General features: G+C 39.6%; 2 protein-coding genes and 2 long non-coding RNA genes across 18 annotated transcripts; 2 read left to right on the top strand and 2 right to left on the bottom strand.

Annotated features, from left to right (window-relative positions):
• Nucleotides 1-31416: 31416 nt before the first annotated feature.
• LOC131280554 (uncharacterized) lies at nucleotides 31417-38446 on the top strand. The gene is made up of 3 exons (XR_009188168.2): nucleotides 31417-31667; nucleotides 35362-35519; nucleotides 37957-38446. It is a non-coding gene; the product is annotated as an uncharacterized lncRNA (long non-coding RNA).
• A 1035-nt stretch (nucleotides 38447-39481) lies between these two features.
• Nucleotides 39482-42120, top strand: LOC139440114 (uncharacterized). The gene is made up of 2 exons (XR_011650168.1): nucleotides 39482-40958; nucleotides 41737-42120. It is a non-coding gene; the product is annotated as an uncharacterized lncRNA (long non-coding RNA).
• An 89958-nt stretch (nucleotides 42121-132078) lies between these two features.
• LOC131280552 (mucin-19) lies at nucleotides 132079-261731 on the bottom strand. 14 transcript variants are annotated; one of them, XM_071218763.1, is made up of 82 exons: nucleotides 261602-261731; nucleotides 259661-259693; nucleotides 257346-257372; nucleotides 251954-252115; nucleotides 250646-250819; nucleotides 247482-247634; nucleotides 246998-247150; nucleotides 246524-246676; nucleotides 246041-246193; nucleotides 245560-245712; nucleotides 245088-245228; nucleotides 244605-244757; nucleotides 244123-244275; nucleotides 243641-243793; nucleotides 243158-243310; nucleotides 241353-241505; nucleotides 202517-202567; nucleotides 201425-201484; nucleotides 200574-200802; nucleotides 199731-199845; nucleotides 199256-199316; nucleotides 194963-195060; nucleotides 192093-192303; nucleotides 191227-191349; nucleotides 189070-189193; nucleotides 187705-187840; nucleotides 186404-186496; nucleotides 185657-185741; nucleotides 185373-185507; nucleotides 183800-183949; nucleotides 181799-181893; nucleotides 181264-181390; nucleotides 180420-180666; nucleotides 178775-178827; nucleotides 178575-178675; nucleotides 178189-178340; nucleotides 176940-177078; nucleotides 175814-175918; nucleotides 175525-175719; nucleotides 174686-174925; nucleotides 174461-174617; nucleotides 173317-173442; nucleotides 172286-172427; nucleotides 171584-171615; nucleotides 171011-171040; nucleotides 169964-170005; nucleotides 168974-169018; nucleotides 167558-167596; nucleotides 166712-166807; nucleotides 166140-166211; nucleotides 165308-165373; nucleotides 163890-163955; nucleotides 154576-161949; nucleotides 152687-152752; nucleotides 152528-152581; nucleotides 151077-151106; nucleotides 150824-150850; nucleotides 150474-150521; nucleotides 150173-150226; nucleotides 149398-149451; nucleotides 148341-148394; nucleotides 147899-147931; nucleotides 147520-147579; nucleotides 147318-147368; nucleotides 146352-146405; nucleotides 145532-145585; nucleotides 144901-144948; nucleotides 144590-144643; nucleotides 144368-144421; nucleotides 143716-143757; nucleotides 142845-142898; nucleotides 142172-142225; nucleotides 141655-141702; nucleotides 140977-141024; nucleotides 139020-139049; nucleotides 137076-137107; nucleotides 136827-136989; nucleotides 136457-136494; nucleotides 134994-135104; nucleotides 134000-134039; nucleotides 133130-133238; nucleotides 132079-132443 (listed from the first exon to the last, which is right to left on the bottom strand). In XM_071218763.1, exons 1-82 carry the CDS (start codon nucleotides 261651-261653, stop codon nucleotides 132260-132262), a joined length of 15279 nt encoding a protein of 5092 aa, XP_071074864.1. In that variant the 5' UTR covers nucleotides 261654-261731; the 3' UTR covers nucleotides 132079-132259. The 14 variants fall into 14 exon arrangements, with proteins under 14 accessions (XP_071074864.1, XP_071074867.1, XP_071074866.1 ...); XM_071218766.1 differs by having other exon boundaries at nucleotides 147520-147573; XM_071218765.1 differs by having other exon boundaries at nucleotides 150474-150518.
• LOC139440139 (uncharacterized transmembrane protein DDB_G0289901-like) lies at nucleotides 203221-208430 on the bottom strand. 2 transcript variants are annotated; one of them, XM_071218777.1, is made up of 7 exons: nucleotides 208235-208430; nucleotides 207790-207906; nucleotides 207284-207436; nucleotides 206852-207004; nucleotides 206408-206524; nucleotides 205902-206054; nucleotides 203221-204843 (listed from the first exon to the last, which is right to left on the bottom strand). In XM_071218777.1, the coding sequence occupies exons 1-7, from the start codon at nucleotides 208413-208415 to the stop codon at nucleotides 204671-204673; spliced, it is 1047 nt and encodes a 348-aa protein (XP_071074878.1). In that variant the 5' UTR covers nucleotides 208416-208430; the 3' UTR covers nucleotides 203221-204670. The 2 variants fall into 2 exon arrangements, with proteins under 2 accessions (XP_071074878.1, XP_071074879.1); XM_071218778.1 differs by lacking the exon at nucleotides 206852-207004.
• Nucleotides 261732-262310: the final 579 nt, after the last annotated feature.

The following is a 262310-nucleotide window of genomic DNA, read 5'->3' as shown; positions in this document are numbered from 1 at the left end:
TTAGAATTCCTTTTGTTTTATTAGTGACTGCTGTACATCAAAAGGGCAGGTTTACAGAAAAGCCACATGCTAACGTCCCTGGCGAGGATATCTTCACACAGAGCCCATTGCTTCATAATCTCTTTAATATCGTTCCATTTGTATAATAAGAATCAATGTATACTGTAATAAAAGGGCATGTTACCCCACAGTTCATAGCCAATATAGCCTCCCAAATCTTATAATTCATGGAACTGAGGCTTAACGAAGATGTTATATGCCAGCCCTGGGCTCAGATATTCGTGGAGCGTCAGCAGTCAGATGTTATTGGTGAACTCTCCTTTTCAGCCTTAATTAATATGTGCTTCCCTTCTTTCCAAACTACCACTATAGATATCAAAAGCCCCATTTTCTGAATATTTCCTTGAAATGATGGATACTTTCACCATCAGGAGAGGAAATGGGACCAGAAGCTAGTAGATATTTATTCTACTCCACACTACTAACTGGCTGAGAGAATATAAACAAGATGGTAAACCTTAGTTTCCTATGCCACAAAATGAGAGATTGAATTACATGATAATCATTTAATACTGTTTGCTAAGAATATTTTTCAAGTGTCTTTATAAAATAGCAGTGCTATTGATGGCTAGGACAGTGGTTGAAAGGGAAAGTCTATGGTCATGTATATTACTAGAAGGAAAGCTAAAAAATCTAACATGGCACTGTATATGACAGTAAAACCTCATGTAAAGCATGAATATGGGTGATATTGCATATATAAGACTGTTTTTACAAACTATAAAAACAAATATACTAGAGAGAAGGAAAAAGAATAGCAGCTATGTATTGCAGGGGAAGCATAGAGAGATTGAGAGGTGATAAATTTTGTTTTTTGTTTATTATTATTATTGGAATAAAGAAAGTGCTTTAAGAATGGTTGAAGTGATGAGTGCACAAATATGTGATTACCCCAAATACCACAGACTGTACAATTTGGATAGAGTTATGCTTTATTAATACATACCAATAAAACTGATTTTTTAAGTAAAAAATAAATAAATAAAAGTCTTCTACCCAAATATACATCCTATCCCTGTCCCAAATGACTAAAAGGAGCAAGGAGAAAGAACGAAGAATAGAATTGTACACTTTATCCAAATTTTTAAATTTACTGGTAAAAGGTGTGCATAATATCCCAGTATGTGCTTAATGGCTTTTGGATCGGTGTTTATGATCCAATTTTTATTTTTGATAATGGTAAATATAGTGGTTTCACTTCATTGGTCTGTGATATTTAGCAATTTTATTAATAATTCCAAATGCCAATTTTGGCTTTCCTATTTTTCTGTATCATATGTTTATTTTCTATTTTCTAGATTTCTGCTCTTCTCTTTCATATTTCCTTCCTTTTAATTTACTTAGTTTTGATTAGGTTTGCTTTTTCTACCACCTTGAGATCAAAGTATAAATCATTGATCTTTTACCGTTTCTCCTTTTTTAACATTTCCTTTAAGATATAATTTAACTGAGTAGTACTTTAAGGTATATGACATGATTTGATATGTCTTAACCTCAAAATCATTCATTTAAAATTTTTTCAATGTTTTTATTTCTTTTTTGACCAAGTATATAAAACTACATCATTAGTTCATAGTCACCATACTTTATTAAGTCTAGCAATCCTTTTGTTATTGTATTTTAGCTTATTTTTTGGTCAGGAAACATACTCTAAAGGATTTCAACCCTTTGTAATTTGTTGGGGTTTTCTTTATGACCAGAAATTTGAATTTTTAGTAAACGTGTCAAATACTCCTAAAAAGAAATGGAGGTTGGGCTTCCGGTATTAGAGAAGTAGCTACTGTTGGACCCCCAGCCAACCAGACAGCTTTAAACTCTGGAGAAAAGAGGGAAAAAACAAAACTACTTGAGGCTGATGGAGAACAACCAAAAGCAGGTAGAAACTGAAGAAGTGGTAAAAGGAAATGACAGGATGTGACTTACTCATTTTCAAACATTTTGTCCCTGAGGACATGCCCCCGCAGGCTTCAAACAATATGGCTAAATGTGAAACTGAAAACAAACACACATACACACATGTGCACAAAAATGCACAGCACAATCTCTTTGACTTGAAGGACCAGAGGACAGGGCTCTGGGTGACTGCAGAAAAAAAGTGAAGCAGGACAATCTCAGAAGGAGAGATCCAGAAAGAGGGAGTCCTCAGTTCAGGTGACTACATCAACAGTTACCCACTACAGACAAAACATCTCTGTCAGTCTTTTTTATCTTAATAAGGTATTAACTTGAATGTTAATGATCAAAAATAGGCAATCTGCGAAAAAAAGCACTGAAAATGATAAATTGATCTAGACAAAAGGATAAAGACCCATGGTGACTTCTGTGATTTTTTAGGATTGAGCATCCCACAAGACACTGACATTTTCCATGCATACAACAACTCTTGGGAAGGATGTATGGGAGAGGACAACAGAATCAATGGGAAGGTACTGGGTTTCAGAACTACAATTGCTTCACCCTGTGATGTCTTCTCCTTTTGAGAGTCCTCTCCTATGCCGTTGCCCATCAAAGTCCCATGAACTGGAGTTTTGACCAGGCACAACAACATGGAAACTTCCTACAAGGGCCATCTCCACCCTCCTTTCAAGACCACAGCAAAGTGTAGCAGCAGCAAATGCTGTAACGTTCAGTGCAATTTGCTTGGATTAGTGCCCCAATATTAAATTAGCTGCTCATGTCCAAAACCTAGAAGTCATCCTGGAATTCTTCCTTTTCCTCACTCACCCATCTAACCCATTCATTCCTATTAACCGCCCCTGTGGATTATATTCTAATACATAGCCATGACTGCCAATCTAATTAATGTTAGCATTATGTTTTCTAAGCCTAGTGTAATAACTGCTAATTGATCTCCCTCCTTCCACTCATGTCTCGCTGCTATTTGTTTTCCTCACCACAGCCAGAGTGATCATTTAAAGGCATGAAACAGTTCCTCTCACTCCCCCATTTAAAACTCTAAAGGTCTACCATTGCAATGTCCAACTCCTCCATTACATATGATCTGTTTGCTCCTGACCTCTCCAACTCTATCTCTAACCACTCAGATATTTTGTACTATCCTCCAGCCACACTGGCCTTCCTTCTGTTCCTCAGATATGCTAAACTCAGGGGCTCCTTTTTCCTACAAGGCTTTTCTGGTTCTCTCAAGATTGACTATTTATAATATTTCAAGTCTAATCTCAAAGGTCATCTCTTAGAGAAGACTTTGTGACAACACTGCTGAAGTATATCCCCTAAATCAGCTATTCTCTAAACCATCAACTATATAATTTTCCCATCATAATACTTTACTGAATGATATAAGATTTGGTATTTATTTGTATATCATATTTCTCTCCAAACCAGGATGTATGGTCTGTATAAACAAAGATCTTTTCCATCTTAGTCGCTGTTATTTCTCAGTGTCCTAATACCTAGAAAAAATTGGCACATGCTAAGTGCTCAACAAATTTTTTAGAATGAATAAATAAATAAATAAATAAAAATTATGACATGGAACTACAGTCTTTTTCTTTTCCTTCTTTCTTTTTCTTTCTTTCTTTCCTTTCTTCTTCTTCTTCTTCTTCTTCTTCTTCTTATTATTATTATTATTATTAGTAGTAGTAGTAGTAGTAGAAGCACCCATTGCAGACAGTACAATCATCAGTGACAGAGTTGGTGAGTTCTCACAGTCACAGACTGGCAGGTCCCTCTGGAGGAACTGTCCTACAGAGTTGTCCATCTGCTTGGTTAAGCTTCATGAGCAGTTGGTGGGCTCAGGAAATTTAGCACTCCGTTGATGCAGACTGTCCATCTAATAAAAGCTTGCTGACACGCTTATAATTAAACAGCCTTCTTCTTCATCTTAAGGCTATGAGGTCCCAGCTTCTTCCAACCTCAGCTGTAGGTTGGATAAGTCTTGCGTCTCTCCTGGGGCTCATATCTCTCTGGACTCAGCTACTCTTCTCTCCACGACGTTTCAGTGGTAGACTATCAGGCTCTCTAGGCTTTGTCTCTTTCCCTGGACCGATTCTCTCCAGGCTCAGCTGCTCTTCTCTCTCCCTTGTGTTTGCTTCCCAGGCTCCAGCTCAAAACCCAAGCATCCCTTCTCTGCAGGGCAGTTTCTCTTTGAGTCCCTGCCCACTAAGGGGGAGGAGACTCAACACCCCACTGACATGACCCAATCAAAGCCTTAATCATTTAATCAAGTCAAACTGAAACCTCTGATTCCAATATAATCTCATATGCCCAGAGGAAAAGACCGATTCAAAAACATAACCTACTGTCTATTTTTGGAATTCATAAATAATGCCAAAATGTTACACACAGGAACAGGCATCACTAAATGAAAAAGATTTTCAAATTAACTCATAAAACAAAGTCAATTCTCTGTTGTATATAAGGGACACATTTAAAATACAGAGACTCAAAAAAGCTAAAAATAAAGGAATAAGCAAAGATATACCAGGCAAATGGGAACAATAAGGAGACAGGGCTGTGATTCTTACATCAAAGTAGAATTCAGGTCCAAAAACCTTAAAAGAGAACCAAAAAGGACATTTTAGCATGATAAAAGCCACAGTTCACAATGAAAACATAAAAGTTCTAAATAGCAGTACACCAAACTATACCATAACTACTTATATAAAAGAGAAACTACTGGATATATAAGATTAAATAGAAATGCTAAAAATATGTGACCTTAAAACAATATATTTGGTATAAGTCAAGTGAAAATATTATGTCATAAAAATATAATTAATATAATCAACATTATACATCTTATGGAGCTATAGCCCATAGTACCCTGCGATATAGTGAATATTCTTTTTTCTCAAGTACACATAAAATATTCAAAAAAGTTGACCATAATTAGGTCACAAACAAAATCAGTACCTTCCATCATTTAGAAACAATTGCAAACACTGATCACAATGCAACAGCTAAGGCCAGAAATAAAAAATTTATATATATAATAAATATGTAAATAAAATGAAAAAGTAAAAAGTAAACAAATAAATTCCCAAAAGGTACTCAAAAAAAAAAGAGAGAAAGAAGTAAGCCAAAATAAGTGCATGACAGAAATAGAGATAAAAGCAGAAATTAATGAAGTAGAGAACAAAAGGGGGTAAATCAAATTTTATCAAAATCCTGGTCCTTTGGCAAAAGATTAACAAAATAGACAAAACACTCGCTAAATTAACCAAGAAAAAAAGAGAAAGCCCAAATATATAAAATAACAAATGGCATGTGAGAAATAACTATTGATACAGAGGGAGTATATGTAAAATTAGAAACTAATTTTACACACCGTTCATAAAAAACATTGAAAGCCTAAGGATAAAATGGATAATTTCTTAGATAGTTTATAAAAATAGTCTCTAGGAGAAAACAGAATAACTTCTACAAATGATAGAGAAAAGAAATATATCAAAGTCAAAAGACAAAATGACAAACAGAGGAAATTTTTGTAACATATATCACAGAAAAAGAATAATATCTCTAATATATGAAGACTTTTTTTAATTTGATGGAAGAAAAAGACCAAAAATCCTATAGAAAAAGTGGCAAAAGGTATGAACATATATGAATTCACAAAAAACATATAATGGCCCTTAAACATGTGAAATGGTGTTCATAGTCACAATAAAGGAAATAAATGCAAATTAAAACTATATCAAAATGCCATTTCTCATCTATCAGTTTAATAAATTCAAAGCTTAATATTTTACTCTGTTGGCAAGGCTGTGGAGAAAGACACTCTTTGTGGAAATGATAGGTCTTTATGGAGAAATAGCAATACCTAGCAAAATGATATATGCGTTTTCCTTTTGAACTAACAATTCCAGTTCTAGGAGTTCATCATGAAGATATGCTAAGGACAATATGAAAATACATATGGTATGTTATTTTAGTTGTAAAATATTAGAAACTACCTAAATGCTCCAATATGGGGATGAGTAGACTAAACTATGGTACGTCCACACAATAGAGAACTCTTCAGTTCTAAATAGGATGAGGAAGACGTCTATAAATTGGTATGGAGGGATTTTTAGGATATATTCAATGAAAAGAGCAAAGAGCAAATCAGTATAGTGTTTGCTAGTGTGTGCGCGTATGTGTGTGCTTACTTTTGCAAAGAGAGACATGAAGGTAAACTAGAAAATAATGAAATTAGTTTAACTGATAGGAGTATAGGGGAGTAGAGAATGAGGAGAAGGGATATAGCAAAGAACGATTCTTCCCATATTTACATTATTATGAAGTTCTGACTATTAGAAGTATGTTAATGTTCTCTATATTGAGATATTAGACAAAAATGGGAGAACAAAAAAATCAACTAAAATTGTACCATCAGAAAAAAATAAACTCAAATGAACAGCATAACCACACTGAAGGGCGTGTGGGATGACCTAATCCAAGCAAATTTTGAAAAGTATCTTATATATCCTAAAAATGAAAGAAAGGAAGAAAGGCAGGAAGAAAGGAAGGGAGGGAGGGAGGAAGAGGGAGAGGAAGGAAGAAGGGAAAATCTTGAAGGCTTTTTAATAAAATGTACTTTTCATAATTTTAGCAATTCTGAAACTAATTTGCATAAATTGTAGGACTAAGCAAATGAGAAAATTGGTTGAAGATGTTGGGAGGCAGGGTTCTTACTGTGAATGAAGAGAAATATAAATGTGGGATGAGAGAAAAGCAAATAATATCTCTGTAGAATGTGGTCAGAAATAGAGCTTTCATTATAAATTTAGGATTCTGTCTGTTGAAAGAGCCTGGAAACAGTGATATTACTTAGGCAATCTAGGAGATGATGTAGCATACATGAAACGAGGTATCAAACAGAGTAGAGAAACATGGGATTTCCAGGATCAGTGCAAAAGAAGTAAAAAGAAGCAATTTGGGTAGTAGGCTAAGGGATAACTAATTCCACTTGAAGAGAGGCAGCAGAGGATTTCAAAAAGCAAAAGTGAAAATGGAAACTCATGTTACTTAGTGAATTTTAATATGTACACATTCTATCTGAAAGTTTTATGATGAATTAAATGGAAGGTTCATAGAAATTTTTTTAAAGAACCTAAAATAAATAAGTATATAAATGTATCATAAATATATGAAGTATTTATTACTTCCAGGAAAAAATATTTTTCAACAAAGAAAATATCATTATAGTACACTGCATGACTCCATTCTAAAAAATTTGGTGAAGAAGTGATTTTGAAAGAAGAAAGAAAGGAAGAGTATGGAAAGTTATAAAGAAAATATTAGAGAATTAGACCTTATCTTCCATATTAGAAAATAACATATAAATAATAGGTGATTTGTAGGTATATAATTAAACAATTGATGATTTGTAGGGGGAAAAAACATGCATTTTTCTATTACAGGGATATCCACGAAATAATCAAGAGATGAAAGTGATTGTCTCTGGGAAATAGACACTGGGGGTAAGAAGGAGTGGAGCAGGGAACAGCTGCTTTTGCTAAGTATTTTGTAGTATTTATGAGTTTTTAAATCTTTGTACCCTACTTAGAAATGTTTCCTGAAATGATAGAATTAAGGAGCAAGGCTAAAGACTATCACAGAACAATCTGGGAGTCTCATTCTGGACATCCCCAGAATGATACCCTTGGCAATTCCTTTGTACTTTATTATATACCAAGTTTTTGTTCACCAGCTCATTTTCTTTTTTTTTTTTATTTTTTCATTACAAATTTTTATTTTATAAGATGTCAATACCATTTTTTTTCTTTCTGAGAGAAGTTGTGGGTTTACAGAGAAATCATACATGATATACAAGATTCCCATATACCATCCAAATATTAACACTGAGCATTGGTGTGGAAAATATATTACAATTGATAAGAGCACATTTTTATAATTGTACTATGAACTCCAGTCTATGGGTTTTTTTTTTTTCAGATTAGTAGATTTTATTTTTTTATTTTTTTATTTTTTTGGGATCTCTATACAAATAGTTTATTTAATCAATTCAAATAAGTGAAACATACATTTGTCTGATAAAATACTTAAAAAATAATATACACCTCTCTTTAATCTGATTAATGGAGACAATTTACTTATTGATTTCTTGTAAAGAGCGACAGACAAGTAATTGACTTTGTCCCCATAAACATTTTTTTCTTTTTTTTTTATTGACTTTGTAATAATATTACATTAAAAATATATATGTGAGGTCCCATTCAACCCCACCCCCCCTCCCCACCTCTCCCCCCCCCCCCCCCAGCAACACTCGTTCCCATCATCATGACACATCCATTGGATTTGGTAAGTACATCTTAGCGCACCTCTGCACCTCATGGTCAATGGTCCACATCATGGCCCATACTCTCCCCCATTCCATCCAGTGGGCCCTGGGAGGATTTACAATGTCCGGTGATTGCCTCTGAAGCACCATCCAGGGCAGCTCCATGTCCCAAAGACGCCTCCACCTCTCATCTCTTCCTGCCTTTCCCCATACCCATCAGCCACCATGTCCACTTTTCCCAATCCAATGCCACCTCTTCTATGTGGACATTGGATTGGTTGTGTCCATTGCACCTCTATGTCAAGAGGAGGCTCAGATTCCACATGGATGCTGGATGCAATCCTCCCACTTTCAGTTGTAATCACTCTAGGCTCCATGGTGACACCAGCTCATTTTCTTTGCTACCTTTTGATCACCATGTATCAAGAAGCATATTTATGACCTTGTCCTCTCTCTTTTTGTCTCTACTAATAACTAATGATAAGGAAACATGTAAATAGTCACAACATGAAAAACACCCTGTAAGTCTTAAGACTTAAAATCACTTCTCCTGGTCTTAACTGGAATGCCAATAAAAATATTTCTTGGGAGTGGATGTGACTCAAACGGTTGAGCACCAGCCTCCCACATGGAACATCCTGGGTTTGGTTCCCAGTGCCTACTGAAAAACCAAAAACAAACAACAAGCACAACAAATTAAAAACCCAACTTCAGGGAAGCCGATGTGGCTGAGTGGTTGAGCACTTGCTTCCTACATGCCAGGTCTTGGTTCAATCCCCAGCCCCTGGTATCTCAAAAAAAAGTATGCTTTATTGTAACACTGAACTTTCATTGTCCCATGGTTTGGCTTTCTTTCTGGGAGGCACGTCCATTTTTCTATTTATTTGCAAGGACCAAAAAGAAGATATTTTTAGAAACACAGGTCTTAAAGTATATCACTTCTGTAACATCCAAAGAAATACTGTGTTCCAAGATGCACATCTGGTGGTTGAGAACGTTCAATAAAAAGAAACTATGAAAAGCATCATAATCAAGGTTAAAACAGAGATTCCCAACCAGGAGAAAGGGATAGAGAGATGGGTATATCGCTTAGAGTTAGACTGTTAGAAACTTTAGAAATCTTAATTATAAAATTATAGTTAAAAATTGAAAGGCACCTTTGATTTTATAATTATTCTTGTTTTTAATAATAAAATTCTATTATTTTTAGGAAGCATTTAAACATTTTATGCCTCTCAAAAATAGCTGCATAATAAAAATTTTAAAAGCTAGACAAAAACACTTTTGAAATTTCTGACAGTGAGCAACAAAAAGTAGCTGCACCGGAACCACCAACTATTAAGAACAAAATTAGTAGAAGATGTCAATCGATTAAATATTAATAATGTTTTAAAAATGAACTGAAACACTTTTCAATATACAGGCATTATTGTGGGGCATAGCTAAGTCAAAACTTTCAAAGATAATAAAACACAGCACAAGTCAGGCAACTTGGAAGAAGCGAACTGTGAGTTCTCAGATTCATCTGGTCTTTTTGGAACAGCCCCTTTGTACCAATTCCTTGCAAGGCAGGAGCTCATCACACAGGCATCATTATCCTCATTTTCACAAGTGAGGAAGCTGGAACTCAGAGAAGGGGAAAAGCTTGCCCAAGGTCATAAATCTAATCAGTGTCAGGGCATTGGTTCACGTCCAGGTACATGGACTTCAAGTCCTCTGTTCCCTCAGTTGCTTTACTTTGCTTCACTACAGGCTGTATCGAGCAGTGCTCTGGTACATCTAGTCAACAATTGCCTTTTCTTTCCTCCTTTGTTGTGCTGATTTTCCTGCTTTCATCTTTTATGCAAAGAGTCAAATCAACACAATAACATGCACATTGTGCCTAAGTAAACAGGATGCACTTGCTTACAAGATGGAATAGCACAAATTTGTATTCTATCATGCCTCAGGCATCAATTTCAACAAAAGTGAAAAGGAGGCCAGCTCTAGCTGCTTCTAAATTTCCCTTATATTCTAGGAGCTGTGCCAAGTGAATCTTGCAGCTTAAATTACCAAAAAACAAAACAAAACAAAAAACCCTTTACATTCAAACAAGTGAGTAAGTACACATTCACACACTATTCTATTATTTATCTATCCCCAAGGGCAGCCAAGGAATTTCTCAGTTTATTCTAAAACTCAAAGTCAAATAATGCATGCTCTTCCAAACTATGAGGACAAATATCCATTTCCCTCTGGAGAGGGGGAAAAGCCCATCATATTGTCAGACCAAAGGGGGTTCTTTGCATAATGATTTGATATGATGAGATAAAGGAAAATTGCTGTTATAAGAGGCTCACCCTTCATCTCTGCAATACATCCAATATCTGTCCTAAGTAGGTTAGGACATGCGAGTGAAAGAGGTGTTTGAGGAATTGAGCTGAAGTTTTTCTGTTGAGAGCATTAATGTTCAACTATATTAAGGAATTTACACCCCAAATTTTTATACCATAGACCTACTGAACTGAAGAAGTCAAAACCAAAGCATTTCACAACTTAGAGGGAAAGTACGATGACTTGATGTCAAGAAATTATATGTATAATATCAGAGCAGACTAATTGTAATGAGGTGGTAGCCTGTCATTAATGCTTTTCCATTTATGTGCTAAAGTACTTACGTTTTCAGAAATGCAATTGTCTGCTAAGTCAGACAGTTTATCTTCCCAACAACATGGCTAATGCAGATGATTCTCTGTGTATCTGCCCCAGGGAAAAGGAAAAAAATTTTTTTAATTGTATGAGCACATGTAAAAACCTTATACAACGTGCATGCTTTTACAACTTTATCTACTTTTGTTATTTCTTTAGAGTCCATTTTCTCTCTTGTTCTTAACACCATCAAGAAAAAGGGTCAATAAAAGCTAAATCAATGACAACCAACTGTTCTCGGCCCTTTTGCTGAAATAATCACTTACATAATACTGTGCTCTTTAAAATTATCCCTTTTGTTTGTCATTACCAAATAAGGAGAGGTCATAGAAAAATAATTTCACAGAGGTCAAATTCAAGTTTTTCTGCATCAAAAAAAAAAAAATACTCTCTCCTACCAGTTATGCATTTTGTGATATTTCTTTAAAATACAGTGTATGCTAAATCCTAGTATTTCTTACCACCTCTACTGCTAGCTAGCACCCTTCCCAACTCACTATCACTTCTGGCTTGACGTTTGTTTGCCCATGTGCCTACCCCTGCTTTCGCCCTCTGCCATCCTTTTGCCATATAGCAGTAATTATGATCGTTTTACAACATAAATACAAAAAAAAAATCATGTCATCTCTCTACTGAAAAAATCTCCCAGGAGCTTCCCAGTTCTCAGAAGGGAAAAACAAACACCCTACCATGACGTGGAAGCCCCTACCTTATCTTTTCAGTGCTGGCCCCTGGTATCACTTCCTCCCACACTCACTGTCACTGCTCTTCAGTCGTGCCCTGCATGTTCCTGCCTCAGGGCCTTTGCTCGCTCTTTGTCCTTCCTGAAATGCTCTTCTCTCAGATCTTATGGCTCATTCCTCAAGTTCATTCAGGTTTCTTCTCAAGTACAACCTATAATAATTAGCACCTCAGTCTCCATCCTAACATTCTCTACTCATTTCTTTGTCTTTTTTTTTTTTTAATAAATAGATCACACAAAAACATTATGTTAAAAAACACATAAGGGATTCCCATATACCCCACTCCCCAGCACTCACGGCTCCTCCCACATCAACATCCCCTTTCATCGGTGAGGCACATTCATTGCATTTCTACCTCATTTTCTTCATAGCGCTACTCAGCAGCAGGCATTTTATTATTCATTTGCTTACTTCCTTACTGTTTGCTTCCCCATGAGAAAATGAGGGTCCATGAGGGCAAGATCTTTTTTCTGTCTTGACTGCTGTTTTCACTCACCTAGGACAGAGACTGAGAAAAAGCAGGTGCTCAATAAATACTTTTTGAATGAGCAGAAGAATTATACAGGTCTTCAATGAGATTAATTTTAAGTTATCCTTATTTTTAATAAATAATGCTTCAGGCTTCCAATGGCCAAAATAATCAAATGTTTTGTTTTTAACATGCCAAATACTTATCTGCATAATGTTTCCTCAAAACCATGAGCATAGACGGACAGGAAAGCCATCCTGACATTCCCTAGGCCTAATGAGCTCGTCTTTATCGGAACCAGGAAATAGAAATGAATTCTTAATCTACAAAGTCTATTGTCAAATTTCAAATACTGAGGGTATGATAAAATGGGAACTCTCAAATCTTATGTTTATGAAGGAGAGAAGTGTTCCTTCTTGGTTGATTGAGAATACTAAAGAGGTTAAAATGAATGGGTTCTTTCGAAGAGCAAACAAGTGAACCCAAAGAAGAATGCACATGACCAGAAATAAGGTGTTGGCCGTAAAATGGTCCCAGAAAGTTGGCCTTATGTAAGTAATTAGGGCTGCAATTTTCATAGCAAGTTTGGTTCCCTTAGAATAAGGAGACATAAAGGAGGTGGACATAAGTAAGTTTAAGAAGCAGGAAAGAGTAGAGAGAAGAAGGAGGAAAGAAGGAAAGGAATGTTTCCAAGCAGGTCAATATCTTTTGCATACCAATAAGAACGTTCAGAAAACTGAAATGAAAGTCTACTAGGCATGCTAGTTGAAAAAAAAAAACTGGCTGTTTTAATTGGAAATGACTTGTCTTTCCACAATTTCATTGTTATTTTTTTGCTGCTTTGCCAATCTGAAAAAATAATAATTCTTCATTCTGCTTTCACTGAAAGAGTTGAAACAATACTGACTTCCCTTTTGCACTCAAGTTTTCAGTGGGTTTGGTTTTTACTAAAAGTAAAAGAAATTGTCCTAGAGAACTATATATATAAAGAGGGAATTAAAATAGTTGAAAATTTTTAGAAAATTTTAAAGTAATACATTTGGAAAGCCCCTAAGGGTCCAATCAGTACAATGGTTCAAATTTATTGGTCATTTAAGTTCTGGTTTCAAGTGTCCAGTGCTAAGGAACTTTTGACAGCAAGATTTATTCCATCACAATTCAGTTGAATGGAAAGTTTTCTTTTTTCTTACCTTAAGTCAAATGCCTCTTCAATTTTTTTTTAAATTATAGAAGTTGTGGGTATACAGAACAATCGTGCATAAAATAAAGGATTCCCATATACCACCTTGCCACCAACATCTTTCAGTGGTATGGAACATTTGTTACAATTGATGATAGCACTTTTTAAATAATTGTACTATTTTTTAATAGTAGTTACCTTTGTTACACTTGATAAAAGATGATTAAAAAATGGTACTATTGAACATTGACCATAGTTCACATTAGGCTTATTTTTACATACCACCGTGTTATTGACAGTTTGAATAAGTGTTGTACATTTGTTATAATTTACAAAAGAGTATTCTTATACTTTTACTATAAACCATAGGCCATCGTCTACAACAGTGTTCTCTGTGTTATATAGTCCTATGTTTTATCTTATAAATTTTATTCTAGTAACAAATATGACCTAAAGTTTCCACTTTAAACCACATTAACCTATACAATTTAGCGCTGTTATTTACACTCACAATCATGTGCTACCATCACCCACCATTCATTTCCAAACTTTTACAATCAACCTAAATAGAAATTCTGTACAAATTAAGCATCAGCTCCCCATTCTCTACCTTAATCTATCCCCTGGTAACCTATATTCTAGATTCTAACTCTGTATAAGTATCCTTATTAGTTCACATCAGTGAGATCAGACAAGATTTGCCCTTTGATGTGACTTATGTCATTCAGCATAATGTCTTCAAGGTTTATCCATGTTGTTGCATGCATCAGAATGTCATTTCTTCCTACAGCTGAATAATATTCCATCATGTATATACCACATACTGTTTAACCATTCATTGGTTGATAGACACTTGGGTTGCTTCCATCTTTTGGCAATTGTGAATAATGCTGCTTGAGCATCAGTGTCTGTTTGAATCACTGCATTCTAGCAGTGGGATTGCCTGGTCATATGGTACTTCTCCATTTAGCTTCCTGGGGAACTGCCAAACATCTTCCACAGCTGCTGCACCATTTGACATCCCCACCAATAATAAATGAGTGTTCCTATCTCTCCACATCCTCTCCAACACTTATAATTTTGTGTTTTTTAATAGTACTCATGCTAGTGGGTATGAAATGATATCTCACTGTGGTTTTGATTTGCATTTCCCTAACATATGCTGATTAATTTATTATATTCTGGATATTAAGCCCTTATCATATATATGGTTTCCAAATGTTTTCTCCAGTTGAGTAGCTTGTCTCTTCACTTTTGTGATAAAGTTTTAAGTTTGAGGAGGTCTCATTTACCTTTTTTTTTTTTCTTTCTTTGCTTGTGCTTTGGGTATAAGCTCTAAGAAATCATTACCTAACACAAGATCCTGAAGATGCTTCTCTACTTTTCCTCTAGGAGTTTTATAGCCCTAATAATTATATTTAGCCATTTTCTGTTCATTATTATAGATGATATGAGGTAAGGGACCTCTTTCATGCTTTTTTGTACGGATATCCAATTCTCCCAGTACCATATTTTGAAGAGACTATTCTTACCAATTGAGTGGATTTGGCAGTCTTGTCAAAAATCAATAGACTTTTGAGGCGAAGCTCTATTTCTGAACTCAGTTTGATTCCATGGGTGTGTATATATATATATATATATATATATATATATATATATATATATATATGCCATTATCATGTTGGTTTCATAAATGTAGTTTTACAATAAGCTTTAAGTCAGTAAGTATGAGTTGTCCAACTTTGTTCATTTTCAAGATGATTTTGGCTCTTCTGGGCCCTTTACCCTTCCAAATAAATTTGATAACTGGCTTTTTCATTTCTGCAAAGTAGGCTGTTGGAATTATGATTGGGCTTATGTTGAATCTGTAAATCAATGTGGATAGAACTGACTTTGTAACAGTATTCATTCTTCCAATCCATGAGCATGGACTGTCCTTCCATTTATTTAGGTCTCCTTTGATTTCTCTTAGCAATGTTATGTAGTTTTCTGTGTATAAGTCCTTTACATCCTTGGTTAAATTTATTCATAAATATTTGATTCTTTTAACTGCTATTGTAAATGTATTTTTTTCTTGATTTCCATCTCAACTTGCTCATTCTGTATATAGAAACATTATTGGTTTTTACATATTGAGTTTGTACCCCACCATTTTTAACTCTAGTAGCTTTGTTGTATTTTTTCAGGACATTCTCTATGTAGGATCGTGTCACTGAAAAAAAAAAAAAATGGAAGTTTTACTTCTTTTCCACTTTGGATGCTCTTTTCATTTTTATTTTTTTTCCTGACTGCTCTGGCTAGAACTTCTAGTGCAATGTTGAATAACAGTAGTGACAGAAGGCATCTTCATCTTGTTCCAGAACTCAACAGGAAAACTTTCAGTCTTTCACTATTGAGAAGGCAGTTAGCTATGCTTTTCCACATAGGCCCTTTTTCTTGTTGAAGAAATTTCCTTTTACTCCCATTTTTCTAAGCATTTTTCATCAAGTAGTGGTGCTGGATGATCAAGTGTTTTTTTCTTTCGTTCTCCTAATGTGGTGTATTACATTGATTGATACTTGCATAACTGAGATAAAGCTCAGGTGATCATGGTGTATAATTCTTTTAATACACTGTTGGATTCAATTTTCAAGTATTTTGTTGAGGATTTTTGTGACTACAGTCATAAGGGAAATTGGTCTATAATTTTAGGGAAATTGGTCTATAATTTTATTTTCTTGTAGTATATCTATCTGGCTTTGGTTTTAGGGTGATATTGGCCTCATATTAACTCATAGAATGAGTTAGGTAGTGTTCCCTCCGGTCAATTTTTTGGAAGAGTTTGAGCAGGATTGGTATTAATTCTTCTTGGAATGAATGGTAGAATTCACCTGTGAAGCCATCTGGTCCTGGGCTTTTCTTAGTTGGGAGGTTTTTGATAACTGATTCAATCTCTTTACTTCTAATTGGCCTATTGAGGTTTTCTATTTCTACTAGAGTCAGTAGGTTGTTTCTGGGAGTTCGTGCATTTCATTTGGTTGACTTATTTCTTGGCATACATTTGTTCATAGTATCCTCTTATGATCCTTTTTATATCTGTAGGGTCAGTATAATGCCCTCCACCTCATTTCTGATTTTATTTATTTGAATCTTCTTTCCTTTTTTCTTTGTAAGTCTAGCTAAGGATTTGTCAGTATTATTGCTCTTTATCAAGTTCCTTCAGATGTACAGTTAGGTCTTGATTTTAGCTCTTCTTCTTTTTTAATGTAAGTGTTTAGGACTATAAATTCCCCCCTCAGAACTACCTTCAGTGCATCCCATAAGTTCTGATAGTTTGTTTTCTCATTTTCATTTGTGTCAAGATATTCACTGATTTCCCTTTCAATTTATTCTTTGACCCACTGATTGTTTGGGACTGTGTTGTTTAAATTCCATTTATTTGTGGATTTTCCAGTTCTCCACCTGTCATTGTTTTTCAGCTTCATTCCATTATGGTCATAGAAGATGCTTTGCATAATTTCAGTCCTTTTTAACTGATTTAGAACTGTTTTGCGACCCAATATATGGTGTATCCTGGAGAACGACCCATGTATACTTGAAAAGAATGTATATCTTTCTGTTTTGAAGTGCAATGTTCTGTACATGTCTGTTTGGTTTACTTCATTTATCATATTATTCAAGTTATCTGTTTCCTTATTGCTTTTCTGTCTAGATGGTCTCTCTATTGAATACAGTGGGGCATTTAAGTCACAAACTATTATTGTAGAGGTGTCCATATCTCCCTTCAGTTTTTCCAGTGTTTGCCTCTTGTATTTTGGGGCATTGGGGTTGGGTGCATAAATATTTATGATTGTTATTTCTTCTTGATGGATTGCCCCTGTTATTAATATATAGTGTCTTTCTTTGTCTTGTTGAACAGCTTTTGACTTAAACTCTGTTTTATCCAATATTAGTATAGCAACCTGAACTCTTTTGGGGGAAGGAAGGAGTCACTATGTGCATGGAATATCTTTTTCCAAACATTCATTTTCAACATATTTTTGTCTTTGAGTCTAAGGTGAGTCTCTTGTAAACAAGCTCATATTTTCCTATCCATTCCATTAATCTCTGGTTTTTGACTGGGGAGTTTAATCCATTAACATTCAGTGTTATTATGGCAAAGGCAGTACTTACTTCAGCCATTTGGCCCTTTGGTTTTTGTAATCCCATGTCTTTTTTTTTTTTTTTGTCTCTCTTTTCCTTTATTGCAACCTCCTTTTCTGTACAGCTGATCTTTTGGGATGTATCTGCTGACCACTTTCACATTTCTGTTTCTATATATTTTTTAAATACGTGCTTTGTGGTTACCCTGGGATTTATATTGTACAACCTACATTTATAACCTACTATTTTGAAAAAATACTAATACTAACTTAGCTTCAGTAACATACCTGTTCTCTGAATCTTCATTTCTTTACCCTACTCCAAATCACTCTCTCCTGTCTTTTCTTTCAACCTGCAGGACTCTCTTTAGTAATTCTTGTTAGGCAGGCCTTTTGTTGATGAACTCTCTTAGTTTCTGTTTATCTGCAAATATTTTTAAGTCTCCCTCATTTCTGAAGGATAGTTTTGCCAGATAAAGAATTTTTGATGGACATTTTTTTAAAGTGTCTTAAATATGTTATGCCACTTCCTTCTTGCCTTCATGATTTCTGAAGAGAAACTGACACTTTGTCTTATTGAGGATCCCTTGTATATGGTGAACCACTTTTCTCTTTCTGCTTTCAGAATTCTATCTTTATCTTTGGCATTTGACATTCTGATTAGTATATGTTTCAGAGTAGATATATTAGGATTTATTCTGTTTGGAATATGTTGAGTGTCTTTGACATGTATATTTATATCTTTCATAATAGTTGGGATATTTCCCAACTGGGATAATAATGGGATATTAGCCATTATTTCTAATATATTCTTTCTGCTCTTTTCCCTTCTCTTCTCTTTTTGGGGCACATATGTGACATAAGTTTGTGCTGTCAGTCAAATCCTAAAACACTGCTCAATTTTTTCTACTCATTTCTCTATCTGTTCTTCTGACTGTGATTTTTATTACTCTCCCTTCTAGTTCACTGATTCTTTCTTCTGTCTGCTCAGATCTGCTGTTGTGTACCTCTAATGAATTTTTAATCTCTACTATTGTGTCTTTCATACCCATAATTTATGTTATGTTTCTTTATATACTTTCAAATTCTTCTTTATGCTCATCCATTGTCTTCTTAATATCCTTTATCTCTTTATCCATACCTTCCTTCATCTTATTGAATAGATTTAGGAGATTTGTAATTGAACTTCTTTGATTAGTTGTTCCAAATTTTGTATCTCCTCTGAATTTTTAATTTTTTCCCTTGACTGAGCCATATATTCCTGTTTCTTAGTATGGCATTTAATTTCTTGCTGATGTCTAAGCATCTGGTTATCTTGATGAGTTTACTCTGAAGATCAGTTTCACTCTCTTATCTAGGGTTTATTTTTGTTGATTGGCTTGTGTTAAGACTCTTCTTTGGTGCTTGGTCCAACTGATACTGGAACTTTAGAATAGCCTGAGTCTAGCTGATCACATTTTCTCAGCTCTTCTTAATTTGATTCTTACCCTGGATATGCAGTACTCTTTTGAAGATTGCACTTTTTTATTTTGTGTTGTTTCATCTCCAGGAGAAAGCTTCCTATCTTCTTGGTGGGATGAACACTGGTCACTGCCTCTGGAGAACTCCCAAGCTTTTTGTAGGACCAAGCAAGGGGAAGGGCAGGAGAACTGGCCAGTTTGAGATGGAAGTTTCCTACCTGATATTTTCCTCTTTCTTTGATTCAACATGTGTAGATTCTTTCTCCAGTCTCCACCATCCTTCAGAGTTCTAAGCAAGTAGAATCTGTCTTATATTCACTGAAACTCCGCAGAGGTTTTTTTCAGGGGATGCATTACTTCACCACGTTGATGACATCCCAAATACCTCTTTTATTTGCACTTATAGAATCTAGATTTGTCTTCTTCATGAATATAGAATAAATATTAATTTCTCTTCTACTCAACATTGCTCTATATATTTGAATACAACTCTCATTTCTCTTTACATGTTCTCCTCTGCAGTCTAAACAGTCCTTTGCCTGTCAATCTTTCCTTATATAAGGTGATCTCCATTCTTTTCATCCTATGAATTTAGTTTCTTTGGATATGCCATTGTTTGCATTTGTTCCTATAAAAATATGGCATCAAATTATATGAACACATTCCACAATAAATCACAGATGAAGCACCACTGAAGATAAAAATTATTTTGCCTTTCTTGGCCCACATATCTTTAATAATGCTGATTTTTTAAAATCTCTAGTCAATTAAAACACTATGGCCTCTTGATTTTTCATATATACTACTATAAATTCAGTTATGTCCCACCCTGTAAATTGTTTCTAATTTAAAATTTTTTGTTTATATTTTATTTAAATGTAAAATTTAATATTCCTTAAATATGGCATTATTAGTTTCAGCCTTTTGACTGTTAAGTTCCTTTGGAATCTTAATTTTATTTCAATTATGTTTCTCTTCCAGTTTTGTTTTATAATAGATTTGAAAGATAGCTTGTGTCTCTATGTCCTGATGCTGTGTCAAATAGATGATCCCTTTAGGTATATTGTAATATAATATATTTGGAAACAACTGGTTATTTTTAAATTTTTCCTATCAGTATTATCATCCAATATACATTGCTCTGGGGATTTTCCTCAACAACATTTTAAGGCACATTATTAAGAGTTCTTTATTTTTTTATGAAAGTGATCTATGGCAATTACATGCTATTTTCCTGATTACTCAGTCTGTTAATCTAAAACCCCAAAAAGGTTTCACAATTTAGTTGACCTGCACATAAATTACTATATTGAATTACTTTTTTCTAAATTCTCACAAACCTAATGTCCTGAATTTCGTGTTCTCTTACTGAATGCCTTAATTCAGCATAATTCCAGTACTAGCAGAATACAATCCTAGTGTATATGTGTGGGCCCATGTAGACGTGTATGTAAATTTCACAGTTGTTTTACTCTACCCACAGTAATTCTGTTACCACACCTCAATCCTGAAAACCTGGGCATACCTGCAGGATTTAAGATCTATTTGAGAATCAATGACATAATGGCCCTTACATACCTTTGAGTGAAAAGATGAAAAACACATCTTCAAACAAAATAAAGAACTCTTTTTGGTGCTTGGATTGATGAAGTATGTATTGAATTACTTATTTTATAGAGCAAACATTGTTACATCAAGACTTATTTCATGCTACTTAGAAAAAAATTAAAATGTTTCTAAGTCATAATTAATCTCACCAAGTGATCAGCATTCATTTTAAAATTGTATATTAACAAGATTTTTCACCATAACCAAAGTTGGATTTATTCCAGGAATACATCGATAGTACAATATGAAAATCAATCAATGTAATATACCACATTAGTAGCCTGAAAGAAAAAAAAAATATATGATCATCTTGACACACACAAAAAGGCATTTGACAAAATCTAACATTGTTTCATAATAAACAGTCAGAAAACTAGGAATAAAAAGGAATTTCCTTAGCATGATAAAGGGAATTTATGAAAAACCCACAGAAAATGTCATACTCAATGATGAAATATTGAAAGTTTTTCCCCTAATATCAGGAATAAGACAAGGATGCCCATTGTTGCCACAGTTATTCAATATTGTACTGGAAGTGCTAACCAGAGCAATAGAGTAAGAAAAAGAAATAAAAAGCAGCCAAGATGAAAAGGAAGAAATAAATGATCTCATTTAACAGATATAATCCTATACATTAAAACTCCCAAATAAATCACAGAAAGATACTAGAACTAATAAATTCAGCAAAGTTTCAGGATACAATATAATCATGCAGGAGTCAGTGAGAATTCTGTACATCAATAATGAACAATCTAAAAAGAAAATCAAGAAAGTAATTCCATTTATAAGAGTATCTAAAAGAATAAAATACCTAGGAATAAATTTAACCAAAGAGGTGAAAGATCCATACACTGAAGATTTAAAACAATGCTGAAAGAAACTGAAGAAGACTGAAATAAATTCAAAGACATCCCATGTTCATGATTGGAAGACATAATCTGTTCAGAAGTTAATATTACCTAAACGATCCACAAATTGAATGCAATCCCTATAAAAATTCCAACAGCCTTTTATGCAGAAATGGAAAAGCTGACCCTCACAATTATATGGGACTGCACAGAAACCAGAAATCACCAAAATAATCTTGATAAAGAAGAGGATTCACGTTTTCTGATTTCAAAACTCACTACAAATTTACAGTAATTAAGACAGTATAGTACTGGCATAAGGATTGACATATAGGCTAATCGAATAGAATTGAGAGCCCAGAGATAAATTTACACATTTATGGCAGTTGATTTTCAACAAGAGTAACAAGTCCATTCAATGGGAGAAAAAATTGTTTCTCCAACAAATGGTGCTGGAACAACTGGAATCCACATGCCGAAGAATGAATGTAAACCCTACATCTCACCATACATAAAAATTAATTCAAAATGGATCAATGACCTAAATATAAAACCTAACACTATAAAACTATTATAAAAAAGCATAGGAAAATATCTACAGGATTTTGTAGTAGGCAGCAATGGATTTTTAGATTTTATACCCAAAGCCCAAGCAACAAAAGAAAAAAAAGAGGATAAAATGAACTTCATCAAAATTAAAAACTTTTGCTTATCAAGGGACATTATAAAGAAAGTGAAGCCAACCTACAAAATGGGAGAAAATATTTGAAAACCACGTATCCCAAATTAGTTTAATATCCAGAATATATGAAGAATTCCTACAATTCAACAACAAATGTACAAATGACCTAATTAAAAAAAAAAAAAAGCCAAGGATCTGAATAGACATTTCTCCAAAGAAGATATTCAAATGGCCAATAAGCGTATGAAAAGATGCTCATCATCATTAGGCGTTAGAAAAATGCAAATTAAACTACAATGAGATGCTACTTCACATCCACTAGGAAACCCAATTTGGTGGTTCCTCAGGAAGTTAAAGATAGAATTACTATACTGAAGCAGGCTAGACAGGAAAACAATAGGAGGATCTGGAACCTGGCAGAAAAACCACCTCCATTAACGCGTGCCCTTCAAGATGGCTGCTGGAAAACCCTCGGGAGAAATCCCATGGGAAGGAGATTTCTTCTGGAAGCCAGGAGGAGCCCCATGTATTCTCCAAGGACCTTATCATTGGGCCTCCCAGGGGATTGATGGGTGGGGTAACCAATCACAACAGCAAACAGCTGGGACTCCTCCCATGCCATTAGCAAAGGGGTGGAATAATAAATGGTTTACAAAGCAAGTGGGAAACAAAATCAGTCTTCTTCTTGCATTCACCCAGTCCCAGTGCCTGTCCAGTGCCTGTTTGTGCCTTATTCTGGCTTCTCCACCCCCCTGCTGGGAACAATACACAAGTAAAACCTAGGCATTTCATTTATAATCTATAATGGGGAGTTGTAATCTGTAAATTGGCCCACTTGATCACTCTTCAGCCCCTTGCTCTCTATCTGGGACCTATGATGTGTTATTTTCTCCCATTTCTCTTCCCTCCCTACCTTAATAAATTACTGGCCTAATCAATGGCAGCTTGCTCTTTGAAATTCATTTCTTGTAGCCTACTCAAGAACCTAGACAAAATCTGGCTAAAATATGACCTGGCAATTCCATTCCTAGGTATACACACAAAAGAACTGAAAACAGGGATTCCAACAGATATCTGTACACCAGTGTTCATCACAGTATTATTCACACTAGTCAAAAGGTGGAAACTACCCAAATGCTCATCAATTAATAAATGTATAAACAAAATGTGGTATATCCATACAATGGAATGTCATTCAGCCATAAGAAAGAAAGTGTTGCTACATACTGCAATATGGATGAAACTTGAAAACATCATGTTAAGTGAAGTAAGCCAGACAAAAAAGGACAAATAGTGTATGATTTCTCTTGTAAGCAAATTCATAGAAAGCAGAATAGTGGCTACCAGGGATGGGGGAGGGGAATGAGTGGTTTTTGCTAAAAGGGTATGAGTTTTGTATGGGATGATGAAAATAGTCTGGAAATAAGTAGTAGCAAAAATCGCACAGTATTGTAAATGGGACTTAATGTCACAGAACAGACTGCTTAAAATGGTTAGAATGATTTTTATGTAATGTATATTTTACCAGAATTTAAAAGAAATGAAATTTTAAAAGCCAAAAAAATTCAACTCAGCTCGGTCAGTAGCCCACCCTGGAGCAGAGGACACAACCTCGCCCAAAAGGAATCACATACCCCAACAAGAGCTCTACTTGCTCTAGGGTATGGTGCAGGACCAAAACCTCCAAAAGCAGCAGAGACATGGAAAACTGGATTCTGCCCCCAGGTGACCGCCATTGGGCATTGGGCGGATGCCATCCTTCCTGCCCATTATCTTCCTCTTCACCAGAACCATCCTCCTCAAGCTTCACAGAAGGTCTGGGAGGAGCCACTGCAGTTCCCACTGATCTGAAGTATACTCTATGGCCCTGGTGCCAGACTCATAAGCCTAAGCCAAACTCCTACCAGAATATAAACTCAAGGGGTTTTCTCTCCTCTGACCCCTAGATCAGGGCCTGGCACGAAGGGTGTGCTCCAAAAGTTTTGTTGAATGTGTCAGCTGAGTTATCCTCACACAGAGTTAACACATAAAATGTGTCTCCTTATTTCTTCCTAGTCCAACTTTCTTTTAAATAATAAATATTATTATTACTAATATTTGCTGAGTGCTATGGGGAAAACATGTTCTAAGCACTTCACATGCCTTAACTCATTTACTTAAACAAATTATGCAAAGGTTTTCTCAACTCTTCTTCCACTGTACATTTCACAATGTGAATTTCACTATCAGATATTGTTATTTTGACCACAAAACGTCCTCCACTGCAAAGTACTTCAGTTTGCCCAATTTCACATTCAGTCTCTACACCCGCTATCCCAAATCCTGGCAGACCCGATAGCTCTAGCAACTGCCTTTCTTTATTATGTCAATATTGAATGAGTCATATCAAAATTCAGAAGAGGAGAAAACGGAATGCTAAGCAGAACAGATTTTGTTTGTATATATGGTGTTTATACATTTCAGCTTTTGAGCATATGAAATGGCCATCCTCAAAGAATCACATTTGTTCTATGGTAAATTCCAGACTTTTTAACTTTGTATCAAGGCATATCATGATCTGGTCTCTGCCTTCCAGTCGCATTCCATGGCACTTTCCACTCCTGAACAGACCAAGCGATTTCACATGCCTATGTCCTCACACATGTAGTATCTCTCTGAATGCGATGACATATACCCTGAGAAACTTCCATTTGTCCACAAAAATCCAGTTCTGATGTTGCCTCATTAGGATGCTTTCCCTGATGCCCCAGATGGAACAGTATCTCCCATCTGCATCTCTTTCTTAAGTTACTCTTCAACTGCTGTACTGCTAATTGTACCCTAAGCTGCGAGTCCCGATACGTTCCATAGACTTTAGGTTGGTAATGCATGGTGCTCACCAAAGCTTTGTTAGATAACTTGAGAGAATGAATAAAGAAGATTGATTGCCAGATAATGATGAACATTTTCTTCTATGCTGGCTGGAGTGAATGCTAACAACTGTTTTTCCAGATACCACACAAGGAAAAAACTCCTCAACCCAACACTTTTTTTTACCATGAGTTTTCTCAAGGCAGCTTTTGATTTCAACTTCCTAACATTCTTTTAACTCTCCAATGACAAGGTAGGTTTAAATGTTCAAAAAGATGGAACAGAAAGAAATAAAAGCAAATATGCTCCCAAGAATGCTTTGTAAATGCATCCTCTAAACTCTTGCCTTGGCCCATGCTTTATAGAAGTTCTATGGATAGCCAACTTCCATACAGTTGCCAAACATGTTTATGAGACAACGAGCGACACAACAAGGGGAGAAGGGACAGATTTCTCTTTCCCACACTTCTGAGCATTTATCACATTATTGTATTATATTTGCAAATACAAGAAATGTCAGAAATAAACTTTAGTCTAGCAAACACTGTGGAACATCGGGCATGTTTTTAGCTTAACGTAGATAAGCCTGGATAAATATTATATGTGGACTTTTAAAGGTCAAGCTATTTTGCCTCCTCTTGAATGCATTAATAATATCTACATGATAAATTCTAAGAACCAGTTGCTATTATGTCAAAAAATTTTCCAGACTTTCCTTCTTCCTCTTTCTTACCCTTACCACAGCATTAAACAGATCAACTTCTTAAAGCACAGCTCTAATCATGTCACTCCTGGCTCAAAAACTTTTAGTAAAATTGAATTATTATCAAACAAAGTACAAACTTAGTCATGTGGTACTTAAGGGTTTCCCTGTAAGTTTAGTTCAACGTATGTTCCCATGATTCACCATTTATTTATGTGAGCTTTATTTTTCAAGGCAAATTATTCTTTGCCATTCCTAAATCTGTCTTTGTTTAATTTCTCTGCCTGGAATGACATCCTCTGAACTTCTTAATCCTTTTTAATCTTTCCTTATTTTATATATCTTTCTATATTTTCTTATTTCATATAATCTTGTTCAACAGTCCTATGTGTGTTTGTAAGCATGTGTTAAACCAATGTTAATAAACTTAGTTTTTCCAGGCATGGTTTCCTCTCTATATCCTCACAATTCAAAATATGATAAGTATCAAGTATCCAGTAAATTGTACATTTACTTAGAGAGTAAATGATTACATTTTACAGTAAAACTACCATTCTGATTAGACACAAAGATTTTACCATCTCACAAGTTATCTTTTAAACATCAGCTATCCTTCCACTTTTTGCTTCTTATCTACCAGGTAGTCTAAGGATGCAGAAACCTTGTGTAGTAGTTTGATGTGGTTATGAATTCCAGAAATAGACATTGGATTATGTTTGTAATCTGGTCTGTACCTGGGCATGACTGAGTTATGATTAGGGCTTTGATTGGGCCACGTCATTAGGGTGTTGAGTCACCGCCCCATGGTGGGTGGGGACTCACAGATAAAAGGCATGGCAAAGGACAGAGTTGGGGGTTTTAGATGTTGGAGTTTTGATGTTGGAGTCTGATGCTGAAGCTGGAGCCCCAGGAAGTAAGCTCACAGAGAAAAGAGAAGCAAGCGCCAGGAAGAGAGAACCTGAGCCAGGAGAAGAAATAGAGACAGCTCCTTAGACACGGCAGAAACCCCAGGGAGAGAGACAGAGTTGTTCACCTGATAATCTACAGCTAACCTGTGGAGAGAGGCAAAGCCTAGAGAGCCTCTTAGTCTACAGGTGACCTTGTGGAGGAAACAGAGGAGCTGAGCCCAGAGGAACCCAGGAAGCCTGAACCCTCACAGATGTCAGCAGCCATCTTGACCCAACACGTGGAAATAGACTTTGGTGAGGGAAGTAACTTATGCTTATGGCCTGGTATCTCTAAGTTCCTACTGTAACTAAATACCCTTTATAAAAACCAACCAATTTCTGGTATTTTGTATCAGCACCCTTTGGCTGACTAATACAACTTGCTTGACAAAAGAATCCCCTCACTAATGGAAAATGGAAAGTAGAGCCACTGTCTGATATTGCATCTTGGGTATGCTGTTCTTTCAATTTTATGTGGATATTCAGATCCTCAGAAAGTGAAATATTCGCACATATTTTCATAATTATTTCAATGTGCAACTATTTTAAACTATGTTGACAGTTCACCAATATAAATCCTGGTGATTCACTTTCTGCCCCAGCAACATCCAAATCATGGCAGTGTTAGCAATGGTCCATAGAATGGATTGCAGGTTCAATTTTGGCAGTAAGTGACTTGCATATTCAAGAGTCAGGATCATTATTAGAGACTAACAGGCATATCCATGAAAATGAGAGATTATAATCTGTCCTCTTGCATCCCCAGAGAGACTTAGGCTTTGTACTTTCATTTCCAAACTGTGGATTAATAACCTCAAATATGTATTTACTGAGTTCAACTCTTTCACAATGTAGGTAGGACATACTACTACTTTTATACATTACTTTTGAGGTGGAGGTAGTTCTTGCCTTTCATGAAGATGGTATATGTTGTCTATGTATGTGAGCCTGGGAAAACTCTTCAAGGGAGTCTTTTTTTTGTAATAGTAAACTTTATTTTTAGAGAAATTTTAGACTGGCAGAAAAAGTATACTGAAAGTGTAGAGAATTCCTATGTAACGTCTCCACACACACGGTTTCCCCTATTTTAACATCTTACATTAGTGTGATACATTTGTTACAATTGATGAACCTGTACTGAAGCACTGCTACTAACCAAAGTCTAAAGTTTACATTATGGTTTATATTTTCACTTCATGCTGTACTGTTTTATAGGCTTTGGCAAATGTATAATGCCATGTGTTAATGGAGTCTTTTGGATATGTGACTGTTAGGTCAATCCTACTCTAGAAAGGAGAATTTCTGTATATCGAGGCACTAAGTGTTCTGTGTAATATCTCCTGAATTTAGGATTCTAGACTCTGAGTAGGGAGATCCTAATGGAAAGGAAAATGATCATGGAAGGAAAATTGGTCCCCACAACAGAATGGCAAGTCTGAGGCTAAGGAGGGTAGGGGCAGATTCCTGAAGGAGGAGAATGGCGCTTGGATTCTAGAAACTACTATTTTTACTATCTGCTGAAAGAAAGTGATGGTGGGATTTCTATGCCTCCCTCTCCCAGACTGCATTTAACCTTTTCTGTTCCCAGGCTTTTGGGTCAAGATCTGTGAAACAATCAACTTTAAGGAGTTATTGGGCAGAGGGGTACTGAAGAGAGTTTGATATCCTAGAACAGTAGTTGAATAGTTCTGGCAGGAGGTAATCTGTGAAGAAGCCTAGAGCAGCAGCCTGAACTGAAATATGCCTTATGCATTATGGAACAAATAAGATTCCTGAAAGTTGCCAAGAAATATTTGGGGAGGGAAACTTGGTAAAAAAAAACAAACAGCAAAAACATTATTTCCTTTAAATCAAGAGGTATGGCAAAATGCAAACTACTAGTACAGTATTTGGATTTATAAAGAGGAGTGGCTCAGAAGGCTGCAGAATGTGGAGACATTAAGTTCCTAAAAGAATCAGACAGAAACAAAATTATTCACATAGTGTAAGAATTCATGATCAGTAATACTTTATGGTTAATTTTTTCAACAGTTCTTCATTATTCAGAGAAATTCAATTTGGCTTCCAGAGACCCAACCATGCATGGATAATTAATGCTGTATTCAGCACATTTTTTCACTCCCAGTTAGGTGGAAGCATTAGTTCGAAGGAAAGCATACAAACTCAGCCAACAGCCCCAAACCTGATCTTTCTTTCCTACTAAAGCTGTCTTTACTTCTTACACTGGGAGAAAAGCATCCCTTAATTAACCAAAAAAGGTAATTTCAGAAATAGACATTGTGAAATAGAAAAAGTCAGAAATAGAAAAATAGTCAAAGATCATGAAGACTATAATGAACTGAACAAAAGATATACTTTTATGACTACAGTTGAGAGCTAGGCGCCCATCCCAGGGAGACTGGCTTGCTAACACTGCGGACCTCTCGAGCTCTACCGCACTAGCCTCCCCTTGCTGGACCCCCACCTGGGGGCTGCCCCAACTGAACGGTCTAGTCTTTTTCCAGAGGCAGGTCATGGTAGACCACGAACCAGGTCTGCAGTGATGACAGTATTCCCCACAGATCAGAAAAACAGAAGCAAAACTCAGTGGACGCCCTGTCGACTCCTGCACTGATTCGGTAAAATCAATCACGGTGGACTTAGAACCCTGCCTGGGAGGCAGGCAGTAGGTGGCATGAGCCGCAGTTATACCCTCTGTCCTCCAAAACCATGGCAGAACACAAGGAGAAGCCCTGACGATGAAGGAGACTGTCAGGAGCAAGGTGATATTCTCTCTACCTTTCCTCTTAGCAGATACTTTTTATCATTAACGACACAGATTCTAGATGACTTTTTAAAATTCCGCACATGCTCTGAAAAGAACACTCACATCACTGATTGTTAAATTTTTTGGCAATTTGTATATTCCAGTGTTTTCTCTCTTACACGATCATCTTATGTAGCAGAAGTGGTTGCTTATAATTAGACACGCTCTAACGTGACTTTGTACTGAGAATAAAAGGGGCTCTGTACTAGGAAGGAGTAACTAGAGTCGTCTCTGGCTCCCTTACGTTACGTAGTTGATGTCAGCGTGTACACGTATTCATTTGCATATGGTCATTTTGACCACTCTCGAATACTGATCATCTTTAAGGTTGCCGAGGGAACCACTGTGAAGTTCCCAAGCAGCAGTGCTGAAGGCATTTGAAGCGTGACCTCAAGGGCTGCTCACCATTGACTGCATGCCTCTTTCTGTTCTTTTCCCTTCCCTTTCTGCATGACAATTAAAAATAGATCAAAAGGAATTTGCCAAGGTTGACTTCTAATAGTCACATTCTAGTAGAAAGAGGTCTGGCTTACTGACCAGGACAAACCATTTGACTTTGCTTTGTCTCAGTTTTAATCTGCATGTAAGTCTCCTCCCTAAATGCAGTGAAGATGAAATACATTGTGTGAAGTGATCAGAAGGCTGCATAGATGATCATAAGAATATAAGTTACTATAATTATCCTGCTGCCTGTTTCACCTCCACCTAGGAGAGATGTGTGCTCTCATCACTTACTGCTAAGTTTGATTCTTTGAGCTATGCCAGTAATTGTACCCTGGAACTGCTTGTACTCATTTTCCTCAGAGAACAGCATGGGTTCCCTGTCTTTGCAAGGGCTTCGGAGTTGGAAAGCCTTGGCAAAGTCCCTGTACCTGTCAAAGCTCAACCAGAAAAGAGAAAACACTCTCTTTAAAAGAGAGGGAATTTGATACAGGAAAGAGGCACACAATGATAAAAGTGCTGAAAAGCTAAACGAGATTAGCAGGAGCAGGAGTTCCCTACCGTCTGTTGAAGCCTGGGGGCTGAGGTCCCTTGGAAAAAGCTGGAATTAGGAGAGACCTGAGCAGCAGGACATGGAGCCCCAGAAAACACACAACTGTTGTCTGAACTGCAGGAGGATGGAGAAAAATACTCCCCAGTCTCCTTTTGTGCTGCCCTCCAGGCTCCATGCTGTAACTTGCCCAAACTTAGGGAACCTGGGAAATGATTCAGCCTGCAGGGGTCAGTAGACAGGCTGAGAAGGAGGACACTCCCTTCACCCCTCTCGCTCCCAAATTCCTAATCTAGAAAGGGGTGATAATGCATATATCACACCACTGCTGGATTAAATAAAAGAATGTAAACACAGCGCTTTAGATAACAGTCATTCAAAAAGCTTTTCTTTCTTTCCTCTAAATTTTTTTTAAAGATTTATTTATTTCTCCCCACCCCCATGTTGTTTTTCACTTTCTGAGTCTGTTCATCTTCTTTGTTATTTTTGGAGGCACCAGAATCTGAACCTGGGACCTCCAATGTGGGATGGAGGTGTCTAATCGCTTGAACCACCTCTGCTCCCTGCTTTGTTGTATCTCTCACTCTGTTTTGCCTTCTTATGTCTCTTGTTGCTGTGTCATCTTGTTACATCACCTCACTGCACCTGCCCATCACATCAGCTCATTGTCTTCTTCAGGAGGCCCAGGGAACCTCTGCTCCATGCTTTGTTGTGTCTCCCATTATGTTCTTTTCTTCTTGTGTCTCTTGTTGCATCACCTTGCCACACTTACCCATCACGCCAGCTCACTGTCTTCTTTAGGAGGCACCAGGATCCAAACCATTGACCTCCCATGTGGTAGGTGGGAGCCCGGTCACCTGAGCCACATTTGCTTCCCTCCTCCAAATTTTTGACAACTTTGGTTTAGACACCTGCTTATTTAGTGCTCTCCCCTTTGGCATCCAATGATTTACTCAAAAATAAAACTTTGTACCCTTACTGTTTGCAGATGAGTAAAATGTACTTTCTGCCTTCATGAGAAAATAGTAGGAAAGACAAACACTGAACAGCAAACAAGCAATGTAATAATTAAGTGCTAGGGAAAAACGAAGACTGTATTGTAACAGTGAGTTGTGCAGGACAGGGTCAGGGGAACGAGAGGACCCTCCTATGGATCTTCTGAGAAGGTCTCCAGAGGAGGTGACTGAAAACCTGGAGAAAGAGGCATCCTTTGAGGAGCAAGAAAGTTGTTATGGGTAGAAAAAATAGCTTGTAGGAAGATCCAAGGTAAGAAAGAGTTTTACTGTGTTCTAGAAATTGTTTTAAAGCCAAATTGGATAAGAGGTTGAAGTGAAGAGGGAGACTTTGAACTAGGAAACCCCCTTCCATGAATGAAGGAGAGGAGATGGGGACAGAGTGCGGTCTGGAAGCAGAGTGCTAACATGCAGATGTTTTAGTGCAGGAAATGGCACTAAACAAGGAGATATATGAGAAACTTTCCATCACAATTAATCTACATCCCAGGTGGAAGAAAAGGTATGTGGGAAATCCCTGAAGTCAAGGTGTTCTTGGCTTGTTTTAGGAACAGCAAGAAGGCTGGTGTGGGAACCAGCATAAGCAGTTGGGGGGAGGTGGGAGGAGACAAGGATGAGAAGGTGGGGGGAGGAGGTAGGGCTTTGTAGCCATAAGAACTTTGGCCATTCCTCAGAGGGAGTTGGGAAGTCATTGGAAAGTATTGATCAGGTGTGAGATAATCTGCTGACATTTTGAAAAGATCATTCTAGCTGCTAGACTGTGGACAGACTAAAGGAAGCAAGAGTGGAAGCACAGAGGCCAGTTAATAGCTTCCTTTTATAATACAAGTAAGGGATTTAGTGGCTTGAAGAGGGTTGATAATGGGAGAGTTGATGAGACCTAGTCAGATTCTAGATATGTTTTGAACACAGATGCAAAAAGATTAGTTAATATGTTGTCTATGAGTTGCAAGAGAAAGCAAAGGATAAAGATTTGAACCTGATCAAAAGAAGAATGGAACTGATATTTACTGAGATGTGGGGATGGTGTGGGACATGTGGGAAATTAGTATTTGATTTGGATATGTTAAGCTTAGACATTCAAGTGGAAATGTCAAATAGGTAGCTGAGAATATAAGCCTGGAGTTCAGGGGAGACCCCTTGACTAGAGGTATGAATTTGGGAAGTAATAGCATACTGAAAGCCTTGAGACTGGTTGCGGTCACCTAGGGAGTGAGGGAAGAGTTCCTATTATTGCGCCATGGGGCCCTCCAATTTAGAGTTTGGGGAATAAGAAAAAAACCAACAGAGACCTAGAATGCGTAGCTAGGGAGTAAAGAGGAGCACTAAGAGAAAGAGAGAACAATATGCCAGAAGTCAAATGGAGAAAGCCAGAATGAGGAAATGATTGGCTTTATTAAATATTAGTTGGGGACAGAGATTTAACCATTGTACTTTGCAAGATACAGGTCATTGGAGGCCTTGACAAGAGCTGTTTTAGTGAATTTAAAAGCCTGACTGGAGTGGGGTCAAGAGACTATTATAAATAAAAAAGGAGACACAAATTTAGACACATTTTTAAAGGAGTTTTAAAGTTTTATTGGTAAGAATATTGGGAAATGGGACAGTAGCAAGAAAGGAATAGGTTAGAGATATTATAAGATATTGGTATAATGTTGGGAAATATCCAGAAAAGGGGGGAAATTCATAATGCAATGGAGAGGAGACAGTTGTTGGACTAATGTCTTTGAATGCGCTTGAAAGTTTGGATGACAGTGTACAGATGGTGTAATGGGATCACGGATATTTCATGCATAAGAACAGGGTAAAAGGCATTTTTACCTGTAGGTGTGTAGAGATAGTGTTGGAAGCATAAGGGATTTTCCCTTCTGTTTTTTTTTTTTTTCTTTTTCTTTTTTCTGAAAGAAGCAAGGTGTGAAGCTGTTTGTATCCCAAAAAATCATGATCATAAAGCAAATCCATTCCTATAGGTGTGAACCCATTAGTAGGACTTTTGATGAGGCTACTTCTGGTCAGATGTTACCCATCCCATTCAGGATGGGTCCTAATCCCATCCTGGGGTTCTTTATAAATGGAATGAATACAGAAAGCAGAAGTCATGGAAGCAAGAAGCTGAAATCAATGAATCCAGAGGAGAAGGGAAAGACCAGCAGATGTCGCCGTGTGCCTTGCCATGTGACACAGGAGCCAAGGATGGCCAGCAGCAGGTCTTTAGGAAGAAAGCATTGCCTTGACAATGACTTGATTTGGAAGTTTTCCTGGTCTCAAACCATGTATTAATAAATTCCCATTATTCAAGCCAACCCATTTTATGGCATTTGCTTTGAGCAGCCTAGGAAACTAGAACACAATACCATCAGTTAAGACTGGAGTAGGAGGAGGAGACATTGGTGGTTGAAGGAGAGAGATGAAGGAATGATATAGAGTTTAAAGGAGATGGAGGAATGAACATACTAAGCAAGCATGAAGAGTTGCCAGACAACTTTGAGAACCTACTTAGAATGGTAGGAAGAAAAAGGGACAATAGTATGCAAGAGAATGGCCAAGGCTGTTACATAATATTCAGTATATTCTAGCACTAAATTGTCCTGTTGTGCATCGTGTTCTCCACGGTATCCAAACTTTAGGGAAACCCACAGAGATTTAGTCTCAATGCAAAGGGAAAGGAATTACATAAGATCCCAACCCCTTGTCCCAAGGTAACTTTCTTTGGGTTTTTGTGGCCCAAATCAGAGAGGCCAGCGGGAAACCGGGTAAAAATAGGACAAAAAGCAAACCCAAATATGTACCCAAGATGGATTCCATGATGGCAGGATGCAAAAGAAAAATCGGAGTTCAAAGTGACCTCATATAAAGGGGGGAGAAGGGGAAGAAAGCCTGGTTTATGAAGGGGAACAACTGCATACAAAGATGAAAACCAAAGAGAGAAAACAGTATAGGAAATGGCTGAAATCCTAGGATGCTAAGCCAGCTACATCTGGTCCAGGAGTCCAAAGGTTAATTATAAAGGAGCATGTCTCTTCCATGACACTCCTGCTCTCAGAAACTGTACTCTTCTGTATCAAAGAGATACAGCAGAAAACAGCAGCCATCACAGAAAAATTTCCCATTTGTTACAAGTTGATGGACTTTGAAGGCTCCTTAGACTGCCTCGCCTGATTTCCACTTTGCAGACTCCACACTTAAAATACCCCGTTCGTGATCTGTAGTCTGGAGCCAAAAACATCCAGATCCCTTTGGAAACTCCAGCTTTGAATGGAAAATTAACATCTCTAGGAATTGAACCCACTTCACTTGGCAATGATCAGTCATTTAAATACTAAAAGATTAATCTTTCTGATTTATCCAGAGGATAAATTAGGTTAGAATAGAAAGTGAATGAGCTCAGTCAAAAATGAATTTGAATCTTTGAAACTTGGCTTCAATTTCCTTCAGTTAATTTTGCACGGATCTGAGTTTTCTCATCTAGATGGAGTAATAATATTTATTTAGAAAATTAATGTGAATCTTAAATCGAGTAACACATACGAAAATATCTTTCACAATACTCAACGTATGGTAAGTGCTCAGAATGTGTATCACGTTTTCTTTTCATTTTACTCTCTCTCCTTTCTTCGCACCCAACCCTCCATTCCCTCCTTTTCTTCCTTTCCTTTTCAGACACTAAATCATATCACCAAGATATGTTCATGTTGGAAGTCCAGGAACATTTATTTTAAATGGACTTTTTCCCTGTCCCCCTGTCTTAGTTCCCAGGCTGCTACAACAAATAACCACATAGTGGATTGGCTTAAACAATGGGAATTTGTGGACTCATGGCTCCAGAGGCTGGGAGGCTTGTTTCCTCCCGGGTTAGCAGCCATCTGGTGGGCTGGTGCACTGGCTGGCCATGCGTGAGGCTCCTTGGCTTCCCATCACATGTCAGTCTCCTCTCTTTTCTCTTCCAGGTTCCAGCTGATTTGGGGCTCTTTCACCTGGCTTTCTCTTTATAAGGCCTCCAGAAAGAAAACTGAGATCTCTTCTGAATCAGTTGGACACAACTTCATTAAAAATAACATCTTCAGGGCAGTGGATGTAGCTCAGTGGTTGAGTGCCCGCTTCTCAGGTACGGGGTCCTAGTTTCTATCCCCGGTACCTCCTAAAAAAAAATTAAAACAAAGCAAACATCTTCCAAAGGCCCCATTTACAATGGGTTCATACCCACAGGAATGGGATCAAAATTAAGTACATGTTTTGTCTAGGCTACATAATTCAATTTACCATGTCCTTTATCAGGAGAAGGTATAATAAAGATCTAAATTCACGTTCTTACAGGAAATTTAAGCCAGCTATTTTTCACAGAATCTGATTCTTCAATCTGACTTGCATTTATCTTTCCTTAGTTTCCTTTAGTTTGTACTATCTCTGCCCCTGAGATTTGGTGTGACCTCCCAGAAAGTTCCTGATGACCATGCTTTTGTGAAGATTATTTTTAAAGGGGGAGTGCATTTCCTACAATACACCGGGTGCTTACAGATTGCTTTATAAATGTAAAATTTTAGTTATCTCAAAATATCTCATAACCGGAAAAAAAAATGGCTGCTTTTCCTAGCTTCCTGGGAGTAAATGCAGTTTCCCTTTCCTATCTACATGATACATGTTATTTCTGCTTGAAAAAATGTTCTTGAACTCTTAAACAGCCACATCAGTTTTCTCAACAGCCTGGTCATCCATCATTGAGGCAAATCACAAGGTTGTGATATTACCTTTTGCAGCAAGAAGATTAATGGACTTTTGTTGATTCCTGTCTAAACTGTCAAATTCCCCTTGTTGGAAATCTTCCAATAGTTTGTACTTAGCTTGGTTCAAATAATTTATTCAAGGCAGGGGATCATCTCAGATTTAAAGAAATATTTGATAATATCATTATCTATGGCTTAGACAGTTTAGTTTTTTTAATTTAAAAACGTGAAATGAAACATTCTCGGTAATTCTTGCCTTCTTGGGTACATGAGTAAAATACAGCTTTGCATTTTGGCTGGCATTCATAAAAATGTGGCATTCCTATTTTTCAGAAGAATACAAAAACAAAATTACATATAAAGGTAAAAATTTTATTCAAGTATCATTTTATCAAGATTATTATTTTTAAATCATTGTGAATTGGCATTTATAACCACACTGCCAATGCATAATAATATTTGGAAGATAAGGTAATAGACATAAAAGCATAAAGATCTGGCTCAGTTTTACGAGAAACCGTCCAATATTCAAATAAGTTATGTTAATACAGGGGAAAATAAAATACAAACTGAAATCATGGTAAATGAACTTTTATAGCATAATTGTAAAACTGTGAAGATAATCTAAAATTTATGGAAGAATACCTCTGTTTTAGGGAATATTGCTTTGAGATCAAATCAGAATGGCACTAGAGAATATCGGATTTAAATCTACAAGATTTAAAGATGAGGGTCCTGAATAAACAGAAACACTGCAGTTTTCCTAAGAGTTCTGTTGTCGAAGGTAAAAATAAGAAGGTGATTAGGAAAAGCAGGAAATGAAATAACATGAAAATATCCCCTGCTTCCTTTTGTGACACGCAAAGATGGGAACAGTCTGTAAACTAGGAATAGTGTGTCATTTCCAGACTACAGAGTTGCTCATTCAGGCAAACTGCTCTCCTATGGAAGCCATATGGCTGGCTTTAGTTTTGAATTTGCCTGAGAAATATTAGCCCTGTCTACTGTAGTCTTTGATGCCAATCTGTTTTAGAAGATGAATCTTAGATCTTTCACTGAATGGAAATTTCAATTTCATTAGCCAAACATTCCTGGAATGATTAAACTACTATATTTTCTAGCTTTAAAAAAAGCTTTTGCTTCGAGAAAAGAGCAAATTAAAAATTTCTACAAGAAACTCTGAGATTCTTACCTGCTTGGAAACATCAGCATGATTCCCAGAAACTCAAAATGATCTTGTCTGCTGTGTTGCTTCCAGTTTAAATCAACGACTTCAAAAGCTGACAAGTTATACCACTTTTTTCTATCTTCATTCTGCTTAAAACAATGTTGAAAGAGTAGAAATAATTGTAGGACTTTTTTTTTTTTTTACAAAAGGTTTTGATGTTCTTTTTCCCAAGAGGGCAAACCTTACCAAAAAACCCAAGCTATTAAATTTGACACCACATAAAAATATTAGTGTTTGAAGCCAACACACTGTGGATTTGTTGATCCAGTCAATCCATCAGGGAATTAAAATGGGTAAGAAGCCTGTTGGGGGAGATGGACTGACATCAGGAAACCTGTCAATTTTAATTCCCTGCAAGTAGGTGGAGGGAGCTTGGCAAGAGGGTTAGTTCCATCCATGTGGACTTCCGTGCACAAAGACTCCTTAATTCCATGAGAGCTTGCTCAGCTGTAACAGAGAGCTGACCATCACATTGGGTGGGTCATGGATTTTGGAGAAGTAGGTGATTTATTCAGGTTCAGCTATATAATGTTAGGATATTTGTGGAACATACTAACACTTGGCCTTTTTTTTACATCTTCTCTGAAACCCAGGATTTAAAACCTAATTCCCAGGAAGCAGATTTGGGTCAACTGATAGAGCATCTGCCTACCATATGAGAGGTCCAGGGTTCAAACCCAGGGCCTCCTAATCCATGTCGTGAGCTGGCCCACATGCAGTGCTGACGTAAGCAAGAAGTGCCATGCTACGCAGGTGTGTCTCCCATGTAGGGGAACCCCACACGCAAGAAGTGTGCTCTGCAAGGAGAGCCGCCTCATGTGAAAAAAGTGCAGCTTGCAGGAATGGCACCACACACATGGAGAGCTGATGCAGCAAGATGACGCAACAAAAAGAGACACAGATTCCCAGTGCCACTGACAAGAATGCAAGTGGACACAGAAGAACACAAGCAAATGGACACGGAGAGCAGACAATGGGGAGGAGGGAAGGGGAGAGAAAAAATTAAAAAATAAATCTTTTTAAAAAACCTAATCCCCTTGGACACTTTCCTAACATAACCTCATTAAAACCTCATTAAAAGTGCTATGATTCCTTAACATGGAGGTATTTTTTTCAACAAAGGATTTTTTTAAAGATTTATTTTATTTATTCCCTCCACCCTCATTGTTTGTGCTTGCTGTCTTCTCTGTGTCCATTCATTGTGTCTGTTCATCTTCTCCTTAGAAGGCACCAGGAACCAAACCAGGGACCTCCCATGTGGGAGAGAGGCACTCAATCACTTGAGCACCCTCAGTTCCCTGCTTTGTTGTATCTCTCATTGTCTTTCCTCTTTGTGTCTCCTTGTTGCATCATCTTGTTGCATCAGCTCACCCTGCCTGCCTGCTGTGCCAGCTTACTGTCTTGACTGTTTTTCTCCAGGACGCACCAGGAACAGAACCCAGGACCTTCCATGTAGTAGGTGGGAGTTCAGTCACTGGAGCCACATCCCCTTCCCTCAACAAAGTATTTTTTAAGACCACATAGATGCATGGTCAGCAGTGCTAGCAAATCTGGAAGCATGTTGGGGAAAACAGCTATTTCTTTGTATTATATACATATATTTTTTCAAATATTTTTCATTGCTTATTTTTTTTACACTTTTAAAAATTAAAGTTAATAGATCACAAAGAACATTACATTAAAAAACATGAAAAAACATAAAAAACATAAGAGGTTCCCATATACCCCACTCCCCACCCCCCACCCCATCATTTTTTCAATTGTATTTTTTCGAAGATATATACATCACAAAAAAATGTTACATTAAAAAATACGAGGTTCCCATATACCCTACTCCCTTATATATACATATATATTTTTTTAAGATTTATTTATTTATCCCCCCCTTGACACTTGCTCACTGTCTGCTCCCTGTGTCCATTCGCTGTGCTGTATTATATTTTTGTCTTTTAAAATTTATTCTAATGAAACGCTAATTTGGTCCAACATAAGTTTGAATTACAAGAGGTTTTTAAGTTCTTTATTGGTTGTAAATTGTCTTTTAGATTACATGACAGTTCCATTGCCAGATTTGGTAGGGTTTAGCGGGATGCTCTGATTCAGATACTGCCATTATAAGATCCACTCTTATGCCTTGGCTGTGGCATCACCACCCAGTGAGGTGTGGTTTTCAGCTAAGAGATACCATGTTATTTCCTCCCAGTATCACCGATTCACAGAGTTTAACTTTTTAGAATGTTCTTAAATATATGTGACTAAGTAATTAATTTATTTTAACAATTCCAGAGTCAAGGAATTCCCACTTCCAAAATGCCTTATAGAAATATCTTCTTAACTAGCCTCTTGAAGCATGAAATACTTTCTTAGATGATCTAAGAGAAATAAGAGGAAGCTCTTAGCTTGATCCTTGTTAGCATAGACAACACGCTGTGTACCACACATGCACACTCAGACACACTCTCCCTCCATATACAACAGGGATCAGTTAGGCTCCATTCATGCGTTTATGTCCATGAGCGTTTTGGGGGGAATAGGGTTTACTATGTTAAGAGAGAAGGAGCTTGTGGAAGCCAGGGACCTAAGTGCAATCATGAAAATCAGGACAGAAGCGTGGGGACTGTGTCTTTCACCAGGCATTTGGCACTGGTTTGCAGCCCATGGAGAGTAAGGACCAAAGACTTACACTCAAAGGTGAGTTGTTTGACTCTGGGCACAAAGAGAGCTGCTTTAGGGACCGAGATGAAAAAGCAAGGCATGAGGCTGAATTAGGGTGCCGCACCTGGAAACTCTGCAGACAGCCCTGCACTATTCTGGTGTCTAGATGTTGAAGGCTAGAGTTGTGTGCAAAGTCAGCACTCTTGACATAGACATTGGTGTCCTCAGGATGCATAGTTCCAGCACACCTGGCTTCTGCAAGGGGTTTAGGAGCTGGTATAGTTAACTGTGCTTTATGTAACAGAAAAGACATGCAATTTCCTTCGCTGCTTCTACTACTGGTCCTCCACCACCACCTCCTCCTTCCCCTTCTCCTCCTTTTCCCCTTCCTCCTCCACCTCCTCTTCCTTCTCCTAATAAACCCTTTTAAGTAGGAAAAAGCATTTGTATTTCACAGGAAGTACAAAAACGGGCTGTGAGCTAGATTTGATGGATAGGTCATAGTTCACTGAAGAGTTAAGTGGAGAGTAGACAAATGCCCTGGCATGAGGCAGTCTATTTATCAGGAAATGCTAACTGCTGTTACACACAACACCAAAATCCTGGTGGCTTAATGATTTTTACTCCCATCATAGTCCAATGCGGATGTTGGCTAGAGCACAGGGAGCAGGAAAGGGCTGTGCTCTACCCCACGTAGCTATTCTGGTACCTAGGCTCCTTTCTTCTCATGACTGCTACCACCAAGGACCTATGAGTCTTCCATTGGCCAGTTTGGGTCTCAGTCTAGGGGCTAGGCTTGTAAATGATGCACATCTTTTAATTCATTCCCATTGCCCCACCTGCCAGAGGAAGAGCCATGTGCATGGGAAGAAGAGGTAAAATGGATATTGGTGAATCCTAGCAATTCCTGGAAGGCATGACAAGTGGACTGACAGATGCGGTATGCAAACCTTGGTATACATGGGAGGTGGGAGTCAGGAGGAGTGGTAGAAAAGGGCCCAGAAAGGAGGAAGGGGAAGCTAAATCTCTGCCAATTTAACAGCAATCATAGGAGCTGACTCAGTTCACATGCCCATACACAGGAATACAAATATCAGCTGTGGTATTTGGAATTCTAGACAGAGAGAAGGTGAGAGTCAAATTATTTGTATGTTGAAATAAAAAAGCTAGGAAGTATGTTCTCCCAACTTGGCAGTTTCCCTCAGCAATTACTGTAGAGCGGGGGGGGGGGGGGGGGGGGGGGTTTGGGGATCAAGTTGAGGTAGACAATCTCCAAAATCATTTTATTTTTTCAGGGTATTAATTAAAACTTAATTTTTCTAGCATTTTAAGCATTTTGTTTCTTCCACCAATCACCATCCCCAGTGGCTAGGATATTTGATTTACAAATGTTGTTTTTAATGTCATTACACACGGAGATATTACTTTCACCTCATCTTCTCAGTCAAGTGGAAATGATCCTTGTTTGAGATGGTGTATTTCCTTGTAAAATGAATTCAGATAGCATCAATTAATGTCACCGTGGGAATTTCAGCAATTATAGCAGAAATTTGTACTTAAAAGACAATCATTAAAGGGGAAAACTTGATGTAAGCATTTCCTAGGTGAGCACCCAATAAATCTGTACAATCATCTAGAATGTTACTAGTCTCAACTTCTTTTGAAGAAGATTCTATCAATCAACATTTTCACTGTGTTATTATTTATAATCCTTAAAGAGAGACGACACTGCTTTTGACTTTCAAGAACACAGGATGTCTTTCTAGGCGAATAAAACTTGTCACTCAGTGACTCCACGCACAGTGCTGATGTGCGCAAGGAGTACCCTGCCACACAGGGTTGTCCCCGCATAGGGGAGCTCCACGCACAAGGAGTGCGCCCCGTAAGGAGAGCCGCCCAGTGTGAAAGATAGAGCAGCCTGCCAGAAATGGCACCGCCCACACGGAGAGCTGACACAGCAAGATGACACAACAAAAAGAGACACAGATTCCGGGTGCTGCTGACACAAGTGGACACAGAACACACAGAGAATGGACACAGAGAGAAGACAACTGGGGCCGGGGGAGAAGGGGAGAGAATTAAATTTAAAAATTTAAAAAAGATACCTTGAAATTAGTGCTTATTTTCTCTAAGTCCTGTAACCATTTTGAAGTACAAATCTATCAGAAGACTCATCTTTAATTGTTAAAAAGAAGGCAACTCCACAACCCCAACCAACAGACTTTTTGCTTCAATCCATGGACACTCATATAATCAAAACTTCTTATGACTCCAGAGCCCAGTAATTATCTACAACTCCCTAGAAGAGAAGTAGTTCTCCATTTATGTAGCATTCCAGAAAATCATTACAAATTACTAATGCTTAAAATATCTGGCTGTGAACCATTAACGACAGCTGGCATCTAAATCTAAGAGGATTAAAATATAATAGAAAACTCACACCTTACTTTATGGTATTATTAATTTTAATATTTAAAAATACCATTTCTATACATAAACATATATGTCATTCCTCTTCACTCTTTTTTGTTCTTTTCTTCAACTTTTTACTTTGAGATTCAACTTACAGGACAGTTACAAACATAACACAAACCCCATACAGAGAACATACTCTTACCACCACCACCCCAGAAACCCAGAGCCACCAATGTTAACTTGTTGCCACATTTACCATAGCATTCTATCTATCTATCTATCTATCTATCTATCTATCTATCTATCTATCTATCTATCTATTCATTTTCTGAACACATAGATGTAGGTTGTACACATCGTGCTCCTTGAATACTTAACTACTTCCATGTACATTTCTTAAGAACAAGGAAACTCATTTATGTAAGAACAATACATGTTTACCAAGTTCAAACTACTTTCTTTTTGAGGTATCAGGGCCAGAGATTGAACCTGGGACCTCATACATGGAAAGCTGGCACTCAGCCACTGAGCCACATCCACTCCCTAGTTCAAACAATTTAACACTGATGAAAGGCGTACAGTTTATATCTCAATTTTTTCATATGTCTCAAAAATGTCCCTTTGAGAATTTTAATCCATCCTTGTTAGATTCCATCCAGGATCATGCATTGCATTTAACTGTCACTGTCACTTTACTTGTGTGTGTGTGTGTAAGAACATATAGACAACATAAACTTTCCTACCTCAACCCCTCCCAAGTATACCATTTAGTGGGATAGATCACATTCACAATACTGTGGTATCCTTACCATCTTCCATGACTAAAACTTTCCCATCTTTCCCAACAGTAATTTTATTAAGGAATTTTCATTTACAGAAACCTGCAGTGGTGGCCTGAAATATTTTTCTTCAATGTAGAAAAACAACTGGGAAAGCAGTTAAGGAAGCATCTTTATGTCATTGAATCCAGGCTCCAGAGTTTGGCGGTCATATTGTCTTGGCACCATCTTCAACTAATAATAAGTTCCTCAAACATACTCTGGAGACACCGAGGCCTTTTGCTCCACTTTCTGAGGACTGACACTGGCTCTGAGTTCTTGGGATCATTTTGACCTGGATGAGTCATTGTCAGCAGCCAAAGGAATGGTGATGTTTATTTCTTCATGCAGCTTCAATCTACTGTCTATCATCCTTTCCTTTCAACCTGCAGGGCCGGTCTAGTGGTAAAGAACTCCTCAGCCTATGTTCATCTGGGAATGTCTTATCTCTCCCTCATTTTTCAAGGACACTTTCATTGAATATAGAATTCTTGGCTGGCATTTTTTTGCTTTCAGTACTTTAAATATGTCATCCAGCTACCTTTTTGCCTCCATGGTTTCCAATGAGAGACTGGCACTTAATCTTACTGAAGCTCCTTTGTATCGTGGCACATTGCTTCTCTCTTATGACTTTCATAATTCTTTCCTTATCACTGGCATTGATGGTTTAATTATAATATGCATTAGTGTAGGTCTATTAGGGTTTATCCTAGTTAAGAATTTGTTGAGCTTCTTGGATGTGTATATTCATGTCTTTTGTTCAATTTGGGACATTTTCAGGCATTACATCCTGAAATATTCTCTCTATCCCGTTCTTTCTAGCTTCTCCTTCTGGGACTCCCACAGTGCCTGTGTTGGTATGCTTGATGGTGTCCCTCAGGTTACTCAGGCTCCATTGGCTTTTCATCATTCTTTCTTCCTTCTGCTCCATAAACTGAATGACTTCAATTACCTTGTCTTCAAGTTCCCTGATTTCACTTCATTCTTGAATACACTTTTCCTTTCAGCAAGTTGGTTGTGACTAACCAATGTCAACCTTTATAAAAGCCACCTGGAGTCACTGTCAAAATGTAATTTCCTGTTTATTTCTGGAAATTTTCTTGAGGTGTTTCTAGCCTTTGATTTGCATTGATTACCCTCTGTCCTAAGGTGAGGGAGGGGAGGTAATGATGAGCTTCTTTGACTAATTATGGTAGAATGTATTCTTTTTACAAGAATTCTCTGTCCTTTCCAATGACACAATTATTTTCCACCCTATTGATATCAGTCTTGACAGAGGCAACTTCAAATCCTTTGTCTTGCTTAGAAATTTAAAAGGAGACAGACAGACTTGGAAGGAGAGTAATGTAATATGACTTTAGGCAAACTTTTTTTTGTAAGGTGAATTTTGGAGGACATTCTAGAAATCTCTGAAAAGATGTGCTCATCCATAGCTGCCTACAGAAGGCCTGTAGGGAACTCTGCTGTGAGCCACTTAAGAATAATTTCAATTCTCCCCAAACTCCTACATAGATTCAGTGTCATTGTAATTAAATTCCCAGATGTTTAAAGTATACATATATGTGGAAATTCTCAAGGTAACTCTAAAATTTATATGTAAATGCAAAAGAAGTCAAAAGTAAGTGGGGGGAGTCACAGTCTTAAGGATAAAAAAATACACTTAGAGGAATTACAATACCAGAAATCATGACTTATGATAAAGCTACAGTAATGAAGGCATTGTGGTGTTGCACAAAGATAGAAAATAGACCAATAAAATAGGAGAATCCACAAACAGACCCATACTTACAATGCCAATCTAATATATGATAAGGATGATATTGCAAATTGGTAGGAAAATAATGTGGTTATCTTTCAATAAATTGTGCTGGATCAATTGTATATACACATGAAAAAGTGAATTTTGACCCACACCTTATTCCATACACAATAATTAATTAGGGTCGATCATGGACCTAATTTGAAACACAAATAAAAATCTTTTACAAGGAAACATAGGTGAATAATCTCAGAAATTTTGTATGCAAAGATTTCTACACAGAACATAAAGCACAAAACAAAAAATTAAAAATTGATAAATTGGATTTCATTAAATTAAAAACTTCTGTAATTAGAAGGTAGGATTAAGAGAGTGAAAAGTAAAGTCACACACTGGAAGACGATATTCGTATTTAATATATCTGGTGGAGGACTTATAACCAGAGCTTCTCCAATAAGCTCTTTTTCAATAAGAAAAATATAACCCAATTAAAAAATAGGATAAAGACTTTAACAATCACTTCATAAAAGTGGATCTCCAAATATTTAATAAGCAGCTGCAAAGAAAGTCAGCATTCTTTGTGCAAGCTTGAAACTTAAGTGTTAGAGGGAATGTGGAACACCTCAAACTCCTATCCCGTGGTGGTAGGAGGGGGAGAACAACCACTGTGGAAAACTGGCAATATCTGTGAAAGCTGACCGTAGTATACCCTATGATCTAGCAATTCTGCTGCTTATTATATAACCTTAATAGCGTATTGGACAGAAATTAAAAAGAACAAACTACCACTATATGCAACAACATGTATGAATTTCTTTCAGACATAATTTTGACACAAACAGTCAAAAACAGACAAAACTAATCTAGGATCTAGGTTATCTTGGACAAGGGTGTTACTGATGGGAGGAGTATGAGAGAGTCCTTGGAGGTGCTGATAATATTCTAAATTTTAATATGGTTCACGGTTTCACAGATGTACATGTGTACAGGAAGCTATAAAGATAAGACTTGTGTACTTCTATGTACATGAGTTTGATCCAAGTAGAAAAATAAGTTTTTGCATTTGTGTTTATTTTTTAACTTTATTTATAGGGGTATTGATATTTATATCCCTATATTAGGGTGATTTCAATTATCACCAACAAATTTTGATTTTAATTCATTCCTTATTTCTTGGGAGCCCTTTCAAGTAGTTTTCTTAGTAAGAATAGTTCTGAGCAATATATGTTCTGAGACTTGCACACTTAAAAATGCCTTTCATTGAATTCACACAAAGATAAAAATATACACACTAATGTGATAACTATGGGAGACACTCAGCCAATACTCACTAGTAAGGTCATACCAGGTCAGAGCCAGCATCCATTCACGTGTCTTGGCTTCTTACCACACTGGTGGTTGTTACTGTATTTTGAATATCCCTCTTAGAGTTTTCACTTTTATTTTTACTTTTGAGGTTTAAATTTTGATTGGGCCCCTATTATGTCCAATTTCCTTTGAAAAGCATATATTTCTTAGGTTGGATCTCTTTTTTTATCTCCTTTCCACATGTCACTTTTTTCTCCTAATTTCAACTGTCTTTTTCCTCTGCATTATGAAGAAAATGATCATAATCACTGATTTGATCATTTGCAAGTTTATTATGTTCGCTTTCTTCAATATTGATTTTGGTTTCTGATTTCTTTGGGTATTTCTATCCACATCTTTTTCATTTCTGCCATCTCCCTTTGTATTCTTTCCTTCATTACTTCTTGTTCTCACCACTGGTTTTCTAATTCTGTTTCATATCTTCTTATCAATCAAATGTCTTCTAACAGTTTCAATTGTCTCTAAGGGAAAGGGATACTCAAAACTACATCTACCTCTCAGTCATTTGCATTTTTCACATATCCATAAACTATTTTCTCTTAACTAATTTGAAATGGGGAGCCACCAATTCACTTTCCAAAAGACAAAGTAGTCTACCTTTGGACCAAGTATGTACTGTTCACAGTTTTATTCCTGCTATTGAAGCAATCGACCATCTCAGAATGGATTTTGTCTTTGCTCCAATTTTCTGAAATGTTGCCTACTAGGAGTTATGGTCTCAGAATAATCATATACAGATACGTCAGGATCAGACAGTTTGAGTTGCAGGAAACTGACATCATCCTATGTATTTTAAGCAGATATGGGATTAATGTAAGAAACTGAATGATAAAATCACTGGATTGGAAGTGCAGGCTTTAGCCTGGGCGTCTGAGAACGACGCTAGGATCAATGCCATAAGGCACTGTCTGTTGAGGCCCAACAGACAACTACAATCATTACTACAATTTGGAAACTGGAGAAACAGGAGGCCATCCCTGAAACTGTGATCCAGAGAATGAGACGCTAGAAGCTCCACAACTACCTCGTGAAGCCCATAAATTGTGACTAGAAGATGAAATGCTGAATTGGACCACCCATGCTGTTGCACCTGCCACTCGAAGATATACTCTGGAAAAAAGTTTGGGGAAAAGGTTTGCTCCCTGGGCCAAATCTAGCTCACCGAGTTTTGTGTGGCCTGTGAACACAGCCCCACACAATGCTTACATGTCAATTATGGCTACTTTCACTTCAACACAGGATTGAAGAATTGTAGCCAACTCGTATGTGGCCTCTTGTTCCACAAAGCCTAAGATATACACTATCTGGCCCTTTACACAAAAGTTGCTGACCCCAGGTCGAAAAGTCAGTGGTTGGAATGTTGAGAAAAATCCAAGATGTATACAACATTGCGTGTCAGGTAGAACACCCAAATCAACAGTGAGACTTCTGCCTTCTATATTTCAAACAGTTCCATTTTAGTGTATAGAACCTAACTCTCATCCTCAACCTTAGCTTCAAGGGAATCTAAAAAAATGGAGTTTTAGTTTTCTGACCTTTGCAGTGTAAGAAACCACAGAAAGTGGGGTGAATATGAAGTGTCATTTTACTATATTCAGCACAGTCTAATCTTTTGGCTATTCAATATCTATACACACATTTCTCCCTATATTTAAACTTGCAACAACAACGGAAATTTAAAATACCTATCGCCACACAAATATAAATGCATTCACCCTTTCCCCAAAAGGAGAGTACTGAAAACTCATCAGTCACTATATTTATCCATAGGTGATATTTGTTCCTCTTCGAGCTCAACGAAAATTCCATCTTAAACCAGCTGTCACTTGCTGCATGCCACTCCACCCCATCCCCTTTCTTTCCTCATTCCTGCAGGCTGCAATAGGAATGAGGGGTTGAGTTGTCTTTGAGTGATGGGAGGAGACTGACAGTGACTCAAACCACCATCCAACCCTACACTACAAACCAGATTATCAAATAAGAAAGAAATTGTATCTTAAGTTACTGGATTTTGGGGTTTCTTGCTATAGCAAGCAGCCTAGATTATTTCCTTATGTATGAACTTATCAATTAAATTATAAATTCATCTGTGAAAAACTGCAAAAAAGAGTAAAGGGAAAAAGATAATTAGTAGGTTGAAATATACACACAATATACACAGAAGGAAATTATGTGTAATTACTGCAAGTAGTCAAGGGACGTATGTCATATCCCCCTACTCTCATCCAATACCTTAACTGGTTGATTTTGTTTGTGGCCTTTGGTGACTGATTTGCTTATTAATTCATTTTATAGGGTGACTCAAGCCCTTAATCTGGGTACCTGGCTCTTTGGTGGTCCTGCCTGAATGATCCAATGGTCAATATAATTTCTTAATAACTTTTTTTTTTTTTAGGTACCAGGGCCAGGGATTGAACCCTGGGCCTCATATGTGGGAAGTCAGCCACCGAGTCACACATAGGCTACCTGAGTTGGTTTTCTCATTTGTTTGCTTGTTGTTGTTTGTTTCTGTTTTTACGAGACACCAGGAACAGAACCTGGTGGGCTCAACTGCTTGTGCCACATCCACTCCCCAATATCCCATCAACTTTTACCACTAGTTAGACCAGTACTAGGAGACAGCCCAGGAGATCACACAGGCTCCAAATATATTCCTCCCTGTGCCCACTGTTCAACCATAGCTCTACTTCCATTTGATAACAACATAAATCACCAGGGAACACATTTATTTTCTTGTACCCTATTTCAGTTTGCTAAAAGCTACTGAAAGCAAATATATCAGACATGGGTTGGCTTTTACAATGAGAATTTATTTAGGTTGCAAGGTTACAGTTCTGAGGCCATGAAAGTGTCCAAATCAAGGCACCATCAGGTGATGCTTTCTCCCCAAAGACCAGCATGTGCAGCCTTCTGCTGTTCTCTCCCTTCTCTTCTAGGATTTGTTGCTTCAGCTTCTGGTTTGCTCTCTCTTGGGTTCCCACTGATTCAACTCCTTGCTCTAATGGCTTTCTCTCTTTGTTCCTGTGGCTTTATTCTGTCTTCTGTCCATATTTATCTTGTTTATAAAGGATTCGAGTAAGAGGAATAAGACCCACCCTGGGTCACATCTTACTGAAGGAATCTAATCAAAAGGCCCTTAACTGAAGTTATCTAACCAAAAGGTCTCACCCATAATAGGTTCACACATATGGGTAGGAGTTAACTCTAAAGACATGATTTTTTTCCTGAGTCTATAAAAGCCTCAAACCACCACAGACCCTATCTGTTGCTGTTGTTATTTTGTTTTGTTTCACTTGGCTTGTTACACAAAAAGCCTAAACTGCAGCCATGTTCTGTCCCTTGTGGTAGCATTTTTCCCTTTGGTAACCAGAAGAAAAAAATTGTTCTAAACCTAGTCTGAAATGTGTTTTATTTTATTTTATTTTTTAAAAGATTTATTTATTTATTTATTTATTTCTCTCCCCTCCCACCCTGGTTGTCTGTTCTCTGTGTCTTTTTGCTGCATCTTCTTTGTCTGCTTCTGTTGTTGCCAGCGGCACGGGAATCTGTGTGTTTCTTTTCGTTTCATCATCTTGTTGTGTCAGCTCTCCGTGTGTGCGGCACCATTCCTGGGCAGGTTGCACTTTCTTTCGCACTGGGTGGCTCTCCTTACGGGGTGCACTCCTTGCACGTGGGGCTCCCCTACACGCGGGACACCCCTGCGTGGCAGGGCACTCCTTGCGCGCATCAGCACTGCACATGGGCCAGCTCCACACGGGTCAAGGAGGCCTGGGGTTTGAACTGCGGACCTCCCATGTGGTAGGCGGAAGCCCTAACCACTGGGCCAAGTCCGCCGCCTGAAATGTGTTTTATAATCTCATTCTGAGATGAAATTAGTGTTCTTAATGATATTGGTTGGGCCCCATTGTATGGACATCAATAAGCCTACAATCTGTTCTGGGAACTAGTCACCCACCCACAACCTGATTGTCAGCCCTTAATCAGAAGTTTAGTGATCCTGAATTGGAACATCTTTTCTTGATTATCTAATTATTTTTTGCTGCAAATGTCACCATAAAGAGATGATTTGAACTCATTCAGTCTCCTTCCTTGTATGACCTTGAAATAAACTTTTGACAAGTACACATATTTAAACTGTAGGAGTAGTTGTTTTGTTTTTTTTTAAACAATACAAATTCCCCCAAATGGTGAAGATGACATTCATAAAATACATGAAAGTATAATTTGCCACTCCTTGGTTCTTTGACTTTTGTATTATGGCTATGGGGGAGAGTATCATTCCTCTATTTTACATCACATCCATTCTTCAATTTTCACTTTTGTTGTTTGTTTTTGAATGCTGTGTTTCTGAAATTGGCCAGCTTCTTACAATGATGTCAAGTCACAGTTTGCTGATAGTATTTATTTCTTTGTACTACTTAAAATAATGATTCATCTTCCTTTCAGAGCCAGCTTGTATTTGATTCTCCAAAGCACTCTCCTAACTTCACAAGGTACTATCTCCCAGCTGGTGCTGTAACTGAGGTAATCTGCAGTTCCTCATTCTGCAAGACTAGCTGTTTGGGATAAAGGAAAACATAGGAAATCCTGGGAAGGCCTCCGACTTCTGCACATTGCACTTCTTTTTCTAGAAAATTAGCTCCGTGGTTAGAAATGACATTGCATAGAATTCTGAAACAGCAAATGAGACATTCAGTAAGTCCACGGGTGTAGGTGCTGGCAGCGCACAGGCAGGGAAGGCAAATCCAAATCCAGATAAGTGGTTGTTCCAGGGAGGACAAATCAGCATGCTATGTTTCAAAGGCATCAACCTGCCCCCAGAGGCTTTCTGGCAGCTACATTACCTGTGGACAGCATTGGTGTCTGTTTGACAAGTGGGACATTTAACAGTATGATTAGCCAGCAACACTGGGTGAGGGGAAGCCCGGCATAAATGCCACTCTCACCTCGTGGCCATTTTGTTCTTGAGCCTACTGAGCAAGCACAGAGATGTGGCCGGGCAGAGAAGCCGACGACACATGTGAATTTTGTGTGTGATTATTTTTGGGTTCTCACATTTGGGATTTTATTAAATCTGTTGCTTTGCAAAACATTAGAGATTTTATAATCATTATAACAGGAATTTGCAATCTGTAATTAACTGGTGCAGTTTGGCAAGCATTTTGTAAAGGAAGAGACATGCCAAATCCCTGAGACAGTGGTTCCCTGCAGCTTAGAAGACAAAGGAAATTTTGTTTTTTAGACACTCACATTGGGAAAATGAAATTGGAAAAGAATTTCTGAATAGCCACTTTGATTTGATTATTCTATAACTGTAAGCTAGACCATGCTCTCAAAAGACTTCACAAGTTGCAATGCAATAAAGGAGATAGTACTTTCTTGGGCTTCAAAGTTGGAGAGTTTTGGTCTTTTCATTTTTAAGTATCGAATATGTAAACTTCTCAGTCTTAGAATCTTCACTCGGCAATAGTCTACTTCAAAAGTTATTTTTAAAATTCTAACACTATTTTAAAAATATTTTTTATTTTTATTTATTTTTTTTTAAAAAGATTTATTTATTTATTTCTCTCCCTTCCAGTTGTCTGCTTTCTATCCATTTGCTGTGTGTTCTTCTGTGACTGCTTCTATCCTTATCAGTGGCACGGGAATCTGTGTTCCTTTTTGTTGCGTCATTATCTTGTTGCGTCAGCTCTCCGTGTGTGCGGCACCATTCCTGGGCAGGCTGCATTTTCTTTCGCTCTGGGCAGCTCTCCTTACGGGGCGCACTCCTTGCGTGTGGGGCTCCACTACGCGGGGACACCCCTGCGTACACAGCACTCCTTGCGCGCATCAGCACTGGGCTTGGGCCAGCTCCACACGGGTCAAGGAGGCCCGGGGTTTGAACTGCGGACCTCCCATGTGGTAGACGGACGCCCTATTCACTAGGCCAAGTCTGCTTCCCTTAAATATTTTTTAAAAGATACCGAGATTATACAAATGTTACATAAAAAATATATAGGGGATTCCCATATGTCCCACCCCCCATGTCACCCACATTTTCCCATATTAATAACATCTTTCATTAGTGTGGTACACTCATTGCAATTGATGAGCACATTTTGGAGTATTGCCACTAACCATGAATTACTGTTTGCATTTGTAGTTTACACTCTCTCCCACACAATTCTGTAGGTTATGACAAGATATAAAATGGCCTGTATCTGTCATTGCAGTGTCATTCAGAACGATTCCCAAGTCCCAAAAATGCGCGTGTATTACACTTGTTTTCCCTCTTCCTGCCCTCAGAACCTCCAGTGGCCACTGCCTCCGCATTAATGATATAATTTCTTCCCTTGGAAGAATCACAATAAGTCTATAGTGGAATAGCAGTAAGTCCTCTCTAGTCCATAGCTCATTCCCCAGTCCTGACGGTTCTGGGATGGTGATACCCCATCCACCTCTATTTGAGAGGTGGCTTTGGTCTCCCATGGCTGATGGATGGGACTCTCTGGCTTGAAGTTGGAGACTCTCTCGGTTTCTTGGTGTGGGGTTGTCTATCATCTTCTTCCTGTTAGTTGTCCTTGGTCAGTCCAATGAACTTGAGAGTAGATGTTGCAACTCAGTTAAGATTCAGGGCTCAGCCAGCACACAGACAGCCCAAAGAGTTAAGTCTCTTTGACGTACACATAACAACTCCAGTACTAATTATAGGTTCAAATAGAAGGGACAATAGAGCCATGTCTAACAGTACTTTAAACCAAACATATTTAATACTAAAAACACAACACATGCCCATTTACAAACTGTTCTTATCTTGGCAAGGTAAAAAATAGTTCAGGGAGGCATGGTAAAGACTGCATTTTGAATAGCACTTTAAATATTACACTATTTTTGGATAGTTAGGAACTTTGGTTTCCAATTTGATGATTTTGCTACTCTGCAATAAGATAGCAATTACTACAGCATTACTAGGATTTCTTTTACTATGATTTAGTTTCTTCACTGCATTAATGACTAATAGTCAAGTGGTTAAATAATGTGAAAAAGAAATAATAGCTATTTTTATGGGAAATCATTAAGTTCCCTAGGTCTGATCATGGTTTAATCAAGAATTAAAAACCCCTGGCTTGTCATTTTTTTCCTTTAAACTTACCAATGAAATAGTCATCCTACCCCTACAGTATTTTTTACTTCCAGCATTATGGTCTGTTTCAGTAGCCAATTTATGTATCAAAGCCTTGCCTTCAGCAGACACTTAATTCCAGCTGACAAAAAGTGACAATTTGAGGAACAATCTTGTCACTACATGGCATGTGTTAGTGTCTCATTTTCCATCTGATTCCTTACTGTCTTTAAATCCAAACTAGATCAGATAACCAATCCCAAGTTTCCATTCATGAGAGCCTATTGGCTACAATAATTTCCACTCAGGAGGGCTCATGGAGTACATACAAGTGTTACTCAGGCTTGTTTTAGGAAATAAGAACTGCTCTTGTTATCTTAAGCATAAATGGGTTTGAATACCCAAAGGTACTTACAAAGTCTAGATCTCTTTTCTCTTGGTGGGAGAGGGGAAGGAAATAGGGGCTCAGAAATTTTATCTTCAACTTTGCATTTCATGATCTTATTTTTAAGTCTTATTCAAGAATATCCCTGATTCTTTAATTGGGTCACTGCTCTCTGGCCTCCAAAACTATCAACTCCCAGCTTATTATTTTAGCTCTTTGATCTTTCCTCTGTATTCAGTGAGTTATTCTCGGGTTGAACTATAATATCAGTTGTTCCATTTTCCAGACAGTCAGTTTGGTACCTTAACTCTCTGCAAAATATAATTTAATTCAGAGATGGTGTTTTTTTAAAATTTACAACCCTCTTCATTTTAAAAAATTATAGCAGCTTTATTTGTAAAATACAAACATTAAAAGTCTTAGCTGTCCTTCAACAGGTGGATGGTTGAACAATATGTAGTACTTACAGCCATACCATGGAATACTACTCAGCAACAAAAAGGAATGAGCTATTGGATAAATGCAAGAACTTGGGTGAATCTCCAGGGAATTTTGATAAATGAAAATAAAAGCCAATCCCAAAAGGTTACCTTCTGTGTTTTTTCAATTATATAATATGTTTCAAATGACAAAATTTTAGAAATTGAGGACAGGTTAGTGGCTGCCACTGACCAGGGATGGGGAGAGGGGCAAGAGGTTTTAAGAGGTTTTAAGTGGTTTTAAGAGGGTAATCTGAGGGGTCCTCGTGGTGAAGGAACCGCTCAGTGTCTTAACTGTGGTAGCACATACACAATTCTAAACGTGATAAAAGTGTATTGTATAAAACTAAACACACACAGGGACATGTACAAGTAAAACTGGGGAAATCTGATTAAGATCAGTGGATTTTATCAAAGTCGGTGTCTTGGCTGTGATATTGTACTGTCATTTTATAAACTAATACATGGAGGGTAACTGGGCAAAGCGCACACAGGATCTCTCCATAATATTTCTTATAACTGCATGTGAATCTACAATTATTTAGTAAAAATATCAATTAAAAATGTATCCATGGCTGGCAGCAACAATAAAAGCCTAAGTGGTGCTGTCAGCCTTATTCCCTTTATTAACTGAAATAAGACAATATTTTTTTATGTGTGGGTTTGTTCATAACTTTTAAATTATGGGCAATTTCAAACATATGTAAAAGAAAAGAGCATAGTGGAATGAAGTCCCATGCACATACCACCCAGCGTCAATAACTATCAGCTCATGGCCAGCTGTGTTTCATCTACAGCCTCACCCACTCTTCTCGTCCCTCATCATTTTGAAGCAACAATCAATATCAATTTATCAACAATAAATACCATAAAAATATCATATTATTTGATCTGTAAATATTTCTATATGCATCTTTAAAACTAAGGATTCCTTTCATAATACAAAACAATTGCAATACATTCACAAAAAAATGGAGAATAATTCCTTAATATCAATATCCAACTATCATTTATATTTCTCGGATCGTTTCATAAATGAAGGTATGATTTTTAGCTTTATTGAGATATAACTTATGTATGATAAACTGCATCTCCTTAAAGTATACAATTCAGTGAGTTTTGACAGATGCAAAAAGCAAGGAAACTACTACCACAATTTAAAAACGGAACATTTTCATCATCCCCAAAAACCTGTGCCCCTTTCTCCACCTATGACAACCAAGCAACCACTGATCTGCTTTCTGTCACTATAGAGATTAATTTGCAGATAATGTGGTTTTGAAAAAAAATTATCTGCATGGTGCATGATAAAAATTAGAAAGAAAACTAGAAAATGAAGGAACATGTGCATATAGTCTTATCTGGTATATTTTGAAGGTAAGTCCCTGAGACAAAAAGCAGAGAATACTGGAAAACAGTTAACATTTATTGAGTACTTGCTATATACCAGATATTATATATATATATTTATATATATATGCATATAGCCCAATTGGTCTCATGACAATCCTGTGATTATTATCAAATCCATTAAATAACTGAGGACACTGAGGTCTAGATGGTTAAGTAACTTGCTCATAGTCTCATAGCTGGTAACTGAAGGAACAAGGATAAAATCCCAGGTAAGGGAAGCAGATGTGACTCAAGCAGTTGAGCACCTGCCTCCCACATGGGAGTCCCCTGGTTCAGTGCTCAGTGTCTCTTAAAGAAAAAAACGAACAGACATTAAGCAAAAAATAATAAATAGATTGTAGACAATGAAAAAAAACAAAACACAAAACAATGAGCAGACAACAAGCGCAAACAATGAGCAAAAAAACCCAACAACAAGCAAACAAATGAGGGAGTCATTGGGGAAGTCAGGGGGTAAGCTCCTAAAAAAGAAAATCCCAGGTAATCTGACTCCAGGGTCCTGTACCTCAACTGACTGCACAGTTACCGGCAAAAATAACTCTCAGGAAAAAGAACACCTGGATGTATTGCTTAAATTTCTTACCCTCCCCTTCATCTGTGAAGTGAGGAGTTCAACATATGTGAGAATGAAATTCTGTGCTTATAAGTAGAGATAAATTGATTTTCTCTCTCACATTGCCAACTATAAGGTACTTTATGATTTTTACTCCCCTGCCTCCACCATGTGCCTTTCAATGAGTGTATTGCCAGATCAGCAGAATTGGACTTCTTGGCTGTGGGTTCTTTAGTTTTATATTCATCCCTTTTTGGTATTCTTGGGTCAAGTTACATCCTTGTGACTATTTTCCTTTATGCAGTTCAGGAAGCCAAAAAGCTTTTCTTATAATAATTGATTTCCTGGAGTATTTTTCCTTTGCTCTTTAGGGTAATGCTTGCTCTTCTAGTGCTGCAGTCATTTTTCAGAAATCCTTCTTTGTGGTTTTGGTTTTCCTATTCCTATTTATTCAACAATAAATGAGACCAAAGCTACAGAGATCCACTGGCTGCCAGGAAATAGGTAGGTAGAACATCTTTGGCCAAGGTTACCACCCACTGCAGTCCTGAAGGAAAATTTTCTCAGAAGGTAAGGACCATTGCCAAAAAAATGTTTCTGCTGCATTGGATGGGATCCCCAGAATCACAAAACTCAGATGTGTGAAAAAGGAATTTCTTTTGAGTTCTTACCAACTGAACTAAACTTGACCCCCAAGTTTCCTTTAAAAAAAAAAAAAACTGATCAAAGAATTCTTAATCTTTCCAGTTCTCCTTAAACTCAATTTTTAATGAATTTAAAAGTGTTTTATTTCTGTTAAGAATGTTTGCTTCCCTTCCTTCTTCTCAGAAGAGAAAATGCTTACATATGACTAAGGCTTCAAGGGACAGGTACCATCTATCCATGGCCACTTTCTGTCCTAGGTGGTCTCCACTAACATATATAAACATTGGTCCTGAGTTATCAGTATTGTTGGGAATTGAATCAGGTACCCCACAAAAGATATGTTTAAGTTTTTTATTTGTTTGGTTTAAGTTTTTTATTTTTAAAGAAGCTTTGACTATATAAATGTTACATCAAAAATATAGAGGATTCCATAATGGGAAGGTGATGTGGCTCAAGCAATTGAGCTCCCACCTACCACACGGGAGGTCCCAGTGCTTCCTAAAGCAGACGAGCGCCAGGCGGGCAAGATGGCGGCTGCGTGAGTGCCCCTCATAACCGCTCCTGCCAAGAAACGGCCGAGGAGGGTTTGAGTCTTGTTGGAGCATGCTGTTTCGGGGACTTGCAAGGCAGGAGGTGTTTGGATGTCATTTTGGAGAGACTGCAACAGAAGTAGTGCTTGCTAAAGGTAGAATTGCAGGTTATTAGCACAGAGGTCGGAAGCTGTGGCTGTAGGGCTGGCGGCCACAGTGTTCCCTGAAACTGTTGGTAATGTGGGGGCGTTCCCAAGCCCTGTGATCCCCAGAAGCGTGGTCCCCATGTCTGTGACCCCTAAGCCCCCGTATTCCACGTTCCACAGACCCACATACCCCACATTCACAATATACCAGACTTTCCTTTCCTGAGCCCAGCGCTCCCTGAGGTATGGGATTACCCTAGCCCTCCGGTTTTGGACTGACTCCTTGAGTAAGAAGGCTTTGGTGGGAGGTGCAGAGGGGTCAGATGACTGCGGGTTCAATTTTCAGGTCCCCACCCCTTTTAATTTGAGCTTAGAGGAGCAAACCAGCTAGCTTGGAGAGAGCTGGGGAAGAAAGGAGAGGTGAATCTGTTGAGAAAGCCCAATTTACCTAAACACCCTGGGATAGAAAACTTGGTCTGGGAGAATGTGGAGTCAGAAAATCAACTAGCCCTCCTGTAGCACACCTAAGGGAGAGGGACTGTAAGATGTGGTTTCCAAGCTTCCGATAGCATATTTGGGGTTCCTGGTGAGGTGTAGGTGCTCTCTCTTTGGAAATTAAGAGTCATTGTTTTCTCTGGCGATTTGGTTCACCAAGAACCCACTTGAATCTCCTATGGGACCCCTCACACAGCTTTCCTGCTGCCCTGGGAGAGAGGAAAGTGAGAAAGGGAGAAAGGGGAAAGGTCAGACTCCTAAGCATTTTATTTAACTGCAAAGAGGATTCCTTGCTTGAAACTTTGTCTGGTCTTTTTTGTTGGTTTGTTTTCTTCTTTTTCCTTCCTCTTTATCCCCCCACAGCCCTTTCTTCTTCTTCCCCCCCCCCCCCCCTTTTTCTTGCTTGCTTTCCATCAACCCCTTTTGTTCCATTTTTTTCTTTCTCTCTTTCTCTTCTTTTTTATATTTTTTATATTAGGTGCCACAGGGAGTGCTTCACATTTGCTCATTCTCAATTTCCTCTTTTCTGTGTGTACTGATTTTGGCAACCAATGCTATCCCCTTTCCTCTACATCTTTCTATCCTTCATCATTTATTGTTTCTCTTACATGCCACCTCTCTTTGCTTAGCCCCCAAGTTTTCTGACTTTTTATTTCTAATATCTTTGTACTGTTTTCTATCTTTTACTCACTCTCTATAGTATTGTCCTTTCTTTTCTCTTTCCCTCTATCCTGATGACACTGGTCTTTTAATTCATACTATATTCCTCCCCATATTCAGTTTACTGTCTCATCATAGGTACTCCACTTTTCTTACTATTATAACTCTATACAGCTTACATGACTTTAATATCCATTCTCCTAGATCTCACATGGTTCTTCTGTTAACATTTACTATCAATACTACTATTATCCTTTTTCTTTTCTTACTCCTTTTGCTTTTCCTTGTCCTAATATTTTCCTTCAGGTGAACTTAGCCAACAATAAGGAAATAGAATAAGAAGAAAAAGTGACAAAGAGAAGATTTAACACACACACAAAAACAACTAATTAAACCCCAAGACAAGACAAAGAAGCTAATCAACTGAATAAACCCACCAAGATAAAATGATGACCAGACAGTAACAAAACACTACAGACCAAACCAATATACGGGAAAAAATGACCCAATCCAATGAACAAACTAAAAACCAGGAAGAAGAGCAGAACATCGAACAAGTAATTAAAGCTCTCAAAATATATATTAGGGACCAATTTAAAGAAGTGAAGGAAGAGATTAAGAATATGAAGAGAACATTTGGAGAGAATACAGAAGAAATTGCAATCATGCACAAAAAGATAACAGATATGATGGGGATGAACAGCACTATTCAAGAAATCAAAAAAATTCTCTCAGCAAATAACAGCAGATTTGAAGAGGCAGAGGAAAGAATTACTGATGTGGCAGACAGTACTTCTGAAATCAAACAGATAGTAGAGTTGATAAACCCAGCAGGGACTTAGGGACCTGAATGACAGTGCAAAATGCACCTACATATGCATTATAAGCATCCCAGAAGAGGAAGAGAAGGCAAAGGGTACAGAAGGGGTGTTGGAGGAAATAATGGCTGAAAACTTCCCAAACCTATTGAGGGAGATGGATGTCCACATCTAGGAAGCACAACATATCCCAAATAGCATAAATCCCAATAGGCCTACCCCCAAGACATATACTTGTCTAATTATCCAATGCTCAAGACAAAGAGAAAGTACTAAAAGCAGCAAGAGAAAAGAGAATCATCACACACAGGGGAGGCTCCATAAGATTAAGTGCTGATTTCTCATCTGAAACCATGGAGGCAAGAAGGCAGTGGTATGGCATAGTCAAAGTGCTAAAAGAAAAAAAATTTCCAGCCAAGAATACCCTATCTAGCTAAACTAGCATTCAAAAATGATGGAGAGTTCAAAATATTCACAGATTAACAGAAACTAAGAGAGTTCATGAATAAGAAACCTGCCCTTCAAGAAATAGTAAAGAGAGTTCTAAAGGAGGAAATAAGAAAACAGAGGCGACAGAGCTGGAGGAGAGCATAAGAATAACTAAAAATACAAAAAGAGGGGGAAAATCAAACAACATATGACGAACACAAATCCAAAGAAAATATGGCTAATATAAGTAATTCCTTGAAAGCAATAACACTGAATGTCAATGGATTAAACTCACCTGTTAAGAGACACAGACTGGAAGACTGGATAAGGAAATATGTTATATCTATATGCTGTCTACAAGAAACACATCTTAGACCCAGGGATTCATGGAGGTTGAAAGTGAATGGCTGGAAAACAATCTTACAGGCAAATAATAACCAAAAAAGGGCAGGAGTAGCTATATTACTATCAGACAAAATAGACTTTAAATGCAACACAAATGTGAGAGACAAAGATGGGCACTACATATTAGGGAAAAGGATAATCCTTCAAGAAGAAAGAACAATCATAAACATTTATGCTTCTAACAAGGGTGCCTCCAAATATGTGAGGCAAACACTAGAAAAAATAAGTGAAGGAATAGATGTCTCTACAATTATAGTGGGAGACTTTAATACACCACTATCACCTTTGGACAGAACATCTCAAAAGAGAATCAATAGAGAAACAAAGACTTTGAACAATATATTGGAGGAACTGGACCTAATAGACATATACAGAACATTACACCCAAATACAGCAGGATAAACATTCTTTTCAAGTGCACATGGATCATTCTCCAAGATAGACCACACGCTAGTCCACAGAGAAAGCTTCAATGAATTCAGAAAGACTGATATCATACAAAATAATTTCTCTGACCAGTGGAATGAAGCTGGAAATCTGCAAGGGCCAGAGACCCAGATTTGGCAACAAGATGTGTAAGTTAAATAACACACTCTTAGAAAAACAGTGGGTCAAGGAGGAAATCTCAAAAGAAATCAATCACTACCTTGAAATGAATGAAAATGATAACACAACATGTCAAAACTTATGGGATGCAGCAAAAGCAGTACTGAGAGGGAAATTCATACATCAAAAAAGAGGAACTAAAATTGAAGAACTAACTGTACATTTGGAGGAATTAGTAAAAAAATAACAAACTAACGCCAAAAAAGAGGAAAGAAAGAGATAACAAATATCAGAGCAGAACTAAATGAAATAGAAAGCACTCAAAAAAATAAACAAAAGAAGAACTAGTTCTTTGAGAAGATCAATAAAATTGACAAACTTTTAACTAGATTAACAAGGAAAAAAGAGAGAAGATGCAAATACACAAAATAAGAAATGAGAAAGGGGCTATCACCACTGACCTCACAGAAATAAAGACTATCATAATAGGATACTTTGAAAAACTATATTCCAACAAAAACAACAATTTAGAGGAAATGGACAAATTCCTAGAAACACATAAGCAACCTACATTGATGAAAGAAGAAATTGATGATCTCAACAAACCAATCACAAGTAAAGAGATAGAATCCCACCAAGTGGGATTCATTCTGGGTATGCAAGGATGGTTCAACATAGGAAAATCAATTAATGTAATACATCACATAAACAAATTGAAGGAAAAAAAATCACATGATCATATCTATAGCAGAAAAAGCATTCGACAAAATACAGCACCATTTCTTAATAAAAATACTGCAAAAGATAGGAATAGAAGGCAACTTTCTGAATATGATAAAGGGTATATAGGAAAAACCCACAGCTAACATTATTTACAATGGTGAAATCCTAAAATCTTTCCCTCTAAGATCAAGAACAAGACAAGGATGCCCACTATCACCCCTCCTATTTTATATTGTGCTAGAAGTAATTGCTTGAGCACTGAGGCAAGAAACAGACATAAAAGGCATCCAGATTGGAAAGGAAGAAGTCAAAATTTCACTATTTGCTGATGATATGATCCTATACATAGAATATCCTGAGAAGTCTACAAGAAATCTTCTAGAACTTATAAATGAGTTCAGTAATGTCACAGATTATAAGATCAATGCACAAAAATCAGTAGCATTTCTGTACACCAATGATGAGCTATCTAAGGAGGAAATCAAGAAACAAATACCATTTACAATAGTAAATTAAAAAATCAAATACCTAGGAATAAATTTAACTAAGATGTAAAAGACTTATACACAGAAAACTACACAACACTGTTCAAGGAAATCAAAGAAGACCTAAATAAATGGAAGAATATTCCCTGTTCATGGATAGGAAGACTAAATAGTATTAAGATGTCTATCCTACCAAAACTGATCTACAGATTCAAAGCAATCCCAATAAAAATCAACACAGCATTCTTTAATGAACTAGAAGAACTAACTATGAATTTTATTTGGAAAGGAAAGAGGCCCCAAATAGCCAAAGACATATTGAAAAAGAAAAATGAAACTGGAGGAATCACACTACCTGACTTCAAAAGATACTACAAAGCTACAGTAGTGAAAAAGGCATGGTATTGGCACAAGGATAGACACACTGACCAATGGAACTGAATTTAAAGTTCTGATATAAATCCTCATATATACAGTCATATGATATTTGACAAGGCCACCAAACCCACTCAACTGGATGAGAATGGCCTCTTCAACAAATGGTGCCTGGAGAACTGGATATCCATATGTAAAAGAAGGAGAGTACTACCATCTCACACCTTATACAAAAATCAATTCAAGATGGATAAAAGGCCTAAATATAAGAGCCAAGACCATAAAGACCTTAGAAAGCAATGTAGGGAAACATCTACAGAACCTTGTAATAGGAAACAGCTTCATGAACTTCACACCCAAAGCACAAGCAGCAAAAGAACATATAGATAAATATGAACTTCAAAATTAAAGCCTTTTGCACCTCAAAGGAGTTTGTCAAGAAAGTGAAAATAGAGCCTACCCAATGGGAGAAAATATTTGGTAACCACATAACTGATAGGAGACTAATATCCTGCATATATAAAGAACTCCTATATCTCAAAAATAAAAAGACAAACAACCCATTTAAAAAATGGGCAAGAGACTTAAACAGACATTTCTCCAAAGAAGAAATACAAATGGCTAAAAAGCACATGAAAAAATGCTCATATCACTAATTGTTAGGGAAATGCAAATCAAAACTACAATGAGATGCCATCTTACTCCCATGAGACTGGCAGCTATCAAAAAGACAGAAGACTACAAGTGCTGGAGAGGATGTGGAGGAATGGGAACACTCATCCACTGCTGGTGGGAATTCAGAATATACAGTCATTCTGGAGGACAGTTTGGCAGTTTCTTATAAAAAAAACAGCTATAGATTTGTCATATGACCTAGCAATTCCACTTCTGGGTATATACCCAGTAGAACTGAAAAGAAGGACACAAACTGATATATGCACACCAATGTTCATAGCAGCATTATTCACTATTGCCAAAAGTTGGAATCAATCCAAATGCCCATCAACAGATGACTGGATAAATAAAATGTGGTGTATACATACAATGGAATACTATTTAATTTTAAGAAGGAATACATTACAAACACATGTGATAACATGGATGAATCTTGAGAACCTTATGTTGAGTGAAGCAAGCCAGGCATTGAAGGACAAATACTACATGACGTCTTTGATATGAAATAAGTAAACTAAGCTGTCACAGAGACTAGAGACTGGATGATAGACTTAAAGGGAGTTGGGGGTAGTGGAAGATTGTGAGCTGAAACCTACCTGGGTGAAATCTATGATAAGCTGGAGGTATTTGTAGAGGGAAGGGATAAAACTGGGGCATAGGGTTACCTTTGGGTGGAGCTTTGAGGGCTTGAGGGGGGCTAGGGATGGAAGGAAGGGTCAGATGGCCCAGAAATTGGAGGGGGGGGGGAACATTTGGATATAGGAGATGGTCAGGTATGTGTTGAAATTATAATATTGAGAAAACTCATTAGAAAATATAATAAGGAAGTTTACCTGTTTAAGATGCTTAAGGGGGGACATCTGACATAGGGCATGCTTCTAGGGAGTGTGTGAGTGCTCATTTTGTCATAGTGGATTATATCATTGGGTGGAGATCCATACAATGAGTGTGAAGGTATACCCACATCCTGGGGAGGACTGATATTCTCAAACAGAGGGAATTGTGTCTCTCGAGAGTTCTGGTGGCTCCCAATGGGTTAGGGAAGTCAAGTATGTCAAGCCCTCAACATTTTTGCAAGTATCTCTGAATATGGTCCTTCAAGTAACAAAGATTGATTGTCACTGTGGGCACTGTGAGAAGGGGGAGAGAGGTACTAAATAGATGGAATCAGTGTAACTGTGGGGCAATGGAAGTATTCCACAAGATCATGCAAAGATGGATATAGGACATGTTAAATTACACCAAAAATGTTTAAAACTCTATAGGCTAAAATGTAAACAATAATGTAAAACATAAGATAACTAAAAATTTAGAAAATTGTATAGTCTAAAATATAAACCATAAGGTAAACCAAAATGGAACCTTGTTTGAAAACTATGTTTCAATATCTGTACATCAGCTGCAGCAAATATAACATGAACACATAAAAATATCATTCCTGGGGAAGGAACAAAGTGTGTGATGTTGGATATGTGGGAGTACCTATGTTATATACATGAATTACTGTGATCTAAAACTTTTGTGAAGGCAAAACTAATAATTAGAAGGAAAAAAAAGAAAGGATGTAGACACTGAGGAAGAAATGAAAGAAATTACCTTGCCACTGTACATACAGGGCAACACCTATAGTAGTGATGAAAGGTAAAACATCAAAAACAAAGTTTTTCATTTTTTCATTTCTTTGATATCCCAATTTATTTTTACTTTATTTAATTTCTCTAAACTGGCATGTATTCGATATCTAATTTTAAAACCCATCAGTGTATTTCACTTTACTATTAATGGAACATGGCAATATATTAGGCTTCATTTTTGAAGAAGTTTTGGACCACAGAGAGGCAAGGGAGGAACACTGGTGTGGGATGTTATTGATGGAGGGCACATGAGTGGGAGGGAGTTCTCCAGGGCATGTATACAGGGTACACAAAAATCTTTGCCTATTTTCATAGTGGTTACAGTTAAAAAAAACAATTGAGGGAGTGCTGAGTTCCTAGCCAGGGAAGCTTTATCACATTCCTCAGTAGAATAGCAACAGTCCCCCAAGTGCAATGGCAAATACCAATAAAGAAGGATGGCCCAACAATGAACCCTAGATACTGAAGAGTATGCTTATGAGCCTGTGCGCCTGAAATATGATCTAGGCCTAGAGCTGCAGGGTGCCCAAGAGTTACCTCCTGAGATCCTCCATGTTGCTCAAATGTGGCCACTCTCTAAGCCAAACTCAGCATGTAAATGCATTACCTTCACCCCAGCATGAGACATGACTCCCGGGGATGAGCCTCCTTGGCACCAAGGGATTACTACCAAGCACCAGCTGATGATGTAACTAGAAAAAGACCTTGAATAAAAGCGTCAGCTCAGATCAGCAGAATATCTTAGTCTTCATGTAATATCAGGTATTAAAAACTGCTTTTTGACCTTGAATAAAAGGAGAAATGGAAAGGACATATGAGTTTATATGGCTCCGAGTCTCCAAAAAAGAGTTGGGAGGCCATTAGAGGGGTCACACTTATGCATGCCTCAGCAGGGTCCCAGAGAGAGCCAAAGTAGATACAACCCCAGGTACTGGTTCTCCTGAGAACTACAGAGACCCACAGGTTCTATGATCATGGCAGATGGCTCTAGAGTTCAGTACCATGTCAGTTGGCTCTCTTTGGAGTTTGTATTCCTGAGTGAGATGGAGTTGGACTCATGTGTGACCTTTCTACACATACCTCTTCTGTTATTTTTACTGGACCTGTGGTTAGTGTTGGGGTTGGTGTATACTCAGGGGACCTGAATCTCTGGACTGTCCATGTGACAGCCAGGCCCTGAGCCTCAGCAGACTTTCAGCTCCTACCCTCTGGTTTATTGGAATTACACTGGTCAGTGAACAGGGAGGTGAAGAAGTTCAACCACTATGCCAGGGAGCCAAGAGTGCCTACAACTACAAGTAGGAGAATTGCATCCATCATCCATGTGAAATCTAAGCCCCTTCTCTATATAGAGGTGGAGTGGACATAACTATCCCAAGGTCCACAGGATGAAGGACTAGAGTATGGATTAGAGAGGACTTACTGATATTCTACTATGGAGCTACTGTGATTAATAATGGAAGAAATTTTAGCATTGATGTGGAGAAAATGGCCACGGTAGCTGCTGAGGGTAGGGAGAGGGAAGAAGAGATATGATGTGGTGGCATTTTTAGGACTTGGAGTTGTCCTGGGTGGTACTGCTGGGACAGATGCTGGATAATGTATGTCCCATGCTACACTTATTCTTCCCTCTTCCTCCCCCAGAAGCGCTGGTGGCCACTGCCTTTATCCACACCTGTGCCTGGGTGTGGATACTATTTACCCATTTGCAAACAGTATCTATGTGAAGGTGAGTCAGAGTGTGGGCTCATTTGTTGAAGAGGATCTTTGAAGATCCTATTTAGAGAAGGCCAAATTGAATCGGGTTGTGTCTTAATCCATATTACTAGAGTCCCTCTAAGCAGGGAATTTGGATGCAGTCAGTCAGAGAAAACCACAAGAGGAGAATCTGGGAGTCTGAAGAAGATAGATGGGAGAGAGCTTGTCATGTGGTGGATACTGCCATCACCAGAATACTACAGACTTGATAGAGCACTAACATGTTGATTTTGTACTTCTACCCTTCAAAACCAAGTGGCAGTTTCTTCTATTACTAGTCACAACAGTTCTATAGTAGAATACCAGTAAGCCCACTCTAATCCATATTTTATTCTTCCAACCTGTGGGCCTGGGGTTGGTGATGTCCACTCCACCTCTATATTGAGAGGGGGCTTAGATCCCAAAGTTGCCATGGTAGTTGCTGAGGGCAGGGAGAGGGAAGAAGAGATGTGATGTGGGGGCATTTTCAGGACTTGGAGCTGTCCTAAATGATATTGCAGGGACAGATGCTGGACATTATATATCCTGCCATAACCCACTGAATGGACTGGGGGAGAATGTAAACTACAATGTAAGCTATAATCCATGTGGTGCAGCAGTGCCTCAAAATGTATTCACCAAATGCAATGAATGTGCCACAATGATGAAAGAGTTTGTTGATATGGGAGTCGTGGGGGTGTGGGGTATGTGGGAACCTCTTATATTTTTTAATGTAACATTTTTTTGTGATCTATGTGTCTTTAAATTAAAAATGACAATTTAATTTTAAAAATGCAGTAACAACAACAAAAAAAAACTACATGGCATTTGCTTTTGCAGCCCTGGAGAGCTAAGACAAACATCCATCCCCTCTGCCATCTGCTACTGATGCCCGTGGTACCACGTGGCTCTCCGATTGCCAGGCTACTACAGGTTGCTCCACATATTCCTCACCCCAGTCCCAAGGCTAATGCCACCTGGGCGCTCTCAGCCTTCTTCGACTTTATGCTCAATGGGAGATGGACACCATTCAGGTGTTCGTCCACACTGCTCTGGGTCCATGAGGAGCAGGAAAATAAGAGTAGGAACCTCTTTCTCTCTGCCTAGAACTGCCCTGCCCCCATTTAACTCCCTTCTCCCTGGGGTACTCTGTATAACTTTCCCCTCCCAGCAATCTAGATAAGAAGTGGAGCACAGAGCATGCCTGCTCTCCAATTCTCAAGAAATTCTGAAGGTTTCTATCAAGTCTGATCCATATTCTGACCTTGGGACAGGCAAAGGCAGTATACCTTTCCCATCTGCCCACAAGAGAATAATCTTGTTCTCTTCTCTCAAGCTTTCAGCACTTTCCCATAGGACATAAAGGATCTCTTTTCTGTGCCACCTAAAAAAGAAGATGCAGATAGTGGAGAGGATCAGAAATTGACTTCGCATCTACTTGCTTTCCAGGCCAAGATTACATTTTCTTCCTTCTAGCTTTGACTCAGGACAGTCAAAGCTTCTGTTTATATATTTATTTGGGGAATTCAATATCATTTTTCTTGCTCATGGATTTTAAGACCATTCTTCCTTATGTTGCTTTTTTTCTTAAGAATATGTTTGGGAATTTATGGATTTTCCTACCATTTTATTTCCCTCCCTTTGCAGATGCAATTGAATGGCTCTTAAGGCAATAAACACCAGTTGCTACAATGGTAGGTAGAAAAATAAGAAAAATAATAAATTATATCTATATGGCAAGTTAGCAGAAATAGCTCCAAATTTTATTCCCAATCCTAAAATATTCCTCTCATAGGCTCTTATTATGAGGCAGAAATTTTCTCCTGTACACTTAGCCTGGTTTTCTGACATTATGAATTAACATGCAATTAAAATCACCCCATAGATTCTTCAGGGCTGTTGCCCACCCCAATCCCACCCAACTCACTTTGCTTGAATGATGGGGGTAGTGAGAAATGGCTGAAAGAAGACCTTTCTATTTCAAAATCAATATGAACATAGCAAAGAAATGATATTCTTTTCTTCTGGTCGATATAAACCATAACCCACTTTGAAACTACAGTGGTAGTGTATTAGCCAAAGAGGTGCTGATGCAAAGTACCAAAAATCTGTTGGCTTTTATTAAGGGTATTTATTTGGGCTAAAAGCTTATAGTCATAAGACTTAAAGTGTAAATTACTTCCCTCACCAAAGTCTGTTGCCACCTATTGGAAAAAGATGGCTGCCGGTCTCTGTAAGGGTTCAGCCTCCCTCTTCCTCCTAAGGCTCTGTGGTCCCAGCTCCTTCAAGCTTTGTCTCTCTCCCTGGGGCTCATTTCTCTCTGGACTCTGCTGCTCTGTTCTCTCCACAAAGTCAGCTGTAGACTTTCAGGCTCTCTCTCTCTTCTCAGGGTCTCTGCTGTGTCTATGAGCAATCTCTATTCCTCTGTGTTCTTCTGTATGTTTCCTTCCTGGGGCTCCAGCATCAAAAAAACTCCAACTAACTCCTCTGCCTTGCCTACTGATATGGCCCAATCAAAGCCCTAATCATAATTTAGTAAAGTAAAAGTGAAACCTCTGAAGATAATACCATCTAATACAACCAGAGGAACAGACTAGTTAACAAACACAATCCAGTATCTAATTTTGGAATTCATAAACAGAAGCAAATTGCAACAGGTGGATGTATTCTTTTGGCAAGTATGGCAGGGGAGGGTCACTGGAGCTGGGTGTTAGTGGCAGGGGGATATGTTGGAAAGGGTGCCCCTGGAGCAGGCTTTGATGGAATTTGAATGTGTTTATCTTGTCGTAGGGTGTCATCTCAGTGGGCAGAGACCTGCACAATAAACAGCAATATTAAACTCCCATCCTGAGGAATCATGCTACATTCTCAAATAGAGTAGCAAGAATCTCTCAAGTACATAAGCATTGCCAAATAAAAGAAAACAGACCGGTATGTCAAGCCCTCAATATTAAAGCATGTAACTATGAACCTTTTTCTTCAAAAATTGAAACTTAGTGATTACCATAGGTTCCAAGGAGGGGGAGAAGGAAAAATGGGTGGAACATACGGGCATTTTGAGGGCATTGGAATTGTTCTGCGTGACTTTGCAATGATAGATACAGGCCATTGTATATTTGTCCAAATCTGTAAAAGTGTATGGTGCAAAGTACAGACCATAATGTAAACCACTGACCATGGTTAGTAGCAATGCTTTGATATTTGCTCATCAGTTGTAACAAATGTACCACACTCATGTAAGATGTTATTAACAGGGGAAAATGTGAGAGGCAGAGGGGCTGGGATATATGGGAATCCCCTATATTTTCGATGTGACTTTTCCATAACCTTAAGCTTCTTTGAAAATAAAGTGAAGAAAAAAAGACACAGAAGGAACATACAAAAGATCTTGTCAAGATACATAAAAGATAATAGATCTTATGGGATGAAAGGCAAAATTGTTTGGCTTTGTTTTTGGGGATGTTACAGCTATGGCAGGGGAAGCTCGCTGGTGCAGGGTGTCAGTGGTGGTGGGATGTGTGGGGAAGGGTGCACCCGGGACATGCCTGCATGGAACATGAATGTGTTCATGTGGTCACGGGGTGTTATCTCAGTGGGTGGAGACCACACAATAACCAACACAATACTGAATTCCCTTCCTGGCGAGTCCTGCTACATTCTCTACTAGAGTGGAAAGAATCTCTAGAGTACATGGGCAGTGCCTAGCGAAGGAGGACAGAACAACACACCCGGCCCTTGTTATTGATGCTTGTACTTACGAATCTTATTCTTGTAAAATTGAAACTTAGCCTAGTATTATACATCGCATAAGAGGTACCTCCTGAAAACCTCCTTGTTACTCAAATGTGACCTCTCTAAACCAAACTCAGCATATAAGCTCACTGCCTACCATCCCACCCCACGCCCACATGGGACATGACTTCCAGAGATGAGCCTCCCTGGCACGGAGGGATTATTACCAAGTGCCAACTAGCAATGCATTTGGAAAAAGATCTTAACCAAAATGGGGAAATAAGAAATACAAATGAGTTTTTATGGCTAAGAGTTTTCAAAGTCAGTCAGGGGGTCATTCCAGAGGTTACGCTTATAGTCATCTTAGGAGGATCTCACTGACTGCCACAGTAAACAGTGCCTCAAGCAGGGATGCTCCTGGGAGCTCTAGAGACATCTGGACACTATAGGCAGGGCAGACAACCCCAGGAAATCAGCTCCCTGTCAGTCGGCCTTACCTTGGAACATGTGATAACCTATCCCCACACTGTATAGGCATTAGACTCATAATTTCTCACACATGGCTCTTATGCCCCTTTTCTTTGAACCTGTAAATAGCACTATACCCATTAAACATGTGCTCCAGAGACTTAAATTTTCGATCTGTTCATATGCTGGTTGCATCCTAAATCTCAGCAGAGTTGCAGCCAATGCCTACTCTCTAGTTCATTGGACTCACCCAGGGCATCTAACAAAATGATGATGATAATGATGATGATGGACAATGTCCATCCCAAAAAAACAGAGAGTATCGAAAACTACAAGCAAGACAGTCCCATCCATCTGTCCCATGGGATCTAAGCCCCCTCTCAGTGGGAAGCAAAGTAGGCATCACCATCCCAAAATCCTCAAGACTGAGGAACAAACAAACATAAGGAGGGAATGCAACTATGGAACACAGTAGACTTCCACTGTTCTAGTAATGGAAGAATTTGTAACAGTGATATAAAGACAGTGGTCACCAGAGGTTCTGAGGGTAGAAGGAGAGAAGAATAGGTGTAACATGGCACATTTTGGGGACATTTTAATTGTTCTGCATGATAGTGCAATGATGCATACAGGCTGCTACACATTTTGTCAAATCCTATAAAATTGTGCGGTGCAAAGTGCAAACCATAATGTAAACTAAAAACAAGGGTTAGTATCAATGCTTCAATATGTGTTCATCAATTGTAACAAAAGTACCACACTAAAGAAGGATGTTGTTTTTTGGGGAAAGTATGGGAGAGGAAGAGGGGAGGTATATGGGAATCCCCAATATTTATTATGTAACTTTTATATAATCTAATGCAGCCTTAAAAATAAAGAAAAAAAAATTTAAAAACTAACTAAATAAACATATGCCATTAATGAAAAGAATTGACCATGGGGAAAAGAGGAAAGATCTTGCAACCTCCTTTCAGATAGGTGGATTTGTATTCTTTCATTTTAAAACAAAATGGGTAGCTCACTTTTATTTCCCAACCACAGAGCCCATCAAACTAAAATTAATGCAATCTCAGACGTTCCTGGAAGCAGACTGCCTGTCAGCAGGTAGATTGCCTGTCATTTCTGGGTCTTCTCAGGAATCTAAATAGGAAGTGCAGGTATGAGGAAGATGCATGAGAAACTGCCTGCCACTTGTAAGACCAGGATGTTTTCCTTAATAGCAAATTTACTCATAAAATTTCTTTTTTTGGCGAAGTTAAGGTTCTGAAAACAAAACAGCCATGCAGCCAGTCTGCAATAACCTTCCTCACTAAGGTACGCTTTTTGTCTTTTCGGTGGGAGGGAGGGATCTACTGTCAAGGTCGCCTTTGTGCTCTCTAAATGGACCCCATCAACCCTGTCTGTGCACCTGGAAGGGAAAGAATCCGGCTTTATGTGAGGGAGCGGGCTTGCCAGGACCCAGTTCTCCTCCCCCACTGCATAGCTCTGTCTCCTGAAAGCCCTGATTGATTTCAAAGAGAGCACTGCAGGGAGATGGTCTGGGATGTGAAGAGAATTAGAATTGGGCCAAAAGGTACAAGTGTAACTGGTTCTAAAAATAGCACACTCTTTAGACAGTTGATTAACACCAAGAAAATAAGTTATTAAAAGTTCAATTAGAATATCTGCAGCTTGGAAATTCTATTTTCAATTTTTAAGGCATTACACATGCAAAATACAGAAGAACAGAAGAACGGTGTGGATCTCACTAGGCCCTGGAAAACAAAGAGAAGTGAAAATGTGAATACTTCCTTTGGGAAGCAGCCAGGGGAACAGTTTGATAGCAGCAGAAATTACTATAACTGCAATGTCCCTGTCCAAACTGTCCCTTCATTATCATAACAAAAGAATTAAAAACTCGTATTTCTTTGGAATCCTAGATATTCTTTTTAATATGAATTTTTAAAATCCTATATTCTAGATTTGAAATATCATCACATTTGCTCTTCTTATATACCTCTTGACCCATATTTTTTTTAAAGTACAGTATGAATTACTCTCGTTAATTAGTAAGTGGTGATATAAAAATCTTTCCACCTCAGGAAATAGCACAACCATCTATCCAGCTGCCCAATCTAGAAAATTCCAGAGCCATCCTTGAATCTTTCTTCGCCCTCATTCCTCACCATCATCAAATCCCGTCAATTTTACCTTTTAAATTAATACTCCAATGATAACACTTCTTTCCATCCCATCTCCCAAAATTCTTGCCTAGATATTATAGTAGCTCCTCATGCTTCCCTAAACCAACTTGTGTTTGCCTCCAATCCATTTTCTACTTTGCAATCAGAATAACCTTTAAAAAACAGAACATCTGATTGTTGCATTCCTCCTACAAGCTTCTGATGATTTCACATTGCTGCTGGGGAAAGTCCAGGAGCCTCAGGAAGTCTCAGGCTCTAAGGACCAGGATGAACCAGTCTTTCCTACCAGTCTAGCCTCACCCAAGAAGCTTTCTCCCCCGACCTCTCACCACCCTCCCCTCCTTTCTGCCGTGGCTGCCCGGGGCTTCTGACGGCTCCATGAACTAATATAGACCATCCTCTGGGTAGTTTTGCCTAGGCTGCTCACCGTGCCTGAAAGCTGATCCCCTCCTCTTTGTCCACTCGTGTCTACTCATTCTTCACATCTCAGCTTCATCCCCTGGGAAAGCCTTTCCTGTACATAAAAGGCATGTTTCTTATATAGCTTCATAGCATTCATCATACCAATAATTAGTCATTCGATGATCCCTACCCTGGTAGACTCTTGGCACCTGGTAGAGTTCACGGCACACAATATTTATATAAGAATTATTTACTGGATAAATGGTTGAATGAAATGTCATAAGCTTAATGTGTTATAGAAACACTGTCTCTTTTTTTTTTTTTTTTTTTGCCTGAAAGAGTGAAAGGCGGAGAAGCTTCTGGAGAAATTTACATTTGAGAAGGGTCTTGAAAAATAAGTAGGCGCTTGTCAGATAGAGCTAGTGAAGTAGTCCCAGGACTGGGACTGGCATGTGCAAGGCACTGAAGCATTTGAAGTGCTTGGGGAATGGAGTGCTCACCGTGACTAGCATAGACAAGGAAAAGATGGTAGCTACTGTTGATAAAGCAAATTAGAGTTCAGAACGTGCAAGGCTTTTGTGCCAGGCTAAGTAAGTAAGTTCTAACAGGGCAGCAAATGGTCATAATATTAATAAAACTACACAGCCTTTGTTCATCACTCCTGAGACCACCTAAATCAGCGATGCATACCTTTTCTTTCCTTTTTTTTTTTTTGAGTGAAATTGCCATCAAGTGAATTAATTCATCTTCATATATAAAATGGCCTCGCCATTACTTATAACTTAGCATATGTATATTCTATGTTTATTCTGAGTTTCTCAGAGAAAAATATAACTTTCTAGGAAAGAAAATGCTATCATTTTTAATTCAATTTCATTTGCAACTCTTTTCTGAAGATATCCCATTGTCCAGTGGAATTTTTCTATTGAATCTATGAATTGGTGATATTTGAAGTCAACATAGACAAATAACAAGTGGTAAAATCCATCAATGCTTTAAACGTATCTGCAAAACAAGCACAGGTATTTCTTATTATCTTTTTTAAAAAAGATACATAGGTCTCACAAAATGTTATATTAAAAAATATAAGAGGTTCCCATACACCCCATTCCCCACACACCCCACTTCTCCCACATCAACAACGTCTTCTATTAGTGTGGTACATTCATTGCATTGGAGGAACACATTTTGGAGCGCTGCTACACAGCATGGATTATAGTTTACATTGACGTTGTCACGTAATATCCTTAAATTGGGGCAAAGTTAAAAGGCAGCCACGCCAGATGAAACAACTCTTTGCTGCCATCTGGTGGCAAGCAAGTTCACCACCTGCCCGTCTTCTGGCTCCAGTCACGGCCCCCGGTGAGGATGCATAGCCAGCTTAAGCAGTAGGCGAGCAGTCTACGGAGAACCCAAGGGCAGAAGGTCCTGCCCTCCATGGCTCTTGAACTTTTCAGTGGGTCCACTACTTCCTTCATAGCCAGCAGGTGAAATGACAGTAAGGTTAATGATATAAAGAAGGCAACAGACCCCTTCGAGGCAAGGCAGGGCTAAGAACCCTGCAGGAACTCCCACCCCAGATTGTGGTCAATGGCGCTCCTACCCAGACTCCGTGAAGACTTCCCCCAACCAGAGAGGCTTCTCTTGGTCCATCTTCTCGAGGATTCCCTTGTACAAACTAAAAGTAGGCTCTCCACCCATTCATTTCTTTAACAAGTAGTTTTGAGATCTACTGTATATCAGGCACTGTGCCAGGCATTGGCAATACTGTAATGAGCTGACCTTCTTGGAACTTAGATTGTAATGAGGAAGCCAAAAAACAGACAAATAAGTTAACAGGTGCACATTACAGTACTGGTTTTGAAGGAAAACGTGGTGTGAACGGCATATCAGATGAGAACCTACCTTAGGAAAGATGGTCAGGGAAGACTTTGTGAGAATACAGCTTTTGAGACCAAAAGGAAGATAATGAGCTGGTCATGTGGAAATTTTAGATAAGTGACTGCTGGACAGGGGAGTTAGCACGTGCAAAGACAGAGAGACAGGGAGCTCAAAACTGATAGGGGGCTTCAGAGGGGTGTCTTGGGGTGAGGGAAAGAGAAGTTGAAGGTGAAGGTCCAGATTATGCAGGGCTTTGATTCCATTGAGAGTATTTTGGATTTTATTCTGAATTCGATGAAAAAAAAAAGGGGGGGTGAAGATTTTAAATTCATTTTAAATTTATTTCCTGTTGGCAAACAACGGATTTGAAGGGGCCATAAATAAAAGTTAAGAAAACACTGAGGTTAACACTGTGGTCGAGGTGACAGGTGATGGTATCTCGGCATTGGACTTCAGAGAAGTGAGTAGATTCAGAAAATCTTTCGGAAATAAAACCAACAGGACTTGCTCAGGTGTGTAAAGGAAAGGGAAGACTTCTTGACTTGAACAATTGGCAGAAGAGCGGTGGTGCCATTTACTGAGGTGAAGAAGAATGGTGGAGAAAAATCAGTTGGGAGAAAACACAAGATGTCTGTTTTGGAGGCTCTCACCTTTTCCCTCCCGAAGGCGGTAGCTCGTGAGCATCTCACTCTGCAGCACGCCAGTGGTCCATGCTTTGGACCACGTACTTTTCTCATTTTCTTGTTTCTGAATAAACCCTTTACTCCCTTGCCTGTAAAACAAATTGTGAGATTACTGCTCCGAGAGGAGATCTGAGCTATGAATATAAATTAAAGAGTTACCACTATAAACGTGTTATTTTAATCCATAATTGAAAATGTCATCTAGGGAGACAATGTAACAAAGGAAAATGAGACCTAGCAGGACAACAGGAACCGTGTTCTGTAAGATGGCTTTAGCACTTGATTTCCTTCTCTTAATCTGCTAACTTTGTGACTGGATAGTATCACGCCCATGCTCTTTCTAAAGCCCCCAACTCTGTAACAAACTCGAATCTCTGTCTCATTTCCTAGATTCTAAGTACAAGTCAGTGCCAAGACTTTCCATCTGTGGGCCCCAGTTCCTGGTTATGTTTCCAGCCAAAGCCTTGAAAAATAACCTTGAATCTGAGCGATGGAACATTCTGGCCCTCTGAGAAGCATCAGCAGATCCCAGGTCTATTCCAGAGATTGGGTGGCCTGGAGACTGCCATGAAGAGGGTGTGATGAAAAATGAAATATCACAGGTCCTGTTGTTGGGAGCTGGTTCATTTTGGAAAGAAAAAAATAACTACATGATGTTAGTGATTTCTGATTTTCTATTGCTTTAACTCATGCCATTTTGATAATTTGAAATACATGTAGATATCTCTTCTGAAAATGAATATCTCAGTTCCTCTGAAAGCAAATGCAGTTTCTGCAACTTAAAATTAGAGTGATTCAAAGGGGCTAGGAAGAATTTTTTTGTTCTAGAAGCAACAAAGAAAAGGTGTTCTTTCTTTTTTTTCCTTATGCACAGTTTGCCACAGCAAGTGACTTCTCAAATTAATAAACTAAGAGTTCTAAAACATGTGTTTAGTGCTTTCAACTGGAGAAGTGATACCTGGAAATTGCAAAGAGATTGTCTTTCTTTTTTTTAGGCAAAAGAGTTTTATTCAATTTGTAAAGGACAGTTTTAAAACAAAATGTCAGGGGAAGCAGCTGTGGCTCCATCAGTTGGGCTCCCGTCTACCCTCTGGGAGGCCCTGGGTTCGTATCTGGGGCCTCCTGGTGAAGGAAAGCTCGCCCGCACGCCGCGGAGAGCCACAACTGCTGCGGAGCACCGCCTGGCCCGCAAGCACCGCAGAGAGCAGACTCAGCAAGGTGATGCAACCAAAAAAGGGAGACAATTACAAAAACACACACACACACAGAAAAGCATGCAGCAAATGGACACAGAGCAAAACAACAAGCAAGCCACAAGGGGGGGGAAATAAATAAAATAAAAATAGAGACACACAGAAGAACGCACAGTGAATGGACACAGAGAGCAGACAGCAAGCAAGCCGCAAGGAGGGAATAAAAAAAAAAAATGTCAGTAACACTCTTAGAACATTGGTTTATTTCTCTGACATTTTCTCTAGCTTCCTCAATCTTTATTACGGAAATCAAAAAAGTACAAACTCATTACAGTATTTGCAGTATAACCATTCATTGCCTAAATGAAAGCTAATTTTTATAAAACCATAAGCTTAATGTAATTTTATTTAAAAAGATATAAAAATTCTCTCAGTTAACTGGATATACAGCATATAAAGCAGAAAACCCTAAAAAAAATAAGGAAAATACATCAAAATAGTTTAACTATTTTTACCTGGTAGTTCTTTTTTTAAAAAAATTTTTTATTGTCTTTTTTTTTTAAAGAAAAATAGGTCACACAAAACTTTACGTTAAAAAACATAAGAGGTTCCCATATACCCCACTCCCCACCCCACCCTGAGAGATTGTCTTTCTGTGATACTCTGAAGGTCTGATGCAATGGGCAATAAAGATGAGAGGTTTATATTTTAAAGTATATCGAGCTGCTGTATCCACACTCTTATAGCTTGAGAAGGTCTTAGGTTTCCTTCTTTTCTGACTGAGCCTTGTCATTTGAAACAAACAAGCAATTTGACCTATATAATTTTTCTTTTTAATTGCTTTTTCATGTGACTTAAGTTTGCGTTCTATCCAAATGAATACTGATAAGATGGCTTAATATTTATCGCTTTTGAGTAAGTAAACAAAGTAATCTTCACAACTGAAAAAGAGCTGAAATTCAAAATAACTAACATGTACTAAAAGGAAGCTCATAGAAGTCTTTCAAGTTCTCCCTTTTCCTTTCTAACTTTGCAAAATGTTAAAAGTACAGTTGTTTTTATTCAAAGCCTGTTTATAACTTCAGGGGAGAAAATCAACAAATAATATTTATCAAACGTCCTTGGTCACAGTGTAAGTGATGGCATGGGAGCAGGATAAAAAGACACAAACAAGAGGGTAGTAAGTAGTGGACAGCAGGTGCGTTTGGAGGCTGAAGTACCAAGTACACTGGTTTGGATCTAACATGAACCTGTGCCAGGCCTCTCACTTAATCTCTCTGAGCCTAGGAACACATCTGTCAACCAGGGAAATACAGCTTACATGTGGTTCTTGTGAGTATTAAGGATAACAGATAGAAAGCATCTAGCATGTAATAGCTGAAGTTCACTCCAAAGATGTGTCTGTCAACCTTTCAAATGCAGTGTTTTCATGACTGTGTTTTGTGCTGCAACATGAAAAAGATTTACTACCATTACACCTTGAAACAGTAAGACCGTACCCAATTTCCTAAAGCCAGATGGCAAAGCCACTTCTGGGGGGACAAATGGGCCTACTGACTTTCAGTTCCATGAAAACATCAGGCTTGGAAGATACCCTGGAATCCAGTTTATGCACCAAGAAGATAAAGTAAAGCCTTTGATGATGGCCGGGTATCAGAGAAGCAAAAAACTATCAGAAAGACATGTGCTGCTATAAACACTCACACAGTATTTGGAACATGAAATAGAGTATTCAGAGGAAGCCAAGTTGCTTTCATTGGGCACTTGGGGTATTCAAGAAGCTTCATCAACTAACCCTCTTTGTATGAGATTGCAGCAATGCTTGTGAGTACCAGATGTGCTTGCCCTGAAAGGAAATGGAAAAGCTGGACACGTTCATATTCATTAATTAGGTGATATCAAATTTAATGTTACAAAGCAAACACTTGCTTGAGTTGCACTGGCAACAAATATTAAAGAGAAATATTACTGCAGGAGAAAACAGTTCAGGTAATATTTTTAACTTTCAAACAAACAAATTATATTGAAAATAATGATGATATCAAATCCAACAATATAAAGAGTTTCTGTTTATCACACAATGCACTTAAGTTCCAAGAGAAGTTCTGCCTTAGCTATAAAACAGAAGACAGATTTGAATCTAGAAAGGAAAGAATTTTCTAATAGATATCTCTAGAAAAACAGAAGTACTTCTCTTAGAAGAGCAGAGTTTCCCGTCTCTAGAACACAAATGTGCCCAATCCAATGTAGAGGATTTTAGAATAACCTAAACGATGTAAACTATATGTCCTTGTTAGTAAACCCAATCCTTGTTTTGTCTCTCTCTCTATAGATTACACTTTATAGACCTTATTCTTTTTAAGCATCACAAAATAATATTTGCACTCTTTATCAGAATAGGAAATGAGAACCCAAGGCTGAGGCCAACTGTGCCTTTACCCCCATATCTTGTTTCTCTAATCTTTGTTTTTCAGGAAGTACTGGGGATTGAACCCAGGGACTTGTAAATGGGAAGCAGGCGCTCAACCACTTGAGCCATATCTGCTCACCCTGCCCTATTCTATTAACAAACTAATACATATCTATCTAGCATGTACACCTAATTTACAGATAAATCTTTTAGGCAAACTACAGCTGAGCAATCACTAAGTACAAAGCTCAACATGCCCTGCATCTTCTATAAGCACTGCTATTTTTCCAGCCAATATACATATTCCCCTTCCTCCTTTTTCACTATAAAAACACCAACTTATTTTGGATAGAAATAGTTACATTCCTATGTTCCATATTTTTGACCACGTGGTCCAATTCTGGCCAACGTTATATAAGTGGGAGTATATTTGTCAGGACTTTCTGGAAGGCTTTATTTCCTGCTTTAAAATGATAACTTTTATTTTATATAGGTACCATGAAAGCAACACATGCTAATTATAGAAATATGCAGAAAGAAAACTAAACTTCACTTGCAGTCCCACTGTGCAGATAACTTGGCAAATCTATTAATGGGCAGTCTGTTAGTGTTTTGTACATGCATATATAGACAGTGTTAAAATTATTTACATAAAAAGATCACAGTGTATACATTTCTCAGATTTGTTTATTTTTTCAATTAATACATTGTTAACACATTTTTGTGCCATTAACAATTCCTACACAAGATCATTTTGCGTGCGTGTGAGATACCAGGGCGGGGATTGAACCTGGGACCTCGTGTGTGGGAAGCCGGCACTCAACCACTGAGCCACATCAGCTCCCCTGAGTTGGTTCATTCGTTTGGTTGCTTGTTGTTCAATATTTTTTTTGTTTTGTTTTTAAGAGGCACCAGGGTCCGAACCCGGGACCTCCCACGTGGGAAGCAGGTGTTCACCCGCTTGAGCCACACCCGCTCCCCTACAAGATCGTTTCAACAGCTCCAGTGGTCTTTGTATGACCATGGGCACTTATGACATTTCAGATGAGAGTCACATGTCAAGGAAAGAAAAGCAGGAAATCAGAAGAGCCTGTGACACCCCGAAGCTGCGTGGACCCCAGCGACCAGGCCCTTAGAGCTGATCCGTTCCTGTGGGTGTGAGCCTTATGTAGGTGGCACCTGCGGGTTGAATTACTAGCTGGGAGCCTTTGTTTGGGTTTGCTCAGTAAGGCATGACCCAGAGTTGGGACATCTTCCTTTATAAATGGGATTAATGTGGAGAGAGAAGGCTGCAGGCACAGAGAAAAACTCCAGAAGCTGAAAGAGAGAGCCACAGGCGCAGCAGCCAGAAGCTGAAAGCAATGGAGCCTGGAGGAGAAGGCAGAGACCAGCAGATGCTGCCACGTGCCTGCCACGTGCCTGAGCACCTGCACCTGCAGCGTGGAGAGGACGCATCTCCTGACGAAGCCTTGATCTGGGCATTTTTCTTGGCTTTGAAGTGTAAACTTTTAAACTAATAAACCCCCACTGTAAAAGCCAACCCATTTCTGGTCTATTGCCTTGGCAGCCCTTAGCAAACTAAATCAGGGCCCTAGACCTTGAGGCTTGCAGTCAGCCCTACCCCAGGTATGGATTACTACTCTCTGGATTCCTTTACACCAGGAAACCACATTCCTAAATCAGGAGGCTATGTAGCATTTGGATGTACTGCTGAGCACTACCCCTAAGTTGAACAGGAAGTAAGTTATTGAAACTCACAGGAGTTATTGACGATCTAATAGTGCAGACATTTTGTTTGTTTGTTTGTATGTTGTAAACACGTCAGTGCATGGGATAAAGAAAATAGAACGGGTACTTTTTTTTTTTGTATATATATAACATGTAGAAGACACCCTTCACATTTGTTAATTAATTTTGCTGAAATGCAGTCTGGTAGGCTTCTGCAAATAGAGTTTTTATTCCTGTTAGTGAAAAAAGGCAAGTAGAAACCATAGATTTCAAGAAAGAGTGTGTTAGGCACAAGTTTAGGCCAGAGTTTCTCTTCAATATTAACAATAGAATAGCTTATTAAATATGATAGCATATTGGGAATAAGAAAAGGTTAATTCAATTTGATAGGCTATGTTCACAAAAGGGATGCTATCCCAGTTCAGAAAAGTATTATTTGCACAAAACTCCAGTTTGCCATTAGCATATAGAATTTTGCTTCAATACCCAAAACCAAAGAGGGAAGGGAAAGTAGAATCTAAAAGGGATGGCCTTAAAGTTGTAGTGAGATAGATTCAGTCAGATAGTAGATAGATTAATTGAATCGTATTAAGTAGAAATAAGAGTTACCTGCAAAAGAATCAGAAAAGTGGCCACTTGAACAAGGAGGACACATATTTGCATAATCCCATTGAAAACCTGTGGACATGGACTCTAATATCAAAACACCGTAAGAAAGGGTTCCTTGACTTCTAGACATAGGCAGTACCCGTCACATGTCATTATCTTAATCTGCAGACTGACAAGCAATTGTATCGTTAGTTTTCCCAAAACTGTAAAACTGTTAATCCGAGTTGGCTGGGTGACTAGTATTTCAACCCCGAGAAGATTTATGATTGAAACCTAGAAATAGTGAACTAAATAAAAGTCATAATTTGAAGATATTTTATTTTTGATTGATCTTAGTGATTTTAAACCAAAAAAAATTAAAGAATTTGACTATGTCTCTCTGAACAGAATTGGAGTGGTTGTCAAAATCTGATCTGATCTATTTGTCAGCTTAACTTTTTTAAAAAGATCTGCAAGAGTTTTTAAATGTTGTGTATGTTAGGATTGTGTTTGTCCTGTTAGGCATTTGAAGTGCTTAAATAGGAATAAAATAAACTATATAATCTTTTAACATTATTGAGTGTGACAGGCAGAAAACAGGCTCCCAAAGATGTCCACATCCTAATTCCTGCAACTTATAAATATGTTACCTCATGTGGCAAAGTAGACCTTACAGATAGGATGAAGTGAGGGATCTGGAGATGGGTAGATTATCTTGCAGTATCTGAGAGGGTCCAGGGTAATCAAAAGAGTCCTTTAAATGGCAGTGAGAGGCAGGAGAGTTGTCACAGAGCAGGAAGTGACACAGAGGTGAGGCTAGCAGGAGCGGGGCCACGAGCCAAGGAATGCGGGTGGCCCCAGGAGCTGAAGAAGGCTGGAAAGGGAGTCTCCCCTTGAGCCTCCAGAACGAGCAGTCCTCCTGACAGCCTGGTTTTAGCTCAGTGAGACCCACTTGGGATCAGAAATGAGTATACTGAGGTATAACTAACATGCTAAAAAATGTACTAGTTTTAAGGGTATGATTAAATATTTTTGGTAAATTTACAGAGTTGTTCAACCTTACCACAATCCAGTTTTAGAATATTTCCATCACCCCTAAAGATCTTCCTTTTTTTAAATTTATTTAAATGCAGCCCTGTTTAATTGGTAGGTAACTGGGAACATTGGCCACTCCAGGATGGGCATTTTATTCTTATTGTTTTTTATTTTTATTTTTTTGAAGATACATAGATCACAAAAAAAACACATTACATTAAAAAATATAAGAGGTTCCCACATATCCCACCCCTCATCCCCACTCCTCCCACATCAACCTCTTTCATCATTGTGGCACCTTCATTGCATTTGGTGAATACATTTTGGAGCACTGCTGCACTGCCTGGATTATAGTTTACGTCTTTTATGGCCACCCACAGTCATTTCCTGTACTAATTTCCTACTGTGGCTGTAACAAATTACCACAAGCTTAAAACAAGGACCGTGCTGGAAGATGAGGGGGTGTAGATTGGGGGGGGGGGGTTGGGATGGACTATCCATGGACCTGGGGGAGGTCTGAGGAAGGAGCAGGTGAACTCTGGGGCTTTGAAGATCTGTGGTTAAAACTACAACGGTGGGAATATTCCACCAAATACAGCAGGGAGGGCCACTGGTGAGGGTACTGGGGGTGGGGGGATAAGTGGGAAAGGGTGAACGGGGCATGCTTCTATGGAGTATGAAAGGGTTCACCTTGTCACAGTGTGTTATCTCAGGCCCACACAATAAACAAGAAAATCAAACCCCCATCCTGGAGAGACCTGCTACGTCTTCAAATAGAGGGGCAAGTACCTTTCAAGCACATAGGCAGTGCCAAATAAACGAAAACAGACCAATATGTCAAGCCCTCCATATTAAATGCATGTAAGGAGGACCCTTATTCTTCAAAACCTGAAGCGTGGTGGTCACAGAGCTCCAGGGGGAGGCGGGGAATGGGTGGAACATAGGGCATTTTGGGGACATTGGAATTGTTCTGCAAGATCTTACAGAGATGGATACAGGGCACTATACATTTTGTCAGAAACTATAAAACATTATGGTACAAAATGTAAACCATAATGTAAACCACTGACCATGGCTAGTAGCAAGGCTTTGATATTTGCACATCACCTGTAACAAATGTACCGTACTCATGCACGATGTTATTGGCAGGGGACGCTGGGGAGGGGGTTTTGAGGGGGTATATGGGAATCCCCTATATTTTCTATGTGACTTTTCTGGAACCTAAAGCTTCTTGGAAAATAAAACCAAAAAATAAAAAAATAGACACTGGGGGAACATACAGGAAAAAAAAATAACAACGCAAATGTATTATCTTGTGATTCTGGAGGTCCTGCATTGAGAATCAATCCAGCAGGGCTGAAATCAAGGCGCTGCAGTTTCCATTCCTTCTGGAGGCTCTAGGGAAGACTCTGTCCCTGTGCGGTGGGAAGCATTCATTTCCTTGCCTTTTCCAGCTTCTAGAGGTCGCCCACATTCCTTGTCCTGTGACCCTGCATCATGTTCAGCTGTTATGAATATGCTATGGTAATAAATTAAGGTTCTGAATATATTTTAAGGATTCCAGATACAAGCCCTTTATCCTGTGTATGATTTGCACATATTTTTCCCCATCCTTGGCTTTTCTTTTCACTTTCTCAATGAAGTCTTTTGATGCAAAAGAGTTCTAATCAATTTTCAATTTTATCCCTCTCTCTCTCTCTTTTTTAATCATTTGTGCTTTTGGTGTGATACCTAAGAAATCTTGGATTAATCCAAGTCATAAGTGACGAAGATTTACTTCTATGTTTTCTTCTAAGAGTTTTAATTCTCCCACTTAGGTTTATGGTCCAGTTTGACTTACGTTTTTGTGTATGATATGATATAAGGGTCTAAATTTATCTTTTTGTATATAGACAATCAATTATTCCAGCACCGTTTTTTAAAAAGATTACTCTTTCCCCACTGAATTGCCTGAGCAACTTTATCCAAAATCAATGGGCCTCATATATAAGAGATCTTTTTCTGGACTCCAGAGCCTCTTCCATTAATCCACGTGTCTGTCTTTACCACATTAGCTTGATTACCGCAGCTCTGCAGTAACTTTCAAAATTGGGAAATAGAAGTCTTCCAACTTTCTTCTTTTTCAAGAATTTTGACTATCATATATATTTTAGGATCAGCTTGTCAAAATCTGCAAAAAAAAAAAAAAGCCAGCTGGTATTTTAGAAAATACTGCACTGTGCTTATAGATCAATTTCAGGAGAATTTCTACCTTCATTATGATGAGACTTCTAGTCCATGGCATGGACTGATCTCTACTTATTTAGATATTCCTAACACTTTTCAGCTTATGTCTCTTAGTTCTTCCAGCAATGTTTTATATATTCAAATATATTATATTTACAAAAGCAGTTTTAAAAGTTCCAGGGAATTTAGTTAGTTATATTAGTAAATGAGAATGCTTATTTAAGGGAGATTATTCTGTTCAAATTGAATGAATCAAACACTAATCCAAGGAAAACTGAAGGGGATCTTTCTCATTTTACTAGATTTATGAATACAATAATGAGATTTTTAAGTTCAACTAGAAGGCTATTTTTAATTTATGCCTTCAAGTTGAACTTAAAAATCTCATTATTAATGAGGCTATTTTCATTTATAAATTTAATAAGCCAAATACTGATTTTAATCCTGATATGTATAAATAGTCCTTTCTAAGAACAAAAGCTCTGCTTGGATGGATATTAAAATACAAGTATCACATGGATAAAGTTAAAACATTTGCATTTTAGAATTGCCTTTGGAGGGTTTAACATTTTTCTGTGTAATGCCATCTGTTGGAATATAAAAAGTGAGTTCAGGCATCTCTACCTAGAAAGATTAACATTGAGACAATAATGTCAAAGAGGAAGTACAAGAACAAACAAGAAGCAGAGAAGTGCATCTTGCATGACTTGCTGGCCGTCTCACTTCTCTGGCTCCACGGTCTCCACCAGCTGTCTTCATGCTCTGGGCTCTACCGTGCCCTTCTCGTTCTCTCTTCTTGATGTCAAGGCAGTTCCCTCCAGGATACCACTCTTCCCTCAGTAATGAGTCCTCAAGCTTTACTCTACCTGCGAGAATGTTCAGAACGGGGGGGAAAACATTAACCACAGAAAGGCTCAGTGACATTCCCAAGGCAGTTCAGAAAACCCGTGAGAGTCCTCTGTGAGAACTAGTCCTGTCAGAGACATTCTTGGCAAAACTCATCAACTTAACATTTGTAGAAAATGACTTGCTGTCCTCGGTGTGCGTGGGGTCGGTGAAAGCTGATCAGATATCGAGAAATGGTAATAATGTGCTCAGAAAGAAGCAATTATGTAAAATACAATGTGGGATTACAGAAGACTCTAAGCTATTATCTTTGCCTTAGAAGTGTGAGTTTAGTTGTGAATTTTAAAAAGAGAGGGTGTACTAAGGGAAAATGCAGATACAAAAGTCTGCAATATCAGATAATTACAGGAAATCTAATGTACACCAGGTCCTTTTACTGTTTAAGGCATCTGATTATATTGATATTTCTTTTGTGGATTAAAAAGCATTTTCATTGTACAAATTGCCACAATTCTTCCGGGAATCCTGTTGGTGAATTAAGGTGCTGATTTTCTACAAGTTTAGCTTTTCCCTGCTGAGCTTCCCCTGTTACAAAATCCATAAACGCACTCAAAGCTTCAAATTAAAATTCATTCTTTAAATTAATTCCTGGAATTCCTCATCTAATTAGTGTGTCTTTTTCGGCTGGTATGTGTATGTATATGTCAGTGATATAGTCTAAACCTTGTGATTATTTGCTTAGGATAAAAAAACTAATTAGAATAATTAGAATGAAAGGAATAGAAGAATATCTCACAGCTTTATATATATATATATATATATATGTATTTTTATCCTAGATATACTTATATGGATAATCTTTCTAAAAAAATTTTCACACATTTTGCCAGCCATTTTAGTTGGGAAGCATAATTATGAGTATGGTTTAACAAGTAAAAATTGATCATTTTAACAACAATATATTTGTTACCTACCTCGAAATATGAGGAGGCAGTAGGGCAGGGAAAGGCCAGTATTTGGGGTTAGCGATGGTTAAGTTCGTGTGTCAACTTGACCAGGTGATGGTGTCCAGTTGATTGGTCAAGCAAGCCCTGGCCTGATTGTTACCGTGAGGAAATTTCATGGATTTAAATCATCAGTAAGTTGATTGCCTCTCTGGCGATTTAATTTACAGTCAGCTGAGGAGATGGCCTTCAGCAATGAGAGCAGGCTCATCGAGTCAGTTGAAGCCCTTAAAAAAAGGAGTGCCGATTTCAGTAGTCAGAAGAGAGAATTTCCATCTTGGCTTCAGCCAGCCAGCTTCTCCTGGAGACTTCATCAAAAACCTTCATTGGAGTTTCCACCCTGGGACCTGCCCTACAGCATTTGAACTTGCCCATCCTCACAGTCACACGAGCCAATTCCTATTTTAAAAATCTCATAACATTCATATACCATACACACACACACACACGTGTATATATCCTGCTGGTTCTGTTTCCCTAGAGAACCCTGACTAATGCAACTCTATATTCTAAACTCTTTTCAGTTGTCCTTTTATTTGCTTTTTCTCCCCTACTTGCAATCCTAGTGTCTTATTCATCTTTGATTTCCATCATGGAGCAGAGAATGGGCACATTGTACTTTCTCAAGAACTGTAGAATGAAAAGAAAATGACATTCTAGTACATTCTCTAGTGTGAGGAAACTGTGTGGCTTTGAGTAAATCACTTAATCTTTCCTTACCAGTAAATTACAAGAAAAGTGGATGAGATTGCTTCTTAAGTGCCCTTTAGGTTAAGGAATTTCATAAATATAAATTTATATGCACTGAAATGTTGTGCCCTATCACAGATATTTCCATATTATTTTTTACTTCATAAGAGTTAACTTTTTAGTCAGATTATGCCTTGAATAACATAATTCACTTTGTAATGGGCGAGATGATTATATGTCCAAGCCTCAGGATTGATTGAATGATATGGCTGGTGACATCTGCTACTTTTCTTTAAAGGAATAAAATTTTTGTAAAAATCCCTTTGATAGCAAGGAAAGAATGCTATTATGGGCAACTGAAAATTAATAGCATAGAAGACCTTCTTAGGTTTTCTAAAATACCCATGGCTGAATAACAAAAAGGGCTTGAAATAAAAGAGGACATAAAGAGATACAAAAACATACTTTGTTCCCTGTTTTGATATAACCATTTCTGTGAAATTGTTGCTACTAGAATATTGTTGGGCCCTTCAAAGAAATCCATAATTACATAAAACTAGAATTAATTCATAATTGAAATGCTCTAATTGATTTCAAAGTTTAAAAAAATATTACTATATTAAGTAAGATACTACTACTAGCTACTGGTAAAAATACTGCCACCCTCCCCCCCCCCCCCAGACTACTTAATTCTTTCACCTTCTGCTCTGAACGTGCTTTTTTTTCTCTCTTTATTTTCTTCAAATGTTACATTAAAAAAATATAAGAGGTCCCTATATAACCCCCCCCCTCACCCCACTCCTCCCACAACAAAAATCTCTTTCATCATCATGGGACATTCATTGCATTTGGTGAATACATTTTGGAGCACTGCTGCACATCATGGATAATGGTTTACACTGTAGTTTTCACTCTCCCCAGTCCACCTAGTGGGCCATGGCAGGACATACAATGTCCAGTATCTGTCCCTCCAGTATCACCCAGGACAACTCCAAGTCCTGAAAATACCCCCACATCATATCACTTCTTCCCACTCCCTACCCTTAACAACTACCATGGCCACTTTCTCCACATCAATGCTACAATTTCCTCCATTACTAATCACAATAGTTCCATAGTAGAATATCAGTAAATCCACTCTGATCCACACTCTATTCCTCCATCCTGTGGACCCTGGGATGATTATGCCCACTCTGCTTCTACATCAAGAAGGGGCTTAGATTCCACATGGATGCTGGATGCAATTCTCCTGCTTGGAGTTGTAAGCACTCTTGGCTCCATGGTGTGGAGGTTGACCTTCTTCACCTACCTGTTAGCTGACCTGGGTAAGTCCAATAAACCAGAGGGTAGGAGTTGCAAGTCTGCTGAGGCTCAGGGCCTGGCGGTCATATGGATGTGCTTCTTAAATACAAGTATCTGGATACTTTTCAGAGAGACCAGCATGTTATCCCAACTCAGTAGTAAACAAACAAACAGTAACTGTGATTCGCTGACGGTTGCAGAGAAGCTCTAGTTGAAGGAATCTGACCTAATGTTCAGATAAAACCAAGAACTGCATATTTCTTTCTCCAGCTTTATGTACTATGCTCTTTTTGTTGTTGTTGTTACCAACAAAAATTACTCAAAAAAAAAGTAAAGAAACAGTCTACATAGCATGCTGGTTAAGAGGTGGCCTCTGAAATCAGACAGAATTTAAATCCCAACTCTACCACTTCCCAGCTGACTACTTTAAACAAGCTACTTAATATCACTGTGCCTCAGTTATCTCATCTGTAAAATGGGGGTGATAATAGTATCCTACCTCATAGGGTGGTTGTGAGGATTAGATGAGCTAATACGTATGATGCTCGGAACAGTGCTCGGCACAGAATAAGTTCTCAAAAGGTCGAAGCTGTCACTATTATTGGCATTATTATGGGTTGGAGTGCCTTAGAAGAGAACATTGGAAATAGGAACAGGAAATAATCTGAAAATCCAAAATAAATATGGTTAAAAAAATTAATCTAATGTCACTTAAAAGGTTAGCACAAATGAGACTGATGTAAATTGTGAATATTTTAAGGACTGCTATTTCAATTTTGGATGGAGACATACGTGCAAACCAGATTTTGGGTCCTCAACAGTTATGCATCTTTTAACAAGGTCAGTTAAGTCTAATAATATTCTAACGCCTGCCATTTTGCTTCCAACAGTAGAAACAACACAGTCGCGTGGTAAATTGACTTATGTGCCCCGATTTAGACATGTATTTAATGTAACTCCATGTCCTCACGGGTGTGAGGTGCCTCCAAGACGTTATTTTAAGTTAAGGTGTGGCCCCCCCTGAGCGAGGTTGGCTCTGATAAAGACTGCTGTTCTTCGTCTTGACCAACCTGCTAGTCTAACTCCTCACCTGCTCCCTCCCCTGTCTTGACTACCTTGAAACAAATCTTGCAGCTGTGGGAAACCAAAAGAAAACAAAGACAACCACAGACCCGATCTGTTCTCAATACCAGTCTCGCTCCTGACCTCCCCTCCACTCTCTCTCTCATCCAAGTGACTCAGGTACCTGAGAGGCTCCTAAACGAAGGTTCCTTATCGCCCTCCTCCTCTCCCACCGCAGTTACACTCCAGGCTGCCTAACAGCCACAAAAGAAAACGTTCTGAACCACGTGTCCTAAGCACAACCTCCCACCGTCCCTCCCCCATCTCTGAGGAGCCATGCTCTCCTCAGTGCAACCTCGGCAAACCACTGGCCATCCAGTGGTCACCCCCTTCCTCTCCCAGTGCTTTCCTCCAGCCCACCAGAGCCTTAAAACAGCTCCTTGTATTTGTTTCAAGGGAGCTGAGTCCTGCTCTCTCTACCCCGCTAGAGCAGCCCCCTGACTAAAGTCGTCCCTGCCTGTTCAACATCCTGCACAGTTTTTCTTTGACAGAATACCCAGCAGACCCTCGAGCTCTCGGCTGCACTGCCGCAGAAGCACTCTGCCTGCCTGGATGTCTGGGGCTGGGGAGTACCGGGCTCCTGATCTCGTGCTGCAGATGGTTTTTCCATTAAAGCGCAATGAGGGCGTTACTTTGATTCTTCCTCTTTTGGTGGGATCTTAAGTTTTAACCGCTGCTTTTGAAGGCTCCTTCGCTCTGGGGAATTCTGCCTCTAAAGACCCCTCTATTTATAACTGTCTTTTTGCTTAGGTATGTACATAGGAGAGTTTCCTACCTCTGGATGATACCATCAAATTAATTTACAAAAGTCCTTAGAGGAGCTCTGTTCAAATTGACTTTAAGATAAATAAGCACTGCTATAAATTAAACACACCTAAAATCCCAGGAATTAAAGAAACTGAACTTATAATACTTCCAATGTTTAAAAAGTATTCTTGTAAAATCTAATCCTAATGTTTTAAAATTTTAAGTTCATGCAATTTAGGTAAATCTTTGGCAAGTGAGAACATTATTTTTAGTTCAAGGTGTCTTCTGAGTTAATTTCAGATACAAATATATGTTTTTATTTTACTGGGGTATGTTCTTCCTAATTTAATGCAGGCTTACTGATCAAATAAGCTAGCATTACATCTACTAGAAATTTAAGGTGTTTAAAAAATGTAAATTTGCATTTAACTAAATTGAGTCATTATTCTGACAAACTTTATTTCAACAGTAATAGTGTTTTGTAGGATGTCACCTTGAAGATAAATTCCAAGAACTTTTGATAACATAAAACTTTAGGCTTATGCTAAGTCAGATATACAAGATATGCAGGATGTGTTTTTGTTAAAAGAAAAGGAAAAGGAAAGTAAAAGAAGAGTTTTGTCCTAAGGTAAAATGGCTTGTCATTACAGAATGAGAAAGAGGAAACTATAGGATAAAACCTGAATGGATATGAAAGAGTACAGAAGACTTGTAGAAAGGAATTTCATTTCTGGTGGTCAATGCTGGGTAAGATACAATGGATTTATTTATAAGATTTTTAAAAGAGCTTTAGTATAAAATAATATACTGATACAAAACTAGAATTGTTATTCCTCTGTTCAAAGGATACATTTGCTTGAATTATTGAACTGCTCTTAGAGATTATAATTGTTTCTTTACTTTGAGTAATATGCCTAAAAGGCAGAGATTCTGTGTCTTATCAGAATAATTTCCTACACTTTACACTGCCTTTATCGTGTCCTTGATTAAGAGAATCAAGCCTTCTCATTTTTAAAAGAACTAAGGTTTTTACAAACATGTTACCTCTTTTATTTACTTTTTAAATCTTTTCTTGTCACTTTGGTTAGAGAGCCAAGCATTATTTCCTAGTGTTCCTCTTTAACCGAGTGTTCAAACCCCCTGATAACTTTTGACGTTTTGCCTTCTTAAGGCAAATCCTAAATGTCTTCTTTTTTTTTTAAAGAATTAATTTTTTATTTTTTTTAATTTTTTTTGTGGCATAAAGCTTGGTCCATTTAATAGGCATCCAAAAAATAGTTTTAACAATGAACAAAGGATTCATAATGGCATGCTCCTGACCTGACTCTAGTAAAAACTTAAATGTTGAACCAAAAGGTAGGAGGGAGGGACAAGGATGGATCCATAACCCTGCTCTTGACCTTCTCCCTCCTGAGGCTCCCTGGCATCTGTATTTCTACTTTTGATTCAAGTCCTGTTGCAGCAGGGTTTTAGGATGATCCTCCTTGGATGTTTAACATTCTACACTCATGAAACAGCTCAGAAACACCCTGGTTTGCCTCACAGCTCTCGGAGGTTTCTCATGCAAAGAGGATGACCTTCCACCCTGTCAAGGTTTCAGACAGGCACCTCGTTCTCCCAGGAGACTAGCCGACTTATCTACCTTCTCGTCTGATCTTGAGGGCACACAGATTCACTTTCACACAGCAAACACTATCTGCAGTTCTGGACCTAGACAGAGGCAATGGCCTAAAACCATTTGCAGCTCATTTCTTGTCAGGAAGAGGCACTGATGGAAGACTGTCAAGCATTTCTCTAGTCTACATAGCCTTGGTTTATCCACGGCTTAAGCCATCTAAAGCCGTATAATGTTAATATAGCGGTATTCTCTGAGGAGGCTGGATTACTGGTGAATATTTTTTCTTCTTTTTAAATTCTTGTATTTTCCAAATTTTCTACCGTGAGACTGTGTTCTGATTTGTCCAGTGCGCAGAAAACATAGAGCGCGGTTACCATAAAGAAGATGATTTTCAGGTCTATATTCAATGGCTCTGGTGTAATAGATAATAGCTATATCAAATCTTTCCTTGGAGAACTCCTCATTTCCCTTCATTTTCATTAGTTCTCCTTGCTCTATACAGTCGGCACAACTTTGGGTTTTAAATTCTTCAAGCAAATTGCAGTTTTCTGTTACAACTTTAGTTATATGATATTTGTATTCAGTAAAGAAAACACTTAACATAGGCCAACAATTGTCAATTGTTCCTAATTTGGGCAGAATTGCTAAGTCGCCTGGTACTTTACCCAATTCAAAGCCTCTTCCATTGCCAAGATTTTGTTTTCTATTTTATAACCAATTCTGAATAAACCTCCAATAAAGAAAGAATCATTCACAACTTTCTTTGCCAAATCCACAATATCTTCCATCAGCTCAAGATACTGTAATCTCTTCAAACTCATTTCAAGAGCATGAGAATTGCCAGTCTCCACACAGGGATGCAATCGTGACACCACAGAACTCTGCTGACGTCGAAACAGGAGTGGCCAGAAAACGTACACTTTAATGGCATCACAGCAGTCATGCAGAACAGAAACTGGTTTACTACACCACAGACTGCAGATGTCAAATTCTACGTTCTTCTCACTGTGAGTATAATCTTTACACTGCTTACCCACCCCATCACAATAAAGCTGAGTTACGCAAACATAATCATTGGTTATAAATCCAGGAGCACCGACACTATCGTGCACGTAATCTTCTAACAGAGCATAATCCCCTATAGTGAAGTCTCCCTCCTCAAATTCAGCCATGGTGCACAATCCCGGGCCCGAGGCCCAAGAGCCCCGGACGGCAGCCGCCGCCTCTGCAGCCGCCGCCGCGGGCCTAATTTTTTATTTTTAAATGTAAATACAGGGGAGCAGGTGAAGCTCCATGGTTGAGTTCCTGCCTCCCATATATGAGAGCCTAGGTTCAGTCTATAAGGATTCTCTATCTAAAAAAAGATAAAATGAATAATAAATTCATAAAAAATAAATATAAACATATTTTGAAATATTTTTGAAATTAAAATTAACTTTTAATTTTAAACTTACAGGACAGCTGTAAAAGAATATAAACGCCATATGGAGAATGCTTACATATTCCCACCCCACCCCCAGTAAATAATTTGCAACAAGAACTACATAAAGGTGAGGGGATGGGGAGGTAAAGGAACATGTAATAGTATGTATATACTATTGAAGCTAGGTTGGTATCAAAGCAAATGGAGTGTTATAAAGTTAGGATGTTCAATTTAAGCCCATGTTAACCATAAAGAGAATATCAGAGAATTTGCAAACATATATAGAGAAAATAGAATAACTCATGTCTTTTTTATCTCAAACTGTCTTTGGGATTTTCCAGCGGGTCCCTGGAAAACCACAAAGGATTTGTTCTTCCCCTTATAAAAAGAGAGATGCTAGAAATAAGTAGGTTTATTTTATATAATGAGTTGTGTGGGAAGTATTATTAAATTAAAAGAGATGCTATGGGGAAGCAAATGTGACTCATGCACCTGAGCTCCCACCACCACATAGGAGGCCCGTGGTCCAGTTCTGGTGCCTCCTAAAGAAGACAGCAAGCTGGCATAACAGGCAGGCGTGGCAAACTGACACAGCATGATGATGCAACAAGAGGCATAAAAGGAAAAGCATAATGAGAGATACAACAAAGCAGGGAGCTGAGGTTCCTGGTACCTCATAAAGAAGACGAGCAAGGCAGCAAACTGACGCAGTGGGCGGGTGCAGCAAGCTGATACCACAGGATGATGCAATAAGAGACACAAGAACAAAATACATATTGACAGACACTTCAAAGCAGAAAACAGAGGTGGCTCAAGTGATCAGGTGCCTCCCTCCCATATCAGAGGTCCTGGGTTCAATTTCTGGTGCCTCCTAAAGAAACAAGGAAGACAATGGACACGGCAAATGCAAACAATGAGGGGGATGGGGGGAAGATGCTTAAACTCCCATTGGTTAAATTTGTAGGGGTGAAATGTTATTAATTTAAATATTTCATAAATTGTACAACGTTCCTAGAGATTTGTCACTGTCCTCACCATCCATGATATGCTCTGGTACTGCACTGTGTAATGTTACACAATAAGAATATAATCTCGCCAGTCTTAATTTCAGTTATTCTTATGTTACATGCCATGGAAATGACTACATTTCCTCATTAGTTGCATTGCTTTATAGTGAATTCTCATCAGCTCTTTCACTTTTGTAAACCAGTAAGGTTAGCCACAGACACTTTAGTCTTCTGTCATACACAAAGAATTTTTTGCTTTTGTTTGTTGGTTTTACTAAAGGTGATGGCAATCAGTTACAACATAAAAGGGACTACTTTAAAGACCCATGGAAAGGACTGTGTCAGGTACTCTGGGGCACAGGCTTCTAATAACACCACTTAAATAACTTTGAGACCATATCACTGTACTGAGTCAAAATTTACAGAACTTTAGGATAAACGCTGATGGGTTCACAAGAATGCTAATATAAGATAGAAAGAACAAGAATCAATCACATAGGATTGAATGACCTGATAAAGGCTCATTATGGCTTTTGTTTAAAATATTGCAGAGGATTTAATAGTCTATTTTCTGGACATAAGGAACCTCTTTCTGTTTTACCTTAAGTTGTCTATAACTCACAACGATTAAGTAGACTATACTTTTGTACACAAAATGGAAATATTTATCTTTTTCTCCCTGCCTGGTTTCTCCAGAATTTGGAAACTCTTGAGTACTCTTATGTTCACGGCAACACAACTATTTGCACAGGTTCAATGAGAAACTATCTGCTTTGTTAACAGGACGAAACTGGCAACATTAGCTATACAACCAAGGCTTTTAAGTAATTAAGACACTTCTAAAGAACTAAGGTTGATTTTATGGAGCCAATTTTTACAAAGCCTTGGAAAAACTGACCGGCTACCTGGTTTACAGGGTTCCAGATTTGCAGGTGAGTAAAGGTCACTTCCTGACAGCCCAGGAACCAGTTCCCATTGCGGAGGGAACTTGAGAGAGAGGAATTAAACCTCATCTATAGGCACTGCAGGTGAAATCTGATGGCAAATTTGGGGCTTGACCTCCTAACCCGAGAGGCTTTTAAAAACCCAGTCTAAGAAGCCTCATAAAAACTTCCAATGAAGCAAACTTTAAAAGGTCTATATGGTGAATCACCATTCTTGCTGCACCTCCGTAAATAATCAGACCAAATCTAATGAAACCAGTTTATTTTATAATCAAGAATCATCTTTCTTTGTGATTAGCTTTGACCAGAAGGAGGGTGACATGGCGAGGAAGTCTCTCTACTCTAAACTATGGCACAGTCCTGGGGTTTATCAGCGTCTCCTCCTGCTCATTGTGTAAGCTATTTTGCACCCCTTGTAAACTACAGTTAACTGCATGGTTTTGTTACCTACCTAGAGACTGGACAGCGTCCTGTCCTCTTGCCCATAAGGTAAGAGTTAACAATATTTTATTCCTGCACTTTCCTTCAAAATCTGGTTACAACTCTTCAAACTAATGTTTTTGATTTTCCTTCCACCGTTCTGATGGGGGTGCGGGGGGGGGGGGGGGGGGGGGGGGGGGGGGGTGCGGGGGGAAGGAGGCACCGGGGATTGGACCCAGGACCTCATGCGTGCAAAACAGGTCCTCAACAACTGAGCTACACCTGCTCCTCCAACCCTCCTAATTTGAGGTCACCGAAAGGTAAAACCTGATAGCCCAAACCAGTGAGACGCTGTTGTCTTGTAGCAGGCCTCTCCCCAGAATCTAAAAGAGCAGGGTGAGCGAAAGCCGGAGGACTTCACGTATTTCTCAAAGAATTCTGCCCCGCAGCAGACATGCACGGGCTGGGCTTCTCCCTGGACAAGCTGCTCGCACGTCACTAAAATGCCTGGTGCAATGCTCAGGTCAAATGAGAAATAAGGAAGAGATGAGATGTGGAGGCATTTTCGGGACTTGGAGTTGTCCTGGGTGGTGCTGCAGGGACAACTGCCGGACATTGTATGTCCTCCCATGGACCACTGGATGGAACATGGGAGAGTGTGGGCTATGGTGTGGACCACAGGCCATGGGGTGCAGCAATGCCCAGAGATGTACTCACCAGATGCTATGGATGTGTCATGATGATGGGGGAGAGTGTTACTGTGGGGGGAGTGGTGGGGTGGGGGCGGTGGGGCGAATGGGGACCTCATATTTTTTTAATGTAATATTTTTTAAAAAATGAATAAATTGAGTAGAATTTGGAAAAAAATATATCAATTCAACTTAAAAAAAAAAAAAGAAAGAACTATGGCCGAACACATCACTAAAAGCACCAACATTTTAGCATCAAGCAACACAAGACGCATAATAGAAAAATTTTCATCCGCCAACCTCTTAAATTTAATATGGCCTTTATAGTAATTTCTTTTTCCTTATAGACATCCCACTTTTAAGGTGCCTGATCCTAAAACAACTGACTTTTTACCCTCACCTCTCAATGAATGGCTCAACTTCCCCTCCACTGACAGACTAAAAACCATCCTAAGGAGACCCAACTCTTTTCAATAGAAAACTTGATGTTTTTCTTGAACTAGAGGACCCCAGAAAGACTGTTTTTCTTTGCTTTGACCAAGCTGCCAGCCTTACTCCTCATGTGCTCCTATCCGTTGACTCCCAGGACCAGTCCAGCAGCTGTGGTACTGCGGAGAAAACCTACTCGGACTGCAGAAAGAAGAAAAAAAGTAAAAAGACAACATCAAACCCTAACTGTTTTAAATATCACATTTGCCCCGACCTCCTCCTCTTCTCTCCCTCTCCCTCTGATTCTCCAGGCGCCTTATCGCCCTCCTCCTCTCTTCCCACCCTTACACTCCAGACAGGACAATTATCATAAAACAAAACATTCTGGAGTCCTGCCCCAGCAGGCTGTTTCAGGAACCTGCAGGGCGTGAGGTGTCTGGACATCCATCTGGCGAGACCACAGCAGAACTGGTGTTTCCTCAAGGTAGAACTGCGGGCTTCTAACACTGAACACGGAAGTCGTGGGAAGGTAAATCCCTTGCCCCTAGGGCTAAGAGCCCCAGTTCACTGAAAACTGCTGGTTGTGGGGTGGAGGTTCCAAACCCCGTGTTCCCCAAATGCATGAACCCCAAGCCTGTGTCCCCTGAACCCCCGCAGCCCACTTTTCACAGACCTACATACCCCGAGTCCACATTCTCCCGGGGCTCTGTTTCCCGAGCCCAGCACTCCCGGAAACCCGGCATCGCCCTACCCCTCCAGGCGCAGACTCACTCTAGGAGTGGGAAGTGCAGAGGGGCAGAGGAGTGCAGGTTCAATTTTCTGGTCCCCCCTTTTTTTGAGTTTGGAGGAGCATATCAGCTGACTTGGGGAGAGTCTAGGAAGAGAGGAGAAGCAAATCTGGTGAGAGAGCCCAAATCACCTAAATGCCCTGGGATAGGAAACTTAGTCTGGGAGAAGGTGGAGTCAGAAAATTAACCAGCCCCCTTGTAGCACACCTAAGGGAGAGGGGCAGTAGAATGTGCTTTACAGGCTTCCAATAGCATATTTAGGGTTCCTGGACAGGGGTGGGTGCTCTCCCAAGAAATTCAGAGACATTATTTTCTCAGGTGAGTTGGTTCACCAGGGACCTATTTGAATTTCCTACAGGAGCCCTCATGCAGCCTTCCTGCTGCCTTGGGAGAGAGGGAAATGAGGAAGGCAGAAAGGGGGAAGGTCAGACTCCTAAGCAGTTTATTCAATTGCAAAGAGGATTCTTTGCCTGAGGCCTTGTCTGTTCTTTTCTGTTGGCTTGTTTTCTTATTTTTTCTTCCTCTTTATCCCCCCCACTGCCCTTTTTTTTCTTTTTCTTTTTTCTCCCTTCTCTTTTTCTTGATCTGCCTTTTTTTCTTTTTTCTTTTTCCTTTTTTTTTTTCTTTTCATTCTTTTTTTATATTAGTGCTGTGGGCAACATTTCTTATCTGTGCTTCCTCATCCTCAATTTTCTCTTTTCTGTGTGTACTGATTTTGGCTACCAACACTATCCCCTTTCCTTTACATCATTCTCTCCATCATTTATTGTTTCTCTTACATTCTACCTCTCTCTGTTTAGCCCCCAATATTGCTGACCTTTTATCTCTAATACCTTAATCCATTTTCTATCATTTATTCACTCTTTATATTATTGTCCTCTCTTTCTTTTACCCTCTCTCCTGACCACATTGACCTTTTAATTCATAGTATATTCCTCCCCATATTCAGTTTACATCTCATTATAGGTACTCCACTTTCTTACACTTATAACTATACACAGCTTATGTGAGTTCTATATTCATTCTCCTAGATCTCACATGGTTCTTCAACTAACATTCACTATCAATACTACTATTATATTTTTCTTTTCTTACCCCTTTTGCTTTCTCTGGACCTAATATTTTCCTTCAAGGGAACTTAGGCAACAACAAGGAAATAGAATAAGAAGAAAAATGTGACAAAGGGAAGACTTAACACGCACACAAAAACAACTAATTAAACCTCAAGACAAGATGAAGAAGATAATCAATAGAACAAACCCAACAAGATAAAATGATGACCAGACATCAACAAAAAACTACAGACCATACCAATAATCAGGAAAACATGGCTCAATCCAATGAACAAACTAAAAACCAGAAAGAGAGGTGGAACATCAAACAAGTAATTAAAGCTCTCAAAACATGTATCATAGACCAATTCAATGAAGTGAAGGAAGAAATTAAGCATATTAAGAAAACATTTGGAGAGCATACAGAAGAAAATGTGGTCATGCACGAAAAGATCATGGATATGATGGGGATCAACTGTACAATCCAAGAAATCAAAAATACACTCTCAGCAAATAACAGCACATTTGAAGAGGCAGAGGAAAGGATTAGTGATGTGGAAGACAGTACATCTGAAATCAAAGAGATAGCAGAATTGATAGAAAAATCCAGCAGGACTTAGGGACCTGAGCGACAACAAAAAACATGCAAACATATGCATTATAGGCATCCCAGATAGAGAAAAGAAGGGAAAGGGGAGAGAAGGGGTTTTGGAGGAAATAATGGCTGAAAACTTCCCAAACCTATTGAGGGGGATGAATGTACATGTCCAGGAAACACAACACACCCAAACAGCACAAATCCCAACAGGCCTACCCCAAGACATATACTTGTTAAATTATCCAATGCACAAGACCAAGAGAAAATACTAAAACATCAAGAGAAAAGAGAACCATCACATAAAAAGGAGGCTCCATAAGATTAAGTGCTGGTTTCTCATCTGAAACCATGGAGACAAGAAGGCAGTGGTATGACATAGTCAAGGTACTAAAAGAAAAAAATTTCCAACCAAAAATACCCTATCCAGCTAAACTAGCATTCAAAAATAATGGAGAGATCAAAATATTCACAGATTAACAGAAACTAAGAGAGTTCATGAATAAGAAACCAGCCCTTCAAGAAATAGTAAAGGGAATTCTGCAAGAGGAAAGAAAAAAACAGGAGAGACAGAGTTGGAGGAAAGTGTAAGAAAAACTAAAACTACAAAAAGAGGAAAAAAAATCACACAACATATGACAAACACAAATTCAAAGAAAATATGGCTAATATAAGTAATTCCTTGAAAGTAATAACACTAAATGTCAATGGATTAAACTCACCTGTTAAGAAACACGGATTGGAAAACTGGATAAGGATATGACCCATCAACATGTTGTCTACAAGAAACACATCTTAGACCCAGGGATTCAAGGAGATTGAAAGTAATGGCTTGAAAATAATCTTACAGGCAAACAATAACCAAAAAAGGGCAGGTGCAGCTATATTAATATCAGGCAAAATAGACTTTAAATGCAAAACTGTTGTGAGAAACAAAGATGGACACTACATATTAGTGAAAGGGATAATCTTTCAAGAAGAAAGAACAATCATAAACATTTATGCCCCTAACAAGGGTGCCTCCAAATATGTGAGGCAAACACTGGAGAAACTAAGTGAAAGAATAGATACCTCTACAATTATAGTGGGGGACTTTAACACACCACTATCACCTTTGGACAGCACATCTCAAAAGAGAATCAATAAGGGAACAAATACTTTGAACAATATATTAGAGGATCTGGATCTAGTAGACAGATAGAGAACATTACACCCAAATACAATAGGCTACATATTGTTCTCAAGTGCACATGGATCATTCTCCAAGATAGACCACATGCTAGGCCACAAAGAAAGCCTCAATGGATTCAGAAAGATCAAAATCATACAAAATAATTTCTCTGAACACAGTGGAGTGAAGTTGGAAATCTGCAAGGGCCAGTGGCCCAGATTTGGCACCAAAATTTGGAAGTTGAACAACACGCTCTTAGAAAAAGAGTGGGTCAAGGAGGAAATCTCAACAGAAATCAATAACCACCTTGAAATGAATGAAAATGATAACACAATATATCAAAACTTATGGGATGCAGCAAAAGCTGTACTGAAAGGGAAATACATAGCCATAAATTCCTACATCGAAAAAGAAGAAAGAGTTAATATTGAAGAACTAATCGAACAATTGAAGGAATTAGTGAAAAAAAAAACAACAAACTAATCCCAAAGAAAGAAGAAAGAAAGAAAAAACAAAGATCAGAGCCAAACTAAATGAAATAGAAAACAGGAAAGCATTCAAAAAAATAAACAAAAAAAGAGCTGGTTCTTTGAGAAGATCAATAAAATTGACAAACACTTAGTGAGACTAACAAAGAAAAAAAGAGAGAAGATGCAAATATACAAAATAAGAAATGAGAAAGGAGATATCACCACTGAACTGACTGAAATAAAGACTATCATAAGAGGATACTTTGAAAAACTGTATTCCAACAAGAAAGACAATTTAGAGGAAATGGACAAATTCCTAGAAACACATAAGCAGCCTATATTGACAAAAGAAGAAATCAATGATCTCAACAGACCAATCACAAGTAAAGAGATAGAACCAGTCATTAAAAACCTCCCAAATAAGAAGAGCCCTGGGCCAGACGGCTTCACAGGTGAATTCTAACAAACATTCCAGAGAGAAATAACACCAATTTTGCTTAAACTCTTCCCAAAAATCAAAATAGAAGTAACATTGCCTAATTCATTTTATGATGCCAACATTACTCTAATGCCAAAGCCAAACAAAGACACCACAAGAAAGGAAATTTACAGACCAATCTTTCTAATGAACCTAGATGTGAAACTCCTCAACAAAATACTTGCTAATCATAAGTTATACTCCACGACCAAGTGGGATTCATTCCTGCTATGCAAGGATGGTTCAACATAAGTAGATCAATTAATGTAATATACCACATAAACAGATTGAAGGAAAAAAATTACATGATCATATCTGTAGATGCAGAAAAAGTATTTAACAAGATACAGCATTCTTTTTTGATAAAAACACTGCAAAAGATAGGAATAGAAGGAAACTTTCTGAACATAATAGAGGGTATATATGAAAAACCCACAGCTAACATCATTTACAATGGTGAAATCCTAAAATCTTTCCCTCTAAGATCAGGAAAAAGACAAGGATGCCCACTATCACCCCTTCTATTTAACACTGTGTTAGAAGTACTTGCTCAAGCACTGAAGCAAGACCCAGATATAAAAGGAATCCAAATAGGAAGGAAGAAGTCAAAATGTCACTATTTGCAGATGACATGATCCTATAAATTGAAAGCCCTGAGAAGTCTACAACAAAGCTTCTAGAACTTATAAATGAGTTCAGTAAAGTTGCAGGTTACAAGATAAATGCACAAAAATTAGTAGCATTTCTGTACACCAATGATGAGCTATCTAAGGAGGAAATCAAGAAACAAATATCATTTACAATAGTGAATTAAAAAAATCAAATACCTAGGAATAAATTTAACCAAAGATATAAAAGACTTATACACAGAAAACTACACAACACTGTTCAAGAAAATCAAAGAAGACCTAAATAAATGGAAGAATATTCCCTGTTCATGGATAGGAAGACTAAATATTATTAAAATGTCTATCCTACCAAAACTGATCTACACATTCAATGCAATCCCAATAAAAATCAACACAGCATTATTTAATGAACTAGAAAAACTTACTATAAAATTTATTTGGAAAGGAAAGGACCCAAATAGCCAAAGAAATATTGCAAAAGAAAAATAAAACTGGATGAATCACACTACCAGACTTCAAAACATACTACAAAGCTATAGTAGTGAAAACAGCATGGTATTGACACAAGGATAGACACACTGACCAATGGAACCGAATTGAGAGTTCTGATATAGATCCTCATATATACAGTCATCTGATATTTGACAAGGACACCAAGCCCACTCAACTGGGAGAGAATGGCCTCTTCAACAAATGGTGCCTAGAGAATTGGATATCCATATGCAAAAGAAAGAAAAAGGATTACCATCTCACACCTTATACAAAAATCAACTCAGGATGAATCAAAGACCTAAATATAAGAGCCAAGACCATAAAGACCTTGGAAAACAATGTTGGGAATCACCTAAAGGATCTTGTAATAGGTAATGGCTTCATGAGCTTCACACCCACCCAAAGCATGAGCAGCAAAAGAATTGATAGATAAATAGGACTTCCTCAAAATTAAAGCCTTTTACTCCTCAAAGGAGTTTGTCAAGAAAGTAAAAAGACTGACTACCTAATGGGAGAAAATATTTGGTAACCATATATATCATAGGAGACTAATATCCTACATATATAAAGAACTCCTATATCTCAAAATTAAAAATACAACCCATTTAAAAAATGGACAAGGGACTTAAAGAGATCCTTCTCCAAATAAGAAATACAACTGAAAAGATGCTGAACATCATTAGCTATTAGGGAAATGCAAAAAAAAAAACAAAAAAACTACCATGAGATACCATCTTACTCCCATAATACTGGCAGCTATCAAAAACACAAAAGACTACAAGTGCTGGAGAGGATGTGGAGGAATGGCAATACCCATCCACTGCTGGTGGGAATGCAGAAGGGCAACAGGGGAGGGTGGGGCAACATACGAACATAGGAGATGGTCAGGTATTTGGTTGAGAGTATAATGCTGAGAAAAATCTTTCAAAAATATAATAAGGAAGGTTACCTGTTTAAGATGCTAACAGGGGATAATCTGACACAGGACAGGCTCCTAGGGAATATGTGAGTGCTCATTTTGCCATAATGGGTTATATCATTGGATAGAGACCCATATAATGAGAGTGAAGGTATACTCATATCCTGGGGAGGAACGATGTTCTCAAATCGAGGAAATTGTATCTCTCGAGAGAAATGGTGGCTCCCAGTGCATTAGGGCAGTTGAGCATGTCAAGCCCTCAACACTGTTGCAAGTATCTCTGAACATGGCCCTTTAAGCAATGAAGATTGACTGTCACTGTGGGCCCTAAGGGGAGGGGGAAAGACGTATTGAATAGATGGAACCAATGTAACTGTGTGGGCAATAGAAGTGTTCCACAAAATTATGCAAAGATGGATATAAGACATGTTAAATTACACCAAAAATATATAGGGGCTGATAGGCTAAAATGTAAATCATAATGTAAAACATAAGATAACTAAAAACTTAGAAAATTGTATAGTCTAAAATATAAACTACAATGTAAACCCAAATGTTACCTTGTTTGAAAGCTATTGTCTCAATATCTGTACATCAGTTTCAGTAAATATAGTATGAATATGTAAAAAGATTATTGCTGTGGAAGGGAAAAGGGTTTTATGTTGGATATGTGCAAGTACTATATATTATATATATGAATTACTGTGATCTAAAACTTTTGTGAAGATAAGCTTAATATTAGGGAAAAAAAGAAAAAGACAAGGCATAGATACTGAGGAAAAGATGGAAGTAGTTGCTTTGCAAATTTGCATACAGGACAACACTTATTGCAGTGATGAAAGGCAAAACATCAAAAACAAAGCTTTTGCATTTGTTAATTTTTTGATACCCCAATTTATTTTTACCTTAATTTTTCTAAATTAATATGTATTCTATATCTAACCTTTAAACTCATCGCTATATTCCATTTTACTATTAATGGAATCTATCAATATATTGGGCTTCACTTTTGAAGAAATTTTGGATCACAGAGAGTTTTAATAATGGCAGGGGAAGAATACTGGTGTGGGATGTTATTGACAGGGGACACATGGTTGGCAGGGAGTTCTACAGGGCATATATCCAGGGTACATAAAAATGTTTGGATATTTTCATAGTGGAAACAATTAAAAACAACAATTGAGGGAGTGCTGAGTTCCTAGCCAGGGGAGCTCTATCACAGTCCCTAGAGGAACAGCAACAATCCTCCAAGTGCAATGGCAAAGACCAAAAAAGAAGGAAGGTCCAACAATGAGCCCTTGATACTAATGACTATGCTTGTGAGACAGTGCACCTGAAATAAGAAGGCCTAGAGCTGCAGGGCGCCTAAGAGTTATCTCCTGAGAGCCTCCATGTTGCTCAAGTGTGACCAGTCTCAAAGCCAAACTCAGCATGTAAATGTACTGCCTTCCCCCCAGTGTGGGACATGACTCCCAGGGATGAACCTCCCTGGTGCCGAGGGATTACTACCAAGTACCAGCTGATGATGTAACTAGAAAATGACCTTGAATAAAAGGGTCAACTCGAACCAGCAGAATATCTCAGTCTACATATAATACCAGGAGTTAAAAATGCTTTTTGATCTGAATCAAAGGGGGAAATGGAAAGGACAAATGAGTTTATATGGCTATGAGTCTCCAAAAAGAGCTGGGAGGTTATCAGAGGGGTTGCCCTTATGCACACCTGAGCAGAGTCCCAGAGACAGATAAAGTAGATACAACCCCAGGTATTGGTTCTTCTCAGTGAGGGCTACAGAGATCCACAGGTTCTATGGTCATGACAGATGGAGTTCAGTGCCAACTCAGTTGGCACTACTTTGGAGTTTATGTTTCTGGGTGATGGAGCTGGACTTAGATGTGGTATTTGTCCACAAGTCTCTCCTGTTACTTTTACCGAAACTGTAGGTGTTGCTGGAGTTTAACATATACCCAGGGGACCTGAATCTCTGGACTGACCATCTGATAGCCAGGCCCTGAGCCTCAGCAGACTTGCAACTCCTACACTCTGGTTTATTGGACTTACCCCACTCAGCTAACATGGAGGTGAAGAAGGTCAACCACCACACCAGGGAGCCAAGAGTGCCTACAAATGAAAGCAGGAGAATTGTATCCAGCATCCATGTGGAATCTAAGCCCCCTCTTGAAATAGATGTGGAGTGGACACAACCATTCTAAGGTCCACAGGATGGAGGAATAGAGTATGCATTAGAGTGGACTTACTGATATTCTATTCATGAACTATTGTGATTAGTAATCGAAGAATATGTGGCATTGGTATGGAGAAGGTAGCCATGGTAGCTGCTGGGGGTAGGGGGTAGGAGGAGTAGATGTGATGTGGGGGAGTTTTCGGGATGTGGATGGTGCTGCAGGGACAGTTACCGGACATTGTATGTCCTCCCATGGCCCACTGGGTGGACTGAGGAAGAGTGTGGGCTATGATGTGGACCATTGACCATGAGGTGCAGCGGTGCTCAGAGATGTATTCACCAAATGCAATGAATGTCTCATGATGATTGAGGAGGTTGTTTGTTATGGGGGGAGGAGTGGGGAGAGGGGGTGTGGGGTGTGTGGGGCCTCATAATTTTTTAATGTAACATTAAAAAAAAGACAAAAAAAGATAATAGACCTCTGTTAAAACTTAACATAAACAGCTTTAATATAGTATGCTCTGAATATTTAAGTTCTAATAAATGTTAAGATTGAAAAATAAATAAATAAATAAATAAATCTGGACCAAAAAAAAAAAAAGAAATGCAGAAGGATCCAGCCATTCTGGAGGACTGTTTGGCATTTTCTCAGAAAGTTAACTATAGATTTGCCATATGACCCAGCAATTCCACTGCTGGGTATATACCCACAAGATCTGAAAATAAGGACACAAACCAATATATGTGAACCAATTTTCATAGCAGCATTATACACTATTGTCAAAAGTTGGAATCAACCCAAATGCCCATCAATGGATGAATGGATAAAGTGTGGAATATATATACAATGGAATACTACTCAGCTATAAGAAAGAATACAGTACAAACACATGTGATAACATGGATGAATCTTGAGGACCTTATGTTGAGTGAAGCAAGCCAGGCATTGAAGGACAAATACTACATGACCTCTCTGATATGAAACAAACAAACCGAGCTGTGTTAGAGAGCTAAAGACTGGAAGATAGGCTTAAAGGAATCTGGGGTGGGGGGGGGGGTGGTGAGGAAGGTTGCAAGCTGACGCCTACATGAGTGAAGTCTACGACAAGCTAGAGGTAAGTATTTGTACAGGGAAGGGATAAGATGGGGGCATAGGGATACTTTTGGGTGGGGCTTTGTGGGCTTGAGTGGGACTAGGGTTGGGAGGACAGGTCAGATGACCCAAGGAATTGGGGGGAGGGCTGCAGGGAACCATTGAATATGGGAGAATGTTAGGCATATGGTTGAAACTATACTGTTGTGAAAACTCTTTAGAAAATATAATAAGAAAGGATCATGTGTTTAAGATGCTTAAGGGGGTGCATCTGGTACAGGGGCTAGCTTCTAGGAAGTATGTGGGTGCTCATTTTGTCATAGTGTTATATCATTGGGTGGAGACCCATACAATGAGTGTGAAGGTGTACCCACATCCTGGGGAGACCTGATGTTCCCAAAGAGGGATTTGTGTCTCTCAAGAGAATCATTGGCTTCCAATTAGTTAGGGCAGTCTAGTATGTCAAGCCCTCGGCATTGTTGAAGTATCTGTAAATCTGGTGCCTCAAGTAGTGAATATTGAGTGTCATGGTGTGCCCTGAGGGGAGGGGGAGAAAGGGATAGCATGGATGGAAGCAGGGCAACTGGGGGGCAAAGGAAGTACTCCACACGATCATGCAATGATGGACATGTCGACTTACTTCTAAAGTGTATAAAAGTCTATAAACTAAAATGTAAACTATAATGTAAAACATAAGGAAACTAAAAATTTAGAAATTTGTACATTCTAAAATATAAACAATAAAATAAACCAAAATGGAATCATGTTTGATAGCTATGTTTCAAAATTTATACATCAGCTGCAGCAAATATAACATGAACATGTAAAAAGATCATTGTTGGGGAAAGGGGAAAAGGGTTTGATGTTGGATATCTGGGAATTCCCTATATTGTGTATGTGAATTACTGTGATCTAAAACTTTTTTGAAGACAAAATTAAAAATTAGAGAAAAAAAAAAAGAGAAAGGATGTAGACACCGAGAAGAAATGAAAGTCCCTTGCTACTGTACATATAGCACAACACCTATTACAGTGATGAAAGGCAAAGTGTTAGAAACAAAGCTTTATAGTATTTTTCATTTAATTAATATGCCAATTTATTTTTACTCTATTTTAGTATTTCTAAATTACTATGTATTTTAATTCTAAACTTTAACCCATCACTGTATTTCAATTTCCTATTAATTGAATTTGGCAATATATTAGGATTCATTTTTGAAGAAGTTTTGGACCACAGAGAGGTTCAACTATGGCAGGGGAGGAACTTTCATGTGGGGTGTTATTAATGGGGGGGTACATGGGAAGGGGGAGTTCTCCAGAGCATGTATATAGGGAACATAAATATGTTAGGATGTATGTTGGGTATTTTTATAGTAGTTACAGTTACAAACGTCAACTGAGGGAGTGCTGAGTTCCCAGCCAGGGGAGCTCTGTCACATTCCCCAATGGAACAACAATAATCCCCCAAATGCAATGGCAAAGATCAATAAGGAAGGATGGTCCAATAATGAGTCCTTGATACTGATGACTATGTGTGCCTGAAATATGAACTAGGCCTAGAGCTGTAGGGTGCCAAAAGTTACCTCCTGAGAGCCTCCATGTTGCCCAAATGTGGCCACTCTCTAAGCCAAATGCAGTATGTAAAGCATTACCTTCCCCACAGTGTGGGACATGACTCCTGGGATGAGCCTCCCTGGCACCATGAGATTACTACCAATCACTAACTGGAGAAGCAACTAGAAAGAGACCTCTAATAAAAGAGTCAACTCAGACAAGCAGAATATTCAGCCTACATGTTGAATCAAGTGTTAAAAACTGCTCTTTGACCTTGAATAAAAGGGGGAAATGGTTAAGACAAATGAGTTGATACGGCTAAGAGTCTTCCAAAAAGAGTCAGGAGGTCACCAGAGGAGTCGTGCTTATGCACACCTCAGCAGGACCCCAGAAAAAGCCAAAGTAGATACAACCCTAGTTACAGGTTCTCCTGAAGGTTATGGAGATCCAACGGATATAGAGTCATGGCAGATAGATTTGGAGCTCTGTGCCATGTCAGAGGGCCCTACTTTGGAATTTGTGCTCCTGAGTGTGATGGAGCTGGACTCAGAATGTGACTTTTCTACACATGCCTCTTCTGTCACTTTTACTGAAACTGTGGTTGGCCCTAAGGATGGTCCATACTCAGGAGACTTGAATCTCTGGACTGCCCATGTGCCAGCTGGGCCCTGAGGCTCAGCAGAATGGCAACTCCTACTCTCTGGTTCATTGGTCTTACCCAGGTCAGCTAACAGGGAGGTTAAAATGGTCAACCACCACACCAGGGAATCAAGAGTGCCTACAACTGTAAGCAGAGGAATTACATCCATAATCCATGTGGAATCTAAGCCTCCTCTTGATCTAGAAGTGGTGAGGACATCACCATCCCAGGGTCCACAGAATGGAGGAATAAAATATGGACTAGAGTGGCAGCAGACTTGGCCCAGTGGTTAGGGCATCCGTCTACCACATGGGAGGTCCATGGTTCAAACCCCAGGCCTCCTTGACCCGTGTGGAGCTGGCCCATGCACAGTGCTGATGCGCGCAAGGAGTACCCTGCCACGGAGGGGTGTCCCCCGTATAGGGGAGCCCCACATGCAAGGAGTGCACCCTGTAAGGAGAGCTGCCCAGCACAAAAGAAAGTACAGCCTGCCTAAGAATGGCGCCACCCACACGAAGAGCTGACACAGCAAGGTGATGCAACAAAGAGAAACACAGATTCCCATGCCACTGAGAACAGAAGCAGACAAAGAAGAAGACGCAGCAAATAGACAGAGAGAACAGACAACCGGGGCGGGGCGGGGGGGGGGTGGGCAGAGAGGGAGAGGGGAGAGAAATAAATAAATAAATCTTTAAAAAATATATATGGACTACAGCGGACTTATTGCTATTCTACTATAAAACTATTGTGACCAGTAATAGAAGAAATTTTAGCATCGAGGTGGACAAAGTGGTCACAGTAGTTGCTGGGGCAGGGAGAGGGTAGAAGAGATGTGATGTGGGGTCATTTTTGGGATTTTGAGTTGTCCTAAATGGTATTGCTGGGTCAGATACTGGGATTTATATATCTTGCCATAACCCACTGAATGTACTGGGGAAGAGTGTGAACTTTTAGGGTAAACTATTATCTGTGTGGGGCAGTAGTGCCCCAAAATGTGTTCACCAAGTGCGATGAGTGTGCCACAATGATGAGGGAGGTTGTTGGTGTGGGAGGAGTGGGGTGGGAGGTTGGGGGGTGTACAGGAACCTCTTATACTTTTTAATGTAACATTTTTTGTGATGTATATATCTTAAAAAAATACAATTTACAAAAATGATGTAGTGGGGGGTGGGAAGTGGGTTATATGGGAACCTCTTATGTTTTTTGTTTTTTATGTTTTTTAATGTAACATTCCTTGTGATCTATTAACTTTAACTTTTAAAAAATTATATACTTTTAATGATTAGTTATCCTTAGAATCACAATTTTAAATCTTTGTTGTCAGATCTCCTTATTCAGCAGTTTTTCTACTTGTTAGAATAAATTTTGGTTACTGAGAATTAAAAAAAAAAAAAAAAAAAACATTCTGAACAAGTCGTCCTAATTGCAACCTCAATAAATCCCCCGCCCACCTACTAGGGCCGGTCCTCTCCTCGGTACAGATTCAGCAAAATTCTCACCCATCCCAGTGACCCTCCTCCCTTGCTTTTCCTCCAACCCACCTTTGGCCTTTTAAAAATGTGACGTCGTTTGTTTCAAGGGTGTTAAATCCTACCCCCTCCTCCCCAAGCCCGCGTTAGCAGCCCCCCGAATCAAGCCGTTCTTGCCTGTTTGACGTCGTCCTGTGCAGTTTCTTTGACAGGAGTCCTTTAAAAAGAAAGCCACGTGGAGCCCCGGAAGCCGGAAGTTAGCGGAACCAGGAAGAGAAAAGCAGGGCAGGCGTAAAGCCTGCAGACCACTGGAGGAAGCGAGGCTGCAGCCTTCCAGACCTTGAGACGGTAAATTCCCGTTGTCGAAGCCGGCCCGCGGCTTCCTCACAGCAGCCTGGAAACCAAGGCAAGCGGGCAGCCAGTTCAATCTAGCAGACATTAGACCGAGTTACAGTTCTCAGAAGAAAACGGTTTTCATTTCTTCGTGCAATTCTCAAAACTTGGATGAATCCTTGAAGCTGATTTTTACCATTTGTTGAGCGCAAAAATTTTCTAGAGAAATATAGATCCATAATGCAGAAATACATATTCCGATAACTGAGATGATTTTAAAACCATCTTTTTAAAACTTTTTATAAACAAACATTTTTTCATTAAGGAAAAGCTTATTATTAGTTTGTGATAGTCTCTCATGAATAATTACCACACTTGTAACTCAGTAACTCAGAGGTTACATGATTGAAAAATCAAAGCATCTCTCTAAGATCATCCAGAGTGAATCATAACAAACCTATTTTGCTTTGCTTGACTTTGCAACTCCTGGGTGAGGTGGGACTAGAACTCATGGATCCTCTTGCCATTTCATGCTACGCAAGCTGTTTTCTACATGGTTTAACCTTTTTCTGTCAGAGAGAAGTAGGTGCCATTACCAATAATCCATAACACCAAAGGCAACTGCCTTCTGAACTATCTTATTAGACAGATGACAATAATTTCCCAATCTTAAAGTAGTTTCTTAAACTCCCTTGCCATAAAAAGATAAAAAAGGAGAAATAAGGAGGAAGACTGAGGTATTAAAAATGTTACCTTATTTAATTTTCATACTACCCTGTGTTCTCATATTTTTCTGGGTATAATTTCTTCAAGTTAGGTGACTTTAATAAAGCAAATGGCATTTTGTCAGTAAAAGTAATATTTTTATGAATATTTATAAAGTTTCCAGTGGAAACCTCTTTTCATTTGAAGAACTTTAATGGCCCTTATGACTAATTAATTCCTTTATCAGAAATTTTCTTCTGTTAAAAAAAGAAAAGCAGTTTCCTCTAATAGACTGAATTAAAGTTATTTCATATCTCTTCAAGGGGATTTGAAAATATTGTACATTTTTAAAAATAATAGACATAGTTTTAAGCTTCTAAAATTTCTTTCAGATTTAAATGTTGTCAATTTAAATTTTCTTATGCTTTAAATGTTTGCCTCTAATAACACTTCTTTAAAACAAACCTGTTAATTCTGTTGGCAATTCCAGAGACTGAAGAAAGGTAAGAGATTTACAGAGCAAGTAAAAATCATGTGAAGCTGAGATTATCCACAAATGGTTGCGGATTATCTACTGTTTTGATAAATTGAACCAGTTTATTCTGTCTAAATGGCTTTTGGATTACCAGTACGTTAGATCTGATAATCAAGCAATACCAGCTCTCAAGCACGTATGCGTGTCTGCCAAGTCCCTGTGACCGTGTGCCCGTGACTAAATTCCCTCATCAATCCTAAGCATCAATGGTAATAACTGTAGTATTGTTGTGTTTATTCCCAGCCAAGTGAAGGTTATACAGAACACTATGCAACAAGAGTTTTCTTGGCAATTTAGATTTAGAATTTGGGAGGGCAAGTCTAGAAAGAAAAGCCAAAAAAATTATATGCTTTTAAATTAGTCCATTGAGAGAGGGAGGAGAACAAGTTGATGTTTCACAATTCCTTTTATTTCCAATATTGTATTAATAATTATTGATACAGGAAGTAAATGTGGCTCAAGTGCTTCCCACATGGGCGGTCCCAGATTCAATTCCAGGTGCCTCTTAAAAAAAACAACAACAACTCAAGGGACTGATGTGGCTTAGTGTCTGAGCATCACCTTCCCATATACGAGGTCCTGGGCTCAATCTCCTGCCCATAGTACCTCAAATTATGATGATGATGATGATGATGATTGATACAAATTGTGGTTCCTAATGTAGTGATAGAAAAATTGTCATCAAGCCCTATTCAGTGATTGGATTAGCAGAGACATTGAGGGTTTGTGCAGGGAAGACAGACACCTGGTAGGGTCTCCAGGTTTTTCTCCTCCCTCACAAGTCCCTCCTTCTCTTCTCAAAACTCTTCTACTACACTCAGCCTGTAGGAGACCTTGGCCAGGCCCGTGGTTTTAAAGATCATCTGTGTGTTGTTAAGGTGAGAAAGTGTGGGCTGAATAGAGAGCAGGCATATGGGAATCCCTTATATTTTTTATGTAACATTTATATAATCTAAGTATCTTTTGAAAAAAATAAAATAAAGATCATCTATGGTCACTAATGACTCCCAAATGTGTTTCTAGTACAAACTATCCCCTAAATGACAGACTCAGATATCCAATTCTCTCTACAGCATTTCCACTTGTATGCCAAATAGCATCTCCAAGTTCACATATGAGAAACCCTTGATCCACCCCTCCCAAGCGCTTGCTTTCTCAGGAAATGGGCCAGTCCAGTTGTTCAGGCCAGAAGCCTTCGAGTCAGCACTGAGTCTCTGTCACATCCTGCCCACTTCTTTCCTCCCTGCCGCAGCCCCAGCTGCCCTCCTCTTATTCGGTTATTTGTAATAACCAAATGATTGTTATCCTCCTGTCTTTTGTAGTCTCCATTCTACAATCCGCGTTACAAGGATGACTACTAATTCTTTTAAAGTTTAAGTTTGATTACGGTCAGCCTCCGGCTCTCAACCCTCCTTTAGTTTTCCATTAACAGAATAAAGTTCCGTGTTCTCTCCTCGGTCCTCAAAGTCCTTCATGCCTGACTCTTGGTTCCTTCTGATCTCCTTTCCGGCCTTTTTCCTCCTGCAAACCGCACCCTAGCCACCCTAGGCGCCTTGCAACACGCCAAGCCTATTCCCAACTCAGCGCCTTTGAACTGAATCTTTCATTTCCCAGAACACTTGTCCCCCAGAAAGTGAGAAGGCAAGCGTCCTAAACCTTTTCTAGTCTCGATTCAATGATCACTTTCTCATGGGGCTTCATTGACAACTCCACCTAAAATAGGCCTTTCCTACACACTCCCAACTTTGTCTACCTCCTTTCTCTGCTTTTACTTCATTGCTTATATCATACTATAATTTTTGTTTGCTTTGTTAAAGGCAGTCTTTCCCATCGTAATATGAGCTTCATGAGTACACAGCGCACAGACTTTTTGAAAAATTTAATGCTATGTCCCCCGTACTCAGATGAGTGCCTCCCACATTCTGAACACTTAATAAATATTTTTTGGTGGAATCAGTGAGGTTCCCCAGAGCTCAGATTTCTAAACTAATAATATTGGAGCATAACAGATAAAGTAAACCTTCCGATACCACCTGCCCTCATATACTCATAAACATGTGTAACTAAAAAGTTGTCTAGTAAAGATATTTATTTCAAGTCTAACTTCGGCACAGATAGTAGAACCAACATATCCAGAGCAAGGAACTGGCCACAGAAGGCAGACCACATAGCATGTAAAAAAGGAGAAACAGCTACAGAATTGGTAAATGGCTAAAACAGGCACATTTCAGGCAAGGAAACTTGGTCAATGGTTTCAAGTTGCACAGTTGCACTGGCAGGGCTAGTTTACAATGGAAAATACTGTTTCCAGATATCAAAATCCCTTTGTTTTGATACTGTAAATCCCAAATGGAGATTATGTTGTGATTGTTGTTTATCACTGTTTTCTGCCCTGAAGTTCAAGTCTTTGTTATATAGCAATCATTGACGGTTACAGAGAACACTAGCTGACTCCTCTCTCCTTTCAACTCCTTTGCATCTCCACATATATACAGTATTTACTCAAGTCATTCATTTAGTCTTTCTTATATTCTACAAATTTTAGTGAGTTTCTTCTCCATGCCAGGCACTGTATAACTCATATATTGGGTAAAAGTGCATTTTATCCTATATATTCACTGCATGTATGTGTATATACATATATGTGTGTATGTAAATGTTATAGTTTATACATTCTTTAATTTCTTATTGCTGCTTTAACAGACTACCACACACTTAGTGGCTTAAAACAATACATACTTGTGCTCTTGTACTTCTGGAGGTCTGAAGTCCGAAATGGGTCTCACTGGGATGAAATAAAGGAGCTGGCAGGTCTGCGTTGGCAAGGTTGCATTCCTCTCTGGACCTCTAGGAGGAAATCCGTTTCCTTGCCCTTTGCAGCTGCTGGAAGCTGCCCACATTCCTTGGCTCATGGACCTCTTCCTCCATCTTCAAAGCCAGCCATGTCATACCCATTCCTTTTCACACTGCCATCTCTACGGTTCTGTCTTCTTCCCTCTTCTACTTATAAGAACATTTGTAATCACCTCGGTACCACCCAGATAATCCAGGATGATCTCCCCATCTCAAGGTCATCTGTTTAGTAACAGTTTATCTGCACCCTTAATTCCCCTTTGCCATGTAACCTAACATAATCACTGCTAACAAGGATGAGGGCGTGGAATTCTTCAAGGTGCCGTTATCCCGCCTACCACAATACATAAAGCAGCATAGAAAATATTTAGGACAAGATATACTTTAGAATTCAGAATCTTTATTATTTAAAAGGTAATTAGAAAGAGAGCATCTGCGGTGGTGTCTTTGGCAGCATTCCTTATTCAAACACTTTAATCTCACTGTAGGAAATGTATGAATATTCACACCAAGTGGGATAAATAAAAACCACAAATAACCTCGTGCTAGTTGAGACCAGGTTTTGTCACCAGATGAATTCAGCGTAGGTTAGAATTTTATTGCCAAATGAGCTATGAAAAAAAACTTGATTTTTAGAACTTTGGGGATTTCAAAAGTGAGATAATGTATGTAAGCATAAAACATGGTACAAATTTGCAAAAATATTAATAGTTGACTTCCCTGGGAAGGTAGATATGGAATTTTTTTTTACTTTCACTCCTGTAATATCATATTTTTTTATTTAAAAAATTATTATTTGTATCAATGTTACAAATTACTCTATGAACAACTACAGTAACAGTAGATCTGCTTTGGTCGTGGGTTACATTCCCCCCCATTTTTGTTCATTCATCTGACAGGAAGGTTTTGGGGCCATGTCTGCTCTGACTGCTTCAGGCTGAGAAGGAATTGTTTCACCTGCAGTGAAGCTACTACTTGTTTATGGGGTGGGGCTAGTCCATCCTCATGGCTTTGTTGGTTGTCCAGGGCATGCCTGGAGAACTGGAGAGCATGGGCTGACCACATGTCTGCTGGGTTTCAGGGCTCGACTGGCATAGGTGCCATCCAAAGCCTTTTTGTCTCTGAGAACTATAATGAACAAGTAAATTGAAAATTATAGGTTCAGATAAAGGGGTAGAAGAATCATGATCAGGGAATGTATACATGAGTATACCTATGTTATTTTTGGGAACTGGATATACATATTTTCCCAGAAAGAGCCTACATAGGGATGCTGATCTCATGAGACCATGAGGCTTGCCTTTAGTATCTGTTGTCCCTGGGGCCCTCAGGAGCACTTTCGTTTGAGGTTTTGTTTACCGTGGCACTTTCTGAAGTCTGGCTGAGATCTGCATAAACAATCTCTGGAATGGCCTTCCGACTCACTTTGAAATCTCTTGGTGACAAAAACTCTATTTTGTTTAATATTTCCCCCTTTGGTCAAGGTCTTTCTCCCATGAATTTCTGATTAATGCATGTTAATAATTCCATGGTGCCAGGGAGGATCATCTCTAGGAGTCATGTCCCATGTCTGATGGGGGAAAGGTAGTGAGTTTATTTGCAGAATATTTGGCTTAGAGAGGGGTCTCATTTGAATAATAAGGAGGTTTTCAGGAGGCATCTCTTAGACAGTAATTATACTTCAGCTTAATTTCATTATTACAGGACTAAGGTTCATAAACGTAAGCCTTAAAATTGAGGACTTGACTCTTTGGCCTGTTCTCTTTTTATTAGGCAAGGCTTATATAATCCAGAAATATTTGTCCTCTTATTTGGGAAAGTAGCAGGACTTCCCCAGGAAGAAAGTTAAATATTTTGTTACCTACTCTGTAGACCTCTATATATCCAGAAAACATACCTATAGTAACCCAGATAGTTTAAACCCAGATAGTTAAACCCAGATATCTAAACCAGATAGAGGTATCTAGCTATATAATTTTCAAGATGCTCAAAAGACCTAGTCTATACAGACCCTTGACTGCAGCCCATCTTTACCTTCTTACCAGGGTTATGATAATCGACAAGTAAAACATAGGTTATATACTCATGTTGGTTCTCAGGTAAAGTTCTTCACATGTACTTTCAGAGAAGCCTCAGAATAAAACAGTGTAATGGATAAGGATGCTTGTGACATATAACATCTTTCTAAGAATAAAATATGCAATGATTCTATAATCTCCACCACCCCCCCCCCCCGCATTTTTCTGATACATAACATTAGCACAGTAACTTTGTTACAATTAATGCAAGGATGTTAAACTATTACTGTTAACTGTAGTCCATATTTTACTTTAGGTCCATCCTCCCCCCCCCACATATTAACCCTACTCCTCAGCCACCACAGGGATCACCATGTTCTATAACCCTGCAGTACATCCTCTGGTTTTTCCAAAGGTTTATGAAACCATTGCCAACCACAAGAAGCTTCCATACATTTTCTTCTAGGAGATTTATGGTTCTGTCTCATATTTAGGGTTTTGATCCATCCTGAGTTAATTTTTTATAGGGTGTGAGATAGGGATCTTCATTCATTCTTTTGGATATGGTAGCCAGTTCTCCCAGCACCATTTGTTGAAGAGACTAATCTGTCCCGGTTATGTGGACTTGGCAGCCTTGTCAAATATCAGTTGGTATAAATGTGTAGGTTGATTTCTGGAACTATCAGTTTGGTTCCATTAACCAATATGTCTATCCTTGTGTGCCAATACCATGCAGTTTGGATCACTGCGGTTTTGTAATATGCTTTGATATCAGGTAGTGAGAGTCCTCCTACTTCATTCTTTCTTTTCAAGATGTTCCTGGCTATTTGGGGGCCCTTACCATTATTTCTTGTTTAATATTTTCTGTACATTCCCAGTTTTCTACAGAGATAACAGAATCTCATTGACTGCCATAATAAAAGTGCCTTAAATAGTGGGGCCACTGCGGGCTCTAGAGATATCCAGAAACTATAATCAGGGCAGACAGTTCAGGAATTCAGCACCCTATCAGTAGGCCTTACTTTTGAATTTATGCTTGCAAGTGCAACAGATTTAGACTCATTTATAAGTTCTCTACAAATGGCTCTTCTGCCCCTTTTATTTGAACCCATAATTAGCACTATACTTGATAAATGTATGTCCCAGAGACTTAAATCTTTGGTCTGTCCTTGTGCCAGTTGAGCCCTGAATTTCAGGAGAGCTGCAATACCTACTCACCACTTCATTGGACTCACCCAGAGCAACTAACAAGGGAATGATGATGAACAATGTCCATCCCAAGGAACAGAGTGTGCTGCAACTGCAAGCAAGATAGCTCCATCCATCTTCCCCCTGGGATCTAAGCCCCATCTCAGTTAGAAGCAGAGTGGGCATCACCATCCCAAAATCCTCAAGACTGGGGAATGAACAATGCACTAAAGTAGACTTATTATTATTCCATCATGGACTTATTATTATTCTAGCAATGGAAGAACTCTTATAATTGATGTAAAGGCAGTGCCACCAGAAGTTCTGAAGAATGGGTGAGGGAAGAATAGGTGTAATATGGGAACATTTTTGGGACATTGGATTTGTCTTGACATTTTATGATAGATACAGGCCATTGTATATTTTGTCATAAAATTGTGCAGGATAAAGCGTAAACTATAATGTAATCTGCAGTCCATGATTCGTAGCAATGCTTCAGTATGGGTTCATCAATTATGTATTAGTCAGCCAAAGGGGTGTTGATGCAAAATACCAGAAATTGGTTGGTTTTTATAAAGGGTATTTATTTGGGGTAGGAGCTTACAGTTACCAGGCCATCAAGCATAAGTCACTTCCCTCACCAAAGTCTATTTCCGCGTGTTGGAGCAAGATGGCTGCCGACGTCTGCGAGGGTTCAGGCTTCCTGGGTTCCTCTGGGCTCAGCTCCTCTGTTTCCTCCACAAGGTCTTCTGTAGAGTATGAGGCTCTCTAGGCGTTCATCTCTCCACAAGATCAGCTGTAGACTATCAGGCAAATGGCTCTGTCTCTTTCCCCAGCTTAAGACTTCAGCATCAAACTCCAACATCAAAACTCCAACATCAAAAGCCCTCGACTCTGTTCTTTGCCATGCCTTTTATCTGTGGGTCCCTGCCCCTTGGTGGGTGGGGACTCAATGCCCTAATGATGTGGCCCAATTAAAGCCCTAATCATAACTCAATCAGGCCCAGGTTCAGATCAGATTACAAACATAATCCAATATCTATTTTTGGAATTCATAACCATTTAAGACTGCTACAAATAAATGCACCACACTAGTGAAGGATGTTGTTAATGTGGGAACGTGGGGGCAGGGGGCGGGAGAGGAGCATATGGGAATCTCTTATTTTTTTAACGTAATATTTATGTAATCTAAAGCTTCTTTAAAAATAAAAATAATTATAAAACAAAATATATATATGCTTTCCTTTCAATAACACGTAAATATATGCACTCCATAGAAAAGTTAATACCTCCGTGAATTTTCATAAACTAAACAGGTTGTATAACTAGCATTCAGATCAAGGAACAAAACTTTGCTGGAAGCCTGAAAGCTTCTTGTGCCTCGTTCCAATCATCCTCCCACACCACCACCTAAGGCCCCCAGAGACAAGTTTTACCTGTTTTTGAACCTTATAAAAATGGAATAAACCATAAAGTATGTACTCTTTTGAGTCTGACTTATTTGACTCAGCATTCTTTTTATGAGATTCACCTATATTACTGTATGTTGTTGTTTTTTCATTCTCATTGTATTACATTGTATTCCATTTTATGGCTTTATCATAATTTACTTGTCTATTCTAGTTTTGATAAGCATTTGAGTTGTTTCCATTGGGAGACTATTAAAATTATGGCTGCAACGAACATTCTTGAAAACATATGTTCACATTTCCATTAGGTACATACCCCGAAGTGAAATTGCTGGGCCAGACAGTTTCTTATATTCAGCTTTAGTGGATACTGCCAAGCAGCTTTCCAAAATAACTGTATAGTGCATACATTGTTTGTAAAAATCAGGGAAAAAGCAAAGTAAAAATTTAAAATAAGAAACAAAATTCTGTTTGTTTCCTGGAGAGAGTACAGGATTGCACCACGAATGCCTTAGGCACCTGAACTAGCCCTGCCACCAACAAAGTGTGTGGCCTTGGGCAAGTCACCTGCAGGCTCAGGGCTAAGTCTCTCTATCTTTAATGTAAAAGGTGAGTGACTGCATGAGGGCCCTCTCTACTCCGAGTCTATGAGAAATAGTGGACCAGAAGCTCTCCAAGGAAAACGTCATGCCACCTCAGCTGCCTCTTTTCATCCCACCACGTAGCCTCTCCTTCAATGCCCCGAGACTGAGGGCAGAAATGTACAAAAAAAAAAAAAAAAGAATTAAACTCTTAAGACATACTATTGCTTGGGCTATTTTGTTATGGGTGGTATCTTTTTTATCACTTCCCTTTGCTTTGCTGGACCAGATTTCGATTTTGATACATATCTTTTTGACATACAAGCCAAATAAGAGAAGTCAAAGGCTAAGGGAGATTTAGAAAGCTGTGTTAAGTATTAAAGTAGAGCTGCCTCTAAATCAAAGCAGCAGAAAGACTCCTAAATGAATTGGAGTACCAGTGGCAGTTGCTGAAAGGAGTACTGGCAGAGGGAAGATTAAAATTACAGGTGAGACTAATGCAAAATGTTAATAATAGGAAAAACTGTCTTTGGGGGTATATGGAAGCACTGTACTTTCTGCATGATTTTTCTGTAAGCCTACAACTGCTCAAATAAAAATATTTTTAAAAATTTTAAAAGGCCAAAATAAATTATATGGGTGGTTTGACCATCTGAAGTTCATTAATCTTGGCAAGAGTAGGCTTCCTACAGTAAAAGCTGTCTGAAATCATATTATCTAAAACCAGAGTTCACAATCTGCTTAAAAATACACATGTGCACCTCTCACCTCAGTCCCACTAAACTTGAATTTTCAACAGTCCCTCTTTATTTTTAACCAACCAGGTACCCATATATGGATTAACATTTGGAAAACACTTGAGTCTAGAACTTAAGGAAAAAAGAGATGAGAGGATAGCTGTGGTGCTTAGGCTACTGTGTCAAATTGGCAAAGTAATGTGCCCAGGGGTTTAGTCAAAGCATCGGGCTAATTGTAACACAAAGATTGTGCCTAGACTCTAATCAGTTGAGTTGATTGTGTCTGTGGCTGATTACATCTATAATCAATTGAGAGTGCCTTCAGCAATGGGTGGCGTTGCACCCAATCAGTTGAAGACCTTAAAAGCAGAAGCGGCTTCAGCATTCAGAAAGAGAATTCCCGTCTCTTTCGCAGTCAACGTCTCCGGGGGAACTTACTGAGGACCTTCATTGAATCCCTACAGAATTTGGATTCGTGCATCTTCACAGCTGTGTGAGATTATTTTATAAAATCTTAGACTATTTATAGGTATCTCCTGTCAGTTTTGTTTCCCTAGAAAACCCTAATACAATAACTTTAAGGTAAGATTTTTTATTGATTTTATTCCTTCACCCATTCATTCTTTCACTTTCAATAATCTTTCTAATAATCACTTATTAAGCACACAGTTATGTGCTTGGCACCATGGTAGGTGCTGAAGAGAGAAATACCTTTTTAAAAATTTTATTCTTAAGAAATTTACCATCTAACAGGAGGAAAACAGGCATGTAACAATCTATTCAGCAAGTAGGTATGGGGCTTATGAAGGAAGCATGCACAGGCTATGTAAGGAGTATGATCACAGAGAGGTTGTTCCACTGGAGGAGGGAAGGAAAAGATAGGGGTTGTGGGAGGAGATGACTGGGCAACTGGAGGGATGCCAATGAGATGAATGTAGAATGTTCTAATCAAAACTTTCTATCGTAAAGTATAGAAACCCACGCCAAATAGCTCAAGTTAAAAAGGAATTTAATAAAAATCGTGAAGGAAATCAGTCTCTCTCTGCAAAATGAAACAGCTTGATCTTGTGAGGATGGCAAATTTAATTATTTACTCTCTGTCTCTAGGGCAATATGGTCTCTCAATTCTGCTTCTTTATAATCTTTTTACTTCTCTTCAATACTCTTAGTTTCTGCTTTCCCGTAATTTCAGTTTGTATGAGGGTTTGGTTTGCTGGTACCAATTATTTATATGACCTTTTGTAACATATATGTCTATATATGATCTTTCCATTCCCGTGTCGAGTGCAGTTTTCGTCTTTGTACCGTCTGAGGCTATTTTTGTGTAGTCCCTCAGTATTCCAGATCCAAATTCCTGGCGAAGAGAATCTGATTAATCCATCCAGTCAGCTGGTCCTGTCAGCTGTGACCAGGAAGGAGCTGGCCCTCATGATATATAGGATTTTTCTTTTTCAGAGTTTATGCACATGCCTAAGAAGGGCTTGTGAGCATGCAGAAAATGATAGGTGTGTTGGTATTTATCTCATAGACAAAGTAGGAAGAAAAAAGGATAAATGATGATACAGAGACAAGAGAACAACTTGTGCAAGAAAATGCAAGCCCTTCACTGTGATTATTTAGAACAAGGAATGCTTAAATATTCAAAGTAGGAAGTAGGTAGAAAAAGATTAAAGAAGAGAGTATGGTGTTAGAGGTTCCGCCTCACTAGGTTTGCAATAATTAACAAGTTGTGACTCAGTTCCCCTGACAGGCATTGAGGAAAGACAGCCCCCCCTTAAGTCTACATGCCTAAAAGCATGGCACTTCCCCAAAGGCTGAACAAAGAAACCATATGGAAACAGGAGTAAAGTAAGGTAGAGACCTTCACCTTCTCCAGATCAAAGTGCCACTTGCTCCTCCAGCATTCCAAGAAAACTTAACTCCCTAACCCACTACCCTCTGGCCATACAAGGGAGAATTTTCACCTCTAGGACTTCCTATTGGCCCCTGCACTTTACTCAAACCCTCAACCCCCTCCCACTATCGTTTCCCCACCTAGGAATGTACTGTATAAATTCAAACCCCCCTTTCCAGGGGCGGACTGAAGTCTATTCATCAGACCCTCCCCATTGGGAGAGCTTCCCAGTAGACTTTCTGCCTGCAATCATCAGTCTCCATGTCCCACTGAGCACTCCCTTTTCTCTAACAATTGGTTTAATCCTTCCCATACTGTGACTAAAGAAGCATATGTAGGATGAAGTATCTCCTCCTGAAATGGCAGACACTAAAAGAAGTAGGTCAATTAACTTGCACTTGAAAGAAAACTAGAAGGTGTAAAAGATAACACTGAAAGTGTGAGATGACATCATTTGTATCTTACACTAATGCTTCAATTATTTGTGTCTAGTTTATGAGAACTACCTGCTAATTCCACTCATTAAAATGCCAACTTTGGTTTTCAGAGAGACCTTTTTCCCTCTACTGCTATCATGGCTAAACTTGACTATAGACTATAAATTACTCCTGGTGCTTGCTAATTTACTATTAGTGTCTAAATTTTGTTAGTTCTTAATTAAACAAAAGAGGTTTCTGGTAGCAAGAGAGAAGACCTCTGCAGAAATGCATGTCAAATATTCAGAGAACGTTGGAAATGTTCTGAAGGTACAAACCACAGGGGATCCCTCTTCCTTAGCCCTGCCATGGCAATGGACAAAGGTTTCAGTGGTATTGCATACATTAGTTGCTGGGTCAATGGGAAATAAATTAACCTGCCAAAGTCTTTGCTCAAGAGAATTCGTTAGGTTGTCCAAGCAGTAGATAAAATAGTTTCTAAAGTCTTACAAATGTATGTTTACTGGTTTTTGATCATTGTACAGAACTAATTGTCATAAATGATGGACCTGTTTGCTCATACTCGATCTTAATTATTTTAAATCTTTCCACTAAAGAGTCGAAACTATGTAAATGTAAGTAAAAGCACTGGGAAGTGTTGGATAATTTGTAGGAGAGCATGAATTTTTCCATCATGTATAGATCACTGAATTTGCTTATTAGTCACTCAAGATTTAGATCTGGGATGAACTTGAATCCTACTTTGTCTTCACCCTGAAGGTTATATTATTATTATGTTCAAAATCCAGCCTCCTTAACAAAATGTTTCTGAGCCTTGATTATTTTAATTTCTTTTATTTTGCAGATAGTGCCCCCTTTTCCAAATTAACCCAATTTAGAAAATGAATTATTAACCTGCTAGTCAATATAAGGTATTAAACAGTCTTTGTCAGTATGTTTGGATTATAATTCAGTCCAGGCCAGACAGTAAAAGAATTTAAATAAATATAGGCCTAGGGAAATAGAAGATATTTTGGTTTTACTCATAAACAGCATTCACAATGCTTTATTCTTAGAGAGGAGGGCTCTGCTGCCTTTACTCCATATGTCTCCAAGACAGAGATCATAACTCAGCCGGAATATGACGGATGGAAGCATAACCAAGCCATCAGCTGAAGGCAAGGTATGAATTTAGAGAAGAAAAACACATCTGAGTAATTCTTGGGTTTTCATGTTTAGCCGCAAGCAACAATGTTTCAGTTGTAAATTCAATCTGAGTTCAGGAGCACTTCATGGAGTGTGTAGACCTCTCCCAGCCAAAGGCTGCATCTGACATAACTTCCTTCCCCGTGGAAATGTAATTCATAAATGTGAGATTTTTTAGCAATCAGATGCTGCTTGTTGTTTTTTTCTTTCTCTCCCCACCCTCACCCCCAGGTGTCTGCTCTCTGTGTCCATTCTCTGTGTGTTCTTCTGTGTCTGCTTGCATTCTTGTCAGTGGCACCAGGAACCTGTGTCTCTTTTTGTTGCATCATCTTGCTCTGTCAGCTCTCCATGTGTGCAGTGCCACTCCTGGGCAGGCTGCACTTTATTTTGCCCTGGGCAACTCTCCTTATGGGGCGCACTCCTTGCGCATGGGGTTCCCCTATGCGGGGGACACCCCTGCATGGCACGGCACTCCTTGCACGCATCAGCACTGCGCATGGGCCAGCTCCAAATGGGTCAAGAGGCCCGGGGTTTGAACCTTGGACCTCCCATGTGGTAGATGGACGCTATATCCATTGAGCCAAATCCGCTTCCCAGATGCTGTTGCTTTTACTATTTTTCCCAAGCTTTTGCAAGAAAGCTAGTAGTAGCCAAGTTCTTAAAACAAACAAACAGACAAAAAAAAAATAAAACCATGCTACTCCCTGTTTAAAACTCACCTTAAATGTTTAACAACTGCCTACTCTCTTGCCTCACCTTACGGCACTCTGTGCCTTGTTAAATGGAGACACATGGGCCATTTTCCTGTTCCATAAAGAAACTAAGCCTCTTGATACATGAGGATTTCTCTTATGTGCTTTCTCTTCCTCTTACACACTTTCCACTACCCTTAGCATGGCCTGTTCTTTTTCATCTTTCAGGCCGCATCTCAAACATCTCCATAGAGAGGTCTTTCCTTGTATCATATTTAACGTAGATTTACTCTTTATTTCTTCTATAATTTTATCTTATAGTCATTTGTGGGTGTAGGTACCCTGTCTATTTCATTTACTTACCACTCTCTGTTTAGATCATGACACATAATAGGTACTCAGTTAAAATTTGTTGAACGAAGGAATGAATAGTAGTTATGATGAGGCATGATAGAATGAACGTTCACCTCCTTTCTTTACATGCATTTATTCCTGTTAAACTCTCAGAACAACATGTAAATCAGGCAGTTTATACACATAATTTTCTTCATAATATTTGCTTTAAATATACATTTTTTAGGCTATTTCTTCTCAGAGGTGGTATGAAAGTGAACTCTAATAATCTGGTGACAAATTGCTCTCATAATCCTGAACTAGGATAAAGTTTGTATCTTCTCATGTCTTGTACAATTTTGAATTAGATGGAGCTATAAAATCTATTGTTCCTTCTGGGGAGGTAGACAAATAGCTCAGATGTGAACTCTGGTATAAATTTCCTCCTCTTTCCTCTCCTTTTATATTTTGCTTATTTTTTATTACAGTAATCTCTAAACCAGACTCAAAGTCTGGAGGCTTTTTAAAGACTAGTGATGGATCAGAGAGGAATCCTGACCTCTTGCATTCTAACTTTGGCTCCTAATTCAATCCTCCCACTTGTCAGATCCTCAATGTTCCCTGATTCACAGCTGGATATTCCTGGAATTGCAATCTTGGCCCCATTTCTTACTCTCCTTTCTCACATCTGCTGCCACTTTGCCTGAGTCTCAACATATGGTATTTCTTTTTATTGGAACTTCTGGCAAATAATTACTTACAAGGAAATGGAGCTAAAGTTAAGGTTAAAAAATATTTACTAAGGACTTCCTGTGCACAACAGTACTTTAGGTTTTTCTCCAAAAATTTCTAAAACAACTGATAGGGAAATAAATCTCTCCAGTATACAAGTATTGGCTTAAATATCACATGGAACTACATTAACTTTTGTTTATTTGACCATATTGACCTACAGAACTGTATAGCATGGCACTCCTTGCACGCATCAACGCTGCGTGTGGGCCAGCTCGGCACACAGGTTAGGGGGCCCTGGGTCTGAACCCTGGCCCTCCCATGTGGTAGGCGGATGCTCTATCAGTTGAGCCAAATCCACTTCCCTCTCCCTAATTTTTGAGAGAAAGTCTTGCCAGATATAAAATTCTTGGGTGGCAGTTGTTTTCTTTTAGCACTTTAAGTATCTCAACCCATTGCCTTCTTGCCTCCTTGGTTTCTAGTGAAAAATCAGCACTCAATCTAATTGGGACTCCTTTGTATATAATACATTGCTTTTCTCCTGCAGCTTTCAGAAACTTTCCTTGTCCTTTGCATTCCATACTGTGATTATTATATGACCGGGTGCATGCTTCTTCATGTTTATTCTGTTTGGTGTTCTCTGGACTTCCTGGATATGCATTTTCATATCTTTTGCTAGGTTTGAGAAGTTCTCTGTCATTATTTTTTTAATATTCATTCTGCCCCTTTCTCCTTTTCTTTCTGAGATTCCTATCATGGTATATTGGTATACTGGATGGAGTCAAAAAGGTATCTTAGGCTATTTTCAATTCTTCTTTTTCTCTGCTCCTTGGCCTGACTCATTTCAAATGTCTTGTCTTTATGTTTGCTGATTATTTCTTCTACCAGCTCCAATCTGCTCTTGAAACCGTCCTGGGAATTTTTCATTTTAGTTACTGTGGTCTTCAATTCCAGTACTTCTGTTTGGTTCCTTTCTAAAATGTCTGTCTCCTTACTTATATTCTTATACTGATCATCCATTATTTTCCTAATATCCTTTAGTTCTTTCTGTTTTTTTCTTGATCTCCTTGAGGATTTTTAACATAATTTTTTTAAAGGCTTTGTTTGGTATGCCCACATTCTGCTCTTCTTCACTGGTGTTTTCTGGATTTTTTATCCTCTTCCTCTGGATGGACCATCATTTCCTGTTTCTTTTTCTTGTATTCTTTTCTTGCACGTTGTACATTTTAATATTTTAAAATGTTAACTCTGAGACTTATTCCCAAGGTGTCTGTTTCTTGGTTTGGTAACCAGCTGGCTATAAGACAGAGATTTTGTTCAGCCTCAGCCCTCTTTTCAGGAAGGTCTGCCTCGGGTTACTGCAGTGCGAAGGGGTTTCCTCTCTTCCTGGGCCTGTGTCTTGTCCTGGGATTTTGCTTGTTAGTAGTTCTACAGGAATTTGATGGTCCCTTCTGTTTCTGAGCAGACAGTCCCCCCTCTCCTACTTGTTGGGAGCCACCAGCAAGCCTTTGTCCCACATTGTCTGCCTCTATAGTTTCTTTCACTCCTTTTGTAATCTTAAACTGCTTTTGCCTGGAGGGAAAATTCTGGGACAAAGGGCACACTGAAGAGGACTCTCCCAACTCAGTCTTTCCCAGCCAAAACAGGCAGGGAACCCACAAAGGGTTATCATAAAGTATATATCTGCTCCAGAGCACCCTAGGGAAGGGGCCAGGGTGGCGGCCAAGAACCCCTCCCACAGCTCCCCGAAACAGAGTTTTCTTGGCTGGCCCAGCAAATGCAGCCCTTCGACCAGCTGTCCCCTGCACCCCCAAGGAAGCGTAGCGTCTTTACTTCTCTTCCACCCTGGACTTTGTCAGGGCAGAGCCAGGCCACCAGGCATCCAAGGTGGCTAAGCAAAAGCCTTCATCAGTGGCTGTCCCTGCCCACCCCTGTCTTGGGGAAGAGGGTTTTTACGTCCCGTTCTCTCACCAGTGAGTTAGCCAGGGCTGGACTCCACGGCTGAGTGCTGCAAAAGCGGGGCACGGTTACTGGTACTACCATAGAGAGAAAGCACTTTACTGGTCTTTACCGTGACTTATCAGCCTTTTTCTCCCACCACTCTTCACTGTATATTGTACAGTGTTCTTCTGGCCTCTGGAGTTTCAGAATAGTTTTACAGGCAGTTCCTGCCTCTTTAATAGTTGTTCTGGTGGGAGGACTGAGTCCTGGAGCTCCCTACTCCGCCATCTTCCCACAGTCCTCCACCAGAGGCAATAAAAACGGTATCATTGACATAGAGGAAACTATCTCTCTTTTTTTTGAGTTAAGTGGGTGGGGGAAGGAAATGAATAATAAGGGTGATAGGGGAGGATTTAGCTCACTTCAAAACTACACAATGAGGCTAATTTCTGCATTCTTTCCCATCCCATTATCTGACTTGTAATCTACAAACAACTGTTGGGCCCTAGAGAAAGATATTACATTTCCATAAGCAACACTGAGAATTTCCCTAGGAAACACACGCTGAGATGGAGGTTTAACATGCAGCAGGTATATTAGGGAATATTTTTGCAATCAAAATTGGTGGGAGAGGAGGAAGCAAGATGGGTATAGGGAGAATGCAAGGCATTATGCATCCTCATTGGAGGTCTTAGCCAATCCAGTAGAAATTTCCAAAGACTGAGGCTAAGAGAGAGATGAGTATTTATTCGACCCCTGTCACTCATTTGATGCTGCCCTTTTCCCAGAAAAGGGGATATGATTTTAGGGAATGTGGCTCTTTTCCAAGGAGGTAATCCCCCAAAAGGGGCACTGACAGCTGAGGACAATCTTCTGGCAAAACCATCTGCAGCTGGGGAAATAGATCCTTTATTTCTATAAGAGGATCTGGGTCCTATAATAAGCTTACTCTGGTGATGACACACATTGCAGGGGCTCTTCCAGATGTTCTGTTACTGAGATGGAAAATATGGGCCCTGGAACTTTGCAGTTATTCATTTGGCTGCCTGCTTTCTGATCTACTGAAGTGGAATCTTTGAGAATGAGGTTTGTTAATATGTATTTTTCCAAAGTTCTCCAGAAGATTATAATATATATTCTTATATATATATATGTATATATTATATAGACAGTCCTTAAATCCTATGTGGATGTATGTATCATTCACCAGAAGACCTAAGAACTTTCAACTTCAGAGGCTTTGAATAAAAAGTGTCAGTTCAGATTATCGTGGCTTCAGTAAAAACTGCCCTTATTTTTAACTCTTATGATCTGCACTAATCCAAAGGGTTCTGTAAGAAACTGTAGCAGAAAGATAAAACTTAATGAGGGCAATGACAAGTTCTAATATGGTCATAGCAATAACAGCCTCTGCGGTTTGGAAGCAAGTTTGTACATCTTCTGGAGAACTTTTCTCTCTTTAGCAAATACTAGCACATTACTGATATCTGGTAATATTGTATTATCAGGTACTAAGGTACCTCATCCTGGGTTGGGCATTAGTCAGCCTATCTAGCCTTGAAAATATATAGTAAATCATCATCAATCAGAAGTCATATATACAGAATGGGGTCCATTCAGGTCTCAAAGACACAAATCAGATGCATGAGGTGGTTTATCCATGCCCGGTGACCTGCTACCTCCCATCTGCTGCCACCTTTAGCTCAATTTATGTCTTTTTCTTGGGAAAAGGGCTTACTTATGATCAGCTGACACAGGTTAAAAAGACTCAAGCCTGAATTACCTATGGCCCTAGTATCAGTGACAAGTGAGCTGTGTGTCAATACAGTATATCTCAAGGGCTACCGTGAAAAATGACTGGAGAAGAGAAAATTCTCATTTGGTAAGAGGTTGGCCTGAAGTCAGAGTTTGTACTGATTCCTGAAAAGTATCAGTTGTTTGGATGAATAGCCAAGGACTTTAAAGGAGCAGAATTGGAGGATGACAACAGGGAGGTTAGGGAAATATTTTGTGACACCCAGAATAGATTCAGAGTGTCAACACAGGTAAGCGGATGCTTATCAGCAGTTTCCCACCAGGAGTTTTCTCATGAGAGAAGCAGGTAATAAACAGTGTGCGTTAACTGCGGTTGTCACAGTTTGTAGTTGTCAGCAAGTCTGCTCTCCCAGTCTGCACAGTAACTGATAATGAGGTTCTTGAGTAAGGGGCAATCAGGGCTGGAGGTCATATATAGGCCAACATCCTAATTTTGTCTTCTACGGTAAGTCTGAACGGCACTCGGCCAGTCATAGAGCGATCTAACTTCTTGGCACCATTACGAGGTGCCAGACAGCAATCTTTCTCTGGTGAGAAGATGGTATTTGTTTTCTCTAAGATAGCCAGTTCTTGACTTGGGTTTTCGTTTTATGTCTAATGTCCCTCATCAACTACTGCTGTCCACGGGCTTATTGTACTTTATCAATTGCCGTGAAATGCTGAGCAACATTGCTTCCAATGAAAGAACTTACTTCAAAGTGAAAAAGAAAGCCATCTACTGATTTTATCACTCCCTGTTTTTCACAGAGAGTAGACCTCAAAGATTGGCCTGATGAGAACTCAGCTCTAGCATCAGCTGAGGGGTACTACCTTGTGAGGTTGGGGAGCTCATTGCAGGATATAATATTTATATGAGCCAAAAATCAACATTTATATTCTCTCTCCCATATGCTGAAACTCCCAGCTATCCATTCTTGGATCCATCGTGCTTCTAGGGCAGCTTTTCTAAGTAGAAAAATCTGTCATTATATTATCTGAGTTGATCAGTTCTGACTATCAAGGGAAAATAGAGTTGCTACTACATAATAGGGGCTATAGGTAAATATACATATATGGTTGACTCCTTGTACTGCCATTCCTTGGAGTAAAAAATTAACTGAAAACCTCCCATGACTACATCCATTTGGATTTTCAAGGGCTCATACCCCTCAGAATTTTGACACTCTCTAACTCTGGTATGGGTAGAGAGGAAGGGAAATCTGGAGACGTGAAAAATTCAAAGGCCTCAGGATCAACTGTAGAAATGAAATCTATAATCTCCACCTATTATTCACCTCATGCTGACAATTACTAATACACCAATTTTCTCCCTTCCTGCCCCCCACGCCCTCTCCACTGGACATATAGTATTTAGATCATGGTTAAATTTAATCATTCCAAGGATGGTAAAACTGAAGAGTAGTACATAAATGGGTTATGATGAATTGGGTTTGTCATCAGGAAGGAAATAAGAGTGCTAATATTTGCATATATTTTACATATATAAACAATGTTCTATGGTACACATTTGGAAACATGTATGGGAAGAAGGATATATGTGTGAGTTAGCAAAATGGTAGAATGTACAAAAGGTGACAGTCATAATGTTGATCAAACTCAACTTCCCCTTGTAGCTAACCAATCCGCTGGCATATAAAATGCAAGTGGAGGTGTGAGTTTGGAGGAGAATAATATTTAGTTTAGTTTTGGTCTTGCTGAATGTGTGGTACCTATAGAACATTCCTTGCCTTGCAGAACATCATTAGTGCACAAAATAAATACCATACTCACTAATTGCTTGCAAAGTTGTGTTTATTTTTCAGAGCCAGCAAACAAGAGAATGAAATGCCTCATACATAATTTCACTTCTTGAGCGAGATACAATGCTTATTCTCACTATTAAATGATTATTTTTGCCCCCTTATAAAATAAATATCTGGCCTGAATTTACAACCAGAGCGGTAAGGTGAACTTTTTAAGTGGCGATTTGGGACATAGATTGTTGGCACAGGTCTGAGCAATAGCAGGACGTCGTGTGCTTATATTTGTAAGGAAGACTAGCCCCGCCAGGGCACTCGAGAACTATTTCTCTGAACTCAGAGATTTCTTCTATGCAGCAAACACATGGATTTTCCAAATGGAAGGTATCATAATTGTACCTAAAAGAAAATAAAATTCGGTCATAAATTTTTGGAATGCCTGAAATAAGTTGGCATTAACCTTCAAAGTCTAAGTTGTCTAAATGACCAGGCAAGTCTTCAAATCAACTTATTCTTTTCCTAGACTCTGCATTTGCCCCTCTCACTGTAAACTACTGATATGTATCACCAATAATTGGTCTGTAAGACAAATAAGAAAAAAACTTCAAAATGAAATTTCTAATCTCCTAGAACGTCACGGTGCAAAAAAATCTAAAAGTTAAATCCGATTTTTAAATACACAATGTGAAACCAAACTATTGTTGTGTATAGTATTAGTCTATATGTGAAAGTGTATATAAAAGAGAACGAAATGTTAGGTCTAGAATTCAAGCGACAGTTTAAGAACACAATTAGAGAAACGTCAGTTCCTTGCTTATACTCTGTAATCACCCCATGGAAGTGAATATATTTGCCACAAATGTGTTGTGTTAGACATTTTTAGGAAGCTCCCTCATAATTATCCATTATGATTTTAAATGTTTATTTCACTGCTCAGATCTTAATTTTCAGATATGTGTTTCATTAGGTCCTAATTATAAAAGAGTATTGCTCTCATGTAACATTTTCCCCAGGTAAAGTCGTAAAGGCTTCATTTCCTCCACAGTGTCAGGACGAAGCACCGTGCATATTCAAACAATACTCACTTGACGGACTTTTTGCATTCCCCTATGCATCTGGCCATCTCAAGTCGTTTCTTGCAACCTTTAAACTTCACGGTCACATTCACAGGTGAAGGTCTGCACTGATTCTTACCTAGAAAAAAAAAAATGGATAACAGAGTCAGAAATGAGATTTAACCTAAACAGTTGCTAAGCCTCAATTTCCTTAACCATAATACGGAGGTTAGTAATAGCAAGTACTTCACAATGTTACTGACGGCATTAAATATCTCAGTGCACAGCACAAGGCACCTGGTTAATCCTTAGATAAATAGCTTCTTTTTAGACTGCTATAATCACTAAGAAGAAGAAAAGGGAGGAAAGAAGAAAAAGGAGGAGAGGAATGGGAGGAGGAGGCAGAAGGGGGGAGAGAGAGGGAGAAACAGGAATATGGAAGGGGGTTGACTGAGTTTTTGTTTTGTTCCTTTGTTTCAGGAGATGTCAGGATTTGAACTCAGGTCCTTGCACATGGGAAGCAGGCACTCAACCACTGAGCTTCATCCACTCCCCTGGGACTGATTGTTTTTGACATCCATTTCTTATGGCTAAACATTCTTCTGATCTAATACATCAATTTGCAATGTAACTTTCTGATGTTAGGAAAGCAAGCTTAAGCCCACGAAAATTAAATCTTCCTTGTAAACAGATGAGTGTTTACAGGGAACAATGCTGCAATCAGCATAACTAAGTGACTATAATACATTAGGGACACATATCAATTGCTAGTCTATGCATAGAGGTTAAAACACAGGAGACTTTCTATTTATGATTTGTCATTTTGTTTGTTTTAAAGAAACAATACATCATTTTTCAATAGTTGCATTTCCTCTACAGGTGAAACCTCATTTTACTTACAGGTATAGCAACATCCTTTTGAATCATAGACTCTTTCATCCTGCACAGATAAAAGAAAAAGGACAAGGACACTTTTCAGAACTTCTGAAATACATAATATCATATTTCTTAATTTATTGAAATAGCATCAAAAAGGGGAGAGATGGCAGAGATAAGCATTTAGATTTCAGATCCATTGAGCATGGGTGGAGAGTAGAATGAAGTGCGTTTAATAATAAAAATGGGACTGAATACTTAAACTTTTTTCAACAATAGATGGAAAAGAAACAAAACAGTATTTAAATTATTTCTAAAAATATGAACAAAAAGTAAAACAAAAATTACTCCTCACTTATTTTAATTGAAAAATACATTAATGACATTATTGTTAGACTGTAAGCTTCTTATGGGCAGGGTCTCTACTTTATACATTATTTTAACCTCAAAATCTATCAATGACTTAAAGTAAGATCTCTAGAAATGTTGAAATTCAGTATTGGCATATAAAAATAAACCATTAAGCCATACTATCAAGTATATCTTCAGAAAGAAGAAAAAAGAACTTAGGTTTGTATTAACAAATACATAAGTTTAAGTCTTTGAGGTTAGAAATAAAGAGTACATCACAGAGAAGCATATGAATAATAAACATATATGTGATTTTACAGAGATTTTGTATTTTTCTAGAAAATGCTGAACTATTTAAATCAAAAGTTGATTGTTGTTGTTGTCTAAAAATAAGCAAAGCTGTTTTCTCTAGTAACTTCTAGAATAGTACTACCTTAAGTTTTATAGAAACTGCAAATATCAGCTTGATTTGAAAAATGTACTCAGCAATAAAAGGCAGATATATCTGGAATCATGCAGCTCTGGATGAAATGAATTTGAGCAAGGAACTGTAGAATCTGCAAGACATTTATCTCTGTTGGCCAGACCCAAATGAGAAAGAAGGTAGGCTGGCTCTTTGTTTACTATGAGATGTGACTCTCACTCGTTGGGTAAGAAGGGGACTTACCTCTGCACATGGGGTCTGCTTTGGGCAGTCCTGGACCACTGCAACAAAGCCATTCTCTTTGCAAGAGTAGGAGACACATGGGTTTTTGGGGTCATCAAATGAAGCACCGATCTGGGTTGAAGTGAGGTAGAGGAGAAAAAAATTATTATTCAATTTCTTTTTGAAGTGGATAATAAAACTAGGACAGAATTTTAAACTTTTAATGTTTAATGAATTTCCAGAGGCCCTTTTGGCCAGTAGATTAAAAAGATCTACAGAAAGGTGGATTGAAAGTCATCTACCTCCATTAATAAATCAAAACTCCTTAGGGAGAGCACAGAATGTGTCAATATTCTCCATCTTCAAATTAAGATTCACCTAGTCACTACATTACATTTTTTCAAGGATTTTTGGGAACAAATTATTTTATGATGAGCAGTTTACCAATTATTAAACTATATAAGCTTCAGGAATGGAAGTGGGGAAAACTGGCACAAAATAAGTTTATCATGTTAGAACAAATGGCAAGTCTCACAAGGTGTTTTGTATTTTTGCTTCTGTTCCCATATTTTAAAGTTCTTTAGGTAGCTTTATAATTTGTTTATATTCAAAATACAAACAGCTTAAGAAATTTATTTATTTCAGGGTCTGAAACCACCAAATGAACTTTTTTTCTGAAAAATTGAAAATTTATTTTTCCCAACTACTTTGCATCTAAACAGAGTTAAAACTTTTCCTTTGCTCTTTAAGCATCATCATGTTTTGTATTTAAAAACTACCATAACTTCTCAAGTCATACTTCTTTTGGGAACTGAATATTAAGAAACTCATGTGGAAATTTGAGTTTGATGAAGGAGCTATCCAATGATAACTCTCATAGGCTCTATTTTACTTATTTCCCTAGCCGTTACACCACATACGTTTTAATTTACATTGTGTTTATATTCCCAGTTCACACATCAATTTGATAACCATCTGACATTTATGACTTCCTGATACTTTTTCTGAAAAGTTACATTATTGTCCAAAATGCCAAATCAAATGTCACAGTCAAATCCCTAAATACACTGTGTCACTGTATCCACATTATGGTGTGCTAGTCTTCTGGGTTTTCTTATTTGACATCTGACGGTTTGGCCATCTGATCTTTCTGGTTATAATTACAGTTTATCTCTATTCATTGATTTGAATGTTACAAAGTATGTCATCTCCATCTGGCGAGGCCCATGGGTAATTTTGTTCAGAAGCTATACTGCTGGGTAGTTAATGATCAAGTATATTTTCCCCCTTTGAAATGAGTCATGGTGTTACATTTGACGTTCCTTTTGAAATGGATATGGGAAAAAAATGAACAGATTTCCTCTCCACCGTTATTTAAGATTCTTCCATATTATAAGCTGAAGGAGCCTGAGTGTAGTAGCTAAACATCTCATTTATTCATGTAATTCTAGGGATCAAAATATTTTAAAGTAGAATGAAATTACCTTATAGTCAGTATCGTTAAATAAACACGTTCTTTGTTCTGAAAAACAAGCACATTATTTTATCCAAAAGTAACATTATATTTTTCATTTTCATTTACAAAACAAATTGTATTTGAGATCATATTTATCAACCAATTATTACGTCTCCTTCCATAACACCATCCCCTCTCTTTAGCCCACTGATTATACTCATCACTGCTAATTCTGGGTTTTCCCCACTCCCACATTAGTAAGTTTTAAGAGGGCAGATGCTGGTTCTTTTTCATGTACCACAACTGTCTAAGATAGTGTTTCACATAGTATCTGTTGAATACGTGAATAAGTAAGCAATAAGCAGATCCAACTTGGATAATGCCTTATGAATACAAACCACAGAATCCAACTTCACAGCAGGTGTCCTGAGATTTGAATTTTACAAGTTTCTCTCCAGTTTCGCATTTGGGTGGAGGAGGGCACTCCTTGGGTTTGCAGTCCACAGCCTTTGCATCAGTGCAGGTACATCTGTAGCAGTTGGCAGTCCATACGTCTCCAGGCTAAAGACACAAACCAAGTTCAGAATTCTGTTCTAATAGAGGAATGAGAACAAGTTTGGATTACAGTAGAAGAACACGGTACTTACAGATTTCTCTTCTCCCAGTGGACCACGGCAAACTGTTAATATAAAATGATAAATGGCAATTAAACTTGGGAAAAATATAACCATCTGTTATTTATACGTAATCACCAGGTGGGCAATATTGCAATTGGCACTATGATTTCAGAGTCACAGACTTATCCAGGATTGGACGGTGCTGTCAGGGGGATAAATCGCACGCCCTTGTCCTGCACAAACAGTCCCTAACAAGTAGATACATATCCCCTTTTTTTTTTTTTTAACAATCCCCAGCAAAGTGTAATCCTTGATTTCCCCTGACAGTGGAAAATAAATCTTACTACTTCTATTTCACTTACTGTTTTGCAATCTGACTTCTGCCTCCATAATCTTACAAATCACCAATGACTTCATAATTACCAGACCCAAGGGCCCTTGTTCAGTCTTTTCAAGATTTCTGCAATAATTGAAATTGACTATCACCTTCTAAATATTCTCCTTCCTTCAAGTCAAACACCTTGAATTGCTTGTGATTTTCCTCATATGTGTTGACAGCAGTTTCGTTCTGTCGTTATTAGCAGTTCTTCGTAGAGTCTCTCCTTTTCGCTCTCTTTTTGCCTGGCACTTACCTCCCCCCATGCACTGTCCACTGTAACGTTAATGGGTGACTCTCACGAGCTCTGGACCCAGGTCTTCCTCTGCCTAACAGATACCGCCATAGAGGATTTACAGGAGCCTCACGCTCGATGTGCACAGGCCACCTTCTCTTCTAGAAAGGCTTACTCCCATTCAGAGGCTCACCACCTACCTTTTCAATCACTTAAGCTTAAATCTTGGGAGTCATTTTGATTCCTTCCTTTTTGTTATTGGGCATCCAATCTACTGTCAAATTCTGAATCTTTGCTCTCATTTTAATCCCTTCCTTTCCTAGTTCTGCTTGCTACAGCATTACTTCAAAGGCTTATTATCTTTCATCTGGCATCTCTTTAATAGCTTTCTGGAGGGGTTACCCTGACTCTGAGCTGTTCCCGAGCCAATCCATTCTCTAGACCATAGGCAGAATAATTTTCCTAAAGTGTTACTTCTCATCTCATTACTCCTATGATTAAGGACTTTTCGTGGTCCCTTATTGTCTAATAAAGCAAACTCCTTATTCTAGCTTTACAGTAACCCCATAAGACAACTCCAACCCACCTTCTCAACCTTGTCTCACTTCTCTCCTTTATATACCCTGAACCAGTCTACATGCTGTTCACAAATTCCACCTCTGGATTGACATACCCAGGGGCACTCCAAATATACAATATATGAAACATGTATGTGACATAGAACATATATTCTCCCCATAATACATAATTACTATGAAATTTATTTTCTGCCCTGTATGAAAATTGTCTAGTTTCTTTGAAAATCTACCTTCTTACACTATCTCCAAAGGTCAGTGAATGATTTTGTTAGTAATTTTTGCCACTTTCTGTAAAGCACATTGTATTGTCTTGAGAATAGTAGAAACACAATAAATGCCTCTACAATTTTTGCACTATGGCTACACTGAGTTTTCCTTGCTTCAGTTCAGTCCTCAAAAAAAACACTGAAAATCTCTATTCACTACTAAGCAACAATATCTTAAAATGTTTCCATTAATATATCTACAACCTAAAATTTCTCCCTTTTACCAATGTCTCTTAAGACCTCACATAATTATGTGAAACACTTAATAGGTACCTACTAAGTTGATTTTGGTCTAACAAATAAGATACATTTGTTTGATTGACTTCATTAATTTGTGTGTGATAAAGCAGATTATTATTCAGGATTTATTCATAAATGAAAACTAAATTCATCCCCTTCAAATTTTCTAATTCTACGGCATTTCCATTGCTAGTGACTGATTATTGGCATGGCCTCTGAAATCGTATTTATAAGAAGAACCATTAATGCAGAATGATTCTGAAGTGGAGGTATTCTCACCTGGAGCTGGAGGAAGTGATGCTGGACACCCTATATATGAAGAAAGGAAACTCATATCAGTTTTCTAAAATTATTGGAACAGTTTTGTAATCATTGAATACATTCTTCTATTACTGAAAATAATTGTGCTACTTTGCTAGTCTTACAAACAGGCATATCTATTCTATATCTCCCTTTCTATTTGTCATGGCCTTTGAAATCCCCCCATTAGACAGTGCCTTTCTATGGACCTTGAATTTTAATGGATGGTTATGTGAGAATCAAAAGGAGAAAGTAAAAAATATCTAGGTAAACTTCTCTTCAAAATTATCTTAGAAGATAGTTCTGATGAATAGAAAGTAAAATAGATAACCAAATGGGAAAAGGATGGTTTACAGATATAGGGGGGAAAAAATCCTAGTAAGTAGCTAGTTTTAATCCTTTAAGAAATTTTATCCTCTTTTTTGTCTTCTGGAAATATTTCAATTTTGATCTACCTCTACCCACAGCAAATTCTTTACACTGGTCATCCACATATGTATATATCTTTTTGAGCCTTCACACATCAGATATTTGGGCCAACCCAGCCATCCAGTCATAATTTTCAAATTTTACTTTAGAACGGCTAAAAACCACATTGATATTTTTATTCTACCTACCAAGCAAAAGGCTGGCCTAGCAACTACAGAATTAGAGGAACTAAAAATTTCTATGAGTTTAGGAAAGTAGACAGCAACAATTTAAAGGTAGAAAAAATAGATAAGAAATGAGTTTAAACGGTAGAATTTGGAAGACCATATATCTCTAACTCTACTGTGGGAGGGTAGCCTAATCCCTAATCTGAATACTCTGCAGATTAGCAGAAGCAAACAACAAGTGAGAGAAGTGATTTTATGGACAAATAAAACAGAAAATTTTCCCTGACCAGAATTCCAAGAGGAAACAGACTGTTCACTGGGGAGATTTCTAAAAGAACCATAAAGAAAAGTTTCTTAATCACCACGTTGCTCTCAGAGCAGTTGCTCTAACAAAGATCTGATCATATGACACTTTGATAACATCCTTAAGCAGGGCCCATTTACTATAAGAATAAAGTCTTACTGAGTTTGGAAATAAGGTATAAGGTAGGCTGAATTATGTACCCCAACAAGCACACGGGTGAGCCCATTGTAAAGAGGACCTCTTGAAGAAGTTATTTTTAGTTAAGCTGTGGCCAAATGGAGCAAGTGGTTCTTGATCCTGATTACTTTCAGGCCTTATAAAGAGAACCCGAAGTCACCAAAGCTAGAAGGGAGAAGCACATCGCCATGAGACAGGAGGCAGGGATACAAGCCAGGGAACCCTGAGGCTTGCTAGAAGCCAGGATCAGAACGCTGCAGATCCTGGGGAGAAAGCCAGCCTTGCCGGTGTCTTCAGTATGGACTTCTTTTGGCCTCAAAACAATGAGCCAATAAATTCCCATTGTTTAAGCCAAGCCCGTTTGTGGTATTGGTGATAGCAGCTCTGGCAAACTAAGGCCAGGTCCTTGCTGAACGTTCCTCCACTTACCTCTCCAGCTGCATTTCCTCCTGGGCCCCTGTACAGTCAGTCACGGCCGACATCTGGGTGTTTTCTAAACTCACCCCTGTGATCTCATGTCTGTTTCTCTTCAAGGAAATCCCTCGCTACCCCAGCCAATATTAAACTCAGTCATCTCCACTATGATGCCTTCACTCAACATCACCCACTAATGTTAATTCACATTCTGCTCTCGCCCCACCCCCTGGGACTGTAATCGTACATGCTGTTAGGTTAGCATCGAGCATGCTGTAGTGTTTCTATCAGTGCCTTATGGATCTCCCCACTAGAAGATAAAATCATTAAATGGCAAAGCCTGTGCCTTACTGAGGTTTATTCCCTAGTGTCTGCTACAGGATCTGATACAAGGTGTTAAGAAAATGATATGAACAAGTACAAAGAAGGTTTTTCTCATACTAACCTGTTTCATTTTCTGTTTTTTGATCACTTGTTCCTGCAACGGTGGTTTCTGAAGGAGAATGAAAGGATGGAATTGCAATTTTATTTATTAGAATAATACGTACGCATATCAAGTCTACGTGTACATGTATATGTGATTGCGCCAACTCATGCCCAAGGAAAGCTTCATGTGGAAGAGACAATTCATTCCAGTTCATGGAGGTCATTTTATTTTACTTGGGTGGGATAAAACAGAACTAGCACAGTTTATAACCCATTCTTAGAGATCTTAAAGTATATAATAAATCTTCAGAAAGGGAGATCTACTGAAAATCTAACCTCAAAAAATCCCAGAGGAAAAAACTCTCTCTAGTTGAACTTCAAAGTATGTTCCAAAAGGAAATTTAGGACCGTCTCCCCGGCCTCTCTCTCCAGTTTCCTTCTCATCACGCCTTGCTTCCCTACTCTCAACTCCTTATGTGTAATCAAAGCTACAATGATCCTCAATATTTTTTATTTACAGTGTTTACTTGTTTGCACTTTAGTGCCAGAGGTTTCTTGGGGAAGCAGTGGCTACTAAAGATGGAATAAAAATGGTAAGTTCAGGGGACTGGCGAAGCTAGAGGTTAATTTCAGGTACACTGTCTTGTCTTCTGAGATGCCATCAAGCCAAAAGTTCATTTATTATTATGTGACTTACCTGTAATTCCTGGAGCCGTGGTTGTTTTAGGTGTTTCCGTGGAAGTAGCTAAAATAAGTAGGAGAGGAGCAATGTGTCTTTTCTGATTTCAGAAAGGCACATCCTCAGATTCGTCCATGTTGAACAACCATCTCAAAGCACTGGGAGTGCTAATACATTTACTAAAGCTAGTCCATCCCCTTCTGCCCCGCCACTGACATATTAAGGGGTCCCAGTCTTAGCAACCCCTTGCTCTCAGAGGTGAACCAGTATTTTCCTATGACCCTGAAAAATATCTTACTTAGGGGTCCCCCTTCTCTATGGTCAAGAGCTTTTCTCACATTTAGCTCATGTACTTTCTGTAACTTCATTTCCTATTATTAGTTTTGGGGAAGAGGTGTTATAAAAGAGTGAGAGAAAATATCTGTGAGTTTGAGACTTATCCACAGAGATGAACGTTAACTATCTGAAGCACTTTGGTGTTAAAGGGAGGAAGGTGAAGCGTGCCCACTCCATTGGAGTCAGTCGCTGCCATTACCTGGATTGGAACTCTCTGGGATACTGGTGGTTCCGCTCGTTACCACAGTGGTTCCTGCAAAGGCAAATGAGGGGCATTTCCTGTCAGACATACCTCTTATAGTATCCTCGAGGTCAACAGCAGGGAGAGAAAGGAAATTAGATCAAAGTCTGAGTCAGAGCTGTAGCCAGTACAGAGAGCACGTTGGTGAACTAGAAAAAGACACCCCCTCTGCAGAAGCAGCTTCATGGGTTTACGCCTTGTTGGAGGAATGGTGGCTGTGTTTCAGCCACTACTCCCTCCTTAAGCAGTATTCCCTGGGCACCTTCCCAAACTCACCTCAAGGCTCAGGTAGAGCCCCAGAAACCCAGAGAAAGAAGACAACCGTAGAAGACTAGGGAAAGCACCCCCCCGCCCCCATGAGATTCTGCCCTATTGCCTGGGCTTCTACATTCACACCCCACCATTCTCCTAAGTTGAAGCAAAGACAGAGGGGTCCTAAACGAAAGCTCAAGAGCTCTGACCCAGTGATGCGCACTTGTTTGCCTCCCAGCTCCCGTGGTAGCCCTTAGGAGAGGCAAACAAGAACGCCGTAACTGCTGGGCTAATGCTATGATAGTGGGTCAGTTCCAGAGAGGGGAGCTTATTTTTCTAGGCTTAGAAACTTAGAGCCACTTCCTAAATAGTTACTTACCTGCACTGGAACTTCCAGAAATAACTGTAGTGCCAGAGGCTGTCCCCGTGGTACCTGAAATAAGAGGGCAAGATAAGCCTCAAAAGCTTTTCTACCCTTTTGAAAAAGAGTATGGTACTGTTAGTTTCCGCCTTAGAAGGGTTGCAAAGATTAAGAGGTCATAAGGCTGTGACCCCATTCCAATCAGCTATCAGTGATTGAGTAAATAGGCAACAGCCCATTTCCCCCCAAGGATAAGCTTATCACAGTGGGAATGGAGCAGATAAGCACCCATCCCTTCCAGACCCTTGCATTCCAAGAACACCCTACCTCCTCGCCCACTGCCCCCAAGCCATGCAGAAGAGTTCACTTTTACAGCCCCTGATTAACCAGAGGCTGTACTCAGTCTAAGCCCCTCCCCTCAAACTTTTTCAGGCCTATCGATCTACTGTAAGAATTTACACTGCACTTCCAGAAGCAGGCTAAAGTCTAATCTTCAGACCCCCTCTACTGGGAGGGCTTCCCAGTAAACTTCTGCCTGCCTGCAATCCTCAATCTCCATGTCCCAGTGAAAGCCATTTTTTCCCTAACAGGTATTAGCAAGGTTTCCTGTTTCTTTAGAGCAATGGAAAACCAAATTAACAAACTTTTCTCCCACCAAATGTTGAGCCCGGCATGTTTTCCAATATACTTTCTCATGACTGCATGTTCACAGGACATAAGGAAGTGGAAAAAATCCCAATTGCCTCATTGATCTCTTTCTCTGAAATATGATTACTGAGAAAATCATTTTCTTATAGTCATGGGATTTACTTCCAGTGACTTGGCTCCTTGGTTCTCCAGTAGAAGAAAACCAGAAAAAAATATTGTGTCTATTTTAGTAATCACTCACCTTCCCGGCTACTGGTGACTTCCAATGATTCTGGGGTATTAACTGGCAAAACAAAGAAAGTGACATTTCAGAGAAAAGGTTTGTCTAAGATAAATGACTGGAATTTCAAAGTAGAACATAGGATTTGAAGACTTAAAATATGTTTCAAGGATATACTTTAAAACAGAGAAATGTTTTATGAATATAATTTACTGATCACTTTCTGGATAATAAAGTGTTTAAAACATAAAAAAAAAAAGAAAAAGAAAGAAAGGGCCTATCTAGAGAATTACATCTAGAGTATGTTTGCTTGGAAAAAGATTGGTGTACTCTTCTGTTGGAACACCCAGGCATAATGGTTGTACTAGCAGTTACCCAAGTGGTAAGTGAAATCACAAAAGGAGAATATCAGTTTATGAATTTCCTTTCACTTAAAATTAGGGTTTGGTCTGGAATAAACCATTGGGTTTATCTGATGAACTTAAAAGATTTATATCAGGAACTCTCTTGCCGTAAGTGACAATACTATATGATTTCTATTATGCAATGCATTCTAAATATAAAAGGATTTCACATGGGGTAAAGTGTTAACATCATGGTAATTTTTTGCTCAAGAAGAGATTTAAATAGAGTGGCATTCCCCCCAAGTTCATTATAGACTGCTATTGCTCACCTATTTCAACTGGAGCGTTGGTAGTTCTAACATCTTCTGAAGAAGTTGTGGCCTCTAAATGAAAGAAGGAAATGAGAAGAGAAGTAAATTAAGAAAAGTCATGAAACTTCCAAGCTTTTGATGGTATCCCCAGAGTATGGTAGGGAATATGCGGTGTTGGACGGGGAGAGATGGGAAGGAGAATATCTTATTACTGGAGACTGTGCTAGGTTATTTATTTACCTGTGTTAGAACTTCCGGATGCAACTGTTGTGCCAGAGACTACTGCAGTGGTACCTGAAGTAAAGAGAGAGAGAGAGAATGTGAATCCAAATTACCATCTAGAGAAGCGCATGGATGACAACAAGAATGTCTACGACTCAAGTAGCAGAAAACCCTTCTTGGGACATCCTGTCAAGATGAAGTGCGTTCTCCATATTTCACTGGATGTCCGTTCAAGGTGAAGGTAAGCACATTGGCTTATGGTCCAGCCTTGATGACTTGCTGCCCTTGGACTAAATTTCCGAGGTCTCAGGGCCCTTTTCCATGTTTACCAGTTTCACTCTCAGGGCTTTCCCTATCAGATGTTCTGGTGGTGGCTCCTAATGACAAGAAAATAGAAACAATATTTGCATAAATGTATGCAACTATATTCATTGGATAAATGCATGACATCTGAAATTAAAAATTTGCTAGACCTAAGCTCCTAGAGTTACTTCAATCATTTCTGCTTCCCTGAGCAGAACTAACTGAACGTGCATGCACTGCCTCCATCTGACACAAGCATAATTACTTGATTGTCCAAGGCAGAAAGGTTTCTGGACTCCCCTCTTCAGATCTTGCTTTGTCCCAGAGGAAAAGAATTGATTTTTATAAATATAAATCTAGATGGCTGAAGAAAAACACCTGGGACCAAGAAACTGTGACCCAAAGAAATGCAAACGTTCTCTCTTAAGCTTCCTCTAACAGATGTCTCCATGAAGAGGCAAAAGTAGAATAGAAATTAGTGGGAACTCAAGATTTGCCAACTCCAGTTTCATTGTTTGTGCTTTCTTCTATGGGAGTTGAAGCTTCTGATAGTGAAAAGGAAGAAAATAGTCAGGGCTAATGGAAAGTCACCCAAGGCTATGCTCCAGAGCTGGCCCCAGGAGAGAAATCATGCCACTTGCTTCCTCATTGACTCACCTGTGCTGGAACTTCCAGGTGAGAAGGTGCTTCCAGAGACCACTCTCGTAGTACCTGAAAGCCAAACAGAAGAATATCATTCTGTTAATTCCATTCCTATCATAGGAAGAGCATATTCGAAAAGAGCAGAGGGACATACAGAAGTTTTTATTATGTGAAAAGACCATTTTCAGGGATACCATCTTCTAGAAGTTGGTTTTTACGCTTCCTAATGCAATGCTTCATACTCGATAAATTTGATGGTGGGGGAGGGGCAGTGTGGGGTGCTAGGAGTAGACTCAGTGACAGATTCCTTTCTCTGGGCTCAATGTCAGGAAGACAAAGGTATTTTCTTTTACTTAGGTGTTTGAATGCCAGTGTCTTGGCTACCTGATCCCCCTAGAAGAAGAAACGAAATAGGAAGCAGAATTATTTGCGTATTGAATTTTCATTTGGGTAAAGTGCTGACACTAGAGCAATTTCAGGGTCCTAGAATTGTTTAGACACATGACAAAGAAATGCAGTAGTATCATGTAGAACAGTATAGTATCATGGTTAAAAAGATGGACTTTGAAGCCAGGCTGTCTAAATGGGAATCTAATATTTATTTGCTGTGTGACTTTGGGCAAGTTACTCAATATCTCTTGAGTGAAAGGTTTTCTCAACTGTAAAAACTGATAAAAATAGCACCTATCCACAGTTTGGGGTGAAGAATAAAAGAATTAATAATGCAAAGGGTGTGGAAATAGGGCCTGGCACATTGTAAGTGCTAGGAAATGTTAGCTAGCACTGCTATTGTTATACCTGAAAAGTGATGAGGTTACAAAGAGTGACTGCACACCTTTAATAATTTCGTATCCTGTAGCTCCACTGCTACCAAAGGAAGTTGTATATTCTAAGAAAGACAAGAGATGAAAAAATGTGAGGTTAAGAGTATTTAGGATCCTGAGGAGAGCTAAGGATATACTTTTCTGGATAACAATGCCATGAGAGATAAGTTCTGCTAAAAGTCGTCTATGAAGGCTTCTTTCCAGAGGGTTGGCTCATTGTATATGAACTCCCAGGTTTAGGTGGGGTGGCAGCAGCTATCCAAGTGACACCTGCTACAGGAAAGAGTAGTACCTTTTCTGCTCCTGGGGAGGGCTAAGTTGCAAGGAATCTGCTTGTCTCTGGGCTTTTTCAGTCAGGTAGTAAATTATTTGTGTTTTCTCATGCATTATTTTACTTGCAAATAAAGAAGCAAAAGACGCAAATTCCTTAACACAGGAGACGCCTTCTCTGGGATGTAATGGCAGTAAGAAAAGGGTTGTTTGGGCCCCTTTCCGCTTCCTGAAGGGAAGTCCTGCAACTGAACCCTTCCTGCCATATTTACCTGTTCTTTACCCACACCGAGAAGGAAATGGCCTGGGGTGGAGATGAAGGAACCTGTGTTTCCTCAATATGCCAAAAAGCTCTATTCAGAGATTTCAGCCAGGAGTTAACCTGTATGTTCTCAATGCATCGTTTCTATCCCACAGAAAATTTAATGATAAAAATTTCAACAACCGAGTGTCTTCTACTAGAGATCAGTAAGAGGAAGACAGAAGTTCTCTCTCCAAATCACCTGAGTCTCAATACTTTACCTCCACTGTTCTAAGTCTCCCTGAAGGAGGATAGAGTTAGAGGGTCTGAGCTTTAGTTATTAGATAAAATATAGGCTATCTGATCTTTTTTTTTTTCAGAAAATGCTCCTCACGGGAGGAAAAAATATTAAATAGAATTCCGGCAACACTGTCTACTGGAATGTAAGTGGCCTCTTAGGGCTTACCTTCAAAGGTTTCAAATTCTGACACTCCACTGCCTCCCCAGGAAGTTATGGCTGCAAAGAGAGGAAGAAAGAGAAAACACCAGTGGAAAAAATTTAAGGAGGATGGAATGAAATGGTAGTACTTCTGTATAGAAACCCAAAGAAAGAAGACATATCATTGGAGGGAACCAAGACAGAATTCTTCACCAAACTGTGTACTCACTTGTTCTGGAAATTCCAGGGGCAACTGTTGTGCCAGGGGCTACTGCAGAAGTGCCTGAAACTCAAAGAGAATGAGGTTATCTTGATGAGTCCTTAAAGTCAAATGAGAACCCAGCTAAAAGATACGTGGGGTTTTTGTTGTTGTTGCTTTTCTGTTTGTTTTTCTTGTTGGGTTTTTTGTCTGCTTTTTAAAAATTTTGTTTTGTTTTTCATATAAACAGAAATCCTATGTCTGGGCACATGGAAGATAGTAAACCAAATGTATTTTCCAGTTTTCACCTAATCATAACCAAGGCAAACAGGGAGACAATAGTCCCAATTTGAGGCACTTCTCTATGGCTTTCAGTAAAAGGGAGAATAGATGATTTCCCAAAGCTCACCAGCTTGGTTCCATGGTATAGTGATAATGCCAGCTGTGAGGCAGAAAAAAGAGGGAGGGGGTGGGGGGAAATTTGAATATGCTGAAACTTTAGATGTAGGAGAAATCATTAAGCTCCAAATTTATTTACATATACAGGCATGTGTCCCAGTTCATGGGACTCTTCTGTTTCACATACACATACACCCAAAAAACTTTCTGGATTCCAGCTAATATGCTCATGATATTTGTAATGTCAAAGGAGAAATTCCATCCCATCCTCAGATTTGGAGCAGTAAGGCTCAGTTCTGAAATTAGTATATCTTCCAAAAGATCTTTTCTCTAAGAGCAACCTGTTTTGACTAATGTGCAGTGTCCCTAAAGTAAATGCAAACTCTCTGAAGAAAAGCTGGTGGAGATGATCCACATTCAGATGACCTCAAATCATGGCTGGTCATTCTCACCTGTTTCTGATCCAGTTCCAGTGGTCTCAGATCCTTCTGTGGAAGTTGTGACCTCTGAAGGAAGAAATAAAATGGTGAAATCTGAGAATATGGCATACAAGGAGAACGCGTTGGGGTGCTATCTTATCATAGAAACCTCACAAGAGCTATCATGACATCAAAGATTAAAGGAAGACAGTTTTCTTCTTATTAACCTACATGTTAGAACTTTCAGATACAATGGTTGTTCCAGAGAATTCTACAGTGGTACCTAAAATGCAAAAAGTAATTGGAGCCAAGAGAGCTCTACCTCCTCAATTAATCTTGGAAACGTTAAAATGACCCTAACGCATCAGAAGCCCTTTGCTGAGGAAATTGAACAAGTGAATGGGTATGTTGGTACTGGGTTTCCCATTCACTATCTAGTAAATTGGGGGTGAGGCTTAAAATCACTCTTCCTCCAGGTGTGCCAGAGGTACCTAAAGGAAGGAATAAAGCAGATGATGGTTTTAATCTTTACAAGTATTACTAATTGGCATTACTTGGGGTCTTTCTATATCAGTTGCCTTCATAGAATGTTCCTTTTAAAATGGGGAGAGAAAATTAAGCAATAAACACCATATATAAATAAATTAGAGACAGAACAGAAAGTGGTAAGCTATGGAGGGAAAAGGTAAGAATTGGAAGCGGTATTGGAAGCACTAGGGGTTGAGAGGCAAGATGCTCTCAAGCCTTTGTTCAGAATAAAAAATGGATAGCCTGGCTGAGACATCTGAGGTCATGGGGTGTCCAAGCAGAGTGGTAGGAGACTTTGTGACCCTAGAGGACATGCAGGTCCCACCCTCACTCCCCTGCACATTCATATGTTCAAAGCAGCAACTCAAGGAAGAAAATGGTGAAAGTCCCAAAGTCTTTCACCTCCTGGCAATCCTGCTCCAGTTGTTCTACGACCTCCTGCGGAAGTGGTTGCCTCTGGGAGATGAAATAAATAAAGGAGTAAAGACTAGGGGTATGGACAGAACATTCTGGAACTACCAAAGGATAGAGTGCCTGCGATGTCATGTGCAGGATGCCTGACCTGTGTTGGTACTTCCAGGTTCCAGAGTTGTGCCAGAGCTGCTCTCAGGAGTACCTGAAATAAGAAAGGGAATGTGGTCAGCTGGTCCATTCTTTGCCCATCAGGAAATCAGCATATGCTCCTTAAAAAAAAAAAAAAAGAAAGAAAGGAAAAAAAAAACCATCTTTCTTCAATATATCAGTAAATTGTTTCTCTAGACTTTCTGGTTTTAAGAGTTAATCAACATATGTCCAATAAAACATTGCATTCGCTAAGCAAATTTACAAAGAAAATCTTCTACCACTGAGGCCCTTTTCTTAGAATTTAGCCACACGGAAATATCACAGGGCCCAGAGCAGCTATGGAACTTTCAGTGAATCAGCTCTACAGTGCCCAAGAGAAAGCGCCTGGACACATGAGACAAAAGGAACAAAGTTGACCCATCTCAATTGTATTGACTGATGTCAAATAGCAAACACCTGGTAAATATTTGCCCAATATGCTTAACATGGGAAATTCAAAGAGTCTTGGTATATTCCACACAAGACTGGTAATTGAGTGGAAGTTATTAGGAAGTACAATTAATGCCTTGACAGAGCTCATCTGTGACAAGGCCAACTCTTGTTCCGTTTTCTCCTAGGGAAGTTGTGGCCTCTGAGAGAAAACAGGAAAAGATGGTTAGAAACGATTTAAGGAACATGGAAGATACTGTAGTTCTCCTACATAGGATAGTACCAGAGGAGAAATTCATCAAAGATGGACTCTTGGAAGGTTCCCTGCCACCTTATTGACTCACCTGTGATGGAACTGCCAGGGGCAATGGTTGTGCCAGGGGCTACCCCAGTGGTGCCTGAAACAAAGGGATTAGAGTCATTATAAAGGCGGATGTTTGTCTCTGAAGACTGACCTCTAGTAGGCATGTGGGTGTATCTTTGTTATATCAAAGAGCCCTTTCACTACCTACTGATCAGGTGAGAAACATATGTCTTTCCCATTACGCATTACATTAGCAAAGCAATCAGAATAGCAACGTTCCAAGCTGAGGTTCCCTCCCCTGGCTTTCCATGCATTCCAAGATAGGGAAACACAGTGCTTACCTGTCAAACTCCCAGTTGCTTGGCTTCCTGGTACCTCAGTGGTGCCTGCTTTGGGATAGAAAACAGAAAACTATTTGAGAGTGTTGAGAACATAGGAAATATGCAGTATCATTTGATTTTGTACATTTGTACATAACAGGTGTAGAACTGAACTATTATATGATGGATGCAAAATGCGTTTACTATGACTTAAGACGGCATGAAAATAGAAAAAGCCTTTGCTACCAAAATCTAATTAGAAGTTCATGTTTTATTAATCTGACAAATTAAGGCCTCCGCTATCATGTTTTCTCTTCCAGTGATTGGAAAACTTTTTTTTTAGTTGGACATATAATCTCATATTTTCTCACCTGCTACTCCAGGCTGTTTTGATGGTACTAAAATTTAAAAACAAATATATTTAGAAACGTACATTTTTTAAGTTTATCTCAGTTCATAAAGACTAATTTGCATTAGATTATAATACTTTTCCAGTGCTCAAGTGAAAAAGATAGAAATGCTATTTCAATGACCATTGTGCAGAAGCATATTTTTTCAAAATTTTCTTAGTCTTTTTTTTTTTTTTGGGAAGTATATTTTTGTGTCATTTTAATTTCAACTTACCTACAATAAGCTCTGGTGGAATTATACGATCTGTGCATAATAAAAGAAAGGTTAAATTCATATTTCGATTAAAGAATATATTGAATTTAATTTTAAAAATTCAATTCTGTGCTTCAATTGCTATGATACATAAAATTTTATTTTAAAAAGGAAGTATGTTATTTCCACGACTTTTCTTAGAGAAATTCAAGTCAGAGTAGGAAATCTCTTGGTACAGAAATTATATTGTGATCTTCTAAGGAATCATCTATTATGTTCCAAATTATCAAACAGAAAACAAAGCCATTGCCTCTTCCCAAGTGGAATATTTACACACTTGTACCTCTTGTTTGGTTCCATTTAGTTCAAGGCTAAAATATTCAAACTTGGAAAATGCTTTTTAAAAATAAAATAAAACGTATACTGTGTTCCAATAGCTGTATATTTGCAGCCATGGCATCAGTTTATGAAAAGATTATAATATACAATATATACAATGAATCCTGCAAACTCACTTACATTTGGATAAACATAGATGAAAAAAAGAACAGATGTCTATTCAGTTTGAGCTAAATTACTGACTTATTTCCTGGTGACTAATTCATAAAATAAATTTATGTAAGGAGTGTATGTAACAGTAGTTACAATAAATGTGGCATAAATCTTTGCCAGAAAAAAAAAGTGCAAGCTATCCATTACTTACATTAGGAATGAACAATTTAGTCACCAAAGCCTAGGTTCTATTAGATACCCTGCAAACTGAGAAATTACATCTTTCTCAAGTATTATAACACTGAGCATACAACAATCCAGAAGCTTAAATAATAGTGAACAGTAGCCTGGAAAAAGTGATTTAATCCATTAATGCAGAAAATATGTTCCCTGTAAGTATTTATGAATTTTATGCCAATTGCAGTTATTGTAAAAAGAAAGGAAGTGAAATCTTCATTTATAAAACAATTGTATTATAGTTTTGTCAAATAAAAACACCCCAAATCTTGCTGTTCAGAATAGCAAATGCACAGAGCTTGTCCTTATTTTTTAAAACTTTGAACTTCTTCTTATTACCTGTTGCTGTAGTTCTTATAGTTAGAAATGGGGAAAATTAAAGCTTTATAATTTTAAAAGCAAGATTTTATCAATTGGTCGCTGATCATTGTATATTGTGCCTTAGAAGCAGGATAGTACAATGGTGAAAATAGCTTTGGCGTCAGAAAATGATAATTAGAAATATTGGATCTACCATTTGACTAGCTGTAGAATCTGGATTCTTTTAGATAAAATCTTAGTCTAAGTTCCTCATTAGCAAAATGAGATAACTATACTTTTTCAAAGAATGACTACAGGAATTAAATGAGATCATATACTTAATAATATTGCAATTATTTAACTAGCATTATTATTTTATAATTTTTAATTAGACAAGATGAAAATAAGTCAAAGAATATATATGACATCCTCTGCTTACTTACCAGTAGTGGAACTTTCCAGTACAATTGTTGAGCCAGCGATCGCTCCTGTGGGACCTGAGATTATAAGTGGAAAGTAATGAGTGGTGTTTTTATTTTGAGACAATACCTAGACATTTATAAATGTAGTTACTTTGAGTCCAAGTGCTATAGATTATGTACCTGATGTGAAAGCTGTACTTCCACCCCTAACTTCTGTGGAAGTCCCAGCAGGCACTCCAGTTGTACCTGAATTTAAAACAAACAAAGCAGAATTCCAATAATATAATAGGTAGTTTTTACTTGGATTTCTCACTGACATCTCAAATATAACCTATTCAAACCTGAACTCATGATCTTTCCTACAAACTGTTGCTTTTCTAGCATTCTCTATTTCAACAATTGATACCATTATCCCCCAAAAGGAATGTACCATAAGCTTAAAAATTATCCCTTATCAATTTCCCACATCGAAACCACTGCCAAATTTCTCTGATGCTACATCTGAAATATACTAGGAATATTTTCATTTCTCTTCATTGGTTATCATAGTTTATTCTACACCATTGTTTCTCACCTTTACTCAGAAATAGCTTTCTAACAAATCTCTCTGCTTCCTCCCTTGCGTTATACAATCCATTCTCAGGTTGAAAACTTACTGACCTTTTAAAAATTGTGCACCTGATCTTGTCACTCCTGTCTGTCCAAAACCATTTGATAGCCTCCCACAGCTCTTAGAAATAAGTCTAAAATCCTTGTGCTACAATGCTCTGCATTATTAGGTTCCTTCCTACTCTCCAGACTTGTATCCTACCACCTGCCACGTCTTCACTGGACACTCCTCACACTGGCCTCCTTCATATCTTCATCTCTCCAAGATACCAGGACTCCCACCTGAAATCATCCTTCTGCTCCCCTCTCAGCCTTATAGTTTTCATCTGACTAGTATCTCTTGAAAGAGTCAGCACCATGAGGACAATTTCCTGTTCTTCCATGACAGTTCTAACACACCTAAACAAAGTGTAAAGTCCTAAATACTACATGACTAGGATATGATTTTCTCAGATTTCCGTACTTACAAGGTACTAATTACCAGCATTAAATATATCAGAAAACCTTAAGTGAGCTAGAACCTAAGCCAATGGCTTCCCTTTCCACTCTCCCTTTTAACTCTACTGGCTAACCCAGTATCTGATGCACTGAATGTACTCTCACTTGCTTCGTGTTTCCTCCCTGAGGTTCTTCATCTGTGTCTGATTAAGAGGATAATCAATTACTATCTTTACATGATTCAATTTAGTAAAACTAACAAATGTACTGACATTTAAGAAAATATCAAATCCAGATGTAATTCATTTTAGAATATTACTTAACCATTTCTCGCGAAATTTAGATTCTTTGATTCACAGCTCTCTCGTTTTTCATACTTTGGGTCTCAGCTCTTCTTGGGCCAGACCAGCACATAGGTGAACCTTACCTGCTTGGTTCCCAGCAATGGTGGCGCCAGAGCCAGGACCTTCCCAGTCACCTCCCATAGGAAGACTCATGGATCCTCCGCTGTAACTGTTTGTTTGCTTTTTTGTTTTTAAGTAACACTGATGCAAACACACTTCTCAAGAAGAATTCCGAAACAATCCATTTAAAACAATAATATTCTAAAAAGCTCCCACCATTATGTAACAATTGGAATTCTTAGGTGTCCTATTTTATTCTGATATTTTTCATACTATTCAAAGAGTGAGATAATTAAATGAGCTGTATTTAATTTATTTAACTTGCCTCAGATGCTACATTCTCACTTTCTGGTGCTCCAGTAGTTATTCCTGCCCCAGTGGCAGATCCAGCTCATGGTCTAGTTGTTTCTGTCCTTCCAGTTGATAGTATAATTGTCCCTGTTTCTCTAACTGAAGTACTAGTTGTCCCTGTTCCACTGGCTGAAGATCCAGGTGTCCCTGTTACCACAGCTGATATTCCAGCTGTCCCTGTTCCCACAGCTAATGTACTAGTTGTGCCTGTTTCAAAAACTGATGAACCAATTGTCCCTGTTTCCAGAGCTGATGTTATAGTTTTACCTGTTTCAACAACTGAAGATCCAGTTGTCCCTGTTTCCACAGCTGATGTGCTAGTTGTGCCTGTTTCAACAACTGATGATCCAGTTGTCCCTGTTTCCACAGCTGATGTGCTAGTTGTCCCTGTTTCAACAACTGATGATCCAGTTGTCCCTGTTTCAACAACTGATGATCCAGTTGTGCCTGTTTCAACTACTGATGATGTCGTCCCTGTTTCAACCACTGATGTGCTAGTTGTGCCTGTTTCAACAGCTGATGTTCCTGTTGTGCCCGTTTCAACAACTGATGATCCAGTGGTCCCTGCTTCCACAGCTGATGTGCTGGTTGTGCCTGTTTCAACAACTGATGATCCAGTTGTCCCTGTTTCAACAGCTGATGTTCCTGTTGTGCCCGTTTCAACTACTGATGATCCAGTTGTTCTTGTTTCAACAGCCGATGTGCTAGTTGTGCCTGTTTCAACTACTGATGATCCAGTTGTCCCTGTTTCAACAGGTGATGTTCCAGTTGTCTCTGTTCCTACAGCTGATGTGCTAGTTGTGCCTGTTTCCAGAGCTGATGATCCAGTTGTCCCTGTTTCCACAGCTGATGTTCCAGTTGTGCCCGTTTCAACAACTGATGATCCAGTTGTTCCTGTTTCAACAGCTGATGTGCTTGTTGTGCCTGTTTCCAGAGCTGATGATCCAGTTGTCCCTGTTTCCACAGCTGATGTGCTACTTGTGCCCGTTTCAACAACTGATGATCCAGTTGTTCCTGTTTCAAAAGCTGATGTGCTTGTTGTGCCTGTTTCAACAACTGACGATCCAGTTGTCCCTGTTTCAAGAGCGGATGTTCCAGTAGTTCCTGTTCCTGAGGCTGATGTTCCAGTTGTCTCTGTTCCAACAGCAGATGTGCTAGTTGTGACTGTTTCAACACCTGATGATCCAGTTGTCCCTGTTTTAACAGCTGATGTACTAGTTGTGCCAGTTTCAACTACTGATGATCCAGTTGTCCCTGTTTCCACAGCTGATGTGCTAGTTGTGGTTGTTTCAACTACTGATGATCCAGTTGTCCCTGCTTCAACAGCTGATGTTCCTGTTGTGCCCGTTTCAACTACTGATGATCCAGTTGTCCCTGTTTCAACAGCTGATGTGCTAGCTGTGGTTGTTTCAACTACTGATGATCCAGTTGTCCCTGTTTCAACAGCTGATGTGCTAGTTGTGGTTGTTTCAACTACTGATGATCCAGTTGTCCCTATTTCAACAGCTGATGTGCTAGTTGTGCCTGTTTCAACAACTGATGATCCAGTTGTCTCTGTTCCAACAGCAGATGTGCTAGTTGTGACTGTTTCAACTACTGATGATCCAGATGTCCCTGCTTCAACAGCTGATGTTCCTGTTGTGCCCATTTCAACTACTGATGATCCAGTTGTCCCTGTTTCAACAGCTGATGTGCTAGTTGTGGTTGTTTCAACTACTGATGATCCAGTTGTTCCTGTTTCAACAGCTGATGTGCTAGTTGTGGTTGTTTCAACTACTGATGATCCGGTTGTCCCTGTTTCAACAGCTGATGTGCTAGTTGTGGTTTTTTCAACTACTGATGATCCAGTTGTCCCTGTTTCAACAGCTGATGTCCCTGTTGTGCCCGTTTCAACTACTGATGATCCAGTTGTCCCTGTTTGAACAGCTGATGTGCTAGTTGTGGTTGTTTCAACTACTGATGATCCAGTTGTCCCTGTTTCAACTACTGATGATCCAGTTGTCCCTGTTTCCACAGCTGATGTGCTACTTGTGCCTGTTTCAACTACTGATGATCCAGTTGTTCCTGTTTCCGCAGCTGATGTGCTAGTTGTGCCTGTTTGAAGAACTGATGATCCAGTGGTCCCTGCTTCCACAGCTGATGTGCTAGTTGTGCCTGTTTGAACAACTGATGATCCAGTTGTCCCTGTTTCCACAGCTGATGTTCCAGTTGTGCCTGTTTCAACTACTGATGATCCAGTTGTCGCTGTTTCAACAGCTGATGTTCCTGTTGTGCCCGTTTCAACTACTGATGATTCAGTTGTCCCTGTTTCCACAGCTGATGTGCTAGTTGTGCCCGTTTCAACAACCGATGATCCAGTTGTCCCTGTTTCCACAGCTGATGTGCTAGTTGTGGTTGTTTCAACTACTGATGATCCAGTTGTCCCTGTTTCAACTATTGATGATCCAGTTGTCCCTGTTTCAACAGCTGATGTGCTCGTTGTGCCTGTTTCAACTACTGATGATCCAGTGGTCCCTGCTTCCACAGCTGATGTGCTAGTTGTGCCTGCTTCAACAACTGATGATCCAGTGGTCCCTGCTTCCACAGCTGATGATCCAGTTGTCCCTGTTTCCACAGCTGATGTGCTAGTTGTGGTTGTTTCAACTACTGATGATCCAGTTGTCCCTGTTTCAACTACTGATGATCCAGTTGTCCCTGTTTCCATAGCTGATGTGCTACTTGTGCCTGTTTCAACTACTGATGATCCAGTTGTTCCTGTTTCCACAGCTGATGTGCTTGTTGTGCCTGCTTCAACAACTGATGATCCAGTTGTTCCTGTTTCCACAGCTGATGTGCTAGTTGTGCCTGTTTGAACAACTGATGATCCAGTGGTCCCTGTTTCCACAGCTGATGTGCTAGTTGTGGTTGTTTCAACTACTGATGATCCAGTTGTCCCTGTTTCAACTACTGATGATCCAGTTGTCCCTGTTTCAACAGCTGATGTGCTCGTTGTGCCTGTTTCAACTACTGATGATCCAGTGGTCCCTGCTTCCACAGCTGATGTGCTAGTTGTGCCTGCTTCAACAACTGATGAACCAGTTGTTCCTGTTTCCACAGCTGATGTGCCAGTTGTGCCCGTTTGAACAACTGATGATCCAGTGGTCCCTGCTTCCACAGCTGATGTGCTAGTTGTGCCTGTTTGAACAACTGATGATCCAGTTGTCCCTGTTTCCACAGCTGATGTTCCTGTTGTGCCCGTTTCAACTACTGATGATCCAGTTGTCCCTGTTTCAACAGCTGATGTTCCTGTTGTGCCCGTTTCAACAACTGATGATCCAGTTGTCCCTGTTTCCACAGCTGATGTTCCTGTTGTGCCCGTTTCAACTACTGATGATCCAGTTGTCCCTGTTTCAACAGCTGATGTGCTAGTTGTGCCCGTTTCAACAACTGATGATCCAGTTGTCCCTGTTTCCACAGCTGATGTGCTAGTTGTGCCTGTTTCAACAACTGATGATCCAGTTGTCCCTGTTTCAACAGCTGATGTGCTAGTTGTGGTTGTTTCAACAGCTGATGATCCAGTTGTCCCTGTTTCAACCACTGATGATCCAGTTGTCCCTGTTTCCACAGCTGATGTGCTACTTGTGCCTGTTTCCACTACTGATGATCCAGTTGTTCCTGTTACAAGAGCTGATGTGCTTGTTGTGCCTGCTTCAACAACCGAAGATCCAGTTGTCCCTGTTTCCACAGCTGATGTGCTAGTTGTGCCTGTTTCAACTACTGATGATCCAGTTGTTCTTGTTTCAACAGCTGATGTGCTCGTTGTGCCTGTTTCAACAACTGATGATCCAGTGGTCCCTGCTTCCACAGCTGATGTGCTAGTTGTGCCTGTTTCAACTACTGATGATCCAGTTGTCCCTGTTTCCACAGCTGATGTGCTAGTTGTTTCAACTACTGATGTTCCAGTTGTCCCTGTTTCAACTACTGATGATCCAGTTGTCCCTGTTTCCACAGCTGATGTTCCTGTTGTGCCCGTTTCAACTACTGATGATCCAGTTGTCCCTGTTTCCACAGCTGATGTGCTAGTTGTTTCAACTACTGATGTTCCAGTTGTCCCTGCTTCAACAACTGATGATCCAGTCGTTCCTGTTTCCACAGCTGATGTGCCAGTTGTGCCCGTTTGAACAACTGATGATCCAGTGGTCCCTGCTTCCAAAGCTGATGTGCTAGTTGTGCCCGTTTGAACAACTGATGATCCAGTTGTCCCTGTTTCCACAGCTGATGTTCCAGTTGTGCCTGTTTCAACTACTGATGATGTCGTCCCTGTTTCAACCACTGATGTGCTAGTTGTGCCTGTTTCAACAACTGATGATCCAGTTGTCCCTGTTTCAACAGCTGATGTCCCTGTTGTGCCCGTTTCAACAACTGATGATCCAGTGGTCCCTGCTTCCACAGCTGATGTGCTAGTTGTGCCTGTTTCAACTACTGATGATCCAGTTGTCCCTGTTTCCACAGCTGATGTGCTAGTTGTGGTTGTTTCAACTACTGATGATCCAGTTGTCCCTGTTTCAACTACTGATGATCCAGTTGTCCCTGTTTCCACAGCTGATGTGCTACTTGTGCCTGTTTCAACTACTGATGATCCAGTTGTTTCTGTTTCCACAGCTGATGTGCTTGTTGTGCCTGCTTCAACAACTGATGATCCAGTTGTTCCTGTTTCCACAGCTGATGTGCTAGTTGTGCCTGTTTCAACAACTGATGATCCAGTGGTCCCTGCTTCCACAGCTGATGTGCTAGTTGTGCCTGTTTCAACAACTGATGATCCAGTTGTCCCTGTTTCCACAGCTGATGTTCCAGTTGTGCCTGTTTCAACTACTGATGATGTCGTCCCTGTTTCAACCACTGATGTGCTAGTTGTGCCTGTTTCAACAACTGATGATCCAGTTGTCCCTGTTTCAACAGCTGATGTCCCTGTTGTGCCTGTTTCAACAACTGATGATCCAGTGGTCCCTGCTTCCACAGCTGATGTGCTAGTTGTGCCTGTTTCAACTACTGATGATCCAGTTGTCCCTGTTTCCACAGCTGATGTGCTAGTTGTGGTTGTTTCAACTACTGATGATCCAGTTGTCCCTGTTTCAACTACTGATGATCCAGTTGTCCCTGTTTCCACAGCTGATGTGCTACTTGTGCCTGTTTCAACTACTGATGATCCAGTTGTTTCTGTTTCCACAGCTGATGTGCTTGTTGTGCCTGCTTCAACAACTGATGATCCAGTTGTTCCTGTTTCCACAGCTGATGTGCTAGTTGTGCCCGTTTCAACAACTGATGATCCAGTGGTCCCTGCTTCCACAGCTGATGTGCTAGTTGTGCCTGTTTCAACAACTGATGATCCAGTTGTCCCTGTTTCCACAGCTGATGTGCTAGTTGTGGTTGTTTCAACAGCTGATGATCCAGTTGTCCCTGTTTCCACAGCTGATGTTCCTGTTGTGCCCGTTTCAACAACTGATGATCCAGTGGTCCCTGCTTCCACAGCTGATGTGCTAGTTGTGCCTGTTTCAACTACTGATGATCCAGTTGTCCCTGTTTCCACAGCTGATGTGCTAGTTGTGGTTGTTTCAACTACTGATGATCCAGTTGTCCCTGTTTCCACAGCTGATGTGCTAGTTGTGGTTGTTTCAACTACTGATGATCCAGTTGTCCCTGTTTCAACTACTGATGATCCAGTTGTCCCTGTTTCCACAGCTGATGTGCTACTTGTGCCTGTTTCAACTACTGATGATCCAGTTGTTCCTGTTTCCACAGCTGATGTGCTTGTTGTGCCTGCTTCAACAACTGATGATCCAGTTGTTCCTGTTTCCACAGCTGATGTGCTAGTTGTGCCCGTTTGAACAACTGATGATCCAGTGGTCCCTGCTTCCACAGCTGATGTGCTAGTTGTGCCCGTTTGAACAACTGATGATCCAGTTGTCCCTGTTTCCACAGCTGATGTTCCAGTTGTGCCTCTTTCAACTACTGATGATGTCGTCCCTGTTTCAACCACTGATGTGCTAGTTGTGCCTATTTCAACAACTGATGATCCAGTTGTCCCTGTTTCAACAGCTGATGTTCCTGTTGTGCCCGTTTCAACTACTGATGATCCAGTTGTCCCTGTTTCAACAGCTGATGTGCTAGTTGTGCCTGTTTCAACAACTGATGATCCAGTTGTCCCTGTTTCCACAGCTGATGTGCTAGTTGTGCCTGTTTCAACAACTGATGATCCAGTTGTCCCTGTTTCAACAGCTGATGTGCTAGTTGTGCCTGTTTCAACAACTGATGATCCAGTTGTCCCTGTTTCCACAGCTGATGTGCTAGTTGTGCCTGTTTCAACAACTGATGATCCAGTTGTCCCTGTTTCCACAGCTGATGTGCTACTTGTGCCTGTTTCCACTACTGATGATCCAGTTGTTCCTGTTACAAGAGCTGATGTGCTTGTTGTGCCTGCTTCAACAACTGAAGATCCAGTTGTCCCTGTTTCCACAGCTGATGTGCTAGTTGTGCCTGTTTCAACTACTGATGATCCAGTTGTTCTTGTTTCAACAGCTGATGTGCTCGTTGTGCCTGTTTCAACAACTGATGATCCAGTGGTCCCTGCTTCCACAGCTGATGTGCTAGTTGTGCCTGTTTCAACTACTGATGATCCAGTTGTCCCTGTTTCCACAGCTGATGTGCTAGTTGTGCCTGTTTCAACAACTGATGATCCAGTTGTTCCTGTTTCCACAGCTGATGTGCTAGTTGTGGTTGTTTCAACTACTGATGATCCAGTTGTTCCTGTTTCCACAGCTGATGTGCTTGTTGTGCCTGCTTCAACAACTGATGATCCAGTTGTCCCTGTTTCCGCAGCTGATGTGCTAGTTGTGCCTGTTTCAACAGCTGATGTGCTAGTTGTACCCGTTTCAACTACTGATGATCCAGTTGTCCCTGTTTCAACAGCTGATGTGCTAGTTGTGCCCGTTTCAACAACTGATGATCCAGTTGTCCCTGTTTCCACAGCTGATGATCCAGTTGTCCCTGTTTCCACAGCTGATGTGCTAGTTGTGCCTGTTTCAACAACTGATGATCCAGTTGTCCCTGTTTCCACAGCTGATGTGCTAGTTGTGCCTGTGTCAACAACTGATGATCCAGTTGTCCCTGTTTCCACAGCTGATGTGCTAGTTGTGCCTGTTTCAACAACTGATGATCCAGTTGTCCCTGTTTCTACAGCTGATGTTCCTGTTGTGCCTGTTTCAACTATTGATGAGCTAGTTGTGCCTGTTTCAACAACTGATGATCCAGTTGTTCCTGTTTCAACAGCTGACGTTCCAGTTGTCCCTGTTTCCGCAGCCGTTGTCCCAGTTGTTTCTGTTTCTCCAGCTGATGTTCCTGTTGTGACTGTTTCAACAACTGATGTTCCAGTTGTCCCTGTTTCCACAGCTGATGATCCAGTTGTCCCTGTTTCAACAGCTGATGCTGTAGTTCTAGATAATGCTCCAGATGTTGTTATCCCTTCGACTGCTATCTCTGTTGCTCCTGTCACACCAAGTGTTGTTCCAGATTCTCCTGTTTCTTCAGTCAATTTTCCCGTTGTCACTGCCACTGCAGCTGAATTTCCAGATGTCCCTGTCACTCCTTCTGTTGTCCACGATGTCCCTATTGAAATCAAATAGTATACATGGAATGATGTTATTTGCTGTTACAACACTTGTTTAATCTTGGGGATTCATGCTGCTTTCTTTATAGCTTGCATACCTGTTTATCCCAGAACCATCACTTCTAATTTACCCATTTAATTATGCTTAAATGTAACTGACTCCCTATTACTTTTTCATTATTCATCATTTATTAAATATTTCGTATGTACCAAGGAAGTGCTTTAAGCAATTTTATGTATTACCTCATATTCCCCTCAGAAGTAGGAAATAAAACTTCCCTATTTTGTATAGGAGAAAATAAAGCATAGAAGGGTTAATAATCTCCATAAGAACATGCAGCTGGTAAGTAGAGTGCTCTCTGCCACCAAAGAGCTTTCTAGTTGGAGGAGATAGGCAGACAATTAAAACTAACTAACCAATCAACCAAATTGCCAAACAAGAAAAGTGTCACAGAACTAGCATAAAGTGATAGAAAGTGACAGGCAGCTAATTTAGATCATCTGGTAGCAAAGCATTGTCAGACAACATACCATTTGTTTTGAGATAGACAACAAGAAGCAGCCAGCTATGTGAATCTCTGGGGAAATAACACTCAGGCAGGTTCAGAAGGCCAAGACCAAAATGAGCTATGTGTGCTAGCGAAGCAGAGCTAGAAGGGAAGCGCAACTGGATCATGGGGTGTGAGGAGAAAGCATCAGAAGATATTTTACTAGAGAGATCAGTTAATTTGGTTTATACATAAAATGTTGTTCCATTCACTGACATAAAATTTCATGTATTGAGTTAATGTGTATGGATGGAAGTGATAACATATTGAGTGCAATTTCTCTCTCCCTCTTCCTCATTCCCTACTTCTCTTCCCCCTCTCCCTTTCTTCCACCCTCTCTTCAAATCAGTGAAACAAATTATTTTCTGAAATTATGTTTTTCTATTTTTCTCATAAATTTATTCTAGGGTATATTAAGCATTGCTGTTCCCCCAACCTAGACTTATTCTGCTCCCAAATACATTTTCTTAGTCTCATAAGTTTAAGGCTTCTCACCAAAAAAAAAGACAATAATCCCTTTGAAGAAAGTAAAGGTATCATACCTGTGTTTTGGTACAATACGTGAGAAAATATTAAGCACTAAATAAAAAACGATTGGCCTGGAATGGCTTTTCTTTAGGGTTTCCAATATTAGATGTATTGTAAAAATTTTTGCCTACACTTTAAGCAAAGAACTCTCACATACAACCCCATGATTCTTTTTATTAAAGAAGTTGTGAGTTTACAAAACAATCATGCATTACATACAGGATTACCATTCATCACCTCTCCACCAACACCTTGCATTTTTGTGGAACATTTGTTAGAAATGATAAAAGAACATTATCAAAATATTACTTCTAACTATAGTTCATAGCTTACATTTGGTGTATTTTCCCCAAAAACAACCCTATTGTTAACACCATGTATTAGTATTGTATATTTGTTATAGTTCACGTCAATGTTTTCATATTTGTACTGCTAACCACACAGTCCATTTTCCACGGTGGGTTTCACTGTGTTATACAGTGTCATGTCTTGTACAATCCATCCAAAGTGTATTATCATTGACTTGGTGGTGAATTTAGGATTATTAATAGTACAAATACAAAAATATTCTATGAATTAGAACAAATGTGCATCACTATGACAAGGTCTTAAGAATATGATGATAAATGGGAAAATACAACTAATGTAACTTATAAGCTATATTTAATAGTAATATTGTAATGTTTTTGCATCAATGGCAAAGAAGGTACTATGTCAATACTAAGGGTTAACAACGGGGTATAAGGCATAAGGGATTTTTCCTTTCAGAGTAATGAAAACGTTCTAAAACTGACTGAGATCATGACAACACAACTGAGCAATGATACTCCTACTGGTTTTTATTCTCCCTGTTATTTTAGTACCTGGTGCTCCAGATGTGTTTTCAGCTGCAATGCCAGTGGTTGCTACCTCTGGTCCTTCGGTTGTGCCTAAAGACAAAAACCAATGGAGTGTTTAATTAGAATACCATGAAGATCTTTCTCAAAATGCCCTTTGGTCCTATTTATGCCATTAAGATAGGAATTTTCCGTAATAGTTTCTTAATATTTAGGTCTTTGATTGAATATATGTGTTTGAGAATCCATATAAGTCCCTTCTTCTGTGAGCTTATAAATCCCTCCTAATTGGCATCTGACCACTTGCAACACCTTAGGTCTACCTGTAACTGACCTGCATTGTTTCCAGCAGTCTCGGTGATGAGTTTGGTTTTTGTTTTTAGTATATTATTATTATTGGAATAATGAAAATGCTATAAAAATGTTTACAGTGATAAATACACAACTATGTGATTATACTGAATACCATTTATTGTACACTTTGGATTTACGCTTTATCAATAGGTATCAATAAAGTTGTTAAAAAATTAAAAATAAACATAAGAGTACACAATACAATGAACTGTATTGTAAACAATGAGCTATAGTTAATAAAACAACTATAAAAATGTTTTTCATGAACTGTAACAAATGTACCAGACTAATGCAAAGTGTTAATAATAGGATGATAAATGGAAACTATTTTATGAATGATTTTTCTGTAAGCCTATAACTTCTCTAATAAAAAATATGCTGCCTTTGGGTCTGATATTATATATAATATGTATGTATATATAATTTTCCATGTTTTCCATATTAAATTTCAATCGTATTAAGGAAGTATACTTTAATTTCTACTTTACTGAGTGTTTTTCTCCCAAAAATATGGGAAATTTTTATCAAATACAACTCCAGGGTTGCTCCAGGGGAAACCCCAGGTGTGGCTTAATTTTACAATGGAAAACACAAAGGTCAGGTAATTAGAGCAAACATTTGATCATCTGATTAGTACGTCTTGAAACATGACTTCCCTTCATTCCCCTGAAAATGAATATCCCTAAAATTTTGCTCAGCTTACTAATGTCTGAGTGAAAAACAGAATAATTCTATCACTTTTATTCCCAAATAATCAGTTTTGGTCTTAGCAGAACTGCCTCTAGAGCATCTATTCCAATTTTTTCATTGAATATTCCTCGATTTTTATGTTTTGCCTTGCACAATTTTTGCCTTTTGCGTGTGTATAAATATCAATTTCTCCCCCTCAAAAATGGTGTTCTGTGAGACCAAGTACCTCACTATTCTGTGTTGCACACACAATAAATATTTCTTGATTTATTTGATTTCTGTAGTTTTAATATTATGCAAATCATTAAATTCCCTAGGCAACTTTATCACTGAGAAAATCTTCAGTCAAGAAATCACATTTCCACAGCCTGGATTTAGCGATGATTATGCTCTTTCAGTACCTGATGGTTCAGAAGCATTTTCAGCCACCGTGCCAGTTGTGGCTTCATTTTCCCCTCCAGTTGTTTCTAATTGAAAACAACAGTGCCCAGTCTACATTAGAGTTGCCAGATTTAGCAAATAAAACTCCAGGGCACACACTAAAGTTTAAATTCCAGACAAACAACAAATAACTACTTCCCAATTATTGCATGCCCATACTTCTATGAAAAAGTTATTCCTGTTGATGTGAAATTCAAATTTAATTGACATCCTATATTTTACCGAGCAACATAAACAGTTATGATGAAAATGTTCTTAGGAGAAATTTCACAATTTGGGGGGGTGGGGTGAGGAGAGGAGCAATAGGACTTAAATTGCACATGATTATTTGTCCTAAAATCATAGGCTTTGAAACCATAGCCGAAGTTAAATTCACTTAAACTCTCCTAAGCATTTGGGGTCCCAGCTAAGCTTGTGATGAAGCACCACTGGAGCATTCAGACAAGTCTGGGTTTTGCCTGCTTGATTCCCAACGGTGCTGGAGAAAGTAAAAGATGGTCTAGCTGTGACTCCACTGCCTAGTCCAGTAACAGTTCCAACAGACCCCTCTGTTACATCTGATAGCCACAGACTTCAGATAGCACCTACATTATTGTGGGAACATGTACAGTACTTTTCAAGGGGGGGATTGAAGAATGGAGGAAAAATAAAAATCTTCTAGAAAATGTTAATCATTTATACACCACTCGTTGGAAGGCAGTCAGTTAGCACGGAGTGAAACCAGCAGGGTTCTGGTCAAACGCTGTTGTTTCCAACAAAAGCCATGACCTCTGAACGACATCCCCTACTCACCTGACTTGTCTTCAGATGGAGTGACTTCACCGCTTGGTGCTGTGGCCGTTTGGCCAGCTGATACTGGGGCCTCTTTCAAAGTAAGCAATAAACACACGTCACGACTTGATCACACCGTGCAGCTCACGCATCTCTCTGCTTTCAAGACATCTCCTGTGTATTTGTTCGCACTTCCTAAAAATCACCTGGCTGCTTGTTAAATAGACAGATATCCCAGCCCAGTGTTTCTTGACCCAGTTGTACATCGAGGCCAATTGGGGGGCTTTTAAAACGACTGACATTTTAAAACGAGACTAAGGATGGCTGTCTAGTTCAGACCCTCTGTGGATACCTGTGATGATGCAGGTAAGTAACCGAGCTCCCTACCTTTCTCCTACTTTCCTGGCCATTCTTCACAACGCTGCCACACTGTGAGACACTTGTGAAAACACCCGTGATCTTACATTTTAGTGCCCTAAAGGTGATAATCGTCTAAAGCTGATACTTTTCTCTTGAAAAATGCTGTTCTGAGCAGCACTGCCTGAACACCAGTAGCTTAGCTGAGCGAGTACGCTTGGCTCGGAACCACTTACCTGACACGCCCCCAGGGGTGGCAGTGCTGCCCACTGTCCCAGGTGTGCTGGCACTTTCAGCTGTTGTGGCAATGAGAACTGGAGCTCTGGTAACACCTAAGAGAAGCAGAAAATGAACTTCTCATCTAAAAGTATACTTGGACTTTATGGCAAATGACGGGTATAATGGTCCAGTGAATTCCTGTAGAAAATAGTGACTCCACTGACTTTCTGCCCAGAGTTCCCTAAGACTTTGTTCTAATATTATTTTCTCTAAGATTTTGGTTTAGTCTTTGCTACGGTATTTATAAAGACGTGGTCTCTGGAGCTTCAGCTGGGACACATGAAGTCTTCATACATTTGTTTCAGGGAATTTGCTTTAAAATAAACAGAACCTTAAGCCTAATCACCCTGACCCTCAGAGCTGACTGTAACAATGACATAAGTTTATGATGAAAAGAGCCAATTCAGACTTTTGCACTTAAAACTATCAGAAGAGTAGCTTATATCATTAGACACATAAGATTTCTCTCCATCTGTGTTCATTTTTTTAAGTTTGAGTTTACATCGTTTAGTAGTATTTTGTACATACTATGTTAATAATTAATGATAAGAAAGAAAATGCAAGTGAAATCCATACTGTAACCTGCCAATACAGACTCATCAGAAACAAAGTGAATTCACTTTTTCTTGTGGTGGTGGTGGTGAAGGCTAAAACCATGGAAAAAGCTTGATAAATTACTCGTTTGAAAGAATTTTTGAAAAGCCAAACTTTCCTATAAATTCTTTTAAAAACCCCAGAGTTACTGATAACTTATACTGTTAGGTATTTTTTCCCATATTAACCTGGGGAATTAATATACTCACCTGTAGTCAAAAGTTCAGGAAGAGAACCTGGACTTGTTCCTGGAAAGAAAAACAGAAATGGTGTGTGAATTTTTCTGACCTCAAGAGAAAAAACTAGAAAATTTGCTGACATTTAATAGTTTTCAATATTTAAGAGTTTGCCATATATTTGGTATTTAGGCTAAACCATATTTTTATTTTCGTTTTAAAAATAGTGACAACTTACTTATCAATGTATATATGTATTGCATGCTATGTGTAAATACACAACACATACCTATTAGCTGAATTCTACTAAGAGTAAAAGGAATAAATACATATTGACAGTGACAAAGTCAAGTTTCTGTTAAGCAGAGGCTGATTATGATTTCTTTGGCTTCCTTCTGCTTCTGATTAACTTTATGGATGGATATTTTTCTATTAAGTAGCGTGTGATCTATAAGGGTTCAGAAGGCAAGGATATTTTTGAGAATTTTTTTTAAGATTTATTATTTATTTCTCCCCACCCCCTCATTTGGACTTGCTGTCTGTTCATCTTCTTTGTTTCTTTAGGAGGCACCGGAAACCAAACCTGGGACCTCTGATATGGGAGGGAGGCACCTAATGACTTCAGCCACCTCTACTCCCTGCTTTGTTGTATCTCTCATTATGTTTTTCTACTTGTGTCTCCTGTTTAGACAGCTTGCCAGACATGTCCATTGCACCAGCTTGTCTTGCTTGTGTTCTTTAGGAGGTACTGGAAACCAAACCAGGGACCTCCCATGCAGTAGGTGGGAGCTCAATTGCATTAGCCACATACACTCCCTAAGAGTTTATTTTTATAATCTGATATATCAGGTTTTAGAAATCAGTTTGAAGTTTCCAATAACAAGTACTGTGGATTTTCAGTAAACTGCCAAGGGAAAGGACCAAGTTTTTCATCTTGGTATTCCCAACACCTGCCCTGTTGGCATGAATATGATAGGAATTCATTAAATGTTGGTTGAGAAGGACTGTAAATGTCACAATAAGACTTTCTTAATTTCTGGTTGACATAAATAATGATGAGTCAGTTGGTCAGTGTAAACTTATAATTCGTTTAAGTTAAGAGAAGGTAGCTATATGACACACACAAAAATAAGATATTGAGCCACAGTGCTAAATTTTTGGTCAGCAGTGCTGTTTAAGGTCTTTATTTTCCTCGTATTTTCTTTTGCCTTTAAGATACTGAAACATACTCAATGAATTTTAAAGTTTAGGTAGGAAGGCAGAATGGCAAGCTATACTGGGAAGATCCTTTAGATGAGCAGAAGGAAAATTCAAACCTAGAATTTTAACAAATATAAATTGAAATTGGTTCTCATATATAAGTTGCTCTAAGCTTTGCATATGAAAAAATTTTTTTTGATATGTGTAAAAAACACTTATGGGTATTTATTGGTTTTCTAATTCACCTACCTATTGTTTCACTGCTTGATGTTGTAATCACTGGAATGGATGCTGCTAAATTTGAGAAAACAATGAGAAAAAAAATAAGTTTTCAGAGGAAATGATGCTTCTGAGAATATCTATGGTCATATGGGTCAAGTTGAAATTATCGTTTCAAAGAAATTTGATCAATGAATGCATGCCATTGATGAATAGATGCCAAAGGTTAAGAGATGCCAAAACATGAAATCTTTTAAAATATAAAGATTACAAGTAAAAGGCCAAATAACTATCATTTTTATATATTTTTTTCAAAATTTCCTCTAAAATTAAAAAAAAAAACCTCCTCTAAACATATTTTAGAGGCATAACTCTTGAAAAAGAAGTTTTTGATTTTTCTCACATACACTTTTGATTAAGTTGTGAATGGCAATTATAGTTTACCTGTGCCTGAGCTACTAGTAACCAGTGTAATTGCTATACAAAGGAAGGGAAAAAATAAATGGAAATACATTTTAAAATGTTATTGAAAGACATGGCTAAAAAGTATTTATTTAGTCATGTTTGGAGATCTCTAGAATACAAATAAATGATTACATGAAAAAGCTAAGTTCATTATCAGATGTTTACAAGTTTCAATAAACTTTACAAAACTCTGCTGGCCACTGTTTTAATTATAAATCATCCAATTAAAGTTAAAATTTTCTAGGTGTTAGTAAATGAGAAAATTGTAAATTCTTTTCAAAGAATTTAACATAATCTTTAATGGAGCCACTTTCTCCAAATCAGTAGTATGCAGAATTTTCTTTTTAAAGCAGATAACTTCATTATAAGAAGCTGTTCTTCATTCATATTAACATTAAATGTAGACCCTGCTTCTTAGCATTGGCATTTCGGAAATGAATAAATGGAAAATTACAAACTTGAAAAAAGGGTGAAAATGACCGAATTGCAAGTTCAGTTTGCTGCTAATTTAGAAGCTAAAAAAATTTTAAATATATTTATATATATTTTTTTTACCTGCTGTAGTGCTTATGATTGAGGTAGCAGTAGTAGTAGAAACTGTACAGGGAAGAAATATTTGTGAAAATAAATTACTTGAGTAATTTCTGCTGGGAAATTTGTTCAAGAAACAGTTGTCATAAACTAAAATTAAATTTTCTGAAATTGTGTGCCAAGGTGAAGTGACAAAACAATTTTCCACTTAAATCAATACAAATAACACTGCACATTTATTGAGTGCCCATCACAAATAATTATTTTCTGTTATTACCACCTACCCAAAATCTCAGAGGAATTTTGTAAGGCTATTTAAGAGCCAAGAAATAAGGTTTGGAACCCTGACGTATGGTAGCTTAGTTTCAGATAAGTGACCAATGATAACTAAAATTTAAATAGCATTTTACTGAAGATCACAAAACTTGAAACATATTGTCAAATCCTAAGACTTTCAATCTACTGTACTCTTTCTTATTTGATAACATCTGCAAACAACCAAAAGGAAATAAAATTCCTCCCTTGAATCAAACAAGGCAAGAATGTTTTAAGTGTACTGAAGCAATTCTAAGTATACTGTTATTGTTAGTAAATTAAATGCCCCGAAACTAAAGTTAAACTGCATTTTCACAGACTCTTTGGATTAGGCATAACTGAAAAAGCCTTTATGGCTTTAAAACATACATGAATTAACTATTTTATTTGTTTTCAAAACTTTTCCCAGTGTGATCATGATATAAAAATATTTACTTCACAGGAGACCATGCTTCTTTCAATTTCATTTCACTTATTTCAATTATTATTTTTTAAATTTCAAAATTAGAATGATTATATTTAATAACCATAGTGTATCTGTTATATCTTCTAATCACAGTCCTAACTTATTTCATAGGCACATAATGGAAAAATATTTCAACACATTTTCTAGTAACCATTAATTTCAGTTTTAAATTATTTTATATCTGTATGTTTACATCATATCTTTTACTGCAAAGATTTATTTTCGGCTATAGAGGATTACTCACAAAAAGAAATCACAAATACATATCTAAAACATAGGAATGACTTTACCTGCTACTGTTGAATTTGATGAATCAGGTTCTGGAATAATTAGACATTACTATTACTGACAAGAATGAAAAAATGTTGAAAAATTTTACATCTCAAGTTATCTATGAGCCATCTGACTCTCTTTATTTCACTTCTTGTAATTTCTAATACAAAAATAGGGAGTAGCTAACGTATTCTTTTGAAACTTTCTGTGATTTGTTTTAAGGACATGTCTCTCTCCTGAGCAATCCTTCAGTTATTCACTTCTTTCTGCACCTTTCCTGTCTTGGTTAAACGATCTTGAGCGATTCCTCACTCCCTCAATTCCCAGAATCTGCACATGGGCAGGGGCACACTGCCATGGAAGAACTGCTCCCGCGGACCAGCCATCTCCCCCTGCCAGGCTCTGACACCGACTTGGTGGCACTGGCTTAGAAGAGTGACCCAACCTGATCCCCCGGGGGTGAGACTGTGCCACGCCACTGAGGGGCAATCCAAAGCATTTGGGAACTGCTCCTCTGCTGCTGCTGAAGAGACCCCAAACCCCTCATCTCATCTTTCCAAAATCCATCAGTGAGAAACAGAGTGACTCACCTCTGCACTCCAATTCCCCTGCAACGCAGGAGCTAAAAATCAAATGAAAAACAAGGAAGGCATTGAAATTCTCATTCCCAGTGATCTACATCTCACAAATTAAAAGCAAGTTAACAGTGCAAATCAACACAGACCCAAAGACAACAGTAAAGAATGTTCTCCCCAACAACACGCTATCAATTTAAATAGACTTTTTAGTGTGTATTGTTTGTCTTAATTATTTCCCTGAGGAGTGCTTGGGACCTCAAGGGATCGTTTGCAGTCAAGCTGTAAAGTTAGTGCTCAGAAGTTCAGTTTCAACATTACTTTGATGGCCACGATTCCCTCATGTGAACTCATCCATTTTCCACGTGACTATCTGAGAGCCTGTAAACACGATCTTATATTTATAGATTACAAGTATTTACCCTAACAGTCTAGTGGCAGTTCCAACTCTATCTTCTCTTCTGCATTATTAAGTTCATGAGCAAGCCGTTTGTTAATGTGTATTTCTTTGAAAACGCAAAATAACAAACATAAATGCGAGAGAACTGAACCTCAAGCTGACCTCCTCCTTTAGAAAAGACTTGAGATAGAGAAAGAGATAGAATGTAGATAGACTGTGGATAGAGATGTAGAGGTAGATCTAGACACAGACATAGAGTGTTCTAAATGAAAATGCAGGGGAAGAATTGCCTGTCGGAAAGTTATTAGAGAAATTACCATGTTCTTCCACAATTATCTGTGATAGTTCCCCCTGCAGGTATGATGTCGTTGTAGAAGCAGCTGCAGTCAGACAATCTGACACATTTCATGGTGTTCTCATCCAGATAAGGAGCACTTTCGGGGCATTTGGCGTAACAACCTGTGTGTAAACATGACCAGCAGTGCATCTCTGTTTTACTCTAGTTTACTCATTATTTATTTGGAAAGTTACTTAAATGATTCCACATGCACAGACAACAGCAAGATGACCTCACACTCATAATGAAAAATATGTAAATGGACCAGGGCTCAGACCTTTTTTGCATTGAAATACATTCTAAGAGCTCACAAAGTTTGGCTGATGTAAGTTTTTGGTTTTTTTTAAATCTAAAACGTTTCCTAAAGTGTTTTTTTTTAATGTTCTCCTTGCTTTAATGTCAGACGTGATGGCAAACATAATGTGAAGCTTTGATAAATATTGTCTTGTAATGCGAATGTCAATTCTAAAAACATCTAATTTTGTAAAGGTGGGTGAAAATACAGAAGTCATATAGAATAGGCTGAAAAGATCTCAAAGTCTGATATTTAACACAGAGGCAACTGTTAGAAAATTTGTGCATCATCTTATTTACTTGGAACTTCTTTTTTTCTCTTCTCAAATATATAACGCTAAGAAAAGTTGGGCTGTTTAAACAATGTGGAATGCAGTTAACTGAGCTCTGTTTAAGTGAGAATTATTTTATGTTGCTCGCTGAAACTGCATTCTCACCAACTACATTATTTAACGGAAGGCAGAAAGGTTGACAGTAGGATCATTTCTTCTCTCTCTTTCCCTCCCCCTCCCCCTCTTTCTGTCTCTTCACTTCTATCAAGCAGAGAATTTACGTCTAAGGAAAACGTTCCTAATGTAGAAACATAAATGTCATGAGAAATATAAAGAGCCACTCATCAAATTACAAATGCAAGACCCCAATTTTGGAGAAACTATTTTCCAGCAGACCAATCAATATCATTTGCACGGTTTGACGGGCATTATTAAAACGTCTTACCTTCTAAAAGTGCAGAAAACTTCTGCCCAAGGACCTGATCTTTGCAAGTTTTTGCAGTCACCGTACCACAAGGTTCATAATGCCAGCTGCATTCCCCGGGCTCGTTGTAATAATCGCAGTAGACAGCTATAAATGAATTACATCCGGTTACTTCTGTTCAATTGTTGACATTTTTCCAGAGCAGACTTTTCCAAAGCAGACTTTAAAAAAATGATTTTCAATGATTTTAATGATAAACAGACCTGAAGTCTATCCTTCTGACTTGTTAAGTTTCATGGCTTTGTTATCTAAATTGCCATGAGTCAAAAAAATAGCCACACAAAAATAAAGGAAGCATACTGAGTAGTTCAAAATAGTGCTCTCCTCTGACCTCTCACACTAATGTTGGTCTGAAGTAGAAAGATAAATATTAATTTTCCCAAGGTAAGATGTTTTAGGTCATATTCTAAACTCATGAGTTTAATGTTCAAGCTTAAATTGGAAAAATAAATCTCAGGAAAAAATAGCCTTTGTTCATGTATATAGAACAGGTCCCCAAATGAGGTAATTAAAGCTGTCAAATTGGTATAATGCTGCGTATATCATTTCAACACTTCTCATGTGTGATGTTTGTACTCATAAAATGTTTAGAAGGAAACATAAAATGTTTAGAAGGAAAAGAGTTGACAGTTGACTGATTTCTATGAAGTTTATCCCATTCCATATATATCAAGATTCAATTTATATTTACTTTATAGTTCATCTTGAATAGGACTCTCTACGAAAGCTTTCAAAGAGGTCAAATGTGTCAGAACGTCAACCACATGTAGTGTGTGAGGTAAAGGTTTAGGAATATGTGAATATACAAGCATGGGTAACCAGTCCGCTGTTCGTCAAAATATGAATGAGGTATTTCCCTTCAGCGTTCACTGTTTTTTCTAGGTCAACGCAAGCCTTTTGGAAACAAAATCTGAGCTTGAAGTACCGTGCCAGGTGCGATCTGGGTTTTTAAATAGGTGTTCTCCCACTATCAATAAACGCACTCAAATGTGTTTTAAACTTCCTGAGTGAAATAAGGTGCGCTCTACAGAAAGCGCGAAGGGAAGCTGCGGCCTGACGGAACCGCGCCGGCCGCTTCCGAGCGCCGGCCGCGCGCCGCACTCACGGCAGAGGTTGGGCCTCCTCCAGGGCACGCAGACGCCCACGGCGCTGCACGCCTCCGCGTACATGGCGACCGCCGTGCAGAAGCCCAGGTACTTCCCCTCCATGTCGCAGGCGCAGGCCTCCTCGACGCACGCTTCGTAGTAGGCGTTGGGGTCCACCTAGGGGGGCACAGCGAGTGAGCGTCGGCGGGACCCCGGGCCAGCCGCCGCCGCCGGAGCAGCGCTACCTTGCTGTGGCAATCCCGGAAGGTGCTGTCTCTGATGATCTCGCATTTCCGCACGGCCCAGGCTTTGCAGTAGGGATTCGAGTCGCACGGGAAAACCTGACCTATGGTGTCTGAGCACTCTTGACTCGTTTTCCAGCTATTTCCGAATTCCAGCGCGCCGGCAGCTAACGACGAGTACCGTGTCGTGAAGTCATCCTTGAGGTCGCCGTTGTTATTTCCACAAAGACCGCAGACTTTGCCCTAAGTCGGTCAGACGGGAGATTTGAAAAAAGGAAAAGGGTTGTATGAATGGCCTGTTTAGATACAGACAGACACACAAAGAGAAATCAGCCAGGTGTATCGCACTGTGACTCTACTTTAAGTTCCAAATTTGAAAGGAAGCCAAAATCTGGGCATGACTCCCATTTAATCCAATGTATCCTATATCATAAAATGATCTAGAATCAAGATAAATGCCTTAAAATTGAAGAGATAATTACATTGGCTAGCTTCAAGTTATAACTAAGCAGATTCTCAGGTTCTGAGACTATTTGCTCCGAGGAATACATGTATTTTTGTACAGGCCAACTACCTCGAAATCGTATAACTTGATGATCTCAAGTAACCGTATTTAAAGGAAAGTGCCTCAGGTTTACTGAGTTTATTTTTTATCAAATTCTATCATTTCTTGCTAAATTTCATGTTTCGTGATAAATCTGAGTAGAGGTGGAGGGCTTGTTATTATAGCAGCGTTTGTCATTCACCAACCTCCCACTCTACATCTATAATACCCTGTCTCCAATTTTCAGTACAGAAATGGCTGTGCTTCCCCATTAATCACTGATTAGTGGTATACGTACATTCCAGCGTGGATCCAGTATAACAGAGATTCTTGTGTTTTTGTCCCAAATCAAGGTTATCCCATTTACAAATTTCAGAATCAAGTACAGGCCGATGGTGTGTACAGAGTAGGCGTTCACATTGAGCTCGCACTCCTTGCTTTCCGTGGTTTTGACCGCGGTTACTTTACCATCTTGCAAGACAACATTCTGGTCCTGTGCATGGAAAGATAGACGCGAAATAATATCCGTTTTATTTGGCTGCCCATAATTTGAGGGAAAAAGTAAATAAGGAAAAATCATACTGTACCTGAAAAGCAACTACGATTTTTCTTGAGCATGTAAGCCCATCTTCACAGCATGGGACGCTTTCAGTTAAAACTCGGAATGTGCCAGTTTCACGGCCACAATAATCCTTAAAAATTAAATCATATGACAGTTTGTGAATATCATGGATTCAACTGCAATATTTGTACCACACAAGTATTTCTTCTAGAGTGTGACATCTTAAACTCAGTAAAGCACCATCGGCTGGATTACAGGATTTCCGAAAGACAATAGTTTAACTACATTCACAGGGGGTTAGATGTTATCCGCTATAGTTACTTCACTTGACTCTGCCCCTTTGCTACTACTTCTACCAAAGTTTGCAATTATAACATGGAATATAAATATTTAAATTACAGATGCTTATAATATTATTTCTAGCCTCTAAAATTAGCTAACGAAAGATGTGTTTCTTTCCCTCAGTGATTTTTATGAAAGTTGATGGTCAATCAAAACTAATCTATAAAAACAAAACAATCCAAATTTCTCCCATTAGGAATTACTTAGGCAGTAGCTTGTTTTTAACGTAACAAGAATTCTGGAATCAGATCTGGGTTTGAATATGGCATTCCACATATTAGCTTAAATTGTCTAATCTCTCTAAATCTCAATTCTTCATCTGCATCGTGGGAATAATAATATCTGCCTTGCAGGGTTGTAATGATGAAATGTGAATAACAAATTATATATATAAATCGTTTGGCATGATAAGCACTCATAAAATATTAACCACCCTTGTTGCTGCTAGCACAAGCGTTAGAATAATAAAAATATCTAACATTAAGCACTCAGTAGATTTTCCAATATTTGCTATAATCTGGTGTCAAGTAGGGGCTATCATCCCCATTTTATAGATACAGAAACTGAGACACAGACAGAGATTAAGGAAAACGCCTGAAGTCACACAGATTGTGATAATTTTTGAATTTAAAATCCAGGCTGAATGCCTCCAGAATCAGCATTACATTGTTACATTCTCTGCCTTCTAGAAACACAATGGCATTTTTAAAATTTCTAAGACTTCAATCTCAAGAATACAATTCTCCAAGCCTCATCTACAAATGAATAAGAAGTATAGAAAAATTGGGATAGAGAATACTCATAGTTACCTCGAGAAATGAATACTGGCAGAGGCCATCAAAGCTGTAACTTTTTCCATCAAAAGTTCTAACATGACCTTCCCCATAGATGTGGCACATAGTCTGACATTCATTTTGTGTACATTCCCAAGATCCCTTTACGCAAGTACTAGAAGAAAAAAATGATAGATTTGTGGTAATTCTATTGCGCCAGGATTTGTACACTCTTTTTTTCTCCCCCTGTGCCAGTGACCCCCTCTTCCATCCATTCTATTCCTCTCTCCCCTCCCCTCAGGGCCTGTGGCAACAACCCAGCTTCACTGCTGGAAGGACAAGATTCACAGATACCTGCAGCAGTGCTGAGGGCTTGACGCTCTAGTCTGTCCTCCCCCACTGGGAGCCCCCCATGCTCTCGAGAGACACTCTGAGAACGTCAGGCCTCCCCAGGATAGGGGTACACCACCTTCCTGCTCATGGTATGGGTCTCCACCCACTGATATCACACACGATGACAAGATGCGCTCTCACACTCCCTAGCAGCCTGCCCCAGGTGCACCCTGTGCCAGATGCTCCCCATTCAAACACCTTAAAGCAGTAACCCTTCCTGATATTTTCTGAAGAGTTTTCTCAACATTATAGTTTCAACTACATACCTGACCATCTCCCACATTCACCTGCTCACCCCAAACCCTCCCGCTAGTCCATGGACCGTCTGACCCATCCTCCCAACCCTAGCCCCCCTCAAGCCTGCAAAGCCCCACCCATTAGTATCCCTATACCCCCATCTTATCCCTTCACTGCTCAACTACTTACCTCCACTTTATCATAGATTTAAGTGATTTTTTTAGATTTATTTCTCACACGCACACACTCACACCTCGTTGTTTGCACTCGCTGTCTGCCCCCTGTGTTTGTTCATTGTGTGCTCATTTTCTTTTTAGGAGGCACCGGGAGCTGAACCCAGGATCTCCCATGTGGTAGGCGGCTGCCCAACTGCTTGAGCCACATCTGCTTCCCCACTCATATAATTTTTGTGAAGAAGTACAAAACAATGTTTCATAATGATGTGTATTTTACAAAGTTGTCTTCATGATGTTGCATTATGTTCATTATATACAATATTATATAAAATTTTTTGAAAAGAAAAACATCTCTAACTACATTTTACCATTAATTTTTTCCAGTATCCCAAAGTATGACTTCTTCTTTATCATGTAAATAAGGGTAGATTGCTCATTTTATAATTTCCAAAGCAAAATATTAATCTTTTGATACGCACCATTCATTGCAGCCAACCGAGGTGACACTCCCTTGCTCATATTCTCGTCCACCAAAAGAGCAGGGGCAGTCATCAGGAAGCACACATTTTCCTTTGGAATTTCGAACCATTCCTATTGGACAATAGCACCCACGTTTGCAAGACAAGTCGTCCTATGGGAATAAATATAAGTATACCATGAGGCACTGCTATAATCATGCCACTCCATCAGAATTTATTTATTTACAATTCATAAAATACCAAGACTACACTCGAAGTCAACATCTGATACATCAAAATAACACACAATTAATCAATTGACCTAATTTTTCCCATTGATGTTGCAGTTCCCTTCTGCCTCGAAAAACAATTTTTAAAAGGCCAAACTCCGATGCCGTGTCACTTACCTCAAAATTAGGTATGTTCCGAGTGCTGCAGGTCCTGTCGGTTCTTCTCTGAGCCTTGGGGTCGCTGCAGTCGACATATTCAGCCCCTCCTGAACAGTTTTCTACAGGACAAAGGAAGCCAGTGTCAATCAAGGGCCCTTGAGATGTTTATTTTCTCCCAAGTAGATATTTTAAGTTTGGACCGAGATGTCGACACTTACGTAAGGTTAGATCAATGGGAATCTCGCAAAGAAGAATTCCATCCCGACAGACACTGGGAACAAAAGAAACGATACGTTTGAATGTCAGATTTCAAGGACATTTTCTGATCACACGGTTACTAGGACTTGAACCCCCCATTCATAGTTCGGCTGAGTGACCCATGGTCCCCAGAAGATGCATGAAATGCACCAAAGTGTAAGAGGGAGCCTGGTCAGTGTGACAGAGGGACAGGCAGACCGGTTTCCAGGGTCATCAGGGGAAACGTCATGGAGAGGAAGCCTGGCTGCTGATGAGGAGGAAGGCTCGGTGGAGGAAGACACTGCTGATAAAACACCAGGCTGTGTTCTGCAAGGTGGGGGAGAACCGGGGGAGTTCCAAGACTCTAAAGGTCCTGCTTGGGTGGAAGGTACGACGCAGGGTAGGGAGAAGTGGTAAAGGTAGGTAGACAAAACTGACGTGCTCGTTTGTCTATACTCTTCAGTCCACGGTCAGGCATTAAAACTTCGGAGCAGGGAGGCAACAATCGGGAGAGCCCTTCAGGCCAGTCCCCCCAGGAGCAGTGCAGGAGACAGAAGCCGGGAAAAGAGGAGCCAGGGAGGTTATCCCAGGGGTGCCTGCAAGAGCCGGTGGGGGTCTGAAGTAGACTAGTTAGGAAGGGAACTGTAGTTTGGAGGTGCTAAGCTGTGTTTCATTCAAAATGTAATCCGCTGAATCCCCCTGCTGAGAAAGAGAAAGCATTATTGTCTAACCCCAGCCAAACGCTTTGTGTTCTTTGCTGGGAAGGGATCGTCACCTATGCGATCCTTTTAAAATGGCCAAATAAACTTATTCATCGTTAAATGACACCTTCAATCACTAAGCAAAAAAAAGAAAGCACATCCAAAGATTTTTTGGAAAAGCCACTTCATTTTTCCTGTTACATTGTCAAGACTTCCTAGTTTTGTCTATGGAATTAGAAATATCGACAAATTGCTTTGCCCCTAAATTACAGAAAGCGTAGCCTCCTCAGCCGTTAGAAAACAGTCACAATGCTTCAACTCTTCAGAGGCTACCTACCAGCCATGAGCGAAATCCAAATTCCTGAGCGTGGCCTGGCCACCATTTGCATTTCTAGCCAACCATTTGGGCAATACTTTTTCAAGCATTTCCTACATCAACACATCCTCTTTACTGGAAGTCCCCTTCTACACCCCAGTGTTTTCTGGAAAAAGATTCATCCCATTGGACAACTCAAATGCTAATCTCCGTTATGAAATGTTCCTTCATCTCCTCAGCTAGCAACTAGCCTATATACAAATGACCATTATAAAAATCAGCACATCGCTTGGCCTGTGAGCACTCTTTGCTCCTCTTTGTAACGCCAGCATTCAGCACAAGGCCTGGCACATACTTAAGAAGTGTGGAACGATAAATCCCTAACGGCAACTAGAGAGCATTATCTGAATAGGAAATTATTCTGTAATGTCTCTATATAGGAGCTGGCAGAATATTTTTCTGCTAGTATTTAAAACCAAATCAGAATGGGATAAAGCAGTTATTATAGCCATTAAGACGCAAGGAATACGACAGATTAATGAAGACATTAGCTAACTTTAGTAAAATAGAAAAAGTAAAGATATGAGTGGACCAAGGAAGGTTTCATACCATTTATTGTTATCAATACGGATGACTTTGCCTGGTTGCATGACCTCGTCATTTAGGTAGCAGTCGCACTGAGATTTCTGAACACAGGCTCCTTCATTATTCTGGTACATTCCTTCAGGGCACGTGCATCCATCAACGGGGACGTCTTCCACATCACAGCTCCTATCTCTCTCTGACAGTGATCGGCAAGAACTATTGCAGGCTTTTACGTTGTACTTGAAAACTAGGCCACTTGGACACGAGTGTTCTGTTGGTAATGAGAATAAGCGCAGGGACTCAGTATACATCGAGGGAGGTGACCTATTTTATCTACCTTAGGATGGTGACAACGGAGATGGCGACATGTGAATGGATGTGATAGGATGTGGGCTATGAGGTGCTGTATAGGAGCTCTAAGAGGTATGTTTCTATAAAGTTGTGTGACTTTGTGTGAATTAAGTATATTTCCGAAGTGATATTCAAAACAAGGCAATAAATATTTTTAAAGCAAAGCCGAGTTTTATAATATGATAGTTGTGTCCCCAATTTATTTTTATTTGTTTTTTCTGAAAATAAGGTATTATTTTTGGGAGAGCATTCAAAATGCATTGGCATTCAGAATGTTGTTTAAATTTCAGCATAGAGTGTCGTATATATATATATATATAATTTCTGTATTTTTTATATTTGAATATATGAAATCAAGTGGTAAAAAATAACAAGGATTGCTCTAGGTTATTTATAGAAAACCACCTTTTAAAGAACCAAGTACACATTTATAAATGCTATACACATACTCACACACAAGGGACTATGGTAAAATTGAGGAGGAAGTAGAACTATCTAAGACCTCTGTACTGCTTACCACATAGTCCTGATCTCCATCCCATTATGTATGTTTCCTTCTCAGCACATGCTTTCACATAGTTGCCTAGCATTGTACACAGGCAATCTTGACTTTTTTCACAACTGCAAGTATATTTTTTGCATTCCTTTAAAATGAGAAACACATTTCTATTGCATCGTGGAAATATTCGGAAGAGCAAATAGGCTGAGCACGATCAGTTAGTTCATAACCACCCCTCTACCCTAAAAACTTGTCTTTGATATCTTGGGAATTTTATTTTCAAAAATCTGCAAAATAGGATATCAATTCTCAACCAGGTTGTCAAAGACTTTAGAAAATATGGAGAGAGAAAATTATTCAAATTTTTTTCTCATGTGGAGTTGTTTTCCAACACCATTTACCATTACTTTTTGTTAGTATATCTAGCAATTGCAGTTACCTTAGTCTATTGACAATGGCTATTGTTTTTAAAAATTGTTAATGCCTCATATTTCTATTGACCCCTTGCAAAGTATTTCCCAAAAAAGAGCTGTTAATCGCTACTTTCACATACCTCAAGGTAGACTTTAGGGTCCACGATGGGATGGCAAGAAGCAAAAGGCCCCCTGGGATCCAGCAGCACTGCACAGCGCCTTTCAGCATACTTTTCTGGAAGAAAATTAATGTGCCCAAATGACTATCAGGAATGTCATATTTTTAATTAAAGGAATGAAAATTTATGAGAGCTTTGCCTTTATGTATTAAAATAATGGTGTTTTTAAAAGTTTCACTTTACTAAAGGCACTTCTTAGTTACTATTTTTTAAAGTAGCATGATATAAGCAGAAACAGCTGACAGTAAGGGGCGAAAACCTTTGGACTTTTCTCTGAAAGGCAGTTTCTACATACAAATTGGAATAAGTGGACTAGATTAATTCTTAGGTGCCTTTTAACTTCAAAATTTCTCTTTTGCCTAATTATGACAAGTTGTTAAATGAAGCCTCCAAAGTTGTTTTTTTTCCTTCCTGTAAACTCACACGTGTGTTTCTGAAGGTCATATATTAGGACAACTAGCACCAGTAATTCAAATACAGTGATTTGATTTGATTTGATTTCTTGAAAAGTGATGAATTGGAATCTACTTCATTTATAAATAACAAATATAGCATCTGGATTAGCAAGAAGATTTGCAAATGCTTAAGGATGATGGCCATGACTGGGGACAAACACAGCTAAATTTTTTAAAAATTATCTGTTGAGTGATTTTTAAAAGTTACTGTCATCTGAAAGCAATAAAAGAAGCTAACTTCAAAGGACTGAGTGAGACCGATTATTTCTAAAATGTTGACAAAATGGCTACCAGGTATTATTACTTTTATGTAAACATTTCTAACAGCTCATTGAAATACTTGCAATTTTCTATATTTTGTTTTACTAAGTTAAACATAAAATCCTGAAAAGCCATTAATTCACCTAATTTATATATCACTCAACAATTTTGGCATATAGTCCACATAACATGAATTGGCTTAGTTTCTTATGAAACACCATTCTTTTGCCTACTCTCATTTTAATTGCATTTTCAAACAACACCCAAATAACAAAATATCATCACAATTAATGCCCTGAAATATGTATTATCACGTGTTCACTAATGTTTTTATTGACTCCTTTTTAAAGGACTCCTTTAGTAATTTTTAAATTCTGCTATAAGTTGGTCAGACTGTTTGAAATACATGTATTATTTTAGGAAAAACTAAGAAGTTGACGCAGTGTATTTTAATTTAGCTTCCATGGCACTCCTCCCTTATTTATTTATATGTAATAAGTAACATAAAATAAAGCCTTCATTAAAATCAACAATACTAGAGGAGAAATCAAAGCAAAGACTTGGATTCAAAATACTTGGATTCTAATTTTATTCCTCATTTATATGGGATAAGGAGACCATTATCAATGTCCGCACTAATGGGGATAGGAAGATCCATCAATATTCCTCACAGATTTTTGTGGGAATAAGTTGAACTACCATGCATGAAAGTCTTTGGTAAGATAGAACACATCATGCAGGTGTAAAGTTTCATTAATAAGATCTATACTTGTTTGTGGTTTGGTATAACTGCTATACACCGTAGCAAAAGTGAGGAGACCTCCCTGTGTCATTAAGTAGATAGAGCACTGTGGATGAGTCTTTCTATTTCTATCAAGAATCATTTCTACAACAACAGTGGGGGAGCAGGATTAATCGGATGATCTCTAAAGTCTAGCCCTATGGTTCTATATCACTGGGGGAAAAAATGTATGATGCAGGAAAGAGTGGGGATAGGAAAAGATTACTGAGATGGCTTTACAGTCATAGATGTGTTTTCTCAGTCTTAGGAAGTAAAAAGAAAACATTGCTTCTCAATGTAGGAGTACTTTCAGTCAACCAGACTTCTCTGTTGTATCCCCTAAAACTAGTACAAAAATCACAAACTAAAGCCAGGATTAGCCGATATACTCGTAATACCAGGGTAAGTATATAATTCCTAACACCAAATATTTAATTGCAGCATTTAATGTTCGGTTGAGGTTACCTTTTTCTATACTGATGCATGAAGCTGGGTTTCCTTTAGGACAAGGCATCATTTCCCAAGAATTAGCGAAAGCCTGAGAGGTCTTCTCCAATATATTCTGACTTGACATGAAATCATCTTCCACTTTGTTGTTGTAGGACCCACAAAGTCCTGAGCACAGAACAGAGTTTAACGTTAAACCTACTCAATCTTTTGGGTTCATAGGCTCACTTCATATTCAGTTCTTTGGTCAAATCAAAACCTGTAGAAGCTGCTTGAGAATATGTCTTAATTATTTTGTATACATATAAGTGAAGTTCCTTGGCACTTCAGATTAAATCCCCATTTCATTTAAAAGTCAAGGAACATAGGCACACCATTTGCCAAAGATACTAACTTTTTTCTGTATGTTTTAACTTAGCCTCCCTTGACAATTTAATAGTAAGCATGCTTACAATTAGGAAATTTATGCACATTTTCCCTGATTCACTATGGAGAGTGAAATCAAGGTAAGGGCTATAAAGCCTTCCTGAGTTGGACTCTTTTGACCCACAAGTTACTTTTTTTTTTTTCCTGTGTGTAAACAAGTCACTTTCTCAAACAAAGGTGCATTGCCAAGTCTTGGACATTCTATAAATTAATACTTTTGGGGGGATCTTTCCATCGTTTCTTGTTCTGTTGCCTTCTACATGCCACGGCAGTATGTACAAGCTGATTTCTATAGTAGAGGACCTCAGTGATAGATATAACTATGTAACCTAGTAGAAAGACAATTAATAATGTAGCTTGTATTTGAAACATGATTTTCAGAAGGGTTGTATATATAATTTTCCATTTATTCTTCTATAGATCAAAGCCTTTGTAATGTGTTCTGCAATGTGGCAAATAATATATTGTCAAATCTTACAGAACTAAAGTCTTAATTTAAAAACCTCAAAATATTTAAATTGTTGAAAATCTTCTGGGAATAGGTTTAGTAATAAAAAAAGCTGCCTTTATTATGAAAACCAAGTTGTAATTGTTTTACTACAATGTGGAAGGAAAGAATAAGTCAAAACACTTTGTGGGTTAGGGTCATTAATAAAGAGACAGTCTGAAACTACAATAAATATCAGTAACTTTAGAGTCTCAAGAATAAAAAGAGGGAAGTGGACCTGGCCCAGTGGTTAGGGCGTCCGTCTACCATATGGGAGGTCCAGGATTCAAACCCAGGGCCTCCTTGACCTGTGTGGAGCTGGCCCATGCGCAGCACTGATGCACGCAAGGAGTGCCCTGCCACGCAGGGGTGTCCCCCGTGTAGGGGAGCCCCACACACAAGGAGTGCACCCCGTAAGGAGAGCCGCCCAGCGCGAAAGAAAGTGCAGCCTGCCCAGGAATGGTGCTGCACACACGGAGAGCTGACACAGCAAGATGACGCAACAAAAAGAAACACAGATTCCCGTGCCGCTGACAAGAATACAAGCGGACACAGAAGAACACGCAGCAAATGGACACAGAGAGCAGACAACTGGGGGAGGGGGAGGAAGAGAAATACATAAAAAAATAAATCTTAAAAAAATAAAAAGAATAAAAAGAAAATTTCCAGAGGACTTACCTACAGTGTCTGTGAATTGGTTAGGTGGCATGGAAATATATAATTGCATCTGAGGATAAATTTGTATTTGCATTTTTACATGAAAGTATGTTTCAACTTGAAGGTATGAGGAAGATGCTTTGAAGATCTGTACTTCTGTTGAAATAATTATTAATATTAATTAATAATAACATTTTAAAAGTTCTTAATTTCTTAGGCTATTTTAATATCTGGTAAAAACATTTAATATCTGTTCAAATAAATGAATGCATCTTATACTTATTTTTAAATGCTATTAAACTTACCTGGGTAGTGAGTGCCTTGATTTTTAATCTTGTCATTTGTGACTGTGCCATCATTATTGAATATATATTTGTCAGCTGAAACAGACTAATATTTAAAAAACATCATTAGTTCACATTCATTTATTATATTGATTTAATGCAATTTGTGCCAAAAAGCACATTTAATTTGATCCAATTAATATGGGTATATATAAATGTGTATGTATGCATAAAATATAGAACATTTTTAATCCATTTCTCATTGTTTTACCTCCTTGTTTATCATACCAACAATATGAGGCAGATTGTAAAAGAATCTTCAGCCCTAATTTGTAAAAGAGGAAACTGAGTTCCAAGAAGTTGATTTGACTTTCCAAAGGTTAAAATAGTTTGTAAATGCCAAAGGCCAAGCTAATTGTCCTTCCTTCTCCTTTATGTCTATCTCCACATATACTATGGATTCCCAATACATGAAATTCTAAACAAGGCATCACTTTTTACAATGATCCATAAAGAGTAATGATTTAATAAACAGGGAAGGTTGATCTGTAATTAGCATATTAATCATATGTCTATAGTAATTCTAATATACTTAAAGATCCTGGGATCTGTTCACCTCTTACAGAATTTTTATTGGTTTTCCTTGCCATGTAATTTATGCTTCCAGCTTACAGAGCAAAGCCTTATTCTTCAACATCAAAATTTCTGAGTTTGCGCAATAGTTGATGAGATTTCCCCGTGAGTAGATTGAGAGAGCGGGTTACTTACGGAATTCAGGAGAAGTGTAACACTGTTTAAGCACGTTCCTGCCTGGCCGTTGGGACAGGGACGAAGTTCAACACTAATAGACCAATCTTCATTCTGTTTTTAAAAAAAAACATGTTTTTTTATTAAAATATTTTACCACATGGCCTTACCATGTGATTCATTATTAACAGAGGTTTGAATTTTTAAATATACATAGTTCCTATGGATACTCTGCTCTGAAAATGGAAACCTAATTCAGTTCACAGCACAGTCTCAGGATCTGCCAAGAACTTAGGAGACGGTCCAGTATCTCTGCAAGCTATGAAATGGTGAATTTTCATAGTCGTCATTATTTTCTTTCATCTTTTGTCTTCACCGTAAAGGGAACTATGCTGCATTATCGTGACTAATAGACATTTGAGATATCATAAATTGTTTATTCCAAGAACAATCCACAATCTCTATTTAAATCCAATTTGAATAGTCATAGTACACTCACAGCCAGTTCTCATTTAAAGGTCTAGAAATCCCCAGTCTATGAGAAGCAAACATTCCAAATGTTTATGCATATTTTCTACTCATTTTCCCCTTTCTTTATCCTCATAGATTAAAAGAGGAACATAGAAAGAAGGCAAGAAGTAATATATTGGTAGAATATCAGGTTTATTTCAGAAAAGTGGCTTTTAGTAGCAGCAGTTACATTTTTCAGATTGCTGGACATCTACTCACATCTCTAACATCAGGGTTCACATATTTTCCTCATCTTTGTTCTTACCAGGAAGATGAAAGAAAATTTCTTAATCTTATGCTAACTAAAAGCACTAGCTACAAAACAGAATCATGCTTTTTTAATTCAGATTGCTTAAATATTTTAGTACTGAAAAGAACTTAAATATGAATATAGCTTTTATCATACTGTCAATGTTTATAATGAAAACTAAGAATAAATTTAAAGCCATGATAAATGGAAGAGTAAAATGTCTCACAGCATGTAAAAGAGGGTTTGGCTTGAAGCACAAGAGAACACATACAAAGGAAAGTAAAAGAATGAATTAATTTACCAGGGTATTCAGAGAATTACTAATGAAGAGATGTTTTTTGGTTTGTGTTTTCGCAAAGACAATTCACAAAGTGAATCTGGTGATACCAGTTGTCAATGTCAGTAAGTGACAGAAAACAGTCAATCGAAAGTACAACCGATAACTGGCGCGCCATTTTGAATGTTTAAATAGTAATTTTAAGTGAAGGCTGTGTTCAAAATTGATCGAGAGAAAGTCTGCGGCCTGTATCAGTTTTCTCAAGTTCTCTGGGCTACTACGTACATGGATGGCCAAGAAGTGACAGTTTCCGGGATGGTTGTACTTGACACCATCAAAGGTGGTAATTGAACTTCCTTCCACCTTACATCTTCCAGGGCATAATGCTTCTGTGCAAGACCACTTCGCTTCTTGGCAAGTGCTGTTAAAATGTAATGATTATGTTAAAGGACATCCATCATGTTTTCTCTATGATGAAAGTAAATATCACAACTTTTTAAAAATCACTATTTAAAGTAAGATATATGGTCTTTATTCCCAACCCATAACAACTATGATAAAATGTCTCATTGACAACGTATCCTGGTATTTTAGAAGACTAGAATTCCATTGACTAAGATGACCACTTCTGCTTCCATTAAACATAACAACATTTAAACTGGATTTCAGGGGTTTATTATTCAGATGAAATACATTTCATAACTAGCCTTAAAACACCTGCCACATGCCACATAATAGACCTAACTATCTGATATGATACAGCCACACGTGACAATTGAGCATTTTAAATGTGACTAGTCCAAACTGTTGATCTTCTATAAAACACACATAAACATGACTTGTGTTGTTTCTCCTGAACAGTGCTGTAATAGACATTCAATAAATCTTTGCTATTGCCATTCATCTTTCTTACTAATATATTAATACTGCAATAACAAAACATTTCTGATTTATAGAAGAAAGATGTAGTATAAGTGGTATTTTTTTCACTGAGCCAGATTATTTACCCACAAGGAGATAGTATATTTCTAGAAATGTCCTTTGCAATCTGGCAGAAATTTCGAGTTTCAGAAGAAAATCCATAATGAGGGAGGGGACATTTCTAAAGTCAGGATATTGTTGCTGAACTAACAGGAGAATCATGCTGACTTCTCAATTAAAAGAGAAATAATCTACGCTAAGATTTGGCACATATACTCAGTATTAAATATACTATTTATCTTGCCCATTGTAGCACATACATAAGATCATTTGAAAAGTATTGGGTTGTTTCCGATTGCACATTTTATTCAACGTTCTTGGCAGAATTAACATCATTTTTGTTTTACTCTCGTAAGTAAAACTCTTGATATTATGCTTTGTTTTATATTTACAATTGGCTGGCTATTCAAAATACTGATGCAATTAGTGAATAATGTTATTTTTCAAAAGTATGCAGAGAGCTTGTGTTTTTATAAAAATTAAAAGCACACCGTCCCTCTTCAAAAAAATGAAAAAAGGCAAAACATCAACAACCCAGAAAACACAATAGGATGGCTTTTTATTTTGGAAAGGAATGCTTTAATGGTGCACTTAGGAAAATTTTTGATTTGCTTAAAATATTATTATCATTTCACTATCAATAAAATGTGGACCAAAGCACACACATACCACTGCGAACCACAGGGGCCTTCTCGGACCTCTCCTGATTGATACACCTTTCCGTTGGACTCACAGGGGCAACCATCCTTTAATACACATTTTCCTTTCTTTCCAATATCATCCAAGAGATAACCTAGAAAATATTAAATAAGGTTAAGCCTGAAACTATATAAATATCAGTAAATGCTCAAGCAGACTTTTTTTTTTAAGATTTATTTATTTATTTCTCTCCCCTTCCCCCCCCCCACCCCGTTTGTCTGTTCTCTGTCTATTTGTTGTGTCTTCTTTGTCCGCTTCTGTTGTTGTCAGTGGCACGGGAATCTGTGTTTCTTTGTGTTGAGTCATCTTGTGTCACTTCTCCCTGTGTGCGGCACCATTCCTGGGCAGGCTGCACTTTCGCACTGGGCGGCTCTCCTTATGGGCACACTCCTTGTGCGTGGGGCTCCCCTACGCGGGGACACCCCTGCATGGCACGGCACTCCTTGCACGCATCAGCACTGTGCATGGGCCAGCTCCACACGGGTCAAGGAGGCCCGGGGTTTGAACCGCAGACCTCCCATGTGGTAGACGGACGCCCTAACCACTGGGCCAAGTCCGCCGCCAGCAGCCTTTCTTGAAATCAGTCTTTGATAGTTATTTCAAGTGTCAACATGATTTAAAATGGTAATTTTCCCTTAAGTCAGTCCTCATAGCCTGGGGACTGGCAAGAACAAGGATAATAATTGTATGACCCTTTGACATGCTCCACAGAGAAGTCTCACTGAGCCCTCCAAGTCTAGAGAATGACCTGGTGAGTCTCAGGGACCTCAGGGACCCTGGAGACAGAAATGTCACACATTTGTTCTCAGAGTCCCTCTAGCCCAGTTTCTGTTTGGGGTGATGAAAAAGGTTTGGTAATTGAGAGTGGTGATGGTTATACAACATCGTGCATGGAATTAATACCACTGACAGGTACACTCAAAAATAGGCTGACAGGTCATCAGAGGAGTCGCGCTTACGCATGCCTCAGCAGGATCCCAGAGACAGCCAAAGTAGATACAACCCCAGGCACTGGTTCTTCTGAGGGCTACAGAGACCCACAGGTTCTATGGTCATGGCAGATGGAGTTCAATGCCATGTCAATTGGCCCTACTTTGGAGTTTGTGTTCCTGAGTGTGATGGAGTTGGACTCAGATGTGACCTTTCTACACGTGCCTCTTCTGTCACTCTTACTGGACCTGTGGTTGGCACTGGGGTTGGTGTATACTCAGGGGACCTGAATCTCTGGACTGTCCATGTGACAGCCAGGCCGTGAGCCTCAGCAGACTTGCAACTCCTACCCTCTGGTTTATTGGACTTACCCTGGCCAGCTAACAGGGAGATGAAGAAAGTCAACCACCACACAAGGGAACCAAGAGTGCCTACAACTGCAAGCAGGAGAAATGTATGCAGCATCCCTGTGGAATCCAAGCCCCCTCTCAATATAGAGGTGGAGTGGACATAACCATCCCAGGGTCCACAGGATGGAGGAATAGAGTGCAGACTAGAGAGGACTTACTGATATTCTACTATGGAGCTACTGTGATTAGTTATGGAAGAAATTGAAGCATTGGTGTGGAGAAAGTGGTCACAGTAACTGCTGAGGGTAGGGAGAGGGAAGAAGAGAGATGATGTGGGATGTGATTTTCAGGACTTGGCATTGTCCTGGGTGGTACTGCAGGGACAGATGCTGGACATTGTATGTCCTGCCATGGCCCACTGGGTGGATTCAGGGAGAGTGTAAACTACAATGTAAAGCATTATCCATGTGGTGCAACAGTGCTCCAAAATGTCTTCACCAAATGCAGTGAATGTGCCAAGATGATGAAAGAGGTTGTTGATGTGGGAAGGAGTGGGGTGAGGGGGATGGGGGGTATAAGAGGACCTCTTATATTTTTTGAATATAGCATTAAAAAAAAATAAAGAGAGAAAAAAAGATAGGCTGACAGGGCAAATTTATGTTTTACATATGTTATCACAAAAACATATTTTTTAAAAGCCTCTCTAACTTTCCACTGGCGTTTGCAAGGAGGATAGAGAGGGAAGAGCTGAATTTATGAAGCATTCATTGAATAGATAAGACTCCGCCATATTTGCATCAGTGCCTTTCCACGGCTTTAGTGTAAATCCTCTCACAGGGCGTCTTACCTTCAGGGCACATGCAGCCACTCACACATTCACTATCTTGAAAAGGAGCCACATTAGAACAAGTTGCAGGATTTGAGGGTCCACATTCTTTGTAGATCTGTTTCCCTGGACATTTAGGCTTTTCTGGAGAAATATATATACACAGATATTAGGGGAAAATGCATGTGACAAACAAAATATTCTAATGGGGACCCTGGCAAATGAGATTCTTTGTGTCCGACTTTGTGTGTGTGTGTGTATTCTCATATAATTTTATTTTATTTTTTTAATTGTATTTTTTTAAAGGTGGGTCTGATTTTCAATATAGAAGACAGTATTTAAAGATAATCAATGTATCTACATTATGCAATTTTCCATGATTCTATTTTATGAAATGACATTTAACTGGGATAAAATGCATATTGTATATAATTTCATTTCCTCTTCATATGAAGTTGATATTCTACATGTACTGCTTGTAAGAATTGACCTAAGTATAAGTGCAAAGCATATTAATTTGTGTGAAGTTAATATTTATGTTCTACTAATCTTCTTAAAAGAAAATCATAGTACTAATCCACATACTTTTGATAACGTCTCCATTTTTTTGAAAAGAATTTCCTCATCACTGCACCCCATGACTTGTACTAATTGTAAAGACTGCAAAGCTCCGAAGTAAGGTGTTAGCACAAAATACTCCAGCTTGGCAAGTACTGTATAAAAATGGGCTCAGTTTTCTCCTAAGTATATGTGAGAGACAAGGCTCAGTCATCCCACCTGCCTCCCAGGGTCCAGAGTCCTTTGAGAACATTACTTTGAAACAAGCTTAACTTGAAGAACTGTAGAAACTTCCTTATTACAAATACACAATAAAATTTAAAACCTACCACAAACCACATCAGAATCGTCTCGCCAAGATTCATAGGTGCCAGGGCCATCTGAAGCACAGAGGCGGGATAATTCTGAAAAAGTGTCACACGTCGATCTTTTGTCTCCACTTTGGCAGTATTCATTAACGCAGACCTTTTTGTAGTCTTTGGATAATGTGGCAACCTTTCCACATTTCTCAAAGTAGGTCCCAATAATTCTGTTACAGTGCTATGAAATAAAGCATGGTGTTAATTACAGCATTACGAAAAGCAACAGTAAAATGCCTTTTTAAGGAAAAGGTTAATAAAGAAATATTGGTCACGGCAGACGGCTCTGGAGTTCAGTGCCATGTCAGCTGGTCCTCCTTTGGAGTTTTTGTTCCTGAGTGTGATGGAGTTGAACTCAGATGTGACCTTTCTACGCATGCCTCTTCTGTCAATTTTACTGGACCTGTGGTTGGCACTGGGGTTGGTGTATACTCAGGGGACCTGAATCTCTGGACTGTCCATGTGACAGCCAGGTCCTGAGCCTCAGCAGTCTTAAACAGCTCCTACCCTCTCGTTTATTGGACTTAACCCAGCCAGCTAACAGGGAGGTGAAGATGGTCAACCACCACACCAGGGAACCAAGAATGCCTACAATTGAAAGCAGGAGAATTGCATCCAGCATCCATGTGGAATCTAAGCCCCTTCTCAATATAGAGGTGGAGTGGACATAACCATCCCAGGGTCCACAGGATGGAGGAATAGAGTATGGATTAGAGTGGAATTACTGATATTCTACTAGGGAACTATTGTGATTAGTAATGGAAGAAATTCTAGCATTGATGTGGAGAAAGTGGCCACGATAGCTGCTGAGGGTAGGAAGAAGGAAGAAGAGATATGATGTGGAGGCATTTTTAGGACTTTGGCATTGTCCTGGGTGGTACTGCAGGGACAGATACTGGACATTGTATGCCCTGCCGTGGCCCACTGGGTGGACTGGGGGAAAGTGTAAACTACTATGTAAACCATTATGTATGTTTCCAAAATGTATTCACCAAATGCAATGAATGTCTCATGATGATGAAAAAAAAAAGAAAGAAAGAAATATACTGTTTGCATAATATCCTGTATGTGTGACAGGGAGGATTGTTAGGTGTTGGTTGAAACTGAGGTTTCTGGAGTATTATCGTTGGTACAGCAACTCCAGAAAGAATGCTGGGACCCCTCTGGCTCTTGGATTGCTACACATGACTTCAAAAAGTATAATTAAACTCAAGAAAATGTCTCTGAAGGTGACATGAGTTTTTGGCCTTAAGGAAATGGAAGGAGTGGGGAAAGAGAGATTAGTTGGGGACAGAGATTGGAATGGTGAATGACTGGCTACCACAACAGATAGAAGGTACATTGGCCCTTCAACTTCACCCCTGCTCGGACTTCACGAGCAAACAAATGACAGTGAAATATAGCGACTCTGTCCTCTCTGGGTGGGGACCGTATGAGTTTTGCTGGAAACAGCTTATTAATTCTCATGTTAGTTAAAGAAATAAAGTCATATATTACTGAACCAAAACAGTTTCAACAAATTTCAATCGCCACATATCTGTTTTCTATTTTTAGTAATTTGCCCTCAGAGAACCACAACAGCTACTCTCAAACAAATGCACCATGTGCTCCAGTTAGGCACTGGCAAGGCTGGATAACATTCTCCAAGTAAGATATACTTGAGTGAAATAAAACTTTCAAAGATTATTTTTTTATTTGTTATCCTTCGTGTTTCTTTATCACTAATTTATAGGCTCCTTCGGGACAAGAAAGATAACTTTGAATCCTCTGGGCTTAATGCAGTGCCTCGCCCTGAGTAGGTCCTTAGTAAATATCCACTGATTTGGACATAAATTTATGTATTATTTCAACTAACTGCTTTGAACAAGCAGGAGTAATTCTCACATACGATGCAACTACCAAAATGTGAAAAGTATAATCCTTGTCAAGAACTCATAATCTTACATGGAAGATATGAGAAAAACCATGGGGAGAAAAATCATGTGCCATGTGAGAGGCACAGGGTGACAAAAGAAGAAAGCAATTTCAAATGCAGTGATCACAGGGAATCTCACGAGGAAGATGGTAGACTGTCATGGCTTAATCTGCTTTGCTGATAGATGACACAGTGGTTACAAAGTCACTAATGCATCACCCATTGTCAATAAAACAAAACCTCTTCCATTCTTAATATAGTATTAAACATTTTATGGAAGTAAAAATGTAATCTTCTCTTGATTTGGGAATTTTGTTCCACGTTGAAATAAGAATATGTGAACATTCCGTTCATCATCAAATGGATGCACTCTATCAAATTCAACATAATAGAATTGCATAAGTGCAGAAAATTCACAAAGAAAATGATTAATATTGTCAAGTGTTGTAGTAATAAATATTTTCTTTATTTTTTTAAGAAGGAAACTAAAGAATATGATGGATGACAAGTCAGAATGGGATAACTAAGGAAAAAGAGAGTGAGAGTAGAAAGTCTTTCTTAGGGGCAAAGTACATGGATTTCCACAATTATAAGAGAAAAGTCAGTACCCATAAAGAAATAATAGTGGAGAGGGGAAGCATGTCAGATTACAGACAACCTAAAATACTACACAAAGGAAATAAGAATTGTTATACTAATAGATATTGAATTATGAAAAATTCATTTTTCTTTTTTTATGAAAAAGAAAATTTATTTCAGTATCCACAGCTAACCCTCAGAAGCAGACTACAGGGACAATGGAGAGGAAACAGGTACAGAATGTAAATATAAGGTATGAGTACTTAGAAGAGAATATAAGCTATCTAAATTGAAACCAAGGAGGATGCTCCTGAAATTTGCTATGAGATAAAAAGAAATTTCTTACCTTTATTCCATCTTCACAAACTTCATATTTTTTCACAACAGCTTTAGGACAATCACCGGGAATTTTACTGTTGGCAATGTGCTCTTTGCTATTTCCTCCTTGAAAAGAAAGCGATGTCAAACATAATTATTACAGATTTAGGATTTTAAAATTAAGCCCCACTGTAATCACAAAGAAAATATACAAGATATGTATTTAGAAAGAAATGAGAAGTGACTCAAAATGGAACAATACCAAAAAATAAAATAAATATGCATGTAGGTATTAACAGAAAAACTGACACATAAAAGAGGGATACGACTTACAAGGACCAAGTAGAAAATTGGCAGAAGATAGTCTTGCATTATTAGTAGTCGCATTAAATGTAAATGATTAAAATCTTCAAGCAAAAGACAGAGGTTAGCAGAATCGATTTTAAAGAAACATGACCCAACTCTGTGCTGTTTACATGAGATGCTCCTTGAATTCAAAGACACAAGTAGGTTGGCAGTGATGTGGACAGAGGTCATGGGAGTTGCTGAGGACAGGTAGTGGGAAGAAGTGCAAGGTGGGGGCACTTTCAGGATTTGGAGTTGTCCTGAATGCTTTGCAGGGACAGATGCAGAACATCTATATCCTGCCGTAACCCACTGAATGAACTGGGAGAGAGTGTAAACGACAGTGTAAACTATAATCCATACTGGGATCAGTGCTCCAAAATGTATTCATCAAGTGCAATGAATATACCACACTGATGAAAGAACTTGCTGATGTGGGTGGAGTGGGGGCAGTGGGGAGTGGGGGTATACGGAATCCTCATATTTTTTAAGGTAACATTTTGCACTATCTACGTATCTTTAAAATATTTTTTTGAATCTATTAAAGAAATAAAAGAAAAGAAAGGCTATGAAAAAATATACCATGCAAATAGTAACCAGAAGAGAGCTGGTATAGCCACACTATCAGATAAAATAGACTTTAAGTCAAAAACGTATGAGCGGGAAGCGGACTTGGCCCAGTAGTTAGAGCGTCCGTCTACTACATGGGAGGTCCGCGGTTCAAACCCCGGGCCTCCTGACCCGTGCGCAGCTGGCCCATGCACAGTGCTGATGCGCACAAGGAGTGCCGTGCCACGCAAGGGTGTCCCCGTGTAGGGGAGCCCCTCACGCAAGGAGTGCACCCCATAAGGAGAGCCGCCCAGCATGAAAGAAAGTGCAGCCTACCCAGGAATGGTGCTACACACACGGAGAGCTGACTCAACAAGATGACACAACAAAAAGAGACACAGATTCCCATGCTGCTGACAACAACAGAAGCGGACAAAGAAGATGCAGCAAAATAGACACAGAGAACAGACAACCGGAGCAGGGGGGTGGGGAGGGAAGGGGAGAGAAACAAATAAAATAAATAAATCTTAAAAAAAAAAAAAGTATGAGCAATAAAGACATTGTATACTGATAAAGGGACCTATGGGACCTATTCAAGAAGAAGACATAACAATTAGAAATATATGTGAATCTAAAAGGAGAGACCCAAAATATATGACAAATGCAGAACATCTGCATTTGAAGGGAAAAGTAGACAGTTCTATATTAATAGTGAGACGCTTCAATATGACAGTCATTAATAGACAAAACTAGACAGAAAGCCAATAAGGAAATAAAAGACTTGAACAATACTCTAAAACAATTAGCTTTAATGGACATATATCTAACACTTCACCCAACAGCAGCAGAATACATGTTCTTCTCTAGTGTACATAGATCATGCTCCAGGATAGACTATATGCTAGGTCACAATAAGTCTTAATTCAAAAATATTGAAATCATATAGTGTTTTTTTCTGACCCCAATGGAATGAAGCTAGAGATCAATAACAGAGGAAGAACTGGAAAATGCACAATATGTAGAAATTAAATAACACACCCTTAAACAACCAAAGGATCAAAGAAGAAACCACAAGGGGAATTAGGAAATATCTTGAGAAAAATGAAAATGAAAACACAAAGTACCAAAACATATGGGATGCAGCAAAGACAGTGTTGAAAGAGGAATATATAATAGCTTTAAATGCTTACATTAGAAAAGAAGAAAGATCTCAAGACAGAGGTCTAACATCACAACTGGAGGATCTAAAAAAAGAAGAGCAAACTAAACCGAAAGTGAGCAGAAGTAAGGAAATAGCAAATATTAGTGTAGAGATAAAAGAAATAGAGAATTACAAAAACGTGAGTAAACATGGGTAAAAATCAATGAAACCAAAATTTTAACTTGAAGAACAAAGAAAAAAGAGAAAAGATGCACATAACTAAAATTAGAAATGAAAGGTGGGGCTTCATTACTGACCCCACAGAAATAAAAAGGATTCTAAAAGGATGCTATGAAGAATTGTATGCAAAAAAATTAGATAATCTGGAAGAAATTTCCAAATCTTAGAAATACACAAGAAGAAATGGAAGATCTCAATATACCAATAACAAGTAAAGGAAATGAGTCCATCATCAAAAACCTCAACAAAGAAGAGAGCAGGACCAGATGGCTTCACAAGTGAATTTTACCAATCATTCCAAGAAGACATATCAATGCTGCTCAAACTCTTCCAAAATTTTTGAAGAGGAGGGAATACTTCCTAGCTCATTCTATGAGGTCAACAGCACCCTAATACCAAAGCCAGATACCACGTGAAAATAAAATTATAGACCAATATCCCTTATGAATATAGATGCAAAAATCCTCAACAAAATACTAACAAACGAAATCCAAGAGCATATTAAAAGATTATACTCCATGAGCAAGTGGGATTCATACCAGGTATGCAAGAGTGGTGCAACATAAGAAAAATAATGAATATAGTACATTAATAGAAGGCAGGGGAGGAAAAAAACATGCTAATCTCAATTGACACAAAAAGCATTTGACAAAATTCAGCACCTCTTCTTGCTAAAAACAAACAAACAAAAAACACCACTTAGAAAACTAGCAGTAGAAGAATACTTCCTCAATGTGATAAAGGACCTATACAAAAATCCACAGCTAACTTCAAACTCAATGGTTCAAGATGGAAAGCAATTTCACCTAAGATCAGGAAAAAGACAAGGAGGCCCACTCTCACTACTGTTAGCCAACATTTTATTGGAAATTCTAACCACAAAAGTTAGGCAAGAAAAAGAAATAAATACCATCAAAATTGGAAAGCAAGAAACAAAAACATTCCTATTTGCAGATGATATGATTCTATGTAGAAAAAAGTCCTGAAAAATCTACAACAAAGCTACTAGAGGTAATTAACAAATTTTGAATTTGGCAGTATACAAGATCAACATGCAAAAATCAATAGCTTTTCTTCAACAATCTGAAGAGGAATTTTGTTTAATCCATTTATAACAGCAACTAAAAGAATTGAACAGATATTTATGTAACAATGTTCATAGTGGCATTATTCATAATTGGGAAAAGTTCAAAGCAATATAAGTGTCCAACAACAAATGAATGGATAAACAAAATGTAGTATACATATATATACAATGAAATATTCTTCAGTTGTAAAAAGAAATGAAATTCTGATATAAGTGACAATAAGAATATTGAAGACATCTTGTCAAGTGAAATAAGCCAGACACAACAGAGCAAATATTATATGATCTCACTAATATTAAATAATTAGAATCTGCAACTTCATAGAGTCAGAAACTATAACACAGGTTACCAGGGCTGGGGTAAGTTAATGCTGAAGTTTCTGTTTGGGGAGATGGAAAAATTTGGTAATGAATGATGAGGAGGAGAGCACAACAGTGTGAATGTAATCACTACCATTGACTGTATATTTGAATGTAATTAAAAGGGAAAAGTTTAGGGTGTATAAATTTTTATTCTAGGAAATTTTCACTTGCTAGAATAAAAATATTAGAACAACCATAGGACTGTACCACACAGTGAATTCTAATATAAACTATGGTCTATAGTTAATATAATCATAATATTGATTCAGCAATTGTAACAAAGGTATCACACTAATGCAAAGTATTAATAATAAAGAAAAACTTGTGGGAGGGGTATGTGTACACATGGGAACTCTGTGCTTTCTGCATGATTTTTCTATAAACCTACAACTTCTCTAATGAAAAAGAAAGCATTGTTTACTTCAAAATATTCATTATATATGTAAGTTATTTCCAGATTAAATATGGCCTTGATGACATACATATATATTTTCATTTTAATAATTTCTCATTCTTTAGAGAAGTGCAGATTGTTTGTCATTATATTTTTTTGTTTAACAAATAATTTTCTTATACATAATCAATTGAAATCTTACCTGGGGTGCTGTTGAAGTTACCACAAAGACCACAAGTAGGATATTGCTTGTGAAGAGTGAGCTTTAAAACAAATCACATTTAAATGTTCATGAAATGCTAAAAATATCTCAAGGCAAAATTTACCCAAACAAAGGACAGGATCTACCTAAGCTGATTACTGAAGGGTATATGAGAATCTAAATCTCAAATTCAGAATGGATAGCAAATCCAAAACCTACTGCCTATGTTTCTTTCAGCAGATTATTTCGTTTCCCTTGGCCAGGATTTCCTGAATTCCGTAATCTATAAAATGAGGCTAAGGACAGAATGTTCTCCAAGGTATGTTAACTATTACTTGAGATAATGTTTGGTACAGAACAGATCCATGGAGAGTTCTCAATAAAAACTAGCTCTTATTTCAATTATATTATTTTTATAATTGAAAGTAAAAACATTAAAAGCATAGGAATATAAGAAAATCAGAGAGGGACTTACTGAGAGCTCATTATTGTTCCACATTAAAGATAGGATTCCTCTACGGCTAGCCAAGACATTATTTTTTCCACTTTTTTTAATGTGAATCAACTTATTGTCATGTGGTATTTGTGCACTGTAAAGCATAGAATACACATAAATGAGGATGTAATGAAACCTTATTATTATAAGCACGTTTCTTTCTGATAATTCATGTTTCTATATTTAACGTCTTCTAAATATAATGCCAGCTACTAAGTATTAAAGTTTACTTTTTCTTAGTTCAGAAGAGGAGACAGCTTTTTTCAAATAACCAAGGGACATTTTTGGAAAAATAAATAGATCTGTGGGGATTCAGAGAAATGAATAAGGTGAAGCACTGAACCAGTATAAGCATAAACTATCAAATAATTAGAATTACTCACACATCAACTATGATGTCTCATTTTGTTATCCCTTCTAAATTTGAATCACTGCTTTTTAAAATAATGGCTTAAGAGTTTCAATCAATTGTAAAACTTCAAATTTATATTTAGTTTAAAGCATGCAAATGAAACTGAAATATTCTGCTAACAATTTTGTTGAATGTATGTTGCCCAAAATCTAGAGACTCAGAAGAGTCAACTAGAAATACCATTTTTTAACCTTATTACAGCAATAAATATAATCTCTTGAAATCCCAAATATAGCCACATCTTATACATTTATTAAACTTCTGTCCAAGAATTTATTATAAATATCAAATTACAAGAAGAGGAACATCTCTTCCCTATCCATCCTTTTTGCTCAGGTTACTGCAAAGAATTCTAACAAAATACTTGCAAGGAATGCTATAACATTTATCCAGAATACTATGACATTTACCTTTCTCCATTAACCAAAACGATATCACCAAAAATTGTGACTTCATTACTGTCGATTATGACTGTTACTTTTTCGATCTCACTATCATTGTTTCTTTTGATCTCAATATTGAATTCTCCTCCAGATTCAACACAGTGACGGCAGAAAGTATATGTGCAGGAAGACTCGAAGGAAAAGATGTAGCCGTTGAAGGCTTTGTAAATGCCTTTGCCCCAAGTGGATGTTTCACCTACAAGACATGGAGAGAATATTCATAATTATTTAGAACAATTGATGTACCCTGCAGTTCTGATAATTTTTAAGTATTTATGTCCCAAGGGAAAAAAATCATATTTTTAAATTTTATTTATTTAGCCATTGCTAAATCAGTGCTTTCTGTTCTTTCTGTACTGAGACACATGCTAAAAGTAGTACACAAATATGTCCTGGGTATACACAAATTTCACTATTTGGCTAAAATAAAACAAATCTAGAAACATCTTGTTTCCCCAAGGAAGAGAGAATGGTTTTTACTATGGGGATAGGAATATAGAGGGGAGTTGTGATTTGTTTGAATGTTTTGCTACATGTGGAGATAATTTTTCTAATGTCTGGGGGTTATATTGAATGATTATAAAAAATTAAATTGTCTCTGTATGGGTGTTTGTATGCGTGTACATACATATGTGTGTATATATGTATGCATATATGTTAGAGGAAAAATAATACTCATGTGTTTATCACAGATTCAGTGATCAAACAGACAAGTGATGGGACAATTTTTTAAGCTAGCTTCAAAACTTGTTTTGTAACCTCATTTGGAACTGCCTTGGGCATAAATTATGGATGAAAATAGAGTCATTTTTACTTACCAACAACTGCATTTGTTTCTGAGTATTTTGGAGTTGCTTCTGGAATATGAGATCCTTTTTCTATTCAACACATAATAAAAATTACTTAAATTTCAAAACTTTTATTGATCTTGAATATATAGGCTATTTGGACATCTTCATCAGAATTTTAAAAATTGCATTGAAGGCCATCAATGAATTTCTTTATCATAAATATATAATTTGACTTTTTGAGTACTGGGTACTGGGATTTTCCAGGGTCAAATATACAATTATCCCTACCTCTCATACTCTTTCTGAGAATGATCAACCACAGTATGTTCAGAAATCATTAAGAGTCTATTCATTTGGTGTCAAGTACAACTGCTAACATATGCAGCATCCCTTACAGAACTAATTTTCCAACTTCAAAAATAAAATTTTGCTAGCCCATTTTTTTTCTTAGAAGCCATTACCCAAACAGGTCCAAGCAAGATTTCATTAAATCAGTCTATTTACTAATACTAATAATTCTATTATGTATACATGGGAGAAATTCAATTCTCTGGACCAAAGGGGAAAATCTGTATACATAGGAATTTTAAGTATCCCACAATTGTTTTCTTCCTAGTGCCCTGACCTGATTATTTTACCAAGTAAATTCTCATGAAATCTTAGGGCAAGGCATAAAGTAAGCAGGACAAAACAACAAGTGCAAGGGGAAATATTTCAATAGAACTTTAATATATTTTTTACTATGTGATTATTATCTTTCTTGAGGCTACCTATCTTATTAGAGGTTGTCTTCTCTTGTGCAGTGAAAATAAGAGGAATTCCTAATTTATCTATAAGGTCATGTAAAAATAATATATCTGAAAACGATAAAGGAGAACCTCCAGTATGTTTTATTCAAATTCCCTTAAAAATATAATTTAAATTTAGTACTCACAGAGAAGCACTTATAAGCTCAATATGTGAAACCCATGTAAAAATATCTAGACTTAATAAATCAACAATCACCAGACTGTTTCAAAATTATATATGTGTATTTTTACAAATATTTATCTTATATATGTGTGTATACATGCACACATATGAATAACTTTTTAAACACCCAATCATAAATCAAATTACCTGGAGTACTTAGTGATCCAGACGTACTGTAGTCAGATGAACTTGTGATACCTATTTTAACACAAAAATGATTAGGATGCTTTCTGTGTAAAATTTTCCTTGGTAAAATATGTTTAAAAAAATTAAAATCTGATGGATAAACCGTGGCTCCAAATTCAGTAGTGCTAAGGCTAAAAAACTTAGGACGATGTGATGCAGCCTAGGAAAAGAAATTATTATCAACTCAACAACCATCCAGAGTAAATTAAGCACATAGGTACTTGATGAATTGGCACCAAATTAATTTGTTCTCACTCAGTTGCTTTAAGTTGTCCAGGAAAAATAAAGGGTTTCAGCAGACAGAGATCCACATCTCTTATCCTAGCTTCAAACAAACTTGCTCCTGCTTTGATTTGTTTTACGTTTGGGAATTCTAGGTACAAATTCAAGATGTCAATTGAACAAAGAATTCTGCATTCACAGAAATCGCAAGTAGCAAAACCACCCATCTAGATTAATTGACACCTTTGCTAAAGTCAAGAAATCCAGAACCTCTTATTCCAAAGTCACTAGATATACTGTCGTTAGGTATATTGTGAGAAAGAAAATTAACAAAAGTCCACCTATTGAGGAAAACCCTAGCAGTCAGAACCTGAATTCCAGATAACAGAAAAATTTCGAATTTTCAACCCAGTTGTATTAATTTCACAACCGAAAAACAACAATTATTTTTTTAACAGGTAAACTTTATTTCAACTTCAAGAGATAAAAATAACAGACAAAAGGCAGCTTAACAAATTATGGTAGCATCACTCCACAAAATTCTGTCCAGGCACATACATGTATCACATACAATCCCAAAAACAAACATAATTGTCCTTCCAGTGTTCAGAAAGATACATAGGTGAGCACAGAATTGATTAAATGACATGACCAAGGTTTCCTTGTAATGAAAGTTTTTAAAGAAAAAACTCTTAGTTATATTGATATCTCATAAAACTAAATCACATATTTCTCTTTTTTTTATCTTTAGCATTGATATAGTACCTTTTTTGTCTTTGCTACAAAAATATTATATTAACTATAGTCTATAAGTTACATTTTTCCCATGTTATATTTTTTTATATATTTTCCCATGTTTCACCATATTCTTATATTATTTTTCCGATGTTTCACCATATTCTTGGCAATTAATCTTTAACAAATTTTTCAGTAATAAAATCCAAATGTGAATACCTGAGCTAATGGCAGCATATCTGTGTTCAGGAAATCAGTATCTTTTAAACCATTTTTACCATTTGCACTTAAACAAAACCAGTGGCAATAAATGCTAAATGATTCCTAGTTCTATTGAAGTGTTGACATCAAAACTCATGATTAAAGATTAAGAATTACCTAAGAGAAAATTATTATTTCTGTATGACCAAATCTTTTTTTTTTTTAACAGATTCACTGATGGTCAACCTAAGTTAAGTCAATCATTACTACACTAAACTATATCTCTTGCTAATTAGATTTTACCCAAGAAAAAGAAATACTTGAATCCTACATTTGAATTCTAAATATGAATTCTGAATATCTGTCAAGATAGCCGTGTCATTAGAAGTGGGTCCACAGAAGCATATTCTCCAGTGGCACCCACGCCTTTCCAACACTGCAACCAGCATTAGAACATTTCTCACACAAAGCATCGGTAGCAAACATTATCTTAACAATTATGTACCATAAATTCCAGGACCATTCAATCCACCATTTCCATTAAATTGAAATATTAAATTTTATTAGAAAAATGAATTTGAAAGGATGAACAGTATATTCTCCTCAGGAATGAACCTGCAGAAAAATCCCAGCCACCAAGTCCAGATCCAGGATACAAATCTCCAGTCTAAGATCAGCTGCCACTCTAACCACCTGCTCAACTGAGCCTATTCAATGACATAATTCAGGACAGAGGCGATGAAAGGAATTTCACATCAATATAGTCGTAGCCACAAAATCAGTTCCATATCGTAGGCCAAAATAATTTTAAGCGGCTTTGCCTAATCATATCTAAATGCATTTCAATATTTCAGGCTTCTGACTTGCTTCTGAAATTCTTATTACTATTATGTTTATTATTTCATTGATTTATACAAATATATTTTAGAATCCTGTCTTTCTAATCAGAAATAAATGTCACTGCCTAAACACGGGGCGAGATACAATAATACGCTTTCTAGGCTTACATGTACCTTTACCACTAAGGGCATTTTCACCAAATTTGTTTAGTCCAGAAGCACCAACACCAAGGCCGGCTGCACCCTTCCTTCCTTCACCACTTCCAGAACCAGAAGACCAAGTGTTTCCTCCTAATGGAAAAGCAACGTGCGAGTAAAAGAAATTAAATTTGTAGTTCTTAGAAACAAATTCCATATTAAGATACCCGAGCCACCAATACTAAAGCCAGGCCTCAAGTCTCCAGTCCCAGCAGATCCCCTGCTACTTTTTCCATTCCCACCAATTCCACGACCTAATACCCTTTTGATGAAATGACCCCAAACTGAATCCTGAATATTCAGAGAAAAGACTATATTCAGTCCCATTTCGTGAACTTGAGCTACCTGCTAAGTATAAAATAATGATCACAAGAATTACTTTCTATGCATATCTACCATGATTCAAAATTGTTTTATGCATAGAAAATAACTGGTATCACTAGAGCACTGGAATTAGAGCCTCAATACCAAACTCCATTTCCACCACTGAGGCCTTTGCCACTAAATTGATTTGAACCAGAATTTCCAACATCAAATAGAACCATGACTTCATTTCTCCAAGTCCAAAATGAAAACATACAGTGCATCCATTAATGAAAATCTAAAAATGTTATTTTAAAAAAGGATGAAAAGGTGAAATCCATTTCGATTGCACCTAAAGAGTCCAGAATAGTAAAATGCCTGATTTATATACAGGTATCATATTTGAAACTCATGAACTGAGGCCCAGCAGACAGGCTGATGCCCATTTTGCCCACACCAATCTACTGCTTCCAAGCCCTTTTTGACTGAATGCCCCAACCCAAAATCCCAAATTCACAAATAACTACCAACAAGTTCATCCCCATTTCTTATTTCATTAAATTGTATGATGATGAACTGCTTTTCCACAAAACACAACCATCAAATCTTAAAGGAGTGGAACTAGATTCTTCTAAACCTTTTATACTTTTGCATTACAATCAATTTCAGCAAATTAATTTGAAATCCACATTCCAGAATGAAATTGACATTCAACCTACTATCCTTCAGATCAAAAGCCGAAACATCAACTCGTTTCTCATAACAGAAAAATAATATGTAACAAAATTGAAGGACGAAAGGGGAATTCCATTTAGATTTCACCAGAGGAGAAACCAAGCTTAGACTACCTGAGCCACTGACATCAAGTCCACTGCTGCTGTTATCATTCCAATCAGATCCACTGTTTCCAAAACCCTGCTGACCAGGGTTCCCAAAACCATATCCCGAATTTCCAGCTGTGTCACCTAAAGTATTAGCACCATCTCTGGCATAGGTGTCACCTACAGGAGGTAAAAGGGTTGTCATCATAAAGTACTTAGGATGTTGGTGGTTATCAACTCTCCTAGCCACACAACCTGCACATCATCCTGTCAACCCCTGGGACTCGGTTCTGTCATAATTTGCACAACGGCAAATTGTTTCAAACTTCATTGTACGAGAAATCCAATAAAGAATCGACCTTGACCCATTTCGGCCGGATCTAAAAGGGCAAGTTTAGGGGTTTCCCACAAAACAAAATGTAAAAACGTGATACAATTGATTAAAGAAAGGATAAATCAGTTTAGATGTCCCTCGAGCAGAGACCAGCTTAGACTACCTCGGCCCCTGGCACCACGTCCACTGCTGCTCTTACCATTCCACTCAGATCCACTGCTTCCAAATCCCTGTGGACCACGTTCCCCATAACCATATCCTGAATTTCCAGACACATCACCTAAAGTATCATCACCATTTCTCACGTAGGTATCACCTACAGGATACAAAACGATGGCCATGACAAAGCAGTATAAAAAAGGTTAGGATTACGAGATAGTTTCTGCACAGAAATGCAGCATCAGTCTATGATCCCATGGAGCTGAGTTCTGTGCTCACCCACTGAATTTGCGCTACGGCCATGTCCCCCAAATTTCTTGGGCCAGCGTCTCCCCCAACCAAATCCAGCAGCGCCCTCTACTACCCTACCTGAAACCAAAAGGTCAGGTCTATCGCACTGGCAGAGAAAAGCAGTGCCAGCAAAGAGACCGAGGGTCGGGAAAGCAACGTACTTTTCACAGAGGAGTGCCCTAGGTTACGCTACCTGAGTCACGCGCATCAGGTCCGCTGCTGCTCTTATCGCTCCAACCAGAGCCAACGCTTCCAGTTCCCTCTTGACCAACTCTCCCAAAATCAGATCCCGGATTTCCAGATCTGTCACCTAACATAGCATCGCCATTTCTGGCATAGGGGTCACCTACCGGGTGCGAAATAATTGGCGTCATGACTTCAGTCCGTACAGTTCAGGATTCTGAACTATTGTTTCCACAGAATGTGAATCTCAACCTGCACACCCTGGAAACGGACTCTCAAATATTGTGGTTCCGAAAGCCTTGTTCACCCTCCCCTCCTTCTGGCATCCAAATCTAAAATATCAGGTGCTTTCCACTGACCGAGAAATAAAACGTCATACGATGGTCTGAGAAGGGGGGAATGACGCTTATAGTTCCCCAGAGCAAGTCAAACGTTCAGCTACCTGAGCCACTGGGATCAAATCCACTGCTGCTCTTATCACTCCAATCAGATCCACTGTTTCCAACACCCTGCTGACCAGGGTTCCCAAAACCATATCCCGAATTTCCAGCTGTGTCACCTAAAGTATTAGCACCATCTCTGGCATAGGTGTCACCTACAGGAGGCAAAAGGGTTGTCATCATAAAGTACTTAAGACGTTGGTGGTTATCAACTCTCCTAGCCACACAACCTGCACATCATCCTGTCAACCCCTGGGACTCGGTTCTGTCATAATTTGCACAACGGCCAATTGTTTCAAACTAATTTCTAACAGAAACCCACTACGGAATCCAGCTTCACCCTCTTCGGCCTGATCTAAAAGGGCAAGATTAGGGGTTTCCCACAAAACAAAACGTGAAAACGTGATACAATTGATTGAAGAAAGGATAAATCCGTTTAGATGTCCCTCGAGCAGAGACCAGCTTAGACTACCTCGGCCCCTGGCACCACGTCCACTGCTGCTCTTACCATTCCAATCAGATCCACTGCTTCCAAGTCCCTGTGGACCACGTTCCCCATAACCATATCCTGAATTTCCAGACACATCACCTAAAGTATCATCACCATTTCTCACATAGGTATCACCTACAGGATATAAAACGATGGTCATGACAAGGCACTGTAAAAAAAGGTTAGGATTAGGAGCTAGTTTCTGCACAGAAATGCAGCATCAGTCTATGATCCCATGGAGCTGAGTTCTGTGCTCACCCACTGAATTTGCGCTACGGCCATGTCCCCCAAATTTCTTGGGCCAGCGTCTCCCCCAACCAAATCCAGCAGCGCCCTCTACTACCCTACCTGAAACCAAAAGGTCAGGTCTATCGCACTGGCAGAGAAAAGCAGTGCCAGCAAAGAGACCGAGGGTCGGGAAAGCAACGTACTTTTCACAGAGGAGTGCCCTAGGTTACGCTACCTGAGTCACGCGCATCAGGTCCGCTGCTGCTCTTATCGCTCCAACCAGAGCCAACGCTGCCAGTTCCCTCTTGACCAACTCTCCCAAAATCAGATCCCGGATTTCCAGATCTGTCACCTAACATAGCATCGCCATTTCTGGCATAGGGGTCACCTACCGGGTGCGAAATAATTGGCGTCATGACTTCAGTCCGTACAGTTCAGGATTCTGAACTACTGTTTCCACAGAATGTGAATCTCAACCTGCACACCCTGGAAACGGACTCTAAAATATTGTGGTTCCGAAAGCCTTGTTCACCCTCCCCTCCTTCTGGCATCCAAATCTAAAATATCAGGTGCTTTCCACTGACCGAGAAATAAAACGTCATACGATGGTCTGAGAAGGGGGGAATGACGCTTATAGTTCCCCAGAGCAAGTCAAACGTTCAGCTACCTGAGCCACTGGGATCAAATCCACTGCTGCTCTTATCACTCCAATCAGATCCACTGTTTCCAACACCCTGCTGACCAGGGTTCCCAAAACCATATCCCGAATTTCCAGCTGTGTCACCTAAAGTATTAGCACCATCTCTGGCATAGGTGTCACCTACAGGAGGCAAAAGGGTTGTCATCATAAAGTACTTAAGACGTTGGTGGTTATCAACTCTCCTAGCCACACAACCTGCACATCATCCTGTCAACCCCTGGGACTCGGTTCTGTCATAATTTGCACAACGGCCAATTGTTTCAAACTAATTTCTAACAGAAACCCACTACGGAATCCAGCTTCACCCTCTTCGGCCTGATCTAAAAGGGCAAGATTAGGGGTTTCCCACAAAACAAAACGTGAAAACGTGATACAATTGATTGAAGAAAGGATAAATCCGTTTAGATGTCCCTCGAGCAGAGACCAGCTTAGACTACCTCGGCCCCTGGCACCACGTCCACTGCTGCTCTTACCATTCCAATCAGATCCACTGCTTCCAAGTCCCTGTGGACCACGTTCCCCATAACCATATCCTGAATTTCCAGACACATCACCTAAAGTATCATCACCATTTCTCACATAGGTATCACCTACAGGATATAAAACGATGGTCATGACAAGGCACTGTAAAAAAAGGTTAGGATTAGGAGCTAGTTTCTGCACAGAAATGCAGCATCAGTCTATGATCCCATGGAGCTGAGTTCTGTGCTCACCCACTGAATTTGCGCTACGGCCATGTCCCCCAAATTTCTTGGGCCAGCGTCTCCCCCAACCAAATCCAGCAGCGCCCTCTACTACCCTACCTGAAACCAAAAGGTCAGGTCTATCGCACTGGCAGAGAAAAGCAGTGCCAGCAAAGAGACCGAGGGTCGGGAAAGCAACGTACTTTTCACAGAGGAGTGCCCTAGGTTACGCTACCTGAGTCACGCGCATCAGGTCCGCTGCTGCTCTTATCGCTCCAACCAGAGCCAACGCTGCCAGTTCCCTCTTGACCAACTCTCCCAAAATCAGATCCCGGATTTCCAGATCTGTCACCTAACATAGCATCGCCATTTCTGGCATAGGGGTCACCTACCGGGTGCGAAATAATTGGCGTCATGACTTCAGTCCGTACAGTTCAGGATTCTGAACTATTGTTTCCACAGAATGTGAATCTCAACCTGCACACCCTGGAAACGGACTCTCAAATATTGTGGTTCCGAAAGCCTTGTTCACCCTCCCCTCCTTCTGGCATCCAAATCTAAAATATCAGGTGCTTTCCACTGACCGAGAAATAAAACGTCATACGATGGTCTGAGAAGGGGGGAATGACGCTTATAGTTCCCCAGAGCAAGTCAAACGTTCAGCTACCTGAGCCACTGGGATCAAATCCACTGCTGCTCTTATCACTCCAATCAGATCCACTGTTTCCAACACCCTGCTGACCAGGGTTCCCAAAACCATATCCCGAATTTCCAGCTGTGTCACCTAAAGTATTAGTACCATCTCTGGCATAGGTGTCACCTACAGGAGGCAAAAGGGTTGTCATCATAAAGTACTTAAGACGTTGGTGGTTATCAACTCTCCTAGCCACACAACCTGCACATCATCCTGTCAAACCCTGGGACTCGGTTCTGTCATAATTTGCACAACGGCCAATTGTTTCAAACTAATTTCTAACAGAAACCCACTACGGAATCCAGCTTCACCCTCTTCGGCCTGATCTAAAAGGGCAAGATTAGGGGTTTCCCACAAAACAAAACGTGAAAACGTGATACAATTGATTGAAGAAAGGATAAATCCGTTTAGATGTCCCTCGAGCAGAGACCAGCTTAGACTACCTCGGCCCCTGGCACCACGTCCACTGCTGCTCTTACCATTCCAATCAGATCCACTGCTTCCAAGTCCCTGTGGACCACGTTCCCCATAACCATATCCTGAATTTCCAGACACATCACCTAAAGTATCATCACCATTTCTCACATAGGTATCACCTACAGGATATAAAACGATGGTCATGACAAGGCACTGTAAAAAAAGGTTAGGATTAGGAGCTAGTTTCTGCACAGAAATGCAGCATCAGTCTATGATCCCATGGAGCTGAGTTCTGTGCTCACCCACTGAATTTGCGCTACGGCCATGTCCCCCAAATTTCTTGGGCCAGCGTCTCCCCCAACCAAATCCAGCAGCGCCCTCTACTACCCTACCTGAAACCAAAAGGTCAGGTCTATCGCACTGGCAGAGAAAAGCAGTGCCAGCAAAGAGACCGAGGGTCGGGAAAGCAACGTACTTTTCACAGAGGAGTGCCCTAGGTTACGCTACCTGAGTCACGCGCATCAGGTCCGCTGCTGCTCTTATCGCTCCAACCAGAGCCAACGCTGCCAGTTCCCTCTTGACCAACTCTCCCAAAATCAGATCCCGGATTTCCAGATCTGTCACCTAACATAGCATCGCCATTTCTGGCATAGGGGTCACCTACCGGGTGCGAAATAATTGGCGTCATGACTTCAGTCCGTACAGTTCAGGATTCTGAACTATTGTTTCCACAGAATGTGAATCTCAACCTGCACACCCTGGAAACGGACTCTCAAATATTGTGGTTCCGAAAGCCTTGTTCACCCTCCCCTCCTTCTGGCATCCAAATCTAAAATATCAGGTGCTTTCCACTGACCGAGAAATAAAACGTCATACGATGGTCTGAGAAGGGGGGAATGACGCTTATAGTTCCCCAGAGCAAGTCAAACGTTCAGCTACCTGAGCCACTGGGATCAAATCCACTGCTGCTCTTATCACTCCAATCAGATCCACTGTTTCCAACACCCTGCTGACCAGGGTTCCCAAAACCATATCCCGAATTTCCAGCTGTGTCACCTAAAGTATTAGCACCATCTCTGGCATAGGTGTCACCTACAGGAGGCAAAAGGGTTGTCATCATAAAGTACTTAAGACGTTGGTGGTTATCAACTCTCCTAGCCACACAACCTGCACATCATCCTGTCAACCCCTGGGACTCGGTTCTGTCATAATTTGCACAACGGCCAATTGTTTCAAACTAATTTCTAACAGAAACCCACTACGGAATCCAGCTTCACCCTCTTCGGCCTGATCTAAAAGGGCAAGATTAGGGGTTTCCCACAAAACAAAACGTGAAAACGTGATACAATTGATTGAAGAAAGGATAAATCCGTTTAGATGTCCCTCGAGCAGAGACCAGCTTAGACTACCTCGGCCCCTGGCACCACGTCCACTGCTGCTCTTACCATTCCAATCAGATCCACTGCTTCCAAGTCCCTGTGGACCACGTTCCCCATAACCATATCCTGAATTTCCAGACACATCACCTAAAGTATCATCACCATTTCTCACATAGGTATCACCTACAGGATATAAAACGATGGTCATGACAAGGCACTGTAAAAAAAGGTTAGGATTAGGAGCTAGTTTCTGCACAGAAATGCAGCATCAGTCTATGATCCCATGGAGCTGAGTTCTGTGCTCACCCACTGAATTTGCGCTACGGCCATGTCCCCCAAATTTCTTGGGCCAGCGTCTCCCCCAACCAAATCCAGCAGCGCCCTCTACTACCCTACCTGAAACCAAAAGGTCAGGTCTATCGCACTGGCAGAGAAAAGCAGTGCCAGCAAAGAGACCGAGGGTCGGGAAAGCAACGTACTTTTCACAGAGGAGTGCCCTAGGTTACGCTACCTGAGTCACGCGCATCAGGTCCGCTGCTGCTCTTATCGCTCCAACCAGAGCCAACGCTGCCAGTTCCCTCTTGACCAACTCTCCCAAAATCAGATCCCGGATTTCCAGATCTGTCACCTAACATAGCATCGCCATTTCTGGCATAGGGGTCACCTACCGGGTGCGAAATAATTGGCGTCATGACTTCAGTCCGTACAGTTCAGGATTCTGAACTATTGTTTCCACAGAATGTGAATCTCAACCTGCACACCCTGGAAACGGACTCTCAAATATTGTGGTTCCGAAAGCCTTGTTCACCCTCCCCTCCTTCTGGCATCCAAATCTAAAATATCAGGTGCTTTCCACTGACCGAGAAATAAAACGTCATACGATGGTCTGAGAAGGGGGGAATGACGCTTATAGTTCCCCAGAGCAAGTCAAACGTTCAGCTACCTGAGCCACTGGGATCAAATCCACTGCTGCTCTTATCACTCCAATCAGATCCACTGTTTCCAACACCCTGCTGACCAGGGTTCCCAAAACCATATCCCGAATTTCCAGCTGTGTCACCTAAAGTATTAGTACCATCTCTGGCATAGGTGTCACCTACAGGAGGCAAAAGGGTTGTCATCATAAAGTACTTAAGACATTGGTGGTTATCAACTCTCCTAGCCACACAACCTGCACATCATCCTGTCAACCCCTGGGACTCGGTTCTGTCATAATTTGCACAACGGCCAATTGTTTCAAACTAATTTCTAACAGAAACCCACTACGGAATCCAGCTTCACCCTCTTCGGCCTGATCTAAAAGGGCAAGATTAGGGGTTTCCCACAAAACAAAACGTGAAAACGTGATACAGTTGATTGAAGAAAGGATAAATCCGTTTAGATGTCCCTCGAGCAGAGACCAGCTTAGACTACCTCGGCCCCTGGCACCACGTCCACTGCTGCTCTTACCATTCCAATCAGATCCACTGCTTCCAAGTCCCTGTGGACCACGTTCCCCATAACCATATCCTGAATTTCCAGACACATCACCTAAAGTATCATCACCATTTCTCACATAGGTATCACCTACAGGATATAAAACGATGGTCATGACAAGGCACTGTAAAAAAAGGTTAGGATTAGGAGCTAGTTTCTGCACAGAAATGCAGCATCAGTCTATGATCCCATGGAGCTGAGTTCTGTGCTCACCCACTGAATTTGCGCTACGGCCATGTCCCCCAAATTTCTTGGGCCAGCGTCTCCCCCAACCAAATCCAGCAGCGCCCTCTACTACCCTACCTGAAACCAAAAGGTCAGGTCTATCGCACTGGCAGAGAAAAGCAGTGCCAGCAAAGAGACCGAGGGTCGGGAAAGCAACGTACTTTTCACAGAGGAGTGCCCTAGGTTACGCTACCTGAGTCACGCGCATCAGGTCCGCTGCTGCTCTTATCGCTCCAACCAGAGCCAACGCTGCCAGTTCCCTCTTGACCAACTCTCCCAAAATCAGATCCCGGATTTCCAGATCTGTCACCTAACATAGCATCGCCATTTCTGGCATAGGGGTCACCTACCGGGTGCGAAATAATTGGCGTCATGACTTCAGTCCGTACAGTTCAGGATTCTGAACTATTGTTTCCACAGAATGTGAATCTCAACCTGCACACCCTGGAAACGGACTCTCAAATATTGTGGTTCCGAAAGCCTTGTTCACCCTCCCCTCCTTCTGGCATCCAAATCTAAAATATCAGGTGCTTTCCACTGACCGAGAAATAAAACGTCATACGATGGTCTGAGAAGGGGGGAATGACGCTTATAGTTCCCCAGAGCAAGTCAAACGTTCAGCTACCTGAGCCACTGGGATCAAATCCACTGCTGCTCTTATCACTCCAATCAGATCCACTGTTTCCAACACCCTGCTGACCAGGGTTCCCAAAACCATATCCCGAATTTCCAGCTGTGTCACCTAAAGTATTAGTACCATCTCTGGCATAGGTGTCACCTACAGGAGGCAAAAGGGTTGTCATCATAAAGTACTTAAGACGTTGGTGGTTATCAACTCTCCTAGCCACACAACCTGCACATCATCCTGTCAAACCCTGGGACTCGGTTCTGTCATAATTTGCACAACGGCCAATTGTTTCAAACTAATTTCTAACAGAAACCCACTACGGAATCCAGCTTCACCCTCTTCGGCCTGATCTAAAAGGGCAAGATTAGGGGTTTCCCACAAAACAAAACGTGAAAACGTGATACAGTTGATTGAAGAAAGGATAAATCCGTTTAGATGTCCCTCGAGCAGAGACCAGCTTAGACTACCTCGGCCCCTGGCACCACGTCCACTGCTGCTCTTACCATTCCAATCAGATCCACTGCTTCCAAGTCCCTGTGGACCACGTTCCCCATAACCATATCCTGAATTTCCAGACACATCACCTAAAGTATCATCACCATTTCTCACATAGGTATCACCTACAGGATATAAAACGATGGTCATGACAAGGCACTGTAAAAAAAGGTTAGGATTAGGAGCTAGTTTCTGCACAGAAATGCAGCATCAGTCTATGATCCCATGGAGCTGAGTTCTGTGCTCACCCACTGAATTTGCGCTACGGCCATGTCCCCCAAATTTCTTGGGCCAGCGTCTCCCCCAACCAAATCCAGCAGCGCCCTCTACTACCCTACCTGAAACCAAAAGGTCAGGTCTATCGCACTGGCAGAGAAAAGCAGTGCCAGCAAAGAGACCGAGGGTCGGGAAAGCAACGTACTTTTCACAGAGGAGTGCCCTAGGTTACGCTACCTGAGTCACGCGCATCAGGTCCGCTGCTGCTCTTATCGCTCCAACCAGAGCCAACGCTGCCAGTTCCCTCTTGACCAACTCTCCCAAAATCAGATCCCGGATTTCCAGATCTGTCACCTAACATAGCATCGCCATTTCTGGCATAGGGGTCACCTACCGGGTGCGAAATAATTGGCGTCATGACTTCAGTCCGTACAGTTCAGGATTCTGAACTATTGTTTCCACAGAATGTGAATCTCAACCTGCACACCCTGGAAACGGACTCTCAAATATTGTGGTTCCGAAAGCCTTGTTCACCCTCCCCTCCTTCTGGCATCCAAATCTAAAATATCAGGTGCTTTCCACTGACCGAGAAATAAAACGTCATACGATGGTCTGAGAAGGGGGGAATGACGCTTATAGTTCCCCAGAGCAAGTCAAACGTTCAGCTACCTGAGCCACTGGGATCAAATCCACTGCTGCTCTTATCACTCCAATCAGATCCACTGTTTCCAACACCCTGCTGACCAGGGTTCCCAAAACCATATCCCGAATTTCCAGCTGTGTCACCTAAAGTATTAGCACCATCTCTGGCATAGGTGTCACCTACAGGAGGCAAAAGGGTTGTCATCATAAAGTACTTAAGACGTTGGTGGTTATCAACTCTCCTAGCCACACAACCTGCACATCATCCTGTCAACCCCTGGGACTCGGTTCTGTCATAATTTGCACAACGGCCAATTGTTTCAAACTAATTTCTAACAGAAATCCACTACGGAATCCAGCTTCACCCTCTTCGGCCTGATCTAAAAGGGCAAGATTAGGGGTTTCCCACAAAACAAAACGTGAAAACGTGATACAGTTGATTGAAGAAAGGATAAATCCGTTTAGATGTCCCTCGAGCAGAGACCAGCTTAGACTACCTCGGCCCCTGGCACCACGTCCACTGCTGCTCTTACCATTCCAATCAGATCCACTGCTTCCAAGTCCCTGTGGACCACGTTCCCCATAACCATATCCTGAATTTCCAGACACATCACCTAAAGTATCATCACCATTTCTCACATAGGTATCACCTACAGGATATAAAACGATGGTCATGACAAGGCACTGTAAAAAAAGGTTAGGATTAGGAGCTAGTTTCTGCACAGAAATGCAGCATCAGTCTATGATCCCATGGAGCTGAGTTCTGTGCTCACCCACTGAATTTGCGCTACGGCCATGTCCCCCAAATTTCTTGGGCCAGCGTCTCCCCCAACCAAATCCAGCAGCGCCCTCTACTACCCTACCTGAAACCAAAAGGTCAGGTCTATCGCACTGGCAGAGAAAAGCAGTGCCAGCAAAGAGACCGAGGGTCGGGAAAGCAACGTACTTTTCACAGAGGAGTGCCCTAGGTTACGCTACCTGAGTCACGCGCATCAGGTCCGCTGCTGCTCTTATCGCTCCAACCAGAGCCAACGCTTCCAGTTCCCTCTTGACCAACTCTCCCAAAATCAGATCCCGGATTTCCAGATCTGTCACCTAACATAGCATCGCCATTTCTGGCATAGGGGTCACCTACCGGGTGCGAAATAATTGGCGTCATGACTTCAGTCCGTACAGTTCAGGATTCTGAACTATTGTTTCCACAGAATGTGAATCTCAACCTGCACACCCTGGAAACGGACTCTCAAATATTGTGGTTCCGAAAGCCTTGTTCACCCTCCCCTCCTTCTGGCATCCAAATCTAAAATATCAGGTGCTTTCCACTGACCGAGAAATAAAACGTCATACGATGGTCTGAGAAGGGGGGAATGACGCTTATAGTTCCCCAGAGCAAGTCAAACGTTCAGCTACCTGAGCCACTGGGATCAAATCCACTGCTGCTCTTATCACTCCAATCAGATCCACTGTTTCCAACACCCTGCTGACCAGGGTTCCCAAAACCATATCCCGAATTTCCAGCTGTGTCACCTAAAGTATTAGCACCATCTCTGGCATAGGTGTCACCTACAGGAGGCAAAAGGGTTGTCATCATAAAGTACTTAAGACGTTGGTGGTTATCAACTCTCCTAGCCACACAACCTGCACATCATCCTGTCAACCCCTGGGACTCGGTTCTGTCATAATTTGCACAACGGCCAATTGTTTCAAACTAATTTCTAACAGAAACCCACTACGGAATCCAGCTTCACCCTCTTCGGCCTGATCTAAAAGGGCAAGATTAGGGGTTTCCCACAAAACAAAACGTGAAAACGTGATACAGTTGATTGAAGAAAGGATAAATCCGTTTAGATGTCCCTCGAGCAGAGACCAGCTTAGACTACCTCGGCCCCTGGCACCACGTCCACTGCTGCTCTTACCATTCCAATCAGATCCACTGCTTCCAAGTCCCTGTGGACCACGTTCCCCATAACCATATCCTGAATTTCCAGACACATCACCTAAAGTATCATCACCATTTCTCACATAGGTATCACCTACAGGATATAAAACGATGGTCATGACAAGGCACTGTAAAAAAAGGTTAGGATTAGGAGCTAGTTTCTGCACAGAAATGCAGCATCAGTCTATGATCCCATGGAGCTGAGTTCTGTGCTCACCCACTGAATTTGCGCTACGGCCAAGTCCCCCAAATTTCTTGGGCCAGCGTCTCCCCCAACCAAATCCAGCAGCGCCCTCTACTACCCTACCTGAAACCAAAAGGTCAGGTCTATCGCACTGGCAGAGAAAAGCAGTGCCAGCAAAGAGACCGAGGGTCGGGAAAGCAAAGTACTTTTCACAGAGGAGTGCCCTAGGTTACGCTACCTGAGTCACGCGCATCAGGTCCGCTGCTGCTCTTATCGCTCCAACCAGAGCCAACGCTGCCAGTTCCCTCTTGACCAACTCTCCCAAAATCAGATCCCGGATTTCCAGATCTGTCACCTAACATAGCATCGCCATTTCTGGCATAGGGGTCACCTACCGGGTGCGAAATAATTGGCGTCATGACTTCAGTCCGTACAGTTCAGGATTCTGAACTACTGTTTCCACAGAATGTGAATCTCAACCTGCACACCCTGGAAACGGACTCTCAAATATTGTGGCTCCGAAAGCCTTGTTCACCCTCCCCTCCTTCTGGCATCCAAATCTAAAATATCAGGTGCTTTCCACTGACCGAGAAATAAAACGTCATACGATGGTCTGAGAAGGGGGGAATGACGCTTATAGTTCCCCAGAGCAAGTCAAACGTTCAGCTACCTGAGCCACTGGGATCAAATCCACTGCTGCTCTTATCACTCCAATCAGATCCACTGTTTCCAACACCCTGCTGACCAGGGTTCCCAAAACCATATCCCGAATTTCCAGCTGTGTCACCTAAAGTATTAGCACCATCTCTGGCATAGGTGTCACCTACAGGAGGCAAAAGGGTTGTCATCATAAAGTACTTAAGACGTTGGTGGTTATCAACTCTCCTAGCCACACAACCTGCACATCATCCTGTCAACCCCTGGGACTCGGTTCTGTCATAATTTGCACAACGGCCAATTGTTTCAAACTAATTTCTAACAGAAACCCACTACGGAATCCAGCTTCACCCTCTTCGGCCTGATCTAAAAGGGCAAGATTAGGGGTTTCCCACAAAACAAAACGTGAAAACGTGATACAGTTGATTGAAGAAAGGATAAATCCGTTTAGATGTCCCTCGAGCAGAGACCAGCTTAGACTACCTCGGCCCCTGGCACCACGTCCACTGCTGCTCTTACCATTCCAATCAGATCCACTGCTTCCAAGTCCCTGTGGACCACGTTCCCCATAACCATATCCTGAATTTCCAGACACATCACCTAAAGTATCATCACCATTTCTCACATAGGTATCACCTACAGGATATAAAACGATGGTCATGACAAGGCACTGTAAAAAAAGGTTAGGATTAGGAGCTAGTTTCTGCACAGAAATGCAGCATCAGTCTATGATCCCATGGAGCTGAGTTCTGTGCTCACCCACTGAATTTGCGCTACGGCCATGTCCCCCAAATTTCTTGGGCCAGCGTCTCCCCCAACCAAATCCAGCAGCGCCCTCTACTACCCTACCTGAAACCAAAAGGTCAGGTCTATCGCACTGGCAGAGAAAAGCAGTGCCAGCAAAGAGACCGAGGGTCGGGAAAGCAACGTACTTTTCACAGAGGAGTGCCCTAGGTTACGCTACCTGAGTCACGCGCATCAGGTCCGCTGCTGCTCTTATCGCTCCAACCAGAGCCAACGCTGCCAGTTCCCTCTTGACCAACTCTCCCAAAATCAGATCCCGGATTTCCAGATCTGTCACCTAACATAGCATCGCCATTTCTGGCATAGGGGTCACCTACCGGTGCGAAATAATTGGCGTCATGACTTCAGTCCGTACAGTTCAGGATTCTGAACTATTGTTTCCACAGAATGTGAATCTCAACCTGCACACCCTGGAAACGGACTCTCAAATATTGTGGTTCCGAAAGCCTTGTTCACCCTCCCCTCCTTCTGGCATCCAAATCTAAAATATCAGGTGCTTTCCACTGACCGAGAAATAAAACGTCATACGATGGTCTGAGAAGGGGGGAATGACGCTTATAGTTCCCCAGAGCAAGTCAAACGTTCAGCTACCTGAGCCACTGGGATCAAATCCACTGCTGCTCTTATCACTCCAATCAGATCCACTGTTTCCAACACCCTGCTGACCAGGGTTCCCAAAACCATATCCCGAATTTCCAGCTGTGTCACCTAAAGTATTAGCACCATCTCTGGCATAGGTGTCACCTACAGGAGGCAAAAGGGTTGTCATCATAAAGTACTTAAGACGTTGGTGGTTATCAACTCTCCTAGCCACACAACCTGCACATCATCCTGTCAACCCCTGGGACTCGGTTCTGTCATAATTTGCACAACGGCCAATTGTTTCAAACTAATTTCTAACAGAAACCCACTACGGAATCCAGCTTCACCCTCTTCGGCCTGATCTAAAAGGGCAAGATTAGGGGTTTCCCACAAAACAAAACGTGAAAACGTGATACAGTTGATTGAAGAAAGGATAAATCCGTTTAGATGTCCCTCGAGCAGAGACCAGCTTAGACTACCTCGGCCCCTGGCACCACGTCCACTGCTGCTCTTACCATTCCAATCAGATCCACTGCTTCCAAGTCCCTGTGCACCACGTTCCCCATAACCATATCCTGAATTTCCAGACACATCACCTAAAGTATCATCACCATTTCTCACATAGGTATCACCTACAGGATATAAAACGATGGTCATGACAAGGCACTGTAAAAAAAGGTTAGGATTAGGAGCTAGTTTCTGCACAGAAATGCAGCATCAGTCTATGATCCCATGGAGCTGAGTTCTGTGCTCACCCACTGAATTTGCGCTACGGCCATGTCCCCCAAATTTCTTGGGCCAGCGTCTCCCCCAACCAAATCCAGCAGCGCCCTCTACTACCCTACCTGAAACCAAAAGGTCAGGTCTATCGCACTGGCAGAGAAAAGCAGTGCCAGCAAAGAGACCGAGGGTCGGGAAAGCAAAGTACTTTTCACAGAGGAGTGCCCTAGGTTACGCTACCTGAGTCACGCGCATCAGGTCCGCTGCTGCTCTTATCGCTCCAACCAGAGCCAACGCTTCCAGTTCCCTCTTGACCAACTCTCCCAAAATCAGATCCCGGATTTCCAGATCTGTCACCTAACATAGCATCGCCATTTCTGGCATAGGGGTCACCTACCGGGTGCGAAATAATTGGCGTCATGACTTCAGTCCGTACAGTTCAGGATTCTGAACTATTGTTTCCACAGAATGTGAATCTCAACCTGCACACCCTGGAAACGGACTCTCAAATATTGTGGTTCCGAAAGCCTTGTTCACCCTCCCCTCCTTCTGGCATCCAAATCTAAAATATCAGGTGCTTTCCACTGACCGAGAAATAAAACGTCATACGATGGTCTGAGAAGGGGGGAATGACGCTTATAGTTCCCCAGAGCAAGTCAAACGTTCAGCTACCTGAGCCACTGGGATCAAATCCACTGCTGCTCTTATCACTCCAATCAGATCCACTGTTTCCAACACCCTGCTGACCAGGGTTCCCAAAACCATATCCCGAATTTCCAGCTGTGTCACCTAAAGTATTAGCACCATCTCTGGCATAGGTGTCACCTACAGGAGGCAAAAGGGTTGTCATCATAAAGTACTTAAGACGTTGGTGGTTATCAACTCTCCTAGCCACACAACCTGCACATCATCCTGTCAACCCCTGGGACTCGGTTCTGTCATAATTTGCACAACGGCCAATTGTTTCAAACTAATTTCTAACAGAAACCCACTACGGAATCCAGCTTCACCCTCTTCGGCCTGATCTAAAAGGGCAAGATTAGGGGTTTCCCACAAAACAAAACGTGAAAACGTGATACAGTTGATTGAAGAAAGGATAAATCCGTTTAGATGTCCCTCGAGCAGAGACCAGCTTAGACTACCTCGGCCCCTGGCACCACGTCCACTGCTGCTCTTACCATTCCAATCAGATCCACTGCTTCCAAGTCCCTGTGGACCACGTTCCCCATAACCATATCCTGAATTTCCAGACACATCACCTAAAGTATCATCACCATTTCTCACATAGGTATCACCTACAGGATATAAAACGATGGTCATGACAAGGCACTGTAAAAAAAGGTTAGGATTAGGAGCTAGTTTCTGCACAGAAATGCAGCATCAGTCTATGATCCCATGGAGCTGAGTTCTGTGCTCACCCACTGAATTTGCGCTACGGCCATGTCCCCCAAATTTCTTGGGCCAGCGTCTCCCCCAACCAAATCCAGCAGCGCCCTCTACTACCCTACCTGAAACCAAAAGGTCAGGTCTATCGCACTGGCAGAGAAAAGCAGTGCCAGCAAAGAGACCGAGGGTCGGGAAAGCAACGTACTTTTCACAGAGGAGTGCCCTAGGTTACGCTACCTGAGTCACGCGCATCAGGTCCGCTGCTGCTCTTATCGCTCCAACCAGAGCCAACGCTTCCAGTTCCCTCTTGACCAACTCTCCCAAAATCAGATCCCGGATTTCCAGATCTGTCACCTAACATAGCATCGCCATTTCTGGCATAGGGGTCACCTACCGGGTGCGAAATAATTGGCGTCATGACTTCAGTCCGTACAGTTCAGGATTCTGAACTACTGTTTCCACAGAATGTGAATCTCAACCTGCACACCCTGGAAACGGACTCTCAAATATTGTGGTTCCGAAAGCCTTGTTCACCCTCCCCTCCTTCTGGCATCCAAATCTAAAATATCAGGTGCTTTCCACTGACCGAGAAATAAAACGTCATACGATGGTCTGAGAAGGGGGGAATGACACTTATAGTTCCCCAGAGCAAGTCAAACGTTCAGCTACCTGAGCCACTGGGATCAAATCCACTGCTGCTCTTATCACTCCAATCAGATCCACTGTTTCCAACACCCTGCTGACCAGGGTTCCCAAAACCATATCCCGAATTTCCAGCTGTGTCACCTAAAGTATTAGCACCATCTCTGGCATAGGTGTCACCTACAGGAGGCAAAAGGGTTGTCATCATAAAGTACTTAAGACGTTGGTGGTTATCAACTCTCCTAGCCACACAACCTGCACATCATCCTGTCAACCCCTGGGACTCGGTTCTGTCATAATTTGCACAACGGCCAATTGTTTCAAACTAATTTCTAACAGAAATCCACTACGGAATCCAGCTTCACCCTCTTCGGCCTGATCTAAAAGGGCAAGATTAGGGGTTTCCCACAAAACAAAACGTGAAAACGTGATACAGTTGATTGAAGAAAGGATAAATCCGTTTAGATGTCCCTCGAGCAGAGACCAGCTTAGACTACCTCGGCCCCTGGCACCACGTCCACTGCTGCTCTTACCATTCCAATCAGATCCACTGCTTCCAAGTCCCTGTGGACCACGTTCCCCATAACCATATCCTGAATTTCCAGACACATCACCTAAAGTATCATCACCATTTCTCACATAGGTATCACCTACAGGATATAAAACGATGGTCATGACAAGGCACTGTAAAAAAAGGTTAGGATTAGGAGCTAGTTTCTGCACAGAAATGCAGCATCAGTCTATGATCCCATGGAGCTGAGTTCTGTGCTCACCCACTGAATTTGCGCTACGGCCATGTCCCCCAAATTTCTTGGGCCAGCGTCTCCCCCAACCAAATCCAGCAGCGCCCTCTACTACCCTACCTGAAACCAAAAGGTCAGGTCTATCGCACTGGCAGAGAAAAGCAGTGCCAGCAAAGAGACCGAGGGTCGGGAAAGCAACGTACTTTTCACAGAGGAGTGCCCTAGGTTACGCTACCTGAGTCACGCGCATCAGGTCCGCTGCTGCTCTTATCGCTCCAACCAGAGCCAACGCTTCCAGTTCCCTCTTGACCAACTCTCCCAAAATCAGATCCCGGATTTCCAGATCTGTCACCTAACATAGCATCGCCATTTCTGGCATAGGGGTCACCTACCGGGTGCGAAATAATTGGCGTCATGACTTCAGTCCGTACAGTTCAGGATTCTGAACTACTGTTTCCACAGAATGTGAATCTCAACCTGCACACCCTGGAAACGGACTCTCAAATATTGTGGCTCCGAAAGCCTTGTTCACCCTCCCCTCCTTCTGGCATCCAAATCTAAAATATCAGGTGCTTTCCACTGACCGAGAAATAAAACGTCATACGATGGTCTGAGAAGGGGGGAATGACGCTTATAGTTCCCCAGAGCAAGTCAAACGTTCAGCTACCTGAGCCACTGGGATCAAATCCACTGCTGCTCTTATCACTCCAATCAGATCCACTGTTTCCAACACCCTGCTGACCAGGGTTCCCAAAACCATATCCCGAATTTCCAGCTGTGTCACCTAAAGTATTAGCACCATCTCTGGCATAGGTGTCACCTACAGGAGGCAAAAGGGTTGTCATCATAAAGTACTTAAGACGTTGGTGGTTATCAACTCTCCTAGCCACACAACCTGCACATCATCCTGTCAACCCCTGGGACTCGGTTCTGTCATAATTTGCACAACGGCCAATTGTTTCAAACTAATTTCTAACAGAAATCCACTACGGAATCCAGCTTCACCCTCTTCGGCCTGATCTAAAAGGGCAAGATTAGGGGTTTCCCACAAAACAAAACGTGAAAACGTGATACAGTTGATTGAAGAAAGGATAAATCCGTTTAGATGTCCCTCGAGCAGAGACCAGCTTAGACTACCTCGGCCCCTGGCACCACGTCCACTGCTGCTCTTACCATTCCAATCAGATCCACTGCTTCCAAGTCCCTGTGGACCACGTTCCCCATAACCATATCCTGAATTTCCAGACACATCACCTAAAGTATCATCACCATTTCTCACATAGGTATCACCTACAGGATATAAAATGATGGTCATGACAAGGCACTGTAAAAAAAGGTTAGGATTAGGAGCTAGTTTCTGCACAGAAATGCAGCATCAGTCTATGATCCCATGGAGCTGAGTTCTGTGCTCACCCACTGAATTTGCGCTACGGCCATGTCCCCCAAATTTCTTGGGCCAGCGTCTCCCCCAACCAAATCCAGCAGCGCCCTCTACTACCCTACCTGAAACCAAAAGGTCAGGTCTATCGCACTGGCAGAGAAAAGCAGTGCCAGCAAAGAGACCGAGGGTCGGGAAAGCAACGTACTTTTCACAGAGGAGTGCCCTAGGTTACGCTACCTGAGTCACGCGCATCAGGTCCGCTGCTGCTCTTATCGCTCCAACCAGAGCCAACGCTGCCAGTTCCCTCTTGACCAACTCTCCCAAAATCAGATCCCGGATTTCCAGATCTGTCACCTAACATAGCATCGCCATTTCTGGCATAGGGGTCACCTACCGGGTGCGAAATAATTGGCGTCATGACTTCAGTCCGTACAGTTCAGGATTCTGAACTATTGTTTCCACAGAATGTGAATCTCAACCTGCACACCCTGGAAACGGACTCTCAAATATTGTGGTTCCGAAAGCCTTGTTCACCCTCCCCTCCTTCTGGCATCCAAATCTAAAATATCAGGTGCTTTCCACTGACCGAGAAATAAAACGTCATACGATGGTCTGAGAAGGGGGGAATGACGCTTATAGTTCCCCAGAGCAAGTCAAACGTTCAGCTACCTGAGCCACTGGGATCAAATCCACTGCTGCTCTTATCACTCCAATCAGATCCACTGTTTCCAACACCCTGCTGACCAGGGTTCCCAAAACCATATCCCGAATTTCCAGCTGTGTCACCTAAAGTATTAGCACCATCTCTGGCATAGGTGTCACCTACAGGAGGCAAAAGGGTTGTCATCATAAAGTACTTAAGACGTTGGTGGTTATCAACTCTCCTAGCCACACAACCTGCACATCATCCTGTCAACCCCTGGGACTCGGTTCTGTCATAATTTGCACAACGGCCAATTGTTTCAAACTAATTTCTAACAGAAATCCACTACGGAATCCAGCTTCACCCTCTTCGGCCTGATCTAAAAGGGCAAGATTAGGGGTTTCCCACAAAACAAAACGTGAAAACGTGATACAGTTGATTGAAGAAAGGATAAATCCGTTTAGATGTCCCTCGAGCAGAGACCAGCTTAGACTACCTCGGCCCCTGGCACCACGTCCACTGCTGCTCTTACCATTCCAATCAGATCCACTGCTTCCAAGTCCCTGTGCACCACGTTCCCCATAACCATATCCTGAATTTCCAGACACATCACCTAAAGTATCATCACCATTTCTCACATAGGTATCACCTACAGGATATAAAACGATGGTCATGACAAGGCACTGTAAAAAAAGGTTAGGATTAGGAGCTAGTTTCTGCACAGAAATGCAGCATCAGTCTATGATCCCATGGAGCTGAGTTCTGTGCTCACCCACTGAATTTGCGCTACGGCCATGTCCCCCAAATTTCTTGGGCCAGCGTCTCCCCCAACCAAATCCAGCAGCGCCCTCTACTACCCTACCTGAAACCAAAAGGTCAGGTCTATCGCACTGGCAGAGAAAAGCAGTGCCAGCAAAGAGACCGAGGGTCGGGAAAGCAACGTACTTTTCACAGAGGAGTGCCCTAGGTTACGCTACCTGAGTCACGCGCATCAGGTCCGCTGCTGCTCTTATCGCTCCAACCAGAGCCAACGCTGCCAGTTCCCTCTTGACCAACTCTCCCAAAATCAGATCCCGGATTTCCAGATCTGTCACCTAACATAGCATCGCCATTTCTGGCATAGGGGTCACCTACCGGGTGCGAAATAATTGGCGTCATGACTTCAGTCCGTACAGTTCAGGATTCTGAACTATTGTTTCCACAGAATGTGAATCTCAACCTGCACACCCTGGAAACGGACTCTCAAATATTGTGGTTCCGAAAGCCTTGTTCACCCTCCCCTCCTTCTGGCATCCAAATCTAAAATATCAGGTGCTTTCCACTGACTGAGAAATAAACGTCATACGATGGTCTGAGAAGGGGGGAATGACGCTTATAGTTCCCCAGAGCAAGTCAAACGTTCAGCTACCTGAGCCACTGGGATCAAATCCACTGCTGCTCTTATCACTCCAATCAGATCCACTGTTTCCAACACCCTGCTGACCAGGGTTCCCAAAACCATATCCCGAATTTCCAGCTGTGTCACCTAAAGTATTAGCACCATCTCTGGCATAGGTGTCACCTACAGGAGGCAAAAGGGTTGTCATCATAAAGTACTTAAGACGTTGGTGGTTATCAACTCTCCTAGCCACACAACCTGCACATCATCCTGTCAACCCCTGGGACTCGGTTCTGTCATAATTTGCACAACGGCCAATTGTTTCAAACTAATTTCTAACAGAAATCCACTACGGAATCCAGCTTCACCCTCTTCAGCCTGATCTAAAAGGGCAAGATTAGGGGTTTCCCACAAAACAAAACGTGAAAACGTGATACAGTTGATTGAAGAAAGGATAAATCCGTTTAGATGTCCCTCGAGCAGAGACCAGCTTAGACTACCTCGGCCCCTGGCACCACGTCCACTGCTGCTCTTACCATTCCAATCAGATCCACTGCTTCCAAGTCCCTGTGGACCACGTTCCCCATAACCATATCCTGAATTTCCAGACACATCACCTAAAGTATCATCACCATTTCTCACATAGGTATCACCTACAGGATATAAAACGATGGTCATGACAAGGCACTGTAAAAAAAGGTTAGGATTAGGAGCTAGTTTCTGCACAGAAATGCAGCATCAGTCTATGATCCCATGGAGCTGAGTTCTGTGCTCACCCACTGAATTTGCGCTACGGCCATGTCCCCCAAATTTCTTGGGCCAGCGTCTCCCCCAACCAAATCCAGCAGCGCCCTCTACTACCCTACCTGAAACCAAAAGGTCAGGTCTATCGCACTGGCAGAGAAAAGCAGTGCCAGCAAAGAGACCGAGGGTCGGGAAAGCAACGTACTTTTCACAGAGGAGTGCCCTAGGTTACGCTACCTGAGTCACGCGCATCAGGTCCGCTGCTGCTCTTATCGCTCCAACCAGAGCCAACGCTTCCAGTTCCCTCTTGACCAACTCTCCCAAAATCAGATCCCGGATTTCCAGATCTGTCACCTAACATAGCATCGCCATTTCTGGCATAGGGGTCACCTACCGGGTGCGAAATAATTGGCGTCATGACTTCAGTCCGTACAGTTCAGGATTCTGAACTACTGTTTCCACAGAATGTGAATCTCAACCTGCACACCCTGGAAACGGACTCTCAAATATTGTGGTTCCGAAAGCCTTGTTCACCCTCCCCTCCTTCTGGCATCCAAATCTAAAATATCAGGTGCTTTCCACTGACCGAGAAATAAAACGTCATACGATGGTCTGAGAAGGGGGGAATGACGCTTATAGTTCCCCAGAGCAAGTCAAACGTTCAGCTACCTGAGCCACTGGGATCAAATCCACTGCTGCTCTTATCACTCCAATCAGATCCACTGTTTCCAACACCCTGCTGACCAGGGTTCCCAAAACCATATCCCGAATTTCCAGCTGTGTCACCTAAAGTATTAGCACCATCTCTGGCATAGGTGTCACCTACAGGAGGCAAAAGGGTTGTCATCATAAAGTACTTAAGACGTTGGTGGTTATCAACTCTCCTAGCCACACAACCTGCACATCATCCTGTCAACCCCTGGGACTCGGTTCTGTCATAATTTGCACAACGGCCAATTGTTTCAAACTAATTTCTAACAGAAATCCACTACGGAATCCAGCTTCACCCTCTTCGTCCTGATCTAAAAGGGCAAGATTAGGGGTTTCCCACAAAACAAAACGTGAAAACGTGATACAGTTGATTGAAGAAAGGATAAATCCGTTTAGATGTCCCTCGAGCAGAGACCAGCTTAGACTACCTCGGCCCCTGGCACCACGTCCACTGCTGCTCTTACCATTCCAATCAGATCCACTGCTTCCAAGTCCCTGTGGACCACGTTCCCCATAACCATATCCTGAATTTCCAGACACATCACCTAAAGTATCATCACCATTTCTCACATAGGTATCACCTACAGGATATAAAACGATGGTCATGACAAGGCACTGTAAAAAAAGGTTAGGATTAGGAGCTAGTTTCTGCACAGAAATGCAGCATCAGTCTATGATCCCATGGAGCTGAGTTCTGTGCTCACCCACTGAATTTGCGCTACGGCCATGTCCCCCAAATTTCTTGGGCCAGCGTCTCCCCCAACCAAATCCAGCAGCGCCCTCTACTACCCTACCTGAAACCAAAAGGTCAGGTCTATCGCACTGGCAGAGAAAAGCAGTGCCAGCAAAGAGACCGAGGGTCGGGAAAGCAACGTACTTTTCACAGAGGAGTGCCCTAGGTTACGCTACCTGAGTCACGCGCATCAGGTCCGCTGCTGCTCTTATCGCTCCAACCAGAGCCAACGCTGCCAGTTCCCTCTTGACCAACTCTCCCAAAATCAGATCCCGGATTTCCAGATCTGTCACCTAACATAGCATCGCCATTTCTGGCATAGGGGTCACCTACCGGGTGCGAAATAATTGGCGTCATGACTTCAGTCCGTACAGTTCAGGATTCTGAACTATTGTTTCCACAGAATGTGAATCTCAACCTGCACACCCTGGAAACGGACTCTCAAATATTGTGGTTCCGAAAGCCTTGTTCACCCTCCCCTCCTTCTGGCATCCAAATCTAAAATATCAGGTGCTTTCCACTGACCGAGAAATAAAACGTCATACGATGGTCTGAGAAGGGGGGAATGACGCTTATAGTTCCCCAGAGCAAGTCAAACGTTCAGCTACCTGAGCCACTGGGATCAAATCCACTGCTGCTCTTATCACTCCAATCAGATCCACTGTTTCCAACACCCTGCTGACCAGGGTTCCCAAAACCATATCCCGAATTTCCAGCTGTGTCACCTAAAGTATTAGCACCATCTCTGGCATAGGTGTCACCTACAGGAGGCAAAAGGGTTGTCATCATAAAGTACTTAAGACGTTGGTGGTTATCAACTCTCCTAGCCACACAACCTGCACATCATCCTGTCAACCCCTGGGACTCGGTTCTGTCATAATTTGCACAACGGCCAATTGTTTCAAACTAATTTCTAACAGAAATCCACTACGGAATCCAGCTTCACCCTCTTCGGCCTGATCTAAAAGGGCAAGATTAGGGGTTTCCCACAAAACAAAACGTGAAAACGTGATACAGTTGATTGAAGAAAGGATAAATCCGTTTAGATGTCCCTCGAGCAGAGACCAGCTTAGACTACCTCGGCCCCTGGCACCACGTCCACTGCTGCTCTTACCATTCCAATCAGATCCACTGCTTCCAAGTCCCTGTGGACCACGTTCCCCATAACCATATCCTGAATTTCCAGACACATCACCTAAAGTATCATCACCATTTCTCACATAGGTATCACCTACAGGATATAAAACGATGGTCATGACAAGGCACTGTAAAAAAAGGTTAGGATTAGGAGCTAGTTTCTGCACAGAAATGCAGCATCAGTCTATGATCCCATGGAGCTGAGTTCTGTGCTCACCCACTGAATTTGCGCTACGGCCATGTCCCCCAAATTTCTTGGGCCAGCGTCTCCCCCAACCAAATCCAGCAGCGCCCTCTACTACCCTACCTGAAACCAAAAGGTCAGGTCTATCGCACTGGCAGAGAAAAGCAGTGCCAGCAAAGAGACCGAGGGTCGGGAAAGCAACGTACTTTTCACAGAGGAGTGCCCTAGGTTACGCTACCTGAGTCACGCGCATCAGGTCCGCTGCTGCTCTTATCGCTCCAACCAGAGCCAACGCTGCCAGTTCCCTCTTGACCAACTCTCCCAAAATCAGATCCCGGATTTCCAGATCTGTCACCTAACATAGCATCGCCATTTCTGGCATAGGGGTCACCTACCGGGTGCGAAATAATTGGCGTCATGACTTCAGTCCGTACAGTTCAGGATTCTGAACTATTGTTTCCACAGAATGTGAATCTCAACCTGCACACCCTGGAAACGGACTCTCAAATATTGTGGTTCCGAAAGCCTTGTTCACCCTCCCCTCCTTCTGGCATCCAAATCTAAAATATCAGGTGCTTTCCACTGACTGAGAAATAAACGTCATACGATGGTCTGAGAAGGGGGGAATGACGCTTATAGTTCCCCAGAGCAAGTCAAACGTTCAGCTACCTGAGCCACTGGGATCAAATCCACTGCTGCTCTTATCACTCCAATCAGATCCACTGTTTCCAACACCCTGCTGACCAGGGTTCCCAAAACCATATCCCGAATTTCCAGCTGTGTCACCTAAAGTATTAGCACCATCTCTGGCATAGGTGTCACCTACAGGAGGCAAAAGGGTTGTCATCATAAAGTACTTAAGACGTTGGTGGTTATCAACTCTCCTAGCCACACAACCTGCACATCATCCTGTCAACCCCTGGGACTCGGTTCTGTCATAATTTGCACAACGGCCAATTGTTTCAAACTAATTTCTAACAGAAATCCACTACGGAATCCAGCTTCACCCTCTTCAGCCTGATCTAAAAGGGCAAGATTAGGGGTTTCCCACAAAACAAAACGTGAAAACGTGATACAGTTGATTGAAGAAAGGATAAATCCGTTTAGATGTCCCTCGAGCAGAGACCAGCTTAGACTACCTCGGCCCCTGGCACCACGTCCACTGCTGCTCTTACCATTCCAATCAGATCCACTGCTTCCAAGTCCCTGTGGACCACGTTCCCCATAACCATATCCTGAATTTCCAGACACATCACCTAAAGTATCATCACCATTTCTCACATAGGTATCACCTACAGGATATAAAACGATGGTCATGACAAGGCACTGTAAAAAAAGGTTAGGATTAGGAGCTAGTTTCTGCACAGAAATGCAGCATCAGTCTATGATCCCATGGAGCTGAGTTCTGTGCTCACCCACTGAATTTGCGCTACGGCCATGTCCCCCAAATTTCTTGGGCCAGCGTCTCCCCCAACCAAATCCAGCAGCGCCCTCTACTACCCTACCTGAAACCAAAAGGTCAGGTCTATCGCACTGGCAGAGAAAAGCAGTGCCAGCAAAGAGACCGAGGGTCGGGAAAGCAACGTACTTTTCACAGAGGAGTGCCCTAGGTTACGCTACCTGAGTCACGCGCATCAGGTCCGCTGCTGCTCTTATCGCTCCAACCAGAGCCAACGCTTCCAGTTCCCTCTTGACCAACTCTCCCAAAATCAGATCCCGGATTTCCAGATCTGTCACCTAACATAGCATCGCCATTTCTGGCATAGGGGTCACCTACCGGGTGCGAAATAATTGGCGTCATGACTTCAGTCCGTACAGTTCAGGATTCTGAACTATTGTTTCCACAGAATGTGAATCTCAACCTGCACACCCTGGAAACGGACTCTCAAATATTGTGGTTCCGAAAGCCTTGTTCACCCTCCCCTCCTTCTGGCATCCAAATCTAAAATATCAGGTGCTTTCCACTGACCGAGAAATAAAACGTCATACGATGGTCTGAGAAGGGGGGAATGACGCTTATAGTTCCCCAGAGCAAGTCAAACGTTCAGCTACCTGAGCCACTGGGATCAAATCCACTGCTGCTCTTATCACTCCAATCAGATCCACTGTTTCCAACACCCTGCTGACCAGGGTTCCCAAAACCATATCCCGAATTTCCAGCTGTGTCACCTAAAGTATTAGCACCATCTCTGGCATAGGTGTCACCTACAGGAGGCAAAAGGGTTGTCATCATAAAGTACTTAAGACGTTGGTGGTTATCAACTCTCCTAGCCACACAACCTGCACATCATCCTGTCAACCCCTGGGACTCGGTTCTGTCATAATTTGCACAACGGCCAATTGTTTCAAACTAATTTCTAACAGAAATCCACTACGGAATCCAGCTTCACCCTCTTCGGCCTGATCTAAAAGGGCAAGATTAGGGGTTTCCCACAAAACAAAACGTGAAAACGTGATACAGTTGATTGAAGAAAGGATAAATCCGTTTAGATGTCCCTCGAGCAGAGACCAGCTTAGACTACCTCGGCCCCTGGCACCACGTCCACTGCTGCTCTTACCATTCCAATCAGATCCACTGCTTCCAAGTCCCTGTGGACCACGTTCCCCATAACCATATCCTGAATTTCCAGACACATCACCTAAAGTATCATCACCATTTCTCACATAGGTATCACCTACAGGATATAAAACGATGGTCATGACAAGGCACTGTAAAAAAAGGTTAGGATTAGGAGCTAGTTTCTGCACAGAAATGCAGCATCAGTCTATGATCCCATGGAGCTGAGTTCTGTGCTCACCCACTGAATTTGCGCTACGGCCATGTCCCCCAAATTTCTTGGGCCAGCGTCTCCCCCAACCAAATCCAGCAGCGCCCTCTACTACCCTACCTGAAACCAAAAGGTCAGGTCTATCGCACTGGCAGAGAAAAGCAGTGCCAGCAAAGAGACCGAGGGTCGGGAAAGCAACGTACTTTTCACAGAGGAGTGCCCTAGGTTACGCTACCTGAGTCACGCGCATCAGGTCCGCTGCTGCTCTTATCGCTCCAACCAGAGCCAACGCTGCCAGTTCCCTCTTGACCAACTCTCCCAAAATCAGATCCCGGATTTCCAGATCTGTCACCTAACATAGCATCGCCATTTCTGGCATAGGGGTCACCTACCGGGTGCGAAATAATTGGCGTCATGACTTCAGTCCGTACAGTTCAGGATTCTGAACTATTGTTTCCACAGAATGTGAATCTCAACCTGCACACCCTGGAAACGGACTCTCAAATATTGTGGTTCCGAAAGCCTTGTTCACCCTCCCCTCCTTCTGGCATCCAAATCTAAAATATCAGGTGCTTTCCACTGACTGAGAAATAAACGTCATACGATGGTCTGAGAAGGGGGGAATGACGCTTATAGTTCCCCAGAGCAAGTCAAACGTTCAGCTACCTGAGCCACTGGGATCAAATCCACTGCTGCTCTTATCACTCCAATCAGATCCACTGTTTCCAACACCCTGCTGACCAGGGTTCCCAAAACCATATCCCGAATTTCCAGCTGTGTCACCTAAAGTATTAGCACCATCTCTGGCATAGGTGTCACCTACAGGAGGCAAAAGGGTTGTCATCATAAAGTACTTAAGACGTTGGTGGTTATCAACTCTCCTAGCCACACAACCTGCACATCATCCTGTCAACCCCTGGGACTCGGTTCTGTCATAATTTGCACAACGGCCAATTGTTTCAAACTAATTTCTAACAGAAATCCACTACGGAATCCAGCTTCACCCTCTTCAGCCTGATCTAAAAGGGCAAGATTAGGGGTTTCCCACAAAACAAAACGTGAAAACGTGATACAGTTGATTGAAGAAAGGATAAATCCGTTTAGATGTCCCTCGAGCAGAGACCAGCTTAGACTACCTCGGCCCCTGGCACCACGTCCACTGCTGCTCTTACCATTCCAATCAGATCCACTGCTTCCAAGTCCCTGTGGACCACGTTCCCCATAACCATATCCTGAATTTCCAGACACATCACCTAAAGTATCATCACCATTTCTCACATAGGTATCACCTACAGGATATAAAACGATGGTCATGACAAGGCACTGTAAAAAAAGGTTAGGATTAGGAGCTAGTTTCTGCACAGAAATGCAGCATCAGTCTATGATCCCATGGAGCTGAGTTCTGTGCTCACCCACTGAATTTGCGCTACGGCCATGTCCCCCAAATTTCTTGGGCCAGCGTCTCCCCCAACCAAATCCAGCAGCGCCCTCTACTACCCTACCTGAAACCAAAAGGTCAGGTCTATCGCACTGGCAGAGAAAAGCAGTGCCAGCAAAGAGACCGAGGGTCGGGAAAGCAACGTACTTTTCACAGAGGAGTGCCCTAGGTTACGCTACCTGAGTCACGCGCATCAGGTCCGCTGCTGCTCTTATCGCTCCAACCAGAGCCAACGCTTCCAGTTCCCTCTTGACCAACTCTCCCAAAATCAGATCCCGGATTTCCAGATCTGTCACCTAACATAGCATCGCCATTTCTGGCATAGGGGTCACCTACCGGGTGCGAAATAATTGGCGTCATGACTTCAGTCCGTACAGTTCAGGATTCTGAACTATTGTTTCCACAGAATGTGAATCTCAACCTGCACACCCTGGAAACGGACTCTCAAATATTGTGGTTCCGAAAGCCTTGTTCACCCTCCCCTCCTTCTGGCATCCAAATCTAAAATATCAGGTGCTTTCCACTGACCGAGAAATAAAACGTCATACGATGGTCTGAGAAGGGGGGAATGACGCTTATAGTTCCCCAGAGCAAGTCAAACGTTCAGCTACCTGAGCCACTGGGATCAAATCCACTGCTGCTCTTATCACTCCAATCAGATCCACTGTTTCCAACACCCTGCTGACCAGGGTTCCCAAAACCATATCCCGAATTTCCAGCTGTGTCACCTAAAGTATTAGCACCATCTCTGGCATAGGTGTCACCTACAGGAGGCAAAAGGGTTGTCATCATAAAGTACTTAAGACGTTGGTGGTTATCAACTCTCCTAGCCACACAACCTGCACATCATCCTGTCAACCCCTGGGACTCGGTTCTGTCATAATTTGCACAACGGCCAATTGTTTCAAACTAATTTCTAACAGAAATCCACTACGGAATCCAGCTTCACCCTCTTCGGCCTGATCTAAAAGGGCAAGATTAGGGGTTTCCCACAAAACAAAACGTGAAAACGTGATACAGTTGATTGAAGAAAGGATAAATCCGTTTAGATGTCCCTCGAGCAGAGACCAGCTTAGACTACCTCGGCCCCTGGCACCACGTCCACTGCTGCTCTTACCATTCCAATCAGATCCACTGCTTCCAAGTCCCTGTGGACCACGTTCCCCATAACCATATCCTGAATTTCCAGACACATCACCTAAAGTATCATCACCATTTCTCACATAGGTATCACCTACAGGATATAAAACGATGGTCATGACAAGGCACTGTAAAAAAAGGTTAGGATTAGGAGCTAGTTTCTGCACAGAAATGCAGCATCAGTCTATGATCCCATGGAGCTGAGTTCTGTGCTCACCCACTGAATTTGCGCTACGGCCATGTCCCCCAAATTTCTTGGGCCAGCGTCTCCCCCAACCAAATCCAGCAGCGCCCTCTACTACCCTACCTGAAACCAAAAGGTCAGGTCTATCGCACTGGCAGAGAAAAGCAGTGCCAGCAAAGAGACCGAGGGTCGGGAAAGCAACGTACTTTTCACAGAGGAGTGCCCTAGGTTACGCTACCTGAGTCACGCGCATCAGGTCCGCTGCTGCTCTTATCGCTCCAACCAGAGCCAACGCTGCCAGTTCCCTCTTGACCAACTCTCCCAAAATCAGATCCCGGATTTCCAGATCTGTCACCTAACATAGCATCGCCATTTCTGGCATAGGGGTCACCTACCGGGTGCGAAATAATTGGCGTCATGACTTCAGTCCGTACAGTTCAGGATTCTGAACTACTGTTTCCACAGAATGTGAATCTCAACCTGCACACCCTGGAAACGGACTCTCAAATATTGTGGTTCCGAAAGCCTTGTTCACCCTCCCCTCCTTCTGGCATCCAAATCTAAAATATCAGGTGCTTTCCACTGACCGAGAAATAAAACGTCATACGATGGTCTGAGAAGGGGGGAATGACGCTTATAGTTCCCCAGAGCAAGTCAAACGTTCAGCTACCTGAGCCACTGGGATCAAATCCACTGCTGCTCTTATCACTCCAATCAGATCCACTGTTTCCAACACCCTGCTGACCAGGGTTCCCAAAACCATATCCCGAATTTCCAGCTGTGTCACCTAAAGTATTAGCACCATCTCTGGCATAGGTGTCACCTACAGGAGGCAAAAGGGTTGTCATCATAAAGTACTTAAGACGTTGGTGGTTATCAACTCTCCTAGCCACACAACCTGCACATCATCCTGTCAACCCCTGGGACTCGGTTCTGTCATAATTTGCACAACGGCCAATTGTTTCAAACTAATTTCTAACAGAAATCCACTACGGAATCCAGCTTCACCCTCTTCGGCCTGATCTAAAAGGGCAAGATTAGGGGTTTCCCACAAAACAAAACGTGAAAACGTGATACAGTTGATTGAAGAAAGGATAAATCCGTTTAGATGTCCCTCGAGCAGAGACCAGCTTAGACTACCTCGGCCCCTGGCACCACGTCCACTGCTGCTCTTACCATTCCAATCAGATCCACTGCTTCCAAGTCCCTGTGGACCACGTTCCCCATAACCATATCCTGAATTTCCAGACACATCACCTAAAGTATCATCACCATTTCTCACATAGGTATCACCTACAGGATATAAAACGATGGTCATGACAAGGCACTGTAAAAAAAGGTTAGGATTAGGAGCTAGTTTCTGCACAGAAATGCAGCATCAGTCTATGATCCCATGGAGCTGAGTTCTGTGCTCACCCACTGAATTTGCACTACGGCCATGTCCCCCAAATTTCTTGGGCCAGCGTCTCCCCCAACCAAATCCAGCAGCGCCCTCTACTACCCTACCTGAAACCAAAAGGTCAGGTCTATCGCACTGGCAGAGAAAAGCAGTGCCAGCAAAGAGACCGAGGGTCGGGAAAGCAACGTACTTTTCACAGAGGAGTGCCCTAGGTTACGCTACCTGAGTCACGCGCATCAGGTCCGCTGCTGCTCTTATCGCTCCAACCAGAGCCAACGCTGCCAGTTCCCTCTTGACCAACTCTCCCAAAATCAGATCCCGGATTTCCAGATCTGTCACCTAACATAGCATCGCCATTTCTGGCATAGGGGTCACCTACCGGGTGCGAAATAATTGGCGTCATGACTTCAGTCCGTACAGTTCAGGATTCTGAACTATTGTTTCCACAGAATGTGAATCTCAACCTGCACACCCTGGAAACGGACTCTCAAATATTGTGGTTCCGAAAGCCTTGTTCACCCTCCCCTCCTTCTGGCATCCAAATCTAAAATATCAGGTGCTTTCCACTGACCGAGAAATAAAACGTCATACGATGGTCTGAGAAGGGGGGAATGACGCTTATAGTTCCCCAGAGCAAGTCAAACGTTCAGCTACCTGAGCCACTGGGATCAAATCCACTGCTGCTCTTATCACTCCAATCAGATCCACTGTTTCCAACACCCTGCTGACCAGGGTTCCCAAAACCATATCCCGAATTTCCAGCTGTGTCACCTACAGTATTAGCACCATCTGTGGCATAGGTGTCACCTACAGGAGGCAAAAGGGTTGTCATCATAAAGTACTTAAGACGTTGGTGGTTATCAACTCTCCTAGCCACACAACCTGCACATCATCCTGTCAACCCCTGGGACTCGGTTCTGTCATAATTTGCACAACGGCCAATTGTTTCAAACTAATTTCTAACAGAAATCCACTACGGAATCCAGCTTCACCCTCTTCGGCCTGATCTAAAAGGGCAAGATTAGGGGTTTCCCACAAAACAAAACGTGAAAACGTGATACAGTTGATTGAAGAAAGGATAAATCCGTTTAGATGTCCCTCGAGCAGAGACCAGCTTAGACTACCTCGGCCCCTGGCACCACGTCCACTGCTGCTCTTACCATTCCAATCAGATCCACTGCTTCCAAGTCCCTGTGGACCACGTTCCCCATAACCATATCCTGAATTTCCAGACACATCACCTAAAGTATCATCACCATTTCTTGCATAAGTGTTACCTATGTATTCAAAATAATTGTTATCAGCACTTTCCATACAAACTAGTATAATATCTATGTATTTCACTAGAAAATGAATTACAAGCTCTAAGTAAGAGGAAGTAATATCTTTAATATATGTATTTTTCCATTGTCCGTATGGCTCTTTTCATTAAAATTTTTTTGTAAAATATTTAATACGCCCTTTCCTTTTCTCATGATTTGTATTGAAATGTCAATTCTTTTCCTTTCGAGAGAAGTAATAATTTATTATAAAGATTAAGGAAAGCAGTAATCAATATATATTTCATCAAAATATAGATAAGCATTAGACAATTTAACTCATTCACTTCAAATCCACTCCTCTTCTCATGGCTCCAATTAGAGCTTCCATATCCCTACCCCCTTTTTTTAAGGGATGAATTTTGTTGTATGGTGTTACATTTAATATTTTATTTATTTATTTATTCATTTATTTCTGCCTCTTCTCCTCCTTTTTGGGCTCACTCTCTCCTCACTTCTTGTATTCTTTTTCGGACACCTTGGGAACTGAACCCAGGACCTCCCATGTGGGAGCGAGTCTCCCAATACTTGAGCCACCTCTGTTTCCTGCTTGTTGTGGTTCTTGTTGTGCTTCCTCGCTGGTTCTTCATTCCCTCATCTTGCTGTGTCATCTCACTGTGTCATCCCCCTGCATCATTTTGCTCTACCGGCTCACTCTGTCTTCTCTTTGTGTCAGCCTGCCATGTCAGCTTGCTGTCTTGCTCATCTTCTTTAGGAAGCCTTGGGAACCGAACACAGGTCCTCCCATGTTGTAGGCGGGCACCCACTTGCTTGCTCTACATCCGTTTCTCTCCATATCCTTTTGATCAAGTTTCCATAAACCATATCCTGAATTTCCAGATATGTCACCTAAAGTTTCACCACTATTTTTTTCATAGCTCTCACTTACCAAATGCAAGATAATTGCCATCGGATCATACTTCAATAAATTTTATGATTGAAACAATTTTATCCACAGTAATTGAAAATCAACCTTTAAAACATTGGAACTAGATTCTTCTGTCTTTTATTGTATTTGCATTATGCCTTTTCCCCCAAATTTATTTTAACAAGAATCTCCAAAACAACTTCACCTTCAACCTTTGTTGTCATAATTTTAAGTAAAAGTTCATTTGTTTTTCCTGAACAAAGAAATAAAAATATCATTCGACTGATTGAGGACAGGGAAACTCTATATAGATTTCAACAGAGCAGAGACCAAAATTAGACTATTTGAGCCACTGGCATCAATTCTACTGGGACTCATCACTCCAATCAGGTCTACTGCTTCCAAATCCCTTTGAACAACTGTCCCAAAACCATGTCCTGAATTTCCAGATGTGTCACCTAAAGTATTGTCACCTCTTCTTGCATAAGTATCACCTACTGAATGCAAAAAAATTGTCATCAGAATGTAATTCAATAAATTTTATGATCTGAACCAATTTTCCCATTGCAATTGAATATCAACCTGTCAACCCCTTGAACTAGAGTCTTTAATATCTTGTATTCCAGTTCTTGCATAGGTATCACTTTCCAAATGTGAAATAATTGTCATCATCTTCCTTGACCAAAAGGGAAAATATTAAATACAAATGAATTTTTATGACCACGAGATTTCAGTGTGAGTCGGGAGGTCATTCCAGAAGGCACGTCTATACACATTTCAGGAAGATCTCACGGACTGCCACACTAAACAATGCCTAAAGCAGAGTGCTCCTGAGGGTTCTAGAGACATCTGGATGCTATAAGCACAGCATACAATTTCACGATATTGGCACCATTTCAGCGGACCTTACCTCGGAATATATGATAACCTATCTCCCCAATGTAACAGAATTGGGCTCATTTAAAATTTTCCTACACAGTGTTCTTCTGCCCCTTTGATTTTAACTCTATAATTTTCATTATACCCATTAATTTATGTCCCAGAGACAAATCTTTGGTCTGTTCATATGGCATTTGAGCCCTGAATCTCAGTAGCATTGCTGCCATCCCCTAATCTCTAGTTCATCAGACTCACACAGAGCAATTAACAAAATGATGGTGATGGGAAACACACATCCCAGAAAACAGAGAGCATCTCCATCTGTAAGCAAGACAATTCCATCCATCTGCCTCATGGGATCTAAGCCTCCCATTGGGAGCAGAGTGGGCATCACCAAATCAAGATCCTCAAGATTGAGGGATGAACAAACAAAAGGGGGGAATGTAACTATGGACCAAAGTAAACCTATTATTATTCTAGTAATGGACGAATTTGTAACACTGATACAGAGACAGTGGTCATAGAATTTCTGAGGTGTTGGAGGAAAAAAAAGGTGTATCATGGAGCATTTCTGGGACATTGGAATTTTTCTGCATGATATTGTAATGATGGATACAGGCCATTATACATTTTGTCAAAACCTATAAAATTGTTTGGTGCAAAATGTAAACCATAATACAAACTGTAGATCATAGTTAGCAGCAGTGCTTCAGTATTTGTTCATCAATTGTAACAAATGTACCACACTGATGAAAGATGTTATTAAAAGAGGAAAATATGATGGGGGAGCCATGTATAGGAACCCCCTATTTTTTGGTGTATCTTAATGTAATCTAAAACTTCTTCGGAAATAAAGAAAAAAAGTAATGCAGTGAGAGAAGAAGAAAACTGTTTCAATTTTTTAAAAGGAATAAAAGAATTGTTATCATAATGTACTTCAATAAATTTTATGATTCTGAACTATTTCTTCCAAAGAAATTGAACATCAACCTGTAAACCAGTGTAACTAGAGTCTTTAATATCTTCTATGCCATTTGCACTATGGCCATTATCAGGAAATTTATTTGAATCTGAATCTCAAAACCGAATACAACTTCACCCAACTTTTGTCCTGATCTAAAATCAAAGGATCTATGTCTTTTCATTAACAGAGAAAAAACAATGTGATAAAACTAACTGAAGAAAGTGGAATTCATTTTGATTTTTTACCACAGCAGAGCCAAAGATTAGAGTACCTGAGCCCCTGGCACCAGATCCACTGCTGCTCTTATCGCTCCAACCAGATCCACTACTTCCATCTTTCTTTTGACCAAGTTTCCCATCATCATATCCTGAATTTCCAGATTTGTCACCTAAATTATTGTCACCATCACTTGCATAGGTGTTACCTATGGAATGCAAAATATTGTCATCAGAATGTACTTCTATAAGTTTTGACTCTGAACTACTGCATCCACAGAAATTGGTTATCAACCTGTAGGAACCACTGGAACTAGATTCTTCATTATCTCTTATTCCACTTGCCCTGCGGCTGTTACTGCCAAATTTCTTTGAAACAGAATCTGCAAAACCAAATTCAGTCTCACTCCACTTTTGTCCTGATCAAAAACTAAAAGAGGGAAACGGACTTTGGCCCGGTGGTTAGGGCGTCTGTCTACCACATGGGAGGTCCAAGGTTCAAACCCCGGGCCTCCTTGACCCGTGTGGAGTTGGCCCATGCGCAGTGCTGATGCGCGCAAGGAGTGCCCTGCCACGCAGGGGTGTCCCCCGCATAGGGGAGCCCCACGTGCAAGGAGTGCGCCCATAAGGAGAGCCGCCCAGTGCGAAGGAGGGAGCAGCCTGCCGAGGAATGGTGCCGCCCACACTTCCCGTGCCGCTGACGACAACAGAAGCGGACAAAGAAACAAGACGCAGCAAACAGACACCAAGAACAGACAACCGGGGGAGGGGAGGGGAATTAAATAAATAAAAATAAATCTAAAAAAAAAACAAAAAACTGAAAGATCAGGTGTTTGCACTAACAGAGCAACAAGAGCTTGACACTGTTGATTGCGGCCATGGGAAATCAATTTAGATTCACCAGAGCAGAGCCTAAGATAGACTTCCTGAGCCCCTGGCACCAGATCCACTGCTGCTGTTATCATTCCTACCAGATCCACTACTTCCAAATCCCTTTTGACCAAGTTTCCCATAAGTATATCCTGAATTTCCAGATTTGTCACCTGAAATATTATCAGCACTTTTTTCATAGGTCTCGCCTACAGAATGCAAAATATTTGTACTTCAATAGGTTTTATGATTCCAAACGCTTTTATCCACAGAAATTGAACATCAACCTATAAACCACTGGAACTAGATTAACATCTTTTATTCCATTTGCACTATGGCCATTTTCACCAATTTTTTTGAACCAGAATCTCCAAAACCAAATTAGGCTTCATCCTCCTTTGTCATGATCTAAAACCAAGGATAAGGCCTTTTCTCTTAACAGAGAAATAAAAATGTGATACAATTGAGTGGGGAGAGAGAAATCAATTTAGATTTGCCAGAGCAGTCCTAAGTTCCACTACATGAGCCACTGGCATCAGATCCACTGCTGCTCTTATCACTCCAACCCGATCCACTGCTTCCAAATCCCTTTCTGTCAAGTTTCCGAAAACCATATCCTGAATTTCCAGATCTGTTGCCTAAAGTATTTTCACTACCACTTGTATAGGAATCACCTATGAAATGCAAAATAATTATCAGCAGAATGTACTTCAATACATTTTATGATTCTAAATTAATTTATCCACAGAAATTGAACATCAACCACTGGACCCAGATTCTTTATATCTTTTATTCTATTTGCTCTATGGCCATTATCACCAAATTTATATGAACCTGAGTCTCAAAACCAAATTAAACTTCAATCTTCTTCTGACCTGATCTATTACCAAAGGTCATGGCTACTCCAAAAAAATAAAAATTCCACAAAACTAATTGAAGAAAGAGGAAATCAATTTAGATTATACTATAACTGAGCCCAAGATTAGACTACCTGAGCCACCAGCGCCAGATCCACTGCTGCTCTGTTCGCTCCGCTCAGATCCACTACTTCCAGATCCCTTTTTACCAAGTCTCCCATAAGCATTTCCTGAATTTCCAGATTTGTCACCGGAAGTATTATCACCACTTCTTTCATAGGTATCACCTACAGAATGCAAAATGTTTGCCATCAGAATGTACTTCAACAGGTTTTTACTTTAGTCTGTCTTATCCACAGAAATTGAACGTCAACCTACAAAATCAAGAGAATTAGATTATTTAACATCTTTTGCTCCATTAGGATGGTGGCCATTTTCACCAATTTTATTTGAACCAGAATCTCCAAAACCAAATTCACCTTCACTCTCCTTTGTCTAATCTGAAACCAAGGATAAGGCCTATTGTGCTAACAGAGAGAGAAAAAAAAAATGGTACAATCAATTGAGAAAAAGATAATCAATTTACATTTTGCCAGAATGGTCCCAAGTTCCACTACCTGAGCCACCAGCACCAGATCCACTGCTGCTCTGTTCGCTCCGCTCAGATCCACTGCTTCCAGATCCCTTTTGACCAAATCTCCCATAAGCATTTCCTGAATTTCCAGATTTGTCACCTGAAGTATAATCACCACTTCTTTCATAGGTATCACCTACAGAATGCAAAATGTTTGCCATCAGAACGTACTTCAACAGGTTTCGTACTTCAGTCTATCTTGGCCACAGAAATTGAACATCAACCTATAAAACCAGTGGAATTAGATTATGTATCATCTTTTATTCCATTTGCACTGTGGCCATTTTCACCAATTTTATTTGAACCAGAATCTCCAAAACCAAATTCATCTTCACTCTCCTTTGTCCTAATCTAAAACCAAGGATAAGGCCTATTGTGCTAACAGAGAGAGAGAAAAAAAGTGACACAATCGATTATAAATGGAACAAATTTAGAATTTGCCAGAATGGTCCCAAGTTCCACTACCTGAGCCACTAACACCCGATCCACTGCTGCTCTGTTCGTTCCACTCAGATCCACTGCTTCCAGATCCCTTTTGACCAAGTCTCCCATAAGCATTTCCTGAATTTCCAGATTTGTCACCAGAAGTATTATCACCACTTCTTTCATACGTATCACCTACAGAATGCAGAATGTTTGCCATCAGAATGTACTTGAACAGGTTTTTTACTTCAGTCTATCTTGGCCACAGAAATTGAACATCAACCTATATAACCAATGGAATTAGATTATTTATCATCTTTTATTCCATTTGCACTGTAGCCATTTTCACCAATTTTATTTGAACTAGAATCTCCAAAACCAAATTCATCTTCACTCTCCTTTGTCCTGATCTAAAACCAAGGATAAGCCCTATTCTGGTAACAGAGGAAAAAAAAAGTGATACAATCAATTGAGAAAAGGATAATCAATTTACATTTTGCCAGAACATTCCCAAGTTCCACTACCTGAGCCACCAGCACCAGATCCACTGCTGCTCTGTTCGCTCCGCTCAGATCCACTGCTTCCAGATCCCTTTTGACCAAATCTCCCATAAGCATTTCCTGAATTTCCAGATTTGTCACCTGAAGTATAATCACCACTTCTTTCATAGGTATCACCTACAGAATGCAAAATGTTTGCCATCAGAACGTACTTCAACAGGTTTCGTACTTCAGTCTATCTTGGCCACAGAAATTGAACATCAACCTATAAAACCAGTGGAATTAGATTATGTATCATCTTTTATTCCATTTGCACTGTGGCCATTTTCACCAATTTTATTTGAACCAGAATCTCCAAAACCAAATTCATCTTCACTCTCCTTTGTCCTAATCTAAAACCAAGGATAAGGCCTATTGTGCTAACAAAGAGAAAAAAAAAATGGTACAATCAATTAAAAAAAGGATAATCAATTTACACTTTGCCAGAACATTCCCAAGTTCCACTACCTGAGCCACCAGCACCAGATCCACTGCTGCTCTGTTCGCTCCGCTCAGATCCACTGCTTCCAGATCCCTTTTGACCAAATCTCCCATAAGCATTTCCTGAATTTCCAGAAGTATTATCACCACTTCTTTCATAGGTATCACCTACAGAATGCAAAATGTTTGCCATCAGAACATACTTCAACAGGTTTCGTACTTCAGTCTATCTTGGCCACAGAAATTGAACATCAACCTATAAAACCAGTGGAATTAGATTATGTATCATCTTTTATTCCATTTGCACTGTGGCCATTTTCACCAATTTTTTTTGAACCAGAATCTCCAAAACCAAATTCACCTTCACTCTCCTTTGTCCTAATCTAAAACCAAGGATAAGGCCTATTGTGCTAACAGAGAGAGAAAAAAAAATGGTACAATCAATTGAGAAAAGGATAATCAATTTACACTTTGCCAGAACATTCCCAAGTTCCACTACCTGAGCCACCAGCACTAGATCCACTGCTGCTCTGTTCGCTCCGCTCAGATCCACTGCTCCCAGATCCCTTTTGACCAAATCTCCCATAAGCATTTCCTGAATTTCCAGATTTGTCACCAGAAGTATTATCACCACTTCTTTCATAGGTATCACCTACAGAATGCAGAATGTTTGCCATCAGAACGTACTTCAACAGGTTTTTTACTTCAGTCTATCTTGGCCACAGAAATTGAACATCAACCTATATAACCAATGGAATTAGATTATTTATCATCTTTTATTACTAGCACTGTAGCCGTTTTCACCAATTTTATTTGAACCAGAATCTCCAAAACCAAATTCACCTTCACTCTCCTTTGTCCTGATCTAAAACCAAGGATAAGCCCTATTCTGGTAACAGAGGAAAAAAAAAAGTGATACAATCAATTGAGAAATGGATAATCAATTTACACTTTGCCAGAACATTCCCAAGTTCCACTACCTGAGCCACCAGCACCAGATCCACTGCTGCTCTGTTCGCTCCGCTCAGATCCACTGCTTCCAGATCCCTTTTGACCAAATCTCCCATAAGCATTTCCTGAATTTCCAGATTTGTCACCTGAAGTATAATCACCACTTCTTTCATAGGTATCACCTATAGAATGCAAAATGTTTGCCATCAGAACATACTTCAACAGGTTTCGTACTTCAGTCTATCTTGGCCACAGAAATTGAACATCAACCTATAAAACCAGTGGAATTAGATTATGTATCATCTTTTATTCCATTTGCACTGTAGCCATTTTCACCAATTTTATTTGAACCAGAATTTCCAAAACCAAATTCACCTTCACTCTCCTTTGTCCTAATCTAAAACCAAGGATAAGGCCTATTGTGCTAACAGAGAGAGAAGAAAAAGTGACACAATCGATTATAAAAGGACAATAAATTTAGAATTTGCCAGAATGGTCCCAAGTTTTACTACCTGAGCCACCAGCACTAGATCCACTGCTGCTCTGTTCACTCCGCTCAGATCCACTGTTTCCAGATCCCTTTTGACCAAATCTCCCATAAGCATTTCCTGAATTTCCAGATTTGTCACCAAAAGTATTATCACCACTTCTTTCATAGGTATCACCTACAGAATGCAGAATGTTTGCCATCAGAACGTACTTCAACAGGTTTTTTATCTTGGCCACAGAAATTGAACATCAACCTATATAACCAATGGCATTAGATTATTTATCATCTTTTGCTCTATTAGCATGGTGGCCATTTTCACCAATTTTATTTGAACCAGAATCTCCAAAACCAAATTCACCTTCACTCTCCTTTGTCTAATCTGAAACCAAGGATAAGGCCTATTGTGCTAACAAAGAGAGAAAAAAAAAATGGTACAATCAATTGAGAAAAAGATAATCAATTTACATTTTGCCAGAACATTCCCAAGTTCCACTACCTGAGCCACCAGCACCAGATCCACTGCTGCTCTGTTTGCTCCACTCAGATCCACTGCTTCCAGATCCCTTTTGACCAAATCTCCCATAAGCATTTCCTGAATTTCCAGATTTGTCACCTGAAGTATAATCACCACTTCTTTCATAGGTATCACCTACAGAATGCAAAATGTTTGCCATCAGAACGTACTTCAACAGGTTTCGTACTTCAGTCTATCTTGGCCACAGAAATTGAACATCAACCTATAAAACCAGTGGAATTAGATTATGTATCATCTTTTATTCCATTTGCACTGTGGCCATTTTCACCAATTTTATTTGAACCAGAATCTCCAAAACCAAATTCACCTTCACTCTCCTTTGTCCTAATCTGAAACCAAGGATAAGGCCTATTGTGCTAACAGAGAGAGAAAAAAAAATGGTACAATCAATTGAGAAAAGGATAATCAATTTACACTTTGCCAGAACATTCCCAAGTTCCACTACCTGAGCCACCAGCACCAGATCCACTGCTGCTCTGTTCACGCCGCTCAGATCCACTGCTTCCAGAACCCTTTTGACCAAATCTCCCATAAGCATTTCCTGAATTTCCAGATTTGTCACCAGAAGTATTATCACCACTTCTTTCATAGGTATCACCTACAGAATGCAGAATGTTTGCCATCAGAACGTACTTCAACAGGTTTTTTACTTCAGTCTATCTTGGCCACAGAAATTGAACATCAACCTATAAAACCAGTGGAATTAGATTATGTATCATCTTTTATTCCATTTGCACTATGGCCATTGTTGCCAATTTTATTTGCATCTGAATCTCCAAAACCAAATTTAGCTGCACCCTCCTTTTGTCCTTATCTAAAACCAAAGGATAAGTTCTTTTCTGCTTTCAGAGAAATAAAAATGTGATACAATCAATTGATAAAAGGAGAAATCAATTTAGATTTTGTCAGAGTGGTCCCAAGTTTGACTGCCTGAGCCACTGGCCATCAGATCCGCTGCTGCTCTTATCACTCCACTCAGATCCACTGCTTCCAAGTGCCTTTTTACCAACTTTCCTAAATCCATATCCTGAATTTCCAGATATGTCACTTAACGTATTGCCATTTCTTGCATAAGTGCCACCTTAAAAATCCAAAATAACCATCAGCAGAAAGTACATCAATAAATTTTATGATTCTGAATATCTTATCAGAGAAATTGAACATCATCCTGTAAACCACTAGAACGAGATTCTTTAATATCTTTTATTCCAACTGCACTATGGGCATTGAAACCAAATTTATTTGAACAAAATCTCCAAAATGAAATTCAGTGTCACCATCCTTTCATCCTGATCTAAAATCAAAATATGAGGTCTCTTCTGTTCACAGGGTAATAAAAATGTTCTGCAATTGATTGTGTAAAGGGGAAATCAATTTTTATTTCTCCAGGGCAGAGCCCAAGATTAGGCTAATGCTCTACTGGCACCAAGTCCACTGCTGCTCTTATCACTCCAATCAGGTCCACTGCTTCCAAATTTCTTTTGACCAAATTTCTCAAAACCATATCCCGAATTTCCAGATATTTCACCTAAAGTATTATAGCCATTTCTTGCACAGGTATTGCCTACAGAATACAAAGTATTTGTCATCAGAATATACATCAATAAACTTTATTCTTCAGAATTTTAGATGCACAGAAATTAGATATAATTACCTAAACCTGTGGAATTAGATACTCTAGTATCTTTTACTCCATTTTCACTAAGGATCTTGTCACCAAATCGATTTGAACTAATTTCCACTTCACCCCCCTTTTCCCCTAGGACCAGTTATTTTCCACTACCAGAGAAATAAAAATGGTATTAAATAAAATGATGAATTCTTGAAATTCATTATAATTTCTTGGAAACAGAGACTTTTACAGATACCTGAGCCACTGGCATTAGATCCAAGGCCTTTAAATCTGGTCCTTGCAGATCTACTGCCACTGATTCCCTTCCCTCCAACATCATTGATTCTAAATCCCTGTTGTCCAGATGCCCCTGAATTTAATCCCAAATTCTCAGTACACTTATCACAAATTTATCTTCTCTTCTCACACCAGTATGATCTGCAGAATATAAAATGGTTTTCATGAGGTATATTCAATAAGTCTTTGATTCAGAAAAATTTAAACAATTATTGAATATCAACACCTGGAACACTGGAAATAGATCCTCCAGAGACACCCACTCAATTTCCTTCAACCACTTTACTACTAATGCCACGGTCACCAAATGGATTCAAACCAAAAACCCCCAAACCAAATGCTTCTTTACCTTTCCACTCTGCATTCCAAAGCAAAGACCCAGTTCGAAATAATGGAAAAATCAAAATGTCATTGAAAAATTAATCTTAGTCAGTTAATTAGCTAGTTGTTAAATGTTTTAAAAGAAAAATTTTTAACCTTTTAGTTAAATTAATTTTAATTTCATAGAAATGGGTCTTGGAATACCTGATCCAAGGTCACCTGATCCAAAGCCATTGGATTTTTCCTCAGAAGGTCTTCCACCACTCATTTCATTCTCATCACGTCTACTGGTTTCTACTCCCTTTTGACCAAACCTCAAATCTTTTGAAGCACTGCTACTAAATTCATCTCCACTTCTTATGTCGGAGGTATCTACTCAAATAAAGAAGTTTGTCGCCAGGGTGTATCTAAAAATTTTTGTTTCTTTACTTTTCTGCACAAAACCTAAATATTACCTAGATCGTGGGGTCTTGATTTTCCAACACTCCCTATTTCATTTTCAACAATGCCTTTTTGTTCAAGACTACTGATGCCAACTCCACTTGAGCCAGAATGACCAAAACTAATTCCAAACTCACCCTTCTTTTCACCAAGTCCAAAATCAAAGGACGAAAGTGCTCCACTTAATTGAAAATTAAAATGTTACCACGAGCAATAAACAAAGAATGGAAATTATTTGTAGTTTTAAAAATAGAATCTGGACCAGAACGTCTGAACCACTGGCATGAAAGCCAAGGTCCTTGGCTTCACCACCAATGAGCCCACTGCTATTCTTCCTCTTTTTACTGATTTCCATATCTTTTAGGGTAAGACACTCTGCCACAAAAATATCTAGATTTATTGAACTTTACTGGCTTTCTCTTTTTTCCACTGGCTTTAATTACTGATTATTAGATAATATTTATCCAAACACTGAAAATATTCATTATTTCTGGCATTCTTTTTCAAGAAAGCCAGTTCAAATATGAATTACAGAGTACAAAAAGTTAGCACCATAAAATCTTACAGAAATATGGGCCCCCAATTTCCATCCTGGATGACAAAACTTGAGAACAAGAGAATTCACATGACTTTCTTAAAGCAATTTAGTGGGGAAGACCAAGTTAGACACTGGGTCTCTTCCTCCCAAGTGCAAGACCAACTCCAAGTCCGAGTCCAAGGCAAGTCTTAACTCTACTTTCCTCTTCACTAAAGGCATTAAATTGTTGATTTCTGTTGAAGATAACACAGATCCTTTTAAAGCCAGTCATAAAGTTTACAAAACTTTTCATGAGTTCCTCTGATACAAAATCCATATTGGTAAAAACAACATCACTCATCCATGCTTTTCTAATTAATTGATTTTTCTGCCAAAATCAGAAACTAAGAAACAAGAATACCTGTTTCCCTGACAGCAGGATCAGAGCCAGCCGATCCATCATTTACTGCTTCTCCACCAACTCCATTTTGGCCTGATGAACTACTACCCGATCCATTTTGATCGGAAAGCCCGGCGCCATCTTCCGAACCACCAGAGACACCACTGTCAGAATCACCTGCTGACTCATCGTCATCTACCATTCAAAAATATAACTATTATCAGAGAAAAGCTGCATATTCATACTATGCAAAAACTTAATCTATGTACATTGTTTGAACTAGGTCTACAACATAGTTTTGAATATATCCCCTCCATATATATTCTTATATATAAATCCATACAGTGTAGGCAGGGGTGTTCATGACAATCAATTTACCATCTGGGCTTAGAGAACTCCAGAAGGAAAGTGAGGCACTGAGGCCAATGAAGATAAAGTTTCACTGTGTTCTCCAGAACACGAGGAAACAACACCTGGTTATTGTAAACAAGACATAAAACAAATATATTTCCCTTAACTCATTAGTCATACTGAACTTGTCGATCACAAATTTCCTTGGATAGACAGGGAAATTTTGTGTCCCTACGGAAAATATTTCAACATCATTCTTACTCAAAATTGTTTCTCCCTTTTCAGCTGTCATCGCATGGACTCAAAAATTAAATTTTAATGTAATAAATATATTGACGTCATTTTCTTCACTAGATCTCTTTCTTTCCCATTTTTGTGACGGTACAAACTATAGCTATTTCAGAAACCAGGCAAGTAAAGGAAAAGTGTGAGTCGGCCAGTGGGGAGAAATGTATTGAATTAGACAGGCCATGTTCCATCTAAAGAAATTTAATTTTTTTCTTCATATAAAACAGAGTTGTATGCCACAAGCTGCTTAGAATTCCTGCTTTATCATATTATTAGCAAATTTAGTAGGCAACTTAAAGAAAGATCCTAGTGTACAAAATGAATTATGATTAGAGAAAGAAACATGAGTGGAGATACTTATAATAAATTTGGGTCCAGAAAGCTTTTTAAGTCATTAATTTAGGCAGTGAAATGTCATAAAATGTTTGGTCCTCGTTAAAATAGTGCCAGATAGAAAGATAACAAGAGGAAATTACAATTATCAAGAAAATTTTAATTTAATATAAACATCACTGCCAAAATTCTCTGAAAATAGAATCCATCACTCTCATTGGGACTGGAATTCATGCCTCTCGATTCCCCACTATTGCCGTTGAGGTCATTTATTGTAAATAAAACAAAGATTATCAGACTCTCCCAAATGAAAAAAAGCACTTGCTTCCTCGGTGAGCATATCATCTCTAAATGTACCTTCTGGAGTGTCTTCCAACTCTAAACTATCAGTATCCCGGCGTTCTCGCAGCTTGCGGTCATTCTCCCCCGGAGCACTAAATCCATTGTCAAGGAGTGAACCAACAGATTTCTTTCTTCTGACTGAGCCACCAAAGGATTGACTACTGAACAAAAATCCACCTAATATGAATAACAGAAAATTTTATTTGAAAACAATTTGGTAATACAGAATATAATTTTGTAACGCTACAAAAACACACATTTTATTTTATATAAGCCTCATGGTTATGGCTGCACTTGCAACAACATATGTTCCTGATTGATTTAACCACCATATCTATCTCTTCTCTTCATGGTTCTCCATCCTCAAGAAAGAAAGAAGAGTGTTGTTAAGATTTACTAATGGGATTCCTAAATCTTAAGTCTCTATTCTCTTTATATTCATCTATCATTTTCCTGATTTCATTTATATTGGTATTCTCTTTATATTCATCTATCATTTTCCTGATTTCCTTTAGGTCTTTGTCTCTGTTTTCCTTTAGCTCTTTGAGTATATTTAGGACCAGTTTTTAAAAGTCTTTGTCTGGTATGTTCCAAGTCTGGTCCTTCTCCTTGATGGTTTCTAATGTTTTAATCTTGTCCTTTACCTTGACCATCAATTCCTATCACTTAGTATATTTTGTAATCTTTAACCAAAACCTGGACACTTTTATATTTTAATGTATTATTGCTGGAATTTAGATTCTGAGGCATCTGTTTCTTAAGGTTGTATCCAGCTAATGGTAAGACAAAATTTTCCATAAATATCAGGAGCTAACAAAGGATAGAAGAGGAAGAGGAAGGAGTAGGAAAGAAAAGAAAAGAAAGAAAAGAAAAGAAAAGAAAAGAAAAGAAAAGAAAAGAAAAGAAAAGAAAAGAAAAGAAAAGAAAAGAGGGAGGGAAGGAAGGGAGGAACCCCCTTTCCCAGTCTTTAGATTGACCGATATAAGTGCTCTCTTTCAGACATATTCCTACAGCCATACCATAAAATGAGTGTAGAGAAGAACTTCAGGTCAAAGCAAAGAGGCCTCCCTGGTGCTGTCTGCACATACATCTTGTCTGAGTTTTGGACATGTGAATGTGGCCCTAGGACGTCCCCCATTTGCACTGATACAAACGTCCTAGGAAACAGTTTCTCCACATTCCCAGGTACTCCACTGTCTGTCCTACAAACAGCAGACCCCTGCCCAGGCAGCACGACTTCTCTGCTCTCCCACAGCGTTCTGGAGGAGAGCTCTGTGAGCTGCTCTCTACACCAGGCTAAGTTCTAAGATGACACTTCCCTCAGACCACCACGAGACAGATTGTTCCAGACATTCAAGCTCCCAGCCTGTGTCAGGATGACCCTGATCCCTCCGGAAGCTGGACCAGGGTTCTGGACTGGGAGCACGGGTCACTCTGTGCCAAACTGCTGATGGTGAGGCCAGCCAGGACCAGGAGATCCTACTGCTTTTAAGTGACCTTTAATGATCATTTTCTTGGTTCAGCGCACACCCTGTTACTGCAGTCCATTACCTGTTTTGTGGAGCTTTGAGAAAAATGTTTCTGTCAGCTCTTGCTGGTTGTTTAAAGCTTCTGTGGAGGGATGGAGACTTGAAGCGTCTCACTCCACCATCTTGATCCCCATTTCCCTCTCCTATAATTTAAACTCCTTATGTTCAAGAGTTTGTTTTGTCACTTTTGTCATTTAATAGTGGGTTTTTGTGGGGTTTTGTCTCTTTTATTCCATGAAGTATCCCAGGGATATCTAAGACATCTAAGATATCTAGAACGGTGTTGGAACTATATATGTCATTCAATTAGTATTTATTAAACAAATGCAATCAACAATAATTACTTCTCTGAGTACTATATACGTTACTATATGAGGTATATTGCACTTTCTGCCATATCACTTATATTTTTAAAATATCGCTAATAAAATTAAAGTACTTTAGAAGAAATAATTTCTTAATAATTGCAACATTCCTGTAAAATTGTGGAAGGCATATATTTTGGTCACCAAATAGTCAAGAAAAAGAAGTGCATGATTTGAAGTAAAATTTGAAGACTACTCTTGGAATTCTTTGCCATTTGCCATGGTTCTGGCAAATAGATTTGTATTTTTTCTAAAGTAGACAGTATACAATAATAAAATGTTAATGTGATTTTGACAGTAGTCAAAATAGAACTAGTCTATTAGTCTAAAATTTATGATATTACGAAATTATAATATTTACTTATAGATGTTTAGTTTAGGAGGGATACAAGTATTTAAATCAGGTATAGTCAATTAATATAACTGTTAATAAGTAAAACTCAAAGCACTATTTCATATGCCACTCTCCTCCATACAGACCATTTTCCCCTCCCTGTCTCTTCTTTTCCTCTAGCTATTCTTCCCTCCTACATATTCTTTCTTTCTCCTTTCCTTTTTTACCCTTTCTCCCACTATCATTCTTTCCTGATGTAATTTTAGAACTGTACCTTCACCTAATATTTTAGTTTTGTGGCAAAGCAGAAGGAAGCAGGCAGTGTTTCATGGTGGAAGGAGTGTGGGCTTGTGAATCAAACCCATCTGGGCTCCCAGGTTGCAGTAGGAGTATCCGTGGACAGTCCCTCTCTTACCCCTAGGCCAGAAGGATTCCTGCTCTGAGCCACACAGGTCCACGCTGGCCCTCCTCAGAGGGAAAGGTGCAGGGAGGGAGCTGAGGGGCCATGCCCACCCAGAGCTTGGGCCACCCCCATTCTGGACCACACGCAAGTCTTGAGGGCACTGCAGCCCCAAGCCCTGGCCAGGGTCTGTGTGGATGCGTTTCCCACGACCGTCTTCCCAAGTTATACCACGGTTCAGGGACAAGAACCCCCAGGCTAAGGGATGACCAGGAGCTGGCAGTTTTCTGGAGAAGTGAATGGAGCCATGGGAGGAAAGATCCGGGAGATAGGAACGGGGGAGGCGCAGCCACCTCCATACTTGCTTTGAGCACCAACGAAAATTCTGCCTCCCAGGTTGTAATGAAGGTACATTTAGTCAAGGTAGGAGAAAAGCACAGGTTATTTAACATTTTGTTCATTTTATTTGTACTTTTTAAGACATTTAGAGAGATGCTGTGTTGCCCTACATTTATACTTTTGCCCTGACCTGTCCTTGGATAAATATTTAACACTTCTGAAATAGAGTTTCTTTAACGATAAAATAAGGATTACATACTAATGATGATAAAACAATATACCCTTCATATTATGGTTATGAGAATTAAATAAGATGAAAGCATTTAGCAGTGTCTGGCATATGGTAAGTATCCAATTGGGAAAGATGCTATCTTTTAATCAATTCTAATTTTCATGACCAAACATCACATCAAACTCATGCAGGTAACATTTCATTTCATTTATTTAATTTGCCATGAGTGTTCACTATCCTTATCATCCACAGATATAGTAGAGCTTCTTTTTGTGAGACCGTTCCCTCTGAATTTTTTTTTATTAACTATTTTATCCCTTTTATTTTTATTATAGGACACTTGCTCCAAAACAGATAGTCTTGGAGATCACTAGTAATAACGGCCAGTACGTACAGCGTTCAGACCACATCTAACTCTGTAACTGCACCTGACTTGCCTTATCTTTTCTATGGTCATGACTATCCAATGAAGTAGAATACTATTATTATGCCCCACGTATAGACAAGGAAAATGATGCTCAGAAAGGGTTCACTAACTTTCCAAGATCACACGGTTAGTCAAATCTGCCACAAAACCCCTTTCTCTTAAAACTGATATATCCTGCTTTTCCCTGGCTTATAGACAGACTGCCTATACAATGCGTAAAGAAAAATAAAATGTTGATCTATCTCAGAACTTAAAGGTAGCTAAACTATATTACTGTCATATTAAAGTCATACCATATTTTGCATCCAGTTTGCACAGTTTTTTGAAAGGTAACCTTATACTTCGGACCATAGTAAGGAATAGAAAAGAGAAATAAACATAGTTCTCCTCTCCCAGTCCCAGACCATGGAGAAAAACTGCTGGATAAGAGAGGTAAACAAGGGAAAAATATGTGGAGGGGAGGGTTTTAAAATTAATGGGAACAAATGAGTCATGTCATCTGTAAAACTGAAGAAAATCAAAAACTGTAAAGCCTTGTAGGGCCTGTGTGTGGATTCTTTTCGCAAATATGTGTCTCAAATTCACTGAGGACTGAAGATTATAAGGATAATATTACTCTGGAGTTTGCCCAATTTTGTGTTGGCTGGTTAAGTGGTTGCTTGGAAATTGCTTGGTGTTTTTATTCACCTACTGCAGTCCTAGCCTTAGAGACCCTCAAGTTTCTCCTAAATTATATTGAAGAGCTGGAGGATTCCCTGAGAGACACAGGAATGAAGTCAGTTCCTCCTGATTTCAGAGGATTTTCAGAGAACTATCGAGTCTGGTGTGCTCCCACAGCCCAACTCTAATTTTTTGAAGGTGGGCATCTAGGAGCCCACATATGCCCCTCTTCATTCTAAGAAAGAATCCGATTTTGTACATTTGGAAGTAGAGAAACCCTTGTGTAGTATGTCTTTATGACGGGTTCTAGTAACCCTGGTCCATAGTTACAATTACGTGATTTGGGGTCTTCGTGAGACAACTGGACTGCTACTTTATCTCAGTTTATGTTTTACCTCAAGTAAAATATAATAGGAAAATATTTTATTTTCTATTTTCCTATTATATTTTATTCTATTTATTGTGGAAAGAGACAGGGATATAACATGTCCTATAAGAAAAGCACATAAAAATGATCTGGGCTATTTTGATTGCTGTGTATATTAGACCAAATCAAATTGAATCTATATTGGTATTAACAAAAGCCCTACTGTTGGAATCAAGAAAAATTCCATCACATCAGTTTAGTTGCTCTGCTGGAGATCATTTGTCATTTTGGTTGGTAGGGGAACAAATGGAAAATATTCAGTGATATTCAGTTACCCAAAGAATCTGTATTAAAACTTTTGGGGCTTGGATCTACTTTAATTAAAGTAGATCACTAAGGAATTAATCTTAGAATACAAATAAAAGCATGCTCTTTTAGGAAAAACATAGGTAAGAAAAAACCTTGACTATTCATTTCTCTTATATGTTTAAGAAATTTTAGAAAAATAAGTCACCAGAGCAATTTTCCATTTCAAATTTCACTACCTTTATATATATTGATTAAATATTAGAATGTCTGGCCCTTATTATACCAAAACACACCAAAGTTTTTTGTTTATTACAATGAGGGACATCTCATTTTTAATGTTTTAAGGATTTTTGCCAGGGGAGATATGCCCTTCCTCTGAAGAGAAGCACTGCGGTCCTATTGTTTTTTCAGAATAAACAGTATAAAGACACCAAAAGTAACTTACCTGATCTGCTTTCAGCTATTTTACCACCTAAAGAAAGAAGCAGGAGAATTGCTGTTATTAGGGGCACCTCTGATTGGCAGAATTTGCCAATAAAAAAATTCATCTTGATTAGATTAGATTGTCCTTGGAAGGCTTTCCCCCAGATAAGCTCACTGGCTGCAGTACTCAGGCTGAGTGTGGTAATTAACCATTCACCAAGTTGTAGTTACACCCATCCAGAAAACCCCACGCAGGAGAAGGGTTCCGGCCAGTTCTCCCAATCTGGAGCGTGGTCCAGATGCATCATTAGAACTCAGCAAATTAAACAGGATTGAATCGTTTGTGTTTGACTGAAAAGGGCGTCAAAGCACTGATTTTATTTTGTTCCTGAAAGGCACAAATTTTACCGAAACTATTTTTGTGTGACAAAAATGGCCAGATAAATAAGATTTTCTCAATTTCAACCAAATGCCTACAATTAATAATTGACAACTTGATACCAAAAGCCATGTAAATGCAACCTAGCAATGATTTAAATGATTGTTATTGTGAATCAAGGTAAATTTTTTTAGATATTAAAATCAACGGCTTGTAAACATACAGGTTTGTCAAGCATAGTATATGTATGTCAAAAACTCGTAATAAAAGTACAACAAAAAGGCTAATTTACATACAAGCATACTTATTGTTATGAAGTTTAGATTTTAAGATAAAAACAATTTTATCAAATACTTCAAGGCATTGGTCTTCCAAAGAATTTTCTCAAGAACTATGGAATAGTATTATCAATGTCAATATACTTTTGCGCACATTTGCATGTTGGTTGCATATTCAATCAACCTTCTTTGAGGTTTCAAGAAACCTCAAAAACATTTTAAGTAACATTTTCACTGGGGGTCTTAACTAATTAAAGTTTATTATTACTATTTATGGTCTAAAATATTCACAAATTTCCTAAATCGAAAAGGACTACAATATCCCAATAAAAAGTTCAAGACCCATAATCCAATAATAGATAAACGTCTTGAAATTAACTGTATTGGAAAATCCAAGACTATGGACAACAAAATTATCCAGCAGACAAGGGCAAAAATTAAGGCAATACAGCAATCAGAGGTAGTTAAAGGGTTTTCTTTATTCTAATTGTTGTCAAAATCATGCCTGTGTGTAGTTAGCCAAAAGACTAGGAAGAAATGGCTTATAGTTATGGTTTTGACATACTTAATGTAATTGTTACTAGAGAAAAATTTTAATGTAACTTCCCCCATTAAAGGTAAAATACCTGGTAAATTTTAACTATCCCCAAATCCTCTGACAGCAAATAGGGATGTCACAAAACCTGTGCTTAACCATCAGAAAAACTCCTCGGGCCCTCGCTCAGAGTGCACTGCCTTACCCCAGGTAAGTCTAATGGGCTTGGAGGGATGATGTGCTCATCCCAGAAGACTGACACCCTTCAATAAGAATGTAAGAATGGGGCCGGGTGCTAAGAGCAGACACAGTGATTCCCTCGGGATATAGAACAACTCGTTGAACAGACGTGAAGAAACAGAAAGCAAATCAAACGCAAACACAGAAACTCAGAAACCATCCGTGGAGTAGAGATAAACGGTTGTGCACACATCAGTAGACCCTGAGGGCATCACTATATGATACAGGAGTCACTCATTGGCATTCGTTTTGGTGTTCTCCAACGGAAGATTAAACTATGATTTAATCTTTTAAATCTGCTTGTCCCTTGGGTAAGGATGAAGGGTATCTGTGATTCATATCAAAAAGTTTACATTGCAAAGGATTTGGTGACTTTCATATAGGAAATTACTTTATGCAGAACAAACCACCTATCAACGGCCACGGGTAATTTCATTAATTTAAAACAAACATAGGGGAGCAGAGGTTGCTCAAATGGCTGAGCTCCCACTTCCAACGTACGAGGTCCGGGGTTGGATCCCTGGTACCTCCTAAAAACAAAACAAACAAATGAAAAAATAAGTGCCCATTGGGAAGCCAGTGTAGCTCAGTGGTTGAGCACCTGCTTCCCATGTACAAGGCCCTGGGTTCAAGCCCCAGTACCTCCTAAAAAAGGAAAAAATTAAAAAGGAAGGGACACTATGTGGCACCCACAGTTTTTGGCATTATGGATACAAAGTAAACAGCATAAACCAAAACCCTGTCCTTGAAGAGTTAATAATCATGAGGAAAAATGAGAATCCATGGCAGTTTAAGTCACAAAATTAAGTATATATGGAATATATTAATTTTCTGTTTTCCAAAAGCAGATACCAGAACATACCTTGGTATCTCAAAGTAAATATTTGTTCTTAAAAGATACTGACCTGGTTTTTGTTTGTAAAACAGGGCTTCCCCATCTATTAAAAAAAAGAGAGAGAGAGAAAAGCAGTAACTATTAGGCCATTTTACACTTGCTCTATAGCATATTTTTAAAGACAATGAAAATAATATGCTTCTTGTTTCCATTATCCTTTAAAATACAATACTTTTATATGTAGCAGTTGTGATATTTCAATATCGATTTATTATGAGGAGCTTTCTTATTTAATAAGACGCAAGTACATAGATTTAAATATCAAAATGCTCAAAATCAAAATTTTCAATGTCAAATAATTTTTGGAAATGTATATGGCCAAATAAATTGAACCCACAGAGCAATATTAATCAGCAGTTTATATCTTTTTCATATTATCAAAATTTATCACATTTATTGTTCTGAAGTATATTTTCTGACCTAAATTTTACCTTATTATAATTCCCCTACACACTTACTGGTTTATATGTTTATAAGCAGTGAATTAGACCAAAAAATTGCTCTAATTATACTGATTAATTGCTCAGATTATACTGATAAGAATGTGGAAGAACCTGGGGAAAAAACAAGAATTGATAATCTCTCTCTATTTTGTATAGTATCAATATCTCTTATCCCTAAACTTTTTTCCAGACAGGGAACTGTTTTCTTTTCTTTTCTTTCTTTCTGTACCGTATGGCTGATTAAATAGTACAAACTTTTCTCCTAATTAGTTATATAGCTGCCACCAAAAAAAAATCTGCCTTTACCAACCCTGTAATCTACTGATAATGGAGTCTGTATTTAGAACAAAATCTTCACTGATTAACAAAAATTAGTTTCAACTAAGGCACCTGAAATTTCTGCAAAGAGCAGCTTTTTAGATTTTCCTAATTCCCATCACAACTTCATAAAAAAATACATAAAATCTTTGAATTTTATTGACAAATCACCAAACCCATAAAAATCCTATCAAAATACTCCTGCTCATTCCCATGGATATCTAAGAATTTACTTTAGAAATATTTTCCAATATTAATATGTTTAAATGGGTAAACTATATTTTATTATGATGTGATATCATTTAATGCTTTGAAAGTTAATATGTTCTTTGCTCTACTACCTAAGAAATAAGAAATGCATTTATACAGGGTAAAAGCAAAGAACATTGTTAAAGCACTACGTAAGATAAAGAAAGTTATCATTACCTGAAGAAATTATTTTCTAATGGTCTATCAAATTTCCCAGGTAGGTAGGTTAAGGACAGAAATGTTTTCTCTCAATCACAGTTAATATTCGTCATACTCTATATTCTGGGTTCACATAGAAAAGTAAAATGAGGGCCTTGTGCCCTAACCCCAAATTTAGAAAATGGATTTTTAAGTTTAAATGTAGAACAAATGTCCTCCCTTCTTCAGATTTTTCCCCTTGTCTTTGAGTAAAGTTATTTTTCCTGCCCTTTTCAGGAGTAGAAGTCAAAAGTTGGAAATGTATTTGTTTCTAAAGACTCTTTCATTTTGCTCAGCTTTGATTTTTAGGACAATTAATGATGCCCTCCCTTGCAATTATTTTAAGATATTTATTCACTGACTCTCTGAATTAACCAGGAAAGTTGTTCATTTAAGAACTGTGTTCTTTAAGAATTATTTTTTTTTGCTGAGTCAGCCTTGTAATTGTCAATGCTTTCATTATTTCTGAAAGCTGTATTACCAGTGTGAATCTTCATAATCAATATGGATGTGAGCTCAGAATACAGTCATCAGAAGGCTAAACCGATGAAAGTGAGAAACAAAAAATACTGCATGTATCCTTCTATATCTATAGAAATAGCCACTATTTCTAAAAAGTTGATGAAAATCCAATTTTCTTACATGTTCCCATGGAGAAAATGTTTGAAGCAGAGAATACTAAAAATCTAAGCAATTACATACATAGTTCCATTACCTTAGGGATTGTTTAAATTACCCCTTACCTTTGCATAAGGTGCAAAGCGCCACAACCAAGAACAAAAAGGTCAGCTTCATGGCGGTGATTTGGGACCTAGAAAGAGAGACCAGTCATCCTGGAGAAGCAAGTCCACAAGGGACGTGCGACCTCGAGTTTTTATACCCATTCAGACCCCTGTCTCTCGTCACGGGCTAGGTGTGGTAAACTCCATGATGAAAGATCATAGGTAAATATCACAGCATGCCAAAGATGAGATCCGTTTCAAGTCAATTTAGTGTCTTATTTCTGTGACATCTTCTATCTTGGACCAAGCCCAGCTCACGCCAAGCCCAGACCATGCCTTCTTGCCGCCCTGGGCAAACAGTAAAGCCAGGAACTAAAAGTTCCAGGATTAAAAACCAAATATGCTGATGATACATTTATCTGTACCCTGTTAATCATTGCAGAAGTCTTAATGCCTTAAGAAACTCAAATACTGTGATTAAATATTGTAGTCGCTCCCTTAACAATGAAATGGGTTTTAAACCTTAGCCTTCTTTGAAACAAAGGGCTCTTTTTTATCGATATGCTAATAGGTATTTCCTTAGAGAAATATGTAACTCATCTAGATAAAGGTATAGATATAAGCAGACAAAAACATATAAATACACTGATTATAGTAGCAATATCATTATTCGTAAGGATACACAATACTCCAAAGATATATATATATATATTTTTTTTACCATAAACTT

The sequence above is a fragment of the Dasypus novemcinctus genome, chromosome 12 (assembly GCF_030445035.2).
Source record: "Dasypus novemcinctus isolate mDasNov1 chromosome 12, mDasNov1.1.hap2, whole genome shotgun sequence".
In the NCBI taxonomy this organism is placed as follows: Eukaryota; Metazoa; Chordata; class Mammalia; order Cingulata; family Dasypodidae; genus Dasypus; species Dasypus novemcinctus.
The sequence above is the reverse complement of the archived record's forward strand: the minus strand, read 5'-3'. Positions and strand labels throughout refer to the sequence as shown.

What these genes read in the sequence shown, in the direction of transcription:
- LOC139440139 (XM_071218777.1), bottom strand. Translation starts at nt 208,415, where the DNA reads ATGACGCCAATTATTTCGCACCCGGTAGGTGACCCCTATGCCAGAAAT. An exon ending in ACCTGATGCGCGTGACTCAG is followed by an intron (nt 207,907 to 208,234) that starts GTAGCGTAACCT and finishes TATATCCTGTAG; the next exon opens with GTGATACCTATGTGAGAAAT. An exon ending in CAGTGGATCTGAGTGGAATG is followed by an intron (nt 206,055 to 206,407) that starts GTAAGAGCAGCA and finishes TACCTCCTGTAG; the next exon opens with GTGACACCTATGCCAGAGAT.
- LOC131280552 (XM_071218763.1), bottom strand. Translation starts at nt 261,653, where the DNA reads ATGAAGCTGACCTTTTTGTTCTTGGTTGTGGCGCTTTGCACCTTATGC. An exon ending in TCGGTTGGCTGCAATGAATG is followed by an intron (nt 177,079 to 178,188) that starts GTGCGTATCAAA and finishes TTTTTCTTCTAG; the next exon opens with TACTTGCGTAAAGGGATCTT. An exon ending in GATAATTGTGGAAGAACATG is followed by an intron (nt 171,616 to 172,285) that starts GTAATTTCTCTA and finishes TTTGATTTTTAG; the next exon opens with CTCCTGCGTTGCAGGGGAAT.